We start from the raw sequence: 288,358 nt of genomic DNA on the forward strand, positions 1-288,358 counted from the left end.
CTTAACCCATTCGGTGGATTTATCTCTTGATGGGGATTAATTGAGTGGTAAATGGAAGCAGGTGGGGTGTGGCTGGAGGAGGTGGGCATTGGAGAGCATGGCTATGGGGTATATATTTTGTATCTGGAGAGTGGAGTCTCTTTCTCTGTTTGATGATCATTATGTGAGCTGCTTCTCTCTGCCACACTCTTCTGCCATGACGTCCTGCCTCACCTGGAGCTTGGAAGAATGGCGCCAGCTGTCCATGGATTGAGACCTCTGAAAACGTGAGCTCCTAAATAAAACCTTTCCTCCTCTACAGTTGTTCTAGTTGTTTTCTTTAGCTGCAGTAGCTAAAACACCATAACAACTGTTATGCTAAATAACAATGGCATTTACATTGCATTAGGTATTGTGGATAATCTATAGATGATTTGAATTTTCCAGAAAGATGTCTATACCACTTTATATAAGGGACTAGAGCATCTATAGACTTTGTTAGCTATGTGACATCCTCAAACTAATGCCCCATGATACCAAGGGATGACTGTCATTCATAAAGTCAATCTTCCCTAATAAACAATATGATTTATCAGCATAAAAATATGTTTTGTTATATTTGCCAAAAAAATTCATTGTTTTTTGAATCAATGCTTGTCACATATGGCCCTGAATATTTTTCTTGTTTTAGGAAATAATGTACTCATTTCGCTATCACATTTGAAACTGTCCAGATATTTTACCATCATTTGTGTGCCCTTTACCTGTAGCTAAAAAAAGAAAAGCTTATTTGGGGGGAAGGGATCCTGTGTCATGTCATATGCTAATCCTTGTAATTTTTAAATTTAAAAGCCAAAGTTCTATGATCCAGGGTGTAGTACTAGTTTTGAAAATTGATAACAGCTGTATGTTGCCAGAATTCAGTTCACAGTGTTAGTGGAATGCATATTGTATTTTTCTTCTGACCTCATTGGAAACCTCTAGAAAAATAATGCACACCTGTCTGTCAGTTTTAGGGTAAACAAAAATGATCAAGAAGCTTTTATTCTACAACCAGTCATATACTGAATTCAGGTTTAAAATTTTACTATTTCACATAACTATCTAAGAAAGCAATTGACTTAGGGCCATGGCTAGGAAGTGATTCACATCAAGTTCCACCGAGATGTAACTTGACCTCTAGGTCAGAATTCTGCATGAAAACCATTAAGTCTTTACAAAAAGTTAATCTGAGTTTGGATTTAATATAAAATATGTAAACTGAGCATAGAATGAAAATGCTCCAGATTGGAAATCAGGGATGGGGAAGAAGATATGTACTCATATTTAATGGTCTTTTACATTGATGCTCTGGACTCATTGCTCCCCTCCTTAAAACAAAACCAAAGAATTATTCTATGACCTAGGATTGACTTTCTGTAAATGTACGTTTTACTGATAAGTTATAAATAGTTTATGGTGATTTTAAATTAAAACCAGAAGTTAAATTTGGAACACGGAAAAGATAAATAAGTTAACTCTCAAAAATGTAGTGTCTTAAACTGCCTTATCATATATCAAATCAAAAACTCTCCAAGGACTCTCTCTGGCTGTGATTAGAGCTATTCTTAGCAGAGCCTGTGTCTGGTAGCTGGGATCCACGAGCTTTTCCTTTGGTAATTTTATAGTTACTGAAGTTGTTTATATTGAAATGCCCACTTGGGCTCTCACATTATTAATTGTTAATGATGTGATGGTTGAAAGTGGGAGCTTAAATCCCAGGGCATTTGGATTTCAATGGTTGATATGATCCAAAGCATAGGTAATTATCTATCAGTGCTGTCTGTAATGATCACAAGGAATAAATAATTATATCTGAAGGGCTAAGAACAGAATTATGTCTAGGGGGCTGGGGTTTTCCTCAGTACTACATAAAAATAAATAAATAAAATAAAGATATTGTGTCCATCTACAACTAAACAAATGTTTTTAAAGATTATGTCTAGAGGTAACTAAGTATGCTAATGAATGATGGATGAACAAGACTTTGATGAAGAGGGATCTTAAAAATCAAGTCCCAAGAAACTTCAAATATTGGTTCCTCCTTGCCTCTTAGAGATAGTGTGGGATGAAAAAATAGGAACTTTATAAAAAATGGAGGCTTCCATTTAAATAAAGTCTCTGCCATTTCCTTCCTTGTAGTGTGACTTTGGTAAATGATTGACTTTCTATGATCTCAATGATCACAGCTATAAAATGAGGTTATGGAAGTATTTTGTGGGGTAATTATTAAAAGATGCAATATGATAAATGACTGATACATAGAAGACTCTCAGTAAATAATGTATATTATTTAAGAGGGACCATAATGAAGTAGTTGACTATCCTTGCTTTATTACTTAGTAGGTTTGTGACATGATCTTTTTTAGTTGCTCTTTCATATATGAAATAGAAAAAAATAACATCAAAATTACAGACCTGTTGGAGGAATAAAATGAGTCAACATATTTGACAAATAAGCATATTACTTTGCACATGGTTGAATTGCAATAATAGTAACTTCAATTGTAGTTATTAGCAAAATAATTACAACAGTGAATAGTAATATATTACTTAGTAGGTTTGTGATATGATCTTTAATTTTTAGTTGCTCTTTCATATATGAAATAGAAAAAATAACATCAAAATTACAGACCTGTTGGAGGAATAAAATGAGTTAACTTTTGACAAATAAGCATATTACTTTGCACATGGTTGAATTGCAATAATAGTAACATCAATTGTAGTTATTAACACAATAATTACAACAGTGAATAGTAATATCATTAGCCTTGATATGTTTCAGCTTTTTCTCTTAAGAATTAAATTCTTACGGCAAAAAGAACACTTTTGTTCTTTGAGAATTTAATTCTTGAAAGAAAGTGGAAATACTGTAAAGAAAACTCTAGAATTATATTTGCTAGTAAAATAGGAGGAAAGGAGGAAAGACTTCAGGAAGCTTGGAAACTGCCCAAGGGAATTTGGCTCTTGAGTGTTATTGAGAAGAGTAATAAGTGGAGATAGTATTATTATTTCCAAAGAAATGTGTACTTTCTTCTTAATTTTAGTGTTTCAAGGCAAAGAAACACCAAAGTCTGAAATCCTGGTAGTTACAGTATTTTTTTTTTTTTTAAAACAAGGACTTACTGGTTTACTTGTTTCTCTCTTTTTTGTCATATATTCAGTATTTTTAGGAAAAGGCTCTAATTTTCATTTTGTTTATGTATACATTGGATTAGATTATACCTGCCATGATCCTTGAAATGGTTAGTGTTAGCTAATTATGTCCTTATTTTCAGTGTCCAGTTTTCGAACATAAAATGAGACCTAGTAACAAATATAGAAAGCATTAATAAATTAGCTAGTCTAAGACCCTCCCTTTTGTATAAGCAAATGCTTTCAAGATTTCCTACAGTTACTTGAATCTTTGAGGTAAACAATACATTAAGGAAAGTGCTCTTTGAACTTTTATACTTATTTGTATTTACTTAGTGTGAAATTATTAATTCACGTTAATATACCTATAAGGAGAATTCTAAATAATGCCTACATTTTAAAAAATATTTATTTTTAGTTGTAGTTGGACACAATACATTTATTTCACTTATTTATTTTTAGGTGGTGCAGAGGATCCAACCCAGGGGCCCATGCTAGGTGAGGGCTCTACCGCTGAGCCACAACCCCAGCCCCCTACATTTATTTCTGAGAGTGCTAGTGATGAACTAAACAGAACAGGGGAATATCAGTGGAGAATGCTGTCAGTTTTCAGGTTGTTACTCTGAATAGTCCCATGTGTGCATTCCCAACCTGCCCATGTTGAACTCCAATGGAGAAAGCAAAGGGCTGGAGGTAGGACAGGACATAGTAAAAGAAAATATCTTTTCTTATGTCCTAAGTTCATGGCTGAGGCCCCTATGATAAAAAAGAGAGATTGACAAGAGAAAAGCATACAGGTGTACTTAATCTAAACCTTCCATGACACGAGAGCCTTCATAAGGAAAGGAAGACATGAAGAGAGAATTAACCCTGAGTGTATTTTATAGTAGATTAGAGGAAGAGCGAACAGTCATGGGAATACATGATAGGACCCAAAGGCTCTGCCATGACCGGTAATCAACCTGGGCAATGCAGCCAGGCCTGTCTGTTCGGATTCTTCTCTTTGCCCCTTTGTGCTTTTCCTCTTGATACAGGGAGGGTGCTCTCAGGGTCTTGTGACCTATTTCAGGACAAGGTTGGAAAATCCTTCTTGTTCAGGAGCGATGGGGAGGGGAAGCCCACAGAGACTTTCCTGCTTCTGCTATTTTTCTTGGCTTAAAATATTTCCATTGCCAAGGTGTTGTATTTTGGTAGTGTTTTCCGAATCTCATGGAAAACTATTGGCAGCAGCAGTTTTAGATTTTTCTGATTGTCAACGGCATCATGAACTTTAAGCGGGCAACGATATGCAGATTCTCTTCCAGGTGGGAGAATTAGGTGCCTTTGGAAAATGAATGGTTTCCGGAATCTAGCCTACTGTTTACGGTATACCTTTGGCAGAAGAATCAGTTGGACAGAGTAGAGACTTTCCAGAGTATTCTAGTGTTGCAATCACTTAATGTGGAAATGAAAGACAGGTAAATGAGCTGCAAGGAGAGGTTTTGCTTGCTTTCATTCCCCTATTTTATGTTGTTATAGGAAAAAATATTAAGATGCTGGCAACCTCACGTGGTCTGCAGAATAGTTTTGTAACCAAGATGCTGTGTTAGGTTTTGCTTTATTCTTTGAGGCTCTCTGAATGAAAATGTGACATGACAAGTACAATAATAAAGGTAGTTTTCTTCATCAATTGATTGAACATTCACTCACTGTTACTGGTATGTTTTCCCAACTGAATTGTGAGGATCTAGAACACAGAAACTAGTTTATGTTTTAGTTCTCAGTTCAGCTCCAATTTGACTTCTCCAGAGCAGAGCTCACAGACTTCCCACCCCGTGGGTGGATATCTTCTCTCAGAACATGTTGTACTCTTTCAAAGCCCTTATTTCAATCTGTTACTTATCTGGAATATTCTTTGCTGATGTGGTGGCATTGATTTTTACATACTCCTCTTCCCTAGACCTTAAAAAATCCAGAATTTTACAGGTTCCTCAATCCTGGACTGGGTCTTACACACAGTGATTGTGTGTAAAATCTCAGAGAAAGTGGTGAATTCTGTTGGAGGATGGGACAATCCTCTCATAAGGAAAAGAGAGTCAGGGAGGGAAGTAAGGATGGGGAATAAATGCCAATGGGGAACTGGCTGTAAAATGAGCCCTGGTATCTGCCACTAAACATGCTTGTATGTGTTATTTATATGTTACTGGTATTTATTAAGGAAGTGACTGGTACTTTGAAATGGTATTTTATTTCTAGAAAAAAAATCAGTAAAATATCAAATTTTAAAAAATTAATATTATATTTCAAATTTGATTCCATGAAATATATTGATAATCATTCACTCAAAAACCATTTCAGAATTTGGAAAATTTCCCGTTGCTGGATGTTTTGCTTATATTGCATATTGGGCTGTACATAGTAGCCCAGAAGTGAACCTTGTATTATTGACAAGACACTGAATTCTTTTCAGAAAACAACTTACCAGCAAAGTACAACCATTCTAGCTATAAAGAATATAAATATCAAAAATGTGCAGAAAAAATAGTTATACAATCTTCAATGGTCCATCGGGAAATAGAGGTAATGAGCTTAGGGAAAAGTATTTTGAAAAGGTAAGTATTAAAACATAGAGAAGTCAAATATACAGCTATTTGTGAAGTGGTTGTATTTGAAAGATATAAAGGTTTAGAGGGCTTGGGTTTCATCCTGGCATACTGTAAAGAATTTTCTTTTGTATGAACATTAGATTGATGTCATACCTTGGAAGATACCTTCATTTTAAAAAGGGAAGGGTGCATTTTAAGGGGGTTTAGGGGGTTTGGTTGCCCAGCACAAATCCCCTAAAGTCAGATTGACCACCCCCTCAACTCCTCCTTAAAAATATTCACAAAGCATTTGCATTTAATAAATGAGTATTGACTCAGACTCCAAGCAAAAAATAGGAAGTAAAAGAAAATGAAGATCCTGTCAAACGTGCCACTGGAATATTTGGCAGTTTAGCATCTTCTTGGTTGCTTTATTTGGAGGACCTACCATGCAGCTGGTTATTTTGGGCCCCTAGAACATTGAGGAGGGTACAATTGTGCTTCAATGAGATGGAGACATTCTGGTGATAGTTTAGTAGTACTTTATTTTCTCAATCCTTTCATCGAAGAGAGATTTAGGAGAGTTCAAATGAAGTTGTTTTTTTTTTTAATTATGGCTGTGAGAGATAAAAGTATTCACTGATGTTAGAGTGGAAATTAAGCTGCTCAAAACAAGCATTGTTATTGTTGTTTTCTATTCTTTTTGCCAAGTCAAATATTAAGACGGTGCACGTGGTGATAGTTTCCCTTAAACAGGTTATCTTTCTATACTATAATCTGAATTTACTGATTTCATAACAGCAATTATTCATAAGGGCAATCTGCTATTTTAGACATAAGAAGTTTCCTCCAAATACTGTCTCTGAGGGCTGTGCCAGGGAAGAAATTGTTTAACATGCCTCAGTATGAATTCATTAGACAACATGGAGAGCCTTCTGGCTTGCATTCCTAAATTAGGTGACACACTGTGGTCCAAATGTCATTTTGGAAGGAGAGGCCGGTTGGGCTAGTTGCTCAAGGTAGAGTTACCTCTCGGTAGGAGTATTTAAGAAGCAAAGTGGGTTCTTCATTCATGATGTTAATGAAAGGAAAACCCTAGGACTGGCTCTAGAGAGATTAATGGGCTGCTATATTTTGAAGCTGTTGACAGTTTGTTTTGGCACTTCGAGAAGCAGTATAGCATTCATGCACAGTAAATTATGAGAGATTAGTGATCATGCAATTTAGAGTGAGCTAATGGGGTGTTTGTGTCAGAGCACTTAATTTACGCAATCACATTCCCGGCACTAAGTAAACATGCCAGCCCTGGAAATCTCTAAAGTGGCCATACACAAACCCAGGGGGTGAACATGGTGGTAATGGAGGCCGTAAGGACACGGACTACCTTTCATGTTTTAATTTGCACCAGTATATTTGAGGTTTAAGAGCAAAAGCTGTTCTCAGCATCTGCCAGACAAACCCATGTGTTTTGTTTGTTTGGTCTTTTTTTTTTTTAAGAACATAAAAATTTTGTAAAGCATGGGGACTTGCCCAACAGCTGGACTGCAGTCTTTGCTGGAGTAAGCCTCTTCCTCATATTCATGAGTATAGATTTGCAGGAACCAAAATTCTCCTATTTTTCGACTTCAGAATCTTGAAGAAATGTTAAGAATTGAGTGACTCTTTTTTTTTGTGTGTGTGGGGGTACTGAATATTGAACTCAGGGGCACTCGACCACCGAGCCACATCCCCAGCCCTATTTTGTATATTATTTAGAGACAGGGTCTCACTGAGTTGCTTAGTACCTCGCTTTTGCTGAGGCTGGCTTTGAACTCACAATCCTCCTACCTCAGCCTCTGGAGCTGCTTGGATGACAGGTGTGTGTCATGGTGCCCAGCTGAATGAGTCTTCTATCATAAAATCTACTAAGACCATTATTTAATTTCAAACCATTGTCATATTACATCTGGTCTTCTCACACAAGGTAAAGGAATTCAAGAAATTTGTCCTGGCTCTAATTCTATAAGACTATTCTCTCTTATGGGAGAGTTACTGTGGAATCTTTTATCATTGTGCTTTGGTTGCCTGGCACAAATCCCCTATTACCTCACCCCTGAGGGTTTCATTCTATGTGGCATCAAAGTGTATTTCTTATTCATTTAGTTATTCAGTCATATGTATTCTCTAGTAGTTGCATGCAGTATTACAGTTTGAATGTGAGGTGTCTTTTTTTTTTTTTTTAGAGAGAGAGAGAGATTTTTTTTTTAATATTTATTTTTCAGTTTTTCAGCGGACACAACATCTTTGTTTGTATGTGGTGCTGAGTTAGGATCAAACCCTGGCCGCACGCATGCCAGGCGAGCATGCTACCACTTGAGCCACATCCCCAGCCCCAAAACCTCCTGTGTTAATGCAGGAATATTCAGAGGTAAGATGATTAGATTTTGAGAGCCGTAACCTCATCAATTCAATTCTAGTTTGAATGGACTAACTGGGTGGTAACTATAGGCAGGTGGGGTGTGGCTGGAGGAGGTGGGTCACAGAGAGCTTTCCCTGAAGAGTTCATCTTCCCTGCGGCCCCTTCCCAAGGTCCTCTCTGTTTCCAGACTACCTCAAGCAGAGAAGTGCGCTTCTGCCACACCGTTCTGCCACAATGTTCTGCCTTACCTTGTGCCCAGAGCAATGGAGTTGGCTGACCACGGACTGAACCTGTGAAACCATGAACCCCAATGCAAGGTATGATTATGTCCCTTGAGAAAGGGTCCTGACCCCAATACCAACTTCAGATTTCTTTACCTCCTCTAAGCTATTCTTGTTAGATATTTTGGTCACAATGATAAAAAGCTGACTAACACATGCAGGCAAGGTTTCAGGCCCGAGCTTAACACCATGGAAGGCATTCACTACATGAGCCTACTTAACATGGATCCAAAGGGACTTGCTAATTACTTTACCCCTGAGTTACAGTCACCCCAGGGATCCCCTTCAAGTGCTAGGCTCCTTATAGCCATGCTAAAGAAAGTGAACCACCTACACCTGTTTGGTTGGCTCAGAATCCAAAAGAAGGGGCTAATGTTACTTTTTCCATATTCATCAATTTTAAAGAAGTAAACTGTGCTAATCTAGCTGAATTAGCTACATCCCCAGCCTGAATTTCTTCTTATGTAAACATGAAGAATGTGTGATCTGCGTCCTCTTTAAACATCTTAAAATTTCCCATGATTTTTAAATTTCTTTTTCATTGAACAGGCATGATTATGTCCCTTGAGAAAGGGTCCCGACCCCAATACCAACTTTAGATTTCTTTAGCATCTTCCTGGGTCTACTGATGGGTGGTAAATCTCCACAGTATGGAATTAAGTCTAGGTCCACCCATGGACTTGTTCATCTTGATTCTCACTTATATTCAATGACATTGATCATCAGAGGTTTTTCAATAAAATTAAAGAACTGCATAAAGGTACTGAAATATAAAAATGCCAATAGGAGAAAGATGTTTCAAATTTCAGTATAGGTTTTCTTCCATTATGATTTTTTTCAAGGGAAAAATTTAAAGTGCTCCAAATTCCTGTAAATTAAATTATATTCCTGAGAACTTTAAGTTCAAAATCATTTCCCTTGTTTTAGTGGGTTAAAGTATCCAAACTTAACTCTAAAATTTTACAGTTAAAGTCCTTAAATTAACACTCTCCAGTTTCTGATTCTCTATCTCTGTAGTGGGGCTCTCTCCTCTTGTGGCCTGGGTAGAGTTGGGGTTTTCTTGGCAGCTGTAGCCAGACCTGTGTTCCAGGAGAATGAACAGAGACTTCTTTAAGACCTCAAAACTCGGGTTAGTTTTTCATTTGTTCAAATTAAAAAAAAAAAAGAATTTGATATGAAATATTGAAGCAATCATACCCGCAGAATTAAAAAAAAAATGCTGAACTCCTGAATCTACAGGAAGTACTCCAACAAAAATCATAACTCTTACTGTTGTTGAAGGCAACGAGTGTACCTTAGTGTATCCAAGAGAAAAATATTAACAGAGAGGAAATGATGGTTTCAGCCTCACCAGGATGCCACTCAGACTATACCTATTGTCTTAAACCCATAGCTTCTACTGAACTGGGAGAGATTTCTCTTCAGGGAGTTAATTATGATATTTTTTACCCTGTTTTGGGAGAAATCAGCTTAAGCATATTCCTCTCTTGGAAAGAAATTGGAGATATTGCTACTTTTTGCAAAGCTTAGAAACTTGTTCTGATGCCAGTTGCACTTGACATGCCTTTCCCATTCTACAGAGTCAAGGCCTTTCTCTTAGAGCCTGGGTTTCAATTTCTCTTAGAGCTTTGGGTTCTGCTACTACTGGATGGTGGCAAAGACATCAATATCTTTTTGTAAGTAGGCATTGTTCTTTTATTCCTAGTGGATACCACCACCACCTTCTTCTACAATATTTCTTGGGCCCATCAAACTTGCCTTATTGGGGCAGTTACCATATTTCTTTACCTCTGTTTCAGTTTCAGATTCCTAAATTGGAGTTGTGGTTGAAACCTTGGTCCTTATACATCTGATGAGGCTGAGTATCTCTGCCATGTGTTTTTCTCCAAAGCCTAACTTTTCCCCATTTTTGAATTTTTCAGGCATTTAATAACTTTACATCTTTCAAAGGTAACAGCCATATTTTCTGTCACATCTTTTGCTACTGTTGGGATATATGTCTCCAGTGTTTAATTTCTGAAAGTTGAACCTTCTTAAATTGGTTTCTTTCATTTGCTAGTTATACCCACAACAAAGTTTGCTAGAATTAATGCATGTGTCCTTTTCCTTGTCATTTTCTAGTTCAAATTAGGTTTTCTAATTTTGAAGAAGAAATAATTTGTTGATTCCTAATATGCATTCTTTAATTTTAATAATAGGGTTATAAGTTTTAGCTGGGCAATTTGCCAACTCACTAAGACTATTTCCAGCCTTCCTTGAAGCTTGATATAACCCACATTATAACCAATAAGGTATAAAAGTTAAATGTAAGGCTTATTTGAAAACTTAAAAATGGGTGTGTGTACCTTTCTTCCTTTCTCCACTTTACTTAGAATTCAGATGTGGTAATCAAAGCTCCAGAACTTCAGACCATGAGACCAGACCATATTTTAAAAGAACATTTACATCCCTGGAACATGTGAATGTGAGCTTATTGGGAAAAGGCTTTGGAGGTGTAATTAAATTACATCTTAATCATGCAGTCACAAGGAATGCATGGAGTGGAAGTGATAAGGAAAGTTTCCTCTCTAGTTTTCTGAAGGAGCTTGGCTCTGCTAACATTATGGTTTTGGACCTCAAACCTCCACAATTGTGAAGGAATGAATTTCTATCGTTTTAGGCAACCATGTTTTGCTAATTTGTTTTGGCAGCTTTAGAAAACTAATATATCTATTCGTTTGCTTTCCAAACCTCACCTATTAGGTAAGTCACTCCACTTTGAAAAAAAAAAAATTACAATGTAATATACTATTAATTAAAATTAATAAAAATAATTGTAATCTTCATATAAAAACAAAGATATTACCTTAGCGTAAAATGATGGACTGTTTGAAGTATGTGGAGTTCCCAAGTACATATGTTCAGTTATTTCACTCATGTTCTTATCCTTAGTCTGTGACAAGCCCCTTCCCACCTAATCTCAAACTATGCTTCACGATGGAAATAACTGTTACACACCAATAATTTTATTCATTCAACAAATATTTGAGCATTATATTTATATGGCAATGAATCATATTTTTTTTTCTTGAGATATATCAGTGAATAAAAGACAAATACTTATCTGTCCTCCTGGATCTTATTTCTAGTAGGGGCAGAGAGATGATAAATAATGGCCTATAATACTATTATATGCTGGAGATTAATAGGTGTTGTGGAAGAGAGAGCAGGGGTAAGTGGGATCAAGAGTGAGAGCATCCCTGATGTGTGTGGGCTGAAGAGGCCACTGTGATGGCAGACAGGGGGTCAGGGGAAAGTGGTAGGAGAAGAGGAAGAAGGGGAATGGTGGGGGCAGCATGTGGGACCCACTAGGCCCTCAGAAGGATTTGTCATTCATTTTGGGGATACAGGGAGTGCTTGGATGGTTTGGAGCAGAGGAAAGACATATTCTGACTTAAATTTTAAGATGATCACTCCAGCTACTGTACTGAGGATGGACCATGGGAAGGTGGCAGTGGCGGGAGCTGGGAGGGAAGCAGAGACTTGTTAACAGGAGGCTGAAGTTGAGAAATAATGTTGGTCCAGACTGGGTGGCCAGAGGAGTTGATAAGAAGATGGGGGATTATGGATATTTTTGAGGGTACAGTTAATAGAATTCTTGATGGATACAGGGCATGAAAGAATGAGAAGAAGGGTTGATTGTGTGAATATTACCTGAACCTCTGGAAGGATGGAGATGCTATTTTAACGAAATAAGAAAGACTACAGGGGAAGCAAGTTTAAGGTAGAGGATGAGGAGGATTATTCACTTGCAAGTGAATTTTGTCATTACAATGTAATTAACTTGAGTGAGTGCATCATCAAGGAAATCAGGAGGGATGAATGCATAGTTCAGCCTCTTGTACTCCAGGGTATTCTTGCTCACTCCATTGTGGTCATGGCAAAAATCCAAGCTTTTCTGGAACTTACTTCATTTTAGTCTGACTATATGAGATTCTTCATATGGTTTCCTGAAATTACAGATTTCATTATTACAGTTTCTTCTGTCTTTCATTCCTTTCCTCTTCTGGCATGATAGATTCTCAATTTAATTATTATAGTAACCTCACATTTTTTCTGTATAACACTCTACTTTTCTTTCAAGGAATCCTTTCCTTCATAATTTCCCATATAGATAGGGATACCTTTGTGTAAATGAAGAATTAAGTTTTACTTTTTAGCATTAGAGTTCCATATTAAAAAATCTGTATATTTTGTTCAGGAAAGTAATTTATGCATTTTATGGAATTCATGTAAAGTGAACATTAATCTTGTGACATTGTGAACAAATCTTATCAAAGAGTTCAATATAATGGCCCTTGGTGAGCCGGCCAAGTGAAATTTTTCTTGCTCCAATCTACTTAAGTGAAGTTGGGTTCATGAGCTTAGTTGCCTATACAGAGAGGTCTGAAGGGGATTTTTGTATGGAATCAGAATTCAATCACTGCTGGCATATATTTAGTCTTTTTGTATACTTCAGCTTTTTTCTCTGAACTGATGATTTATTCTTCTTTTTGTCTTAGATTTATTTTTAATACTTTTCCCAGTCCTGTATCAAATTATTCTATAAAATGAAATCAGTAATACAATCAATCTTAAGGAGAAAATGTTTCTATTTTCTTCTTTCCTTTTAAAGTCTATGTATAATCCTTTTTAGATCCTAGTTTAATCCTGAGTCATCATTATTTATCTTCTGTGTTCAATGGTCTGCTCTTATTTTTTAGAAAAATATTTTAGGTCATTTAACATACAAATTACAGAAGTAAGAATATGTAACAATACAGTGAAAACTGTATCAAATAATTTAATAGCATTTTCATTGTCAAAATGTGATATTTTTGAAAACTTTGATGACTCATAATTTTTCTGAAGAGAGAATTAACTGTCTTTCCTACATAATTATAAAACATTTTAATTTCTCGATTAATAATTGCCAGCTAGAGTGACTGTTTTAATGAATTTTTAAATTTATACATTATATATTTCCTTCCAATTACCTTTGAATATACAGATGAGATAGCAGTTTTTTCACTTGTGAACCATACCGAGTTCTGGTACATGAACAGCATGAAAGATGAGAGAATTCTCATTCTTGAGCAAAACAGTATGGTTCAAGTTCTTGTGAAATACTGCAAGATGAGGTCTTTCCTATTAAATGATTGATTGGATGAAGAATACCATGGTTCTTTATTGTCACACATGATGTACTTCATGTATATTAACTCATTTAATCCTCACAGCAATCATATGGACAAGGGAGTCAGTCAGTGTGCCATTTTATAAAGGAAGTTACGTAGGGGCTTGGCATCTTGTCCAAGATCACATACCTAGTAAGTGGCAGAGTCAGATTCTAAACCCTAAAATCTGCTCTTAACCTATTCACTATCCTGTAAGTGGACATATAGCCAAAAGTCTACTAACACTTTGAAGTGACACTTTGGACATGAAAGGCAGGACTTAAAGAGTAGAGTGTAGGCCAGATCTTCCCAACCTGTGTACCACAGGTGGTTTGTAGATCTACCTGTATGTTTGATCCTATCAGTCCTTGGGGCAGGCTCTATGGACAGATGCATCTGTTTACTTCAGTGTATTTTAAATATTTTATATGTGTAATATGACATGAAAATGGTTGAGAAGCACTGGTTTGCTCTTTTAATATTAACATTCAGTATACAATCAGAGTTGATGTGTTGGTCCAATAGTAGTTTTTAAGTTTCTTTTTTGGCTACTATTTTGTAAAGAACAATATTACAGGAATTTTATTCCTAGATTTTTCCACACAACAAAGAAAAGAGCTAATCAAAAGAAGGGGTTTAGAGGTATAAGAGGAAGGAGAGTGAAACATGGATAGGATTCACTAAAAGGGTAGGAAATAGGGGCTGTGGACAAAGAGAGTTTAAATGGAAGTGTCACTTTGGTTTGAATGATTATTTTACTTACTCATTAAATAAATACTTATTCATCACCTATTATGCACTGGGCACTTGTTAGGGAGAGAATAAAGCAGCAGACATTGTAGGCAGGGGTTCCTGTCTTCATGAAGCTCGGAGGGTAGCAGGCAATGTGAATGTGAAAACAGTAATTACAAATGTAATGAATGCTTTGAAAGGAAAAACATAGTATGGTTATAATTCCCTAAACCATTTCCTTCCACTTTTCTTTTATATCCTCAGATATTTATTTAAAATTTTAGTTGATGCATAATAATTATATTAATGGGATGCACTGTCACATTTCAATACATTACAAGGTATATTGATGAGGTTATGTGATTCTCTTTAAGCATCTGTGAACCCCAGGCCTCTCTACTGTGCCTCCTCACCTTCTCATTCAAAGCTTCTCTGCAGAGTCTCATCTAACTACAAAAATGTCACTTAGCCAATGTACAAGACTGCTTTCCAAATGTACTTGTGTTGCTCCATCTCTGTTCTGAGATTTGCCCTGATATATTCAACTACCTATCCTAAGCTTATCCCTGAATTCCTGTTGTCATTTCAGAATTGATTGAAAATAAACTCATTAGTTTTTCCTCAAAAGCTGTTCCCACTAATGTACTTTTTTTTAGAAATTAATATTTTTAATTAAATTGGCTTTTTTGAAAATTGTCAATTTAATTTTATAAAACTATTAAAAATGGTTCTCTTTAAAGGGTTTGCTCTCAACATGAAGGGAATATTCCTTTCCAGAAATATATTGTAGAAAAAAAGCAACATTTTCAATTTCTTTAGTCCTACTCCAAAATTTAATAGGGAAAATCTTTATTATATCATATCCAGAACACTTAACCTTAAAACTTTAGTTCACGCTATATTTGCCTTGTTCATTTAATAAACACCTGTTGGTTCAGCATCTTGATACTACTAAATAGGATATTTTACTTTACATTAGATTCTACTAGCTTGTTGTATAAAACATACCAAAATTCTTTTCAACTTACCATGAGACCAGGGAGCCAAACCTACAACCACTGTGGTTGAAAAAAATGACACTAAACTAAAATTTAAGAGTCCTTTTTTTCCCCCATTGCTTTACTGAGGTAAAACTGAAATACAATAAAATGCACATATTGAAGTATGCAATCTGGTGAATTTTAACATGTATGGAACTAATATAATAAATAATAATAAAAATTTCTTTACTTTTTAAAATTTGAAATTATGTAGATTGTGTTTCTGCATGATTTATTACATTAAAAATCACCTTAAGATATATAGATCCCCACATGTCAACTATTTCAAAATTAAATGGTACTTATAAATATCTCAGATGTCAAGGAAGAAAGCACAAGAGAAGTAAATAAAAAGTGTTTTGAACTAAATGGTAATAAAAGCTTAAAATATCAGGATCTCTGGGATGAAAGAGTACTCAGATGAACATTTATAACTTAAAGTACTTATATCAAAAAGAAGCTAGAATAACAACCAAATTATTTTAAAATTAAATAGTAGGAAGGAAAAAATAAGAGTAGGAGAAGAAATATATGAAACAGAGAAGAAATAATGTAAATAAAATTTGATATAAATCAAACAAGTCTAATCAAGGAAAAAGCAAGAATACAAAAATTAATATTAATGGGAAGGGAGCTATCAAATAACCCTACAGATGCTAAAGACATATTAAGGTAATATTACAATTGTATGCCAACATATGTGATAGCTTATATAACACGGTCTATATTAGAGAAGGATCATGTGCTGCTGAGAAGAAAGTATTCATTGATTGATTAAATATTATATGTATGTCTGTTAAGTCTAAATTCTTGATTGTATTACCTAGTTCTATAGTTTCTTTGTATGAATTTTGTTTGGAAGATCTATCCAGTAGTGAGAGAGGTGTGTTAAAGTCACCCAGTATTACTATGTTGTGATCTATTTGATTCTTGAAGTTGAGAAGGGTTTGTTTGATGTATGTAGATGCTCCATTGTTTGGGGCATCAATATTTATGAGTGATATATCTTGTTGATGTATAATTCTCTTAAGCATTATGAAATGACCTTCTTTGTCCCTTCAGATTAACATTGGCTTGAAGACCACTTGGAGACAGCATATTGTAGGGTCTTGTTTTTTAATCCAATCTGCCAGTCTGTGTCTTTTGATTGATGAGTTTAGGTCATTAATGTTCAAGATTATTATTGAGATATGGTTTGTGTTCCTAGTCATTTTGGTTTATTTCAATTTATTATCATTATTTTTTTAGTTGTATATGGACACAATGTCTTTATTTATTTATTTTTATGTGGTGCTGAGGATGGAACCCAGTCCCTCATGAATGCAAGGCAAATGCTCTGCCACATTTGAATTAATTTCTCCTTTGATTGACTATTCCTTTAGTGTAGTTTCTATCTTCACTGTTTACACTTTTTTTCCCATTTCATTTTCATGCAATATTTTGTTGAGAATATTCTGAGTGCAGGCTTTCTGGTTGCAAATTCTTTTCATTTTCATTTATCATGGAAGATTTTTTATCTCATCTTCAAATCTGAAGCTTAATTTTGTTGGAAATAGGATTCTTGGTTGGCAACCATTTTTTTTTTCAGAGCTTGATATGTTATTCCAGGACCTCCTAGCTTTGAGGGTGTGGGTTGACAAATCAGCTGATATCCTTATTGGTTTACCCCTATATGTAATCTGATATTTTTCTCTTGCAGTCTTTAAATTTCTACCCTTATTCTGTATGCTAGGCATTTTCATTATGATATGCCTCCATCATAATTTTGCACATTTGGTGTCTTGGAAGCTTCTTGTGTTTGATTTTCCATTTCATTCTTTAGATTTGGGAATTTTTCTGATATTATTTCATTGAAAAAATTGTGCATTCCTTTGATTTGTACTTCTGCACCTACATCTATCCCAATAAAACTTAAATTTGGTCTTTTCATGTTATCCTATATTTCCTGGAAGCTCATGGCTTCTTAACATCTTCTCTCCCTGGTTCATTCTGTTTTTAAGATTATATATTTTTATCTTCATTGCCTGAGGTTCTGTACTCCAAGTGGTCTAGTCTGTTGGTGATGGTTTTTTTTTTTTTTTTTTTTGGTACTAGGGATTGAACCCAGGGCCTTGTGCATGCAAGGCAAGCACTCTACCAACTGAGCTATATCCCCAGCCCCAGTGTTGGTGATGTTTTCTATCAAATTTTTAATTTGGTTTATTGTTTCCTTCATTTCAAGGATATCTGTTTTATTTTTCTACAGAATATCTATCTCTTTATTGAAGTGATCATTTGTTAGTTGTGTTTACTCTCTTACATCATCCTTTACTTTGCAGATCAGTTTAACTATGTAATTCTAAACTCATTCTCTGACATTTCTTCCACTGTGGTGTTGATGAATTCTGTTATTAGTGTTTCTTGGTTTGCTTGGGGTGATTTGTTACCTTGTTTTTTCATGTTGTCTGTATGTCACCCCATCTAATAATATGGATCTGAGGAAGTAGAGTTTCTACCCTGTGGACTTACCGTGTCCCTGAAGGTTTCTAGTACCTCACTGTTTAGGGGGAGACAAATAATAACAAAAGCCAATATAGTTTCCAGCATTAAACCAAATAGTTCCTACTATGATGTCTACAATGTTAATTATCATAATAAACAGAAATGGTATGATCAGTTATTGCCTGTAATAAAAAAACAGCAAGTTTTCAAAAGGGTTTACATTTTCAAATAGTGGACAGGAAGAGAATAGAAGTGATATAGGATGTAATGATTATGTGGGAGGAAGAGCGAAGACAAGGAAAAAGGATTAAATAAAGAGTGAAGGATAATAGAGATTGGCTGTTAGTGGAGGAAAAGAGAGAATCAAAGGAAACAAGAAAAAAAAATATATATAAACCAAATTTTTTTAAAAAATTAAAAATAAAAATAAAGGAATACAAAACAAAACAAAAATATACTAATCAAACATTCTAGTTCACAAAAGTCTAATCCATGTTAAATAATTGGCTTAAAATATTCTAGTGATGAGAAGAAAAAATAGGAGACTGTATAGTTGTCCACTGTACCATTAAGGTCACAATTACAGAGTAAAAAAGAATTTAAAAAATAAGGAGAAAAGAAAAAAAAAATCTTGACGAATAGTTAGAGAATTCAGGAATTCAAAATATTCTCAGCTGCTCTTCTCAGCATCTTTAGGTGGGGTCTCCTGGAGTGTGATACTTTACTCTCTGGATTTCTGGAGTGAGAGAGGTAATCCCATAGGCGAAGTTCCTGGAGGCAGGGTTTAGGCTTAGGTGGGCTCCAGGTTCTTTGTTGAGTGCTAATTGGTCTGGAGATTTAAATCAGTGCACATCCAGCACCCAGTACTTGCTGGTCCACATTGGAAGACTTTATACCCCAGGGATCTCCTCTGGGTTTCACTCATGTGGTGGGGGAGCCAATTCTTAGTCCCTTACATCACCTGCAGACCCTGCGTTTCCTGGACTCAGATTCAATCTCCAAACAGTTTCCCCTGCCCCCACCCTTCTGAGTTCCCAGCCAGATATGTCTCTCCCAGCTGGTCCTGCAAACAGGCAGATTGGAGGGGGAGGGGTAGAACTGGGTAGATTTCTGAAACTGTTGTCCCCTGTATAAACTTCTCTCCACGTTTGATTTTTTCCTGGTTGCTTAAGTACACTAGGTTGTGCATTATGTGTTTAACGGGCCTGTATTTGGGCCAAACTCAGGTTTGCCAGGAATTGGCCTGCTCAGCTGCTGGATTCCCATGTAGTGGCTGCAAGTCCTTCAGTTTTGCTGGGCAATGTCTTTGATCTCTAAGTGCACGGTAACCAGATATGCCTAAGTATGGGTTCCTTTAGTTCCCTTTCCCTCTATTAGGCTCATGGAGGGACCTCTCTGGCTGAAGCCTCCCATCTGCTGTGCGGCTGGGGATTTCTTCCTTATTTTATTATATCCAAACTCCTGAGTCCCTGATCTGCTTTGAATGTCCAGTTTTAAATTCCAGTAAAATATCCCCTTTTTTTCATTCACCTTGCTGAGAAGCTGCCCATCAGTTTTCTTGGTTTTCTTCCACTAAGCAGATAGGAACAAGACCTCCTCTATCCTGCCATCTTGAAAGCCACTAATGTACTACTAATGCTTATAAATGGCAGTGACATCCACCAGTATCCTGAGTGTCTAGAGACACTTCCATCTCCCTCAGCTTTCATCTCTAATCACCACATAGATCCATCAATGGCTTGTTTACATGAGTAAACAAGTATGGATCTATTTTTTTTATTTCAGGCAACCACAACCTTCTTTTGTATCAATGAAGTTATATTTTGTACTAAATCATAAAAGCAAGTGTTTGGGTTTCTGATTCAGTTATTTATTTTTAGCTTTATTGTTTTTGTTTAGAGAATATCAACTTTACTATTCCTGCTTTTTGAAATTTATTTAAGCTTGTTTTGTGTCATACAAAACAAAAAGATTTAATTTTTCTGTTAGGATATAGAGTTACATACCCATCATCTAAATAATAACTATGATAAATAATATCATGCTATTTAGGTCATTTCTTTTTTTAAAATATTTTTTATGTTAATAGAGCTTTATTTTATCCATTTATTAATATGTGGTGCTGAGAATCGAACCCAGTGCTCACTCTTGCTAGGCAAGTGCTATACCATTGAGCCACAACCCCAGCCCCTATTTAGGTCATTTCTATTTATACTTTTTTTTTTCAGTCAACTTGTTCTTTTATGGACAGAAAGAGGTAAAATTAATATCCGTTAATCTTTTTCCTACTCTTTTATTGATTGTATTTTCCTTTTAGGCATCAATGCTCATTTAAAGTTCCCTGTGATTTAAGTTGTTTCTGGGATTTCTTTCTTTCTTTTTCTTCTCTCTGGCCAACAAGGCTTATCCTTGCAGAACTACTCACCATACATAAAAAAGGTCTGCCTCACCAATAGACCTTTCCCAGGACAGTACGGGTGTGTGTGGGGGGATTCACCTTTGTCTTAGTTGCTTCTGGGAGCGAGTGAACTCCTTCTGAAAGGAAGGTCTTGTTGGGGTTTCCTTCCTATTTGGAGACTCTCAGGGTGTGGCCTTATTTGAGGTGCTGTTCTGATCATCTGTCTCCTTGAAATGCCCCTTTTCTTGACATTGACTGCATTTGGGAGGCTTTGCCACACACTGTGGTTATATACAGTTGATTATTTTTTAAAATCGGTGGGTATTAATTATTCAGAATAGTGGTTTCATTGGATACATCATTTTATTGAAATGATGTTTGTGTTTCTCATTCTATTTGTAGTTTTAGAGTAAGCTTTTTAAAGAAAAAAGAAATAGCTTCTTCCTTGTTTCACATTTAAAACTTCCAACTACTCATGCTATTACCCTGGCTTCTTTATCTGCAGACTCTTTCTTCCTTAGTTCACCTCAACATTGCATTCAGAGTAAGCTCTCTCCATGAAAGATCTGCTCTTTACATGTGCTTGCTTAAAGCCTTTCAGTGTCTCCCCACACCTGCAAGTTAGAGTTCTAACTCCTTTAAATGACACGCCATGCCATGTCCTTTATGATCTCACTCTTGTGAAAACCTCTAGCTGAATTTCCTGACTCCTCTTACCACACCATACCCAACTATTTGCAGCATTCCCACTGTTTCTTGTTCTCTCTCTCTCTCTCTCTCTCTGTGTGTTTGGTAACAGGAATTGCACCCAGAGATGCTTAACCACTGAGCTACACCCCCAGTCTTTTTTAATCTTTATAGTTAGACAGAGTCTCACTAAGTTGCTGAGGCTGACCTTGAATTTGTAATCCTCCTGCCTCAGCCTTCCAAGTGACTGGGATTATAGGCGTGGGCCACTGTGGTCAGCTCATGTTCTTTTTTGCTCCAAGCTTTTCTGTATTCTGTCTGGCCAAGAACCCAGCGGGAGCTTTATATTATCTGGTCTCTTTTCATTCTGAGATCTCATTCATAGTCCCTGGTTGTGTGCTCTGATTGCATCCATGGCCATCTGGGCCACTGTACTCTTTTATTCATTTAAACAACAAATGTCCTCTGAAGGTCTTGGGTATACATAATGAACAACAACAACAACAACAAAAAATCCTGCCTTCAGGAATCCTTAAGGTTACAATATGTTATGAATGTTGGCTAATCATCTTCTTCATTAATGTGAAATGTCTGAGTATTTTATCTTTGTTTTCAAAAATGCATGGGCTATTACAATAATCTAGGTGAGACAATATTGGCTCTTGATACAAATCAGGAAAAATGTGGGCAGATTTTGGATATTCCTTAGTTGTATTTTTAGGTTTTTATGATGGAAGGATTTTAGTGCAACTGAACTTCCTTCTTCTTTTTATTTGGTATGAGGGGTTGGACCTAGGAGTGCTTAACCACTGAGCCACATCCCCAGCCCATTTTTTTGTATTTTATTTTGAGACAGATTTTTGCTAAGTTGCTTAGAGTCTTACTAAGTTGCTGAAGCTGGCTTTGAACTTACAATCCTCCTACCTCGGCCTCCTGAGCCTCTGAGATTACAAGCATGTGCCACTATGTGCTGAGAGCCATAGCCAAGTAAGAATGACGCATGGCATTTTTCGGTTGAAAGGTGACCCTGCTCAGGGATTAGGGTGGCTCCAGGTTTAGGGTGGATCCTGCTTCATTAGGGTGGCTCCAGGTTTAGGGTGGATCCTGCTTCATTAGGGTGGCTCCAGGTTTAGGGTGGATCCTGCTTCATTAGGGTGGCTCCAGGTTTAGGGTGGATCCTGCTGGGAATAGGGCGTATCCTGCTGCCTCAGGCGCCCGCTCCTTGAATTCCCATGGAGTTCTCGCGGGGTTCTGAGAGAATTGGTACACAGAGTCTGGTGGAGGGAGTATATTTTTTCCCAGAACGTGCGTGTAGAGGGTCGGTGAGAGTTCGGGAATAAAGAGTTGCTATTGGAATCTACAAGTTTTTGTGGTGGCTCGGTTATTTTGTGCCCAGCCAGACTGCGGCAACTATGTCCAGCCACAAATGAACTCTCTTTATGATGAACTGAGTAAGTGAACATGGAAGATTAAGTAAGTTGGGTATGAGATGAGTTTTAAATTCTGCAGCACTTTCAAGTGTGTGTGTGTGTGTACATTTATATAAATTTTATAAGATACTCAAACTGAAATTTCAGCTGGAGCATCAAGATAAGGAATATTGCTGCATTTCAGAAGGACCATGTGCTGAAGATAAGAAAGAATTCAGAGAACAAAAACAGAGAGGATCTTTTTAAAATAAGAGAGCATTTGGAAAAGTTGTAATGGAAATTCTCCTATTGCTTTTTCTCTCTACCCAAAGTTTTAGTTAGGGATGGGGGCTATTTTAAGCCCAATCTAGAGTAAGACAGGCTTTACTTGGAGCACATGGTAAGCTTGCTTTATGTGCCCTGAAATTGAATGGCATGGATCTGAGAAAACTGAATCGGCTCACTGTGGTGGACAGTATCTACAGTGCTGTCCCTGGGACCATGTATAGAACCTCTGGGAGGAATGGTAGCCTTGTCTGTTTTAGGAAGAAATCCTGATTAAGCGGGCAACCCCTTGAATCAAAGTATGCACGATGGAAAGAGGCTGGGGCCGTCAGGTGAAGAACACCCATTACCCATATTATGAGAGTCAAAATTTGAAAGATCCTACAGGGTAGCCTTTGAGGACACCCCCAAAATATATTATCATTGGAAGACCCATAAGGTGACAGGTCCCATCATTCTCTTACCTTTCTTCCTTCTCTGGTTTGGACATGCTAACCAGGGAAAGACAAGAGAGTCAGTCATATGCCTGTTTTCCATAGGCATATGGCCAGTTCACAGCTGGCCTCGGGCAGGGGAAGAAGAAACATTTTCAAGTTAAATAAAGTTTGAAGCTATACATTTGATATTGGTCTAAGAAATCTGATTTGTGAAACTTGACCATGGGAATAAAATGTCTTAAGGACTTGAAGCTTTCATTGAAGGTAGGGTGAGGACTGTACACAGAGAAGGACTAATGGGACAGTGGGACACCAACATAAAACTGTCATGTGATTGCATTCCAGTGGTGCTACTTGCTCAGCGTATCAACTAGATACACATTTAGAAGATGGCGGTTGTAGCATGAAAATGCTAAGAATGGACTTTTGAATTAGGCAAAAAGAGGATTTTGTTCAGAAATTTAGGAATCACAATATTAACAGGGTGGGAAGAATGTGGAGGCATTGTCAAAGAGAAGAAAGACAAAAAGAGTTATATCATGGAAATAGAGAATCAGAAAGATCCAACTTCTGGAATGGAGGCTGCTGCTTATTCAATTAACAAAATTAAAGTTTATTCAGTTATAATAATTGAAGCTTATTAAATAATTAATATAAATTAGGTACAAAGGGGATGCTTATTTAAAAGAGAAAATGAGTACTCTAAACTTCAAAAAAAAAAAAAAACACTCGAAAATAAAAAGAATACGACATTATTATTAGTTAACTGTCCAGTGTAGTACTGGTTCTGTTTTTTGGCTACATATTATTTGACTGCCTCTCCTCTTTAGATTCTTTGATTATCTGAAATAATTCCATCTTTCCTCTAGGATAGTTGGTTAATGTTCAATTTTTATTGAGAATTTACAAAAGTTTCTTGTAGCTTTATCTTTCATTATTGGTAATAAGAGTACATTTTTAGGATTATTAAATTTGGGAAAGTTCTGTAAAATTTCTTTCACATGCAAACACTAAGGTTTTAGGGCATTTAAAGTATTCCCATGTGGTTGCTGTAGCAATTTAAAAATAAGGTCACAAGTTCTGTGACTTGTCTTCCATCGAATGTGGAGGTACTTGGCCCTTTCTCTTGAATCAGGAAGGGCTTATTTTCTATTTTAATCAACAGACTGTGGTGGAAATGTTGCTTCTGAGGCTCAATCAAGAAAGGTCATGAACTTCCCTACTGGGTTGCTGGAAATCTTGCTAATGAAGCCCTGAGACTCAACTCAACGTTAGAAGTCTGGCTACACAGAGGCTACCATGTTTTGAGAAAGCCTAAGGCACTTGTTGAGGCCATGTGTAAACTTTTTGGTTGACAATCCTAGATAAACCCAGATCTGAAATCTTTATAGCCCAGGTGCTAGGCATAGGCTTGAAGAAACCTCCAAATAATTCCAAGGCCCAGCCACTTGAATTTTGTCAGCCCAGTTCCTGGACTTGGTGATGCAGAGATTAGTCATTCTTGTTTGTGTTCACATTTCAAACCCATCTTTCAAAGCTGCGTTTTACACTAGTAAGTTTAAAGATGGTTTGTTTCACAACAGTAGATATTATGAAGAGGTGTTAATTAATCTTAAATTGCTGGTATGAACATGCATCAACCAGTTGGGGGTCAATGTCTTCCACACTGGAGGGATGCATTATTGAATGTAATGTTCATGGTAATTTATTTATCTTGTTATAATAGCAGGAAATAAATAAAAATGTAAAGATGTGATTAAACACAACCATTTCAGGCTGATGGAAAAGCATGAACAAAGATGATGTAGCACAGATAAAGGGGTGAGTCCAGAGTAGCAGTGAGTGATAGGACCACAGAAGCATGTTAAAGCCTGAAAAAGAAAGAGAAAAGGAAAGATGTTGAATGCCAGAATGTGCCTGAGAATTGATTATAAAATACTGATGAATGGCCGAGGACAAGCTAAGTTAAGGTATTGGTAGGTGACCTGACAATGAACAACTGAGCAATTGAAGGACAATATAGTGTTTCATTGAGAGTTTGGCATTACATACAGTTCTTTTTGCGGGGGAGGCAGGGAGGGTACCGTAGATTGAACTCAGGGGCACTGAGTCACATCCCCAGACTTATTTTTGTATTTTATTTAGAGACAAGTTCTCATTGAATTGCTTAGTGCCTTGCCATTGCTGAGGCTGGCTTTGAACTCACGATCCTCCTCTATCAGCCTCCTGAACCACTGGAATTACAGGCTTATGCCACCGCACCCAACAGATAGTTTACATTTTGAACCCTGTGTCTGCTACTTACTAGTCTATGAAACCTTGTTAGGAATTACTGAAATATACATTAAAGTGATTGCCAACCACACAAATATGTATCCCTCTAAACTGTAACTAAATGTACTACCAGCTTAATTTCTCCTTGACTAGATCTCCCAAGTGTCCAGGTCATTCATGTGACATCTAATGTGAGGAGATTGTGATAGAGTGGAAAACAAGAGGACAGAGTAGTCTAAGTTAACTGAGGTTAGATATCTCACTTTTTAAGTTCAAAAGATATGATCATATGTACATGTTGGAAAGGGCCTTGAAGCTTAAATTATATTATCTTCATGATGCATCTTTTTCTGCTTATGGAGGTGTATATAAGAGAGAGAGAGAGAGAGAGAGAGAGAGAGAGAGAGAGAGAGAGAGAAAATTGGATGGTGTCAGGACTACACAAGAGTACAAATAACATGAGAATTAATAATCAGTCATTGGACTTAGCAGTCAAGAGTCAGAATATGAGAGTATGAGAATATGAAAGAATAAAAATTTCATGAGGTCTGGGGGTGGAAATTGTATTGTTGAAAGTTGAAGAGTGAAGAGTTAGCTGGATTGAATTCTGAAATCATCCGTGTGCACGTGAGGTTTAATTTGTGTTTACTGATTGAACGTGCATATAATGAGATTCTCTTTAGATGGCCATCAGCAATGAATATCAATAAATTAGTGAAGTTTTTAGGGATAAAATTACAAATAAAGTTTCAATTGTTTGAATTATGTAAACTTTCATTTGAATCTTCAATAAAAGAGGGTGATCTAACTGATGGCATCTAATAGAAACCAGTAGTTAAAGATTTTACTTGGTCCCTTTTGGCAGCTTGATGCTACCAGATTGCTCACTGCTGGGTCCTCTGAGGGAGAATCCTGCTTTTGTCTGGTTAGGAAAAGATGGCTCAGAGTCCTCAGGACCTCCAGAAGGCCCAGGCCACACTTCCAGAAAACTGGATTATGAAAATGAAGGAAAGAGGAAGGGCCTCAAGGAAGAAAGTAGGGGCCAAAAAGTAAGTGTAGTTTAGCCTTAGAAATCTTGAGCTTGTTTTTGACTAAAGGGGAAGGAACAAGCGGTTAACTAGCAATGGAAGAAACAGGACAATTGAGAAAATAATTTATGAAGTAAAAGACACTAAAAAAGGAGAAAATAAAAGACAGAAGGTTGAGATTGAAAATATCGGTTCTATCACTCTTGATTTTCACTTGATCTTAGCCAACAAGTGAAAAGTGATTCTCTATTGACTTTCTATTTGTTTTATCAATTGTAATGTCATAAAGATGAATAGACTTCTTTATCATAATGAAATGCTGCTCTAATCACTGGTACTATTCCTTGTTGTAAAGTCTATTTTGCATGATATGAATTTAGCCAATACTCTTTTCTTATGAATAGTGTTTGAATTGTATATTACTTTCAGATCAGATATTCCTTTATACTTTAAGTGAGTTTCTTATAGACAACATATAGTTGAGTCTTTTTTTTTTTAAACGTAGTCTGAAAAATCTGTGTTTTTAAATTGGAGTGTTTAGACAATTTATATTTAAGGGAGTTATGGTTATCATTGTATTTAAATCTCTTATCTTACCATTTGTTTTCTATTTGTCCCAATTTCATGAGTTTTATTTTCCTATACCTTCTTTGATTTTTTTTGCATGAAGTTTTTTTTTAAAATATGCATATTTAACTCACCAGTTTATCTTCAAAATCATTAAGTGAATTTACATATGATGGAGGAAGCTTATAACAGTTTACTTAATTTTTTTCTCCCATCCTTTGTGCTGCTGATCTCATGTTGCTTCTGCCTATCCTATAAACACTATAGTGTTTATACTGCTACTATATTTCCCTTGATAATTAACTTTTAAAGAAAAAATTTAAAAATAAGAATAGTGGGTCTTAAAATATTTACCCACATATTTATCATTTTCAGCATTTTTCATTCATTTGTATAGATTCATGCTTCCATTTGGTATTATTTTCTTCTGTCCAAAGACCTTCCATTAATAATTCTCATGGTATAAATTTTCTAGCAACAAGTTGACTCCGTTTTTGTCTGCTGAATATATATTCCATGATGATCCTGCCACGCCTGGCACTTTAAATATGCCATTGTCTTCTAGTGTGCACGGTTTATAACAAGAAGTCTGCTGATCATTTTAATTTTTGTTTCTCTGTGCTGTTAGTGTTTTTTTCCCTCCTGCTGCTTTTAAGATTGTTCTTGTATCACTGATTTTCAGCAATTTGATTTTTACATATTAGTGTAATTTACTTTGAGTTTTTCCTATTTAATGGTTGTTGAATTCTAGAATTTGTGCATTTGTAGTTTTCATCAAATTTGAAAGAAACTTTAAGCCTTCACTACTTAATTTTTTGGATGCCAAACATTGTAAAGTTTTTAAATAGTTGAATACTTGATTTTGTTATGATATTTAAAATTGTTGGACTTTGACAGGGTCAAGTTGATCCTATGGGTCAGGTTGATCCTTTCATGGTTTGTTTAAAAACTCTGTGAGGGAAGTATAGAGTAATCTCTATTCTAAAGCTAATTGAGCTTCCTGTACTAAGGAATAACTGTCTGGGGTTCTTTACTCAATTATGTGTATATATAATGAGATTTTTTAAAAATTTGAATTGTGAAACCTGAATGATTATCAGCTGTGTGTACTCCGAGAATCATTTGGGTTGTAACTTCCTGGAAATTATTTTCTTCTCAGCTTCATGGTGTTATATTCTAGGCATGGAAATTTTTGACTTAGCTGGTCCCAGGAAACTCTTGCAGATTTCTAGAACATTTTCTTTCTCTTCAGCACTCTGCCCCACACATTCTAGGCATTTTTCCTTCCCTGATCTCTGTCTCCTTTACTCAGAAAGTTTTCTGGGCTCCATTTGCATTTTGTTTCCCTAGACTATAGGCTAAAATTATCTTTAGACAAAATCTGGGGCAACTGTAGGATCACCCCATTAGTTTCTCTTTTCTGAGGGATCACCATCCTATATTATTGTTCATGTCTAAAAACAATCATTTTCTTATTTTGTCTGGATTTCAAATTTCAATTTTCAAGGGAAGAAAATCAATACATTAGAAAAATCAGATTTTGAGCACTTATTTACACTTAGTAATCTCTGTGTGTGTGCGTGCATGTAGTGTGGTATGTGCACTTAATTAAATGAATTTGTAGGCTTTTCAGTATACTTTCAGTGACTAGGAATTAAGGTCTTAATATTTTATTGCAATATTTTTAAAAGTGATAACAGATAAATTCAAGTATAAATTTACAATCAAACATTATACTCCTGATAGTCTCATGCAAAATTTGAGTATTAGTGATGGAGACTTTTGGTTTTTTGGATGTTCCTGTAGTTTACTTCTCTCGAATTCTTTTCTGATCCTTTCACATTATTTGTAACAACACGTAGTATTACATAGCAGTTAGACTTCATTTGGATCCCATATTTCCAACTGTACTTTTCTTTCTTCAGTAGATCTTAGCTTCCAGGTCAGAGGTTGCATACTTTGTTTTTCTAGCCTGGTGAAGCCTGTAGACGTGATTTTTCAGTCTGTACATGGCTCTAATAGTCTCGCCCTACCCCAGCAATTCTGAAATGTCTTTTTTTTTTTTTTTTTTGGTAGAGCTGCCCACTGTAGATGTGGCGTAATTTTTCCATGTTGTCATTCTGATAATAACTCCTCATTCTAGCCATTAATGCTTATTTAATTCATTCAACATGTGTTTATTGTGACCTTTTCTTTCCTCAATGTTATGTGCTTGATCCTTGACCCAGAGTGAAAGAGAAAACTAAAAGTAGGAAAAGGGAGACAATTTCAAAGGACTGAAAAATAGTCCTCATACAGGTTTACACATTTTTTTTGTGGTTATCATTTCAGGTTATGGATTGGAGAATTTGAATGTTCTTAAGGAAGAAGGACTAAGAAACTACATTTATCTTATCTCGGTGCTCATTTCCTTAAGGAGTTACACGTGCTTGAGAGGACAGATGAATCTGTGCTCCTCACCTACAGAAAGAAGAAAGATTGGATCAGGAAAGAAGTGGTAAGAGGCAACTTTCTATGAAAAAAGAGGCTGGAAGGTGCAAAATATGTATTTGCTTGTCCTCCTCTACCATCCAGTGGCAAAATTTACTCCTTCCTTAAGTTAAACCTTTGTCATGGCAAGGAATTTGTGAAGAGAAAACTCCGATAGAGCCATGGCTGGTGATTGATTACAGATCAACAATAACTAGGTAGGGCGTGGGTTGTGGCTCAGTGGTAAAGCGCTTGCCTAGCATGTGTGAGGCACTGGGTTTGATCCCTGGCACCACATAAAAACAAACAAATAAAATAAAGGTATTGTGTCCATCTAGAACTAAAAAAATAAAACAAACAAAAAACAACAACTAGGCACTTCATAGATTTCTTTTTAATGGTATAAATGGGAAATATCTAAAGGGAAGGTATGTGGAAATATGTAAGGCTATTTTATTAGACATTTACCTTGGAAGAAGAAGAAATCAGGAAGGGTCAGAAACTATTCTGTTCTTTCTCCATTAATTTGCTTTTGCTGTGAGGAGCATGGACAGTATACGTTGTGGAGCACACTGTGTTTGGAGAAGCTGTTCGATAGGTAGGCCCATCTGGTGGGAGAGCTTGTTCCCTTATTTTTTGGAAAACTTTGCCTCTATGTTATGACATCATTCCTTATAAAGGTAGAAATAGATTATTGTGCACATATAACATAATGAATTTATATGAGATATAGTGACTATCCCATGAGTGAGGGAACAAGACATAATTTGGAGTTGGAGCCTAGAGTGATTTATGAAGGTCATTGTCTTACAAGTTCAGATGCTTTCCATATGGCGTTGGAGAAACCCCCTTATGTACTGTATGTATAAAACATATGTAGCAAATTAGTTTCACTTACATTTTTTCCCTAAATATGTTTTGGTTTAAAAATGACAGTGTCTTTTGTTTATCTGACTGTAAAATCCTACATTTTTTTTTTCCAAGAGAGTGGCTATTTGTTAATAAGGACTGAGTGTTTTTAAATGAAACAGAGAGAATTGAGTGTGAGCCCTTTTGACACGGGGCCTTGCCTGTGCCTTGGGTGCCAGAGTCTTCCATCTCATTGGATTTATGGCTTAACTTCTGTATCACGCTTAACTTGAGTGTGCTCAGCAGTGTGACCTTGTCTAGGAAGAGGAAAAATGGATTGTTCATTTTCCAGCTGTACTGTATTATATTTCTATCTAATTGCATTTTCAAATAGATGTGAAGATGCAACTACTTCCACTTAAAAGGAAATTGCTCTACTTAAAGAAAAATGGAGAAAGAATTATGAGTAATATTCAAAATTGAAAGTATTTTTTACCTAAAATAATAAGCTTTTGTCTGGCCTAAGCAGCACTTCTATTGATGGATTTTTCTTGTTTAGTTGTAGAGACTTAAAATGTTCATGCCATCAGTCTCTAGTCCAGTATTTCTAACCCTTTAGTAAATGTCTGACTTTACAGAACTTTCCCTAACTAGTATCTATAATATACATACTCCATTTTAACACCACAAATCATGGATAGGTTTTCAGTAGAATTTTATATTTTGTTTGAAAAACTTGTAGCACACTTTAAATGTATGGACACTCATTGGGATATAACAAAACCAAGATGGAAGATCATCAGATCTATAATCCCAAAGCAAGATACTACCTAAACATTATTTAGTTGAAGAAGCATTTATTGTGTTTTTAAACACATGTCTAGCTGGATGTATGCAGTTGATTTGTACCTCATTTATGGCTCCTATCAAAATTTAAACATCCCGGATATTATACATACATTACAATAGTGTTCAATTGTTCCTTGGCTTGAAAATTCTGATAAATATACTAGAAAAATATTCTTTGAAGACAAAAGTAAAACTAGAAAATCTAGGACATCTTTTTCCATTGGGCCAGAGTGAAGTACCTAGAAAATAATTAAATAGACGAAGAGAAATTGGGATTTACACAGAACTCCAAGTTTGCAATCTCCAGATTTAATTTAAAATGAATATGTATATGTGTATGAATATATATCCTAAGTATATATTTATATATGCATGCACATTCCAATTCAGCAATGATATGAAATTATCATGGGGTGATTGATTTATGTCATCCCATCTTGGTAAGGTATTTACAGGCTTTATCTAAGGCCACCAAAGCTTGATATTGTACCTTAATTCCTATGAGAGAGACAGTCTGTTTCCCAGAATGTATGAGTTATCTTCTTATTTTTGGAGAAGGAAAGAAGAGTTGTCTCAGAGATATTTTAACAATTGTTTTGACAACTAGCTTCTTAGATAATGCTTTGCTTGTGGATGAAGAAAGGGTACTGGTCTTTGAAACTGTCTGTTTAGTTCTTTCAGAATCACTATGATTCACCAGCTACAATGAGATTTTTCTATCATGTAAGCAGGCAAAGTTTGATCTCAGCATAAATTTTCCTCTTGTTCTTCATTATTCTTCCAGCAGACAGCTCCCACAGCTGTGCACCGTATCTCCTCAGCAAAGTCACTTGCAGCTATAGTCATATAATATCGGGTGTGGAGAGCTAGTATGGTAGCAGGTCCTCTGCATGTCTTTTCCTGGTCCTCTGAGTTCTAATTGTATGTGCCTCATTGCTTAGTAGATTTCCACAGAATTCAGGTTGATTCTGGAGACAGAAGGACGTGATGCAAAGACTTCTGAACATCTGCTAGAATCACAAAGATTTTAGGGATGAGCTCATCAGCAGGTAGGTCAGCTGACTGCTCAGCCCTCCTCACATCAGCCAGGTTCACCGCTGTCACCCCCTTGAGGATTGCTAATGTGTTTCAATGGACATTACATTTGGTATTCAGCCAAAGAACTATGTTCCTCCATCCTTGGGGTGGGAATAGGAATGACAGTAAGGTAGAAGGGGAAATGTGAAAAGCCATTTCTGGAATTCTGTTTGAGTTGCTCACAAACAACACAGTATGCAATAAACCAAACCAAACCAACCAACCAACAATAGTGACAACCACAGAATACAGAGAGTGCATGCCTTAATTACTCTTAATTTTCTGAAACAGGACTCACTAGATTTTGAGGAAGAGCACCAAACTCAGATTCTATTTCTATCTTTGACCAGTTATTCTCAGTCCATGCTCAGGGAGAATGTTGGTGCTCACTTGACTTGGTTTATCCCTAAAGGGAACAAAGTGCTTTTCTTTGACATAAATTAATAAGCAAAAGTAATAAGAGGAAAGTATGTGAAGCAAACTGATACCATGGCTAGAATCTTTTCAATGTTAGTTTCTTCCCCAATAGTTTACCTTAGATGTTTCAATCACATTTACATTTATGGAACACTACTGTTCGTCAGGCAGAGTGCTAGGTTGGCAATATGTACATGACTTGCACACCACCCCATCCTTGATGATCTTCCAATTTAATGCACCAAAGAGACGTACCCATGGTTTCATTATGTTAGGAGCAGTGGTAGACAAGCCAGCAGCAAGTGACAAAGAGAAGAAACATTGGGGAATTTGATTTTCTTAAATGTTTTTGAAGACTCAGTGACTTACATAGCTATATCACAAACTTTTTTTTCTATTAATCAATATTTTTCTGGTTTTTATGACGGTATTTAATGGACATGGGAAAAACATATACTCTTTGGAATTGGGCTTAGACCTGAGCTCAGGAGCAGAGTGAATTTCTGAGCCTTAAGCTTCCTTTGCATTATAGGGTGACAGTGCTGAAGGATAGTTGAGAGATAATGTATGCAAAGTGCCAGCACTCACCTGTGGATGTGCCGCATCTCAATAGGTAGTGCTACAGCACATTTTTTATTGCTCCAAAATTGGGGAACAATTTTTCTGGTGACAAAATAGTCATGATTAGAAAGAAATAGGGATTCAAATGTTAATTTCACAAGCATTGTTATAAACCAGTTAATAGTGTGGGGTTACATAATATTGCTGGGGATGGTGGTGGTGAAGAGTTTGCCAAATTTAAGTTCTCCAAATCATCACCTGTGATAATTGGTATGTTCCTATTTTATCCTGATAATTACTTTCACAAATATATATTTCTAAAGATAATTAAAGAATGACAAAGCACTACAGGAACCATCTAGTATTGCCTTCTCTGTTTTTGAGTGAAGGAATGGAAGTTCCAGTCTCTTGTGTTAATTAGTGGTAAACTTGAGTGAACTCAGTTGTATCAAGGTTGGAGATGATGATGATGATGATGATGATGATGATGATTTTTTTTAATGCCACAAGGTCCTTTAAGTGTGCCTGCTGTCAGTGGCCTATAGTTGTTTGTGTGGCCCAATTCACAATGTGTTCATGTCCACTTACACATTGGGCTTTTAGGTGATGATGACATTACTACTAAGGTCAGTTACTCTCTTTATATTCCCTTTTACAGGAACTTATTTTTAACATTTTTTCAAATCAGTGTTGTTACTGGACAGACTTTTTCCAAAGTGGCCTTTCTTGTTCATTAATGGTCTTTGAGGCACTGCTAGAAAATAAAACTGGTTTCTTTTTTTTTTTTTTCCCCCCAGCGGACTTATGTTTTTCCTCTGAATAACTGGTTTTGTTTCTTCTCAACTTTTAAAAGCATGTCCCTTTTCATTTGTTATATGTTAATGTTTTTCAGAAATGTTTATTAAATGGATCAATTTTTCCACTCCTTTCAACACTAGAAAACAAAACAAGTTGGATCATGTCAAAAGCAAGTAGTCCACAGGGATAAAACAAGCATAATGCTCTTTCTGGATATGATTTAAAATTTGAGGGGTTTATCATTCTGTGAATTCTGTAGGGACTGGTTAAATACCACTGGGATAGCAAAATTTGTTATATAGAAATTCAAACACATTTTTTGTAGCTTGGAGTTCCTCAGCTTTGAAGAATGTATTATGAAAGTGACTCAATGATTCATAAACTGGAATTTTTATAGTTGGGGTAGTAGGTTATGAATTAAATGATCTGTTGTAAAATATAAAATTGTTTTAAGATTTATTGCTTTTAAAATAAATAATAAACACGTACCTATATATAATATGAACTCCCTCATGTATTGTCATGAAATAGTTGTTCAAATATATTTGGGTGTGAGGTAAGTTTGTACTCTCAGTATTTCAAATCACCTCACTGGCAAGATCTTACTACTAAATAAGCATTCCTTGAGGGACAAACACTGGCCTAGGTATTGCTCCAGTGATCATCCATGAGAACTCTTGAAATGGGTTATAAACTATGATAAGGCTCTTCTGATCAATAAAAATTGTTTACTGTGTGTTTTCTAGTATTTTGTATCCAATTTTATACCTATAATATTCAGTTATATGCAAACTTAGTGGATGGGCTTGTATAGACGCATTATTCTGGTCATTCTAGATTTTTACTCACTTTATTCTCTTGAAGGAAGTGTAAAAGAAAATGGAGAACTCACAAAAATAAGAGAGTTATTCTCAATAGCCTTTCTTGATGATTATCCCCTAAGTTTCTTAAGAATTGTAAGAGAATGCATAAAAGACTTTGCTGGATGAGTTAAGAGGCTGTTTTTGAAGGTTAAGTTGCAGTTTTAAATACAAATATATGCTATTGAAGTGAAATGGAATTTCCTTTTTTGTGTGTTGAGGTCACTGGAACTTACAGTCAGGTGGGTCAGCTTTACCATAGTCTCTTCTGAAGGGTACATTTGTTCTTGAATCACCAAATTCCATAATCCTGCTGTGGCCTCATGCAGATGAAAGGAAGTTTTTTCCATGTGTTGTCTCTGATGAATCCCTAAATATTTTCTCCTGTGTTCTGTAACTTTCTGTGTCTTTCGGGAGTAGTCTGTGTAGAGTTTGGTTAGGTCGTGTGATTTAACGAGAGGAACAAGGGACTACCATCAAGAGGATCTGTATTTTATCCTTCGTTGTGTATCCTTGAATCTTGATTCCCATCTGTAATATGGGGATAATACCTTCTTAGCTTTCCTCACAGGGAGGTTGTAAGGATCAAGTGGGATAATGTAGGCTTTTGTTAGCTCTGACATGCCAGAATGCAAGTTCCTGTTATCAAGAGTACTGAGGAACTGGCATGACTTCTTCCTGTGGTCTCTTGTGGTCATTTTTATTTACCTTCACATTCTGCCTGCTGTTGTCACAACTTTACCATGCATGGAGAGCTGAGTTTTGCATGTGTTCCAGGCCTCCTTTTCTCTCAGTTGGTTTCAATGGAACCTTTCATTCATATAGATAGAGGTAATCTGGGGTATAATTTCTTAGCTTCTGAAATGGGTAAATTATTCCAAGGGTCTTCACTTTAGGACAATTAACGACAGCTCTCTAATTAGGATTTTAATGCTCCAATATTTCCATTTCACATTGAATGAAGCTGAAACTGCTTTCTGTAGCCTCCAAGACCCTGTGTAATTTCTCTGAACCCTGCCTCTTTCTCTATCACATCCTCCCTCTTGCTCACTCTGCTCTGGACACACCAACCTACCTATTTCTTCAATAAGGTGAATGCATGCCTGCCAGTGTATTTGAACCAGCCATTGCCTCTGCTTGGAAAACTTTCCCTTCTTCGTCTTCCTCTGCTGATCTGCTCAGTGATGACTATTTCTTGTTATCCTCAGACAACCATTTTCAGCTTTCCAATCTCAAATAGGTCCCTGATCCCATTGTTATGTTTTCACATGATCCTATTTTATTTTTATTTTTTTTATTAGTCCTATTTTATTTTTTGATTACCTAAAATTATTGCTTTTATTTATCTGTTCACTTATTTATTATCTGCTTTTCCTGGCCTTCAGTGGAATGTAAGCTTCATCATGAGGGCAGGGGCCTTGTCTTTTCGAAGTTGAGTACCCAGGCACATAGAAGAGTATCTAATCTGTGATAAGCACTTAATTTTTCATAGAATGGTTGAATTAATGAACACCAACACTTTCACTTAACATGGAAATAATATTAAACTGTGTACCAGCAGGCAAGTAAATGTATCATAATGCAATTATTATTCTCCCTCTTTTGTGAAAATATTTAATTTTTAATCTAGCATTTAGGTAAAATGTTTTCTTAGTTGTCTATTATTATGTTTTAGGCCATCCCAACATTTAGTGGCTTAAAATAATGACGTGTCATTCTTTACCATTCTGTGGGTTGGCTCGGGCTCAGGCAGATGGTTCTTTTGCTGGGACCTGGGTATGTGTATGGGGTATTGGTGCACCCAAGATGGCTTTGGGTTTTTCCCTGTATGGCCTCCTCTCTGTCTAGGAAGCAGGATTTCTTACAAAATGACTGGCTTCCGAGAAGACTATTCCAAGGACACAAGAGCATAAACCACAATCTCTTGAAGTATAGCATGAGTTAGGATTCATCCAATTGGTCAGAGAATTTGGAGAGTTGATTCAGATTCAGAAGGAAGGGGAAGGTCCAGATAGGGGGAATGGCAAAGAATGTGGAGCCATCTGTTCTTCACTTCAATAGTGATATTTTCCTACATGAAATGAAAACTTTTTTATTGCCTATCTGTTACATTCACAGTAGTATGCTAGATCTGGAAGTAGAGGAGATTTACAGTCTTCAGTGAGGAGGTACCAGGTGTAACTCAGGGTTTGAAGTAAAGAGACTGGGTCTCTCCTTGGTAGCCAATGTATCTTTTGAAATTGGCAGACACAGAGAAGTTTGTCTCTTTTTGCATTTCTTAACTGACAGGAATGAGTGTCTGGTTTGCCTCAGTGTTAGGTGATCATATTGTATGCCACGGAAATGGAGAATACCCATTCTTTCATTGTGTAAAGTTAGGGATTTGGATATCTTTATAAGATTTTAGTAAAACTTTACAATATTTTTTTCTTTTTTCTTTTTTTTAAGAGAGAGTGAAAGTGAATGAGAGAGAGAGATTTTTTTAAATATTTATTTTATTTTAGTTATCGGTGGACACAATATCTTTGTTTGTATGTGGTGCTGAGGATCGAACCCGGGCCGCACGCATGCCAGGCGAGCACGCTACCGCTTGAGCCACATCCCCAGCCCCATTTACAATATTTTTTCAAATGAGTAGTCCTCGGTTATTGATGTAAAGAATAATTGATTCTTACTTTTGATTGCTGTGTGTGGTTCTAATCAATGACTTCAATTTTCTCCGTCCCCAAATTTTTTATCAGGACTTCAAAATGTTCCCAAAAGGATCAACATGTTTTTCTCTCTCTTTCATGCCCACTATATGGTTCAGGTGCAGAGGCACAGTAAGAGGACAGGATGATAACAGAAGGATAATGGAGAAGGGCAAGGGACAAATGCTTGTAACCAACACATCAGAATGTCAGCTCTTATGTAAAGTCCTAGACATCACTTCTTTGGTATGCTTGTATCTCTTCTTCTAGGGAGATCTCGCCTTCTTCCTTGGATTCAACTATCCTGTAGGCTTCTAATTTTTTTTTTATCTTACCACATCTGTATCTTGAGTTCTAAGTAAGGCATATATTTCCAATTATCTAACAGAATACATATAGTCTCCTAGCCATGAATATAGTACATTAAACTCTCTTGGCATGCACCTAGTATATCTGACTCAAAAGAATCTATTATTTGCCCTGTCCAATCCTGTTTTCCTTCAATACTCAATACCTCTAAATGTCACCATTCTCCATCCAGTCATTAAAGTTAGAAGCACTGAGTCTTCCTTTTTTGTCTTTTTCACTACTCATATTCAATTTTTATTTAAATTGGACTTTTTGTAAAAGTTCTGAATATTTCTGGAGCCTCTTCTATATACTTATCACTGATTTAACTCAGGCATTCATGTTCTCTTGCCCCCAAAATAAAAATAAAATGCTCTATCTGCATCCAGACTCAGTGTCTCTAAGACATCTTCTTATACTGTTTTCAAATTTTCTAATAGAAAACCTAGGAATCTGCATAAAATCTCTTGCAAATCTCTGTTGCACGTTGGTTAGACAAAAAGCCACTTTTTACTAGTTTACAAATGACCCAAAGTAATTGGGTAATAGTAAACTATCAATTTATTATTCAGGCTCCACTCTTGCTGCTTCTGTCCACAGTCTCACAAACATTTATAGTTACAATTTCAGAAACCTTAGGTTTTCATTTCTCAGCACATGCTCTGATTCTTGTTGTTCAGGTTCTTCTTCCTTACTGTGTATGCCTGGTGGATCTGACTCATCCTGTAGGACATCTCAATAGTACTCTTGAACAATTAATGGTCTCAAGGTACTCTTGAACAATTAATACAATTCAACTAATTTCCTTCCATAAATGCTAATTTCACAAATCCTATTTGAATCTGGGTAATCACATGGAGGATGTAACAAAATTATCTTCTATTTTGAAGCTTTCCTTCCCTCCCTCTCTCCCTCCCTTCCTTCCTTCCTTATTTGCTTATATATCAAGAATTAATTCAGTCACCTACCCTTGTTATACCAATGGCAGATTGAACCAAATCAACGTTGTTTATCAAAACCATTATACAAAATATTCCCCACTTCTCTGTGGTTTCAGTTACCCATGGCCAATTATGGAACAAATATATAAAATTGGAAATTTTAGAAAATAAACAATTCATATGTTCTAAATCGCAGATAAAAATTTCACACTGGCCTTCTCCATCCTGCCAGACTGTGGATCATCCCTTGTTCAACAAGCATTGCATGGATTTGCTACCCACCCATTCTTCACTTAGTAGCCATTTCAGTGATAAGATCAACTGTCATCACATCTCAGTGCTTATGTTCAAGAAACTTTCATTTTACCCAGGGTTGAGGTAGTAGCTCAGTGGTAAGGTGCTTGCCTATCATGTGTGAGGTACTGGGTTTGATCCTAAGCACTGCATAAAAATAAATAAATAAAATAAAGGTACTGTGTCCATTTACAACTAAAAAAAATTAAATGAACAAACAATCAATGGCCCCAAAGTGCAAGAATAACAATTCTGGCAATTTTATGTATGGTTATAATTCTTCTATTTCATTATTAGCTATTATTGTTAATATATGACTGTACCTAACTTATAAATTCAACTTTATCATGGGTATTGTGCAAGAAAAAGACATAGTATATATAAGATTCTATACTAGCCACAGTTTTAGGCACCTATTGGGAGTCTTGGAATGAACACATTCCCTGTGGTAAAAAAAAAAAAAAAGGGACTACTATAAATGATTTTCTTTTTGGTATTGGAAATTTTATTTCAATCCATTTAAAAAACTTCTAGAGGGTTTTGGGAGGCTGAGGCAGGATGTTTGCATGTTCAAAGCCATCCTCAGCAACTGAAAGGCACTAAGCAAGTCAGTGAGACCCTGTCTCTAAATAAAATTCAAAACAGGACTGGGGATGTGGCTCATCATCAAATGCCTCTGAGTTCAATCCTGCAACAACAACAACAACAAAAACCACCACATAAAACTTTTGGAGGATAAAAATTCAGATTATCTAAGTACTTTTCCAAGTTACAAATTGTCTTATTCCGTTTTGTGAGGTAAAGTTAAACACATCCCATTTTTCATTCTTTTCAACAACTGTAAAACATGGTTACATATTAAATACTCTGCATTTTTTGCTCTGATTTTGATATTTTAAATTAAAAGCCTATTTCATTTCATTTAAACATAGACATTTAACAGCTCTTGCCCAGATCAAACTGTGTGGAGCACAAGCAGATCAGTAAATGCTGGATCCCGTGGCTGCATGATTTCCTGACAAAAGGGACATGTTGCTGGTATCACCTTTCTTTCTCCATTCCTCCAGGAACATGGATGCTCTTGGGTCTGTGGCATCTAACTTTTAATCATGACTGAACAAATGAAGTTTCACAGAGTTGCAACCCCTATCCTACCTGAATGGGAAGTGTGTATTTAATAAGTTTCTCCATATGAGGAACAAACCAACAAAACAAAACAAAAGACAAAACCAAAACCTATCTGTAGTGTGTTTGGTAAGGATGTGAAGAGAAGGGTGTTGCCACAACAAATCTGAAGAAAAGAAAGGAGGTTATTTTAGGTGAAAACATATTTTTTAAAGCAGCTTGAGTTAATTAAACCTCATGTTGACCTTACTTATTTACTTTCTTGCCTCCATACCTCACCCACTCAACTTCATGTTGGCTACCTTGAAGTTAACTGGCTTGAATGGGAGGACCACACCCTTAATTTGATCTTTCCCATGAGTCATTTCATTCAACAGAGAAATTCTATTGGGCTTATTCTTCAAAGTCTTTTACATGCCTTGTTACTATGTTTAGGAAATAATTTTGGGTGTGGTTATTGGTACACAGAAAATAACAGATGAGAAGCAAAAAGATTTGAAGTCTACTAAATATCTGAGGGAATTGATCATCCATGTCCCACTACCAATGCAACACCAGTTGAGAAAGCCTTTAACTGACGGTGACAATGCAAACTGTAGACACTGGATTCAAAAATATCTGAAGGCAGAATGCAGCATTGAAGATTTACAAACTTTCACAGAGGGAAAGCTTCTCAATTCACACTTTAGATGGGTATTCTCCTGGAAGCTGAACAAAGAGCTAAGAACTGGATGAGGGAGTTTCTCAAAGGACGGAATCAGAGTTAAATCAAAAATTTTGCCTCACCCCAGGGCAAAGGGCCGATACCTTGTCTTCCAAAGGCCAACCACATATCTCTCATTCTTTCTTTTATGGCTAAGAGTGCTTATTGGAGTTATCCATCTCTGTTCCACCATTGAATATGTTGACATCCTTTCATTCAGTTGGAATTGGACCATAATGGGTCATTTACCTTATGTAGAGCACAGGTATTACCTGAGGTCTCTGATGTTATACTGGGGAGGATTTTGGCATGCCACACGGGTCACTCATTGTATCCTACCTTTAGCATTCTGCTAGGACTTGAGTTTAGTTACTATAGATTTGGAATCAAAGAGGTATTCAGGGTGGCTCCCAAGGAGAATCATCATTGTCTTGCATGGCAAGGTTTCAGTGGAGGCCATAACATTTCCTCAGATGGAGGTAGAGAGGCTACCACTATGGTGAAAAGGCTGCTGCCACTGGAGGTGGCAATGCCAACTCTACTGGGGATGGAGTGGTCTCTTCCACTAGGGTTTGGGTGGCCCATTTCTCTTTGGTGTGGGAGACTGTTTCCACTGACAAAGAAGACTCATCAGAATTTAGAGGCTCAATGTTCTAAGCTTCATCAGAGTCTTTCCACATGTCCCCATTCCAACTTATAGGTTCCCATTCTTTGCCCATCAATGCTCTTGCTTTAACATTAGATACCCTACAAGTTCAAGAGTTCACCTTGTCTTATAGAATTCAGTAGGAAGAGAGTCTTAATTTGATTTTTAGACCTGAAGTACATTCTCCTTCAGGACACATTTTTAAGCTTTTAGGTCATCTAGAAAATGCTTAAGTTGGGAATTCAAACCTCTCAGTTCATCCTTTCCTTGTACCACATTGTGCAGTGGCACTAAAAGCCCAGTCGAGATTATTATATCCATTATAGATTGTAAAAATGTTCAAAAGTTCATTTGCCAATTTATTGAGTGGGTTATTTGTAATTTTTGGTGTTCAGGTTTCAGAGCATTTTATATATTCTTGATATTAATTCTCTATTGGCACAGTAGGCTACAAAGATTTTCTTCCATTCCATGGGCTGTCTCTTTACACTGCTGTTTCTTGTTCATTTTTTTGGTTTGTTTGTTGTTTTAAATTTTATGTCATCACAATGATCAATTCTTGGCTTATTTTCTGAGGTATAGGAGTTCTGTTTAGGGGTACCTGTGTCTATATGTCATGGTATTTCCCTGATGTTTTCTTCTATGAGTTGAGAAGTTTCTGATTTTATACCTAGGTCTTTGATCCATTTTGAATTGACTTTTGTGGAAGGTGAGAGATAGGGGCCTAGTTTCATTCTTCTACTTAATGAATATCAAGTTTTTCTAGCACCATTTGTTAAAAAGACTGACTGTCTTCCTCCAATGTATATTTTTGGCACCTTTATTCAGAATCAGATGACTGTAGCTATGTTGGTTTGTCTTTGTGCATTGGTCTATGCTTCTGATTTTGTTGAGTACCATGCTGTTTTTGTTACCATGGCTCTATAGTATAGTTTGAAATTTGGTATTGTGATGCCTCCAGTTTAATGTTTTTGCCCAGGATTGCTTTGGCTGGGTCTTTAATCATCCATATGAATTTTAGGAGTGTTTTTTCTAGTTTTGTAAAGAATGTCATTCATATTTTGATGTAGATTGCATTGAATATGTAGATTGCTTTTGGAAATATGGCCATTTTAATGAAATTAATTCTTCCTATCCATGAACATAGAAGATCATTCTGTCTTCTAGGGTCTTCTTCAATTTATTTATTTTTATTTTTTAAAAATATTTATTTTTTTAGGGGTAGATGGACACAACACAATGCCTCTATTTTTATGTGGTGCTGAGGATCGAACCTGGATCCGCCCGTGCGAGGCGAGCCCTCTACCACTGAGCCACATTCCCAGCCCTATTTTTTAAGAGTTCTGTAATTTACATTGTGGAGGTCTTTAACTTCCTTGGTTAGATTTATTCTTAGGTATTTTTTGCAGTTCTTGTGAATGGAATTGATTTCTTTCTCAGTGGGTTCATTATTGGCATATAGAAAAGCTTTTGATATTTCCATGTTGATTTTGTATTCTGCTACTTTGTTGAATTTGTTTATCAGATTGAGAAGTCTTCTGGTATAACCTTTCAGCTCTTTTAAATATAGGATTATATCATCTGCAAATAGGGATAATTTGACTTCTTATCCTCTTTATGTACCTTTTATTTCTTTCTCTTGATTAATTGCTCTAGCTGAAATTTCAAGTACTATATTGAATAAGAGTAGAGAGTAGACATTTTTGTCTTGCTCCTGATTTTAGAGAACATGCTTTCAAATTTTCCTGATTGAATATGATGTTGACTTTGAGTTTTTCAAGAAGTACACATGGCCAAGAAATATATGAAAAATGTTCAACATCTTTAGCCATCAGGGAAATGAAAATCAAAACTATGTTGAGATCCATTCTCACTCCTGTCAGAATGGTAATCAAGAGTACAAATGCAATAAATATTGGCAAACATATGGGGATCTTGGACTTCCAGCTCTTAGAGATGTGAGAAAATAAATTTCTGTTGTTTAAGCCTCTCAACCTGAGTTACTTTGTTATGCTGGCCATAGCAATCTAATACAGGGATACAGAGAGATTTGTCTTTCCTCAACCCAGAGAAATCTGAGGCAAAATACTTTAGAATAGTTTTTAAATAACTGAGCAACAGGAAAGAAGAAGGGCCTTATTGACAGCAAGTGGTAGTTCGACAGTGTGTGAGTTGAGATGGGATTTTTCCTTGGGTTGTATGAATATAACAAATGGTACTCAGGGTGGAACCATCTTGAAACCATTCAAGGGATTGGCCTGCTAGGAAAAAGGAATTTCCAGCATGATCCTCCAAAGAGTGGGAATTGAAAGGGAATTGTAAGAGATCAATTGGAGAGTATGCTGATTGAGTTGAGCTAAAGAGATTGTGTAAGTAACATTCCAAAGCCAGGAAATTTTTAAGGGAAAAAGAGGATGCTTTTAGTAATTATGTGGGTCAACAGGTGTATACTAGGACTCTTTAAGGGCAAATCCTAATGTGTGTTTACCCCAAGAGTGTGGGTGTATCTAGTGTAGGTTATGTGGACTGGGTCAGTTCACAGATGGGGAAAGGAGGCATTTGACAGCTGATAGAAAACTTTAGTCAGGACCAGTGAAGAAAATGGCCTCTTCCCCTAAATCTCTGATCCTTCCTCTCCCCTGGCCCTAGAGGATCTAGAAGCAAAATACTAGGTGGGTAAGGATTATTAGAGAGAAATGTAGAAAAAAATATTAAAAAGAATAGATTATTCTGCTAATGTCCAGACTAGGCTTATATTATGGAAAAAGTAAAGTTTGAATGGAATGGGTGACTGGAGTTTTTAATGGACTTTTTAAACTCTGGAAATGAGGGTCATTTTCATCTTAAAGTAGATGGAAGTATTATAGGATCACCTTTAATAACGGTAATGATGGCTAATGCTTATATACTACTTTCAATGTTATATTCTGAAAGCTGTTTGAATATATATTATCCTAATATATATTACCCTCTGGAGGCTGGATGTCCAAGGTCAAGGTGTTGGCAGGTTTGTTTCTTTGAGGCCTCTCTCCATGGCTTGCACATGACTTAATTCTTCCTGTTGCTTCACATGATCTCTTCCCTTTGCACTTATCTGTGTCCAAATTTTTCTACTTAAAAGAAAACCAGTCATATTAAATTAGGGCCCACTCTAGGGGCTTAATTTTAACTCAGTTACCTCTTTAAATACCTTGTCTCTGAACAAAGCAATTTTATATATTATGGGTGTAGGGGTTGAGACACTGGGTTCTGTTTCTTCTGGGTCTGAACTTTTCTACTGCTCTGTATTGACTCCTTTGGCTCAAGTGCCTCTATAAAGAGCAAAGACTATAGTGGAGAAAAATAAAATTGCTTTCTGACTGCACTGTACTGAGACCACCCCATTTAATTAGGCTGTTAGATATGCATAAGAACATGGGATCGGTGATGACCATAAAACTGGAGAACAGATCTGCATGTTGAAAATGTGATGAGATAGTGCCTCAAATTATCAATAAGAGGAGAACAAATTAAATTCTCAAGGCCTGGACCACAAGGTGCCCAAGTCTTCATCTGTTGAGCTATTTGCTGTGAACTGGCATGGATTTCTGTAGAACGGGGTGAGGCAAGAGCAATGGATATGTGAGAAGGAAGAGCTCTGATGAGAGAAATAAGGGAAGCTGAGGCACTGTATCCCTGGGGCCTAGTAGAAGAGCCCTTAGTGTCAGTGAGGACAGAGAGGATGCTAGTGCAAACAATCATGAATAGAACTTTTGTTAGCTCTTTTTCATTTTTTAAAATAAACAATTTTACTTTGTTGAAATCAATTTCCTGCTCATAGAATTTGAGTTTCTTTAACTTCAAGTGCAAAATGAGAGTCAAGTTCAAATAAAATATCCTTTTTTTTTTTTTTCGGGTTCCACTTAGAGTGGGCTGAACCTTGGGCTGGACTATGTTAAATAACACTTGTGGATGTTTCTCTCTGTAGCTTCATCACAAATAATTTGCCTAACTTTTAGATTCATAATTGTAGTCTCCTCCCCCAAAAGTAAAAGGGTATCTGAGGCTTTTCCTGATAGGAATCAACATAATTGAGAATAAATCAAGACCTTCTTTTTTTTTTTTCCTGGTGAAATAAATTTGGTGTCACAAGTCTGGGTCAGAAACTAGGTTTAGGACAGGGCGTCCCGGATGTCTCTGCAGCTTCCTCTGCATCAGACGCCAGAATCCAGTCAACTTGGTCCAGATGGTTGCCAATCTGTGCAGCTGTTCTTCTCCCTGCTTCTCCTCCTGGGGAGACAGTGATGGCTGGACTGCAGCTTTACTAGGTCTGTACTGCATCTTCAGAGACCAGGGAGGAGAGAAAGGGGAATGTACTGTATAAAGATAGAACTGCCCCACCCGAGATGAAACTGATCTACATTTACTGGTTTGTTGAGAGTATGTAATGACAAAGTAGAGCAAGTAGACACTGATGAGCATTATCTTGTATTTTTTTTTCTTTTTGTGCTCACTCCTCCAACATCAGGCTCACTTCCTACTCTCACTTTTAAGGAGTTAGTTTTTGGGTGCCTTCAGGGCAATAGCTTTTAAGCTCCTTAGTTTTGTATCTTTGTTTTCTTTTAAAAATGGCAGATGTAGTTAAAAAGTGTTTTGCTTTAGCTTTGTTTTTCCCATGTGGAATAGGGAATGCAAACTTTTTCTTTTAAATCTTTATAAATATTTATTTTAAATATGCAGATTCACTGCGAGCTTCTCCCTTTTCTATAGTCCTGTGCTACTATTGAGAGAGACTGCAACAAAAAAGAAAGTGGAATTTATCTAATTCTGATTTAGAGGCACTGATTCCACACCTTGAAACCTTACTGATTGAGCTTTCCCAACCTTTTAGTTCCAGTTGCTATGATAGTAAATCATCACATAATACAAGTGCCTTTTACCATCTTAGAGGACATCATCTTAGAAAATCATGTCACTAATTCTTCTCTTCCTGGCTGCCCACCCATCTTTTCCCTTGTCTTACATAATCTCAAGGAAGTTTTATCTTACATGCACTACTTCATGTATCTGCTTTCCTACTCTGTGTAGCCTAAAGAATGAAACCAAGGAAGAGTCCAAGATAACCAGGCCTAATTACAAAGCTCTGAAAAGTATTGTTAGGAAGTAGGTCAATTTAGCAAATTTATTATAAGAATTCTATTCCTGTTTTTCTTTCTTAGTGGTTGAACAAATTCATGCTGCTCCCCATACAGAAACAAAAATCTATACAGAGTTTGTAGATCCTGAGTTCTGTATCCAGGGCTTTGTTTCCATTGGCTCTTGAAAATGTCACATTCTTAAGAATCCTGCAGGAGGATCATGAACAAGACACAAAATATATCTTGGACATCCTTTTGTTAAAAAAAAAAAGACTTAACATTTTATAATGATTTAAGTGTAAGCAAATCAGAGACACATGGATTACATTTCTCTCAGAATACATATGGGTTTAAAGAACTGAGGGAAAAAAGGCTTGGCACATTGTGGTTGGGTATTATTGAATACAAAACATTTGGGGAAAATATTTACTTTCTTTTCTTTTCTTTCTTTCTTTTTCTTTTTCTTTTTCTTTTTTTTTTTTTTTTTTGGTCAAGCACCAAAAGTGAGCAAGTGAACTCATCTGCTTTCCTCTCTGTTGCCTCTAGGATTGGCCTAAAGCTGGGAGACTTTTAAGGGGAGAGGATGCCAGGTGCTTTGTCTTTCTGTTAGGAAATTACCCTTTCCCTATCTCTGTCTTCTCCCATCTTCTGTACCATATCTCCCACTGCACATGAATAACCCCTCACTTTGAAAAGTGATACAGGTTTAACACGGGGTCTCAGAGCTGATTAAATTCATACAGGGTTGAACTCTGCAGAGCCCAGAGACCATAAAGGTTAATAAATCGTTTTGGACTCCAATTGGATGGAATAGCTGAAAAGAATCAGCTGTTGTGTTATGAGGTTGTTAGTTGCATTGTGCCGTGCTAAAAACTCCCTCCCTCCCTCTCTTTCTTCCTCCTTTCTTCTTTCCTCTTTCATTGTCCCTTCTTTTCCTTTCCAAAAATACTCAATGAGCACCTGTTGTTCATAAGTTACCATGATAAATACTGCCAGAGCTTAAGGTTTGATCTTTAGCTATTTGTGGTAGTAATAAGCTTAGTGGAAACCTGTAGGAGGTAAGCATCAGTTTGGATATTTTCAGATTTCATTTTCCTTTTAGGCATTGGAGATGGTTATAAATGATCAGTTATTTGTTCTCCTATTATTACATCAACTTTTCATTTGAGTGGTGTTTCTGTCAGATAAACCTCTTTGATACAGATCTATAGTAGAAGAAACAAATGTAATTGAGTCATAAAGAGGTGGTGTGATCCTTTGTGCTCTAAATATGTATCTGAAGACAGTAAGTGCATCCCAGGGCAATGTCACCAAGGGAAAGATGAACTTAGCTCTTTAAACTCTATTACAGTATACCCAGCCCTCCCCGATTCCCTATTACCAACATTCTGTGAATTATATCTTTTAAAAAAGTAATGAGTTAAAAAAAAACATAAGGGACTATAAGAAGTTTATAGTAGGTAAGACATTTATAGATGGTTTGTTCATTCAAAGTAATCAAGAACTTTTCATCAACAAAAAAACCAGTTGAGTCTATTTTTGTGCTCTTGGGGAATGTATGCATAAAGCTTAGGAAAAAAGGCTAGACCTGGAAGTTCAGAATTTTTTTTTTTTTGTGGGAGGAGACTCATATAACTCTTAGTTTATGAGGTCTGTAGAAATAGAATTCATTCAGGTTTAAAGTCTGCCCCAGTGGGATACAGAAACTGGAAAACCAGCCTTTGATTTACTTAACTATAAGCACACTAAGATGGGCTACTTGTACCTGCTGGGTGAACAGGCATGTGATGAGAGTTTCTAGAGCAAGAGAGTGTTGAGACCCTGTGAGAATGTCAAGAAGAATTTCTCAAACCACCCAACAATCTTACCATCAATAGCCATGTCTCTATTCTTGCTTTTTCCCCTTCTCTTTCCAACTGATGTCCTCATTGGACCAATATTTCTTTGCTTAATGATACAGTCAAATTTTGCATGATGTGAAACTTGCTGCTGAACATTTTAGTGGAAAGACACTTAAAAAATAATTGCTACACATTCCCTGTCTCAGAAGAACTTTGCCTCCTTTATTCCAAAATTTAGGAAATGGTTAAGAACTATTGCTTGATCTTATGGTGCCTATTTTAATTCATTAAGAGACATGAATTAAATTTGGAGTCTATATCTTTTATATGCTTCTCAAACGTTTAATTAAGTCAGGTGAGTTGATTTTCAGTTGTTTTTAAGGTTTTAAACATTAAATCCAAATCTCAGTAGAAAATATTGTCTTAAATTGCTTCTCAATAAAGTTGCCAGATAACATAGCACTCATACGTTGGCAGTATTTCATATAGTCATCTATATGAAGCTCTTTTCATTTCTGCATCTTATTAATCAACACTTAACTTTATGGAAAAAAAGGAAAGAAAGAAAAACCTAAGAGTCTGTGAATATTTTCTATTTAGCAAAATGACAGAGTTAAAAATAACAGAATTGGTGAAATTTCTTTTTTAATGGTTTATTTGGATATTTTTAAAAACACAGATTGTCATTCATTATGATCACTTAGGTTTATAGCCATTACTTACGTATTATAAAATAACAAATTATATATATATATATATATATATATATATATATATATATATATAATCTTCTCTCAGATGTATTAGTGAAAAAACCTTCCAAAATATGTTCCATGGTCCTTAAATTTACTTCTAAATTCTTATTCCAGTGAAATGTGTGTATCTGACAACAGATAAACACAAAAAAGTATGTGTGAAGTGATCAATGTTCTTGAGGAAGATGGGTGGGTGCAATTACAGGTAAAAAAGTGTTGCCAGGTTCACTGAAGATATAGGTGTTTGAATGAATGCAAGATGTACATGTATGCATGTGAGTTAGTTATCTATGCTGTTTAGTAAATAACTCCGAAACTTAATGACTTGAAACAAGAAATGTGGATTATCTTACAGTTTGAATGGGGCAGAAATCAGAAGTGACTGACCTGGGTGGATCTAGCTTAGTGTGAGGGCAGGCCAGTTGATTGACTCTGAAGGCTTCACTAGAAAAGAGGGTCTCCTTCCAAGCCCTGGCTGTTGGCCAGAAAATACAACTTTTATACTATGGGCCTCTTCATGAGCTGCATGAATATCCTTATGGCATGACAGGTAGCTTCCTCAGAGAGAATGAGAGAGAGGGGGATGGAGGGGGGGGGAGGGAGGATGGAGGGAATATGAACATGAGAAGGTAAGAGAGTGCTTAAGATAACAGCCTTAGGTTTTCAAGCCTTTATCTAGGAAGGGACATACCATGACTTCCTCTGTATACTTTTGTTCACAGAAAGCCCTGTGGTACATGTGGGAGGAAACTACAAGTAGATGTGAATATCAGCAGGTGTGAACCATCATGGACTGGCTTCCACAGTATGTATGTGACCCCCAAATAACAGGGTATGCAATTGTCAATATCTGATTTCTCCCCCAAGTCATCTGTATTCTAGATCATTAATTCTTTTTTTATTAATTAATTTATTTTCATTAGGTAGATATGGCAGCAGAATGCATTTTCATTCATTGTACACAATTTACAAATAGTTTTTGTTCAATTCTTTTCTTCATTGATCACAGACAAGAATTGCTCATATCTTACTCCTTCACTCTGCCATTTCAAAATGGCCTTGAGGTTTTTCTACAATTTAACCAGCAGATGGAGCATGCAAACTTGACATTTTAATAACGGCTTTCATTGGGTTACAAATAATGCTTTGTGCCTTATAGTCTTATGGATTTGGAAGGGGCCTTGGCATTAGTTTCATTCTCTCATCCCACAGATATAAAAACCCTGATTAGAGTTAGTGCTAGATTCCAGGTCTTTGGACTTCCTGCATTTCTCCCAGCACCATCTGCCTTGAATGAAACCACTAGATAGTGCCTCCTCAGGGTAGATCTCAGTCCTTTTCAATTACACATTTCAGTTTCTATTGTGTTGAATGCATGCAAAGATGAATAAATCAATCCCTGTCCAACCATAGCTTCCAGTCTGGTTCAAGAGATAGATAAATAACTAATAATTCCAATATGCAGTGTGCTGAGGGCCAGGGTGTCCAAGGAGTCAGAGCTGTGATATCTAAGGGCCATACCATCAATATTTAGATGGGGAGACCTACACTAGCTTGGAGAAGAGCAAGAGTAAGAGTGGGGGTGGTACAGAGGGTGGTCCCAGGGAAGGTTCCTAGTAGTAGATAGGCTGGGGATGAAACTTAAAGAATTTGGAGGAATTATCCAGGTTGAAAAAAATTGGGGCAATAGAAGGACATTATTATTTTATTTTTATTTTGGGGAGTACTGGGGATTTCACTCAGGGGCATTCGATTACTGAGCCACATCCACAGCTTTATATTGTATTTTATTTAGAGACAGGGTCTCACTGAGTTGCTTAGCACCTCGTTTTTGCTGAGGCTGGCTTTGAACTCATGATCCTCCTGCCTCAGTCTTCCAAGTCACTGGGATTACAGGTATGCACCACCATTCCTGGCTAGAAGAACATTCCTGCCAGAGAGAAAACATGAGACAAGACAGGAAAGAGAGCAATACTCTGGTATCAGTGGTAAACCAAGTCGTTCTTCATAATTTTAAAAAAGAAAAATTAAGTTTAGAGTTACTCATGTTCACTGAGTACAAATGTACTGTCACAATGAGACGACAGTCAGCTCTATAATCACTATATAGTGATTTGGAGACTTTCCTTTGTCAACCAGTTATTCAGTCAGCAAATAGTTCTTGAAAACCTACTGTGTGTCCAGTATTATTCTAGGTGCTGGGAATATAGCAATGAACAATAGATAGAGTCCATATCTCACTTCAATCTAACATAATAAGCAAAAAATTATAGATTAAGAGGAGATAATTTTCTTGAAGAAAAATAAGGCAAGGTAAGGAGAGAGAGTGCCGGGTTGAGGGATGTAAAATTTTAAATAAGGTGGATAAGGGTGGCTGTTTTGAGAAACTAAGACCTGAGGAGATGAGTTGTGGTTTAATAGCTTGGTTGAGGAGATCACAGAAGTTCTTTGAATGATAATGTGATGAAACAATTATCACAAGTGGAGCTGAAAGGACCATGAATCAGGAATTCCACCAGAGACAACATGCACCATTTATACCATATCCCAAACATGTACCTATATCTGACATGTGCACACTACAAAGGGATCAAGTGTGCCAACTGGCTGAAGGCCAGATAAGGGCCAAAGTCTATGTGACCTGCATTTCCTGAAATTCATTTTAATGCTAGGAAAAGTTGTGAAATGGATGATGCATGTGTTACTTGTGGCTTAATTGATTCAGACTTTGTTGGACTAACATTTTGTGAGTATTCATTGCACCACACTGGGTGTTCTCATGTACACTATCTATGGCAAATGATTAGACTGCCCATATTTGATATATTTTAAGGCTGATTACCAAAAACTTAAAATTTAAAAAACCTTAATATTTTTTTATTTCATGATACCAAAAAATTAAAATTAAAAAAATCTCAAGATTTTTTATTTCATGCAAAAAAACTTTAGAAAATTGCATAGCATATTAAAGTTGAAAAATGTAAGGAGGGATGTCCTTTTAAATTATCACTTGTTTGTTTTAGGTGGGTATATTTTATATCTATGCAAATATTTCCTCAAATATCTTATTTCAAAAAGATATATTGGGTATCTACTATTCTTTTTTCATAGTCCATAAAAGGATGAAAAAGACTTTATTCATATCTTTGCATTGCTCACAACAGGGGTCAAAGCAGTAAATCATTACACTAAGCTTTATGTATTCTTTATAATGTTTAAACTATATTGAATTTTTTCTCCTCTCCCACTCAAAGCTCCATGGAGGGTGGAGATCATGTTTTACTTGTTCATTACTGTGCTTATAATGTCCTCCTGAGTGTACAATACTTAGGTAATGAATAGTGGACTCTTATCTCAATTATTTTCTTTGTTCTGTTTTTATATAAAAAAATCCACATACATCAGACTGGGTGGTTTAGGTAAGCCACTGTGTTATGTACTGTGTATCCTCAGTCAGAGATGATGATAGTGAAAATTGTCCTAAATATACCATATTATGTTTCTATAATTTTTTTCCATTTTGTTCAGACCGGACCTTCTAATTGCTCTATATCCAAGTGACAGACCATTCAAGGGCATGCCTCTGAAAAGGTGGGGGTTGGGGGATAGAAAAGCTCACTTCCGCAGTTGCTCTTTCTGTTATGATTTGTGAGTCTTTAACTGCCAATCACCCTCCATATATAAACATGCGGTCCTTCTATGTTGATAAATCAAGTTAATTTTATTTGTGTGTTTTATTGTGTAATATCCTTTTAGGACACCAAATTATATTGACACCATGGGGATAAATTTGGATAGACTTAGAAAAGAATCTGCTTTTTATGATCTGCATGGGATTTGGTGCTGATGTGGTAATTTGGAAAACTGACTTTTTCACACCAGAAACACTGTTTCTACACTGAAATGGCAAAAAGTGAGAAAAGTTCAATGATTCCAAGTTACAAATTTGACATTAGAGACCTGTAGAGTCAAAAGTAACTTTTTTTTTCTGCATTAACTCTTAAGTTACCATCTAGGACTTGAGCATGCATTTTGAGTTTCAATATGTTCTTATGGGGATTTTATTATTTAAAAAGAGAAGTGGATAATAAATGTTATTTAACAACATTACTGTGTCATCCTCCTACTTTCTTAAACCAAAGGAAGCAAAGCTTTGATTTTACTAATGAAACCATGAAAACAATTGTAATTTGTTCTTAGACCTATCACCTTATGTCAAGAAACCCTTCTGGAAGTGTGTGTGTGTGTGTGTGTGTGTGTGTGTGTGAGAGAGAGAGAGAGAGAGAGAGAGAGAGAGAGAGAGAGAACAATATTAAATGATAATCAGATTAAAGCAATATATGTTAATTAGTAAGGTGTCCTCATTTAAGACAACTCAGTTTTCTCTCAACATTTACATAAGATTGCTAAGGCACAGTCCAGTAATTACGAATGCAGACTTTTCCTTCCTCTTTGTTTAACTGTCTTCTTATAAAGTCACTGATCCCATCATGGGGTCTTCATCCTCATGACTCAAATGCTTCATCTTAAATGCCATTACATTGGGGGTTAGGGCTTTGACATATTGAAGCAGGCCAGAGACCTCTACCCAGAAGACCCTTATAATAATTAAGCAGGCGGGAAATCTGCAGAAGACACTGTGATTTGAAGCATCCTCTTTCTTATAAATGCCAGGTTTGAACACAAAAGTTATGACAGAATAGAGTCTACAAGCTTGTGCTACAAAAAGATATTATGTCTTTTTTCATAGTAAAAAAAACTTGTGAAACCTGTGTCTTGTCTAGGGGAGGGAACAGAGAGCACTTGTCATGTGACCCTCTAATCCCCGCCACCACTGAGTATAAAGTTAAAAAAATTTCCAAAATTTCTGTCCAGAGTATGTTTTAGGCATGTGCCACACTCTGGACTGGCTGGCTGCAGCCAATAAAACTTCTTTGTGAAAATTTCTCAGGTGTCCAGCCTCTTCTGTCCCACTTCAACATGATTTTTTTTTTTTCTTTTTGAGATAGGGAGATGCAATTCACCAAGAGTACTGAGGATCAGCGAAGTCAAATGATGTGTTCAATGTCACACAGAAAGTTAGTGAATAAAGAAGAACCATAAGTTGTATCTTTTGAGTGTTTTATTATACCATCGATTTTTCTTTTTAAACTCACCATAGAAATCCAGCAAGGATTGTCTAATATTTATCCCATCCTCTGATGATAGAATGTGCATGTCAATGTTCTTTCCATGTTTTGTTCGGATGGAGATGTATGGCCGCACAGGATTAGTTCCATGTTGCTGCTGGGAGTCAACATGGTCCTTGAGGTTACATCTCTAGAAGACATTTTCTGTGTTTTGGAGACAGTACCAGGGAGATGTGGCAGAGTAGGACAGCTCTTTCATATCCTTCTCAAAAAGCCTCATCTTAATTGTAACCAATCACAAAAGTGAAGTTAGGCATGTTCTGAAAGCAGATGTGCCAAGGAGACTATATATGAAAGATAAAACTGAAAAAGTTAGCTCAGTCAGTAGGAAGTGTACCAGTTGCTTAGCTCATTGGCTGGGTTTCACTTTTGAATATGAAGAGGTTACATGGAAATAGGCCCTGCAGGATGAGAGGCCATTCTGCTGCCACAGCCAAAACTGAGCTCCCTACTGAATACGGTCCAGTGAGGGACTTTAGTGATACCACATTGGCCCAGCTCAGTGCAGTCAACTCACAGAATTATGGGAAAAGGCAAAAAAATTCTTGTTTTAAGCTACAGGTTTTTACAATGATATATTATACAGCAACAGATAAATAAAACAGTTTACAAAAATTGTACATTTACCATTCTATGCTGTGAAATCATCTTGATGAATGTGGTTTTCTGAACCGAGTTAAGAAGTAAAACAGTCCTACTTTTTTAGGGGTTTATTTAAAGTCTGATTTGCTTACTCTGTTGTTTCTAAGCACCTAATCATTAGTTCATGCATAGATACACTCCCCTCCCCAGTTCTGTGCTAAAAATATGGGAACAGTCCTCACATGAGCACACTTTTGGGTCACAAGTACTCAGCAACTACATACCTCTCCTGCGCTCTTGCCTTCAGTGCCAAGTGCCTGGGGACAATCAGATTGGTACCTGGGCACCACAGTTGGGTTCCAGGCACTGTGTCATTCCTGGGTTGCAGCTGTCATCAGGGACCAGGCTTTTGCCTGGATCTCCCACTCTGGTGTGTTCCTTTTCACTTTTCTTGACTGGAACACTTGGCCTGGATCACTACCATTAGCTGATAGGTGGAGTACTACTCAGCCACCTAGCTGCTGATGGTTCTTCGTCCATAAAGATGGATCCTGTTGCTAGACTCCAAAAGTTAGCAGGTAGTCAGAGAAGAGTTTGTCATGTAGATGACAATATGTGCATTCAGTCTCACGTACATGAAGAGACTCTTCTGGATAAGTAATGATGATGCAGAGAGCATAGATTTTAGAGCATAGATTTTCCCTAAAGTGATTATTTCGCAAATTTGTCTTTTTAAAATTCAGGTTTCTAATTTGTGAAATAGGTACTCAGAAAATAAGCTGAAGCTGTTGTCAATGTCTACCACATCATGCTGCTTCTGCAGCCCAGTTCACTCCCATTCTTCCCTGTGGTGAGGACTCTTGTTGCCTGCCAAGCACATACTGCAGGTTCCAGTTTGTCTCACACCCAAGCCAGCCTTGTCTAGACACGTAGGGTTTCCTATGAAAAACAGGCTACATGATAATCTACCAAAGATAGTTGAAAGGGCAGGCTTAATTGATTCCTTTTAGGTCTTCTTCTGGATTTCCTTTAGCCTTGGACTGATTTTCATTAGGTCTTTTGCATACAACATGTTCTAATTTGTGTGTCTGCTTTCCTATTTCTCATTTTTTTTTTCTATTATACATCCTTTGGAGCCTCAGTTGAGAGCTGTAATAGAAGGATGTGAGGCAGTAAATTTTGATCAATTTCTATGTAGCATGCTAATTGCTCTATAAATTCTCTACACCATTCAGGGTTTGTATGTGAGAGTTTGCTTGCCTGCATATGCACACATGTATACTTCACGATTACTCTGTTGTATAAACTGTTTAAAGTCTGGGGATAAAAAATAAAGTCTATAACTTTGTAAACAAAGCCAACCTATTCGATGCTGTACAGTATTTCACAAATTGTTTTAATTGTATAGGGGGAGATGGAATGCTCCTGGGGTGTTTGCTTTATTTGAACTACAGAACTGCATTTCTGTGATTGTGCAAGACTGGAATGGGTATCGAAGGGAGGATAAATTATGTAAATATACTAATCAGATCAATGCAAATCAGACTAATACATTCCTTTACAGGTCTGGGGGCCAGCTGTGGAAAACAGTGATTTTCATTTTCTGAGGTTTGGGTGAAACTCCTTAGCAAATTCCGTTCCCCTCCTCTGTGATTCTAGTTCAGTTGGGTTTTACTTAATGACTTTTCCCTTTGAGTTTTTGTGGGATCACATATGGTGGAGGTTGGCACTTCAGGCATAAGTGGCTAGTTTTGTTTTCGTCTCTTTGTGGCCCATTGCTTTGGAACTTTTGTTTGCAATAACTTAGCTACAAAACCACAGGCACAGAGCTTTTGTGAGGTTTTATGCTTGACCAAAGTAGGGGTTGGTAATTCGACAATTGTCTCAGAGGTTTTCTAAGGAAAGAATGGATCTTCATCTTTGGAGGAAGGATGTTTTTTTCTCTCCTAATAAATTCAACATATTTTTTAGTTTAGCAAATGTGATCCTGTCATGTCAATGTTTTAATGAGGTCAAAACTTCTAGGCACTTGTTTTATAAGGAAAAAACATTGTACTAGTGTAAAATAGAAAACAAAAGTCAGTTAGATATGCCTACTTTTCTGGGATCCTAATAAAGCCCACAGAGAGGAGGAAATTTTGGTAAGTGGAGTTAAAGGAAATCAAAATGCTTTTCTGAGTTTTTAAAAGTTCAGGTTGTGGTTCAGTGGTAGAGTGCTTGACTAGCATGTGTGAGGCACTGGGTTTGATTCTCAGCACATATAAGCAAATAAATAAATAAAGCCCCATTAATAGCTAATAAAAATATTTTTTAAAAAAGTTAGGGAAAGGCAGAAAAAGAGAACAAAAAATAGCCTTGTAAATAAAAGATTCATCGAAAGTGTTCTGTATTTTTTTAAAAATATTTTTAGTTGCAGATGGACTACACTATACCTTTATTTTATTTATTTATTTTTATGTGATACGTTGGATCAAACCCAGTGCCTCATGCATGCTAGGCAAGCGCTGTACCACTGAGCCACAACCCCCCCAGCCCGTGTTTTTGTGTTCTTAAAATAATAAAATAATTATTAAAAAAGGATTTAGGATTGTGTGGAAGTATTTTCCATTTTTTAATTTTTTTTTTTTTTAGTTGTAGTTGGACACGATACCTTTATTTTATTTATTTATTTATTTTTGTATGGTGCTGAGGATCGACTCTCAGCTATGCTAGGCGAGCACTCTACCACTGAGTCACAACCCCAGCCCTGACATACTTTCCATTTTAATGGGAATTACAAATGTGTGTGTGTGTGTGTGTGTGTGTGTGTGTGTGTGTGTGTGGTGGGGGTAAAACTGTATAATTTCTAGTACTGAATTTAAAATAAAATCTCATTGGATCTTTCATTCCTAGGTGGAGGAACTGGAATAATCTCTGGGCATAAAGAGACTCAGACCACAGAGATCATTCTGGATAGCAGTATTTATAGGGTGAGATACTTGGGCGTACATTGATAAGATTCCTATTCTTATTTCCTGGGGAGACAATAAGATCAGAGTTCTCTCCTACTCTTCCTCCTTTAAATTCTAGCCTGCTCTCTTTTACATCAAACACTTCTGACTTGATATTGGCACCAGTAAACCTAGCAAGACAGGGAGGATCAAGTATGAGTTTCTGTGCAGGCCCCTGAGGGCTTTCTTTCACTTCTTTTCACTCGAATCCTTGGTTCAACACATGAGCAATTCAACTTTAGCTCTATAAAGATTTCAGATGTCCATTAGGAAGGTCATGCAATATGTACAATGAGTTGCAGAGATATTTTCCTTTATCACATCCAAAGAAGTTATTCTAAAACCCGGAACTGACTGTTGTAACTAACCCAGTGATCAATTCTTGTTTATGTTTCAGACCATCCCTACCTGAGATTTTTTTCCTCCTCTATTGAGCTTTCTTCTTTTCCCATTCTTCTGTAGTCTCCTAGAATCTTGTCTGTACCCCTGTTAGACAAAACTCAACACCAGCTCTTCGCTGAAGTGTCGGCTTTTCCCAAGAAAATATGGATCATGACCCTTCATCTTGTGACTCTCAGACATAACATGACAGGTAATTGAGTTTATTGAGTGTGTAAGATTCCTTTGTAGTCAGAGTATGGAAACCAAATGAGGTCATAGTTTTAATCTAAAAATAAACCATGTTTTTCTCTCCCACTTTCATTTCTATTTTCCTTGGGAGAAGGGGTTTTCCTCCTAGCACTGGAACACTTATTTGTTAAACAGTATTTTCAACTGTTGACATGGCAAATATGCACTGATGTGCAAAAAAAAAAAAGATCAAAGCTATGTTTACATATAATTTATATTACAAAGAGGCTGAGGCTGTAAAATATCCAATCAGGACAGAATTTGTGATAATTTGTAAGTAAAAACAGTTGGCAACCAAATTTTGTTATGGTGAATGTTTTGAAGTCTACTCCTTTAGGATTCCCCTTTCTTCCACATCCTTGCCAATAATTGTTATCTTTCATCTTTTTGATGATAGTCATCCCAAGAAGTGTGAAGTGGTATCTCATGTGGCTTTGATTAGGATTTCCCTGATGATTAGTGATGTTGAGCATCTTTTCATATACCTGTGAACCACCTTAATGTCTTCATTGGAGAAATGTTTATTTAGGTCACTTGACCATTTTAAAATCAGATGATGATGGTCTCAACATTTGTTATTGAGTGTGTGAGTTCCTTATACATTTTTGACATCAACCTCTTATCAGCTATAGGGTTTGCAAATATTTTCTCCCATTTCATAGATTGCCTTTTAATTTTGCTGATTTTCTTCTTTGATGTGCAGAAGATATTCAATTTGATATGGTCCTGTTTGATTATTTTTGCTTTTGTTTTCTGTGCTTTCTGGGTCATATTCAAAATAACATTGCAAAGGCCAATGTAAAGAGCCTTCTTTTTCTGTATGTTTTCTTCTAGGAGCTTTATGGCCTCAGGTCTTATATATAGGTCTTTAATTTTGTTTTTAAATTTATTTTTTTGTGTATGATGTAAGATAGGATTCCACCTTCATTTCTTTGCATGTGGATATTCATTTTTCCCAGTGCTGTTTATTGAGAAGGCTACTCTTTCCCTATTGTGACTTCTTGGTACCCTTGTTGAAAATGATTTGACTATATACACTTGAGTTTACTGCTCAGCTTTCTGTTCTCTTCCATTGGTCTATGTATCTGTTCTTATGCGAATATCATACTGTTTTGATTACTATAGATTGGGAATAAAATTTGAAAGCAGAAAGTATGATTATTCAGCTTTTCCTTACTCAGGATTGCTTTGGCTATTTGAAGTACTTTGTGGTTCCACATGAATTTTATGATTTTTTCCTACTTTTGTGAAAAATGCATTAGTATTTTTATAGTAGCTGCATTGAATCTGTATATTTCCTTGGGTAGTATAGACATTTAGCCATATAATCTTCTAAATCATGAACACAAAATGTCTTTCCATTTTTCTGTATCTTCTTCATTTTAATCTCATCAATGTTTTATAGTCTTTGTTATACAGATATTTCACCTCCTTAGTTAAATTATTCCTAAGAGTTTTATTCTTTTTCAATGCTACTATAAATGGGATTTTTTCCCCCTGATTTCTATTTCAGATACGTTGTTATTGGTATGAAAAAATGCAACTGACTTTTGCATGTTGATTTTGTGTCCTGCAACTTTACTGAATTCATTTATGACTGTATGGTTTGGATGTGAGGTGTCCTCCAAAAGTTCACGTGTAAGGCAACACAAGAAAGTTTGAAGGAGAGATGATTGAGTCAGAGCCTTAACCTAATCAGTGAATTAATTCCTGATGGGATTAACTGAGTGATAACTGAAGGCAGGTGGGCTGTGGCTGGAGGAAGTGGTTCATTGGGGGTATGGCTATGGGGTATATAGTTTGTATCTGGAGAGTAGAGCTTTTCTCTCTCCTCTCTGATCATCGTCTGAGCTGCTTCCCTCTGCTACACTGTTCTGCCATGATGTTCTGCCTCACCTCAATCCCTGAGGAATGGAACCAGCTTTCTATGGACTGAGACCTCTGAAACTGTGAGCCCTCAAAAAAACTTTTCCTTCTCTACGATTGTTCTGGTCAGATCCTTTAGTTACAGCAGTAAAAAAGCTGACTAAAACAATTACCTCCAACAAGTTTTCCTTCTTTGTTTTCTTTTATTTCTTGCTGTATATTTCTTTCATGTGGAGTGTTTGGGTTTTCTACATATAGAATTCTGTCATTTAAAATCGGGATAATTCTTCTTTTCTGATTTGGATATCTTTTACTTTTTTTTTTTCTTGGCTGATTGCTCTTGCTAGTACTTCCAAAACTATACTGAATAAAAGTGGGCATCCTTGCATTCCTTTAGAACTTAAAAGGCTTTGACTTTTTTCCCGTTGATTATGATGTTAGCTGTGAACTTTTCAGAAATGTCCCTTATTATGTTAAGAATAATTCCTTCTATGCTTGTATTTTTGAGAGTTTTTTAAAATAAAAAAAGAATGTTAAACTTTGTTAAGTGTGGGTATTCTGCATCTATTGAGATTATCATGTGGCTTTTAGCTTTCATTCTGTTATGTAGTTTATCACACTAATAGATTTAAATGTGTTAGATCAACCTTGATTCCCAGGTAAAACTCCCACTTGGTCATGATGTATAATCTATTTGATATGTTGTTGAATTCAGTTTCTCAGGATTTATTCAGGATTTTTGCATCTATGGTCTCAGATACACTTACAGTTTTCTTGTGGTGTTATTTTCTGGCTTTGGTATGAGTGTGATGCTGGCTTTGTAAAATGTATTTGTAAGTAAGTATTCCGTCTAGTTTCCCAATCCACCCCGCGGGGCAAGAGTTTAGGAAGGATATGTGTTCCTTAAATTTTTGATAGCATTCAGTCTTAAAAACCTTCTGATCTTGGGCTTTTCTTTGTTAAGAGAATTTAATAACTACTTTAATCTCTTTATTTGCTATTGATATGTTCTGGCTTTGTACATCTTCCTACTTTGATCTTGATAGGGCAAAAAATAAACAAGATGCTTTTTCTATCAATGAGGTGTTAGCCTAAATTATGGACATCTGCATTAGCTCCTCATCTTGTGTGCTGTTGCTTTCCTCCCTTGTTCTTCCTCAGAATTCCCTGATAATTTCTAACAGTCTTTGCTGTGGTCCCAGGTTGTAGCCTCAGACCCCTATCATATCGGGAAGATGCTGCCAGTTGGAACAGCTCATGAGATGGAGGTATTTGTCCTCACTGGACTAGCTTATCACTTTTCAGTTATAAACATTTTCTTTGATTATATGATTCATTGTAGTTATACAATGAATAAGTCAGCTTTGGTTATCCTATCATTAAAAATTAATTTAAGCCTTTATCCTGTATTCTGTAGAATATCCAGTGTTCTCCACCAGTTATTCTGAATTCCTGGGGGTTAGCATTTTTATAGTCATTTCTGGTACAAGTTCCTGCTGTAGAGAAATCCCTATTCTAAATGTTTCACCTGTGGAGAGAGACTGTGGAACTCTGGGCTTTCCTAGATGTGTAGTTCGACCTGTTTCTCTTGGCATTTCCAAAACTGAACCCCCGTTCCTTAATAAGCCATTTGTGTACTGAAGTTTTCACTAATGGTTTGAGATGATAGGAAAAGGGTCTTATATCAATGCAGTTATTTTTTAATTTTTTTAGTAGTTGGTTTTGCAATATACATTACAGCAAATCTTGGTTCTCTTTCAGAAAACATAAAGTGCAATCACTTAAAAGTAGAATGTAAGACTTGATTATTTTTTTCCACAGTATTCATGGATCATTGGCTCTGTGGCAGGTATCATGAAGTGCAAAGTGTTCAGAAGTGGAAGAGTTCAGTTTTAAAACCCTTTCCATTTTCTGACATTTCTCATTCTATGCAGATTCCAGCTTCCTGCCATTTTTAGGTCCTTGTCCCCTTTAATGATCAGTCTTTGATCTATTATTTTGTCTTCCTATATTCCCCTCCAGAAACTGTCCTCTGAAATTTCATACCTGTCTTCATATAAAACAATTTTGCTCTTCAGGTCCTGTTAGTCTCTAACAGGGAGTCAGTCATATGTCCTGTCAAACAGAGGGCTGGCTCATCTGGTCCCTTGGCAGAGACATTGAGAAGTCAGTTTTCTCCTTTCTTCTTCCACTAATTTCTATAATTGGTAGAAAGTAAATATAGAGAGCTATCTTAGCACAAACATGAGTTATTCTAATTTTCTGTGAAAGCAGAAAAATTGATAGAAAATTTTTGTTTTAAAATTTATAACCAAACTTTAAAAAGATATGGTACAGAAAGATTATGATGAATAGTGAAGAGGAATAGACTAAAGAGAGATAATATAATTTCATAATGGTTTAAGGATGACGTTATATAGAAATAAAAGTCTCACAAATATATAAGAATAACTCAAAAGTGTTTATTGCATCATAATTGGTAGTGGTAACAATCCAGAAACACACAAATTATTTATTTAAAGGGATCTAGAAATACTTGCTTAATGGCCTGGAGAAATGTGAAACTTACTTCCTATCTATTTCTTACTTCCAGTGGAAAAACAACTCCTTGAAATCAAAGTTTTACACTTGTGATAACTAATGGGCTTAAATTTTAACTCATCATGGTTCAGGAAACCAAGCCAAGAAATTAACACAAAAACTGGGTTAGGATGATGAAAACTCTAGAGCAACACTATATGACAGAACTTTTGTAATATGGAAATGTTCTATATCTGCACAAACATAGTCACCATTAGCCTCATGTGGACTTGATATGGCTAGTAGGACTAAAGAGCCAAATTTAAAACTTTAATTAGTTTTAACTAATTTAAATTTTAAAAGTCACATGTGGCTAGTAGCTATTGTATTAGACATCTCTAGAGCCTAGCAGAATCAAGTGAAATGTTATTCTGTGGTATAAGTATATAACCGAAGGCAAATGCAACTACCACAGACAAATAAACTCCACTGAGTTTATGAGTTCATAATAAGTGTTTTGAAGACTTGGTGAGAAGACTTACTATGGGGGAGTGCCATCAGACATCATATCCAGGAGAATTAGCCACCTCAAAATTGAAGGCCAAAAACTAATCTGAAAAACTCTGTACTGTAAATATATTTGGAAGGATTAAAGAGACAAAAGAAAGAAGAAGAAACCATAACAAAATATTAGGGCTGCTTGAAAATTGCAAGTAGTTTTGAAAAGAGGAATTAAACTTCTAGATATTCAAAATAAAATTATAAAAATAAGTTGGGTGGATATAATAAGCAGCAGATTATAATGAATATATTAAAATGGAAGTAGAGACTGGAAGAGGGAATCAAATAAAGCACTCAGAATGCAGGTCAGAGAGAGAATAATTTTGAAAAATTGTGAGAATTATTAAGATAAAGATAGAGTGAAGGGATGGTATAAGATAAAGTCATGTGTCACTGAATGACGTGGTAAGTTCTGAAAAAATGTTGGGTGACTTTTTGTTGTTGTTGTGAGAAGATAATAGGCTGTACTTTCATAAACTGAGTTGGCCAGATATCACTGGACAATATAATGTATGGGATCACCATCACATATGCAGTCTGTGGTTGACTGAAGCATCATTCTGTGGTGCATGACTACATTCCTGAAAGAGAGAAAAATGACAAGGGAGAAGAAATTATTCTAAGAGATAATGGCTAGAGAGTTTCCAGAACTGAAGAAAGGCATGAACCTTCAAATTAAAAAAAAAAAAAAAACTTAATGGAATCTAATCAACAAAACCCCAAACCCAAATCCCAAATATAAACAAACAAAAATACAAACCCACATAGTCCTGAGTTATAGTTAGATAAAAACCTTTTGAACACCCCCTCGCCCCCGCAAAACCAGACAATATTAGGGGGCTGAAAGGAAGCTAATAAATGTATTATATGTTGAAATTTAATTTCTTAGAAAAATGTAAATAAAATTTAGTTGTCTCTAGTTTTAGTCAGTACTAATTCCTTTTGAATGAGACTCTACTCCTAAACTCCATTATAAGGGTTTCCATGTACATAAAGCATTTGCTTTCTGTGTAATGATGGAAAACCTGACAGGTTGGTATAGCTTGCTGTGAGGTCCTTGGAGAAGGCATATACAAGACCTGGCTTTATCTCAACAATGCCTTGCAGGGGACCACACCCCAATCACCATACAGTATGGTATTTGATTTGGAGATCATTTGCAGTCATTTCATCTGATAAAATGAAGAAATCTCTTGGAAGCATAGAGAAATCTGGCAAAAGAATCAAATAGTTATTTTCTATGCTTCATCCTAGCCTGGAAAAAATGTTGAGAAGAAAAAACTTTAGATCAAAAGTCAAGAATACACTATCCTCACAATCAGCGAAGGCGTAACATTGAGTATCAACTTATTAAACTTGTATGTGCTATTTGACTTAGGAGTCTCCCTATAAAGGAAAAAGAAATCTTTATTCAAGTAAGTACATCAAGGACAGAAAATGAACCTTTGTCCATATTTTGATCATTTATCCACAATATATACCCAGTCTTCTGTCTACTCACTGGTACAAATGTTTTCCTCTACTCTCACAAAGTATAACATAGGTTTTATGTCAGTACATTTCTTAATGTATATTGCAATGTGAACCAAATCTTTTAATTAAACAAACAAACAAAAAAACGCATTCCTTTACCATATCACATAAGAGAGACCCACTGTCATTTCCATTTGTGTCCTAAAGCACTGTGTTATACTAGAAACAAAACCATGAGTGCCTAGAGATCCATTCTGGGTCAGGAATTACCAGCTGTGGAAAATGAAGTCAGCATAGGCTATTAAAACAGCATACATATGTAATCACAAAGTGAACCAATGTAATAGTTTCTGTTTCTTAGCCTTTGGATTCAGGGTAGATTTTCCTCTTTGAGGAGAGGTAAAGGAGAATGAAATAGCAGATTAAGTTTTTCATACTGAGTAATAGATACTAGAAAACTTGTCCAGGTAGGAGACAATCTGTGAAAAGAAAACTGATGTTTGTTTGGAAAATGGATTTGAAGCAAAAACTCATCTAACTAATTAAATCTTGGCGTATAATTTTTGCTAGTGGGTTCTGCTACTCTAAAACATTTAAAAAAAACTTCATTGGAATGGAGTATGAAATTAAGGAAGGCAGATATTTATACTTTATGGAGTCGTCAAAATTCTTCTTAATGCTTGAATTGTTTTGCCAGAGGCTAGATCTTTGATTTCTAACTGAATCCATTTGCCTCTGTAAACCTAAGTCTTTTGTATTTTATAGTTACAATATCTAAGGATTCTTCTAAGTCATTCACTAATTTATATTCTAAAAGGTAAATTATTCATTCTATTGATTATGTTTTTACTTATTTGAATGCAAAAAATTTTTTCCACCTTTTTATTGGTGCATTATAGTTGTACATAATAGTAGGATTTCTTGTTATGTATTTATATCTGTACACAATGTGACAATATAATTTGCAATATCACTCCCCAGCACTTCCCCGCTCCTTCCCTATTTCCCACGTTTGGTCCCTTGCCTTTGTTGATATCTCCTTGATTTTTAGGAGACATTTACCCCAACTTTGTTTTCCTTTTTCCTGTCTAGCTTCTGCATATGAAAGAAAACATACAACCATTAACCTTCTGAGTTTGACTTATTTTGTTTAATATGATGATCTCTAATTCCATCCATTTTCCTTCAATGCCATAATTTCATCTTTCTTTATGGATGAATAAAACGTCATTGTGTATATTTGCCACATTTTATCAATCTATTAGTGTTGATGGACACCTAGACTGGTTCCATATTAAAAACAAACAATTTGATTCTACCTTATTACTGAAAAATGATTTAATAACAAAACCCCATAGTAATAGGGACTTTCCCTCTAGAGGCCAACATTACTTAATAAAACAAAGGTGCAGTTTTTGAGTAAGAGTTGTTTAGAAAATATTTCTGAATTCGCCTTCTTGGTTTTGTTTTGGATATTATCATTTCCTAGAGTAAATTGGACAAGGGATGGAAATTGAGTAAAGCAAATATACTAAAGAAGCTTCTCCATCTACAATGGGATACAACTGTCATCTTCCAATTTTTTTTCCCATTAAATCAATTGGTGTTCCATTAATATTTAAAAGTAATAAGTGTTTTAAATATTTTTAAATGCTAAAAGTCACTTCTCATTATTCCTTAATTTTTTTCCTAAGACTATCAAAAATACAGAAAAGTTTCTTTCACAGTTTCTTCTTAGAGTTTTAGAATTAGGACTTGGAATATAGTAGTTAAGGAACAGTTGAAATTATAGGGCACCGATAATTTTCTTGCTAAAGGAAAACTGAATCTAGCATAGAGCTTTGCACATAATGGGCACCCAAGAGATGGTAACTAGATGAATGAATGAGCCAAATATTTTATGTTGCTTTTTGAGTATTTTGGTGTTTTAGGTTTGCTCTGGTTTAATATTTTTAGGAACATAGATTCTAGTTCTGGTCTAACCTACTTTATAAAGTATTTTAGAGAAATAATATGTAACAAAAAATCCAATAAAATATTTCAATTTGTTATATTAAAACAGTATTATACAATTTCTTCACTTAAATGTCTTTGGTTTCATTTTTTTCCTATTTTAACTTCTTTTTACCCTAGGTTAAGTTATGTTTCCTAAGTGGTTTGTTGGTACCTCTTTCCATTTCAACCAACACATCTAAATGCTAATTTCAATGTTAGCTCTTTGGTAATTTCTGTTCCCTGTCAAAATTTTACTTACTCTTTGAGTAAGCAATTTTTTAAACTTTGAGGTATCCCTCTTTATAAGAAGACTTCTGCCAAGGTTCAGAACACCATGGAAGTGCCATGACCTAGATCAGAGTTCTTGCTAGCCTTCAGCAACCTACTTGGCTTCCCATTACACCTGTCAGAGCATCTCCCTTCCAGCCTCTGGTGAAAACCCGTTCTCTTTTGATTTTATACCATCAGATTCTACCATTATCTCTCCTTATTGACATAATCATACATGCATGGAATATAATTTGCTCCATTTCAGTCTCTGATACTTCTTCTTTCCCTACCCTCCTTCCTTTCCTTGTTCCCCTTCCTTGAATCTACTGGTCTTGCATCTATTAATTTATTGTTTTTAAAATTGGTGTTTTATAGATATACATAAAGGTAGAACTCACAGTGTTATATTTATATATGAATATACCAAAATTTGGTCAGGCTCATTCTGTAGTTCTTCCATTTTCCCATCCCTCATCCTTCCCCTCAACTACTTTTTTTCTATTCACTCATCTCCCTTCTATTTTCATGGTATCTCTGCATCTTTTTCCCCCCTTCATTTTGCTCTAGTTTTGCATATCAGAGAAAACATTTAACCCTTGACTACTGAGTCTGGTTTATTGCACCTAGCATGATGTTCTCCAGTTCCCACCATTTACCGGCAAATGCCATAATTTAATTCTCTTTATGGTTGAATAAAACTCCATTTTGTGTGTGCATGTGTGTGTGTGTGTGTGTGTGTGTGTGTGTATGTGTGTGTGTCTCACATTTTCTTTATTCATTCATCTGTTGACAGACACCTGGCCTGGTTCCATAACTTGGCTATTGTTAATTATGCTGCTATAAACATTGATGTGCCTGAATCACTATAGTATGCTGATTTTAATACTTCTGGAAATTAACAAGGAATGGACAGTTGGATCATATGGTGGTTCCAGTTCCATTCCTAGTCTTTTGAGGAATCTCCATACTGCTTTCCAAAGTGGTTGTATTAATTTATGGTCCTCATCAACAATGTATGAGTACAACTTTCCCCACATGCTCACTAGCATTTATTATTATTTGTATTTCTGATAATTTCCATTCTAACTGAAATGAGATAAAATCTCAGTGTAGTTTTGATTTGTAAATTGCTAGAGATATTGAAATTGTTTTCTCTTATATTTGTTGGCCTTTCATACTTCTTTTTGAGAAGAGCCTGTTTAATTCCTTTTCCCACTTATTGATTGGATTATTTGTTTGTTTGTTTCTTGGTGCTAAATCTTTTGTGTTCTAAATTTTTTGTGTTATTCTGGATATTAATCCCCTGTCAGAGAAGTAGCTGGCAAAGATTTCCTTCTATTCTCTAGGCTCTCTCTTCTTGCTTGTAATTGTTTCCTTTGGTGTCAAGAAGCTTTTCTAAGAATCTGATGCCATCCCACTTATTGATTCTTCATCTAATTTATTGAGCTTTTATGTTCTTGTGAAGGAAGTCAATGTCTATGCCAATATATTAAAGTGTTGACCCCATGTTTTCTTCTAGCAGTTGTTTGCAATTTTGGTGTCATATGTAAGAAACTATTGGTTAACCTAAAGTCATAACATTTTAGTTTTATATTTTCTTCCAAGAATTTTATAGTATTAGTTCTTACCGATAGGTCTATGACATATTTTAATAATTTGTATATGTGGTGTAAGTTAGGGATCCAAGTTCATTCTGTGGTTATCCAGTTGTGCTAGCATCAGTTGTTGAAAATACCATTATATTTTCATTGGTTGGGATACAGCCTGGTGGTAGAGTGTTGGCCTAGCATGTATGAGGCCCTGGGTTTGATCCCCAACACTGCAAAAATTAAAACCAAAAACTCTAAAGCTCTTCTTTATTCATCAAAATTTCTTGGCCACTTTTTTGAAAATTAATTGAGATTCCAGAAGTAAATCCTTATATTATCTATTACATTTATTACATGTTTATTATATTAGTTTCCTATTGCTGCTATAACAAATTACCAAAATACTTTGTGATTTAAAATAACACAAATTTATTATAATAGTTCTGGAGGTTAGAAGTCTGAGATGGCCCACTGGGCTCATACTGTTCCTTCTAGAGGCTCTAGGAGAGCCTTGACTTTTCTAGCTTCTAGAGATTGTATACATTTCTTGATGGGTGGCCCTCTTTCATCTTTAGAATCACTAATTGCATTACTCTGACCTCTGTTTTCATTGTCACATCTTTTCTAATTGTGTCCTTTCTTTCACAAGGATCCACATATAAGGATCCTTGTGATTACATTGGACTTGCCTAAATAACCCAGGACAATCCATCTCTCAAAATCCTTAATTTAATCATGTATGCAAGCTCCTTTTTGTAAAGTAAAGTAATGTCTTTCCAGGTTTGTGGGTTTCTTAGGGTTTTCTTTATATAAGATCAAATATAAGATATTTATCAAATATTTCTTATTATTTATTGAGATAATTTTGTGGGTTTTGTTCTTTTTTCTATTAATATGGTATTTTACACTAATTGATTTTTTCCAGACACTAAAATAATCTGACATTCCTAGGATAAATTCACTTGATCATGCTGTATAGTAATTTTTATATGTTGCTAGATTAATTTTCTAGTATATTGTTGAGAATTATTACATCTATAGTTATAAGAAATACTAGTCTTTAGATTTCTTTAGTGTTGGTATGAGGTAAATACTAGCCTCAGAACAAGTTACTAAGTGGTTTTTCTGATATATTTTGCAAGAGTTTTATGAAAGATTTATATTAATTTTTCTTTAAATATTTGGTAGAATTTAAAAGTAAAGGCATTTTGACTTGGGTTTTCTTTGAACACAGTATAAAAATTACTGATTTCACTCTTTTTATTTGTTTTAGGTCTATTTATATGTTCTATTTCTTTTTGAGCCATGTTTGGAATTTTGTGTTCTAAGCATTTTTACTTTTCATCTGTTCCATAAATTGATGGCATACGGTTGTTAATTCCAAGTCCTTAAAATTATATTTAATTTTTACATATTTAAATATAATTCATATGTAGTAAAGTGACCATATTTTTAGTGTACATTCCTGACTTTTGGCACATGCATAGGAATCATAGACATATTCTTTGTTTAAAAAGACATAGAATATTTTATCACCTCAGAAATTCCCCTCATTCCCTTTTCTAGCCTGTTTCCTTTCTTCTTCTGCTCAAGAAAAATATATTATTCTGATTTCTATCATCATAGATTAATTTCACTGGTGATTCAATGAGATGTAAATGGAATAAAAATAGCACACTCTTATTTCTGGCTTCTTTTGATTAATAAAATGTTTTTGAGAGTCATCTATGTTACATGTTTCAGAAGATTATTCCTTTTAATATTAAATATTATTCCAGTGTTTGTTTCCAAGTTGTTAGACATTTATGTTTCCTAATTCTTAGCTAGACCAGAGCAGTTAGATGAGTTGTATTTCTCCCCAAATTTTGAGGGATGGATATTTTATTTGTTTGGGGTAATTGCCTAGATGTGAAATTTCTAGATTATATGGTCAATAAATTTTTAACTAGATGAAATGCTACCAAAGCATTTTCCAAAGTGGTCGTTAACATTTTTTTTGTCCCTGAAGCAAATTTGAATGTTCAAATTTTTCAAGATACTTGCCAATATCTGGCATTTCATTTTTGTTCTAACCTATTAGTATTTTAAATTTTATCCATTCTATTTTGTTTGTAGTGGTATCTTATTGTGGTTTTATTTTTAAAGTAGCTTTATTGAAGTATAATTCATATGCAAGAAGTTGAACATTTGAAGTGCATAATTATTGATACATAGGGATAATTACCAAAATCAATTTAATGAATGTATCCATTATTATGATATTTGTAATTCCTTGTTTCTGGCCTCTCTCCTCCTGTTCATTCTCAGGAAACCATTGATCTGATTTCTATCGGTGTGAATTAGTTTGAAATTGTAGAATTTTCTATAAATGAAATAATAATGTGACTTCTCCTTTTCTAGTTTTTTGAGTTTGTGCTCAGCAAAACTTTTCTAAGATTCATTCATGTTGTATATCTATAACTAAAATAATTCATTTGTTTATTGCTAAGTCATTTTCCATTGTATAGATATGTAATACTTTGTTTGCCTGTTCATATGTTGTTGGAAATTTGGGCTTTTTCCAGTTTCTGGCTATTACATATTAAGTTGTTACGAACCTTTATTTACAGTCTTTATATGAAGATATGCTTCCATTTCTCTTGGGTAAATGACTAGGTTATATAAATATATTTATTGAAATGTATAGGACTTAGAATAAGTAAAACAATTTTAACACAATTTTTAAAGATTGTAAGATTTCTACTACTTGATTTTAAGATTTATTAGTAACTCACTCTAGTTCATATAATATGGCATAAAGACAGAAAAATAAATTATACAGGAATTAAACATATAATATATATATATATGTATATGTATATATATATAAATATTTATATAAAATATATTCCCTGCCCCCTCATCATATAGTAGATAGTTTAAGTACCTGCTAAACTGTTTTACAAAGTGAGCATACCATTTTACTTACCTAGCACAAGTGTACAAAATTTCTTTCTTCTACTTTCTTGCCAATGTTTGGTATGACCAGTCTTTTAAATTTTAGATGTTGAAGAAATGTGGTAATTTCAGAGATTCTGGAGGCTAAGATAGGAGGTCAGTAAGGCTGGTCTCAGCAACCTAGAGAGGATCAGGTCCTCAGCAACTTAGTGAGACCCTGAGACATTGTCTCAAAATAATTAATAAAAGGAGGGGGGGTGCTGGGGGCCTGGGGATGTAGCCCCTGGGTTAAATCTCTAGTCCTAAAAAAATAAAATGTGTAGTGGTATCTCATTGTAGTTTTAATTTGCATTTCCTGTTGTTAATAGATGTCTTTTCATATGGTATTTGCAATCCATATAGGATTATTCAATAGGATTATTTATTTAAAATGCATGTTTAAATATTTTGATCATTTTAAAAATTGAGTGGTTTGTTTCATTATAACTGAGTTTTGAGAATTCTTCACATGCTCTGTATACAGGTTCTTTGTAAAATATGTGATTTGCAAATATTTTCTTGCTGTCTGTCTCTAGTCTTTTCATTTCCTTAAAAACTACTTTAAAAATAGAAGTTCTCAATTTTGAGAAAGTATAATTTATCAAATTTTCTTTTATGGAACACTACTTTGGAGTTATATTCTAGAAATCTTTCCTTTCCCAAGGTGAGAAGATTTTTTATTATGTGTTATTCTAGAATTTTTATAAGTTAGGTTTATGATTCATTTTAAGTTAAAATTTAAAGAAAGCTTCAGGATATGGGTTGATATCTATCTATCTGGATGTTCAATTGTTTCAGCATCATTTACTGAAAGGATTATCTTTTCTTTACTGAATTGTCTTTGTACTTTAATCAAAAATCAATTGAGCACATATATGTGGATAAAATTATGAACTTCATCCTATATAATTTATTTTTCTGTCTTTATGACATATTATATTATATGAACTAGAGTTAGTTACTAATAAATCTTAAAATCAAGTAGTTGGAATCTTCCAATCTTGAAAAATTATATCAAAATTGTTTTGCTTATTCTAAGTCCTATGCATTTCAATAAGAATTTTGAATCATTTTTTCATTTTCTATAAAGAGGTCTGCACAAATTTGGATTGAAATTATCTGTGATGTTTCCTATAGCTTTTTTTTTTTCCATTTTGTCTTCTCTGCTCTGTTTTTTTTGAATAACCTGATCCCCCATTGCAAAACTCTTTTTTTTTGTACATACTGAGTCCATTCTATTTCCTTCCTTCCACTCTTTTCTTGGGCACAAGATTCCATCTCAGTCTTTTTTCATCTTTTGCTTAGCTGAGCTCCAATCTCCTTCAATTCAATCCTTTATTTATTCTTTTGCCATTACTCATTATAAAGAACAAAAGTGTAAGTCTGTGTGAATTTCCCAGAGGAAGACATTCTGAAAACAGGAATCTAGGATGGGCCTATAACTTAGAGGTGCTTTTCTTTATAGTAGTTCGTAGATTCTCAAGAGAACTGTGGGATGTACTCACTTATACCTCAGGGTACATTGACTCAAAAATCATCTTGGGAGAAAGCAGGGGATAAATAATAAATAAAGTATTCTTCTAGTACCAGTCTTTGATATGCCAGGTGTGGTTTAAGGAACTCCTGGTAAATCCTGGATATGGGGCATTAAGGCAGATCTGTTATCTATTATTAGGGCCTGGATATAGGAAGCCCATTTTTGGATGGTTTCTTCCCCCTGGGTATCTTGAACTGGGTGTTAAGAAGTGGAACATATGTTTTAGATGTAGAAATTCATGAATAAAATGGCCTTTGGGTAAGCCTAGGTATTTTAAACATCTGGTCTTCAAATGCTGAAATCAACTTTATATTCCTCTTGATGTAAGAACCATCACGTAGTTAGGAGGAAATTCCAGGGCTGTAGCAACAGCATTCTAACTGATCTCATTGTCTTCATTCTGTCCTCAGTATTATCATATTTTAATATTTTTATTTCTCTCAATCCCAGATATGTTTCTCTCTACTTGAAAAAGATTAGTTTCTGCCACTCTTCCTTTTCCTTCAGAATAGCATCCAATTCCCATCACTTGGCATTAAAAGCTTTTACCATTTGTTTCCTTTCAACCTCGTCACCCTCTACATTTCTACAACTCCCTCTTGTAGGTAATATGGCTCTGTGTATTTTAATGTCTCTATATTTTTGCTTCTTCAATTTCCCCTGCCTCAATTATCTTGTCTAACTTCTAAAATGGTTTGGATCTTTCCAACTCTGCTCAAGCATCAAATTCTTGCCAAGTCACAACGACCACTTCTCTAGTTATTTTTCTAGAAGTATATCACTTGCTCTTATTTTACCTCTTATTCTTGCTCTCTCCTTCTCATGAACAGGATATGGGTGCTCAGAAATGAAGTGGCATTGTCTCTAAACAATGCTGCCAAAAATAGACTCATTGGCATTTTATATTTCCAGTTTCAATTAATGAAAGAGCAAATCTGAACAGGGCATGTGCCCACCCTTGGTCTTCTTATCTATAGCTGAAGGTCAAGAGACACCACCGAAAGTATCTCACAATTGTAGACGCCTGTCTCAGAGATGTGCCAAGAAGATCCCTCTAAGATAATATTAACTTTAGATAAATTAGTGGTTGTTTTTTTATAAACTTGTGACTTATTTAATATGTTTACCAAGTATTATTCAACTGTTGCTTAAGTCAAAGTGTGGACGATAACAGATGAACATGCACATTTCAATTCCAGAGCTCTTCTTAAATCTCATTGAGTAACAAACAACACAGCAGCCACAGAAAGAGATATCTTTATTTTGAGTAGGAAAAAACCATTCATGTTGCCTATATGTTTGAAAATTTATCATGCTTTGTGGCTGGAACTTTTCTTTTAAAATGTAGTGTGATATATATTCTTCATGTTTAGAAAGAAAATAGAGATCGTGCAATGTCATATTGACTTTTAAGAAGTCTCCAATTTTTCCAAGAGGCATTTAATTCCTTGGAGAAACCCACTTGGATATAAGAGGACATCAATCCTTTTCAGTGCCTCTCCCAAGTTTTTATCACAAGCTATGCACAATTTTAGTGTGTCTGACAACAGTGAAAAGAAGTTTTCTCATTGTTTACTTCCTTGGTAGGTTGGTGGTTCCTCATATAGAGATTTTGCCTCTTACTTAAGTGACACGTCAGATATTTTTTTATCATTTCAGTGGGAATAGCAGCCAGATCTATCACTGCACTGTAAGCCATGCAAAAGGGAAGGATGTCCAGGAGTGGACCACGGATTGCCTCTCAGGACTTCATATCATTGTTTATTAATTGGGTGTTGACAGTGTGTTACCCCTCTGTTAAGTAAGGGAGAAGAAACAGACTCAGCTTTCCAAGTTCAAGGTCTGAGTCAGACAGTGCAGAAGGGTTGAAATACTCTGATGGCTACATCTCAGGGTCTGAGTTGCTTCACTTGAACAGCATAATTTCCTTTCCTGCAGCTATTAATGGAGAAACAATGACTTAATAGCATTACAAAGGTCTGAATTTCAGAAAATTTTGAGAGACAAAAAAGAGTTTCCAAGTGAAAAAACAAATCCTTCCCTTTTTCTTTTGTCCTCTACATCTTCTCTTTTTACCCTCAAAGCAGTTAACTAGAGTAATTGGCTTTTATATGTACAAATGAATCCAAATACATTTAACTACTCTAGGGGTTTGTGGTTCTTCAATATTTGTGCAGATTCCTTGCCTATGGGGTAGGAGAGGAGGTTGGGTGAAAGTCAGACTGAGTCTTTATGATATAACCACACCTTTCAATGGCCAATTATTTTAATTGGATCATTTCTCCTATTAACAATTGCCTCTGCTGTTTTAGAGAGCTAGGTAGGGAATTCCCCATAAGTTCTTCCAATCTCATATGACCCAGAGGTTGTCTACATTAGAGTACAAATGTGAATAAATCTTGAAAAAAATGGAAACGGTTTTAAATCGTTAGATTCCCTTGGGGCTGGGTGACTTAAGAATGTGTTATCTTCAAGGCTAGCATAAGTGACTAATGAATTCAATAAGAAGATTTGATTTTGATAGAAACTATTTCTTGGAACAAGATTTAGTGAATTATGGAAGAGAGCTAATTATGGCTATAAGTCATTCTGAAACCGTGAGGATGAATATGTGTGTGTGTTTTATTATATAGAGTGAGGAAGGAAGATAGAATTATAGTACAGGAAATAGGAGTCAAAGTGGAACAAAATTGTTTATTGGCAGATACAGTGGGGCAAGGGTTATAGCTAAAAATACAAACTATGAATTTTGAGTTTCTAGGATAAAGAGAATACTTATGGCTATTAGGTAATATCATATTACTTCCAAATTCTTTCTATCTGGAAAAATATTTTTCCTTATATCTAGATGCAGAATTAAAGGTGTGGATTTTTTTTTTTTGTAAAAAAAAACAAAAACCTGTTCATCTTATTAAAAAAGTCAAATGATTCACAAGTTATTTTTGCTGTAAATAATTTCTTCCAGGAAAACAAAATTTTGGCTGAAGTTTTATTTTTGTTTTTGTTTTTTTAATTCAATAATTATATATTTCTTATACACCTCTCATGTTTTAGACTGGAACTTGGAACTAGAGTATATCTTCGTTTTATGACTATCTTTTTTAATGTCTGTTCACCTCAATGAAGAGATATCATTGCCTTCAAGCTAGAAGGCATATTTAATTCATATTGTAAATATCCAGCCTTACTTAACTCTCACACAGAATCAACCAATTTCAAGCTATTTTCTTGATCCTTTCTATGATAAAAAATATTCTGGCCAAAAGAGCTCTTGTGGGATTTGAGCTATGGTTTGTTGTAAGTTGACTAGTATGGATGTCAATCCAAAGGCCACTTAATGTAGCAGAGCAGCCCCTGGGACTTGGAAAACTTTGGATTCTTCTTCCAAAAGCATCTATAATGAACAGAGTTATTTTGAAAGTATTCCCTGCAGTTCATGTCTTAATTCAGTCATCTGGGAATAGGAAAGCAGATCCCTCTCAATACACCACTAACTTGGATTTCTATGGTATTATGCACAATCCTCTCATTTATTTTTACTGTGATAGAGTGATTTCTGAGCCAAGTTCCGCAGGCATTTGGGAGAGGAGGAAAAGGTTTTAGGTGGCTCGAAATACATCAAGTGACAGTTGATGTTTTTAAATTTCTTTTTCTTCCTAAGAAATGAAAGCATTCACAGTGAGCCACACACACACCTTAGAGCTAAAGGATGCAATTCTTGGCCTCTTGATTCATTCTGGCACAAATCAACCTGTTTAAGAATGTTTTGTTTGTACACTTTTCTTTATATTCTGTTGTCTGTGCTCTGAGAATTGCTTATCCAACTTTTTCCCAACTTGCTTTATTACTTCTAATCATAAAACTAGAAAAGAGAAGTTAAACTATATAGAATAAATAAACTATAATCCTTAGTGACATTAATCTTGAAAATGGCATCTGTCATTTCCTTTGGCATTTGCTTAGCTGGTTAATGAAGTGACTGTTTCTTACTTACAACCTCTTTTGCTAGAGGAGGTAATTTATTGGAAAGGGGTTCTGATTCTGATGCTTCTGGTACTTCTCAGATAAATATGCAATAATTATTATGTACACACATGGTCAGTAAACTCATGGTTGATTGTTTTACCCAAGAAGACCCTTGTAATTGTAAGTGTGCATGCATGTGTATGTGTGTGTGTGTGTGTGCGTGTGTGAGAGATAGAGAGAGAGAGAAAGGGAGAGAGAGAGGGAGAAAGACAGAGAATAGTGATCTAGCACTTTTTTATAATCTTCTCAAAATTTTTCTTCCTTTCCTATTTTATTTTATTTATTCATTTTTATTTTTTTAACATTTAATTTTTTTCTTATTTGTTTTAATTAGTTACATATGACAGTACAATGACCTTGACATATCATACATTTGAATCAGATGGGATATAATTTCTCATTTTTTTCTGAGTGTACAGGTTGCAGAATCACATTGGTCATGCAGACACATATATACACACAGTAATAATAATGTCTTTTTCATTCTACTGTCCTTCCTATCTCCTCATCCCCTCCCTTCTCCTCACATCACTTCTCTCTACCTAATCTAGGGAAACGCTATTTTTTCCTCACATCTTCATACATGTATTTTGTATAACAATGAAGGTCTCCTTCCACCATCCATGCAATTCCCTTTCTCCCTCCCTTCTTCCCACCCCTCTTCTCTATGTAGAGGTAATCTTCTTCCCATGCTCTTCCTCTCTTCCCCATTTTGATTCACCCCCCTTTATCAGAGAAGACATGATTAACTGTGACCTTCAGCATTTACTTTGCAATGAAGATAAATTGTTGATAAAGCACATTTTATATCAAGCAAAATATTCATTGACTATTTAGTCATTAAAGAAAGTGAGTGAGAAAGAGGGTAAGAAACAATTAAGAGACTTTCATGGATGAAAATTCCTAAACAGCAACACAACTTCATCATGTGAAATTCCTCTTCTTACACATTATGAAATTCCATACAATTACTTTTGTCAGGACTCTAATGACTTAACAGTATTAGTTCTAACAAGTTATTTCCCATATAAAAGTGCCAAAATATTTCTGTTCAGTGCTTAGCTGAACTGGAACCATGTTAAACTGTTCTAGCAATTTACAGAGAAGATCCTATAATGGAATTGAAGACAGAGAGGTAAATTTTGTTTCCTAGGAATAATCAACACCGAAGAAAATTTTACTGTTCTATGAGTACACACACACACATGCACGCACACACGCATACATACATATATAATTTATATGTATATGTATATATGTGTGTGTGTGTTGAGCAGTATCTGAGAGTTCTGACAATTAAGAAACTTAGATGTTGGTATGTGTAAAATCTCTCATAGGGCAAAGAAAGTTTGAGAAACTCTTTGATAAATCTGTGCATAATTACAGGACCCTGTGTGTCCTATATTTTTCTCATCTTGACCTGAAATTCTATGGTATAGCTCCTGACCTGAAGTTTGAAATTGCTTCAGGTTCATGTAGGGTCAAAGGAAAAGTCCTTTGTATTTGAGTTTTGATTTTTTAAAATAACTTTTATGCATACATATGCATTAAAGGTTGATAGAAGTAAATTTAGTTCTATAATAACATAATCAATGTTTGTCATAGAAATCCTAGAAAATTAGGTCTAAAATAGTTTCAAAATTCATTACTAGTAATGATAACAGGATCAAAGTATATCACATTTTGGTCTTTAAAGACAATGATTTTTTTTTTTTTTTTTGCCAAGATTAACTAAGACTCATATGAGATAGTCCTACCGAAAGCTGTAAGTTTCTTCGTGCAGTTATGTTGTAACTGGGAGATTATATCTTAGATGTTTTGACATAATCACAATTAAAGAATTATGACCTCCTAAGAATCACAATTCTCCTCTGCCATTCCATACGGGAAACTCAGGATAATCTTGACTGAGCTAGAGTTGAGAGTTATTATACATTTTCCTGACATATCTGCCAGTTTCTGGTAGGTATTAAGAAAATGTTTGAAGCAATGATTTAAGGAAACCATTGCCCTAAAACAAATGATTCTGAAACAACACTTGGATCTTTCTCTACTTCCACAAACCATCATAAGTGCTTTCTTCAGACAGACCACATGTATCACTATGAACATAATTCATATTTTTCATTTCCAGTTAGTGCATTTGTCAACATTAAATTAAAAGGTCTAAAACTCTGTTATAATTGAAATGGTTCTTATAAATATTCCTCTACAAAATATAGTAATAATACCTGTCGTCCTTGAAATCTGCAACCCTGAGCATCAATAAGAGAAAGTTACTATGGTAATTTTCTTTCAGTGAGGTTGCTTAGTACCTGGGGGAAAAATGATCTAGAGAACACAGAGGTATCATATTTCTAATTTCTATGAGAGCTCCTCTTCTTTCTTGACCTATTCTGTCTCAGTATCTTTATTTAACTTGGTAATAACCAAATTTTGAAAGCACGAGTCATGTTCCCAGGAAGGGAACTCTGCTCCCTATCTTTATATAGTGGGTTTGCTCCAAATGAGGCTCTGATTAATAGCCAGTAATAGGTTAAATTTGGTTCATCAAGTGGTTTTATCATGCTAAAAAATAAAACAAGGACTCAGAACCTCATAAAAATGGCACCCAATAGAATTTTGAAAGACAAAAAAAATCACAGGATGAATTAAAGTGAGTCACATCTCTCATTCCAGAACACACAACAGCTGTGCTCTACTATGTTCAGCCATTCTTGGCTTGGAAGATCATAGAGTAGCTGGTGTTACTGGAAGCCCAATGGGTTTGGTGCTAATTAAGGATGTACTCTGTCTTTGGTTTGGTTTCCTTCCCTATCAGAGAAAATTTAAATTGACACTTCATCTTTCCCTTTTCAAAATCTCATTATGAGGTCTGGGTTTGACACTGAGTTGGATTTCTGAGAAAAGAAAATATTTATTTGTCTGGGAATTCTCTTAGTCATTGTCTTTCTATGAAAGGAAGTGTGGCTACTTGAGTGTGACTACATCAAGTTCATGTCATGTTAGCACTCTCTGGGGTAACAATTGCAAGTCGACTGCTCTGTGAGTGTGACATCTGGATACACCTCAGCCAATGTCTTGAATATACTTTTACATCCTCTTTGAGTTGCCACCTAGTGAGAAATCAGTAGGTCTCAGTGACTCAGAAATCAAACGTTGAAATAGTCAAGCTAACAATGTTGAAATGTCAGATAAATTGTCACAATGTTGGTATAATGATAACTAGTGCTATATTTTGTATTTTAAAAGTGCTTCCTCTAAATAAACTGTGGTAATATAGACTGTGGAATATTGTTCCATGCTAAAACAAAAAGAACTATCAAGTCACAATAAGACATGTAAAAAGTTTAAAGCATATTATTAAGTGAAAGAGACCTATCTGAAAAAGCTACATACTGTATGATTCCAACTCTGTGATATCCTGGAAAAGAGGAAACTACGGAGACAATAAAACCATCAGTCAGTGGTTGTTGGGGTAGGGAATGAAGAGGTGAAGCACCTAGGACTTAGGGGGTAAAAATATTCTATACAATACAACAATGGTGGGTATACATCAGACATTTGTCAGAACCCATAGAATGTACAAGAGTGAATCCTAGTGTAAGCTATGGACTTTGGTAGTGATTTAAAAATATATACTCATTGATGGGATTGTAATTAACAGATGTACCATTGTGGTACAGGATCTCAATGGTGGCTGGGGCATTGTGCTTGTGCAAAAACAGTGGGGGCATTTGGGAACTCTGTACCTTCTGTTTAGTTTTGCTATAGACACAAATGAAGTTTACTAATTAGAAAAAAGTATGACCTCAGTTATTATTAATTTTAATAATCCTATGAGGTGGGTAAAACATGTTACTTTCGCTTTTAATAAGAAATACTGATCAAGTGACTACTCGTAGTTCTTGGCAATAGGATCATGGTACTAAACAATGCTTGCCCCATGGAACTTACACAGATCCTTTGAACTACCAACAAATAGGATTTAAATCTCAAGTCCAGTTTTCTTTAACTCTGTGCCCTTTAATTTTACCACTACATTTCACAGACTCCTTATGGCTGAGCCTCACTAAACAGAACAGAAGGATATGAGCCAATATTATAGTTTAGCGGTCAAACAAAGCATTTCTAATGAAAAAAACATAGAAAAAATGGCTTCAAGATATGAAGAGGGAACCACTGTGAACCATGTAAATAACTAAGAAATGTTTTAAAATAGGAAATATTGAAAAATGAAAAAACATATTTTCAGATATGACAGTTCCCTAGAAACACTGTTTTTTGTAGATAGATTGTTTTTACAACTACAGAAAAGAGTGATTTTTCAAAAGTATTTCTAGTATGTCCATGGTAGATTTGACCAATATGTAGTCATTTATAGCTTGGCTGTACAATGGGATCTTTTTTCTTTTGAAAATATGTCTTTTTTAATAGACTATCTGGAAGAAGTTTAAAGGGAATGTGTTGATACTTAGCTCTATTATAACAAACATTAGATGTGTTTAAAGTCATTTTGTCAAAAAAATCAGTCTAGATTTCGCCAAGGTTATTTTCAATTACAAAAATTCATTTCATCAACATCATTCCTTTATCATCAGGATCAGCCCCTGCTTTAAATAAATTAAATATTTTACAAAACCACAATTTGATTATTTTTGAATCATCATTTAAGAACCCCACCTTAAAGTTAGAATTGAGTCCAGATTAATTATAATAAAAAGAACACTTAGCATTACTCTGGGTTCCACCCTAAGGTTTTTCTAGTTTTATCACATTATAAATTATATGTAATTTCTGTACTTAGAATTTTGTAACATTGACTTCTTTTTTTACTTCAGTTCTTCACTTTTATTTTTTAATTAATTTCTTAAATTGATGCATTATTATTATATATAAGATTGGGACACACTCTGACATATTTGTGCATGCGCATAACATAATTTGATCAGTGTCACCCCCTTCCCTCCTCTTGTTCCCTTCCTCTACTCTCCTGGTCTATCTTCTTATTTTGTGAGATAAGCCCCCTCATCTTTCCCCCCTTCTTTCTCTCTAGCTTCCATATAGTAACAGGGACTTCTAATATTAGCTGGTAGAAAGAGGCATGGCTTTGGAGTCACATTGGTTTGGGTTTGAGTCCTAATTGCATCTGCAATGGGTTGAACAAATAGCTTAGTTTCTCTGTACATTCTCTAATTTCTCCATGAAACTGAATTAGAAATACCTATTGTTTTAGAGGATTGTGTGAGCTCATCTAAATAAAGCCTGGCTTAGAAGAGGGGTCTTTTTACAGATGCTATTTCTGATAAAACTTTATATATAACTTAAATCAAACTAAACTGAAATATAAAGAAATCATGAAAATCATATTCATATATGCACAATACATACACCTATGTATAATATATATGTGTATATATATATATATATATATATATATATATATATATATATATCTCAGCATCTCTATCTATTTATATCTTCATTACAAGTAATATTTTTCCTAAAAGATTCTGATAAGGTAAAGAAAATAAGAACAAATATGAAGAAGATGAAATCTGTGTTTTTAGATTTTTAAACATTACTTGGATTAACTTTTGACAATAATGATGTACTCCCTTCAGTAAAAGAACTGGTCATTAGCTAATACCATAGTCAGTTTCTTTAGTTTTCTTCATTGTCCAAGTACTTAATTTTTATTTGTTTCAGTAGTCATATTTTCCACAATATTTTTAAAAATTAAATCTATGTTTTTGAATTTCTACTAGAGTTTCATTATTCCCCAGTTCTTTATTTTGAGTTTTCCTTTGAGTAGATGTGTTTGTCAAGTAATTTTTTTTGTGAGACTCAAGAATTGACTTCTCTAGTTCTTTCATATTTAAGAATACTTTCCTACTTATTGCATTCGTACTTGAATGCATTTAAACTAAGTATAATATTAGGCCACACTTTCTGACTTGCAGAATTTTATGTACAATGCTCTACTTTTTCTTGGCATAAAATATTGCTATGGAAAAACTTGAAACCAAACTGTATTTTTTTTTGTAAAGGATTTGCTTTAAAGCTCAAGTTCTTGCAAAATTCACTCCTCATTCCTTTTAAAAATATAAAACCTTAACTAGAAAGTTAAGTGTGTGTGTGTGTGTGTGTGTGTGTGTGTGTGTGTTGTAATTTCTGGAACACATTGCGTTTATTTTTCCAATGGAAATTCAATTTTTCTTCATTTTAGATCTTTTTTCTTTATTTCATCATTGAATGAAAAGTTGCTTCCATGTATTGCACTTTACTTTGTGAAAAGTAAAGATAATAATCATCCTTAATTGGATCATATTACTTTTCTTATTTATTAATGCAGTTGTCTGTTTTTTCATGTGTATCCTCCATGATTATATCAAGACTTTTACTGTGACATTAATTAGCTTTTTAGAAAGGCCTATTGAATTCATTGCTCTTAGAAATCTATAAATTCTAAAATTATTTTGTTTTTGTCATTAACATTTTGTTTGAATGCCCTTTTTGTTATTCTAATGCTTTTTAATTTGTCCATAAGATTTTATTATCTTGAATTTATTTTCTTATTATATTGTTAAGAAACTTCTCTTTTTCAGTTATAATTTTTTCTATTTTACATTCTTTGTTCTTTGATACAATCTCTCTATTTCTCTGTTGTTTGTTAGGATTTTGTTTATGCTTGGGTAGCTTTGTCTATATATTCAGTTTGCTGTTATATAAAACATTTCCTTCAATATTTTTGTGTTCTCTACGTTACAGGCAATTAGGGGGAAGAGTGGTAAAGCTGAAGAGTAGAGAAAGAGGAACAGGAAGTGTTTAGTTTTTGTTAGAACACCTGGACCCTGTTTTCTCTTCTAAAATGTTTTAAACTTTGAAATCATTCCTCATCTGGGAGTAGTGGTAAAACTCTTAATTCTTTAAGAGAAAGTCAAAAACATTTTTTAATCTTGTGCATATTTCATTACATCGCAGGAAGAAGAATAGGAGAAGAATAGCATGTCCTTCTGTTTGGATTTGGAGTATTAATAAAAATTCTTGTGACTTTATTTTTCAACAGTATGAATTTGGGTAGAGGTTGGGTTTAATTGCTGAGCCCTAATGCAGCATGCTGTCTTTTCTTGGTAGCTGTATTTTAAAAACATGGTATTAGACTTTGCCTTTGTAGTAGACTGGAAATGTGGCCACAGATTCTTTCCACCCCTATATGTGCATGTCATTTCAATGTGACTGCATTCTTCCTAGCAAGGTGACATCTATTTCCTCACTCCTCGAGTTTGAACTTTGCTATGTACTGTTTTGTCAATATACAAACACTTTTCTCAAAATATGGCACAAGCGGAGACATGGAAAGCACTTGAACAGTGAGTTCTGTTTTTTCTTGATGAGTTTGGAATTCTTTGGCCCTATGTATAGAGTCTAGACTGTCCTACCAGATGATAACCAACACGTGGCCTGGTACAATAGTTTGGAACTTAAATGTTCCTTAAAGGCCTATGTGTTAAAGGCTTGGTCCCCAGCTATTGGGAGGTAGTAGAATCTTTAAGAGGTAGGGCCTAGTAGAAAGAAATTGGTCTACTGGGGGCTTTTCCTCAAAGGGGAAATTGGGACCCTACCCCCTTTTTGTTCCTCTCTTTTTTCATGACCACCATAGGTGAGCAGCCTTCCTTGACCACATGTTCCCTGCTATGATGTGCTGCTTTACAAGAGGCCTGAGTACATAGTCATGAACTAAAACTGAAAGCATGAGTGAAAATCAACCTTTTTTATTTATAAGTTTGTTTATCTCAGGTATTTATTACAATACTAGAAAGCTGACTGACTCATTCATTGATCCCTAATATCCCGGTGATAGCTCTCAATAACCAGGCCATCACTGAAAGATCTTAGATCATATAACTGCCATCAGACCAGCCAGCTAACCACAAGCTCAAGAAAGAATCCAGGAGAGATCAGCCAAATGGGTCCAAGTCAGAGGAATGACACATGGCCTACAAAATCTTTAGTTGGATAAATAGTTGTTGTTTTAAGCCACTATGATTTATGGTGAGATTGTTATGCAGCAAAAACTGACTGATCAAGCATGTTGTTGTTATTATTAGGTGCAGAGAGAAGGAAATTCTAAAATGGAGGTAAGTTGCTTAACCAAATTTGCTATACTAAGTTGTTTAAGATTGTTAATTAAGGTATATATAGCTGAACATTAGCTACAATTTAAACTCAGCCCCAAACTACTGATTAGTTATCTAATCCTTTTTTTTTTCTTTTTAAAAATTTATTCTAATTAGTTATACGTGACAATAGAATGCATTTTGGTACATCATATATAAATGGAGTATAACTTCTCATTCTTCTGGTTGAACATGTTGTAGAATCATACTGGTCATGTAATCATATATGTATATAGGGTAATAATGTCTGATTCATCATCTAATACTTTATAATCCACCTTCATACATTCAAATCATTGTGCTTGCCATATCTTTATTATTATTTTTGACTATAAAATGTCCAGGAAATCAAAACAATACTTCTGGCATATTGTTTTTCTAACTAGGATACTTCTGCTTTACTAATCTTGTGCTTCCAATTTCATATGGACAAAAATTTGATTAATTAAATTCAACTTCGTTTCCCCCCGCCCCATGTCTATCCCTTCCCTAGGATAAATTATATTCAGAAAGGTATTAATCATCCATCAAAAGAATTTCCAATGAACATTTTGACCTGTCAATATGGGAAATCTCAACATAAATCCTACAAAGAGGCCACAGGAAATAATGGCAAACAAATGCTCAGAAGCAAGTAATTATTGAATGCTGCAGAATGTCATGTTTGTTTTCAGCCTCAAGGGCTCAAGACCCTTTTAATGGGCTTTGTTGGAAAAGATCTGAAGGCTTTCATGTCACAAAGCCTGGAAGATTGGTAATTTTGGCTCTTTTCCAGCCTGACCTATTCATTTGAAAGACTGCCTGGCTGCAGATACACTTTTAGTTTTGATGAGGTTAAAAGTCTGGGTAGGTGTTTCCAACAGTGATCTTGATAGATCTAACCCCTAAAATTTTGCTAGATGTGGATAAATTTTAGGCTCATTTACATGTTTCAGATCTACTAATCAAGTCAAAATTCATACTCTCTGACTTGGCACTTGTACCAAATGGCAATAGTAATTTGCTTTAATGAAGAGATCCTATTGAAGTCTGGAAATTGTGATTTGGACTTGGCTCTACAACTCCTTAGTTGGGCAACCATTGGCAAGTTTCCTAATGAAATTGAACCTCAATTTTCTAATCTGTAATGTGAGCATGTTAGCACACTATTTCCCTCAATGAATTGTTTTGACCAAATGACCCAGTGTCTCACTACTTTGTAAATTGTAATGTAGTGTATGATAAAACTGTATAGGTAGAATCTCTGGAGAAATAATCTTTTGGTTTACAAAATGCTCTTTCCCTTTTATGATCTGATCGGTAGGTATTCATTTTTTCTGCAATAACGCCAAATCTGTGCTCTCTAGCCAAGATCTCTTTTCTATATTTCAGGCTATTTATCTAACTGATCACAGGTCATATCTCTTCTTGGATATCATGGAGGCATCTCAAATTCAGTAAGAAAGAAAAGGAGACCATCCCTCTTTCTCTATGACTGTTCTTCCTATATTCCTTGTGTTGATGAAGGATATCATCATGTGTCCAACTTTCCCGTCCAAAATTTGGCATCATCCAAGACACCTCTTTCTCCTTCATTACCTGTATCCAAATCAACGTGAAGCATTGACCTACACCTCCTGGGCAACATTCAAACCCATGCACATCCCTCCTTCCCCTTTGCCCAAATCCTGCAATGGCCCTTCAATTTCTTACCTGGATTACCACCACAGATTCCTTTCTCATTTCCTTGCTTCTGATCATGCCTTTCTTACTTCCTACACTTTAACCAGTGATCTTTTAAAAATGCAAATCTGATAGTTTCATTAAAAGTTTTTTTATACCTCCTTTATTTTTTCACATGGGTTTCACGAAAGGGCCACCATCATTTGACCTTGGCCCTTGACTCCAGCCTTCTTTCTGACCTCCGTTCTCCTTGTACAAAGTGTACTGCGCTTATAGTCAACGAACAGGGCATAAATGTTTCTGCCAATGTTTTTGTGCATGTTTGGAATCACCCATCTCCTGTCTATCTCACCTGAATAATTTTTCTGATTTGAGGTATTCATTTTTTCTGCGATAATGCCAAATCTGTGCTCTCTAGACAAGATCCCTTTTCTGTATTTCAGGTTCAGGTGTCACCTGCATTAAGAAGCCATACCTGACTGCCTCCATTTCCAAATTCAGAGGAGGATTGGCTGTCCCCTGGGTTCACTTTGCCTTTTATGTAAATCTGTATCATAGCAATCCATCACATTATATCACAATTATTTGTTTACTTGACCAGACTGGAAGGCAGAAGCCAACATTATTCATCAGGCTACTAGCTGTCACTTCCTATCCACTTCTGGTGTGTCTGTCTTTGGCAGTGGATCTGCTAATCTGCTAAGTAAATAGCATAGCATGACAGTTAACATTGCTGGATTTGGAGTGAGGCACAAATGAATTTCAATCCAACTTTTCAATCCTCTGCTTCTTTATCTGTAGAATAAGAATTGAAACACTATCTATTTCATAGAATACAATTCTAGGTCTAGTGTTATTTCTGACTTAGCATGGAGGGGTACACCTGAGAATCAAACTTCTTGGTGTGAACTAAGTAAGTGAGCTCTAAGGCTTGGATTCTGAGATATTCATATTAATGAATTAGTGTACTAATTGATTACTTCCTTGTTCCTGGATTTTTAAGATTGCCAGATTAACTGTACCATGGGTAAGTTAGTTTGTATTAGACTCAGGGATTCCTTTTAGATTCTGTGACTGTTATGCATCTAATTTTAGGTTCTGGATCCCAAATTTAAACAAGATAAGGCAAAACTAAATAAAGTAAAACAATACCAAAACCAAACAGTTTGCATCAATAGAACAGGAGCTTAAATAGAGGATTGGAGATCTCAAAGCATGGATTGTGGTTTCCTAAGTAAACCCACTTTCAGAATGTGCTCTTCTATCTGTGCACACAACATAGCAGCTTATCTAAGAACCATAAATGAAAGAATCAGGGGGCTAAGAAAGGCTATGTCATAATGAGCCAACTCTTGCCACTTCACTATGAAAACCAGTTGTTGTTCTGACTCCTTATTGACCTGCATTCACTCCAATTCATCTACTTATCCTACCATTGTTAACTAAATATCTGTTATATGCTGGGCACTATGGCAGGTACAACCTCATGTCTGTGTGTTTGGGTTGTTTTCTGATTTACACTTTGCTACTGACTAGACTCCTGCTCCCATCCCTTCCCTAGAATTCAAATTTCCACTGGTAAGATTGATGCAATAATGAACACTTTGTTTTCAGTTCTGTGGCACAGGGTGTCTGTGTCGGCTTCCCCTTTGTTCGTGAATTATCTTATAAGCTCTCAACCAGCAATACACTTGGCTGTGTATTCCTTTGCCTCCTAAAGGAATATCCTGACAAATGCCAATGGGACAGCTCAGAGGCCCTGATTGCTCCATGGGCATATTTTCTACTGTTTTATCTTAGACCCTAACCAGCATCAGCTAATCTTTAAATCTATTTCTCTAAGGCACCATTGTCAAATAGAAGTGGAATGCAAGCCACACGTATAATTTAAGTTAAAAATGAGCAGATAAAAATTAATTTTTGAAATAGATTTTATGTAATCATATATATGTAAAATTACACATAATTAATATCAAAACTATCCATGAACTATTTAACACTTTTGTCATATATATAGTTTTCAAAATTCAGTATATATTTTATGTTTATAGAACATCTTGCTTTGGAGTAGCCACAATTTAAGTGCTCAGTAAGCCACATGGAACTAACAGCTACCATATTGAACCGTGTAACTCCAAAGTTATTTCTCTATTTATCCACCTCTTCATTTATTAGAACATTTCTTGAGCACTTACTTTGGGTCCAGTAATCTTTTCAGTTCTTATATTACACAAATAAAAGACATAGTTCTTGTTCTCAAGTAGATTTTAGTACATGCAAGCACTTTAGTTATTTCAAACAAGTGACACTTATGACAAGGGTGTTGTATGTTCAGATACAAAGGGCACCCAGAGGAGGAGCACCAGATTAGATGCTGCAGGATCTAATTACCAGATTAAATAGAGTAATTAGATGCTGCAGCATCTAATTACCAGATTAGATGCTGCAGGAGGTGATAGTTGAACTTAATCTGAAGAAACAAGCAGGACAAGAAAAGAAACATACTCTCAGGGGAGAGAAGAGTGTAAACAGAAGCACAGGGGCATTGGAAAGTATGATGCATTCATGCATCATGTTTCAGATATAAAGGTTTGGCCAACACTGGGGATAACAAAGGAATTGAGAAAGAAGAAAGAGAGATGGATGAGACATATCATAAAGGGTCTTTTGTGTCTTTGCATTTTATCTTCAAACTGAAAATGAACCATTGTATCTGTGCACGTGTTAACAGTGGTCCTTTTACCTTCTGAATGTAGCACTCATTGCTCTAAGGTTTATTTTATTTAAATTTTTTTTTCTCTCTTCTCCCCTCTGCCCCCTTCCTAATAAGATTATGGAGACTGTGTTATCTTTTCTTCCCCTAGTTAACTGCCCTTGAACTCACCCACTAATTTCCCAAATTAACAAGTGAATCCTAACAAGCATCAGGGTGCCCTGGGACACCCCTCCCCCCACTTTCCAAATAGAATGTAACCCTTGAAAAATTCCTTTAAAAACCACCTGTTCCTCCTGATGGAGATAGTCACAGTCTTTGGAATAGGAGTCCTCTGTGTTTCTCATTGCTAACAAAGCAGTAAAACTTCTTTTTCATTTTTCTCAAAAACGTGTCCTCATTATTAAATTTGGCATTGATTGGCATGGGGGACAGGGCTTTCGGTTACACGCAGAATAAATATAAGTAGAAAAGTTAAATATAACATAGTGTGGTGGTTGAGAAGGTGAGCTCTGGAGGCAGACTCCCTGAGTTTTCCTTCCACTTAATTATAGATGTCATTGGTGTCTCCGTTACAGAGTATTGTGAAAATTAATGAATTGTTACATGAAACATTCTTAGAACAACTTCTAGAGAAGATTTGACAAATGGTAGATATTATAATTATAGAATCTTAATTGGGAACTTACCATAAAAAATCTGCATTTCATAACTGTTACAATGTCAGCCGAAGGTGAAAAACCAGTCCAATTAGGAGGTTGCTCAAAAGTTTCAGTCTGATCTAAACCAGGGCACAGATAGTGGAAATGGCAAGCATTGACAGCTTTGAAAACTGTACAAGATGTGAGAGAGCTTGATAGTGAAGTTGATGAGGGAGACGAGGCACCGGAGAGTTTATTATGACCCTCAAGTTTCTGTCTCAGGCTTCTGGGTTAGTGATGGCACATTTTAACAATCTGGAAAACACAGAGAGTGGCTTAGTGTTGGCACGGAAGTGTAGGTGGGGATAAGAGGTGGAAAAGAGGAAATGGATGGAAAATGATTGACGTAATTAGACATGTTGAGTTTGGGCTGATTAAGGGATACCCCAGAGCAAATGTTTATTAGGAGAGAGGCACACGCAGCAGTACCTGGGAACTGACTTCACATTCTCTGAGGAAATTTCTAAAGATCCAGTTGGTGTTGATAAATACTATAATTTTGAGACCATAATAGGCACCTTTCAGAATAATTGGTTGTCTTCTTTTGACCTGAGAGATGACAAATTTATAGTTTTATACATAAACTGTAAACAAATCAGATTATGTAGTAAACTATTTTAAAGAAATTAGGCAGAACTACCCAAAGCTATAACTAATCTTAAAATGAATTTTAAAAACAGAAGTTGCAGCAATACAGAATAAGTTTACTCTGTTTTACATAAAAACCCATGCTTTTTAAATTTTTATCTGGCAGCTTTTCCGCACACATGTAATAATGCAGGTGCAAAAATGAAATAGAAGTGGAAGTTATGCTCCAAGAGTATTGTCTTCTTGGTTAATTTTGTCTATAACTGGAGTTCATTTTTATCCTGTAGTAGGGATCCCTCCCTCCTACAGGCTATCTGCTGTTGAGCATGGAATGTGCTTTTTATATTCAGACTCAAGTCACTCAGTAAATTCAGGAAATATCTATGTAAACTAATGCCAGAGAAGTGGATCCCTGGACACTGGGGCTCTGTTAGAGCCATTTATAGGGGAAAATCTCCAGACCTAACTGAAGGGGTTCATTTAGCAGATGTGCACCTGGCAAGCACTGAGACAGGGAGAAAAAGGAAAGTAGTACACTGTGACAAAGGACAGATGCAGGGTGAGTTTGAGAGTTAGTGAAACCAATGGATAAATGGAATCCTATCGGGAAGGGTTTGGAGAAAACCCGAAGAATGGAAAAATGAAGCAGTACGTTTTGATAGATTTTGTTATTGTTTCCTAAATGTGCTGTCCATTTTTACATGAATATTATGAATCTCTGCTTCATAAACATCAACTTTGACCTTGTGATTTATTTTGCTCAAAGAAAAGGGAGTGGAACTGATGTGTGCTCCTTTCAAGCAGAAGTTTTAAGAACTGTTGAAGTTGTTTCCATCTTTGTTCCTCTGCCAGGCGACCAGTCTACTCCATAGGTGTTGCCACTGATGTACATGCAACATATATTAATCTCCACTGTTGAAGGTCACACCATGTTGGTATCCTTTGTCACCACAGTGTAAATGCAATGAATGAAGGTTAAATGTGAGCAAAGAATGAGATTATGAGCAGGTCAAGGGCTGGTTTCAAGAAAAAAAAAATTCAGGTCTTTGGATTTCTCCTAAGGTTATCTTTGCCAAACTGCATGAATCCCTGTAGTATAGGGTCACAGCAGTGTGGCATCTTGGTTATAAAAACATGCAATACAGTGTCATCTTTATTCAATGGGCAGATTATTTAATGTCTCCCCACTTTTTGAGATCTTCCTCTCAAAGGGGAAAATAAGATCTCCCTCATAGTGTTTGTGATAAGGATTGAGTGAAGTACAGAGTATCTCATAGAATATCTGGCACACAGGAGACACTGAATAAATAGTAAGTGTAGTTATTAGGTTGGGTTTACATAATCCAATATACTTAGAATTGGGAATTACATGAAAGGTTATTGCATATGTCAACCCATTCAATGAAGGAATAAATCTTATGAAACTGCTGCAGTAGACACTTCTTCAAATTTGCTTGTGCACTTACCATACTTACCATAGTGATTGCTTAGAAACTTTAATGATGCTTCTCAAAAAATAGAACTAAACACACACAATTTTCCAGATTAAGTGCACTACTTACTATATGTTATTATAGCAGCATATGCTTTCATATATTGATATTATAGGAAAAGACTAAAAAAGCTAACTGGTAGAGAATGAGAATTAACCTCTGCAGAATGATAGAATGACTGGTAAGAGTAACAAGCCACTTGTAAAGTATAAAAAAATGTGTTTTCAAGTAAGAAAACATGAATTTGAACAAATATATGGTAGACAAATAATGCCCCTCCCTAGATGTCCATATTGAACCCCCAAAATTTCTGAATATGTTAAGTTACATTGCAAATATGCTCCTTTTAAGTTGAAAAAATAAGTTTTTGTTTTTATTTTAAAGCTTGCTCACCTCCTGTTGCCTGGGAAGCAATGAAAGAAAGAGGTGAATGGGGCTGGCTTCCAATAACCCTTAATCAGGTGACCTTGAGAGGAGATTATCCTGGATTATCCAAGTATACTCAATCTAATAAAAAAAATTCATCACAAGTGGAAGAGAAAATTAGGAGAGAAAACTGAAGAGATGGCCATACGAGAAAGACTTGGCCTGACTTATTGGCTTGAAGATAGAAGAGTCATACCTAGAAGTAAGGAACATAAGACAGCTTCTAAAAGTTAGAAAAGGCAAGTATGTTAATCAGCTTTCTGTTTCTGTGACAAAATACTTGAGATAGTCAACTTAAAAGGTGCAAAAGGTTTTTTTTGTTGTTTGTTTGTTTTAATGCTCATGGTTTCAGAGATTCCAGTTCATGGTAGGTGCTTGGGGCCTGTGGCAATGATATATATATATATATATATATATATATATATATATATATATATATATCTCACTGCAGGAACATGTGATGGAGGAAGCTTGTTCACCTCATGTTGCCTGGGAGCAATGAAAGAAAGAGGTGAAGGGGGCTGTCATGCAATAACCCCTTCGAAGGCATTCCCTTAATGAAATTTCTTCTACTAGGCTCCACTCCTAAAGGTTCTGTTTTCTCCTGTTACAGTTTGGGTTTGGAATGTCCACCAAAGGCTCATCTGATAAAGGCTTGGTCCTCAGCTGGTGATGCTATTGGAAAGTGGTGGAGACTTTATAAGCTGGGGCCTGGTTGGAGGAAGTCGGTTCCTGAAGGTATTTTATCCCTGGCCCCTTTTTCTCTCTACTTCTGGGCTGCCACAAGGTGAGCTTTGTCTACCATTTGCTCCTCATCCTGATGTCTTGCCTCATCACAGCCCTAGAAACAATAGAACCAAGTGACTATGGACTGAAACTTCTAAAATCATGAACCAAATAATTCTTTCCTTCTTTACATTTATTTTCTCAGATAATTTGTCATAGCCATGGAAAGCTGACTAATACATGTCCCAGTAGTGCCATGGACTGGGGATCAAGCCTTCAACCAATGGCCCTTTTGGGGAACATTTAAGAAATAAACTATAGCACCAAGGAAATGGATTCTATCCTAGAGTCTCCAAAGGAACACAGCCCTGTGGACACCTGGATCTTAGGTGTCCAGGAATGTTTCCTGCTGAAACATTCAACAAGGGAAGCTAAAAAATCAACTATTCACATAAAATATAATTAATTAACTAAATCAGAAGTAAATCATAGTCCTAAATGAAAACTAAAACTATGAAACTTCCAAAAGAAAATGTAGAAGAAAATCTTGGCTTAAGCAACATGGCTTAGGTACAATTTTTGTTCTGCCTACTTTAAAAGATAGCTGCATGTTATACTAGTTGTTTTTCTCAGCGAAATTCTAAACGCATTATCATATGGGAAATTGGTTCCTCTGTGTATGGGTGTCTCATTTGCTCCACCCAAATCCTAAAATTTGTTTTTCTTATCTGTGATTATATAGCAAGTTGCTGCCGTACAGAAAAGTTAGGATTATTCACAGGATAGTGCTTTTGTAAATGACTTTATCTCTAGCTTCATAAACTCTCTTCTGGTTTGAGAGGTAATTAAATGGAAAGTCCTACCAGTTGTGTTTTCAACTGGAGCACTTTTAGGTTAAAAGATTATCCACTATATAAAGTATTCTTGATTTTCCTTACCTCTTCCTCAAACCTAGCAATAATCTTGAAATGATAAGTGAAGGTTTTATGCTACAATTGCTCAGCTTTTGGCAGGCAGGTTAGCAGAAGGGATTGATTGTACAAATGCTGTCCCCAAAACTAGTCTCTGTCTAAAATGTTAGCACACTAATAAAAATAAGACGATTTCAGAATAAACCAGAACAAGATATTCTGCGAATTCATACAAAACCTCTTGTTTTTATTAACATTGTGAAGCTTTCTAAAGCTGCTCATGACATAATCATGCATCTATTACACATTGTGACATGTCATTTGTTTTGTCCTTAGTAGAATGTGAAAAAAAAATACCTGGAATGTTCATAAAGATGGAACTATCATTAGAAGAGCTCTATTAAGAATGTTGGCTCTGTGTTTAATAACCTGGCTGAAAAGTTTTATCTTATAACTTAATTCTGTTTTATCTTAAGCAAGTTAATTAAGCTCCTAATCCTCAGTTTCTCATTTCTAATAGAGAGATAACAATAGTACCCATGAGATAGTTATGTGGGTGAACTGGTTAGAAGCACGACTAACATGTAAATGTTATTATTTTTTACCAAGGTCCCCAATAAATTAAAAAATAATAATTCTTACATCTGAATGAGAGAGGCATAGAGAAAAGTAAGAAATTGGTCCACATAGGAATTGTACCTGATTCAAGTTTGTTTCCATGTTCCCTTTATCTTCCGGTTGCGGATTTCCTAGTTTCTCTCAGAAAGAGGGAAGAGTCAGCCCTGGGGAAGAAAGACAGGTCACATTTTCCTTTCTAGTGCCATGAAGTCAGTGGTTTCTAAAGGATGGTGATGGTGGTCTTCTCCCAGTTAAGGGTTGGTGTTTTCCAGGGGACTCTATTTCCTTTTTTCTTTCACTTGTCACAGTTTAAAGTGTAGTTGAAAGATAGTCTCTGCTCATCTGAAATTTGATAATAGTCTCTGAAATGATTTTAACCTTATTGCCCCAGAAACACCTGTATTTATATCCCTTAATTATATAATCTTTTAAACTAATTTGATAAAGCCCCAATTTTCTGGCTAAAATTTGGACAGTCTCTCTTGCAATTTTTTTTTCTCTTTCAGTTATTTTCCCTATTTACACGTGCTGTGCATATCTATCTTGAAGAAAGCACGTAGGGCATTTTCAAAATCTGTGTGGGGATCATGGGGATTTAAACAACAGATTTATCTGTAGTTTGGGATCCTCTCTCTCCTCAGATGTTACAATCCATCTTCTGGGTTTCCCAGTCTCTTAATCCTGATGTGCATTTTCAGCTTTCTTTTTTTCTCTGCCTGAGTTGGAGTTTTTCTCCATCTTGCTTCTACTTTATTGCCTAAGATTCCCATCTCCCAGCTTCCCTGTGTGCTAGCATTTGATGGTTTCTTGCCTCTCTATGGAAACTGCTGAGGGATTCAAGTAGGGCACCACCTCAGCATTGCAAAAGGTCACTCATTATTTTTTTATTCTTGTTATCATTTGTTTGTTGATGCATCCTCATCTACATCATTCCGAGTCTGGAATAATCTCATTAAATGGTCATCTTTCTTTCCCTTTTCTGTTCTTATCACATGTCATGTGCTTTCTCTTTAGAAATGTTTCATCAAGAAACTAGCAATATGATTTGGAGACAAAATAGAGTTTCTGATGAAAATGCAAGTGATTTAATGACAACCATAGAAGGAAGATTGTTGATATATGTGAGTATATGAGAGGTGGCAATCAGACCAGGAGAAAAGAAGTGCTGTCTGAGAGCACCCAGGTGTTTGAGTTTGGATTTTAACTCAAGTTTCCCTGATTTTTTACATCATGAGGCCCTCACCAGAAGCTGAGTGATCTGCTGGTGATCTGCTCTTGGACCTCCAGAACTGTGAATGAAAGTAGACTCTTTATTTTTGTAAATTATCCTGTCTCGGGTGTTCTGTTATAGCAACAGAAAATGTACTAAGACACTAGTATTTTCAAAGACATTCACTTCAGCCTCATTCCAAAAACTTCTGTAAACATTTGATAAATACAATTTTGGCAAAATTTTCTGAGTAAAGATTATGTTTGAATCCTGAATCAGGATAGGATTTTGCAAATATAGTTAAGAAATATGTCCTCTCACTTGTTTTTACATGTCCAGAGTTTGTTTATATATTAGGATGTCTTTGGGAACAACTTTTCCACCTCTAGTATTGAAGTCATACTGTTGAGATTGCTGTTACCAACAATACTTTCATTTGTCACTGTCTGTCTTTGTTTACTGTTGTCTTCTTAGTATTTAAACAATGCTTGGAGGAGCACAAGAGTACTCAATAAATACTTACTGATTGAAAAAAGAATGACATTTGATGACCAGGAAATTAAATAAGACATGAAAATCTGGGATGAGTAGAGGTGAATTTAAACCATGAACACAGTAGTTAGCAGGGGGTTAGGGAGAAGAACAACTTTGTAGACTTAAGAACAATGAACCAGAAGAAAGAAGAAGGAAAGGAAGGGAAAGGGAAAGGAGTAAAAGAAAAGAGAAGAGAGGTGAAGCAGGGCAAATTTGAAACCCAGGGACAACTAGGAGAGTCTGTTGCTGGGTCATAGGACGGAAGAGGCCTCAGGTGAATTTGAATACCAGAGGAAGAAAAATAGGATGGGGGAGACAAATAATTGAAATCTGTGTCTAGATCTTGCTCCTAGCTGTCTTGAATGAAACTTTGCCACTATCAATTTACCTTCTAAAGTAGCTGACCAGTATAAAATGTAGTAGACTTGCTGAAGTTTGTTCTGAAAGTTGGGATCCCCTGACTCTGGGCTTAATGTGCAATGCTTGCTAGACAAGCCTTATAGAAATCCTTGCTGTTACAACTCCTGAAAACGGTCAGAGTTCTAATAAACTGACTTTCTTCACCCAGGATTTCTGAGCCCTCAGGCAAAACTATCTCAACATGGTTCCCTACTCTGTTAATTAAAGAGACTTATTTAAGTATTTCTATGTATATTTTCTTCCAAATTATTTGGTTTAGATTTATCCTCTAAATTAGCAGTACCAAGTGTCAAAGGGGAGAGCTAAAGGAGGAAGCAGAAGCTCTGGTCTGCAGTGTACTTCCAGAATATTGTAGTAGAGAGGAAGTCCCATTGGAAACGGAAGAGTTTGTTTCCCTTTTCCTGTTAACTGTTAAGACTGTTTTGAGACTTATAGTTAAAATGAGTTTCCTATGGGGCTGGGGTTGGGGCTCGGTGGCATAGAGCTTGCCTAGCATGTGTAAGGCACTGGATTTGATTCTCAGCACCACATATAAATAAATAAAATAAAGGTCCATTGACAACTAAAAAAATATTTTTAAAAATACATTTCCTAGTTACAAATGGCAAGTGTTGGTGACAGAGATTTCAAGTCATTATTCTCTGCAAACATTTGTTCTGTATGGATTTTATTTTAGCAGAAATAAATGTGTTTTACTTTTTGGAGAAATTGATGTATATCTGTGTATTTTCAGTGAGAGAATATAAAACAAGAGTGTTCTTATCATTTCATTTTGTCACCCTACTGCTTTTTTTTTTTGGAATCAATTGATAATTTACCCCACTTCTCAAAGAAGATTCAATGGTGAATGAGAGAGAAAAGAGAAGGGGAAAGGGAAGAAGAGAGAGTGAGGGTGGGTAAGGGGCAGTGAGACAGAGATACTGTTGAAATAAATCCATTGCATTCAGCTGGAGATGTCTAACATGCTGGTTTTGCTTCGGACACCATTTACATATACTATACCATAAAACAATACCATTTAGTATAAGTGAATATTTTGTTTTCTATCATTTACTACTATGTTTGACTTTCTCATTTTTTCAAGGTGATACTTTAAGTTGTTAGAATTCATGATTGCTATTTTCATTTAAAATTTCTGTTCCTTGACTGCATGCTTTCAAAGAGCAGGGGTAGGAATCATTACTTATTTTTTGTTTCATTTAAAATATTTTATTAGTATTTCAAAGGTAATATATATATTGGTACTAAGTTTTAAATATACCAAATACAATGTAGTGAAAGATGTTTTTTCTTCTTATACTGATGCTTAAGGCAGTGTTTTATCCAGAAGAGTCACTATTACCCGTTCTTTTGACATCTATCAAAGTATTTATATATATAAACATCAAAGTATTTATATATATATATATATTTCTCAAGACAAAAAAATTTTGCTTCATCTTTTCATATCTCTATTCATTTTGAGGATTATTTTTGTAAGCATTTATATATAAACATATATATAAACATATAAATATATATATATTTCTCAAGGCATAAAAAAATTTTTGCTTCATCTTTTCACATCTCTATTCATTTTGAGGATCTTTTTTGTAAGCATTCATAGTACTTGTTTGTGTTTTAGGGCTGCATTACATTTTTAATGGTTTCATTTTATGAAAATAATGGATGTGTTTAAGTTGTGCTGAGTGATGTGGCAGAGGTTACAAAATGCATGTTTTCATCTTTGTGTTTCATATCTGTATAAGTTTATCTGTAGGATAAATTCCTAAAAGTGAAACTGCTAGATTAAAATATGTGCTTTAATAATTTAGCAGCTCTTATATCAGTGTATGTATCACCACATGGGGAATTTGTACAACATGGAAAATGAAATTGTAGTTTATAATCCCAAAGTAAAAGAGTTTCTGCTTTGGGCCAAGTCAGAAAAGCCCATGCTCGAATTTGCTCCTCTCCATTCACATCCTGTCTGATTTTAGAGATCTTCCCTAGAGGGTGACTAGGAATATATCTCAGGGGCAGAGCACTTGTCTCGCATGCAGAAGGCCCTGGTTTCATCCCTAGCACCACCAAAACAGACACACACATAAAAATATATGTAAATTTATTTCTTTTTTTAAAATACTTATTTATGAAGCTAACAATATTCTGACAGTGGGGTTCTGACGGTTCCCACTATTTATGAGGTATGTGGCTTCAGAGATTTATTGTGAGAACTTAATGAACTAACATATGAAGGACCTTTTAGACACCAAGCACTCAATAAATGTTAGCTATCATTTTTATTATGGAAAATATTTAGGTGTTTCTCCTATCCTAGGTGCTTACTATAGAGAAATTTGACAAGTACATGAATGCAACAAATGAACAAAGGAATAGGAGACACTCTAAAAAAATATGTAAATATGATATATTATAAAAGAGTGAATGGTTAATGTATCATCAAGTGTTAGAAACTGTAATTGTTTATTTGAATTGTCAACTTGATTGGATTAAGAGATGCCAAGGATTAAAGAGGGTCATAGAGTGTGTCTAGGAATGATTGGCATGTGGAATAGCCAACTGAAATGAAGATACTCCCTAAGCATGGGCAGCACCAACCAATAGGATGATGGCTTAGATGGAATAAAGTTGGAAGAACAAGGAAGCAGCAGCAAAGGCAAGCTCCATTCTTCTTCAACAGGTTCTTGATGGCTGCTGCAATGTCAGACTCCTGCTTTTTCACTCTTCCAAAGCAGACTCTGATAGTGATTCTCCTGAAGCCTTTGGTCTCAGACTAGGGTAGCACTGTTGATCCCTCTTTTTCTCAGGCTTCAGCCTCAGACTCTGCAGCTACTGGTTCTTCCAACTCTCCAGCATACAGACAGCCATTGTGGACAATCTTGCTTCTGGTTGTGTAAGCCAACCTAATAAGTCTTCCTTTTATAATTATACTTCCTATGGATTCTGTTCCTCTAGAGAATTCTAATACAGAAATTTACCCAATATATTCAATTTTATTTTTCTATTAATTCCAATAATGCTCTTTGCTCATTTAACTAGCAAAGTTTTTGAAGATAATTATTTAAAATAGAGGTTATGATTAATTTAGTTGTAATACTCTAAATAGACTTTAGAGGTTTCTGTTCTGTTATTTTGTCATCTAAAGGGGGGAGATAGATATGCTCTGTTACGTGCCTGAGATGCAATTACTGCTAGGGATGTGGCAATTAAATCCTCCTAAGAGATCTGTAAGAGGAGGAAAGAAAGATTCTATAATGGATGGAAAAACAGTGTCTTTAAAGTACTTTTTCTTTAAACCACACCAATGTCTACCAATAATTCTTTTCCCCATCTATCAAAGCATTAAGATACTGATGAGTGCTGGGATTATTTTAAACTTCCCCAAACCACATGAACTTATATTCTTGTTGGGAAGACTCAACATACACAACTGAATTGGAGAAGAATTGTAATCTAATACATAAGAATGAATGTGATACTATGGGAACAGATTGTATTTTTAGGTACCATTGAAACAGAGTAGAGAAAACATTTGTAAGTTGTTATTGTCAAAGCAGCTTTCATAAAAAAGTTCTAAATCTTTATAAAGTTATTTAAGAAAAATTTAAATACTGAAAACAACCCACTTTTAAAAATAATCCTCTTACAAATTTTATGACAATTGCACAAATGATTCTTGTGAGCCAGCTATAGCATACCAAAGTACTGGCCAGATTCAGAGGTATGCATATCAAATGCCAGGTTAGGTCTCATTCTTCCAAATCCTACCACTTTCCTTCTTTGATTTGTAGATAGAAAATGACTTCAGTTTGTTGATTTCCATCCTGGATGCTTTCCAAGAAACAAGATTGTTATAATCCAGGACTTGCTTACCCTCCAAAGACTGTATGCAGAGGGGACAAGGAGACCTACTTCTCACCATGTACTAGAATTTCTGCCTGTTACTGTCCTCCAGTGGGGCATCTGAGTTATACAGATGTGTGAGACGATTAGGTTTTGGGGTTCAGCTGAAGCGTTGGTTGAAGCAATGAGATATTCTAGAATAAGTCAACAGAAGGCAGTCTTATCCTTTAGAGACAACATTTTCTCCCAAATATACTAATATTATGTCCTTTGGAAATCAACTCTATGAGAACATGGAGAAGTCTGCCCATAAGAAAGGAGAATCAAAGAACAGCCTCTATCCTTGATTGAAAAAGAAAGACTCCTAGCTTAGTGTCTATGTACTGGTTAACCCTGGTCTGGGTTCACACTCCTGCCCCCTGTTCTGTGTTTCACTAGATGTGAAACCTCTAGCAAGTGATTTCTTCAATCTTTGGATGTTAAGGTCTGTAAACAAGTCAGGATGGCACCTGGTATTTTGCCAGAGAAATGTTAGAGTCTGTAAACAAGTCTGCATGATACCTGGCAAAATGCCAAAGGGAGTGGTTTGTGAAGTAACAAAAGCGAACCATTAAGTGTGGAGATTCCTTATTGGTTGACTGCTGTATCTATTTTATGCTAATTAGATAAGCTGTGTAAAATGTATAAATACCACTCCTGTCCTACAATAAACGGCTCCTATTCCTGCTGCATCAACGTACACAAGTTATTCGTCACCCCCCGGTTATTTTGCTGCAGCCAGACTGTGGCATTTGGACACATCTGGATTCCTATATTTTCATGGCCTTGCTGGGATACTTCTCTGGTGTGATAGAGCAGCCACTCCACCTTCTCCTGGATTCTCCTCCAGCTTCTCTGATTTCTGAGCCAGATGTGCTTAGTTCTGTTGGCCAAGGACATCTGCTTCTCATGGTCTGTGGTCAGCTGGCCTGCTGCTTTGGACCTGTGGCAGAGTAGCACATCATGGCAAAAGCACATGGTACAGCAAAACCACTTACCTCTTCATGAAGGTTTTTCTTTATCATTGTGTTACTGAGAGAAACTTGAGTTGTTTCCAGTTTGGGGTTATTTTTATTAATGCTCCCTTGGATGTTTGTATACATGTGTATGGTGAATACATGTAGACATTTCTTTGGGTATATACCTAAAAATAGAATTATTGAGTTATGGGGAATACATATGTTCAATCTTAGTGGAAATTGCTAAGTAGTTTTTCAAAGTGCACTACTCTTTTTATATTTCTACTACCTGTGCATGAGGGTTTTAATGGCTCCATTTTGTACTATCTTTCATTCTAGTTTTTCTTGTGGTATATTGGGATATATTTTGTTGTGAGTTATTGTTTAATTATATTAGTGAAATTAAAGATCCATCTTATAGTATTTTGTTCTTTAGGTTATTATCCCTTTATCACTTTTAGACATTTCTTACTGTAATATTTGTGGCTACTTTTTTTTTTTTTTTTAACTGTGGGCATGGCAGGATTTCTCTATTTTTAAATTTCAATTTTTCTGAATATTTATGTTTTAAATATGTGTTCTGTAAGCAGTTTATAGTTAAATAGTTGAATATTACTTTTATTCAATTGAATAGTGTTTGCCCTTATTATTGAACATTTAAGTTCATTTACATTTACTTTTACTATTCTTAGTTTGAGTTTAAATCTATTTGCATTTGGGGTTTTTTTCCCACCTGTTTTTTTTTTCTTTAATTCCATTTTTGCCCTTTTCTTGACTTCTATTGGATGAATTGATTTTTGCCAATCTCAGCTGCACATCCTTTGTCATCCTCCTCCCCACTTTTTTTTTTGTTGTTGTTGTTATTGTTATTTTACCACAAAGATCAGCAGTTTTTCTCTGTAAAGGATCAGATACTCAACTTCAGGGATCTGTAGGCCAACAGGCAAAATCAAGGATCATGTGTATTTTTTTATTTAACATGAAAACAAATTTCAACAAATTTTTTATTTGTGAATTTCAATAAAATGAAAGTAATTAAGTAATTTTTTTTCTTTGTTGTTAATACAGGTCTACTGATGAGAAAGAGGAGTGAATTCGTTCTTTGGGAGAAGACCTTTCACTTGTTTTGGGTTCACATTTAGTGTTAGCTATTTTTATGGCAGAAATGTGGGCTCCTAGCCTTGCTTCTCTAAAACACAGTGAGATTTCCCTTGGGAGTGCACTAGAATATGCTGTCTGCATCTCTGTTTAGAAACTCGACAGTGATTCTCATTGTGCTGGATAACTTTTCATATGGAGCAGCTTGTTAAGAGCATAAGTCTTTGGGATGAGATTCTCTGTGTTTGGAATTCAGCAGAACTAATCATCTGTGTAACCCTTTATTGTTTATTTAACCTATCTGGAAGCACCAGCTGCTGCTTCTACAGAATGAGTAATAAACTTCCTTCCAAAAGTTGTTATAAAAGACTTAAATATTGTAAAGATTAAGTGCAAAGATCTGGAACAGTGTGTGACACATTGTAAAGCAAAAATGACCACTCAATGGATTTTTTTCCCTACCATTTAAGAATGTAAAACAATTCTCATCTTGCAGGCCATAGAGAAAACAGGTAGTAAGTTGATTTGGTCCTTAGCTCGGACTTTGCCAGTACCTATTCTAGACATTACAGTATAAACCTTTTACTCATCAAAGTCTAATAGAGATTAGTATCTTTATAATTACTACTTTTTCATCTCTTAGTAACAATTTTAAGCCTCCTCATTCCTTTCAGACTTCTTGCCCTCATGGTCACACAATTTAATGCTGTATATGTTTTAAATTCCATAAGACACAGATGTATTGTTCTGTAGAATCAAATTCTTTTATATTTTCCTCATACTTGCTCTTTCTACTGCACATTGTTCCTTTCTACATATTTATGATTATTTTCTTTTGCCTGGTAAGCTTTCAATATAAATACTACATACTGTCATGAGTCTTGTTGCCAATAATTTTTCTCCACTTTTGTGTATTTGAAATCATTTTTGTTGACGTTTTACAATTAAGGGGCTTTTTGAGATTAATGGTGAAGTTACTTTGATTTTAAAACTGTAAGAATCATTCAATTGTTCTCCTATTTCATTCATTTTGGTTAAGAAATTGATTTTTTTTTTTTTTTGGTTTTTGTTTTCCTGTGTGAGAGATCATTAGTCTCTAAAAGTTTCTAAGATTTTTTGTTTCTTTTGAGTGTTCAGAAATGTACCTATATATGGTTTTATTTATTTTGTTGGGGTTGATAGAACTTCTTACTTTTGTCACTTGTTATCTTTGATCAGTCTTGGAAATTCTTGGTCTATGTCTTAAATACTTGTTCTTCCCTTCTCTCTTTGATTTTTTTTTCTTGTTGAGATTTCAGTCATATATGATAGACATTTTCACCATGTTATACATTTCTCTTGTATTCTTTTATATATATATATATATATATATATATATATAAATCTGCTTCCATTCAAGTATTTTCTATTGACTTATATTCCATTTCACCAATCCTCCTTTCTATTGTCTTACATACTATGATGCATTCTTGAGCCTAGTTATTATGTATTACAACATATAAACATTCATAGTTGTGTGGTGAGTAAGGTATGGGAACACTATAAAAATTCTATTAACAGTATGTGACTAGTTTGCTTATTTGTTATTTTTCTCCTAGAATGTAAGACTCATGAAGACAGGTTAATATTTGTTTTATTCATTGCTGGTACATAGCATAACTTCAAGGAATATTTTTTGATGAGTTAGTGCTTGGTACATGAAGTTGTAAAGTTTGCAAGTTTATGTATATCTTGCATGGTTATTATGAGAATTAAATTGGAATGTAGAAAGCATCATATTTAGTATGTTTTTCTTCATTTTACTTCTTTGCAGACAATATTTAAGTAGTGTAGTAACATGACTACTTCAATGACATGTAAAAATGCATTTTCTCATTTATAATAGGACACTTGAGATATACATATTCAATAATTTGCTTGATGTAGTGATTGAGCTAGAGTGAAATCTCAGGGTTCTTTGCTTCAAGCCACATATAAATAACATATATGGAGTGAATGTTTTCTTTATACTCTCATTGCTAAAATTGTGTAACTCATAGTTCTCTCTTCTTCCATACCTTCAAATATCCTCTAAGTTGAATCCATCATGTAAATTACAAAATGATTTTAAATAATAAATATATATATGATTTTAAATAATATATATATAATATATATTATATATATATATAAATCCACGTAAATTACTACTGTTATACCCCTTAAATTCGGTAATTCCCACAAACATATAAAACAGAATTACCGAATTTAAGGGGTATAACAGTAGTAATTTACATGGATTTTTAGAGTATTTATTTTGAATACAATTAAACATAAGTTATTATTCAAAATATATAAAAATTTCCAATGCTAATCTTAAACTACTTATTGATGAAGACAGTTATGTTTATGTTAATCCTCCTCCTGGTAGTTAATCACAGTGGTAGGTGGCTGTCACCTTCCAGTATCATTAGTTCCCCCTGTTTTTTGTGCTTGCCCTTTTGACTGAGCACACTTTATTACAGAGTATTTTTAAAAGGAAAAGAAAAGCTTTCCGAATTCAATATATCTTTTTAATTACATTTGTAGGAAGTGGGGGGAAAAAGATTTGCACAAGGGGATACTGCTTTAAATTGTCCTCTAATTACTCACACATGCAAATTTAATACGTTGCCAAAGTTGTGATGCCTTATTTGGGTCTATTTAAAATGCAGTTTTGGAAATATTTCAATGGCTTAGCACATCGAAAAGAATCGGCCAACAATATACAGTGTAGTATTATAAAGTACGTATAATTTCCTAATACCTTCTAAGTTTTAGGTATTTTAATAATTGCATTATAACAATTGTTATAACAGGTGGTTAAGGTTATATTTGTATTCATTTTACAGGCATTAAACCAGTTTCAATTAGAATTTAGTTTACACAGAACTTATTGAATAACCTGCAAATATAAATTCATCAAACAACCTCTTTTACTGTCACACAAGTTAACAACTCATCTTGTCCTTCAGTTTTAGACTAATTAGAGCTACAGCAAAATGCAGTTTCCCCCTTTCTACTCATTTCTCTTTCTTTTTATGGCTGTGTGCTGTGGTACATGAGTGTAAATCTAGTGACTTGGGAGACTGAGGCAGGAGGATTGCAAGTTGGAGGTCAGCTTGAGTAACTTAGTGAGATCCTGTCTCAAAAAATAAAAAGAGTTGGAGATGTAGCTCAGTGGTAAAAACATTGGTTCAATCCCAGTAACAAACAAAGAAAAATAAAACATTTTATAAACTTTCTTTTGCTTGAAACAACATAGTTTGTGGGGAAATCCCACAAATAAATCTTAAAGCTATTATACCTTTGTTTCTTCTTTCTTATTTTTTTCAATAACTTTTTTTTAGGTCTCTAAGGAACTTCGGCATATAGGGGACATTTCTGAGAACTCCGTCATAGGTATTAGATATAACATCTCTTAGTCTGGGTTGTGATTAACTGCATTGAATGGCTTTCAATCTGAAAAGAGTGTGTTTTAAATTATGTATTAAATATATGGAATTCGTGTATCCATGATTCTACATCTGTAATGTGTGTGTTTGCACATATTGGTGGATTTGTATCTTACAAAATATGAGAGGAGAAAATATGGGTTTACTTACAGGTGGACTGTTCAATATTGATTGATATATAAAATTGAATTTTTTGCACCTCTATGGGTGTTTTGATATCTGATCATCACTCTACACATCTGTCTTGCTCCTTCCCCTCATCTCCTTCTTTGTCTCCAGTTTTCCTAGACTCAAACAACCATTCAAATCTGAAGGACTTCATGGTTAGATCTTTTCTTTAATTGTATGGTTTGCAATTTGTTCCATGACAAATACTCTAATCTGGGGTTGTAAAAGTCCCAGAATCAGTAAAGTAGAAAGGAACTGGAGTAATGGGGGATGTAAAAAGATGAAGCAAAGAAGGTTGGGCACCAATTCTCCGTAAGGCTATATTTCTGTTTCTACCAAAAGGGCAATTGTGCTGCAATTTATATTCATTTTTCATAAGGGCGTGAACCATCTGGTTTCTCTTGTTTTTCCCTTTTTGCTCGTTTACATCTGTTGCTTCTTCATTATTCTACATGAGCTTACATTCCATTTTTGATGTTCATTTCCACGAAAATTCCATATTTATGAGAATGCCTAGATTTTACCTGTAGGTCTTCTATAATAATTGCAGTGAAATAGCCGCCAAGGTCCACAAGAAAAAGCACAATCAGATTAGATGTGCTCACTGCTGTGTGGAAATCCCTGGCAAGGAATAGCTGCCGGCCATGTTTGGCCTATCTAGGCAGTCATTTGAAGGGAGCACCAGAGCTAGCAGGCTGACACATCCTTCCTACTTGGGTTGCCACATTAAGTGTGCTTAGCTATTTGTAAAACTATCTGGAGAGAAATAGCATGTTAAATTGGAAACAGATGGGCAGAATGACACATGTAGCCCTGGAATTCACAATTCAGTGCAGCCGAGATCAGTCAGGTTCTTGACATCCTGACAATCTTGTCTCTGTAGGAAAGGAAAGGAAAACACAGAGACCTGGTTTGGGTGGTGGTGAGTTCACATTTGGGGCCATTTGCGCTCATATTTTCTTAGATTGGTTTCCTTCAGTTTCCCCTTTCGTAGATCTTTCATCCACACTCTTCTCTCATCCATCATCCCCACTTCCCATCTTACCTCCATCCTATCACCACATTGGGTCCCAACTAATCAATTTAAATTAAAGTCAAAACTCTGGATAGCAGGTTAGAGAAAATGTGAAAGTGTTCGTCATTCCCCCCACACCCCACCACCCATTCTGGAATTTCTTCATGATCTCTGCAATTACCAAGCTTACTAATGAGTACTAGATTTAAAATAAAATATTCCAAGGGTAATCTTATAAAGGCTATATTCATACTGTTGACTATAAAGCCAGTGAAGAAGCAATCTAAGTAAAAATCAGTAGTTTTGATTCCTGTAAACAACATCTTAAAATGTATTTAGTGTCACAGCTAAAATATAAATATACAAAGCAAATTATACCACACAGTAAGAGATTAGCACATCCCACTAACTCTACTGATAGTTGTAGTTATATGAAAAGCATTAATAGGAGAAATTGTAAATGAATTTGGACATTTTCTCAGGCAGTCAGTGGTGTGTGGTATTTTATAGATGATGGTCCATGGTAGTCAAGAAGCCTTCTATTTCATCTTGGCTTTACATTAAACTGCTGTTTTCATTTTATTTTTTAAGAAGATGGGAGGATTTACATTAGGTTATCATTAGAATCCTGGCTGGATTCAAGGGTACACAGCGGCCTCAAGTGGGATAAGTACTTTTGGTAAGTTAAAGAGAAAAAGGGAGCTTTATGAACTGGATTGGAGAGGACCTTACAAAGATGGGTTAACCTGTGGTGCGGGCTGTCATTAAAGAGGTAGGATAAGGACAGGTATTAGAATGAGAATCAGTAGAGGCTTTTCTGAAGTGTCACAAAAGACACTTCAACCTTAAAAAAGATAGTGAACAAAACATCTAGGGACAAATACAATTAGAACCTTCAGTGTGAAAGAGGCAGTTAGTAACAATAGAGAGAAGGACAATCTAAAAAAAAAAAAGATTTCTGAAGGGCACAAAAAATAATCTTTTGGAAAATCAGAATACAAGATACTGCTTATGATTTGTGTGAAGCAACATGTAATTAACAGTGTGTGTCTGTCTAAATCAATGTTCTCAATCTCAGCACTATTGACAGTTTGAATGGAATAACTTATTTGTGGGGGTGGTCTTGCACTTTGTCAGGTGTTAAACAGTGTTCTGTCTCTACCCACTAGATACTGATAATGTCCCCATTGTAGGCATGAAAATTAAAAAAAAAAAATGTTTCCATATAGACATATGCAAGACAAAGATCCTGCCTTAAACATCTTCCAAATTGGTAGGAAAGACAGAGAACTAATAGAAGTGACTTAAAGCTTATAGCAGCTGTCCATTAAAGTTCACTCTCCCCTTTCTTTCACCATGCTAAGCCACATGACTTCTGACATACACTAAATTCTGAAATTCTAATACACCATATGGTGTAACAGCCCCTTGAGTAAGTTCTTCCCAATAGTCCAGAAGAATTAATGATGTATTCAACTTCTAGGCCTGACTCATAAAGCCTTCCTCATATGGTAGAACTTCGTGTAGGTTGAAATACTATGATAAAGATTTAAGTATCCAGAGCAATTTTGGATGCCATGGGTTAAAAATGGCAGAGATGAAGTTTGGGTCCCCAAATAACTATACAAAGCAAAGTTTCCTTCCCTGGCTTTAAGCTGCAAGATTTGCCTGGACTATTTGTTGAATAAGAAATGAACTCCTGCTTTGGTTAAGCCATGGCATTTGGGCTTAGTTGTTAGGTAGTTTTGATTAACCAATGAACACAGATGATGTGGGCAGTAGTTCTTTGAGGAGAGATCACTTGAACTGAAATCTGACAGATGAAAATGAAAAGGCAGCCATATGTGCATCTATAAGACTGTTGCTGCTAGTAGGAGCGACAATGGTAATGAGTGCAAGGGAGCTGTCCTTGACACCTTGACAAATGACTAGAGACTAGCAATAGATCCCCTGCCACAGAAAAGGTTCATGTTGTCTTGATGCCAGTTCTATCTTATGTCAGCAGAACAGGACAAAATGAAAATATGGCCTCTGGATCTGCCTAGTTTATAAAATATTCTATGGCAACTGGAAGGACTTTATTCTCTTTTTCCAGAGAAAGCATTGACTCCATTCTGCCCAAACTGTTTCGGAAACCTGGCGGTTCAGTTATCAAACACATCCATCACACAGTAGTTATGTATTATTTAGATTAAAAAATTCAGTTGAATTTGACTTGGGCAGACTGTATCTGCAATGATTTAACATAAATTAATGAGGGTCTTTCCTGCTTCATTTGACATATATTTTAAAAAGCTTACTTTTCATTTGACAAAATGACTAACAATGCAAGCTCTGGAGAGGCCTTAAATATCTTGGTAGTTAAGTGGTTAGATCTTCGTGAAGCTTGACTTGGTGCTTAGTGTATGACCATAATATCATTAGTTCTTTCTGTAGGCATATATTTTTGCTGAGCTATATTTTTGCTGTACATACTTGCTATAATTTGGATCATAAGTGTCCGTATATTGAAGGCGTAGTCACCCAGCCTGTGATACTATTGGGTGTTGGGACTTTTAGGAGGTGGGACCTAGTAGAAGAAAGTTAAGTCATTGTGGTTGTTCCCTTGAAGGGTCCTTTGGGAACCCCCCTCCCACCTCCTTGTCACTATGAAGTGAATAGAACACCTCTGCCACATGTTCCCACCATAGTATAATGGGCTGTGACAAGCTCAAAGCAAAGAGGCCAAATGATCATGGATTGAAAACTCTGAATCATGAGCCAAGATAAAAAATTTTCCCTTAAGAGTTAATTATCTCAGGTATTTTATTATAGTGATACAAAGTTGAATAACATAATTTTTCAAATTATCTGGAGATCTCAAGAAGATAAATTTTCTGAAGTGTTAGGACTCCTTGAGTTAGGAAAACTCCTTTGTTTTCCATACTATAATATTAACCCCATAATATGACTGTTTATGTAAGACAGAGTTTACATTTTGGATGCAATCAATATTCTTTCATTTTTTTGTTAACAAAAATTATACAGATGTGCTGCATTATTTTTAAATGTACACAGACTAGATAAGATTGAAATAAGCTAAGAAACAACATTACTATATATTGGCATCTAAAATCTAGAGTAATTTTTCCTTTAAATTCCATTTGACTCCACATGAATGCTTAGATTTTCCCATCTTCACAAGAAAAATGTATTCTTTCATTACCATGTAAGTCAACAAGAGTATAGCAAACAGAGCACTGAAACGCTGAATTGGAAGGCTTGAAGATCTGATGAAAAGTGAAGAAAGCTGAGTCAGTAATATTTTCAAGTTCCAGATTAGTGTCTTATTCTCATGAGGAACCTAGGAGAATCCAAGACCTGCTTCTTTTTGTGGACTCGTTTATTTCATTTGTGAACAATCAGTTTCTTGGCTTCTATCTTTCAGAAAATGGTACCAATTTCTATCTAATCACTTAAATGAAAGTTCAAGAGTTATCCTTGACTATTTTTCCTTTATAGCTTCTTTCCCAGTTATTCATTTTAGTCCCATAGTCTATGTTCAAAATATACTTTAAATCTATCTACTCATTTCTATGTCCATTAACAAATCATCATTTCTTTATTGACCTATAACAACATATTTCTTTGATTTCTATTCTTTTTTTCTCCATAATTTATTATTCATTCACTAGCCAGAATTTATTTCAATTTATATGGTACTGGGAATTGAACTCAGGGGCATCCAACCACTGAGTCACATCCCCAGCCTTATTCTGAATTTTTTTCAGAGACAAAGTCTCACTGAGTGCTTAGTACCTCACTTTTGCTGAGGCTGGCTTTGAATTTGTGATCCTCCTGCCTCAGCCTCCCAAGCTGCTGGGATTATAGGCATGTGACACCTTGCTTGGCTCAGAATTATATTTTTAAAAAACTAAGAGAGTCCAGATCTCTACCTGCTTAAAACTTCCCAGCGGTTTTCCTATCACAGTTAAATAAAACCCAAATCTCTTGCCTAGACTTATAAACACCACATGTTCTAGTCCTTGCTTGTCCTTCCTAGTTTGTTTTATATTCCTCTTCCTTATTCCTTACTCTACAATTATACTGAATAGACTGAATGAGTTCCCACTTTAGGGTTCTGTACTGACCTCTTCTTTTCTTTTTATTTATTTATTTATTTATTCTAATTTGTTATATATGGCAGCAGAATGCAATTCAATTTATATTACACATAGAGAACACAATTTTTCATGTCTCTGGTTTAACACAAAGTGGAATCACACCAGTTGTGTCTTCATATATATACTTAGGGTAATTATGTCCATCTCATTCCACCTACTTCCATCCCCTTCCCCCCCTTTGCCCTATCTAAAGTTCCTCCATTCCTCCCATGTTTCCCCTACTATTCCTCCCGTGTTCCCCCCACCATTCCCATTATGGATCAGCATCCTCATATCAGAGAAAACATTCAGCATTTGGGTTTTGGGGATTGGCTTATTTCACATAATATTTTCCAACTCCATCCTTTTACCTGCAAATGCCATGATTTTATTCTCTTTTAATGTTGAGTAATATTCCATTGTGTATATATACCACATTTTCTTTATCCATTCATCTACTGAAGGACATCTAGGTTGGTTCTACAATTTAGCTATTGTAAATTGTGTTGCTATAAACATTGACTGTGTCCCAGTATGCTGTTTTTAAGTCCTTTGGGTATAGACCAAGGAGAGGGATAGCTGGGTCAAATGATGATTTCATTCCCAGTTTTTCAAGGATTCTCCATACTGCTTTCCAGATTGGTTCACAAATTTGCAGTTCCACCAGCAATATATGAGTGTACCTTTTTCCCCAAATCCTCACCAACACGTATTGTCGTTTGTATTCTTAATAGCTGCCATTCTGACTGGAGAGAGATGAAATCTTAGAGTAGTTTTGATTTGCATTTCTCTAATTGCTAGAGACATTGAACATTTTTTCATATATTTGTTGATTGATTGCATATCATTCTTAGAAGTATCTGTTCAGGTCCTTGGCCCATTTATTGATTGGGTTATTTGTTTTTTCTGGTGTTAAGATTTTTGAGTTCTTCATATGTCCTAGAGATTTGTGCTCTATCTGATGTGTGTATGGTAAAAATTTGCTTCCTTCTGTAGGCTCTCTATTCACCTCACTAATTGTTTCTTTTGCCAAGAAGAAGCTTTTTAGTTTGAATCCATCCCATTTATTGATTCTTGAGTACTTTTTACTCATTAAATCTTTCACATGCAATAGGAGTCTGATTAAGGAAGTCGGGGCCTGATCAAACATGATGGAGATTTGGGCCTACTTTTTCTTCTATTAGATGCAGGGTCTCTGGTTTAATTCCTAGGTTTTTGATCTACTTTGAGTTAAGTTTTATGCACAGTGAGAGATAAGGGTTTAATTTCATTTTGTTGCATATGGGTTTCCAGTTTTCCAGTACCAAAAGAAGAGGCTATCTTTTCTCTAACCTATGTTTTTGGTGACTTTGTCTAAGATAACTGTAATTATTTGGGTTTGTCTCTATGTCCTCTATTCTGTACCATTGGTCTACCAGTCTGTTTGGGTGCCAATATCATGCTGTTTTGGATACTATTGCTCTGTAGTAGAGTTCAATCACCTTCTATTTTCTGTGGAGTGTCCTCACCTTCTATCTTTCCATGGATGCTCTTGTGTTTATTGCTCTTATAAATGCCTAGACACAGTTCTTGTTACTTTGTAGGCATAAAATAAATATTTGTTAAAAAAGTATTGGTGGGAGAAATGAATTCCTGATGACACATGGTCACATACCTAAAACTTTTGAGGTGATGCAGTTTTTCCTTTTGAATTTTATTACATGAAACTAAGAATCTATTGATCGCTTAGAGAAGAATCAGGCAAATATGTCCTTTCAAAATGACCTGAAATGATTGCATTTTCAGTTAGTATGTTCTGTGCTTATTTTTATGGCATAGTTTACAGAAGCAGTGACTGTTCAGAATGAATTGTGCAATAAGAGCAAATTAACCCAAAGTGATAGGAATGGCCTTATTTCCTGTTCTCTATGTCTCTCATAGCATGGAATTCTTAGTAAGGCCAAAGATAAATACCTGATAGAGGATTGGATCCCAGTACTTTTTACTCATTAAATCTTTCACATGCAATCTAGAACATCCAGAGGTCAAGCTCTATTTGGTATGTGCTCCTTATCCACTGGCACTTTGTAAACCAGCTTAACCTGGCATTGTATCTTACCTGTATTTTAAAATCCATTTGTTACTGTATAACATTTAATGGTGTGATTCAGAATGAGACCATGTTTCATTTCTGTGTAATGTTAAAAATGGCAGTGCTAATGTATCAATCTGATAGCATTTTCCAGGAAACCTGGAAGGTCAATACTGACATCTTTGAAGTTAGTTATAAAATAAAGCAAAGAGAAAGCAAGTTATTTTAGTCAACTTTTTTGCTGCTGCAACTACAAGACCTGAGAAGAAAAAATTTTAGAGAAGGAAAGGTTTATTTGGGAGCTCATGGTTTCAGAAGTCTCAGTCCATGGAGAGCCAACTCCATTCCCTGGGCTTAAGGTGAAGCAGAATATCATGGAGGAAGAATGTGGCAGAGGAAAGCAACTCATGATGATCAGAGAGCAGAAAGAGACTCCACCCACCAGCTACAAAAATATGTAACCCAATTCCCACCTCCTCTAGCCACAAACTACCTGCCTTCAGTTACCAATCAGTTAATCCCCATCTCATTAATAGGGTTAGAGTTCTAATAATCCAATCATTTTCCTCTAAACCTTCTTGCATTGTCTCACACTAGAGCTTTTGGGGTCACCTCACATCCAAACCATAACAGAAGTTAAATTTTATTTCTATATGGTTTCAAGCTAAATGATGCAAATGTTTACAGTGAAGATGTAAATAAAACATCTCATGCTTCAGATCTTGGCTTACTCTAATGTACCTATATCTGTGCCCCAGCTAGGAAGCAAATTTCCTTTTAACACCTTTTTAGGCTTAACTTTAGAGTAGTGGCTGGCACTAGATGGGTGTTAGTTAACAAAGGGTTTCTGGGTTTTGATTCTGATGATTCATCTAAAGTTTATGAAGAACATATGTAGACCTGTAGTTTCATGGTATAGTTTGGAACATTAGATTTAAACTCTGTTTACGTTATTGATCATGCCAAATTTCTGTTATTTAAATTTTGTAGGATGTTTTGAGATCAAAGGAGAAAAATCTGGCTATTTCTTAATAGCAGTACAGGTTTGCTTTCTATAAACTTCATTTTTTTAGATTTATAAATAGCCTCTTTTTTAATGAAATGTCTTGTATGAGGCAATATAATGCTAAACATGTTTTAATCACGATATTTATATATATATATGAAGGGAAATTGTTTGATTATAGCATTTTAAATTTGTAAATTAACAGAAATATTTATTTGAAAAGATCATAAATTACTCTTGTAAATTCTTTCCAAATAAATTGACCTTTAAAAAGTCTGAGAATGTTCTGTTTTCTTCTGTCTGTAGTCCATGTAAAGCTGCCTGTGTATTTTGCTCCTCGTGTATAGATGTGATGATAATATTTTATCTCAAATAAAGTAAATTAGAACTCAAGATTTTACAAAAGTTTATGCAAGTCCCGAGGTATAGGAAAGTTGTATGGACAATAAGTGTGGATTCTTTGCAGGTTTTCTCAATAAATTATCTCACTTGAATGCTCTCTCCCTTTTTTCCTAGTTCTGGTTTTGAAGGTGATATTTCCACTCTATTGAATTCTAAACAAAAGGTGGATATAATGCAGCTGAAAGAAAAGGAAAAAAAACTGATTTAATTGAGCCAAAAAAAAATTGTAAAATGGCCAAACTTCCAACTAGGACTTTGCCCATTTCTGTAGCCTCTGAGCTACACTATCAATTGCTGTCAACACTGTTTATGTGGAAAATTGCATTGACATAGGATAATTGATTCTGCAATATAATTGCAACAAAATGAAGCAAAATAGCTCATCCAGGGCACGCAATACCTTAAATAGCCAGAAGCCCAGACATAAAGTAGAACTCAGCAAGCATACTTCAAAACACATATTTTGGAACTGAAATGAGACAGGGTGTAAGGGTTTTGTTTTTTTTTTTAATTTTTCAGTTGAACCTGATGATCAGCTTATAGTAACAATTTCATGCTGGTTAAAAAAAGAAGCAAAGAATGCTTTTGAATGCTGCCTTTTCTGTCACCACATTGAGACTGGAAAGGCTTAGTTTCTTCAATGGGCAGTAACCCAGGGCATCTGACACTGGATATGGTGCCTTGAAATGAATACCCTGGAGGATGCTGCTACCACTGTAGTCAGGAGCTCTGTCTACTTCCTGGATGAGAAATCTGTTTTCATTCTTCTCAAATAAGATTCAGATAACTAGAGATTAAGATGATGAAAATCTTCTGGAAAAACTCACTTGTTCTTAAATTGTTATTATCAGTAGCTGTACATTCTTTGACATGATGATTCCTTTTATTACTAACCAACGGGAACACAACTTCTATCAAATTTTGTCATTTCCTTCTTCACCTTATATTTTCACCATCATCTCAGCTTCTAAGTGACCATCATGATTTGATTCAATGTATTCTTAAATTGCTGCTACTAAGACTGGTGATAAATATATAATTAAAATTGTATTATTTCCTCCCTGGAGAAATAAAATCTGCTCATGTGTAATGCCTATATGATTGTTCACAACAAAAATGTCAAACACACATAAGACTTAGATGGGTGGATATAACCAAACATGTTTATCCTTTCACATATATGTTGATATTTTATATTAAGTTATATAATCTTTTGTAGTTGGCATATTCCTTCTTAATAAATTATAAAAGAATCTAAGGGGATTTGTTAATATACATAAAGAAACATAGATGTTAATATAAGCTTTCCTATAAAAAGTTTTTGAGATATGGAATGTATTGGTAAAGTTTATATATATATATATATATATATATATATATATATATATATAAAATTTATCAAAATTTATAAAAATAAATTTTAAGAAAGCCTGAGTTGGAGTATAAATTAATCTTTAGACTTATCTATCATGGAAGAAAAGGTGAACATTTAATATGAACAATAATAAAGATTTTAATTCTAATTGTCTAATATTTTTAAACTAGTCCAATAAAGTAGGGATATAATCCTTCATTTAAAAAAAATTTGGAATTGCAAAGGTTGTTTGCACTATTAGGCAAGCTCACAATTCCAGATACTTAAATCTTTTTTTTTTTGGTACTGGGGATTGAATTCAGGGACACTTGACCACTGAGCCACATCCCCAGCCTTATTTTATATTTTATTTATAGGAAGGGTGTCATTGAGTTGCTTAGCATCTCGTCATTGCTGAGGCTGACTTTGAACTCTCAATCCTCCTACCTTAGCCTCCCAAACTGCTGGGATTACAGGCCTGGGCCACTGTGCCTGGCGGAAACCTATATCTTGATCCAGTTTTTACCATTGTAGAGGGCAGTCTATCTGCTACCTCTTTTTTTCCTTCCTTATGTAGCCTTTCTGATTTCCTGGCTCAGACACAGGCTCTTCTGATCACGGAAGGTTATCACTGAAATAGATAAAACCTTTAACTGTTCCCTCTGTCATAGGTCATTTGAAGTTGAATTCCTTCAAAATAACCCATTAAATCCTGCTAGTTTTATACAACTCTATCTCATTTTTCTAAATGATCAAATACTAAATCCCAACTGCCTGGAAACAGTATAATTCCATAAAGGTCAAAATTATTCAGTTCTCTTTCCCCAAAGTAAAACAGCTTTTATTGTATCCCATTCTTGCGTTCTTCTTCCTATTGTAGAGATTTATCATTCAAAACAATTAATAGCTAAATGTGGGTAAAATAACTCATATATATTGAATCTTTTCCATATGTTAGACATTTCATGTGCTAATACAGTGCATGAGTGCAGTGAACAAAGTTCAAGTTATTGCAAAACTTATGAATAATTGAGCTGTTTTGTCAATTTGTTAGTGTTTAAAACCCTGTTCTGACCAGCATGAAGCTTTATAAAAGAACAGAACCATTGGTGCTTGAAAACATACATTTGTTAGAACTGAGTAGTATATACCCTGATTCAGAGTTATATAAATAGAGTTTGAAAAATGACTTAAAAATTGACTTGCAAGTTGATTCTTGAAACATATAGAGTAGTTCTTAACCTCATTTGATTTTCATTACCATTCTCCTGTGGAAAATTTTAAACATTTTTCTCCTGATTGCTGCCATTGTCCCATGATATTTTAATACCACAGATATATTTTATATCTTATTTTTTACCATGACTCTTGAGGGGCCACAGAGCATTATAAACTTTTTTACCCTTTTAGGGGTAATATTTGCATTGGTGAGACAGCATGATATAGATGGTTTGTAGAATTTCTCACCCCACCCCACCCTCACCACATTATTACTTATTCAGAAGAGCAGGCAGAGTAGAGCAAGCACAACTTGGACTTGAATTCTTTGGACTTGGATTCACAAATTTTGCCTGGATTCTTGTTCTATCATTTGTTCCTAATGAGAACTTGGGCAAATTCCATTTAAGCCAGAATTAGACAGGCAGTCAGTATAGATAGGTAAATCAAGTCAGGTCGGATCAAGGAGGCCAATTTTGAGTGAGTCCAGGAAGTTGGAGACTGTCCCTTGAGAGATTAAAATGTTAATTTCTTCAGAGCCCTTCCTCCACCCTTATCAAGAACCTGCACCTGCTCCAACCTGCTGCCAAGGTAAACTGTCCCATGAATTGCCCCTGGCTACAGAGAGCTATAAGATTGTTAATGTGCCCTAGGCTGCTCCATACTGCCCTTCCCACTTCTGCCCAGCTGTTTCTCACCTGGCCATCCCACCTAGCATTCCTGAGCTTAGTCATGTACCCAGGAAGGGGAAAGATAAGGAGAAGAGGGCAGGAGAATAAAGGAAGCCTAGGACATATTAAAAGGGCAGAACACCTGGCTTCTTGGGATCCCAGGATACCAGCTTTGGCCCCCTCTCCCTCCCAGGAGAAGTCTATGTTACCCCTTTTTAAATAAACCCTGCTTTATATGCTTACCTTGGTGTGTTTCTCTAATGTTCAGACTTCAACATTTGAGGGAGCAGAACTTGTCAGCATAATCAGTGGTATCAAGAGCAATGGTCAAACCTTTGGAAAACTAAAACTCTCAACTACCTAGACATGCACTTTTTTTCTTTTTCTTTCTTTCTTTCTTTTTTTTTTTTTTTTTTTTAATGAGAGGGCTCATTTCCAAGTTTCATTTTCATAGCCTTTCCAGTCTGGTTTTATAATACTTTTCTAGGCCCTTCCAGGGGCATACAAGAATTAATCATGTTTTTAAAATTCTGTTGGCACTTTTATTCTCAGCGCACAACGTTTTATAACAGTGTTTTTCTCCTTTTCACATTCTTGACAACCTGAATATTAAGAGCTAAGGACCACATGTAGCCATGAGTTGTACCTATTGGCCCAATAAGAAGACAAAAATTTGGATTGAAAATTGCATTACCTAGTGATTTGCTGGGAATCATTTTTCTGGAAAAATAGATTGAAGAAACTTAAGCATGTTTCTAATTCCACTTTATTTCCAGTTATTGTAGCATGGAAATATAAATGATATCAGATAATATAGCTTCTTTTAAAGAATATTAGTGAATACATTATTGCTTTTCCATGACTGAAGTGTTAGTGTTGGTCAGGAGTTACTGCACAGTAGAAAAAGGCAAAACCCAGAGCAGCAATTTACCCAATCACTGGAAGCAATTCTGTTCCCAAGGAATGCCAAAGAGCTTCCTTTTGTGAGATAACAAAGGTAAAGCAAGGAACTGTCTTTAAGTTCTTCTTGTAGGTCTTATATTTTATGTATATATAATATTAGTATTTTTATTTGCAATTTTTTCAAGCAAACAAAAATTCAAAAAGAATGCTCGAATAAACAGCCATGTACTCATGATTAGTTATCCAAAGGAAATGTTGCAAGCTCAGTGGAATCCCTTTGTGTCTTTTCCTATTGCTATTCCTTCCCTTTACCATCTCCATACAATCTATTTTCATTTTCTTTTTTTTACACACGCATGTCTTTTTTAATAATATTAGAGTCATTTTGCATATTATACATGTATAAGGTGAATATCACAACATATGTGTTTTTTGAAATTTGCTTTATTTTACCCTATGTTATATTTATGAAATTTTATTTATTTTTGAATTTTTTATATTATTTTGAATGGTTAAATTGTTTTATACAAGGATATTCCCTTTTGTACTACAATATGCTATTATTTCATCAATAAATAATTGATCCGATTTATATTTTTTGCATATTTGTTAGTCAACTTTCAAGGTGATGGACTTCAAAATCTCTTGAAATAATCATACTGAAATTTGATCCACTTTCTCATTAATTTATTGGTAAATGATATTTAAATTCCTTCCTAACCAAAGATAGTATTATTTCTTAAAAATTCACTGTTTTTCTCCTCGTGAACATTAAAGTCTAATGGGAAGACTAGTCTTTTTATTTATTTCATACATGACAATAGTGGAATGCCTTACACTCATTATTACCCATTTAAAGCATGATTTTCCATAACTCTGTATATAAAGTATGTTCACACCAAAATTATGCCATTATACATGTACTCTTTTTTTTGCATTATAATTCTCAATATGCATATATACCACAGTTTTTCATATCTCTGTTTGTATATAAGGTATGTTGACACCATAGTCAGACTAGTCTTTTTTTAAAAAAAAAAAAATGGTAGTGGGGTTTGAATCCAGGAGTGCTCTGCCACTGAGCTACATCCCCAGCCCTCTTTCCATTTTTGTCAGAATCTTCCTATTGATTTCCTTATATAGATTAAAACAGCAAATCCACTGGATCGAAAATCTCTAATGATGCAGAAATTTTGAGTGTTGTTTGAGGGTTGGGAAGACACATAATAAAATAATTGAGAAAAATCTAAAGTCTATTTACAGATGGTTTGTGCTGTGGAGTAAACAATGGAAGGAAGCAGGAGGCTTGGCAGTGAGGGAACATTGCTATTTTAAATATGCTGTCCTTAGGGAGAAGGTGACATTTGAGTAGATTCAAGAAGAAAGTGATGGAAGGTGAAAGAAAGATCAAGCTTTATTTTCAAAGAATGGCTGAGTGAGGGAGGAGAGGAAGAGTAGGAATTGAGATTAGAAAGAGAAAGGGAGGGACAGTCTTTGTTTGTTTTTGCCATTGTAAATAACTTGGTCTTAGAGTGAGAGTAGTAAAGGTGGCATTATCCAACTCACGTTTAAATAGGGTCGTCTGCAGACTGCATTGAAAATAGAATGAATTGGGCACAAGAGCAGAAGCAGGAAGGTCAGTTAGGAGGCTTGTGTAATAATCCTAGTGAGGAATCATGGTAGCTGGGACGAGGGTTTGCATCAGTGCAGGTAATGAGAAGTTGTATTATTTTGAAGATCTAACCTAAAAGATTGCTAGTGGGTTGATATGAGGGTAAGAGAAAGAAATGAAGTGAGAATAACTGGAAACTTTTTGATATGAGCACTTGGAAAGATACTTTTGCCATTTATTAGGCAATAGAGTTGTGATGTATTAGGGTTTCAATGGATATTGATACCTCGGGTTATCAGTGAGGAGTCCTGCTTCCTCACATGTTGAAGTTTGAACATTCGAGAAGCACATCAAGGTAAGCATCTAAAGCAGAGTTTATTTAAAGAGGGGTAACATGGACTTCTCCTGTGAGGGAGAGGGGGCCACAGCTTGTATCCTGGTATCCCCAGAAGCAAGGTGTTCTGCCCTTTTCATGTCCTAGGCTTCCTGTGTTCTCCTGCCCTCTTCCTCTGATCTTTTTGCATACATGACCAGGCATTTGATTACACCTAGAATGCTAGGTGGGAGGGCTAAAAGGTGGGAAACAGGTGGGCTGAAGGGGGAAGGGCAGGATGGTGTGGCCAAGGACACTTTAACAACCTTATAGCTCCCTGTAGGGAGGGGCAATTCCTGGGACAGGTTACCATGGCAGCAGGTTGGAGCCAGGGCAGGTTCTTGATAAGGGTGGAGGAAGGACTGTGAAGGAATTACCATTTCAATCCCTCAGGGACAGTATCCAAATTCCAGGACTCACTCGAAATTGGCTTCTTTGGTTGCCCCTGACTCTTACCTATCTATGTAGACTGCCTAATTCTGTATTCAATATTAGGTCATCTATGATAATAAGTAGAATAGGCAATGGGTACCAAAGAATGTGGTTATATGTACATTTAGCTTACTTTGTGAGGTTTGCCATAACAAAGTACTACAGACAGAGTAGCTTAAAGAACAGAATATATTTTCTCATAGTTCTGAAGGCTAGACGTGTGAAATCAGGGGGTCTCAGATAATATCCCATTGTCTCTAAGTAAGTTTATTCTTGTGAGGCCTTTCTTTCCCATGAAACATTTACATGGACAGAAAAAAAGGAATAAAAGTTATAGTGATATTGGAGCATAAGAGAAGACACCCTTCTGACTTAAGTTTATGTTATATTTCTTAGAAAATAGATATTCTTTTAATTTTTTTTGTATTTGTAGATGGACAGAATGCCTTTATTTTATTTGTTTATTTTTATGATGTGCTGAGGATCGAACCCAGTGCCTCACACTGCTAGACAAGTGCTTTACCACTGAGCCACAGCCCCAGTCCTGATATTTTCAATATGGAAAAATAACTTGGAAAATCTTGTGATTGACTAACTTTTGTGTTCCCTTCTTTATATCTTCCTGGTTTCTTTGTACAAATTACTATTTGAGCATTTATCACACTATGCAATATTATAATTGTTTATACATCTGTCTACCTTATAAAAAGGTGAATCCCTTTGATGAAAAGTTATGGATGCTATCAAGTGCTTATTATTATTTACTAAAATGATGCTGGGCATATAATGAACATCAGTCAATTATTATTGAATAGATTCAAAAAAATGAAGAAATATCAAGCGTTTTCACTGGCCAGAGTTAAACTGGACCCTGTCAGGTATCCTTACTTTCTGTGTCTTTTAACAGAAGGTGAGGGCTGGTTGGCTTTTGAAATCTAATGTCACCTAAATCCAGCAGTTTGTGAATTGTGCCTTGAATATGTTTGTGGCAATAACCTCTTGCTGTTACTACACAGTATAAGAAGATTATATTACTGCTGCCCGCCCCGTTCCCACTTTTTTTAGTATCCTGATATACTCTAGGATATGTGACTGAGAATAAATTGTATATCTGCTCTAACCTGAGTTCAGGGGGAAGAGCAGCTTAGGACATTTTTCCATGAGCAGGGGGAGAATTTGTTGGCAAGCTCACATAAAAATATTCCATTTCTCAAATGATCCCACCTGCAAATGAAATCCATGATTGTTATTTATTATTTGTGGAACACAGGCTCTATACTTAATGCTATTTAAAACACACACACACACACACACACACACACACACACACCACTAAAAGTATCCAGAAACAAAAACAAACCACAGGGGACTTCATGGTCCATTCCTCAGGGCTTAACAATCCACACCAGGCACAGTATGCAATTCATATATGAAAAGAGTAGAAAAGTGGTTGAATCTCAAAAACATTAAGATCTTGAAGATTTTTTCTGATTACTGATGACTTATAACATTTTGATTGAAAATTTTTATCAAAATGAAGAATTTTCAAGAGGAAAAAAGGAAAGGAAAAACGTGGTAGTGAAATGATAGATCTGATTTTAGGGTGAACTCGAAGTACCCTCTTTGCATAAACACTTGATTAAGCCTAAGTAAAGAAGCTTGTATTCATAGACTAATTTTAAATGTCATCATTTAAATATATTTCTTAATATCAATCTTTGTAATAATGATGGACACATGATAGGTTCCAGTATTTGGGGGGAAAAATGTGATAAAATCTCAAGTGAAATAAATAAGTAGAATAAACCTAGAGGAAAAATTTTTTCCCCAACATTTTGCCAAACTTTAATCTATGTGTACTTGATTGAAAGGCAATGACAGAATATGCAAGAGGTTCCAGACAAATAGCAGAAGATTTGGATTAGACATGCAAAAAGCTAATGGTTTTTCTTGAAGACAGCAGGGCATTGCAAATAATTTGTTAAGGATGTCAGGCTTAGGGAGGCTTAGAGTAAGAAATGCACACCTGAAAATGTTTCCAAATAGCATAGCTTGGAAAATAGATTTAGAGGTTGAACCATGCATTTTCCTCAGCAGCTTTTATAGATTGGAAGCAGAGGCTACAGTCAGATCATCTGAAAATTGTGCAAAAATAACAGTATATTTTCTTAGGACTGTGGTCTCAGCTTATTTGCCTTAGCATGAGCCCCACATTTAGGATCTCATCATTACAGAGCATTCCCATCACATCAAACCTTGAACTCTCAATGTTTTTCTCTTTGTTGATATTGATACGCTGTTGACCTGTGACGAGTCCTTGCTTCCCCAATGTTGAAGAATAACACCAGAGAAGCACGCTGAGGCAAGGTCAGAGTAGAAAATAGAAGTTTATTAAAGGACAGCAGAAAAGACTTCTCCAGGAGGAAGAAGGGGACCCAACAGGTGGAATCCGTGGAAGTGCGGTTGCCTCCCCTTTTTATAGTTTTGGTGACGGAATGTAGGTGGGAAGGCCCCAGGGGTGGGACACAGGTGGGCCAAAGAAGTAATCTGGGCAGGAAGGACTTCTGAGTCAGCACCTTCAAGTTTGCTGGGGGCTGTTCATTAACACTTCTTTGGTATGGGCTCTGGCCTTGGGCTTTTTCCTGGACTTCATTAACATTCCATGAGTTGTCCTGCATTTCCTGGAATCATTCTCAGCATGGCCTCCATTTTAGATTTCACTTGGTATTAGATGCGATTTATCTAACTACACTGACTACCTAACTTTAAATCTGGCTTCAATATCTTTACTGACTTTTTCCCTTCCAATTTTCTGCTTAATCAAAACATAATGAACACTCAACTCCTAGCTCATATTTCTGTCCAATAGGTTGATGCTGCAATATGGTCACCATGGTTCAATATTTTAAAGCTACTTCCTAGGGCCACCCTAGGTTCCTGGACTCCGGCCTTTGCTCTTTCTAACTCTGAATTATCCCCACTGCCTGCTTGCTCTTCTCTTTTTGCTCTTCTCATTCTGGGACAGCATACAGGGAGAGGCTTTAAATAGGATGAATTCATAATGTCTATGTGACCTAGGGCATTCCTGCTAGACTTAAATTTTTTTATTTTATTTTATTTTTTTAGTTTTAGATAGACATAATACATTTATTTATTCATTTGTATGTAGTGCTGAGGATTGAACCCAGTATCTCACATATGTGAGGCAAGTGCTCTATCTAGCCTCAAGGGGAACTCTGAAATCTAATATTGTCTTCATTATGCTTTTTTTTCCTTTCCCCTTCCTAATTATCTCTTTTCCCTTCATTTTAGAGAAAAAGTTGTATACTTTTCTAAATCTGTCCTTCTATGTCCAAACTCTATCTTCCTATTTCAGGAGTTTCCATTTTCCATAATTATTACGCCTTTCTTCAGTGCTTCTGATATTGCTTTTCTGTACTGGATTAGTATTCAAAGAAGCAGAAAAACCAGGATGTAATTTTTATAGAGTTTTAACTTTATGCAACTGTGGGAGCTGGTTAGGTTGAGTAGTCTTTGGAAGGCTTCTTGTCTTCTTGTCTGAAGTGAGAGCTTGAAGTCTGCAAGGTTGCAGAAAGGGAATCTAGAAGTAAGGTGGGACAAGAAAGAACAAGCTGGAAAGCATGCAAGAATAAGCTGGTGTCCATGAGGAAGTCCATAAACCTGTATTAGCTCTTGTTTGCCTCTAGTCTTGATGTTGTTAGTATCTTGCAGAAGCCAGTGCCGCAGTCTCGCTGGGCACAATTCAGGAGCCACTTGTCAAAAGAAAGAAACTTTATTTTTAGAACCACACATGCCAAACAAAACAGCTCCTCAGGAAAACCCCTCAGAGCCTAACTGCCACCACCTGCTTCCCACAAGCCTCTCCACCTCCCACACTCCTCCTGCTCTTGAGGCTGATTGGCTGGGTCGTGTGGGCGGAGCCAAAAAAGTCCCCCAAAGAGCAGCTCCATGGTCTGAAAGGGCGGGGAAACAGTCCAATGAGCATCACCGAAGAGGAGCCAATCAGTTGGCAGCTAGAAGTTGCTGGGGCCCCTTCAGCTGTGGCTCTCAAGAAGCCAGGGCCGGCCCCTCATCATAGTTAAACAGTTCTTGGCTCAGATGTCAGAGAAGCTGAGGAAGCATCCCTGGGAAGGTAGAGAAGCTGCAGAACTGCCTCATGCCATCTGATAAGTGACACATGTGAACTACAAAACAGCTCCTGCTTCACTCCCTTTACCTGAACTTCCCATAAGAATCTCTCTTGTAGCAAGATCCTGAACCCAACACACACAGGAAAGAGAATTCTGGGAAATGTAGTTTCTTAGCAATATGATGTATTACAAAGCCCCCATAATTCACCCTCTGTCAACTTGCACCTGTATATACCTTCTGAAATAATATTTCAAACTCAATGTAAAAATGATAACATATTCATGCTTCTGCCTGATATTATACAACTTTGGCATGTACAACTAGTCACATATGGCAACCATTTTCCAAGAGTTGGAATTCAACTCTGCTATTTGGCCTGTACAGTAGACACATGGTGGAAACATCCATGAAAAGAATGACATGCTAGGAATGACCATTGTGCATCGTTCATCGTATAATCCCTAGTCTCTGCAATCTCTCCAGGAATTTGATATTGCTCTTGGTTTACTCTTTCAATAGATATAGGTGGATCTAGTGACTTATACTTGGCTTTTTTTTAACCATTATAAACCTTGTTCTATAGATCAAGAAACCAATGAGTATACTCTGTACTTGCTGAGTATGTCTATCCAAATTCTGCATTCTGTATCTGGGAAAATAGCCAGAGGGAATTTAAGGACCTAGCATGTAATGGATTTGAACTAGGAATTTAAAGAACAAGGTTAATTGTTTTCACTCCAAGTTCTTTTGTATAGTTAGAACCACCTCATTATACTCTATATCTTTATTAAAATCTTCAAATATAGAAATTCGTATGATTGAATGTATAAGTTACATATGGGCTGCTGCTGTGTTTCTTTGGTGCTCCAAATCTTTTGTAGAATCTTTCCTGTGGACCCCCTGAATGGAAGAAGCATGCAGGATAGATGATTCTGGAAAATGCTGTTCAAACTAGCCCTGTTGACAAATTAGGAAGCCAACAGTTCTACTTCCAGACATTGATAATTTATCCATGCATTTAAAAACAACGACAAGATAACATATTTGACCTTTCTTTTCTCTCTAGCACCTTCTCCCTCCTACCCTTTCTCCCTTTCTTTATTCTCTTCTCTTTCTGTTGCTGAATATCTTACTTTAACCATATTTCTTTTTACCCTGTAATTTGGCATCTACTTTACTATTTATTGAAACATTTCTCTGGAAATGTTAGACTAATAATTCTAATAAAAGGGTTTTGCAAAAGCCTTTCTTCTTTGGCTTTCTGCCATGTTTGACATGGTTGATTAAAACTTTTACTTCTAATCTATTTCCTGAAGTGACTTTTTGGCTTTCTTAAGTCTTTGATCACAGTCTTCTTAGATTCCTTTTTATCCCCCTCTTCTGCTAATTTTAACTATTTCCTAAAACTGAATTCTAGGCCTTAACTTTCTTATTACAATTTAGAAGCATAAGTTAATTTTCAAAAATTTGATTATTATTTCTTTATCAGTGATTCCAAATCTATAACTTTAGGTTCATGCATTTATTTGACTTTCTAGCCATCATCTGTATGTAACCAATAGATAATTTGTCATGATCTCAGATCTAGTGGCTATTACCTCCATTAGGAGGAGAGTTCCACAAATAAAGTTTTTGTTGATGGCAATTTCCTTACAACAGGTGCTCAATAAATATTTGTTGCTCAATGCATGATTGTGTAGACCCAACAAATATATAAAGTAGTACATTAAGTCTCCCAGTAGTCAATCTCAACTTTCTAAGTCTTTCTCAATGCCACCCACATTTCCCCAGGCACACATGCTTATAAATGGAATCATTTTTAACATTCAAGAGGGAATTATCAATAAGTGAATAAAAAAGTACCTGAGTAGATAGCCTTTATCTGTGTTAGATGAAAAATACTAGAAATGTCTTTGGAAAGTTTGGGGTGGTTTTTCTTTCCTACACTGTAAAGATAATTGTAATGTAGCCTTTTGTGGCAGGCATTGTGGGTGGTGAAGTAGTTTAGATTATGGATTCTTGAGAGTGCTTTAGTTCATAACTCAAATCTGGCATTTGCTAGTGGAGTGATCTTGAAGAAATTTTATATTAATTCTTTCAAGCCACAGTTTTCTTGTATATGCAATGGAGGTGATAGCAATAGTACTTAACTCACAAGTTTGCAGTGAAGATTGAGTTAACACTTATGAAACAGTTAGAATAATACCTGGTGAAAGGTATTAAAAAATCTTATTATTCTATTGTTCTGACAGTCCAAGAAGTAAAATTAAAGAATTACTTTAGTGTACATTTTTGGAAGCATCAGCTTTAAATTTTTTGGATATGATCAAATATTCTCACTGATTTTCCTATCAGAATTTTCAAGCACATATATACAATGCAATATGACTTAATTCAGCATATATTATTAGTCTTATTAAGGCTTTTCTAACTCAAACACATTAATTTACTCATTAAAACTGTGACTTCCCCTTATTTTTTGATTGTGATAAGAACATTTAACATGATATCTACAAACTTAATAAAATTTTAAGTGTACATTATTGTTGACTCTGAGTATAAAGTTAATCAGAAGATCTCCCAATTCTTTTATTAAAGAATGTTTATGTATGCACATATATACATGTATAAATAGATTATATGTATGTATGTTTGTGAATATATGTATGTGTGTATGTGTGTTATCTATCTATATATCTATCTAGAAAGATTACTATTCATGACTTCTGTTCATACCTAATGTTGAATATAAATAAAAATGAAATTCTATTTAGTTTAATTTAAATCATGTAGATTAAAAGTTTTCTACTTTAAATCTTTGCACAAGTTAACACATTTAAAGAGACTACTCATTAGCTTTAAAGAAAGGAAGGAAACTTTGGGCATTTCATAACAATTTTATATTTGTTCTTACTACAGAAACAACTTGTGTTTAGATCCTCTACTACATTTAATTTTCATCTTTCTATATGTCAAATAAATGAAACTCAGAGTTTGATTAACAAAAACAATATAATCATTTTAAACATATTCATGGTTGTTTAAGGATTTCATGACACATGTCAACACATTTCCTCACTCAATAGCAGTCTATGATATTTATTTCATTGTTATGTAAATTATGTGGTTGCTGGAGGATGCTGGGCATATTTGTTTTATCCTGGTTGGCGGTCAGTGAGGTAAAAACTGTTCCATCAATCTAAGGAAGCACATACATACAAAACTTTTGCCTTGTTTTTTTTCTAATTTTAGTTTTAGAACTACTAATTAGTTATTGCAGGGTTTGCATTTAGAGAAAATTACTGCCTCAGGTGGTGGAAGAGCTAGGAAATTTGGCTGAGAACTAGTTGTGTAATCCCTCAGGAATGTTCTGCATTGGGATACTTCAGGAAGGAGTTGCTGCATCTCAAAATGTAGATTTTCTTATGAAAAGCTATAAACTCAGTCTTATCTCAAATCTCAATTCAGGTAAACTATGGAAAAAGAATTAGCAGTGATTTAACTACCTTTGGTTGGTACTGTACTCTCTTCTTTTGAAAAGTGTGAGTGGGCAGTGTTTTGGTGAAGTCTGTCTAGCATAAGAAGATGATAGACAGATTTGAATGTGAAACCATCCTTATTCATCACTTGTCACATAGCTTTGTGCTTTTTATATTTTACAAGACTTTCTCCATTAGTAAGAATATTATATTCAACATAATGTACAAAGGTCATGCTCTGTGTGCTCTGTAAATGGTTTCTTTCTTTTGTAGTGACTGTGTCATTCTTTAGGAGCTGCTGTCTTCTTCAAATATGATTTGTCCAGTAGGACTATAGTTGTTCTATAGCTCCTTACATTTGATTCTGTGCTCTAGTATCCAACTGTTTTTCTCTTTCCCTCTGCCTGTCATCCTCCCTTTCAACTCAAATAACTCTTAATTGTATTCTGTGCACTTAGCTTTCCCTGAATTAGGATATTTCCTTTTCATCCTCTAACACAGAATAATATTGAGTCCAGCAAACATGTTCTGGTTTTAATTCCATGGGCTTCAAATGTAAAATGTTCTTTACCATCTTTAATATTGAAACCTCTGCTGTTCTTTCACTGCCTTTCATTTCCAATTCATTTGCCATTTCTCTTCATTTTTCTTCAAAGCTTTATTTCCTAGAAAAGGTTATTCCAGACCTTAAACTATAATACAGAGCAATAGTAACAAAAACAGCATGATACTGGCACCAAAACAGGCTGGTGGACCAATGGTACAGGATAGAGGATGCAGAGACTAACCCATAAAACTACAACTACCTTATATTAGACAAAGGTACTAAAAGCATGCACTGGAGAAAGGATAGCATCTTCAACAAATGGTGCTGGGAAAACTAGAAATTCATATGCAACAAAATGAAATTGAATCCCTATCTCTCACCATGCATAAAGGTTAACTCAAAATGGATCAAGGATCTAGGAATTAAACCAGAGACTCTGCATCTAATAAAAGAAAAAGTAGGCCCTAATCTCCATCACATGGGGCTAGGCCCCAATTTCCTTAATAAGACACCTGTAGCAGAAGAATTAAAACCAAGAATTAACAAATGGGATGAATTCAAACTAAAAAGCTTTTTCTCAGCAAGAGAAATAATATGTGAGGTGAATAGGGAGCCTACATCCTGGGAACAATTTTTTACCCCTCACACATCAGATAGAGCTCTAATCTCTAGGGTATACAAAGAACTCAAAAAGCTAAACACCAAAAAAACCCCAAATAACCCAATCAACAAATGGGCCAAGGACCTGAACAGACACTTCTCAGAAGAGGATATACAATCAATCAACAAATATATGAAAAAATTCTCACCATCTCTAGCAATCAGAGAAATGCAAATTAAAACTACTGTAAGATAGCATCTAACTCCAGTAAGAATGGCATCCATTATGAAGACAAACAACAACAAGTGCTGGGGAGGATGCGGGGGAAAAAGGTACACTCATACACTGCTGGTGGGACTGCAAATTTGTGCAGCCAATTTGGAAAGCAGTATAGAGATTCCTTGGAAAGCTGAGAATGGAACCACCATTTCACCCAGCTATTCCTCATCTTGAACTATACCCAAAAGACCTAAAAATAGCATACTACAGGGACACAGCCACATCAATGTTTATAGCAGCACAATTCATAATAGCTAGACTGTGGAGCCAACCTAGATGTCCTTCAATGGATGAATCGATAAAAAAAATGTGGCATATATACACAGTGAACTATTACTGAGCACTAAAAAATAATAAGATCATAGCATTTGCAGGGAAATGGACAGCATTAGAGTAGATTATGCTAAGTGAAGATAGCCAATCCCAAAAAATAAATGCCAAATGTCTTCTCTGATATAAGGGAGGTGACTCAAAATGTGGTAGGGAGGAAGAGCATGAGAAGATAATTACCTCTAGATAGGGAAGAGAGATGGGAGGGAAAGGAAGGGAGAAAGGGAATTACATGGAAGATGGAAGGAGACCCCCCTTGTTATACAGAATACAGGTATGATGATGTGAGGGAAAAAAAAAAGAATAGCGCTACCTTAGATTAGGTAGAGAGAAGTATGGGAGGGGAGGGGAGGGGTTGGGGTGATAGGAAGGATAATAGAATGAAACAGACATTATTATTACTGTGTGTATATATGTGACTGCATGACCAATGTGATTCTGCAACCTGTATACTCAGAAAAATGAGATATTATATCCCATCTGATTCAAATGTATGATATGTCAAGGTCATTGTACTATCAGGTATAACTAATTAAAACAAATTAAAAAATAAAAATAAATTAAAAAATAAGAAAAGGCATTTTTGCTGAGACATATCCATAGTAGGTGTTTAGTTTTTTGTTTTTCTTCCATCTTTCTTTGTTTCAATAAGTCAGGATTGATCAGACTAAGGAACAAAAATGCTCATACAGTTTTCTTGAACACAATTTGTCTCAAAGCAATAAGAAATTCTATTTCTACCCAAGTATTTGGGTTAATCCTAAAGTAGAGAAAAATTTCCTGAGGAAAAATTGTCACAGTGGCATGTATGGTGATAGAAGTCATAGCAGAGGGTGAGCTCCAAGCAGACAATGGCCATGTCTAATTCATTCTTGTGTTTCATTCCAGTACCTGAGATAGAACCTTGCACATTGTAGGCTTTTGATGTCTAGATTAATTTATCCTGATCTGGGGCATTAATATGAACTGCCAAACTATTTCTACTAAGAATAAAACTAGATTGATTCTGCTATATTTTGACCAAGGAATAGTTGCATACCTTCTACAGAGTATATATCCTTCTCATCTTCTATTTAGTGGAAATTTATGAAATTTACAGATAGCTCATAGAATCGGTGCAGTAAAGTAAATTTGTTATTAACTTAAAGTTAATATCCTGGATACTAGATTAGGAAAATGGAGAACTATGTCTACAAACCAGACTAATTAGATCTGTCCTTGGCAATGTAAACATTAAAACTGGAAAATATTTGACCAACAGCAAAGAATGGGAGTTAAGCTGAATAACCTAGCCAGTATTTGATTTCTCTTCAAGTAGTTACTGATTTTAAATGACGAAGACCCTAGGACAGCTAGGAATAACTTTGAATTTAATTTAAAACCACCACATCATGAACCATACTGCCAGCTATTGCAATGGAAACTTATTTAACTTTTTTTTCCCTAGTAAGAATTTATTTATACAAGAAATCTTCCAATCATGGGAGATTATTTACAAGGTTTTGTAGAAATATACTTAGCTATTGTTCAATCAATGAAGTTCCTGGTCTTATTTTTCTTGTGAATTGTTGACGACAGCATCTAGAAATTTATGTTAGGTTTCTCTAGTTCTGAAATTGCCCAGAATACAAACTTCTTTAATTTAGTGAACTGAAGGAAGAAAATGCATGTTTTCATTCCCAGTGGACTTTAATATGAATCCTAAATCAAGTTCTGCATAGAATTCTTAAGTATTATTTGATAGACTGTAGTTTACCCTTAAGTAAAATTGTTGCATGTAGTGAAGTACAGACATTTCTTACTAATTAAACAGTATGTTGTGAGAAGAAAAGAGATATAGTGCCATTTAATTATGATTAATGGTAGTAGTTGATGTGCAACAGTAATTTTTCCAGTTTATAAACTCGTCTTCCTATTTTCAAGATACACTATTGCCAATGTCAGTAGGGAATACTAAGTTACTAATCTAATAGTACTGGGAGTGTCATAGAATAATTTAATTATAGGGTCTTATCAGATCTAACCTGCAACCTGTGTCCTGGATTTGGATGGGCATTGTACAAATTGTAGTCTATTTGAATTTCACCATTCTTGTCTTTTCCCTAACATAGCACAGACTACAATGGGAAAACCTCTCTGGGGCTATATAAAGGCAAAATATTTTAACCAATAAAGCTACTTGGGGAATTTTTTATAAAGAACATACAATTTGCAGCGATGAACTTATGATATATTTTGTGACATATTTACCAAGTGAACTTAAGCTGTACTATTCTAACTAATTATGTGTGTGTGTGTATATATATATATATATATATATATATATATATATATATATATATATCCAAAAATAATGTGTGTTTTGAGGAAATGATATTCTATCATCTCTTCAAATCTTTCTGTGAGGACCATTTCTAAAAAGGCATTTTTTCTGTATACACGTGTCTTCTTACATCTGATTAAACCAAAGCAAAGATGTTCTCTTTTCCTATCTGAACATCTCTGAATAGGAAAACACCATTATTAATATTCATGTGGAGCTGTGTGAAAGACTGAAGGAAATGAGAGAAAGAGGATGGAAATGAACCATAGGTTTTCCAACCTCAAAGTCTCCTGAGCCTGAGAAAAAAAGCAGAAGAGAGGGGGTCACAGCAGAGCAGCTGATTACCAGGGCTGGGATGGATCATTGTATAGCCAGGAAATGATGAAGCCTGGCTGGATCCCAACAGGGAAACAACAGGAGAAAACTAATGCTGGTGCTGATGCTGGAAAGAAGGGCAGAAAGCAGCTGGAAAGAAGGAAACAGACCCTCCTCCTCACTAGGAAATTGCAGGCATATTTCATTTTAGCATTAGTTCCTGAAACATTGGTTATCATTACCATCAGTTTATAAGCAATTCAGAAGTCAATCATTCAGAAGAGAAGGATGGAAGTATTTGGTCCTCTGAAAGGAGAGTGGGTCTACCCAGGGAATCAAGGGTAGATGTGAAAACAAATGTAGATCAACTACTTGTGTTTTAATGAGTGAAGAAAATCACATAAGGAAGCTTAAGACACAACATAACCAAAGAACCAAAAAAAATAAACCCACATATTTTGAAAAGACTTCAGGATCTTCTGCATAGTAGATAATTGATTTGTTTACTTTATACTTATGTTAATCATTAAGAGAAAATTGAATTGCAATACTATATCCAGTATCACCATATCCAGGCAAAACTGGATTCGATTAGGGCAGAGCAGATGATACATGCGTTTTATACATACATTTGGAAATATTGGGGAAGTGGTTCACTCTGGGGAGCAGTGATGATGAGCGAGCAGGTGAGTGGCTCTGGGATTTTCTTTTTTTAAACTTTGGCTTCAGCATGTTGAGAACACTGAGCTTTTCAGGCTAGGTGCTCACTTACCTGGGTAGGTTCATTTTGTGACAATTCATCCAGTGCTGCCCATGGCATGTGCATTTTTCTATATACATTTTATCTTTTCATAAAATATTTTGAAACAACTCTAGGGAGGAAAGAGTTGAGAATCAATCACTTGGAAAAATGTTCTAAAATATTTAAGATATATGTACTAATGATATGGGATCCAGAAGTAATTCAAATCAATAGCCTCTGCAGAGGAGGATGTTGCTTCTTCCTGGATTTCACCTGCATAGGGAAACAACCTCATGCGGACATTCATTCCTTTCTTTCTTTCTTTCTTTCTTTCTTTCTTTCTTTCTTTCTTGTAATGAGTTATGGTTGCCAAGTCAGTCCCCCTTTCTTTCTTTCTTTCTTTCTTTCTTTCTTTCTTTCTTTCTTTCTTTTTTTCTTTCTTTCTTTCTTTCTTTCTTTCTTTCTTTCTTTCTTTCTTTCTTTCTTTCTTTCTTTCTTTCTTTCTTTCTTTCTTGTAATGAGTTATGGTTGCCAAGTCAGTCCCAAATTGGATTAAACACACCCTGTATTATTTAAATAAAGATTCTTTCTGATAGCCTTTGAATAATTGGTTTAGCGTTATATATAATTCAGTCATAACAATAGAACTAGTTTTTGTTAAACTAGTTGCCTTTCCTTAACTTTGAGGTTTCAAAATGCTGCTGTCCCAGAAGGGGATATTAACTCATTGTGGATCAGTAGGTTTTGTTATGATAAAGTTGTTATTTAACCAATTTTCACGTTTTCTCCCTAGTAATACAGAGATTGAGGATTTTTGTTTCTTTCTCCTTTCCAAATAAATTGATATAAGAAGGCAAGGTAAGAATGGCTTCAGTGTTATATTAGATGATGAAAAATTATGCATGGATTTGAGCAGATTGAGAGTTTGGGGTAGAGAGGAGAGCTGTGGTTCTCTGTTTGCCTTGTGCAGTAGCTCTTCTTTGGTCCCTCCAGGCTTTGACTTTGTACTTGAAGGCTGCAAACTTGGAGGGAGATTTAAGCCATACTGATGAGAGAAGAGTAATGCAATTTTCTCTTTCAGTAGATTTCAGTGGAGGGGGAATATGCATTAGATAGAGTCCTGACCTCCATTTTCCTGGCTGAAATATATTGATGTGGATTCTCCCCTCATTAAAATAATCTTGAATGGAAGGTTTTGGGTAGGTGACTCCTTTCCAATATTAGTTGGAGAAGGGACACTATCTAATGCTGTGATATGGGGGGAAAAAAGGACTCACTAACCCAATATGTTAAATTAGCTTAGGGTGAAATTCTGAAATCAAGAATAACAACAAGGGGTCTTTGTTTAAAATTAATTTTCCAAAAGCCAGAAAGTACTATTGTAAGCCTAAAACTCATTTTACATTTTACTGATTTTCAATGCTCATTTAAATTCTCACCATTTCTTTAACAATGGATGATTAAAAAGTTTTTGCTCAAATTTTCCCTGGGACTAGAGAATAAATAAATAAACCAGCATGCAGCCAATATTTTGAATTATATAAACTAGATTGAAGATGGTTTCATTATTTTTTTTAAACCCATGTCAGGTAATAGAAAACAAACTTGCATCTGGGATTGCAATGAGATATAGAGTTAGTGATTCCAGTCATTTAAAACAGAGCAGTGTAAGATTTTCCTTCTTTGTTATGATGGATCACTGTTACGGTAGAATTGTGTATTTTTAAAATAATCCTGTTGATAGCAAAAAAAAAAAAAAAAAAAGCAGATTGCCTGTGTTTAGGGAGAATAAATTACTGTTTGGTAATTTGGTAATTTTACTTCACACTTGACAATTACCTTTCAAATACAAATGACTATCAATGACTATCGGTGAACAACTAGTGTTAAAAAGGATGATGAATCTAATTATTATAGGCTGGTGTATATGATCAAATTCCGGGCGACAAAACATAGCATGGAGCAGTTGGTGTCCCAACATGTCACTTTTCAGCTAGCCCAAAGAAGTGTATGCTCTCTCATAAATTCTATTGTAAATCTGAGGACAGATTTAGAAACTGATAGCAATCTGAGGTGGAGAAAACTCAAAACATGGTGCTTTTTGATTAGAATTTCAGGCTGCAAAACCACATTTCCAAAAGTCAGGAGTCTGTTGGGTGCATAGTTACAAAACTTATTGTTTTCTGGTTATGTTATATAGCAAAAATGAAACACCTGACTTTCATGTTGTGTTTTATCCTGATCGTAGAGGATAAAGCAAGACTGAGATTGTGAGCAAATGTTAATTCTGGGGTTGACTTGCCATCAAAGTGGCATGGTGTTTCATTAAAGACTAGGGAAGGCACTGGAACATAATCTATCTAAAAGCTGAGTCTTTGGTGCATGGCTTTATCCAAACACCTGGGACAGTGTCCAGCTCATAGTAGGTACTGGATAAATATTTGGAATTAATAAATGACCGAGTTCCATATAATAGGTACTTTTGTAGGCATAGCTTAGTGAAGAATCATATGCTCCATTAAGATACTTTTAAATTATGCAATAAGGCTACTGGGTGAGTCAAAAATTTAAGTAAGACTTGTACTAAACATAAGTGCAAATTTGTTAGCTGACCAATTGGAGAGGGAAGGCAGAACAATGGAAGGTATAGGGTCATGAAGAATGTACTGGGCAGGTAGTTCATATTTGGAAGCATGAAAAGTTAGTTCAAAGTGGGTACAGAGAGGGAAAGGAGTAGGAATAGAGAAGGCTGGGAGTTAGATAGTGGTCAATTGAGGAAGAAAACAAAAAGTACCACATTCTCCCACTATTGTATCTATTCCCCTGTGTCGTTTCCCTTTCCACTTACATCTGTGTGCATAGATTCTTTGTTCCACCTGCATACTATGGATGGATTGTTCATATCCACATCATGGGCATCCTCTCCATTTGTACTCTAAATCTCATCTCCTCTCACTCATGTAAGGAGAGTGCTTCAGAAGTTCTTTCTTCTCTCCCACATCATAATTTTAATGTCTCCACTGGCTTGACTGATTCCCGAAGCCTAAAAGCATGCTGCGATAGCTTTTATCTTATTAAAAAATCTTCTGCTGGGTGTGGTGGTGCTGGTCTGTAATCCCAGTGGCTCAAGAGGCTGTGGCAGGAGAATCATGAGTTCAAAGCCAGCCTCAGCAACAGGGAGGTGCTAAGCAACTTAGTGAGTGCCTATTTCTAAATAATATACAAAATATGGCTGGGGGTATGACTCAGTGGTTGAGTGCCCCTGAGCTCAATCCCCGGTACCAAAAAAAAAAAAAAAAAAAAAAAAAAAAAAAAAATTCTCTTCTCACCAGGGATCTTCCTCTAGCTCTTGCCCATTTCTCTTCTCCACTTTATAGCATATGATGTTGAAAAGAAGACTGTCTCTGAATTCTCCTCTTTAACTCTCACAAACCCATTTCACTGTTTAAGAGCAACTGTATCCAATGAAATCTTATGATTACCTCTACATTTTTAAATTCAAAATTAAAGCTCAGTCCTTATCTCATTTGACCAATCAGTGGCATAACACTGTTGTCATTAAAAAGCAAAACAAAACAAAAACTGGTCTTTTAAAAAAAAAACATTTCTTCTTGGTTCTCTTCTCATTTCACCTATAGTTCATGGTTGGGTTTCTTTTGTTGACTTCTTTTAATATATTTAATCTCTAGATGTTGATATGACTCAGAGCTCAGTCCTTAGACTCGTCTTTATTTATACTTATTCTGGTGGTTTTATACCATTTCAGGGCCTGATGTCAAATTTATGATTTTAATCCAGTCTTCTATTATGAATGCTGGACTTTTATGTACTTATATATTCTACTTCCAATCTACCATCTCCATTTGCACATTCTTTTATATATTTGTTGTCTGTTTTCTTTCAAAATTATGAGCTTCATGAGGACAGGGATTTTATGTTGTTCATTGCTATTCCTGATATTTGAAACAGCCTGGCACAGAGTAACCTCTCGATTTTTTAAATTATTATCTTGGTGCTTTGTCAAGTGAAATATATACATGTCTTATGACCAGTATGTATCCCAAAGAACTCATGTCCTTAAGGATGTTAATGTCAGTATTTTTTATGGAAGCAGGAAGTTGGAGACCACTTGGGTGTTCACCCCTGAGATAGTGGATGGATAAAATGTAAAAAATGCCTATTATGGATGTTATACAATAGCTAGAAGCATCAGCTAAGATGGTCATATAGTTACATAGGTAAGTCTTAAAAATAATTCTGAATAGCAATAATGTAAACCTCATAAATAGATATTCTATATGTATACAATGATTCCATTTATGTAAATGAAAAACATATGTACTATACATTTGGTAAGTATTCATCTAATCAGAAAGGAATACATTATACACATTACAGTGGTGACTCATGGGGAGAAGGGGAAAGTTATATGTTAAAAATGTGGAGTTGAATGGATGACTAGATAAATGGACAAGAGAGAAATTGTGCACAGTCCAGTGGTGACAACGCTTTGAGCTGAGAAGGATGACTATCTCAACTGTCTGCAGGTGAAACAAAACATGAGGAAAAAATGGTGGGTAAACAAAAGAGGAGACTCTGAGTTTATAGGAGGTGGATAGGGGATATTTCATAACTAATGAAAGAATGTTCCACCCAAAAGGGACAGAACACTGTTTATTCCATCCTTGAGTCCCTGAACTCAAAATTCAACATCTTCAATGATGGAATTTAATGAGTAAAGGTTTGCTCATCTGCCGCCTTCTCAACAGTGTGATGTTTTAAGAGGAAAAAAAAAAAAAAAACTGGGGAAACAAGTGTCAAGGGAAAGCAGGACAGGATTAAGATTGATCTGTTTATACACTGGGAAAGATGGCTTCTCAAGTAAAGCCAGACAACTGGTAAGGAGGGGGAAGGAAGCTACACAGTGAAAAACAAAACCGTCAGAGACCATATGACATCAAAAGCTCCTTGTAGATAACAATTGGCAAAGACCCTAAATGGCTAATGAATGGAATCTTTCCTGGAAAATTCGATATTGTTCGCTCTTGGAAAAAAATTCATACTAAAAAATAATCTAGTTTTCAACTATAAATTAAATTGAAAGTTGTCCTAAATTATCCAGAGTTATGCAAATGATAATTTATATTCAGACAGTGGTGACTATGGCTATATAAATCAGTGCATAATTGAAACCATTGTCAACAAAACCAAACTAAAACAAAAACACAAGAAAAGACACACACAGAATCAGTCTCTCTCTGTTCCCAGCCCAGAGCTGCTTCGCACATGCTCTGTCTCTCTCCCTTCTCCCTCTCTATCTCTCCCTCTCTCCTTCCCTCCCTCCCTCCCTCACCCCCCCCCACATACACACACACACACATAAACATACGATTTCTCTAAGTTAATAGAATAATTGAGTTTGTAATCATATAAGATCTACAAACAAATTATCTTTATGTGGGAGGCATAAATCTGTAGAACACAATTTCTTTCCTTGCACAGTAGGAATCATTTTCTGAATTTTAATGGAATGGTAATTCAATTTAAATTTAAAATCCAAATTTTTTATTTAGAATTTTTTTTTTGCTTGGCTTCTCTTGTTTTTCTATCTTGAAACTTTTGATTTTTATAATTTTATTTATTTATTTATTGGTACTTTTCCTCAGGAAATTTGGGAAGAGGAAAGAGAAGTAAAAATTTGAGGTGGAAATCATATCTTTAAACTCCTATAAATTTTTTTAGACAAGTGGAATCCAAGAACTTCTTATTTTTTCCATATTTTTATTGGTCATTATAGTTGTATATAATGGTGGGATTCATCATTACATGATGATGCATGCACACAATATAACAATATAATTTGGCCAATATCATTCCCCAGTATTTCTCCTTTCCCTCGCCCTCCGCCCCCTCATCTCTTTCCTCTATGCTGTCTCCCCTTTGATTTTCATGAGAAAAATAATGAAAATTTCTATTTCCTCTCTATCTTCCACATATGATAAAACATACAGCTTTTGACTTTCTGAGTTTGACTTATTTTGCTTAACATAATAGTCTCAAGTTTCATCAATTTTCTTACAAATGACTTAATTTTATTCTTCTTTATGGCTAAATAAAATTCCATCATATATAATATATATAATTACATTTTCTTTATCCATTCACTCATTGACATACACCTAAGTTGATTTCATAGTTTGACTATTGTGAATTATGCTGCTTTAAACATGGATAAGCATTTGTCACTGCATTAGGATGACTTTAATTATTTAGTGGTATAGCTGGGTTATATAATATAACCCATTTCTAGTCTTTTGAAGAACCTCTATACTGATATCCATAGTGGTTGTACTAATTTATATTCCCAACAACAGTGTAAAAGTGTTCCTTTTTTTCAACATCCTCTTCAGCACTTATTATTGTGTGTATTCTTGCAGGTTGCCATTCTAACTGGAGTGAGATGAAATCTCAATGTGGTTTTAATTTTCATTTCTCTAATTACTAATGATGTTGAACATTTTAAAATATATTTGTTGACCATTTGTATTTCTTCTTTAGAGAAGCATCTGTTTAATTTATTTGCCCATTTATTCATTGAGTTATTTTGTTTTTTCTTGTTACATTTTTGAGTTCTTTATATATTCCAAATACAAATATTCTGTCAGAAGAGTGGCTAGAACAGATTTGCTTCCACTCTGTAGGTTCTTTTCATATTCTTGTTTCCTTTGATGTGCAGAAACTTTTGATTTGATGGCAACCCATTTATTAACTCTCGGCATTAATGAATCTGCTGTGAAAGAAATCAGGAAAACAATCCCATTCACAGTATCCTCAAGACAAAACAAAACCTAAAACAAAACAACAACAAAAAACAAACCAAACAACAACAACAACAAAAACAAACTAGGAATAAATCTAACCACGGAGGTGAAAGACATCAACAATGAAAACTTTAGAACATTGAAGAAGAGACAAGATGGAAAGACCTCTCATATTCATGGATAGACAAAATTAATACTGTGAAAATGGCCATACTACCAAAAGTAGTATACAGATTCAGTGCAATTCCCATCAAAATATCAATGACATTCTTCACAGAACTATAAAATTAGTGCTCAACTTCATCTAGAAGAATACAAGATCCAGAATAGCCAAAGCACTTCTAAGCAAAAAAAAAAAAAAAAAAAAAAAAGACTGCTAGAGGCATCATAGTACCTGACATCATAGTACCTGACTTCAAATTGCTATAGTATCAAAACTCATGGTACTGGTATTAAAACAGACATATAGACCAATGGTATTAAAACAGACACATAGACAGAATGGAAGACTCAGAGACAGACCAACACAGATAGAGTCATCTGATACTTAACAAACGTGCCAAAAATATGCAATGGAGAAAAGAGTCTTTTAACAAATGGCACTGGGAAAATTGGTTATCCATATGTAGAAGAATGAAACTAGACCCTTTTTTCTAATCCTACATAAAATCGACTTAAAATGGATATCAGAAACTATGCAACTCCTAGAAGAAATTGTAGGGTCAACACTCCAGCACAGAGGTGCAAGCAACAAATTTCTCAATAGGACCTGTAATGCTCAGGAAATGAAGCCAAGAATTTATTCTTTAATTTATTTATTCAACATATTCTCAGTGTCTATTCTGTGCCAAGCACTAGATTACACCTACTAGATTAAAGAAGGGAAGGTTGAAAAATTTCTTTCTAGATTGTATACGTGTGTGTATCTACTAAAATAATTAATAATAATTAATAATGTATGCATATTAATTCAGTTCTATTTATTCGGTTGGAAAAAAATCCACAATATTCTTTCAGTCAGGATATAGAAATTTCAAAGACTTTTCCCCTTCTGATTTTCATTCTTTCTGTTTTAAAAATCAGAATTTTTAAAATAAGAATTTTTTTTTTCCCAAGCCCTATTCCTACTCACAATGTGTCACCATTCTCTGCAGTCATTTTGGCAAAGTGAATCAAAGAAGTATCCGCAATTCCAGGCTTTAGCCTGAACACATTGTCTGAATCTTCCAGCTGATTGTCAGAGAGGAATGCTTATTGTCTGCCCACCCAGCACTGGGATGCCACTCAATGACAGCACATTGCCCTTGGACTTTGAAATCAAGGGACCTCAAACTCAAGCAGATTGCAACTGAGAAGACTCTCAGATGAGACCCAATCACCCCCTGGTCTCCATACCCTTTATTTACTTGTTTCCAACCTAGTCCATTACTTTATATGAAATCATTGATCTCTCACACCCACGGTCCATTCCTGTGGTGATCTGTTTCTGCCAAGTTAAGATAAAATGTCTTCAGAGGCAGTCATTTTGCAATTTTCCATTTTAGATAATGGTGATGTGTGTTTTATGATTTTTCTTGGTGGCAAGGTTAATATCATGCAGCTTTCTGGATTTTTAAAATTTATTGATTGGTTTGTTTGTTCTGAGCTCAGGAAAGGCACAATTCCATCTGGCCTTAGCTGCTATATTCACCCTTTCATCCTTCCAACCTGGAAATCTGTGTGCCTCATTGAATATAGAGCTGGGCTGGATAGGTTCCTCTTTTTAAAAATAGATGCATTCTGGGCATAGATTCTATGGGAACATTTTTTGACATTTCACATTCCTCCCCATTGGGCACCTAAAGTCATGGCCATGAAGACTCGCCAGGAACAGTTAATGAGTAGCCACATTCCAGCCCAGAGGTACTGTTCTTACCATTATTTGGCTTGATCATTCTGTTTCTCTCACTGGTTGAAATAAAGTGTCCTGAAGCTATTCTAAGCATACTCTATTTTCACAATGCCCTACATGGCCTTAGGTGAAAGGCAGTGGTGAGAGAAACAATTATTAGTTTGTTCTTTTCCTTAATAAGCTTGGAGGCTTTGGATTACCTTTAGGAGTTATTTGTGCAATGTTATTATTCAACAATTTCCCCTTAATTGTTTAAAGACTATAGTAAGTGCTCAGCCATCCAATGACATTATGATATTAAGAAAAAAAAAAAAAACAACCTCGATTTAAAATCTGAGCTCTATAAGTCAAATGGAAGTATCAATCATTTAGGTCAGTAAAAGCTACATTAAGATTTATCCTTGGGGCTGGGGTTGTGGCTCAGTGGTAGAACATTCACCTAGCATGTGTGAGGTCCTGGGTTCGATCCTTAGCACCATATAAAAATAAATAAATAAAATAAAAATATTGTGTCCAACTATAACTAAAACAAACAAACAAAAAATACTTAAAAAATATTTATCCTTAAGTTGATTTTCTTAAAATAATGTGTTTTTTGTTTGTTTGTTTTTTTTTAAATTATCATAGCTGTGTGGAAATATTAAGGAAGTATTAGGATATCTCATTATCTCTCTATCCACCCATCTGTATCTAATTTGCTATTTTCTTGTATTTTCCACACACATATATTTTTGTAGAATTATATGAATTATTTTATACCTAACTTTAATAAATCATTTAGCAATTTTCTATCAGGATTATGTCTAGAATAACTTCTCCATTGCCACCTGTGTCTTATTCTTACCTCATCTAACACATAAGCCGGAATACATTAAAAGATAAATATTTAGGCATTGCCTGTTTCCTGAGAAAATTTCTTTCAGGTTTATTTAAATACCCACAGGCAGTGGGTATTTACTGATATGAAAATGTTAGAAGACAGTTTTTTTAAATTGTCTTAACAAATTAAAGTTTATAGTCAGATCAAGTCTCCCTTTCAAGGCTATATTTTCTTCTAGTATATGAGGAACTCAAAGAAACTTCAAGGGAAATACAAAGGACACTGCTATAGAAAGTGGCAGATCCAGCTCTTCTTGGAGCTCTGGCCACAAGCAGAAATTCTGAGATGCCCAGGATGGTGGCCCAGTTCCACTGAAACTCAGCCAGAAGTTTCAGAATTTTTTCCCCCCTCACTGTCATGAAAACTATACAAATCTCTGACTCTTCCTTAACTCAGGATTTCCAAAGTATCAGTGTGCCTAGTGAGCTGAATGATGAAAACCCATTTCTTCTTTTTTGTCATTGTATGATTTTCCACACTTCTGTCTACTTACATTTAGAAGACCGTGCTGACCAATGACTTCTCATTTCAGTCTTCCTCTGTGGGCTCAGCAGTGATGTGTGGGTTTTTTCCCCCACCCCTGTCTGGAGTGAATGAGCTTGAGATCTGTTTTTAGATATTCCTATTTGTTCATTGTGCTTAATCACTGAGCTTTGAAACAAGTGGTAGGTGTAGCTTTTTCATAAGTCTCTGTAATGTCCTTGAACAGTCATAACTAAGCACTGAGTGCATCCTTTAATAATCAAAAGGACATTAGCATAACTTGCTCTAAGAGATGTTCCCATACTTAGAAGGAACAAGAGAAGACTGGTGGCTAATCCTCTGAATTAATGTGCTCAGGTCTCCTGTAAAGAAAACTTCCTTTGTCTCCTTCTGTTCTGTTCTCTCTCATACCATCCAGGCTCTATACTGTGACAATCTATTCATTTCTAATTCCTTAAAATATAGCATACATCCTTGGGGCTGCTTAAATTGCTCATCTCAGGGATGTCAGTTATATCACTAAAATCACCTTAGTCCCCCATCTCTAGTCGCCTATATTTTCATCTGATTAGTGATAATTTCAAGTACAATTTTTCTAATTCCCAAAACCATCTTTTCCCCAAATTGCTTTATTTATTTTTTTTATTGTAACATACTTGGCTGTTTCAAGATTTTCTTATCCCAAGCTTCTTCCATATTCTCCTAGATTATGAAGACTCTTTATTAACATAAAATACAAGAATGATAACCAAAACAAAGCAGAAATAGAAATTAAATATAATGAAATACCTCCATTCTCATTTTTAAATTTTCTTCCTTGGTAGATTGTGAATGTCTTGAGGGCAAAGATTTAGGTCCACTTATTTCCTTAACACAATAAATAGTTGTTGGAAGTTCATCATCTTCGTGTTTTCATCTTTTAATAAATAATGGTTAATATACATTAATATAATCCTATAGTATTCAGATTAACTTAGAGAGGTTCATATCAATTTTAATAATAAAGAAGTTTTTGATGTACTTTCTACTAAGTAAAACAAGTACCTACGTGCTTCTCTTCTCACTCACCCGTCTCCGTCACACGTATTGTTTTTCCATATACTTTTTGGGCATTCTTATACCCTTGAGATCCTCTGGAACCCCTTTGTGGTCTCTCTGTGGTTGTCCATTTAAAAGTTACTGCTCCTTATTTTTTGTAAATAATATTTCTTTAATAATTGTGTAAGCATGTCAAAGGGTGGTAGTAGGAAAGAAATGAGAAAAATATAGAAAAGAATGATGGACAGAAAGGAATAGTAGGGTGAAAAAGTGGATGTTAGATAAGGAGGGATAAGAGATGACAGGAGTAGAGGGCATCACAAAGCAGGTATGAAATATTAATAATTCTCTAGGACCAGAAAGTTTCAGGATTTAGGCTAAGATTTGGACAGGGCTTTCAATTGAGAAGGAGACCATGGCACAAAGCAAGGTAATGGTACCCTCCATGGATTGGTGATTTAAGATATTCCCGGACTGATGTGAGTCCAGAGAGAATAATTCATAGAGATGTTATGATTTATTAGTTTTCATTTGGGGATAATCAGACCCATGGTCTATCAGTGAAAAAGTACTAGAATATATGGAAAAAATATCAAGCCTGGGATGATACCAGAACATTGACTCATGGTAAGATGTGGGCATTTGGAGAGGAAAACAGAGATGTCTATTTCCAAGAAGATTGAGTAGTGCCTGCATCCCATCATTTCAGGTCCAATCAGAGTTAGGAAGAGGTTTGAGATGTAGTAACCATGGGCCTAGCTTTTATGTCTTTATAGTAATGAGAGTAATTATTACTGCTTATTGTGTATTGTACAAGCCAGAAGCTAAAGTGAGTGCCTTACATGGATTATTTCATTGAATCTCCCAATAATTCCAAAAGGTAACAACAATATTTTCATTGTGTGAGTGGAAAAGCAGGGATTAAAGAGGTGAAATAGCTTGCTCAAGGTCACAGAGCCAGGAAGTTACATGGCTGGGATTTTAACCCACTTGTTTGGTGTCAGATCCAGATTTTAACCACAACTTTAATCTGAAGAGCAGACCTAAGACAAGTCCGTTTAGTGGGGGTGGCTAGTGGTAGTTGGAAGACAGATATACCTGGCCCAGGAACCCACCAGCCGAGGAGAGGTTAGTCACATATTTGATTTCTTCTTCTCAAATTTTGAACAGCTGTGAAGTGTTTGGAATACTGAGTCCAGTATCAGTATATATAAATAACCCTAACTTGATCCCCTTTGATTTTATTTTTGGATGCCATAGCTTTGTTCTTTCTTTATTTCAGCTAAGCCTCTACTGCATGTTCCCTGAGCAGCAGAATGATCCATTTCAGGAGCATATTTTATGTGATGCTGACACCAGCTGCTCCATGGAGACCATCAGGCTCCTGCCAGAGTGTAATTGGCACCCAGGAGCAGGCAGGCTCCAAAGCACCTAAAAGCAAATGTGTTTCACAATAAGTCTTTATCTCAGCATGAAAAAAAGCAATAAATTGTGATGAGTCTGAACAGCTATTCTCCAAACACACACACACACACATTTATTATGCTAAGGTATAGCTTATTGCCAAAAAGGAAGACTCTAGGGCTGCCTCTTTAACAGCCTCCATGTAGCCCCGTTCTTTATGTTGACTATTTAGAGCTCTTGACTATCCAGTGCTGGGTGATTTAAGGTATTCAGTCAACATTCATTCAGTCACAACCATTTCTGAACACTGATGTCAGGCAATATTGTGGGAAGACAAGCAGTAAACAAAGACAAATTCCTACTTTCATGGAGTTTACATTGTGGATACAAATATGCTTGAAAGAAGTGGAGCAGGTAGGGAGAAAACAGATCCATCATTTACCTTTTTTAAGGCTCCAAAAATTCTCCTGTTAGGAAAATTTATTTCCATGTCAATTGATTAGGAAGAAAATATGGGGCAATATTTTCTGTGGATTCAGAATGCTTCCTTTCTATTTATCTGACATAATTGCAAGTCTATGCATCAGAAACCATGACAAAAATATGTGTGAGACATATTATTGATTTTGTCTAAAGAAAGTCCTGATTTCTACATGTTGATATATCACTAGTAGTAATTTAACAGCTTGCCATGGGTCCAACAACTACAAGTTGGATGACTAAACTAAATGATCTCATAAGTTTCTTTCATTCCATTAAAGATGGTATGCTGTCTGTGGGAACTTATAGATGCTCACTGATAGGAAATATTTCTAAAAACCCAGACAATCTCATACTTGGCTCACCTTTTCTATATCAGAATACTTTTTAGAAAAGTTAGTGTATTTCCTTTAATTGTGAAATCATCAGGGTGTGATATTGTTCCTGAAGTTTACCTTACCTTGTTCTATGTTAGACTGTCATTTCCAAAATAGTCACATAAAACAGGCCATTCATTCTTTCATTCTCATTTAAACATAATGAAATTGAATCAGTTTGGTTTGTAATTAGACCTCACCATGCCTAAAAAAAAGCATTACTTATTTTCAGTACATTCTCATTTAAAGTTTATGTTAAAATACTTTAAAAGCAGGAAAAGTATTCAGCCTCCTTGCATTATTCTATTGTAGTTGTAAAAATTTTGAGGAAAATCACACCAATGTTCAGAAAATTTCTTCTAAAAAGTCACAATAAAATAAATAACAGGTATCATCTGGCTTTTCATATCATATCTGATAAATCATTAGGCCCTCCCTACATTTATCCAGATGGATTATTTCTGTGGTGTTTCAGTATGGTGATTGAGCTTCCAATTCCAATCTCAACAAAGTCATAATTCAGTGGCTCTCACTAGTTTTAATCTCATGCAACAGAAAAAGATTGGCATGATAGTGTGAATTTATTGGATGTAGACAAGTTTTCACTTAAAATATTTTCATCTTTCAGAGAATTCACTTTTACAGGAGAGATCTGAGATGGAATCTCGGTTATTTGGAATGAAGAAATGTTTCCATAAAACTTGGTCTTACCATCTTGGCCTTTTAAATGTACTTGAGGTGGTTTACAATCAATATTTTGATCTAATTTAAGTATATATTTAAACCCTAATTATTCTATTGATCACTGGTTTCAATTCCTTGTTTGGCAATGAGAACAAGGAAGGGAAGAGTGTGGAGACAGTCCTTTACAATCAGTAACTGAATCTGAAAACATCAAGTCCCACAAGAAGTAAGGGCAATCCAGGATCATCCATTGACTACTTTCACTGGGTACAGAGCTCTGTTTTAGGTGATACAAATGAACTGAAAAATAAGTTCCTTTTCTTAAGAAGTTTGATATAATATTGTATTTATATGATAGCTGAAATAATAAAAAAATGCCAAATACTAATTACATGCTTAATATATTTTTAGATCCATTTTTGACTATTATTTTTATTTTCTTTTTAAAATTTTTATTTATTTTTATTAGCACATTAAGGGTACATATTAATGGAATTCCATCAATTCATACAGCATGCATTAATCATATCCATTCACCCTTCTTCCACCCTTGCCCCACTCCCCTGCCCCTTTGCTAGTACTTAGTAAACATTCTTCTACTTTCAGATTTATTTTGTCAGTATTCATATAAGAGAGAGAATGTGTGATACTTTGTGTCTGACTTGTTTTGTTTAACATGATGCTATTTCTAAAGTTGCACTCTTTTTGTTTATTTATTTTTTAGGCCTATCCACTCAGGAAAATGTGTTTTTTAACAGTAGACTAGAGGATCAAAGGGGCAAGGGGCTAATCATTTTTTAAAAAATTTTTAATTTATATATGACAGCAGAATGCATTACAATTCATATTATACATATAGAGCACACATTTTTCATATCTCTTGTTGTATACAAAGTATATTCATACCAATTCTTGTCTTCATACATGTACTTTGGATAACGATGTCCTTCACATTCCACCCTCATTGCTAATCCCCTACCCCCTCCCTTTCAACCCCTTTGCCTTATTTAGAGTTTGTCTATTTCTCCCATGCTCCCTCTCCCTACCCCACTATGAATCTGCCTCCTTATATCAGAGAAAACATTCAGCATTTGGTTTTTTGGGATTGGCTAACATAACTTAGCATTATCTTCTCTAATTCCATTCATTTGCCTGCAAATACTATGATTTTATTCTCTTTTATTCCTGAGTAATATTCCATTGTGTATATATGCCACTTTTAAAAAATCTATTTATCTACTGAAGGGCATCTAAGTTGGTTCCATAGTTTAGCTATTGTGAGTTGTTATTATCAAGAACTTGTTGAGAGCTAATGGAATGATAAAAAAAGGAAAGTGAACATATTAATTCTTGTGTCAGTAAAAGAAAGTAAGCTACAGTAAAGCAAATATAAAGAAAATCTCATGATCAATTAAAGAGTAAATACATATAACCAACAAATTAATGTCAGAGAAGGTACAGACGTGTCAGCAATGGCAACAGAAACCAAAGCAGCGGATGGAATATGTTAAAAAAGTGCTGCAATAAAACATTCTTAACAATTTCTATACTGAGTAAAGCTATATTTAAAGAAAGGAGACAAAAACTGAATATATTACCCTCAGAATCTTGCTGAAAGAACATACAGACTTTGTATTTTCAATGCCCCCTCCACCAAATTGGAGCTAAGCTTAAGAGGAAGAATTGAAGGAAATTTCACTAGTAAGTGAAGGCAGTGAAAGATGTATGGGTAATTTTTTTTCCTTTTCCTTTATTAACTTTGGATAAATCTAAAGGAGCATTAACAGAATGACACATAATGCTATGATTGCAATAACATGATGTCATAATAATAGTGCATGATTCTGGTGCTCAGAATCAATGTCACATTTAAGTACCACAAAACAATAAAATGTGTAGAAATAAATTAAAATATTTTTAAGATGTTTTTATTAATTAGGAAGGAAAAATACTTTGAGGATACAGTCAGCAAAATTCATATTCTTTTACCCTAGGTGAGATCCCTAAACTCAATGCTGCCTTATTCATCACTTACTACCTGTAATGTTGGACAATTTGTTTAGCCTCTTTATTCCTCAGTTTCTGCACATGAAGAATGCAGCTGATGATATCTTCTAGTGTTGTTATGATAAATTTAATGCTTACCAGGGATTTCAACCAGTGTCCCAACACTGAGAGTATTATTATATTTTACTAATTTAAATATATGATTATTTTATATTTATATAATTAAATATATAATATTAAAATGTATAAAATATTAAAATTTACAAAATATTATTATATTTTATTAATTTAAATATATATTTTACATGGATGAAATATTTCCTAAAACAAACAAATAAACAAAAAACCCCAGACAAATAGAGGTCCCATTAGTCTGAGCTATCCTGGACCTTACAGCCACTGGAGATTCTTGAATGAAGTGTGATGTGATGGCCCTTGGTTGCATTAGAAAAAAAAATGCCAACCTTATCTTTCTTGAATCCAAGAGGCAACTAGATATTTTACTTTTTACTCTCAGAATTTACAGAGTGGTATACTTGTTTTATCATTTAGACAAAGATAATAGAACTATAAAAATAAATTAGATACAAATGTTATGATAAGTGGTTTTTGTATTTTTCAGTTCAAGGTAGTACATATAGAGAAATAGAGAAGTGTTAAAAGGCAAAGTAACACACATCGAACAGAGTTTTTGTTTTTTTTTTTTAACACCTTTTTCTAAATCTATTTTATATTCAATTAAAACAATATCTGTATTATAGGGCAGCATCACAATGGGTTGACTTATGTTGACATCATGCTGTAACCAACTTCTTTAGAATGAATTGCCCTGCTTTTCTTCTCCAACCATATTACATTCACTGCAGTTATTGGTCTTGGAAATAGGAAGGCTCACTCCCAGGGTACATATCACGTCACTCTAAACATAAATTTTAATCTTTTTTTTTTTTTTTTTTGCATTTTACATTGTATTCCATCAGAAAATCGAGATAAAAGAGAAAAGGAGGTAGGGATGGCTAGCTGTCCTTAGCTAGGGGTTATTTCAGTTAGACAGGGAGCTCACTTTAGAAATAAAGTTCTCTTGATTGGACCTAAACCAGGGACATTTCTCATCTACTGCCATGGAAAAATCACACATGCTCATCCTGCTTTCATTTCTCTCTGTCTGTCCTTCTGTGAGCAGGCAGCGATTCTGCTCTCTGTTGCTGGGTGCTGGTAATGTTTGCCTTCTAAAGTAACTCTTAGCCATGAAGCAGCGTTCAGTTTACTGGGTTCAGCTGTGGTTATTTCAATGCTGTCTTCCAGGGCAGTCTCTAAAACTGCTTGCCAATTCAGTCCTGAAGACGGGTTCCCCGTGGATCGCTCATCCGAGTCTCTTCAGTGTGCCCTTGGCACAGCTGTGCAGCCCTGGCTCTGGTTCTGAAGGGTACTTCATGCTGAATAAAATAATTCCATCGGGCTCTTTGATCTAATCCCATTTGGTCAGCTGGGAAAGTGAGCTCGCTCTCTGCACTCCTCCGCAGCTCCAGGTTGGCTACTGGCCCTCTGATGTGGTCTCTTCTTCTCATGCCACAGGGTTCTAGCTCTCCCCAGCTGCTGGCACTGGCGTGGGCCCCCATTCTGGCGCAGTCGTTGATCTGCTTGGGTCTTGCCACATTGGCTTTTGTTTCTCTGCAATGTTGATCAGTTTTCTCCTCACTCCCTGTGAACTCCCAATCCCCCAGCAAGCCTGAGTGGTAAACACGTTTCAACTGCTGCTCCTATAAGAGGTACCAATCCCACTGAGATGAAAAGGCAGGAATAGGTTCCCAGATTGAAAGTTGAAGCCAAGGTTGACTCATCTCTGAGCCACATTAGCAGAAGAAAAGGAAACACTCTCCAAGGTTTGGATTCTGACTTGAATTTGAAAGGGGTGAGGAGATTCATTTTAGTATGTGTGCTTAGAGTCAGTATGAGCTTTCATCTTTCCTTTGGAAGGAATTGCTTGGAATTGCTGATGAAGAGTTGCTGAAAGCCCCCCATAAACAAGTGGAAGTTAAATCCCATTGTTACAAGTCTACTAAAACAGAAAAAAGAAATTAGTGAAGCAGCAGAATATGAAATCGTTTCACCAATCCCCTTCTTAAAAAGCAATGCCTCTTGTTTCTCACCTCAGTAGGAGATCTTGTAGTGCAAATTCATTTGTCAGAGACTGATACACTCTGTCTACTGCAGAGTGGGACTACTCTGACAGTATTAAAATAGCTAGTAAACCAAAGGTGTCCATGTCCTGGGTTTAGCAGCAAGCAGAATGTTTCAGGGATTGGAGGTAAAGGCCAAGGAATGAACTTGGAAGTGATGGTCACAAAAGAGGAAGAATCTTCTCATTCTGCTTGTCTTTTGAATTTTCTCACTAGAACTGACTCCTCTCTCTCTCTCTCTCATATATATAGAAAGAAGTCTATTCTGCAGAGCAATATGTGTATATATACACAATTGCCCTGCAGGTTGGGAGGGTATGCTAATAGAAAATAAAATTTTATTTTCTTAAAAATACAAATGCTACTTCATTCAAACTAACTTTATTCAAAGAAGGAACTCAAAATTGTAGAATTGCTACAAAAGAACAATAATGAAAACAGGAAAACAGAATATGTGGGAATATAGTTATCAAATAAAAATTTATAGCATTCAATATCTATGTCAATAAAAATGAAAAATGATCTAAACACTCAACTCAAAAATGTAGAAAAAAATAATGAAGCAAATCAAAAGAAAGCATAAAAAAGAATTATATGGATAAAAACAGTAAAACAAAAATAATCCTAAAATCATTTTAAGCAATTTCTTTAATAAAAAAATTGAGAAAGTATTACTTAAGAAATTTATAAGAAACGTTCAATACTTAGATGAGAAAAGGTACACAAAATTTCTGAGAGACCCCAAAATAGAAATGAATGAATAGAAAGACATACTCCATTCTTGGATAGAAGACTCAATATCATAAAAATGTTAGATAGAGTTGGGTGCCACATGCATGTAATACCAATGACTCTAGAAGCTGAAGCAGGAGGATTGCAAATTTAAGGCCAGCCCCCAAAACTTAGTGAGGCCCAAAGTAACTTAGAAAGAACCCATCTCAAAAAAATAAAAGGGCCGGGGATGTCACTTAGTGGTAAAGTGCCCTTAGGTTTAATCCCTATTACCAAACCAAATGAAACAACAAAAATGAAACAAAAATAAAAAAGATGTTAGATAGACTTTAATTACTTATTAAATTTGATGTACCTAACTTCAATAAAAAATATAATCAAAGGTTAGAAGAAAAATGAAGGCAAAATACACAAAATTAAAAACCAAAAAGAAAAAAAAAAACGAAGCAATTAAAAAAGATTTACTTTGCCCTATTCTATGGAAATAGATTTAAAACTTGATAAAAATGGATAAAATAGTCTACTTATCATAAATGATTCTAATGAAATTATAACCTGAATAGTATCCATAAAAGAAATAAAAAGGTAATTAAACTCTCCCATAGATAGTCACCAGATTTAGTTGATTTCATAGGAAAATCCTATCAAACCTGGGATCTGAGATCCCAGTTCATTTAATGTATTTCATAACATGTAGAAAAAGAACTCTTACAATTTTATTTTCTGAGTCTACTATAACTTTGATCACAAAAGCTGACAGTGCACCAAGAAAAGTGTAGACTATCTAATGAATACCAAGGTAAAAGAATTATAATACTGGCAAATAGAATTGCATAGAACCTTTAAAAAATAATGTATTATTATATAAAATAATGTTGGGATTAATTCCAGGAATTTAACAGTGGTGGATAGATCAACATTAGAAATTCCATGAAATTGATATGACATATTTACAAGACTAGACAGAAAATTAAATGACTACCTCCAAATATACAGAGAAGGTAAGCTATAACACTTAACATGCATTCATATTATAAGCAAAAACCCCAGCAATTAATGGATACTTGCTTAACATTATCTCTTTATCTTCCTTAAAAGTCAGCATCTAGGAATCTAACATCTTAAACAGAGATTTTTTTTTTCTCTGAAGTTAAAAGCCAAGTAAGATTATTCATTTTCTCACTACTGTTTAGCATAATGTAAAATGCAAATACCTCGAGAGAAAATACCTATTTTAGGCATAAGAATCAGAAAAAAATAATATAAAACTATACCTATGTGGAAATGATATAATTATATATAAGTTAATCCAAAAAGAAACAATGGAAAGCTACAACAAACAGTGAAGAATGTAGTATAATAGATTATTAAATTAGTATACAAAAAACAGCAGGCCTACTATGCAAAAATACACATGAAAATTGTACTCTAAAATGAAAATCTCATCATATCTAAATAGAAAGTAAATTCATTTGTATAAATGTTATAAGTCATGTTCCAAACTTAGATGAGAAAAACTATACATAGTTCCTGAGAGACACAAAAATTAAAGGATTAGAATTGAAGTACTAAAAAGACATACTTCAATCTTGGATAGAAGACTCAATATCATAAAAACGTTAAACTTTAATTGCTTATTAAGTTTAATGTAACTCAAAAAATCAGATTTTTTTTTCTGTAACTAGATGAATTGATAATAAAATTTGTTTGGAAGAAAAATAAGTATGAATAAATATGAAAAAACTAACAAAGAAGAGGAAAGTGTGTGTGTATAATAGAGGAACAATTAGACATACCTGAAATTATAATAAACTATAAAGGCTTTGTAATTAAGGCAGTTTTTTAATAGTATGCAAATAGATGGATTGATCAATGGAATAAAATGAGATTAGCAGTTGACCCAGTTGTATATGAATATTTAGTATATCATAAAGACCACTCACATTTTAACTGATGGGAAAACGTAAAAGTTTTAATAAGCAGTTTTGAAGATAGCCATGTAGAAAAAAATAACATTACTTCCTTTCTTACTTAACTTTACATAAAGCTAAAATCTAAAAACACCAGAGATTACATAGAAAAAAATACAAAACCACACAAGTACTGGAAGTATTCAACCTGAGGGAATTCTTCTATGCTATGGGAATGGGAAAACTTTCCTAGCTCTGATTCAAAATCCAGACCCAATAAAGAAAAAATTTAAAAATTTTGAATGCATTAAACTTTGTTTGCATGAGAAATTATACTTTCACTAAGAATACAAACAACAATCTGGGAAATATATTTGTAACTTGTATTAGAAACAAAGAGTTAGTATATCTATTATATAAAGAACATCTGAAAATAGAGGAGAGAAGAAACTATAGAAAAATAATTTAAGACATAAACATTTAAAAGAAAAAAATATGCAGAATTTCTTCTGGTCTAGAGGTTTAGAGACAGTTTCTCTATGGAAGAGATCAAGAGATCTCAAGAGTATTAATCAAAATATGTTAGGGAGGAGTATTCCAGGTGAAGTCCCTAAAGTGGGAGGAGGGATCCCAGGAAAGTAAAGGAGGCCTAGAGGCAACCAGCAGAAGGAAGAGTGGTTGGAGAGGTAGGAGAAACGTGAGCAGAGACCAGATCTTGCAGGCCCTGTGGGTTTTTCTTCCTGTGCTTATGAGACTGTGTAATTGGCAATTCGGACTGGACAAGCGATATCCTTAGCAGCTGGTTTTAGTTACAAAAAAATTCAAGCTTATAAAAACGTCTGCTCCTAACTCCTCAAATATTTACTTGTATGTTGATGATATCATAATTCCTCCATTTTCTAGTATACTTTCTAGAATTTATACTCACAAGTTGAATAAATATTAGGTAAATATTCCTGTATTTTGCAGATAGTAATGGTCTAGGAAAGGGCCCTGGAATCCTGCTCCAGCCTTCTTTTTAGCCATATTCCTTCTAGGGGAAAAGGGATTATGAGGAAAAGGGTTGATGTCAACCCAGAACCTGTCTCCATGCTCCCTTCTGGATTATTCTCTGAGTACCTGGGAGCCCTGGCTTCCTTGTCCAAACAACTGGAGATTGGTATCTGGGAATGTTAGGGATTTGTTCTGGTGGAGGTTGGAGAAGGCCAAGAGGTTAGGGCTATGGTGGTGGGAGGGCAATGGTGGACCAAATCTGAATGTACAGCCTGGGAGGACCACCCATAGGAATATGAACACCTTTCAGCATGGGGCAGAGCTGGGGTAGAAAGAGGGGCTGAGGTGAGGGACTATATGGAGGATGCTACAATTGGGACTATGTGTGTGTGTGGTGCATGCACACATGCTATGTGTTGGTAGTGCTGGTGGGGTTCTCCCTATTCAGCCATTCATAAATACTGAATTCTGAGGATTTTAAGCAGTCTAAATTTGAATTTGGCTTTCCAGATTATTGTGAAATATATTTTTCAAATAAGAAAGATATAATTTTTATTTTACTTAATAATCCATTAACTTTTAAAGCATGTAGACATGTAAGAGTTACTTTCAATTTGTACTTGAATTCAGTGTGGTGATGAGGGAAGTTTTTATAATTACCTTAGAAGTGCTCAGCTATCACTGCAAAGGCAAAAACAGGTATTTTACATATGCATCCTTATTTTAGTTTTTTGTTACTATTATAACATAAAATTTTTCTATGTCACTATTATGGTTTGGATCTGAGGTGTCCTCCAAGAGCTACTGTGTCAGTTCAGAAGTGAAATGATTAACTTATAAGAGGTGTAGCCTAATTAGTCCATCCTAGTTTGAATATACTAATGTGTAATAGCTGTGGTTAGTAAAGGTCTGACTGGAGGAAGTAGATCAAAGGGGACATGTCCTTCATGTCATTCCTTAAAGCCTCTTCCTCTCTGCCTATGCTTCCTTAGGGTAAGCAGTTTTTCTCAACCATGCCCTTCTGCCAGGATGCTTCACCTCACCTCAGGCCCAGAGCACTGGAGTCTACCATCATGGACTGAGACCTTTAAACCCATGATCCCCAAATAACCTTTTTCTCCTCCATATTGTACTTGTTATATATTATGGTCACAATAACACAAAGTTGACCAACACAGAAATTGGTACCAAGAAGTGGAATCATTGCTATGACTAACCTGATTATGTGTTTTAGAGTCTTTTGGAAATGGTTTGTGGGAAGAGTTTGGGAAAGATAGGAAATTAAGTTTGTAGAAGACTTAGAATTTTGTAAGCAGAGTTAAATAGGTGATTCTAATGGCAACCAGAATGCTAATAGGAATGCAGACAGTAAAGACTGTGTTCATGAAGTTTTAGAGGGAATGAGGACTTGGGAATTGGGATAGAGGACACACATGTCACATTCTGGCAAAGAACTAGTGTATATTTTGCCCTTGTTCTAAGACTTTCTGTGATGCTGAACTTAAAGATGATGAATTAATTTGGTAGAGGAAATTTCAAGGCATCACAGCTTTTAGTCAATCATAGATATTGCTATTAGTTTTTAATCAGGTTTACTGTACAAATCAGGAGCAGAAAGCAGAATAGAAGGATTTTAAAAACTTGCAGTTTGGCCAGAAAAGTACATGTAAAACTGGGGTCACAGAACATGTGGTTTTTGAAGAGATCACAGCCCTAAAGAGACGTTGAATACTTTGCCAAGGGACAATAGGAAAGATGCCTAAGGGTATTTTAGGAATCAACAAGACTAGATCCATCACAGGCTCAAGGGTGTAAAAGTGGAAACTCCTTTAGGAGACCATGAGGGCACCCTGCTCACACAGGGGGTACCAGGAAGTTGTTTCACTGTGCCAGCTGCTCAGGTACTCAGAGGCTGCTGCTTGAACTGTCAGCCGACTTTGTACACACAGTGCTGGTTCTGCAGAAATGCAGGATGCTGGTGTTATGGAGTCATGGAGGCTTCAACCAAATTTCAAAGGAAGGCCTGGGAGGCCAGGAAAAATGTAGCAGGGTTGGCATCCCTGTGGGCTGCCCTTGAAAGGGCAATGTGTGAAGCTGTAAAGGTTAAGACAGAGCTAAAATGGAGACTCCAGGAATGCAGATAGTCCATATGGATGCAGGTTGCAGGGAGAGACAAGCTAAGAGAGAGATAAGGAACACTGTAACTGGCAAGGTTAAAGGAGTGGGATTGCTCAAGTCCCTTGGAGATCACATTTCACCACCATGTGCCTCTGATGTTGGACATGGAGTTATAAGACCTAATGCTCACTCAGCTGGGTTTTAATCTTATTTTGGTCCCATCCCTTCTTTTTTTCTGTGCCCCTCTGTGCCACTGTATATTGGAGATTATTTGTATATATCTTTCACCCCCGCCCCCCTTTTTATGACTACGGGGGCTTACAGCCCAGAGTTTGCCCAGAATTTGCTTTGAATCTCAGATGAAACTTTAAACTTGAATTTTTTGGCAATGCTATAACTGTTAAGACTATGGGAACACTTGGAGATGGAGTAAATGCATTTTGCATTGTGAGATGGACATGAACTTTGTGGGCACCAGAGGAGGAATGTTATGGTTTGGGTATGAGCTGTTCCCTGCAAGCTCATGTGTTGATGCAGGGGTTTTCAGAGGTAAAATGATTGGATTGTGAGAACTAATGAATTCATCCTAATGTGAATGGACTAACTTGGAGTAAGCTGTGGGAAAGTAGAGCATGGCTGGAGAAGGTAGATGACAGGGAGCATGCCCTTGAAGGGTTCATCTTCCCTGCAGCCCCACCCCCCCTCTCTGTCTTTGCTTCCTGGCTGCCATGAGGCAAACAGCTTTCCACTGCCATGCCCTTCTACCATGATGTCATGCCTCATCTTGGGACCAGACCGATGAGGTACAATGTCCATAGACTGTAATTTCTGAAACCATGAACCAAAGTAAACTTTTCTTCCTCTATGTTGTTCTCATCAGGTATTTTGGTCCCAGTGATGCAAAGCTAACACAATCACTAAAACAATGATAATAAGGCAAACCATAATTTATTTAATCATTTGTTTATTGTTTGGTTTTCAAAATATTTCCTTGTACTTAACTCATTACTTTATTTGACATTGTAAATGTCACATTAAACATCTGTGTCCATAAACCTTTGTCCTTATAGCACTATGCCTATTACATCCTAAATGTACTTTAGATAACTAATGGATTCTAACATTATGGAGAAGCATCAGTGTTACCAAGCGTAATAGTAGCCAATATTTGTGGAGTGCTAACTATGTTCCAGGTTTTGTATTAAGCACTTTAATGTATTTTAAAAATTAACTGATTAAACTCTCATACCAACTTGATGTGGTTGGTAAAATTATTTTCTCCATTTTAGAGAGAAGGAAACTGAGGTTAAGGGGCTTAATGAGTGGTGGTACTATTAAGGAGATGGCTCCAGAATTCACATTCAACCCACCTGGCTGTCCTGCTTTCAGCTTTTCTTATTGAGAAAGATATGTTAGTTTGCTTAAATTACAATTGACACAATATTAATTTACTATAGTATGAAACATGTTCATATGTTACCTTTGGTATTATTGTGGGTGATTAGTTTTACTTCTGTAAATCTTTTACTATACGTTTTTATCCACACAAATCTGATTTCAGCTTTTGATGCTCTGTATCTTTAAAGTAGTTTGAAAGTTAATTTTAATTAGTATGTTAATTTAAATTTAATTTTTAAAATTTAATTTAAATTTAGTTAATTTTTATTAGAAAATTAATTAGTATGCTTAAAAACATAATTTATTAATCATTCATTTATGATTTGGTTTTCAAAATAGTTACTTTTACTTAAACCATTATTTTATTTGCCATTATAAATGTTGTGACATTAGATATCTGTATCCACAAACCTTTGTCCACACATCAGTTTATTTTAGGCTGAGTTTCACGATGTCAAATTGTATGAAGATTTTTAGGGCCTTTGAAATATATTGTCACATTTCTCTTAAATTCCCAGAAATAGGCTAGGAAAGTGCTGATTACCTTTTTCTCAATATTGACTGGTATCACTGGAAAAAAACTGCTTATCTAACAGGTATAGTGTTTTTTGGCACAATAGTTGTTCTTAGTTCTTTGTGAAATTATTTATGGGAATTTTGGTGTTTGTTTTGATAATTTCTTTGAGCTTTTATATGGAAATGGTTTTCTCACCCTGTCATAATTTTTTTGGGGGAATGTTTGGTTCTAGTTCATATTGTTTGCTTTCTGATTTTGATCAGTTTGATATGTAAAATTTGTAAGTTTCATGTAGTTAAATTTATCTGTTTTTCCTAATGAAAATTTCCATTGCTTTTAAGCATTGTGATCTTTTCCTATTGAGAAATCAAATTATATTCAACAATATTTTGTCTTCACAAATATTTAGAATTAACTAATATTTAGAATTAACTCTTCAACCCACATAGAGGTTATTCTAGCATGAAAACCTACATTGATCCCACATTGATTTTCTCTCGATGAATATCTGTTCTTTTAATTCTTGGTTGAACAGAATTAGAAGATTCACCTAATTGATTTGTGATTGCTTTATCTGTTTAAAAACACTAATTCAGGTTATTATTTGTTTTCATTAATCTATTTTCGAATCAGTATGGGAGTTTAAATTAGTATAGTGTTCCATTATACCATTCGTCAGAAGAATTAAGTAAATGGTTGTACATATAAGAAAGCAGTAAGAATGGAAGAAAAATGATTTTCTCTACCAGTTCTCAATTGCTATAAATACACAACAAGCTTTTCAAAGAAAAGCACTAAATCTTATTTTGTTTGGAATGTTTCCACACCATCCAGCAAATGCAATCTATTCTGTGCACACTCAGTTACTATTTTGTATTGTTTGCCTAGTTAGCGTCCAGCAGGAGAATGAACTTCAGCAGTTACTTTTAGAGAAATTATTGAGATTTCTGTCTTTAAATCTTTCCAGGATGAATGGAAAAGTCACACGTGACTAGGTGGACTGATGTTTTGTCAGCTTGTTGCCCTTACTCTCAGGTCTCTGGAGAGGCAGCTGCTGTTCCTTGAAACTAGTGAATGTGTCATCTAGTGAGATTTTTTCCATTATGGACTTCTCCATATGATGAATGGATAAAATATGTTGGGGGACATTGGAATGAGGCATAATTGGAGTAATGAGTAGCCATTTGGTATATTTTAAGGCTTACTGTGATACCGCAAAAAGAAGAGCTGTCTTTAAATCTCTTATACATACCTTGAAAATAATGATAGAACTCAAACAGATATAAATGATAAATGACCCCAAGAATTTACTCCAATTATTCATAGATTGGAAGAGAGAGATACAAGGAAGCTAAGATCAGCTGTCTTGGTGAAGCAGTTAATTAAGAGAAGCATCTCCTCAATCCTTTTTATGTATTCTTTTTATCACACCCTGACTCCATGAATTAAAATGACAATTACAACTGGCGCCCTTCCAGAACCTCTAACACTTTTCATTTTCCATAGTGTATAGATAGAGAATTTACGTTTAGAAAATTCCTAGTGAATTCAATGGGTCTCTTAAGAATTTCACCATTTTTATTCTCTTTCTAATCCTAGTAAAGTAGCAACAATTCATTGTAATTTAATGTTTTTTCCTTTTGTTCTGCTTTGAGACCATAATCTCCTAAAAGCCAGCTCTAAACTTGGGCATGTGGTATGCTTTCTGCTGTCACTTTTAAGACAAAAGTCAAGAGGAAACTGATGCAGCTGAACTTTTTCAGAATTGCAGTCTTTGCTGCAGAATTACAACAGACACTCTGCCTTCTCTCCCAATGCTGTGAATCATAAGGGCTTTCACCCAGTATCCAAAATGTTTTCAACTTTAAAAATTTCCTTTCCTCAAGATGAAAAGAAACAGTCATTTTCATTTGAAAAGTCAAATGCAAAGTTTGAATCAAGACAAATCTATATGATTTTGAATGGGGGATATGTTGGAATCCAGATTGATTTTTCCTTGGTTATCCCCAAGAGAAGTCACTTCTTCAGGATACCAAAAAACCACCTCAGAAAGCAAATAGCTAAAGGTATGTGTAATTCATGACCCATAAATGTCATATTATTTAAATTAATAGTACAGATGCTAAATAGAGAACAGGTTCTATATTACACAGCTGTGTATGTCCAAGTTCCTGTTATCACTAAATCTGGTGTTAGATTTTCCTTTTGAGGACCTTGTGGGGCTAAACTGCTTGGTGAATATTTGTTCTTGTGTTTCTTATAAAAAAAATTCAATGAAGCAAAATGTTCCATGGATTAATGGGGAGCTTAGGCTTCAAAAGTTCCCTTCTTTATTTCCTTTGTATTAATGCAGGAAATCAAAGGAGGTCATAAAGACAAGTCTTATTATCAAAGTGTTCTGCATGGTCTTGGACATAGCAGAGAAAAAATGCTTGATATGGCAACTTCAAAGCTTAAACTAGGAGGACTTATAGTATTGGCTAGAATATGATACACTTAGTTTCTCTCCTCACAAAAGGAAGGGTTTGACTATTGTTTAATGGATTGTATAAATGTTGTCTTTTATGCTTTGGGTCTGTTATTGCATCTGCATTTTATGAAAAGCTCATATTTTAGGCTTAGCAGATGGACTCATTTGAATTAGGTTTGCTGAGAAGAATATTTCCAAAATATATTATGTAAAAGGCTATAGCAGTAGACTTGCCTTAAGATTTTCTAGAACAATGATTAGGCCCAAAGACTCTAGGATAAAGAAATACTTGCAATAACCAACACTCAGAACTATCTCAGGTGAGAGGGGTAGAGGCCTAATAGGAAAGTCGTGGAAGTTTCATGACATTCCCAAAACCATGGAAAGAAGCCCGTTGTCTTTCTGGCTAACTGACCCAGATTCCTCAGCTGTCGAGCAAGTAGCCTATGAAATTTGATTTTAATTTCCAAATGAAATGCATTTGACCCACTCTCAGCATCCCAACATATTGCAAAAACAGAAAGAAGTTTCATGAAATTGTCTAAACACAGTTCGCGTGTGTGGCAAAAATGCCATGAGATGGGTCAGTTGCTTTAGAAGAGAAATATTTCAAAGAAGAAAAAGACCCCCTATTCTTTTATTTTAGGCCTTTAATAAAATATGTGGAAAGTGGTCACAACGACCGACCATTGGATCTTGGTAACAATTCGTTTTTAAAAGCAGATGTCTGCCTAACTTCCTTCGACTTTTTCATTGTAGGTGTATGGTTACTGTTCCCGCACAAGTTCTGTGAACATGTGGACAAAAGGCTTTTGGGGAGCAATGGGCTAACAAAGGAAAAGAGTAAGAGAGTTAGCTGAATGGAATGAGAGAGGAAAGAAAAGATGAATGGGGCACAATGAATAGTTTCTCTTACATACTAAGATTCAACTTAGTAAGTAGTCCAGGAAAAAGTTAAGCAGAATTGGCTTTTTTTTTTTTTCCATAGACTAATGTTTTCTATTCTGGTCATGAGAAGTAATGAGACATGGGCTAGTAGGAGTTATTTCTCCCTATACCCCCCGTTTTCTTACCCTTTCTCTTTTGTTCCCTCCTTTCATTCTTTCTTCCTAAGTAAAGGACACCATCATGAAGGATGTATACATGAACTTATGAAATCAACTCACAGCTATTCTTGGTATTAAGAATGGAGTATTCTGCCTCTAGGCCCCTCAGAAATCAAAGAATGAGCTTTAATGGTTTATGAATTGCCCAAATTGTCAACATGTACCTATTAGTATTTTTCTGGGGGAGAAAGAGTGTGTTCTTGTCTTTCACCAGATCATTTAGTAGTTCCATGACCTCGAAAAGTACAAGGACCACTAATAGCATAATGAAAAACAAAAGTTAGCACTATAATTTTTAAAAGATAAGTTGATATATGCATGACTTTTTAATGTATAATTTTTCAATAAGCTTTAGATTGTAATTTTCCATGTAGCACTACTAAAAGAAAAAAATTTCCTATTTTAGATTCTGTATCTTACTAAAATTAGTAGGCAGAGGTTTGGGGAAGAAATAGGACTTGCAAATAATCTCCTCCAAAGTATTTATTTATTTATTTATTACCTACAAAGAGAAACATAGTAACTTTACAGTGGAGAAACTCAGCATTATATCACTTTAACTGAGTGATCAACATAAGTAATGAGACACATGTATACCATTGATAACATTGATCTTATTCCTTGAAAAAGAAATAACATCATTTCTGGGACATTATTGCCAAAGATGTAGAACCTTATTCCAAGCATGACTCAAAAACCAGAGAAACCCAAATTGAGAGACAGTCAACAAAATAATCAGTAATCTTCAAAAGTGTCAATGTAAAGAAAGACATAGATAAACTGAGGAAATATTATAGATAAAAGTAGACTGAGGAAGTATGATGACTAAATGCATGTGGGGTCCTGGTTGGATCTTGGAAAAGAAAAATGCCAATTAGTGAGCAAACTGGTAAAAATTCGAGTAAGATCTCAAGGTTAGTTAATAGAATTGCATCAATATGAATTTCTTGGCTTTGGTCTTTGTACTGTGCTTATATAAGATGTAAATAAAAGAGGTAAATTTACTTCCAAATAAAATGTTAAAAAATAGAGAACAGCTAGATGTGGTGGCGCATGCCTGTAATCCCAGCAGCTCTGGAAGCTGAGACAGGAATATTGCAATTTCAAACCAACCTCAGAAATGGCAAGGCACTAAGCATCTCAATGAGACCCTGTCTCTAACTAAAATACAAAAAAGGGCTGGGGATGTAGGTCAGTGGCCAAGTGCACCTGGGTTCAATTCCTGGTACCCACCCCACTCCAAATAGAGAGAACAATATATTCCTGATGATATCAATTTAACTTTTGGATCCAGCTCTATCTGAAGCCTGACAGTCTTCTCCCTACAGTATAGCCACGTGAGATACATTTCCTCTTTTCTGAAAAGTACTAAAATAAGATTCTCTATCTCTCCTTTTTTACTCTAGTCAATGTATACCTGAGCCTACTAATGTAAAATTCCCTGAAGATAAGTCAGTTTGATCTGTTTTCCTTTTTTTGATTTTGTTGCATTCTGAATGTGGTTTCTCATTTAATGAAGCCTTGTCTTTATAGTGCTTTTGTCTTGATCTTGGGTACAGGTCACATCTCAGTTTCTTTAGGCATGGGTCATTTACATAAAGTACCTGGCCATGGCTTTCCTGTCTTCCATAATTATTAGAATCTCTCTTGTAATTTTTTGTCAAATTTGAATATATTACCCTTTTTTTTCCTTATCACTTTTGCCAAATTCTTCTTTGCAGAAATACTATGTTGTTTACTATTAGACAGACTTCCAGTAACTATGTGGACCAAGGGGATATCTTGCACTATTCCTCTCTCTCTCTCTCTCTCTCTCTCTCTCTCTTTTATTTTTTTTTATTATTATTTTTGTCTGTAAATAAGACAGATAAGATTCCTGCTGGCTTGTCACCACCATATCTGCATTCTATCCCTCAAAAAGGAGGAAAAGAGGAGCCTCAGATAAGTGACTCACATTCTGCTCATAGACAGTAGCCCAGACTTAGTTCCATGGCCTCTTCACCTTAGAATAAAAGAGGCAGAGAGAGAATTCTCCCGTTGAGAATGCTAGTACTCCCTAAAACTTGGTGTGTGTCGGGATTATTATGTAAAGGGAGGCAGAGAGATTGGGGGACTGGTATCTGCTGCACTGCATTTTAAATTCAGAAGTCATATATTTTAATCTGTGTCTCATAAAGTTTTCTCTAACAGTTTTGTGGATAACAGAGTTTAGTGCAAGCAAAAGCAGAAATGTGGAGACTAAGAGACTATTGTAGTCAGATAGCTAATGTTGTGGTTTCTTGGGTGTTGGCACATTGACTAGCAACTAGTGTTAATTCTCTCCTGGAAAATGAAATCATAGTAAAGCTAAATAAAATGTAGAGTATTTGTAATAATTATAGATGTCTTACATAATCAATTTCTCTACATGGAGGTTAATTGCATTATTATCGACACAATGAATTTACAAGTAAGTGTAATAATTGATTTAGTATTTATTTTGGGCACCAAGTTAATGATTATGATTCACTTCACAACATGACATTAACTGGAATATGAGTTAAGAAAGGTTTTGCAGTAATGCAAGTAAGAGATGATAATGGCTTGAACTAGGGCTATAGCATTACAGACAGAGGAACAAAAAAATTCAGGATTTATTTAGAGAGAAATCCAACAGAATAGAAAAAAGGAATGTGAGATGAAAGAAAAAGAAATTAAGGATGGCTTGGAGGTTTTAGGCTTTATCAGTTTGGTGACTATTTCTGATATTTACTGGGCTGTAGATGTTTGGGCAAGAAATAGTTTGCCAGAATAAGTGGAAATCTAGATTCATGCTTTGGTTATATTTGGCTTGAGATTCTAAATAAAAATAAAGTGAATGTCCAATAGGTGATTCAGTACAGAAGTTCAGAGTTTAGGTGTCAGGTCAGAGGAAAGATAATCTGTGAATTAATAACACACAGATGCTCTTGGGACGTTTAAAGGATAAGATGAGGTAAGTAACCCAGGGGAAAAGAGAAAAATTCCAGAGAGTAAGTCCTGAAGAGATAAAAATGACAAAGAGAAACAGATAAAGCAAATATTGGGGAATAAATGGGCTTAGTTTCTCTGCTTAACTAAAGGCTCTATCTTAAGAGAGAAGTGCTTTTTATCCCCCCAATGCTTAGATTTTTATAACGACTTTATATGAGTGAGTGGATGTTGGTAAGAGTGGGTAGTGATGTCCTAGACTTTCCTCTTTTAGAAAAGGCCTCAAAGGATGTCCTTATAAAGTATAAGCTTCTGACTTCTTCCCTTTGCATATTCACCACTCTTTTGGACAATGGTGTCTTTTTCCGAATGTCCCAGACCTGCTCACTGAGACCTGGTAAACATTCAGAGTCAGTGGATATTTTCACTAGGATAGGTTAGTAGAACTATATGGGCAAATCCTAAAGGCTGAAGGCTTTACTTGTATATCCTTAAAATTGAGCCCAGGTCCAAGGACTTTAAAAGAATACCCTGAACTCGTTGGAAGTGGCCCGTCATGGGTAATAACGATATTCCAATTAGCCAACACCCAAGAGTAAAATTGGGAATGATGAAGTGTTATTTTTGTAGTGCTTGCTACTTTGAACTTTTTATTTGATCTCCTGCAGTTTACTTCTCTCTTTCCCTTCCTATTTCATCTTCTATCCACTTGTATTATGTTTTTAGCAGTTCATCATAAAGAGAAAGTGGGAATTGCATGGTCTCTCTTATTTTTTTAACACTTTTGACTAAAAGTGTATTTGTGACTGTAATTATTTCCAGAAAAGACTTGAAATGTGTGCCAGGAAATTGACTATTGTCACCAAATATATAAGCATGAAGGGGAATTGTGTGTGTGTGTGTGTGTGTGTGTGTGTGTGTGTAGGGGGGTTCTGCTGCCAAGACACTGCTGTTTTTCTGATTAAACATTTTACTAGGGCCAGAGCCTGTGTTGCCCCCTTTCCTATGTTCTCTCTCTCACTTGCCCCTTAAACTCCGTATCATTTACTATGAAATCAAAACAGAAAAACAGAACAACTCATCCATTCACTCACTTACTAATTTGTTGCTTAGACATTCATCACTTATTGAATAGTTAAGTTGCTTAACTGAGAATTTTAAAAACTTTTAAGAGGTGGTTTTATGGTTATAACTTTTGCAATCACCATCTAAAACACAGTTCTTAACCAATATTGGATTAGGTTTGAATTGGGTGAGTCAGGCTTGGAGTATACATATGCAGGAAATTCAGATTAAGAGAAAGGCCATGGTGGGACTGAATTAGTCACTGGTAACTTTTTAGAAGGGGAAGACTTAGAGTAGCCTTGAGGGAAGTATAGGCTTTGTGCAGGTTATCCAATATACAGACCACAATCCTTCACCAAATTTTAGTCACTCTATGAGAATGGAAGGGGCTCTTAAGAATTATAAGAAATAGTGTTGGTTCTGATCCTTCTCATCATATGAAAAATTATTTTTCAATGTGTTTTGCTTATTATATTTAAGTCTTCTCCTCATGCTTAACGCCAAAGTGACAAGGTCTATTTCCACTCAATCTTAGTGTCTCCCTTAGCAATTGCTACAGATTCCTAAGTCGCTGACTGAGTGCCTTTTGTTGTCGGGGGGTAATTGGGGACTTAACTCGGGGTATACTACCACTGAGTCACATCCCCATACCTATTCAGGGTCTTACTGAATTGCTTAGTGCCTCGCTTTTGCGGAGGCTGGCTTTGAACTCATATCTTCCTGCCTCAGCCTCTGAAGCTTTTGGGATTACAGGCATGTGTCATGGCACTCAGCTGACTGAGTGCTTTTAGAAAGTGACAAAAAGTGAGATGATGTCTGTTTTAGTCTGCGTTTTCACTTCTGTGACTGAAAGATCTGACCAGTACAACTGTAGAGGAGGAAGAGTATATTTGAGAGCTCATGGTTTCAGAGGTCTTAGTACATAGAAGACTGGCTCCATTTCTCAGGGCTTGAGATGAGGCTGAACATCATGGCAGAGTGTGTGGCAGAGGGAAGCTACTCACATCAGGGTGATAAAGAAGCAGAGAGAAAGAGAGACTCTACTCATCAGATACAAATATATACCACAAAGCCACGCCTCAATTCCCATCTCCTCTAGCCACACCCTATCACTTCAATTAATCCCATTAGGGATTAATTCACTAATTAGACTAAGGCTAAAACTCAGTCATTTCTCCTTCAAACCTTCTTGCATTGTCTCACACGTGAGCTTTGTGAGGACACCACATCTAAGCCATAGCAATGTCATTCAGGTAATGCCCAGGTTACATTAGTGTCTCTAAAATCCTTGTTTGGAAGCTCACTGGTAATGACCAGCCATCAAGGCTCTGGAAACTTTATTCCACATTCAGGACCAACCTGATGTTGCACAGTCTTATCCTAAACAGACATCCAGGTAGCAAAAACAAGCTGAGAAACAGATAAAGCAAATATTGGATAAGAAAAGATCCTTGATATCTTCAAATGTAATAGACATTCACTAAGGTGCATTGGAGAAAGTTATGATGTTGATGAGCATGAACTTTGGATATTGGGTTCAAATCTAAGTGGTGCCCATTTCTTCTATCTATAACTGGAAAAACTACTTACATCTTCTGTATCTCAGTTTCTTCATTTTAAACTGAGCACAATAACCTTGCCTGTTTCACAGTGGTGTTGTGAAAATTAAACAAGTTAGTACACACAAAGTGCTTAAAAAAGTGCATGGAAGCATCATCATCATCATCATCATCATCATCATGTTTACTTAATAAGTAGGAATAAAATAAAAGCATAAGGTCAGTTTTGGAAAGAGGAGATATATGGGTGGTTTAAGTGAGGAAGGGATTCTGCAAGGAATATTTTAATGCTAAGCTGAGTAGGTTACAGATAGAGGTGATCAGCAGCCATTGGGTGCTGTGGTTCCAACCTTAGGTTTAGGGGCCAAAGTATTCATAATTGGGAAGAAACTCATGGCCACAGGTTGGACTGGTGATGGTAAAATAAGGAGAAATTGCTGAACATGTCAAAGAGAACAGAGATAACCAACCATGAAATAATTTTGAAGTTTAGAATATGGAGGTATTTTATATCAGAGAAAGTGATTGTGCTTCTATTTATTCAGTAAACATTAATTGAGGCATTTTGTTTGAGTTATCAAATTAAATAATTTTGTCATTGTGTCTGCTCTTGCGGAGTATATGGTTTGGGGGGTAGTAAGATTTTTAAACAACTTCAGTAAAGTGTTAAGTTTGTGAAGACAGAGAAGCACAGAAGGCTGTGGAAGGCAGCCCCAGCCTGTCCTCTCCCTGTCCACTCCAGGCTGCCATCCGGTACATCCAAGTGCTATCTTGAGCCAACCTTCCACCGGAAGTCATTATGGACAGTTCCATTAATTTGATTTTCTCTTGTCCTTAATTCTGTTGCTCTACAAGCATGCATTTATATTCTCAGTTTTGTCTTCTTCTAAATATATAAATGTAGAGAAAAATGGAAAATTCCAGAGGGTCTGTTCTACAGAGATAGGAATGATAAAGAGACTGAAAACAAGCAAGTTAGATTATCTGCCTAACTCAGGGCCCTAGCTAAAGAGGTGCTCATATTCTACAAAGTTACATTTTTATGATAACTCAAGAAGACATAGGAACAGAGTTCTGCTGTGGATGTCTATATCTATTTCTCTGTGTCTTTTCTGAAAAAATCCTCTGGATAACTTTCAAAATGTACTCATTTATATCTTCTTCCAGAGATCTTTTGAAGTCCAGGTATCTCTTTTTGGTCAGCATTCACTCATCTCTTTCCCCCAACTTCACAGAGCCTTTCCTGGATCTTTGCTTTTTGATTAATGCATTTTATCTTCCTTTTATCTACAAGAGCCAAGTTCATGATGAAAGTCCGGAAGTTGGATGTCCTGGCACCCTAAGAAGTAGCCAGTTCTGGGTCTCATTTGCAGTACATTTTTCTGTGATGAGCACATATTTTTTTTTTCTTAGCAGATCCAAAGAGGTAGAATACATGTTTATCAAACTACTGAAAACCTCACTTATTGTAGGGGCAAAAGAAATCAAATTCCAGCTCTTACTACAAAAAGAATGAATAATCTTAGTGAACATTATTAATAAAATTGAAGTCTTTAACAGCAATCTTATTTATGTCCCTAAACTTGATGGGGCACGAGTTTAGAGTCACATAGCAGCAAATCCAAATTAACAACTGGAAACCTTCAAAGTGCATGCTCAAAGTGGTGGGTTACAAGATAATTCATTTTTAAACATGATGAGACAGGCAATTATCTATTGTTTCATACTAAGACTCATCTTTGCACTGACTCATTTCAGACTCTTTCTCCCTCTGGAGAATAACATCTGTACAAACTGTAAGATGCAGGATAGCAATGATCTGCTAGACATATGCAGAACAGATGGTTGAAAAATCATCTGCCCATTTCATTTCTTCATTACTAATTTCTGCCACCTTGCTGTTCCTGCAAATCTATGACTGCACAAGGCCGGTCTTTAGGTTAACTCGGGGGGGGGGGTACTTAGCATGAATGCCTGTGTAGGGGCACAGGGGCCAATGGCTCTAGTCAATGTTGCCCAAATTTCTGGTTGAGTGCTTTTAGAATGACAAGCAGTAAGATGAGGTCATTCAGGTAATGTCCAAGTTACATTCCAGTCTCCCTAAGGTAGATTTAGGAGCTCAGTGGGAATGGGCAGCAATCAAAACTCTGGGAAATTTGTTCCCTTTCTGGATTGGTATTGCACAGTCTTATCCTAGATGTTTACCTAGGGAGCAAAAAGAAACTGACAAGTGGGAAAAGCAAGGGCTTAAGATATAATGATCCTGATGACCTTGAATGCTACTTGCTCCACCATTTCCCCACCAAAACTAAAGGCTGTTGGATTGTCTGAATCTCTCACTAGAGGAAATCATCAGCATTTGCCTACAGGTGTTTCTCAATCTACTTCTTATGCCATAGATATATGTTGCCCAGAAAACAACAACAAAATAATCAGGGAAAACAGCACTGGAAAATGTCGTTTTAAGTTCTTCAGTTGACTGAGTATTGGAAGAAGTCATATTCAATCAATGTGTCCTTGCCCAGAGTTAGGCTTAATAATAGCTTAATTAAAGCCAGGTGAGTTGAAAAGGTCACTTTGAGAACCTGGGGTCTTTACCACAACGTTGTGTTTCCATTTAATTGAATTTTAATTGGGTTCATAATGAACGGCAAAATCACCGTACTGGCTCTATCACTCAGTTTTAATTCGCAACTGGGAGTAAAACTGTCCTGATTTAATTTAGCAGTGAAAGGGTTATTTTGAAGCCTGAGAAGAAGTAAAACAATATGCCGTGTTAGATTTTATTTTATTTCATGTTACTTTTCTGTGGTTTCTTTGAATTTATTGTATGCTAGCTTCATGCCATGTGCTGTGCTGGGGACAGAGCTTTGTGGTACTTATATCATGTAAGATCACTTGATTGTTTGGACTTGAATAAAAAATCTTTCAGAGAAGAAATTTCCCAGAAGAATCCTGACACAGTAAAACCATCAGCCAGTGAAAGCATATTAGATTTAGCATACTCCACCTTCTAGATCTATTTCTACAAATGGCTGTTCTCAAGCTGAAATGATTTCCATTCTCTTCGAAAATGCTAATTATAATGCTTACTTTGTTAGAATATTATTCAGTATAAGAAATACCAAAGTTTCTTTTAGTCATCAAAACAAATAATTTTTATTGTAAAAAAATAGCATAATAGCAAATTAATATTTATCACTTTTTTGTTGAAGGGGCAAGGAGAGCCCAAAGCCAGCAAAGATTTTGAGTGAAGCTTTGCAGGGAAATATACAACTATTTAAACATGAACCACTTTTCAAATTTTGGCCTATATGGCTCTAATGTGCTTTTCTCTTCCTCTTCCCCTTTGCTTTTTCCTTTTATCCAGAAGATGCTAGTATGGACTAAATGACATGGTGAAGTGGCTTTGCTTTTTTATGGGTTCCTAAGGCTATGACTATTTTACAGAGATTAGTTCCACTGGAAGTCCCAGGTTTCCTGTTTCTATTATCCACACTTCACACGGTGGTTTAGACTCAATTGTCCATTGCAGACTTTGGAAAGCAGTCTGTTTAATGCAGTAAATTGTGCTGCTGCTTCCATGCCCATCTCTCACAGCCCATGTTCTGGGGCTGATCAGATACACAGCTACTAACACATAAGAACACATAAATGCCTCATTTCCCACTTATTTTTGAAGTTAGCTGCTCTTTGAGGTTTGCTTACTTTCATCATTTTTATTGGGCCTTTTGAGTGGATATCAAGAAACAGGTACCTTGGAAGGAAATATAACTATTGGAATGTAATTTTCTTTTCATCCAAAGCTGCTCCTTCTCAGTTTGGACTCTCCAGCCCCAGACCAGTGATGCTGAAGCTCAGTAGTGAGCTCAGGTTGCCTCGTGAACTTGAACAGGGAAGCAAATGTGTCTTGATGCAAACATTCTGTGCCGCTAGCCAGATTAAATCCCTGGCAAGCTCTTTCACATGGAATTTCTCTTCTAGAGGTTTGTCAGCGTATTCAGCAAAGAGTACAAAGTTATCTATTCCATGTGCACGGTAATTTAGCTGGTCAGCGGCAGAAGAAATGGGAATGTACACAAGAGGCTTGTAATAGCTGGTAATGAGGTAGACACAGCAGATCACCCCAACACAGAATAACCAGGAGGCAGCAGAGGGAAGCTCAGATTCCAAAGTCATCCTGATGAAGTCCTGTGTAAACTGGGGAGTGAGCCGTGAGTGAGCACACCAGTGCTGTTTGCTCTGAGCCCGGGCAGCTGTGTGCTCCCTTGCCAAGGGCACAGGCTGGGTTAATTGTCCAGTGCAGCAGCTTGTGGCCCCTCAACTAGCTTCCCAACAGACAACAACTGTTCTGGCTTCAAAACTCCTTGAAGTGATTACAGTTGCTGTTTTTCTTCTGTTTTCATAACTTTGACAATATGTCAGTAACTTAGGTCCATAGATGGCAGTGGATTTGGCAAACAAGACTGAAAGCCACTGAGGCCCTGTCAATGCAGATCTCCTTCCAGTCTCCAGACATTTCAGGGACTGCAGCAGTAGCATTTGCATGCAGTGCTGGCTGCAAACTTAGGCAGCTATGCTACAGTGTTGGAGACATCATTGTCTTTGTTGTAAGCAATAACAGAGGAATATTTTTATAGTAGACAGGATTCTTGAGTCCCGAAAGATTCATATCCCGTCACCTGCTTCAGTGACTCCACATAGTTTTGATTTTACAAAGCCATTTTGCAGTTTTCATCATCTTGTTTTCCCTGACTGCTTCCTCCTTCCAGTATTCTAACTGGGCCATGATAAGGTACCAGAGAACAAATGTTAAGGGCCAAGTAAAGAACATCCTAATTGTTTTAGAATTTTGAAAGAGGATGTGGTCCAACTGAATGTTGTTTGGTGGGCTCCCTCAGACCTCCTCTGAACAGTAGCCAGACCTGTTTCAGCTCAATTTACAATTTTGCCCCTCTGTATCCAAATAGTGTACATGTGTGTATGTGAGTTCACATGTGGGTGAGTATATGCCTTGTCCTTGTAATTTATAATAGGTTCATGCTATAGGAGCTATGTCGTTCTATGCAGGTTCTGTGGAAATACTAATGTATACTATCATTTGTGCTACATGCAGTTGTTAATCCCCCATGTTTCTATAGCTCTAAACAAAAAACAAACCTGCGAACTGTCACTGATTCTGCCAATACTACTGATTGTAAGAGGCTGAGGTGACCACAATACATTTGGATATTCTCCATTAATTATTTTTCTATGTGTTAATCACAGAATAAGAAATCATCAAAATTAGCCACAGATATCTTTAATGGTAGAACAACTAAACCCTCAGAACATGTATTGAAAAGATGGGAAAGAAAATATGCTATTTATTCTGTCCTGAGTAATAAAATAATAAGGAAAGGGTCAGTGCCCTTCTGTGGACATGCTCTGGGTAGGAATATGTTCATGGTTTATATTTTCTTAAGTCCTTCTTTCTCCTTAGGCTCCATCTGTCCTTGGGGACCAGTATGACTAGCAATTGGTGAGTGGAGATGGAAACGATAGTGAAAATTTTCATCACATATATTCCTTTTCTCCAGTAGGACAGCACATAAGCAAAGCACAGGACATCCTATGCTTTTGTGAATGTGATTGGTTAGCAGGTGAGGTAGAAGGAGAAGAAAATAGACTCAGGGCTATCCTATTATACTTTAAAATATAAGGGCAGAGAGGCAAAGTGGGTAGAATTCTGGAGAATTTGTTCAGATACACAAGTAGAAGAAGACACAGCCACATGTTTCTTGGATTTTCCGGTTAAACCAGAGGCTGAGAGGCCTTGAGTCTACATTTCTTTTTTTTTTTTTATTGGTTGTTCAAAACATTACAAAGCTCATGATATATCATCTTTCATACATTTGACTCAATTGGGTTATGAACTCCCATTTTTACCCCAAATACATATTGCAGAATCACATTGGTTACACACTCACCTTTTTACATAATGGCATATTAGTGACTGTTGTATTCTGCTACCTTTCCTATCCCCTACTATCCCCCCTCCCCTCCCCTCCCATCTTCCCTCTCTACCTCATATGCTGTTGTTCAATTCTCTCCCTTGTTTTCCCCCCTTTCCCCTCACAACCTCTTCTATGTATTTTGTGTAACATTGAGGGTCTCCTACCATTTCCATATGTTTTCCCTTCTCTCTCCCTTTCTCTCCCCCCAGTCGTCTTTGTTTAATGTTAATCTTTTCCTCATGCTCTTCCTCCCTGTTCTGTTCTTAGTTGCTCTCTTTATATCAAAGAAGACATTTGGCATTTGTTTTTTAAGAATTGGCTAGCTTCGCTTAGCATAATCTGCTCTAATGCCATCCATTTCCCTGCAAATTCTATGATTTTATCATCTTTTAGTGCTGCGTAGTACTCCATTGTGTATAGATGCCACATTTTTTTTGAGTGTCCTTAGTTGACACTATGGCCTTGCAGCATTAGTTATCATTTTTCATTTGTATGTTTTTTTCAGTGCTAGGGATTGAATCCAGGGCCTCATGCATGCTAGCCAAATGCTGTACCTCTAAGCCATGTTGCCACTTCACCTTTAGCTCTCTGTACACATTGATTCAATAGTAATTTATTGATGAATATATAAGGGATCTATTATTTTTTACTGTTGTGGCATTTTCTACGTAGGAAAGATATTGGGATGACAGATTGGTGGCAATTGGAAAAAATTGGCAAATATGATGAAATTAGAATTACATCATTATAATGATATTTTTTTTTTTTTGTCTATTTCAACCTCACATCCACGCAGACATTGAATTATTAACATCTTGCATAGCAAGGCATTCTGAAGCTCCTGTTAGGGTGGACACACTATTTTACATAGTTGGTGTCTATGTCATACCAGTTACTCAAAGTTTTGAATATCACACTTGAATGAAGTAAGAAAGTGTGTGTGTGTGTGTGTGTGTGTGTGTGTGTGCATGTGAACACACATACACACAGACACCCCCCTCAGCAATAGACCTGCATGAGTATTAAGGGTAGGGCCATGTGATTCGAGACTTTTTCTATGAAGGAACTTACTATACATTTTTTTTGTAATCAATAACACTAGTTTTCTCAGTAACTGTTAATACTAATACTCGACTTGGACATTTCTTCACAAATAGCTCAAAATATTTGAGTAGCAGGTATTTTTACATGCTTCATACATAGTAACATTTCATACTGGTGAAGTTGTTGCAGGTTTAGGAATGAATCAAGGGGCATCCCTAAAGTTTTTTTATTATTTTCACTCAGTGTATTACCCTGTATTAATATTGATTAAGTCATGCACAATATGGTGACATTAAGGAGGTATTATATCTTGATCTAGTAATCAACTTCTTTGGCATACTAATTAATATTGTGCATATATACTTAGTCCCCCCAAATTTCATTTCTGGTTTGCTAATGGAACCTGAAACTGTTAGCAATGGTTAAGTTTACAAGATTAAGAGCATACAGATCTAGAGTCAAATTTCTACATCCTCTATCATTCATACATGATGATTTTTCTAAGGCTGTTTCTTCATTCATACAATGATAATTATATGAGCAATTATTTCACAAGTTTGTTTTAAGGACTGGAAAAAGTGATAAATGAAAAGTTCTTATAACTACTTTTTATAATACATACTAATTTTGATTATATTTTCTTTCTCTTTATGATAAAATTTTTAAGTTGGCTCTTTTTGTTGTTGTTTATTTGTTTAATTTCCTACCAGAAATGTTAAGGGATATTCAGTTTGATTTAATGGCAATTTCATTTCACTTGAACCATTGGAATATTACTTTAAGAAAAAATTTCACTTGAAAAGAATGAAAAAAAATTCTTCTAGACATATAGTAATTTTAACAAAGGAGAAATTTTTATTACATCCATGCACCTGATCCCAGTCCACTGGTCTGTGCTTCTTTAGCCTTAAAATACATGTAATTTGGATACGTGTTCTGTGACTTATATTAAGGAAGTTTAGAAATTATTTGTGAGTCTGAAATGAGTTGGATCAAGCTAAAATCTGTTCTTCAGGCCTTCAAACATTTTTAAAGCCTAGTGACAAAAAAATAAAGGGGCAAACAGAGTCAAGTCTATAAAGGTACTAGACCTCAGGCAGTTTTCCAGAAAATAAATGAAATTTAGAAATTCACAACTACAAAGAATGTTAGATGTACTTGCAAATTTTCCAGGCCCTCTATGGTATTTTTTTTTTTACTTTATCATTTTCTCCACAACAGGATTAGCTTTCTCATTCCACATCACAACAGTTTTATATTTGAACTGTTATACCACTTATTTATAATAACTTCAGAGTTATGTTTTGGCATCAGCACAGATGGATGATGGTAAAAGCATCAGCATCTTAAATAAAGTCTTATATTAAAGTTCTTTGATTTTACTTGACTAACTTCCTGAGCATAAGGATTATTCTGGATCCATTTTTAATCTACTATGGAGTCTAGCATTATACCTTCCAGTATTTGGACTGTTGATAAATGTGTTTAATTAACATGAATTGGAAATAATATCATTGAGTTCTTTGAATTCAGCAAATGTCTAGAGTTCATTGTACATTATTTGGCATTACGCCTTTGCACAGCAGCTTCTGTCATGGGTTTAGCTTGTGAGTGTTCATGTGAATCCAGATATCCATGTGTAAAATTTACATATGGGATGAAAGTTCCATAAACATATGTTTAGTTAGAGTACAAGGATTTTCTGTAACCATAAGATGATTTATATCATTGAAAAAGAACATCTGATAAATTTCTTTCCACTAAAATATTTGTGCCAGAAAAGCATTATTTACTTAAAAAAAATCATGCCCACTTAATTCCAAATTATTATATTAAGCGATTTACTCAGGAAAATATGACATTTCCAAGATTTTAATTTTTTTTAATTTTTTTTAAAAAATTTTGAGTTGCATTTGGAGAGAATGCCTTTATTTTATTTGTTTGTTTTTATGTACTGCTAAGGATTGAACCCAGTGCCTCACACGTGCTAGGCAAGCACTTTGCCACTGATCTACAGCCCCAGCCCAAGATTTTTATTTAAAATTGTGAAAAATTTTCTAAAATCCTGCAAAGAAGATAAAAATCATTAGTGGTGTAGGGACTGGAAAACATCTTATATTTTGGCATCAGCACCAATGATGGTTAAAGCATCAGCATCTTAAATAAAGGGAGAGAAGGAAATGACAGGCATCTGCGTCATTCTCATTCTTAGGGATCTTCTCCTCTAATCGCTCTGCCTTCTATTTCACTTTGTCATCCCTAATAACTGTGGTTTCCTGAAGGTTCTCTGTTACAGTCTCTGGTCCAATTCATGGGCTAAACCCATGCAGAGCTCACACTGGAGCTTTTCAGCTCTGTCTACTCCTGAGGCCTCTCTCAGAACTCTTCTCACTTGGCCCTGTCACAGGACAATATTCCTTTGGAAAGAAAATGCTGGCTGGATCTCTGTTAACACCTAATTCCCTTTCATTTGATGAAATCTTAGATCCCTCTTTCAGAGAAGCATTCAACAAGCTGAAGTTGAAACAGTCAAATGCATCTATAGCTAAAGTGTATGTGAAATCATGCTTATTCTGTGGCACGCTGGAAAGAAGTAGTAGTTTTTGGTCACTGTGCATCTGAAAATAATAGTTCATCAGGAAGGGGTGCTTGATGAGAAATAAAAGAGCCCCTTGTAGTGTAAACACATTCTTTTAGTGCCACTCCAATGAGGCATGGGTTTGCAATGAGGAGATCTTGGTTCCAGGTAATAGCAGTTGCTGTGAATACCCTGCTCTATTACTCCCAAACCTACCTGAGCTATCTGCAGCTGTGATGGACAGTTTTCTACATGATGATTCTGATGTCAAGTTTATGTGGTTCTCTATTATTTCCCGGAGTTTCTCTGGAGCACTGGGAGCTTACTCTGTGTTCATAACTGCAGAGGTGTTGAAGACCCCAATGGCAATGCTCAGTCCTTAGGGGATTGGAGGGAGTAGATAGAGCACAGTCTGTCAGTTCCATAGTGGGATAATTCAGAGGAGTGATCTGCATGGTTTCTCAGAGAGCTTCAGTTACCCTATTTGTTGTTCCACTTGGATACCTTTTGTTGGATTTTTTTTTCCTTCCTTATATCACTGTCCCTATTCTCTCATGTTTCTGAAGATTACTTCCCAGAGAAGCCACTTGAACCCAAGCCATAGTCTTAGGATTTGCTTTGAGGAGAACACGAACTGACACATGGTACCAACTATACACTTCAATAACTCTAAGACTTTGAGGAGATCATTTTATTTTTCAGGCTCTAAGTTGATTAACATATCAAAGAAGACATTTAGACTAAATTGATAATTTTCCTATTTATGTAGTTGAAGAATTATTTTTTGTAAACAAATTAAATCTTAAATAGACTGTTAAATTCAAAGATAGTTAAAAGTAATGAATATGCTTCTTGGGTAAAGTTATTTTGTTATTTCCCTAGCAGATATTTACTTTGTAGACCACTGAGGCATATTCTTGACTTCTGAGGATTCCTTGTAGCAAATTTTAAAAATAACTACACTAGATGATCCTTAAGCCTCATGGAAATTGTGAAATTTGGGAATTGTAACGATGAATAAAGTCACTGAGGAGTTTTCAACCTCTACCCTAATTGTAAGGTTATTTCCTAAACTACAAGTCCATTCAGATCCAGTTTAAAGTCTAACAGTCTTTCATCCCTACACCCTTTGTATGCTCATCACCAATTGGAAAGTGCCTATACACGTGTGTACATGTGTCTTTTCATATTCCAAACACCAAATCACACATATAACTTTATGGTATGTGGCATGCCATAGTTTACAAGGAATTTTATAAAGACTGTGGTTTCTGTTGGTGTACAGGATACTTATGGGGTAAAAGTAGCCCTCATTTGAATTTGTTTTAGACTTCATCAGGGGGACTTCCAGACTTTCTCTCTGCAATTTCATCCATGGGAACAAGTTCAATAATACTTTCAGTTTTACAACAGATGAAAACATATATATGGAACTTATAAATATTTTAGGGAGCCTGTGTGTTGTATAATATTTTCCGTTTCATTCTTAAATCTTTTGGCCACTCATGTAATTCTCAAAAGTTGTTTTCCTCTCTGAACCAAGGTATTTTGACTAGAGTTATAAAATAAGATGACTTTTTCCTAGAAGCATCCTTAAGTTTCTTTATTTCCTCTTTTCCCACACTTTCTGTCTAAATTCGGGTCTGGATTTTCATCACCTTGTCTTCTCCTATTATTTTTCTTAGACTATATCAATATACCCCATTGTCTTTCCAGGTAGACCATGAAACCTCCACCACTTGTATTCCCTAGGATTGCTCCCTGCAGATCCTTCACCTTGCCACTCTTTCTAGGGACCCTTTCTCCTCAGCTCTTAAACCCCAGACTTTCACTTACCTTGTGTAAATTACCTTCTTGTATTTGTAGTTTGTTACCTCATTTCCGTTATATGCCACATCATGCCTTTATGATCACAGGGTATTCCTTTTTTTTTTTTCTGTTCTTAAAGATCCATAGAACCAGGGTCAGATTCAATAACAGGATTCAAATTCAAGAAACGCTGTAAGCTCAATATTTCTTAGGGAACCTGAAAGTCAGGGAGAAAGAAAATAATTTATACAACCATCTTGACCCAGCCAGAGTCCCACTTTTCCAGGGGAGCTGATGGTTTTAAGTTTCTTTTACAAGCTCTTTATTTACCCAGCAATTTTTGGTAGTGTCTAAATGCTTTGAAATAGAAGACGGCTGTTATGTCAACACTTTCAACCTTCTCGAGAACACACACTTCCCTCTCCTATGCAGAGTTTTTCTGGAGTCATTGAGCTGCATACTTTGCTCTTTAAATGGTTTCCTTTCTAAGCTCCAGCCTTTCATTCATAAGATATATACCTGGCCATATGACATCATCTGGAAGAATTCCTCACCCAAACCACCCAGGCTGGGAATGTATCTCTTACCTCCCACACCTGACTGTAAGTTCCTACAAGGCAGGGAGCTTATTTCCCAGAACCAAGAAACATGTTGAGAATGTGATAGTGCCTTAATGCCTTAATATATGCTGGTCTAAGAAATCATTAAATTATTGTAACATTTGTGTGTGTGTGTGTGTGTGTGTGGTGTGCGGGGGATCAAACCCAGGGCCTCATATATGCTTAGGCAGGTGCTCTACCAATTATCTACATCCACAGCCCTTTTAACTTTTTTTGAAAGAAGGTCTCCCTAAGTTGCCCAGGCTGACCTTGAACTTAAGATCTTCCTGCCTCAGCCTCCCCAGTGGCGGGGATCACAGGTGTGCCACTCAGCACTGGACCACAACCCACGTTTGAGGAGTTACTTTTGGATGAGGCTTCATTAAAAACTTTCTTCAGGGTTAAAGATTTCATGATTTGGCTGTTTTTAGGTAACTAAGACCAGCTTTTTTTGTTTGTTTGTTTCCCATTCCATGTATGAATTATGTATCTGAAGTTTCTTTCCTACTGTGCTTGGCTTTGATGGCGTCCCAAGCTTTGAGCTTTCAGTATCTCTTTGTCAGATTCTGATACTTTATCTCTTTCTTGGTCTGGCTTTCCCACCTCAGACACTGATGTGAAAAACAAATCCCTTTTATTTACTTTCCTTCTATCATGTGCATCTCTATGTTTAGCTGTGGTCGTATCGAGTGTCAGCACATACCCTGTGGAGATGACCAAAGGTCCTGGGACGGATGCCAGGGCAGTGGTATACTTACCACAGAGTAGTTTGGGGGCATTCCAGTGAGCAAAACAACCATTTTCTTTCCTGTTTTAGTTCCAGGATCCTCTGGCAAATTCAGCCACGATGTATCTGCATTGTGTTTTATATTATTTCTGGGCAGGAATCACTACTGATTTGCTATCCCCTTTTGTACCAATGCTCCTAAGAGTTGGCCAGCATTTAGTTATAGGTACAGCAGTTGACAAGTATCATATGTTTTTCTTCATTTTAAAATCTTCATATTTTTATATCTTTCTCTTTGGTGGAACTTTTCTTGGCACTTTTTTTTTTTTTTTAGTCGTTTTTGTTCTTTATTCTTTTCTTGTGGTGCCTGCAGAAAGGTGTTGCCAGGTCAAGACCTCAGAGTGGTGAATCACCCCTGGTAGCCTCCTTAGAGTCACATATTCGGTTCTGATCCATCTGCTTCAGGGTATGAGGAATAGTGAGTCAGCCCTAGCAGTCTGTGTGTATGTAATCTTCCTGATCTACCACTCATCTCAGTTTTCCTCCATCATTGATGATGAGGTTGAACAGGACCCTGTTTTCTTATTAAAGTACATTTTTAGATGGTGGTAGATGACAACTACAAAAATAATTAGCTGCTGCATGCTACGTCTGTGCCAGGCAAGGTTCTGTGTGTTTTACATACATATTTTATTTAATCCACACAGCAACCATATGAATTAAGTGTTATTCACCCAATTTCTCCAGATGTCTCTGTTTGCTCTTCCCATCTGCTTGCTAACCTGGAATTTCCTGTCTGTTCCTGCCATAATATGTGATTTTCTCAGTCTTAAACCCCTTCGCTTTTAACACATCATGTCTATTTTATACCCTATTGTTGGATGATGATTGAGGGATTATTAATATTCATCTTATTTCTTTTTCCCATTCAATGGTTTTGATGCTGCCAGTAAACCCCAAGTGGCAAAGGGAAAAAGAAGTAAAATGCATATGGAGTTATTTCTCCCCATACTTCAGACACCATCCTCCTGTATTTTCTTATTCTTCTTTTTTTTAAAAAAATAATTTATTTATTCTAATTAGGTATATACGACATCAGAATGCATTTTGATTCATTGCACTCAATTGCAGCACAACTTTTCATTTCTCTGGTTGTCCACAATGTAGCGTTGCACCACATGTGCTGTCACACATGTACCCAGAATAATGATGTCCATCTCATTCTACCATCTTTCCTGTCCCCATTACCCCTGTATTTTCTTCTTATTCTTGTTTCTTCTCATTCTACTCTCCCTACCCTTGACCCTAACTTCATATATGTCACTGCCTTCCCCATTTACCATGCTTGGGAAGTAGATTCTTCCAACGTGTCTTTTTAACACTTGACTTACAGAGACTTCTCTGGGTTAGTTGATGAAGAGTCAAGGAAAAGTGCAGTGAAATGGCTCGCCAAGTTCATTGAAATATGACAGAGGAATTCTTCTGCAACAGAGCTTATCCCTCTGGAGGTCCAGCTCAAATCTCACTGCCTCTGTGTCTTTCCTGAGTCCCCCTCCACATTCTCTAAAGGCAGAGTTAGTTATTCCCTTGGGCCTGTATTATCTTATGTCACTTTATGTATCCCTCAGCACAGCATTTATCTCAGGATATGATGACTAGAGTTTTATTTCTCTTCCCTGTTAGCTTGTGAAACTCTTCATGGCAAACACTCTACCATTCATCCACGTATCCCCTGGGCCTGAAACAGCGCTTGGCACATCTTATGTGCTGGATGAGTTAGTTCTGTAGATGACTGCTTCTATGCTATGTCATTGGCTGCTATTTTTACGCTTGTTCCCCTTTTTTTTCCGGGGGGGGGGGGAGGTGGTTACCCGGGGTTGAACTCAGGGGCACTTGACTGCTGAGCCATATCCCCAGCCCTATTTTGCATTTTATTTAGAGACAGGATCTCATTCTGTTACTTAGCACCTCACTGTTGCTGAGGCTGGCTTTGACCTGGTGATCCTCCTGCCTCAGCCTCCAGAGCCACTGGGATTACAGGCCTGAGCCACCAGTCCTGGCCGCTTGTTTCTAATGTCCTCCTTTCTGTGGATCCTGTTGTGTAGTGGGTACTGGTACAGGTAAGCGGGTACTCCTGTTAACTCAAATACTGAGACATTATGGATCCCAATCACAGAAGTTTCACCACCGAGACTCCATTTTTAAATTAAAAACCTTCAGGCCTAATCCTCTCATGTTGTAGAATTTCCTTTAATAAAACTATGGAATGAGTTTAAACAAGAAGGTCAAATTTCAAAATAAAAATCTTACTATTTACGGTCAGAGTTTTCTCAAGGCAGTGAGAGTTTTGTGTATATCTACACACACACACACACACACATGCACGCACACACACACACACACACACACTGATGCTGGTGCACACACGTATTTGTAGCCTGAGGTCATTTTATGTGGTTAGGTAAGCTTTTAATTTACATATGAAATAATACCAAATTGTTTACATCCCTGGATTTCCGACATGATTTTAGCTTGACCTGTGGTAAATTTCCCCATGTAGGCAAAGAACAAGACACACCTTTATCCCAGATTTTAACTCACAAGCAGAAGTAAGTTATTAAAGGAGTCAGGGACAGAAGAAAAAGAGAAATAGCCGGGCTTCTAATAGAAGAAAGCAAGCAAACGTTGATCTAATCAATTGATTTACTTTTAAGTAAGAGAACAGATGTTTTCTGTTAGGTCCCTGGTGAAAATTCAGTAGGCGCCAGTGATACTTTAAGGCCGATGGCTTCTGATAAAATTTGGAATGAAGGTCTGGGCTGTTCTTGCTAAATGGGTTTTTGCACAGCAGGCTCGTCACTATAGTGTGATTTTTCTCTTGAAACAGGAGTCAGCTCTTTCTTCTTTGTCTTTCCATATTTTCCCCCATCGCCCATTCCCTTTTGCCCCTTATTGCTTAAGGTAGGATCCTTTTTGTACTCTTGTGTTGTTTGAAACTTTTAATTTTGAAGTATCTAATTCTCTATCTACAAATGGCTATTCAAGTCCCTCCGTTTCTGGCCCAGGAGAAACACCCGTGGTGTCTTCTGACTTTACCTGGGCTATAGCCTCCTTATGAGCAGTCAGCTTTGAAGACTGGGTGAGGTGTTCATTCCCCCTATGCCGTGTCCACAGCCTGTCCCCTAGCCATGCTGTGGTGACATTAACCAGAACCCCACATACTAACACTTCAAAGGCTCCTCCAAAGGTTTCTGAGAGTCTACATTCTCCCAAATACCAGCTTTTCCTTTTTAGCTTCTTGAAAATCACTTGCAGTAATATGAGCTTTCTCCTTCTCATAAACACTCCAATTATGTTCATATTCTTAAAATTTCTTTGCCAAACATAATTTGTTTTTACACTTTCAAGTAATACTTCATCTTCTTTACATTCTTTTTTCCCAGACAGCCACCCTCTCACTCCTCATTTGACAAACAGTTCTACCAGACTGTAAATTCCTTCTGATCAGGGAATATCTTATATGTTTTTGGATCCTATACAGAGCATAGTTCCCAGTGCATAGTGGGTATGCAGTAAATGTTTGTTGAATGAAGACAGATGGTCCTTTTATAATCAGATCCCATGTTTAGGCAGACTATCTTAGTCTATCACAAATGGCCCACTGAGGAAATCAAGATAGCCAAATAACTAAAGAGATTTATTCTTTGATCATACTTTCCATCTTGCATTCCCCTCTTATCACCTATGCACTTTGTATTATTTGATAATATTGGTTTATATATCCATTTGGGTATTACCAGTCTGTATGGAACAACAACAATAATAATGTCTAGAATATACAATAACTGTTTTTATGGAATAATCTAGTCCTAAAAACAGATATCATGGCGTTAGCAGGCTAAGAAAACATCTTATTATCTATTAAGAAATTCTCATTCTATGGGAGATGGGATAAGGATCCACTTTTTGATACCCACTTGAAATAGATTGGCATCTCCTTGCCAAGTGGCTCAGACTTGAGGGGTGATAAAAAATAGAACTAATACACCTGGAAACTCATCCATGGTTCCATTCCCTATGCAGCTGCATTGGGTCTGTTCTGATTTTCACCCCACAGGGTCATCCTTTATTCTGTCCCCCAAACTAAAACATCTGCAGTAGGAACAGGAGAGTGTTTCCGAAGCAGGAGCCTGAGGAATGCTTATTTGAATGGAGCTGACTTCTTACCCTCCCTAAGGGGCAGAGGTGTTGATAGTTTCCATCAGTAATAATGACCTCATAGGAAAGCCATGTGCATCGCAAGAGCCACCACCACACCTGGCACTGATTCAGGGAGAAGTTGGAGCCTGAGTCCAAGTGATCCTAGAGACGGAACTACCCTGTCTCCAATCTGGGCGATCTGTCGGCCCCAATCTGGAAGCAGATTGGGGAAAAATATTTTCAAACAATATCTTCTCTCTGGACATGGAGAACACCTGATTTCACAGCATTAACATATTTAAAGTGTATCTTTTATAAATGTTAAGATTACATCTTCTTAAGTGAACCTTCCACTAATTATTTGTTAATTCATGGTTGTGTTCACTCATTAATCACACCTTGTACATGGGGAGCATCTGCTATGAGCTAAGCCTGGTGTGATACAACAAGAATACAATGGAGACCAGGACCAGAATCCTGTCTGTCCTCAGGAAGCTTTTAGTCTCTGACAGACAAGTCTCAACTGAATGATCACACAGTTGTGCAAACTGAGATAAATGCTACAAAGGGAAAACATGTTGTCTATAACAGAACAAACTTCGTATAGTTTGGGGTCAGGGATACATTGTCTGAGCTACAACATTTGAAGAAGAATAGAAGTCACCCAGGGGAAGGGACAGAAGGAGCATTTTTCAGGCACAGAGAGCAGCATGGGTCATGGGGCCCTGTTGCAGGAGGCAACATGAAATATACAAGAAGTGTGTAAGACTTTCAAACAAGTCTTGAAGGATAAGCAGGTAGAAATCATTCAGATATTCTCTAGCTTCCTTTTACAACTTGTCTGTTGTTTTCAACTTCCCTCTAGTGTTTCACTTAGAAATTCAATTTCAAATGGAGGACAGAATAAACGCGTGATCATGGCAGAACCTTTGCTATTTCTTAGCACAGAGTAGTTTATTGCCTCCAAAAGCAATAGTACCACTTTTCATAGAACTGATGAAAGCTAGGTAGAGAAGAAGTCTAGCAGAGGGGCTTGTCAGATGTCTTTCTCTCATTGAGCCTGGATCCTTAGGAAGAACAGCTTCTAGAATGGGAACTTCATATTCTTCCAGGCAAGAAGAGTGTGGTACCTGCCTTTTGTTACAATGAACTTAAGCCCCTGCTTTTTGATATGCTTGTTTCCTTTTATGACATTCTCAGTTGAAATGGAGTTTCTCAAAGTGAATTATTTTTAAAAATTTGTGTAATTATTAAATGTCCTGTGTGATTATTAAATGTCTACACTGTTAAATAAAATGAAAGACTCCATTTTCTAAGTAGAGTCGCACATTCATCGGGGCTCTTTTTTCACCTGGTTTTCTAAACTTACTTTTCACTTAAGTTTCTCTTTCTTTGTTGACACTGTCATCAGAAATACTTTTGTAACTTGCAAACCTGACCACATAAGTTCATTGCTCAAAGTTTGTTCAAATGCTGTTCATTAACAAAGGTTAATAATCTAAAGTCCATAGGAGGATTCCTCGAGCCCTTCACTGTCGGCCTCCTCTCTGTAATTTATTGTTCTCCTCTTCCACTCTGTCAGGTATTTCAATTCCAAATTGAGCAACTTACTTGTCCCAGAAGCCTCCATGATATTTCCATCCCCATCATCTGCTGATACAACAGCCAAGATGCCAGCTCGTTCTCCTGCATCAATTTCCTACTTGCTGGCCAAAATAAAATGAGTTTTACCATTGCTTCTTTTGGGAAGCCATCTCTTTCTCAAGAGATGTCTATTTGTATACTTTCAGAGCACTAAGAAAACACAATTTGTTTTAATTACTTCTTTGTATATCTTCCTCAATTGGAGTTTGGAGAGAACCATGTTGTTAGTATGCCTAGCACCTAATATGGCACCTGGAATGTAGCTTTTACTCAATAAATTATTGTTAAAAATATATATAAATAAATGAATTTAGGATATTTTAGTGCTCTCTGTGAAGTAGAAAACTTGCCTTAAGACAGAAAGAAAAATGAGAAAGTTATACCCTTATTGAAATTCTGAAATGCTGATGTTTTAATCAGAGAACTCTTTATGTAACTTCTATGATAATCAATATTTGTAAGTGAAACATACTTGTACTAAATTGATTTCCAAAATGCACCTGAATCTTCTTCACTCCCCATATGCACCGATGATGCAAGAAATCTTTGCAGTTTTCTTCATCAAGAAGTGAAGTTTAGTTCCTCATTCCTTGAATCTGTGCTGGTTTCATGAACTTCTTTAGCCAATAGAATTATGTGGAAATTGCTGTACCTCAGTTATAAATACAGATTTCCAATGATTTTACATAATTCTGCCCTGTCTCTTGGAGTCCTGCCACTGCATGAGAACAAACCCAGGCTCTCCTGATTGAGAGACCATGTGGAGCAGAGATGAATCATCCCATCTCAGGTCTCGGTGAACAGCCAACCCTTAGTGGACCTTCCAGTTGAATGCAGATGCATGTATAAGCCAAGGCCATTTAACTGAGTCCAGCATATATTGTAACTAATAGAATCATGATCTAAAAACAATGTTTTTCTTTAAAGTCACTACCTTATTGAAAAAAATGCCACACAAAAAATATTTCACAGAGACTGGCCATTTCTGTCTTAATAATTTCTATTTAACTCACAAAGTAGTTCTTGAGTAAATTTACACATATACCTCTGTTTTAATCTTTCATGAGGTACACAGGTAAATAAGATCCCTGTCTGCAAATGAATGTGATAAAACTAATAGGAAGTGAACATATACATATGCAAGGTGTTTTAATCAGCTTTTTTTTTTTTTTTTTTGGTCACTGTGAACTGACAAGAACAATTAGTTGGGGAAAAAGTTTATTTGGGGGCTTATGATTTCAGAGTTCTCAGTCCATAGATGGCAAACTACATCGCTCTGGGCCTGAGATGAGGCAGAATATTATGGAGGAAAGAGGTGGAAAAGAAAAGCAGCTCAGGACATGGCAAAAGGAAGTAGAGAGAACTCTGCTCATCAGGGACAAAATATGTACCCTAAAGGCAAACTAACCTCTAGTGACCTCTTTCCTCCTGCCACATCCATTCTGCCCATAGCCACCATCCAAATAATCCCTATCAGTGGATTAACTCACTGATCAGGTTAAGGCTCTTATGACCCAATCATTTCACCTCTGTATGTTCTAGTTCTGTTCTAGGCTAAGGTTCCAAGTAATATGATTTTAAGTGAAGTTTTAAGGTCCAGTTTCCTAGGTGGTTGATGGTTGGCTCTCCTCTGGATGAGAAATCAGGATGGAGTGATCTGATCAGAGGAATCAATCTTCTTTGAAATCAGTTCCAAGTGATGGGGTCTAAAGGTTTTTGAAGATAGTAGGTTAGGACTACGATCGATGACTAAACTGCTGTCTTATGTCATCTGTATAATTGGGGGTAATTATTTTATAGTATAAATTCAAAGATAACACATATTAAATTATAGCGTACTGAAAATAATTTTCCAAATCTCACACCACTCTATCATTTATATATGGTTTAACTGTTATTGAGTTAAACCATATATAAATGATAGAAATTTTTGCCTGAGGCAACCTTGACTGATAGTAAAAAGTTACTCTAAAGTTTCTAACAAATTTCAATTAGCTCAGAATTTTATTCCAAGAGCAATGCTGAACACATACATACTAGGGACTCACAAAATAATTATTGATTTGAATTAAGTTGAAGCTTTTTTGTGGGGGGAGAGTGGCAGAAATGAAAGAAAGAACATTTGAGTTCTTATTGATTTCATATGTCAGTAATCTAGTATACATTCAAATGTCTAGACAACAGAAAACAATTCTGGCTTAATTAAATAGTCTGAGTAGCAAAAGATTCTTCTATACACTTATGGTTTACATAATAGATAATAAATGTTTAATTGAAATCCCAACACTAAAATAATAGAGTTGGACTTTTGATATAGCCTTCACATTGTATTTTATAATACTTCAAGCAGTATATTACTGGAATTTCTGGGCGTTTGTGTTTTATACAATCATGAATTTCCCACAAAAGCTGTTACCTATAATATTACACTAATATCACAAGAAATCACATTATAAAGACTCCTGAATTTTTACTTTTATTTGATTGTTTTACATAGTAGCACATCAAAATGAGATGTTAACTTATAATGTAGAATGTCTCTTCCTGCATTGAAAAGAATTTATTTTCTCCAGATGTGTGACCAATCTTTTGTATGTTTTTCTATTTTGTCTGTAGTTATACATACCACAATGTATAAGTTTTTTTTAAAAGATTCACTTGAAATTAGAATAGTCTAACAGAGAAAGAGTTCAAATATAATCTAGCAGAAAGTTAAGGCAAATTATACACATAGAAAATTCTTACAACTTAAAGCAACAAATGCAAAGAGATTTTTATCCTCACAACATGGGTTTGCAATAAAGGAATTTAAGTGAGAGTTCTTTTCTTTTGAAGGCAGGACATTAAGAGATACTTATTTTGTGCAAAACATTTAGAATAAAGAATGTGAGTGCTATATTGAAGTTAGAAGATAGAGTAAGCCTTTGGGAAGTACTAGGTAAGGAAATATACAATTGTCATTATTATCTCTATGGTCAGGTTAGGATACCTTAGAGACATTTGGAAAATTCATTTAACCAACCTACTAACCAAGCAACTGCTCAATGAACTCTGTTTGCTTAATGCTGAATACTGTGTGTTGCCAGGTTGTTTCCAAACCACAACAGGTTAGTTACAAGGACAGGCCCTTCAAGCCCTCAGTTAATGGCAATCGAGTTTAGCTGAATTCAGTGGTGTATATGACTGAGCCACTATGTATCTATTTGTATTTGAGTAATTCTTTTAGCCTCTCTGGGGCTCTAAACTGTGACAATGTCTTGATTTATAGAATTATAAATCTTTTGGGGCTTCACAAATCATGAAAGTCAAAACATAGTCTTTATTTTCTTTGGGACCAAGTATCCCTTTGTGGCAACAAAAGAAATAAACTGTATACTTGCCAGACTGTACAGTTGTTCTATTTATTAGTACATCACCTAGCAGGTTAAGTCCTGAAGAAATGATGGCCGATTATTTGACACCTTTTTATTTATTTCTCTCAGCCCTTAAAGAGTATTATCAAGCATGACCTCAGCCATCTACAGAGCTTCTTTGGCTTGTACATTTCTTCAAAGATCATGTTCAGTATAGTTAGAGCCAATACTGACTCCTGTTATTGCTTATGAATATGGCATTTAGGGGCTTTAATTAGACTTACTTAATAGGTATACTTATTAATGTTCAAAATGTGATTTTGCCTTTTCAAAAAAAGTTCCATGGAAGCTCTTAGGATATAATGCTGGCAATATTATCAGGACATTACAGAAACTTTGTGAAGGGCCCCTCATGCTATAATAATTAAATAGGAGAATAATACAGGGATGACATTATTGACATTATTTTTTCTCACATATTGTCTAATTTGATAATTGTGATGAGTCTGTAGGAAAATATGATTGTCCCTATTTTTTATAAGGGGAAAATCTCAAAGAGATTTGTATTTTTGGTCATAGTTATGAAATGCCTTATCATTTGTGTGGTTGGTCATGTTTATGAAATGACTTCTCTAGGAGGTGTGGACCCAGTTACTGGGGCAAAAGGAATAGCAGGGAGAAGGGAAGCAAGATCCATTTTCACGAAGTTGCATTCTAGAGCATGGTAGTAGCAAGAGATACAAGTAAGAACCCACAAACAAATAATCTCAGATACTTTTAAGTGCTATGAAGACAATACAAGGTAACGTGAAGTTTGGTTGGTGTTGAGGGTGCACATCAGAGGGTCTCTCTGGGATGGTGACAAGTTAAGATCTATCTTGTCCAAACAGTAACTAGGATTTAAACTTATGATTAGCCTGGTGTTCAATACTCTAATAATTTATTTTTATAATAGTTACTCCATGGTCATGAAAATATTAAAATGCCTGCATCAATAACAGAGGAAAATCCAAGAAATTTGTCAATACCTACACCCTGACTCCTATTGGGATTATTATTAAGATAAAATAAGAAATGAAAGGAATGTAAGCTCTATAAAGAATCATGTTCACTAAGGCTTCATTTTTCTTGTGTGCCCTTACAGTCTGGCATGGGATGCATGCTGGGAGAGAGAAGAAAGAAAATGAATGAACTATGTATGCAATTTCATCTGAAGAGATAGGAATGTGGTGACTTAGTTATAGATCAAATGCAATTATATTTATTGTTTTTCTGACCCCAAATATCTCGAAGATGCAGCCTTTTATAGAAGAAAGTTAAAAATCAGTAATCTGCTCTCATGTTAAAATGATGCTTAATATGTTGTTAGTATTTTTTCTTGTGTATTTTAATGAAACCAAATTCAAATTTATACACATTTTTTCTTTCTTAGTTTTTAGAAAAAAAAGTTTAGTTGTCAACGGACCTTTATTTTATTTATTGATATGTGGTGCTGAGAATTGAATCCAGTGCCTCACACATGCTAGGCAAGCGCTCTACCACTGAGCCACAACCCCAGCCCTTTCTTAGTTTTTTATTATTAGTCTTTTCTCATCAATATTTTTTACTTCATTAAGCAAAATTTAGAGTGGTCACAGGGTAACTGTCCCATGTCTGTACACTTGTCTGTAACCATTCATTTCTGTGGAACATTTAGCGTCATTTTATCTTTTGGCCTTTTAAATAATGCTGAAATGATGATTTTAAGAAATATTTTTTTATGTTTGCTTGCCTCAGAATGTTCTTAGGATGTATTGCTAGAAGTGAAATGACTGACAAAGAAAAAAAAGTTCTCATAGTCAGAACTATGCACGTTTCATTCACAAAGTTTCTATATAAAAGTTGCCGGGTCGTTTCAGGCTCTTTTAAAAAGCCCAGTTTGATACCCGTCTTCAGCCTGTGTTACTTTGAGTGACTGAATTTCTAATGAAAGTCATTCTTTTCTATAGGAGTTAATGGTCTAAACTTATCAAGTCTGATGGTCATTTTTCCAATATTTTGTTAATAAAATCTTTATTTTAATTGACATTAGAATCCTTGTCCAATGATAATTGATACTTGCAGAGTAACACTGAGACTTCAAAATCCTAAACTGGTCACCAAAAATGAATACATTATGTTCAACAGTTTTTGTATTATGTGTTTTAATATTATATGTTATTTATATAGAATTTAGTGTATTTCTAATTTTCTAATTCTTTTGGAATAACAATTCCTTTGTTTCTGAATGTTACCTTTTGATTATTTATAATGAATAGTCAGTTGATCCTAAAAGCTCAGCCCTAAGTTTAACAACAGAGTTTATTACATCCTTGAATGCATTTTATTCCTACGTAATGTAGTAAAGTAGAAGTATTATATAAGCAATACCCCCATTCTGTGCTATAGTATGTTCTCCAAATAAGCTTTTCTCAATTTTATTTAAAACATATTGAAGTCTGTCAGAGTAGCCATGAAGCCTGTCAGATGTCCTTAAGGGATTAGCAAATTATAATTTAGTTAAAAAATGACAATTTTAACAGATCAGTGTTCCCCCCTGGAGGCTAAAAAAATGCATCAACTATTCTAAGAAGAAGGATGTTTATTTGAAACTTATCCAAACACTCCAAAACCCCTAGATGGAAATCTTGAAGAAAAGGGATTTCCCATAAATTTCTACTCTCCTATTTCTTACTTTTAAATGTTGTTCTAGGAACAATGTTCAGCAGCCCCTCTTGCTTTGTTGTCTGAAGTGAAAACAGAAAAATAAGTAGTGTTAATGAGGGAGAGGCCAGGGAGACTCTCTTGAAAATAATTTGAATTTTGCAGATATTTATATTCAAGAGAAGAAGGCAAGAAGAGGACATTGCACTTTGAATGAGGTAAATTTGGAGTCATGTTGATGTGTACCACAGAAGATACATAAAATAAGAACAAATTATCCCATATTCCCTTCATCCTTTTCCCATTTGCATTGAGCAGTGATAAATGTATATTTCAATGCAACGACATTATCTCTCTAGTTAGAGGAGAAATGATTTTCTTTAAAATAGCCCACTTTACATTCCAGATTCCTTTCAAAGTCCAAACTGAGCAGAAGCTTAGTTCACTTAACATAGGTCGAGGGGCAGAAAAACTGCAGTGGGATTTTTGACTCACTTTGTCCCATTTAAAGATTTGGGACTTCAAAAGAGTCAAATTCCTAACCAGGTGGCACAAGCCTGTAATCCCAGCAGCTTGGGAGCCTAGCGTTCAAAGCCAGCCTCAGCAAAAGCGAGGTGCTAAGCAACTCAGTGAGACCATGTCTCTAAATAAAATACAAAATAGGGCTGGGGCTGGGGCTGGGGCTCAGGGTAGAGTGCCTCTGAGTTCAATCCCCAGTACCCTCCCCCACAAAAAAAGAGTCAAATTTTTTACTCATTATTTTCCTGTCTTCGATAGGATTGGGATAGATAACTTTTTAAGATCATGTGTATTCCCTGCCCCATAAAAGTTAAGAGCCTCAGTTTAAAGTTACCTCCTCTTTTATTTCCTTGTTCTGCTCTCTTTCTCCTTCCTCATTTTTATTTACAGTTGCTTGCATGTTGGATTCCTCTAGGAGAGGTAGAAAAATCAAATTGAGTTTTCTCTTCCCTATTAGTTTCCAACGTGCCTGGGAGCAGAGCTGTCCTTTTGTTTCTTCTGTGCCTTCCTTACAAGGTCTTATTGCTTTTCTGCGTAGATCAGTTTCTAACACTGTCTTTACATGCTCCCTAGGAATGTACAATCATTGTGTTTATCGGCTTCATTTGTATGGGTTCTGCGCTCCTGAGGCCAAGTGTCCAGGTTCTAAATCTTAGGTCAGAGTGATTATCTTGTTTCTTAAAGTGTTCCCTTCAAGCTAGACAAACCACCCCTTTCAGATTTCTACTAGGAAATGGGAGAAGTACTCATTACCCCCAAACAAAAAAAGTATAAACGTGATTCCATTTGGCACCTAGAGCTGAAGGGGTCCAGTACTGTTCTCCCTGCCAAAGCTCTGCCCTGGAGTGGGTGTCTACCCTGGGGTCATGGAAGAAGGACAGAGCTGCAATTCATCATGCTTGCCACTAGAGGTCAGTGCTGACCATTCACAGAGTGAATCCAATGCAATGGCCTCTGCACTCTGGATGTCCAGAGTTACAAGAGTAGGTTTTTGTGCCCTTGGTTGAGATTAAACGGATGCTGAGTCCGTTATGAATTGTGTATTATGTGAAGGATTTACTAAAACTAATTTGAATTTGACTGACTATATTCAAATATATATATATATATATATATATATATATATATATATATATATATATATAAAATAATTGTTTAGAAACTTCAACAAATTCCTGCTCCAAGGGATATCTCAGTGAGCTCTAGGTTTCCTTACTTGCTCCTCTTTAAACGCATTGTAATGAGTGCCAGTCTACAACCACAATGGAGAAATAAATGGAGGGGACAGAGTTGGTGTGACTCGGCGTACATTGATAATAGTTCTATGTTCACACGACCTAAAACGTGTTCCTACTTTATAGATACAGAGGCTTGTCATTCTGTCATTTGACATTTGTCCTTCTAAACCAATCCACGGAGCTTCATTCCTTTCTACTACAAACATTTGTAGTTTGCATCTAATATGACAGGAACTGCGTTTTAATTTTTAACTTCAAGGATTCACCTACTCTAAGTATTACCTAAAAGGGTTAATGCTGGGCATGGATTCCAGCTTATGTTTGTTTGACAGAGTTCATTGAAATTTTTTTTTATTGCACTTCAATGAATTATATTCCAAGGTCAGCTTTTGCTACATAGGAAGAACTAACATTTATTGAACACCTGCTGTATACAAAACATTTCATGCATATTATCTCATTTAATGCTCACGAAAACCCTTTTCTTTCTTTTGCTAGTGAAGAGGCTGAGCTTCAGATTTTAAATAATTTGCTCAAGACCACACAGCTCCATCATAATTTAATATTAATTATAAAAGATCTGGCGTGGAATCAAGGTATTTGAACATTATAGTGCATTCCAAGTCCCTCCTCACATTTAACGGAAACTCTAAAAACCAAAAGGTCTGTGTATCATAGAAAACAGCATAAACTTGGTTCCTTAAACACTAGAAATCTATTTTTCACAGTTCTGGATGCCCAGAAGTCTATGGTCAAGGTGGTAATGAGGTAGGTTTCATTCTGAGTCCTCTTTTCTTGGCTTATAGTCAGCTACCTTCTCTATGGATGGTTGTAGGGCAAAGAGAGACAGAAGAAGCTAGCTATCTGGTGTCTCTTCTTATAAGGACACTAATCCTATAATGAGGCACCAAACCACCCTCATGACCTCATCTAGATTCAGTGAATTCCCAAAGCTCTCATTTCCAAATAGCATCACATTGGGAATTACAGCTTAATTACAATTCAGTGTGTTTTGAAGTCTATTAGTTTTAAATTTTAATGAAGCCTCAAATCAATTCTATCATTTACGTTTTCTCCTTTTCGTTGTCTTTTAAAAATCTTCACTGAATCCAAGTTTGCCAAGATTTTCTCAGACATTTTACCTGGAAACTTTATAGTTTTTTTTTGTGTGTGTGTTTTTTTTTTAAACATTTATTTAGTTCCATGATCATTTGAGGTTTGTCAGGTGCTATGTAACGGTTCACTTTTTTAAAAATATAAATATCCCATCTCAATTTCCAGAGATTTTAAGGAGTAAAATGCAAAACTGGGACTTTCCTTTCTTACTGCATGAGTTACAATCGTTTTGATCATAGACTTGGATGAATTTTTTAGTAGCATAGAGACTTGGAAAAATATTGTCTGATTATTTTCCTATATCTATAACTTCATTGATATGTGCACCTATGTCTTTTATTAAATTATGCACAATATTCACACTACATCATTTAGAAAAAAAGTCAAAACAAACAAACAAACAAGGAAAGGTCAGCTGCAAGAAGAGTTTAAGAAGCAATGTCCTTCCAATGTACTTTAATTCATTCCAGGATCACTCAGATTCAGAACACAGAGTTATGAAGGAAAACATTCTAATAAGCAATTGTAAGGTGCCAATGAAAGTTTCTGAGTTAGAATCTTTTGAATTTAATGCATTAGTGGGAATATGTAATAAATGACTTTCAACTATATGTTTTACAAGTTGTAGAATCTATCGTATATGGCTCACATTACTTTAATACATATTGTAAAAATAAGCTATTAGATAAAGACAAAATGCAGAGGAACCTTTTGAAAATAGTTACCATGGCTTTGGGAAAAATATATATATATATTTTTTTGCGTGTGGGCTAAGTACTCATTTACAGAGAGAAAACAAAGAATGTGAATAAATATGCACTTTATGAGGTGGAGGATGGTTATGGTGAGGTCCTTGAGGGAATAAATATTATTTAAAATGATTATTAACTTTATAGTAAATAGTGTGAATAATAAAATCTCCTTTAGAAGTCCGTACCATGATTTTGACTAAAAGATTCCAGGTGCAGGAATATGTTTAAAGGTGAATTCTCAGTTATAGTATGTAACAAACTAACAGATGAACTGCAATGTATATGTAGGTAAGAAATATATAAAGACAAACAAACAAAAAGGCTCAAGGTGTTAGCTAGACCCAGCAAAGTGACCTAGAAAACTTTGCAGCTGTCTCCTTAGAGTACGAATGGTCCACTTCATGAAGGATATGGGAAACAAAGAGAAAACAGATTAAAGTGTCATTTTCTCAATGCAAACGGAAGAAAATACCTCTTGGATTGGTAAACTTATTTTTCATTTTATGCTTTTCAATTAAGGTATTTTAAGGGAAGATAAATTTCCCAACCTATACTGAGACAATCATGCTGATGACTTTTAATGAAATTTTTAGTAAAACTATTGCTATCTCTGGTATTCACACTCAGAGTTTTTAAAAAATGTGTTCTAGTCTGCATGATTTCAAATTTTAAAAAGTAATAGAAATACTTTTTATATTGATTGTATTGGTTACATACGTTAAAACTGATCATATTGCATACTTCAAATATGTGCATTTTATTTTACCTCAATAAAGCTATGAGGGAAAAAAGAAGTTCTAACAGTAAAGAAAAAGATTGATAATTGAATCCCATTAATATTAGAGAGTATGGTTCATTAAAAGAAACCAATGAATAAAGAGTAAAGTCATGTAGTAAGAAAATATATATTCATATATAACAAAGGACTTACTTGCAGAATAAATAAATTTTAAAGGAAATAAAAAAGGGATGTTGTGAATTTTATAAAATCAATAAAGTTTGAACTTACCCTTTACAAAAGATGATATCCAAGAGTTGGTGAGGATACGGAGCACATAGAAAGTTTATTCTCTACTGATTGGAATGTAAATTGGTACAAGTCCTTTAGAAGATACTTTTACAATATTTACAAAAGCTCAGCTTATAAATCCTATTCACTATTAAATTAGACCAAGACTGCTCATGGCAACTTTTCTAAAAACTTCAAACAAGGCAAATATCCATCAACAATAGAATTGTAAACTGTGGCTATGTGAAACAACATGAGAAATCTCAGAAACATAAGGTGAGTGAAAGATATAGATGAAAATAACATATTCTATCTGATTTCCTTTGTATAAAACTCAACTACAGGCAAGAAAAATTTACAATGCCAGAAATCAAAGTTTTGATTCCTTTGAGAAGTGGTAATAACTGGGAGGGGACAAAATGGAGACTTTGGCAATGACCGTAATGTTCTATATCTTCATCTGAATTGTTGCTACATAAACATGCTATCATTGAGCTGTAAGTTTATCAATGGGAGTTTAAGAGAATAAATTAGATTAAAATTTTAAAAAGTCTGTTTATTATATACATATGTGTATATATATATATATACACATGTATATATGTATACATATATTAAATGTGTGTATACATACACACATTTAATAGAGCACTAAAAATAATTTTCTACATTATTATAAAAATTTAATTTTATTATTACATTCATGATCACTGCACGTATCTATTGTAATGTACCAAATCATTTATTTATGAGCATCTAGGTTTTCGGTATATTAGGCTGAGCTTTTCTAGAGATATTGAAGGAAACAATCATGCTTCTTTTAAAAAAATCCAATAAAGGGATACCAATATAGAATTCAAGAGTGGAATTTGGAGGCAATGAAATTATTGCAAGGTGTTCTAAAATTGATAATTTCCTCAATAATTAACTATAGACAAAATAAATAAATAGCACATGACAGAGATTTATGATTTTTAATTTTATGAGTTTAATAAACTATGGGTTTAATAAAAATACATTTACTTTACACTATCAGGGAATGCAGATTGACTTTTTGTTATGTATTTTGTCAAAAGTACAATCACAGGCAGCAAGGGAATTCATAACATTTTTAATTAAAAAGAGATTTTCATGCTTATAAAGATTAAGCATAATTACTCTGTGGTCATCTTCTGAGTGTGAATACCAGAGATAGCAATAGTTTTACAAAAAATTTCATTAAAAGTCATCAGTACGATTGTCTCAGTATGGGTTGGGAAATTTATCTTCCCTTAAAATACCTTAATTGAAGAGTATAAAATGAAAAATAAGTTTACCAATCCAAGAGGTATGTGCTTCTGTCTGCACTGAGAAGTCAAAGATAAATAAAACATAGTCAATTCTCCAAGATAACTATAAGCTAATTAATAAATTATACATATGTATATATTATTAAGATTTTTATAAGAAGTTTGTGATAGAAAGGGCAGAAAAAGGATCTAGGAAACTTCATGGAGATGATGGGACTTAAGTTGAACATTGAAAGGTAGAGCTTATGCAGGTAACAAGCAGGATTGAAAATCTTCTATTGGGAGAACAAGGTAAGTAAACCTACAGAGATGGCAAACCCATGGCATAGCTAGAAATATTAAAATATAATCTTGGCTGGAGTGGGGAAAATCATTCTGGAGGGTACTAGAAAACGGGTATACATAAAGATGGGAGGAGACCCTCATGTGTAATGGGCTCCCTAGAAGAGTTATTTAATAGTAAGGAGATGTAATGAGGATTATAGTCTTAGATGACTTAACCTAGCCATGATGTGGTTAGTGGATTGGAGTGAACGAAACTGGAAATGAAAGTAACAGAAAGAGTGGAGAGGTGGGAGAGACAAGCCATTGCTCAAGTAGTCAAAGTGAGTCACAGTGATAGTCAAGACTCAAAGGGAGATACTGCATAAGGGCATGGGTACTGGCTGCTGGGACTGATTGGGGGGACAATCTTTAGAAACTAGCAACGATAGTCCACCATCTGACATCAACTCTATTATCTATTCCGCATACAATATTCTCTGGATACCTTCTCAAGGCTGAATCTTATCTCTCTAACATCAACAGGCTCAGGTTTGAAGTCCAGGATCTCATCATCTACTCAGATTCTGATATGCAGAGTTTCCTCGTGTGTTCTTTAAGGATAGTTCTTTTCAATATGAAGCTCTGTGACCTAAAGAGATGAATCATCTACTCCCACGTACACATGGTGGGGTAGTCAGAGAATAACTGCAAAAGGCACCCTTGTCCAACAGGGGAGAACAAAAGGTGTATGGTAGTTATTGGTCAGTACCATTTCTTAAATTCCAGCCAGAGTCTTGTCACCAGTTCCTTGATTAGGATCCATTTCTGTTCTTGGGTGCGATTCAGGGGTGAAAATGGCAAGTGGAGCCAGTGAGATGGAGTAAGGAAATTGCTGGAGGAATACACGTTTTGCAGTTGTGGCAGCTAGAAGGCTGCTGGTGGTGTGAAGTTGCCATAGGCCGGCTGTCCTAAGGAAATGCTGTCCCCAACGTAGAGAAGAATATAGACAATGTGAGGGTGTAGTGGAGGAACTGTCCCTTATTGCTTCTGATCTTAACAGTACAGGATCTTTGCAGAAGAAGCCAATGTCCTTTGAGAAGAAGGTGCATGCATGCATCTGACTCAGGACTCGGGACTCAGGAAAGCTGAATTCAGGAGGGTAGGAGCTGGAGAGGCAGCAGTGTGCCTGTTCCCAGCCATGTTCTCAGCAGATTACTGAAGAGTTCACAAGCATTAGTGATACCTGATGCTCCACACCAACCCCAGAGCTAGACACATGCAGCTTCACTCCAGCATTTTAAATATTACAAACAGTTGTCTTTTGGCTGCCTCTCTGCCATATTTACACGGGAAGAGGATTCTGGGAAATTTCATCCTGGTTTAGCTATGTCAACATTAATACAATCACAAAGTTCTCCTATATTCCAGTAACACAAAAGCATTTATTTTTTATCTGCTGTGAGTATTTCACTGGTGGGGTGAATTTTAGAAATGTAATTTGCTTTGCATAAGAAAAAAAAAAAAGCTATCTTTGGAGTTATCTAAAAGTGATCTTTTTAGTTATCTAAATGAGGTTTCTTTATTGCTTAGATATTTACTGGCCTTTGAGTTTTTCCTTTATATCATCATCTGGACTTACAAAATTTGCATGAATTATCAGGTAACTAACTGATCTAGTTCTACTCTTATGTAGGTTCAGATGGAAAATTTTCTAAAGAACATTACTGTAGGGAGAGGTAAACTGAATGCATTTTGCCTTCCGATGTCCTTCCTTGAGAAAATAATTTGAGTACTACTTTACTAATCAACTACACCTAGCTGCAAGAATGTTTCAATTCCCAGTATTCCCATAATAATTTTCCTCTAAGAAAAACCACAGGTCAATCAATGATGATCAACTCTTGTTCCTATGAGCAGATCTGAAAGGGAAATGAACCCATGAATAGTATGCTCAGCATTTTGATGTGACAGTCTGGAGGACACAGAGCAGTAAGCAGCTGGCCCTGACAGGAGTGGAGGATATGTGCCTTGGTGACAAGGCACAGTGGCTGCAGTGGACATACCACATGCTTTCTTAGTGACTCAGAAACCCAACTGATGTATGGATTCTCATTAACTAGAGCCTCCACATTAGGGCTGTCAAATCATGGTCCAAAAGTGTTATTTTCATTGCACGTGCTGTAGGAGAAGACGATTGGACACAAGGGAAAAATGAGAAAGAGGCAAAATAGCAATTGTGGTCACTTATTTTGTCCACAATGTCTATTACATTTTTTAGGAAGTGCCTTCTTTTGAGGGCACATTTTTATCTGCTCTTAGATGTGGGAAACAGGACTCAGATGTGCTCTTTCCCTGTTATTATTTCTTCTTGTTGGTTCAAAGAGATTTGGAACAAGATTTCACTGAGAGATATTATTATTATTGAAATTTGAAATGTTTCTCTTAAGAAAAATTCTGGTTTTCCATTGTTCCTATCAGAGAACACTCTGGATTTGAACATTGGGCAAGTAAAGCTTTCTTGAAAATTGTGTTCTTTTCATTACCATGCCACAGTTCTTTCATAAAGAAAAACTTGGTGTAATGAGAAAAACATGATATAATAGAAAAAGCACAAGAAGCCTGAGTCTTGGATCTGCTAATAGCTCAATAACTTGTAGTGATTCTGGGGCTCAATGATCTTATCTCTAAGTGGAGTTTCAGTAATTATTTTTTTGGGGATATGTTCAGTAAGAAGATGAAATTTAACTAAAGGGAATATGGATCTTTCCTATCAAGCACACTCATGTTTTACCTCTGTCCAGGGCTTGTTGAGCATCAGCCTGGCCTTAGAATTCTTCACACTCCCCTCTTCCCACCATGACTGAGCTCTGAAACTTAACACTATCAAACATTTTTGTCACAACCTCTTATTTCCATTCACTTGATTCTACTTGCAGGTAAGAAGAAAACTGAATAGTAAAAATGAGTTTTAAGATTGTAATAGTAATAGCATTCTAATATTTTAAGGAGGATTATACTCTATTTTTAAAAAATAATATAATTGGCTTTTTGTTGTTGTTGTCAATGGAACTTTATTTTATTTATTGATATGTGGTGCTGAGAATTGAACCCAGTGCCTCACATATGCAAAGCAAGTGCTCTTCCACTGAGACACAAACCCAGCCCTATACTCTATTTTAATGTGCTCTTTCAAACATTTTCAAACTTGCTTTCAACATACAAAATAATCAGAGAATATGTCTCAAATGGATACATTCATGACATAAAGATTACCATAGGCAAGAAGTTCTTTTTAGGTGTAATTAAGTTATTTTCTTTCTGGCTGATTTTAGGAGAAAATTCAAAATGTTCTTTATATATCATTTTTTTCCTGCTTGATCCATTGAAAGATTAAAACTTAGGAAGATTATTTTAATCAGCATGTAGATTAATGTTATACAGTTCATGAATGTCTTTTCAGTGAGAATAAACTCAATCCAGGAAATGTTTGAATTTTGTAGGTGGAGAACACAGTTGGTTGAAGTCTGGCAAGTTTTATGTAGAGGCAGGAAAGTGAGGTTACTGAATTTCTTCTTTATTCCCCATACCTCCATGTTTGCATTTTTAATCATTACAAAGAAAACTCTATCCTCAGCAGGAAAAAAAAGTCACTCCTCACTAACAAAAAAAAAAAAAATGGTTTTTGATATGGCATAGTAATATGGAGATACTTACTTGTTTAGAAATAGGAAAATAATATTCAGCCTTTTTAGGTAGACTCTTCCATAACCCAGATACCCAATTTCCTGCTCACTTAGGTTGATCATTTTTTTAACTGAAAAAGTTGTAGACTGCTTCAAAGAAAAATGGAAAGTTTTGGGGTGACTATGCTCATTTCTGTTTGGCAGACACTTAAAATGGACTGCCTACTGCTTCTTTTTTCAATTTCACATTTTAGTCTTTGGCTATCTCAATGCTGTGTTATCTAAAAAGAGGGCACATTGCTCCCTGTCTCAGAGCAATATAGGGATTTGCTCCAGAAATAAAAACAAACAACAACAACAACAACAACAAACAACAACAACAAGTAAGTGCTTCCAAATGGCTGAGGTCTCCTTTCCTTTGGTTGAGATGCCAGTCTGACCACAGGCCCCAGGAGTAGCTGGGCAGTGCAGGGGAGTGCATGGGCTCTGACAGGCATCATGGGAGAGAACACATGTGGCCTGATGCTGCTCGCTGACACAGGTAGGCCCTGGAGAAACTCTTTCTTCCCTACCACAGTGATGCTTCCACTAGGTCCCACCCATTTTCAAACACAATTGTGGCCTGGAGCCAGTTCTGTGTGGCTATGAAATTGCATTATTTATTTGGTTTGTATAGGATTTCTCAGGGTTGAGGAATATTTTCTCTACTGGGTAAGCATTTTTTTTTCTTTCAGTGTTGATGAATGCAATTCTTGCATCCATTTCTCAATCAGAAGGTAGTTTTGTAGACTTATAACTAAAATAAGGTGGGGGGGCTAAAAAGAGATGCAGTTATTCTGAATACTCATCTGCTAATTTTTGGTCCTGATCTAATCTCTGATACCAGTGCTGGTGGTGATGGTGGTGGTGGGTCTATGATGTATACCCTCTCATGTCGGGTCACTGAGAAGAAAGCCAAAGCAAGAATAGATTTGGCATTACATAATGATTAATTCATGTCAGTGGATAGTTTTCCTGTGTTGCAATCTGTTAGCTTTTGTGTTTTAAAGGTTACTGTGAATGTTAGTGTGGGAGTTGGGGATTGGAAATGGACATGAGGATGGGAAAGGAAAAGTGGTCTATAAAGCATCTAGGGGGACGTGATTCTTAAGTTGAATCAAGAAAACATATTAGGATTAAACTGGGTTGAAGTGTGGAGGAAGGATGAGGTTGACATTGACTAGTTTAGGTTGAGAATGAGATATGTGAAAACATACAGAAAGGTGGGCAGTGTTATCATTTGGACAAGAGCTAATAGGTGGGGAAAATAATAGAAAATAAGAAAGGGTGTAGGCAGAGGTCAGATGAGCAATACCCTTGCATGATGTGCTCCAGTAACATGGATTTCATCCTGAAGATAAGGGAAACCATGTAAGCCATAGGACATAGTCATCCCCAGATGTCACTTTGACAGGAGTGTAAAGGATTGCTAGAAAGGGCCAAGTAGTAATTAGATAACATTTTGAAATGAGGGAATTATGAGGCAGTGATATTTTCCTAAACAAATGAAAAAACAAAATCAAAATATTCCCCAAGCAAATAGTGGGATAGTTGATTTTCTGTACTTTCTTTTTGGTAAGAACATCTTTGTTTTCTGATAATATTGGTTTATATATTACTTGTGCATATATATTATATTGATATAACATACATGTATTTATATAGTCCTAATTAATTTTCATGTTTGTGTTAGAAACAAATTAGTAAATTTGCCAGTTATTAATTAATATTTGAATGCACTTATTCAAATACTTACATAAATACTTAGATTTTTAAAATATTTACTTATGTTTTTTCAATTATAGTTCTAAAATAGAGTTTCATTAAAGATGATCAAATAATCTGATAGAAATCTCTTTTATTCTAATTATTTCCTCTGTTTTGCTCAAATTGAAAAAGGTAAACATTTCCAGAATGCCAAAAAAGAACAAAAATTAAATAAAACAATTATATCCTAAGTTTATCTTCCTGTTTCTTTCAAAAGGTTGGAGTGATCATTTAAAAATAGGATAATATTCTAATACTGCTTAATGCTAGTCAATAAACTTGACATTGAAATAAAATGACTCCTTTAGAAAATAATTTTTTTAGATTGTATAAGACATAATTAAATAAGACTGTTTCATATTTTGTATAAGGTATTAGCTTTCTAACCACAGTACACTTTGTTTCTTTGAAATAAATTTACATCTGAGGGAACTTCTTTTGTTTATTTTGTAAAAGAATCAACTCTAAAAAATGATTGTTATTATTTATACTTAAGAAAAATCTCATACAAAAAGTGAAATTGTAGATTTGTGTCCACATATTAAAGGAAGAATGCTTTTCTAATAAGAAATGTATGTGGACTGTCTAAATATTAATGTTTTTCTAAGTGAAATGAGGACTTACATGAACATTTTGACAATCAAAAGAGAGAAACCAAGGACAAAAATCATTGATGTACCTAGACAGTACAAACCACTGTTCACTTTATCTGCTTAGCTCACGGAAGTAGTACTTATTAAATGAAAACATATATATATACACACACACATATATGTATGTATGTATGTGTATGTGACCAACTTATGTCCACCATATGCTTTTGAATACTTGAGTCGGTTGCCTGGGTAGTACATACAGGCCCTAACACAATGTATTTAAAATATGAGAAATAGGTCCTTGCCATGCTAATTCCATTTACAAATTCTGCTAAAGGGCAACAAAATATAACATTCAGAGATTACAAAGAAGAGAGATCCTTTTTGTCTAACCCGGGGGAAAGGGTCAGCCCAAGGGAGTCCCAAATCAGAAGAAACTTCCTCCTAGAAGCAGCTTCCTCCTGGATGTAACTTCCTCCTGGAAGGAAGTCTTTAAAATGTTTTGTCAAGTACAATTTGACATTTTCAGTGAAACAATTGTCCTTTGGGCTCTTCTTTTGTTTTTTGATAATATTTTCTCCATTTAGTCTCATGTGCGAAAGAACAAAAATCTGAGCCATAATGATATTTATCCAAAATATTTTGTAAATCTATTTGTTCTTATTTCGGTTAATAAACCCATTATATTATAGAGTTTTTTTAATGTTAATATATTTTAGGTTCTCAGTTTCTTTTACTACTGGATTATGTGTCATGATATCACTAAATATTCTGCTTCATTGCATTTGACTTCAGTTTTTTTATTATGTCATGTTCTTAGCATAAAAGGTGTAGTTTTTAGGCTCTTGTAGTTTAGTTGCCTCAAGACTGGTACTTTCCTTTATAGTTATTTATTCTCTATCCTCTAAGCTTTGTCATGGTTTGAAAGCTTCATTGTAATAAATATCCAGAAAAGACTAGATCCCAATAGATTTCTCTATCCTCTGCAAAATTGTGTTAAATTCTACTGTAGGCAAGGGAGTGTATTTACTTACTTACAGTAGAGAGGCAACCAAAATAGTTTATTCATTTGGTACATCACTTAATTGATAGCAATTGTTATTTTAGTATCTTTGATTATGCTTCAAAGAACTTTTACATATCTCATTAACATTTCCTAAGGGAAAGAAATCAATGTGCTCAAACAATTGCTTTGTAAAATATAACCTCCCAACCACATGTTGGAAAGCTCATTGATGCTTCCTTCTCAAAGTCATTTTTCCTAGGTAGAAAATCAAATTTAAGTTCAGTGCACTTCTTCCCTTGAAATTCCTGCTTAAACTTTTTTCTCCCTCCCTTAAGTCCCTTAAGATATTTGTGAATACTCCTACAGCATCATGGCATGAAAGACAACTCAGACTGGTGTGGGTACTTCCCAGAATTCTTCCCTGTTGAAACTGTGAAGAGTCCATCTACTTTTTCCTAAGTTTAAAAGCTCATTCTGTTACACTAGTATTCAAAACTGAGATTAAAAAAAAAAAAAACAACTATCCATATCATTTTATAAGATGTGGCGTGAACATTTCTAACAGACTTCCTACTTCTGTTTTTCAGGTAATTTATAAAAGTGAGTATATAGGAAGATGGTAAGAATAAGTCTTGGGTGTAATTGTGTCTGTTTATACTGTATCTATTGTGTAGGAGACCATATTGTTTGTTTTAAATATGGGTATCTCTAGGGACCCTTCCCTGCTGACCTTCCTTCTGGCAGAAATGTTCCTCCCATCAAGATGACATCAGTGTTGGCCATGTGACTTACATTAGCAAATGGAATGTGAGCAGAATGGATGCATTCCATATCTGAGTAAAAGGTTTCAGAGTCCTTACCCCGTACTGCCATTATTCTTGTTTCTTGTCTTAGAGCAGAATGGTTCCCAGGTGGTGCTACTCTTTCTGCCTGGAGTAAGGAACACAGAAAAAGCCCAGGGCCGAGCCACTGAGAGCTCACAGAAAACAAATGTGAGTGAGAATTAGATCTTTGTTGCAAGTCACTGAGGTTTGGGGGTTTTGTTGTTATCATAGTCTAATATAGTCAGTGCTGACTAACAACATATTGCATGTCAATGCAGCCATTGATTAAGTACACAATGGCTTTTGATACATTTTCTACTGGTACTTATGACATACATGTTTCTAAATCAAATGGAATTTGTTAGACCAGATATCATGGTAAAAACTGAAGTCACTCCTTTTTATTGCTAATTTGTTAATCTTAAAAAGAACAAAGGATCAGGCTTAGTGGTGTATGTTGCTCAGCAGGTTGAGGTAGGAGAATGACAAATTCATGGCCAATCTGAGCAATTTAGGGAGACCCAGTCTCAAAGTAAAAATTAAAATGGGGTGGCGATATCGCTCAGTGGTAAGGCACTTGCCTGGCATACAATGTGAGGTCCTGATCTCAATTCCTAGTACAGCAAAACAAAAACAAAAACAAAACAAATCAAAAAACAAAGGGACACAAGTTTCTATTTGAATACTAATATATATTTCCAGTTACAGTTGATTTAACACTTTAATATTTGATTTTAATATTTGATATCTCATTTTATATTCAAAACAATCTTGTGTAATAGTATGATTATGTCCATTTATAGGAGGGAAATAGCTGAGATCTAGAGAGATTAAACACCCCAAATTCTTCACCAGTGAATGTGGAAAGGTTATAAAAAATCAGAAGATTTTCAATTCAGCCCTTCTCCTTACTGTCCTGCCATCTCAAAGCCTTGCCCTCACAAGTGACTTTCCTGCATATCAGTTTTCTCTTCAATGTGCTTTACAATTATTTTTTAAATGAAGTTTATAAACACAATTATTAATAGTATTTTATTGTGAGTTAAATGGAAATTCCTGCAATTAAATTCTGTATGATAATCAACTCTAATAGGGTTGTAAAGATTTAGAATGAATACATTGGAGTGAATTATATTCCCTAAAAGCTGTCCACAGTACAATGGTAGGAATAAAATCAATTTTGAAAAATGAGGAAACGTTAATATGGCCAGTTATTTTTGCTGTTTGGGTTGTAATATAACAAAGTTCACTAAAAAACTTGGTTCTCTTTCCCTCTGCTTTGTTTTTTCCTTTCTTTCTCTGCGTGTATGATTGTTAACTATGTCATGGAGGTGATGTAGTCTTTGTTTTTCTAGAAGTGATTTATGTTACCTCTAAATTTGCATGCCTAATAAATAGGCATGCTTTTGAAAGTATTCATCTTGCTTCTAGTTACATAAAATTTGCATATGTATGTGTGGGTGCTTGTGTTTTTAATATTGGCCCTCCTTGCTTTAAATTTGTCTTGTATTGGTATTGTTGTTGGATGTAGTTTTTGTTATTTTAAAATTTCTTCCCATATTTAGTATTGCTGCATTATAATGATGAGATTCATTATTACATATTCATACATGCACGCAACATAGCAGTGTAATTTGGCCAATATCATTTCCCAGTATTTCCCCTTTCCTTCCTCTTATTCATCACTCTTTTTTCTACTCTACTGATCTGTCTTTGATTTTCACAAACCCACGCTGGCTTCACCCCCCACTATCTTTCTTTTCCTTTTTCCCCTCTAGCTTCTATATATGAGAGGAAGCATACAACCCTTGATTTTCTGTATTTGGTTTATTTTGCTTAACATAATGTTTGCTCCATCCATTTTCCTACAAATGACATAAGTTCATTCTCCTGTATGGTTAAAAACCCCTCCATTGTGCATATACACTATGTCTTCTTATCCATTCATCCATTGACTGACACCTAGGCTGGTTCCATAGTATGGCTATTGTGAATTGTACTGCTGTGAACACAGGAATGCATGCATCACTGTAGTATGGTGACTTTAATTCTTCAGGATAAATACCTAGGAGTGAGACAGCAGGGTCACATCATAATTTTATTCCTAGTCTTTTGAAGAACCTCCATACTGATTTTCATAGAGATTATCCTCATTTATATCTCAATGTAAAATGTAAAAGTGTTCCCTTTTCTCCACATCCTCTTCAGTGTTTATTACTGTTTGTATTTTTGTTGACTGCCATTCTAACTGGAGTGAGATAAAGCCACAGTGTGGTTTTGATTTGCTTTTCCCTAATTTCTAACAATGTTGAATATTCTTTTTTCATATATATTTTTGGCCATTTGTATTTCTACTTTTGAGAATTGTCTAATTTAATCGCCCATTTCTTAATTGGGTTATTTGGTTTTGGGGGTGTTAAGTTTATTGAGTTCTTTTTATTTTCTGGATATGAATCTTTTGTCAGAAAAGTAGCTAGCAAAATTTTCCCCTCATTCTACAGCTTCCTCTCTTCACATTCTTAATTGTTTCCTTTGCTGTGCAGCTTTTTGTTTACTGTGCCTCTATGTTGGAATGTTGAACCTACGTTTTGGATGTACTTTTTGTATACAAATGTTGAACATAGGGGCTGGGGTTATGGCTCAGTGGTAGATCACTTGACTGGCACATGTGAGGCACTGGGTTCAATCCTCAGTACCACATATTAAATAAATAAATAAAATAAAGTTTGTTTTTTTTTAAAAAAAAGACAAGAGGGAATATTATTAAAAAACAAATAAATATTGTATATGGTTATAAAAGTTTTAGGATCTCAGGAAAACATTGCAATGTTACCAAAACATAATACAATAAAATTAGATATGATTAAGTATGGTTAAATTTTCTTAAGTAGGAAAAAATTAACTTTTTCACCAATTTCACTATTATGATAGAACTCAGACTCATAATTGGGTTGAAAAGATCACATTGCCATAATGAGATAAATAATGGGAATTTTTTTTATTTGTGAAGCAATGTCATTCAAACTAGTATTTGATCATATGTTGTGTAGTAAATTCAATTGACAAAAATTAACATATTAGAAAACGAGAAGCAGCAAACAATTAACATCGATTATTGTGCTGTAGATAAATATTCGGTTATGAAGCATAACTTTTGAATGAACAAATGATTATTTTAACAAATACTGAGAATATCAAACTACTAACATTTAAGGAAGAAAGAAAAATTTTGATGTTTCTCTGAAAGTCATTTGCATAGGTAAACCCATTGTATTTTACATTCATATTTTGTTATGCTTAGTACAACCTAATCAACATGACCCTTCTGAAATTCTGTTTCTCTGGTCAATAAACAACTATGGTAAACTCTAGCCTTAGATTCTAGAACTGTTCATTTTTGCTCAAGGAATGTGTCCTCTATATCAGGAAGTGCTTTGATCTTCAACCAAAGGAAAACATCACAGTGATGGCACTGCATGGCCAGTGGACAGAATTACACATGACATGCAGATGCTGGAGAACCATGTGAAGAGATGCAGACTGTTGAGCTTTCACAATCCAAATCATCACACCTGTCTCTGAGTTGTGCTTTTAGAGTCCTAAAAACAAATATTCATCTTATGTTAAATATTGTCTCTTTCAACTTGAATCCATAAACCTTGGTTTTCCTTGAACAAAATATTACAGCATACAATTTGAAGCCAATGTGACTTACCTTGTTGCCTGATTAACTTTAGACACATATTTCATATTTCTGAGTATTTGGAGAATCAAACTAAGGTCTTATGCATATCATTATATTATACATATATGCAGTTAGCCACTAATTTTTCTAGCTTCTATCCCATGTAGTAGACTGCAAGAAAAATAGAAGCTATGATCTACCTCTAGTGATATTGACAGGATAAGGGTGAGAAGGAGTAAGCATGAAAATCTTTCTGCCCAAATTATGAAACTAGTGCAGTAGTCTAGTCTGTTTCTACTCCTATCTTTTCTATGCCAATTCAGCCAGAAAGGAAGGAGTAGCAGTGAACTTGACCTGTCAGGCCTCCAGAAACCTGCATCACAGATAACTGAAAGCAATCCATGAGTGAGGCTGCTTTCCCTGTTACATAATTAGAAATTTAAGAAAGATATTTTTCAACAAAGACACAGGTGAGGACCCTCAGAAGATGGCAGAGTAGAGAAGGCTGTTTTCAAAGCTGCTCTGTGGCATGAGACCAAGAAAACAGATGAACAATTTCTCAGTGAGGTGGGTAAAAGAGAGATTTTTTAATGGTGGACTCTCAGAACAGCTTCAGGACTCAGAAATTTGAATACAATAAAACAAAAGAGGAAAGCCCACTGCAAGCCAGGTGACTGCCAAAGCTGATCCACTGCAGGTAAAATGGGGAGGGGACGAAGAGAACCTGCATTTCAGGTGGCACTGTGGCGAGCCTGTTCTGGCACTGAGAAACCAGAGATCAAGAGCACGGCCGTACTGATCCAGGGGGTGTGTCACACTATATTGTTGTGTGGGAAAGAAGCCACAGGTCTCCCGGTTTTTACATGGAGATCTGGGGCAGAAGTCATACTTCCTCTGTACTAGGGCAGCCTGAGGCAGTGGGAGCAAGTTCAGGAGATCAGACCTGGGAAATATGAGCTGGGTCTGAAAAGCAGACCTGATAGACACCTGCCACACAACACTGTGTGCCTAGGAGATCAGGAGATTAAACATGGAGAGTGTTTAATCCAGGAGAACAGGGGTCATAGAGACCTGAAAAATACCAGGTCCCTCCCTCCCTTTGAGTCTGGTGGCTTGCAGGACCAGCTGTAGTGGGCTGGGATTTGATTGGGCCAAGTGGGAGTGACTATGTGTTTGGGGACTGAACCTGGGAAGCCAGGAAGGACAGGATCCATGGGTGGTGGAGAGGTGAAGGATTGGCTCTTCCACCATAGCAGTGGGAACCAGGGGGGACTACTGGGTGGCAGTCTCTCAGCCTGCATAGGCAGCTGCTGCCAGGCCCTGGAGGTACTGATTTAAAATCTTTAGACCAATCATCAATTGTCTGAATAGACCTAAACCCCACCTTTAGGAGGTCTGCCTACAGTAAGAACTCCTCTCACAGAACTCTACAGCTACCTGACCCTGAGTGGAGTAAAAATCTCTATCACTACACTAGAAGAGTAGTCAGTCAAATTAAAATTAGAAATAAATCAAAATGACAGAGAATAAAAATCATCTCTAAATATTAACATTACATGTAAATGTCCTAAACTCATCAATCAAAAGACATAGTCTGGCAGAGCTGTTTCCTTTGGGAAGCCCCAACAATGTTCACCCTGCTGCTGCTGGGCTAAATAATTTCTTAAATGTTGATGGCTTTCTCCGGAGCTGGCAGAGATTATTGGTATAGAGAAGGGTAATTAAAAGAAATCATTATCATACACACCAATTAAGTCTATTTTAAGGTTTTGGTCCTGTGATGAGATACAAAAGGAGCTTTCAACAAAATGAAATCACAAGTACAAATAAACCATGATTGTCAATTTACAGATTTTCTTTTGAGTGCATTAAACAAAATACTTCCATATATTTTGGTAAAAAAAAAAAACATAGTCTGGCAGATTCTATTAAAAAATAAGACTCAATGATATGCGGTCTCTAAGAGACTCACCTCAGACACAAAGACACCCACAGACTGAAGGTGAAATAATAGAAAAAATATATCAATCACATGGATTAAAGACGTAGATATTAGACCCCAAATCCTGCACCTACTTGAAGAAAATGTATGCCCTACACTCCAACATGTTGGCTTAGGAACTGACTTCCTCAACAAGACTCCTAAAGCCACAAGAAGTAAAATCAAAAATCAAAAAAATTAGATGATATCAAAATAAAAAGCTTCTTCACAGCCTAGGAAACAATCAAGAACACGAAGAGAAAGCCTACAGAATGGGAGAAACTTTTTACCACCTGTACCTCAGATAAGGTATTTATTTGTAGGATGTACAAAAACCTCAAAAAGCTGTTAACCAAAAAGGTGTTAACCAAAACCAAAAACAAAACAAAACAGAAACAATAAATGGGCAAAGGAACTAAACAGACACTTCTCAAAAGAAGAAATATGAATAATTAACAAATATTTGAAAAAATGTTCAACATCTCTAGCAATTAGAGAAATGCAAATTAAAGCTACACAGAGATTTTACCTCACTCCAACCAGAATGGCAATTCTCAAAAATACAAATAACAATAAAAGTTAGCAAGGATGTGGGGGGGGAAAGTACACTCATATATTGTTGGTGACACTGTAAATTAGTGCAACCACTCTGGAAAGCAGTATGGATATTCTTCAAAAAACTAGGAATGGGTCCACCATTTGACTTAGTTATCCCACTCCTCCATATATATCCAAAGGAGTTAAAATCAACATACTATAATGATGCAACACTATTAATATTTATAGCAGCACAATTCACAATAGCTAAGCTATGGGACCAAACTAGATGCCCATAAACAGATAAATGGATAAATAAATTGTGGTATAAATACACAGTGGAATATTTCTCAGTCATAAAGAAGAATGAATTTATGACATTCACCAGTAAATGGATGGATCTGGAGACTAGCATGCTAAGTGCAATAAACCAATACGCATAAAAAGGTTGAATGTTCTCTCTGATAAGTGGATGCTAACCCACAAGAAGAGGGTGGGAGGGAAGAATAGAAATTCATTGAATTAGATAAAGGGGGATGAAGAGAAAGGAGAGGGGCCTAGACTAGGAAAGACAATGGATGACTCTGACACAACTTTCCTAAGTACATATAAGAATACACCACAGTGAATCTCAACATCATATGCAACCACAAGATTGGGATCCTAATTAGAATAAGATCTATTCCATGCTTGTATAAATATATCAAAATAGATTCTACTGTCATGTATAACTAAAAAGAACAAATAAAAATTTAAAAAGAAAACAAAATCCCAGGATGCAAAGTAAATATAACAATCTTGTCTTCGAAGATATGGCGGAAAAGCCACACTCATACACTGCTGGTGGGACTGAAAATTAGTGCAGCCACTATGGAAAGCAGTATGGAGATTCCTAGGAAAACTTATAGAGGAACCACCATTTGACCCAGCTATCCCACTTCTCAGTTTATACACAAACAATTAAAATCTGCATACTACAGGGATGCATCCATATCGATGTTTATAGCAACAAAATTCACAATAGCTAAACTGTGGAGCCAACTTAGATGCCCTTCAATAGATGAATGGATAAAGAAATTGTGGTATATATACTCAATGGAATACTACTCAACATTAAAAGAGAATAAAATCATGGCATTTACAGGTAAATGTATGTAGTTGGAAAATATTATGCTAAGTGAAGTAAGCCAATCCCAAAAAACCAAATGCCAAACATTTTCTGTGATACAAGGAGCAATAATAACTTTAATACTTTAATACTTATTGTAAAGCTGAAACAATCAAGACAGCTTAGTGTTACTATATAGACATACAGATCTATGTAACTGAATTCAGAGTCCCGAAACAAGACCACATATAAATGGTCAATTGGCTTTCCACAAAATTGCCAAAATAAATAATAAATAATAGGGGAAAATGTTTTTTTTAAAACTTCTTTGAGCCAGACGTGGTGGCACATGTCTGTAATCACAGCAGTTCAAGTGGCTGAGGCAAGAGATATCTCAAGTTCAAAGTCAGCATTAGTAACTTATTCAGGCCCTAAGCAACTTATACAAACCCTATCTCAAAATAAAAATTAAAAAGGGCTGGGGTTGTGACTCAGTGATTAAGTTAAAAAATAATAATCACTTTGGAAAAACTGAATTTTTAAATGAAACAAACAAACAAACACCCTTAACCCTTATCTTACACCATCAAAGAAAATGAATGGACTCAATAAGTACAATAAGCATGCTAGACCTAAATGGAAAAACTTAAACCATCAAACTTCTACAAAAGAACAGGAAGAAAAAATATTGTGATTTGGGACTACGCAAAGATTTCTTAGAACTGAAAGTACACAAACCATAAATTAAAAAATGAAGATATCAAAATTTAGAACTTTCATTTCTCAAAATACAGTTGAAAAGGGAAAAGATTAGACACAGACTAGCAGATAATATTCACAAAGATAAATCTGGTAAAAGGACTTATGTCAAAAGAGCACAGGCAACGACTTCATTGATAGAACCCCTAAAGCTCAGGAAACAAAACCAAGAGTTAAATGGGATGGCATCAAATTAAAAGCTTCCACACAGCAAAGGAAATAATTAGGAATGTGAAGAGAGAACTCAAGTATAGGAGGAAATCTTTGCTAACTACTCTTCTGACAGAGTATTAATATCCAGAATGTATAAAGAACTCAAAAACACTCCCCCCATAACCAAATTAATAAAATGGACAAATGAACTAACAAACACTTCTCAAAAGAAAAAATGCAAATAGCCAAAAAAAGTATGAAAAAATATTGACTATCATTAACAATTAGGATAATGCAAATCAAAACTCTACTAAGATCTCATCTTGTCCAGTTAGAAGGGCCATCATTAAGAATACAAACAATAATAAATGCTGGAGAGAATGTGGCGAAAAATGAACATTTTTACACTGTTGATGGGATTGTAAATTAGTACGACCATTATGGAAATCAGTATGGAGCTTTCTCAAAAGGCTAGGAATGGGAACCACCATATGACCCAGCTATAACACTCCTCAGTGTTTATCTTAAGAGAATTAAAATCATCAAACTGTAGTGATACATGCATACCCATGTTTATAGCAGCACGATTTACAATATACAAACTATGAAACCAGCCTAGAAGTCCATAAATGGATGAATACAGAATGGAGATTTATTAAATCATAAAGAAAAATGATAAGTGCTGGAAAGTGATATTGGCAAAATTATATTGTTATAGTGTAGGCATGTATGAATATGCAACAACAAATCCCATCATATGTACAACTACAATGCACCAATAAAAATGAGGAAAATAAATCAATTAATACAACAGAAAAAAAAAAGAAAAAAAGGAAGACATGGGTTATTTTCTGATACCCATTTTCCTCTTACCATCCAAAAGTAGAATTTAAAAAATATACATGGAAGTTTATGGGTTTTTTTTTAATGTTTTATGCTTTAGTGGTTTTTCAAATAAACCTAAGAATAAAAATAAAGCATCATAAAAAATACAAAAAAATGAAATTGTGATTTATTGTAAGAAAGTTGTTAGTTTATTTTTAAACAGTTTAAGATTTATGGAAGAATTGAGAAGATTTAAAACAGAGAGTTCTGACACATCCATCCAGCTAGTTTCCCTATTGTTAATATTGTGCATTTGTGCTTAATATTAGTGAGCCAATATTTATACATTATTTTTAACTAAATTTCCTTAGTTTTTACCTACTGTCTGTTCCTATTCCAGTGTCCAGTCCAGGACATATATTATGTCTAATTTTCATGTCTTAGGATCCTCTTGGCTGTGATGGGTTCAGACTTCGAGGTCTATTAGTAGTCATACACAAGTTCAAGATCTTTTTTTCTTGGAAAAATGATTCCTTTATCATTGTATAGTAGCCTCTTCTCTCATATTCCCCCTTGTTTTGAAGTATCTGAAATTATCCTAGCTATTTATATTCATTGGTGTTTCCATGGTATATCTTTCTCTTTTAACCTACCCATGTCTTCATAAAGACTTTTTTAAGAGATGACATATAGTGGGGGCTGTTTTTAATCAACCCTGTCTCTGTCTTTTAATTGATGTATTTTGAACATTCATATTGAAAGTGATTATTGATAGAGTTGGGTTAACATCGAACATGTCTGTAACTGTTTTCTATTTGTCACACTTGTTTTTCATTTCTTTTTTATTTCCCCTCTTCTGCTTTCTCTTGTTTTAATTATGCATTTTATATGATTTCATTTTCTCTTCTCTTAACACATCAATTATACTTGCTTTTAAAATCCTTTTAGTGGTTGCTCTAGGGTTTGCAGTATAAATTTTCCACAATCTAAGTCTATTTTTAAAAAATCCTGTACTTCTTTCTGGGTAGTGTTAAAAGCTTATGGTCATATTTGAAATTTTATGATCATATTTGAAATTTATCCCTCCTGTTTCTTAAAGATAATGGTCATCCATATGCTACAATCACACACAACACTAATACTCTTAATACTCGTTTGTTACATTAAGAAGAAGAAAAATAAAAGATTTTATTTTATATTCATATTCTTTCTCTTATGTTTTCCTTTTTTATATAATCTCAGCTTATGACCTATATATAATTTTCTTCCTCCCTAAACAGTATCTTTTAATATTTCTTGCAGAGTGGGTCAGTTGGCAATAAATTTCTCAGTTTTTGTTTCCCTGAGAAAGTCTTTATAGTTCTACTTTCTTTTTGTAGAATAATTTTCCTGGACATAGAATTATAAGTTGTTTTTTATTTTGTCTTTTCTTTCAACTTTAAAAACTTTGGTACGTTCTCTTCTTCCTTTAATATTTTTTTTTTAAGTAAAAAAATCTACTGTCATCCTCACTTTCCCCACTGTATAGGAAAGGTGATTCCCCCTGCCTCACACAAACCACCACTTCTGTCTTCTTTTAAGACTTTCTCTGTGTTTGGTTTTCTGCAGTTTCAGTGTGACACACCTTGGTGTAACCTATGGCTACAGAGCTTCAATTTCATTTAATGTCCTTGTTTGTGTGTCCTCTGTTGTCACTTTGGAATAGGCCTTTGTTATGGAGGACACATGGGGTATATTTCAAAGTGGTTACTTTTCCCCTCACTCTGCTAGAAATAGAAAAATGATTTTTTTTCTTTGATCTCCAATATAAATACATGATTGAACTCCTGGAGGTAAAAACCAGAGAAACTCTCCCCTCCTGCAGAAGACTGTACCCTATAGGAGTTTTTCATTCTAAAGGCAGTCCTCTGCCTTAAGCATTCACTAATAAGTATTTAAGTCCCTTCTGATGTAAGAGTCATTGGTTTCTACCCTCGATAAGCTCATCTCAGCTGTGTTTCTTTATATTTGCTTGTCTCTCCAGATCTGGGTGGTGATTTGCTTTGTGTCCTCTGTCAGGTCTAGGAGAGTCACTGATTTTCAGTTTGTTTGCCATTTTTCTTGTTGAAAGGCTGGGAATGCTGAGTTCCAAGCTGAAGTCATGTCAGAGATAAAACAGGAAGTAAATATTTTTGATAAAAATACCAAGTGTTTCATTTTTTTAGGATTTTTTATTTTTGTGAAAAATAATCCTCGCTGATGCTGCTCACAAATGTGCACCCAGGCAAAATAAGACATTATCATAATGCCCCCAAATGAGTGGAAAGTACAAGCACTTGCAATAGAAAAACTACACAAAAAGTTCTGGGTGTATCATGTGCTTTATTCTGTGCATTCTTCAACTCAGGGGCACCCGACCACTGAGCCAAATCCCCAACCCTATTATGTTTTATTTAGAGAAGGGTCTAACTGAGTTGCTTAGTGGCTCACTTTTGCTGAGGCTGGTTTAGAACTCAAGATCTTCCTGACTCAACCTCCACAGCCCTGGGATTACAGGTTATGTGCCACCGTGACGGCAAAGAGTATATTTTTAATAGCACTGATCTTAAAAATATTGTCCAGAAACTATAATCATACCTTCCAGCCTCAGTGAAAAATGTGAAGAATATAGAAAATACATCTATTCAGTGTAAATTGAAGTGATTATCAAATAAACCATAAAAATTATTGTGCCACTAGAAAATAACAGAAGTAATATGGATAGATTCTTTTGAAACTGGATTGTATTAATAAAAACAGAATTGAGGGCACAAGCTATGGGATTATAAAAATGTCTACTTTAAAAATTATTTTTTTCTCAGTTCTAATTGGTCATGATGTTTTAAGTACCATTATATCAGAAAAAAATTTAGTATTCATACAGCACTGGAAAATATTGAGATTAAGAAATTCTTCAAATTGGGCTGGGGATGTGGCTCAAGTGGTAGTGTGCTTGCCTAGCGTGAGGCACTGTGTTCGATTCTCAGCACCACGTTAAAAAAAAAAAAAAAAAAAGAATAAAGATATTGTGTCTACCTAAAACTTAAAAAAAGAAAAGAAATTCTTTGAATAATTAAACTATAGCACTGATGTCATTGTCTTTTCATAATATAGGATGTACCAATGTAAGGAGAAAAATTAATCCTATGATCAACTCTTCTGCATTTTAAAATCAAATCATTCTTTTCTGTAATAGGTACCACAATATAAGTTATTTTGTTTTGTTTTTTGGTACCAAGGATTGGACGCAAGAGTGCTTTACCACTGAGATACATTTCAAGCCCTTTTTATTTTGAGAGGGCTGGGATTATGGATGTGTGCTACTGTAAATAGCATAATTTAAGTTTTTAAAGGTAGTTTTTATAACCATGCAAGCTTGTCACCTTCTTTTCAGCATTATAGGGTCACACTGCTCAAAGCAAGATTCCAGATGATATAAGGTCACATAAAATTTGAAGAGTTAATTGGAAAGTGAAATACTGTAACCCCACAAAAAAAAAAAAAAATACAAGTGGAATTTTCTGATGAACATATAAGATCTTTGTTTTGGATCCTAGACTATGTGAGTACTCTCCTAAGATATTGCATTGCAATAATAATTTACTAGATATATTTCTGAATATGGTTTTAGCTGTCAGTATATTTATCTTTACCACAAATAATTGATTAGATGGCAATGAAAACAGAGTTTTGAAATTAATATTCAAATTTATTAAAAAATAACTTGAAGTCTCGAATGTGAACATTATCAAATTTAGCAACCTTTTTTTAATAGAAAACAAGATATTACAACATGAACACATTGAAATTTGTATAAAGAAGCAAGTTTATGAAAAAGTCTATTGAGTGTTTTATAATGAAAATAATATATGTCAGTCACTTGTTTCTAATTATTGTGATTAAAATTTCACTTCTTACGATTTTAAGGTAAATAATTAGACTTCCATAAATTATAATGTTATGATGTTATTATTAAGAAATTAGTAACACATCAACATTTTCACTTAAGGAAGATGTATTTTTTTCCAGTTCACAAAAATATGGCATAGGAGGTATCTTTTTTTGAAAATTTAATATTCTTCTGCTAATTTTGCATTTGGTACCTGCACCATGACTGAACAACATTTCAGAGTATGGGAATCATTTTTAACATAAAAAATTCACATTTTTTACAATTTTTAAAACCACTTTTGAAAAAGTCTATTAGTGGGGAAGATGTATAATATTATAAAAGCAACTATATATACAGTAACTGTTAAACTAAATTTGTCTGATATTAAATGTTACTATACCTACATAAGTTTAAAAGATGATTATGTGTTTACATAATATATAGTATATTATTTGGATATGAGATGTTCTCCCAAAGGCTCATATATTAGACAATGCAAGTAACTTGTTCAGAAGTGAAATGAATAAATTATAATAGCTGTAGCCTTGTCCATGAATTAATCCACTTGATACATTAATAATTTAAATGGAATACTGGGTGGTAACTGTAGGAAGGTAGGATGTGGTTGGATAAAGTAGGTACTGTGCTCTTGGGGATTAGATCTTGTCCATCTGGCTTCTTATTTTTCTCTTTATTTCCCAGATGCCATGAGCTGAGCAGCTTTCCTCCACCACACCCTTCCACCATAATCTTCTGCCTCATCTTAGGCCCAGAACAATAGAGTTGGCCAACCATGGACTGAACCTTGGAAATATGAACTAAAATAAGCTTTTTCTTCTCTATGTTGCTCTTGCCAGGTATTTTTGGTCCAGATATGAAAAGCTAACACAACATGTAATATATATACATATATATATATATATATATATATATATACATACATACATACATATATATATATATAATGTCTAACATGTAGTATATTTTATACATATATTATGATGGATTTTGTTGTCCATCAATAGATAACAGTCAAAGCTTAATATGTATATGCATTCATGGACCATTTTCCATAATTCTTTCACCTGTAATTTTTCTTTTCTCCCTCCCTTCCTCCTTTTCTCTCTCTTTCTTTCTTTCAGAAATGTGACTTGAACTCACGTGCCAGTATTTTGAAGTTTGTTTCTTACAGTCTTACTGTATGATTTTAGGTTTACTTTCAGCCATTTGGTCAACCCAGCTCAAACTATACTATTTTTTAGTCTTTGCACACATTTTAACCTATTGCTGAACCTCAGCTGCCGCAGTTTGCTCTGATAGACACTGCACTGCTCTAGGAGTCAGTTTACTAGTTCTGGAATGCAGGACACACTTTGGATTTAATTGGCTAAGGAACAGAATTTTAGCTTTAGTGGACAGATCTGGGTCTGCTGAGAGCAATTCTAGCTTTGGGTAACTTAGATGTGGAAGAATATTGCCAAAATATTTTTTATATTTTAAAAACACTCCAGTTTCTTATTTTTTTCTCCCTTACCTTTTCAATCTGACAAATCCCGAAGAAAACTGAAATATATTTCTAAACTGAAATATTTTCTCTTTATCACAGAAATTACAGCTGTTTATTACTAACTCCATCCTTCAATCAGAATATTTCTATAAAGACATTTTAAGATGGTACAAGAAATTGATGTCTTATACTTTTCAACCAGGACTTTCTTTAGCTTTGAAGTAAAGAAAATAGCATTGGTTCCTTGGTGATTCACTAGCTCACAAGACTCTTATGATTATGAATCTTTGTCCAACAATCAACTTTTAATACATTAAGAATAGAGTTCCTGAGGAACAACTTTCAGGAAAATATCTTATTCCTTTAAGCCCTGCTTTTATTATCTTTTAATATCCAAATACTTTTTAGAAATCCAAGGTATGTCTATTTTTTAAATTCATTATTTTTTTTAAATGGCCTATCTTTGTACCAGGCATTATCCCAGTCAGTGGAGATTCCCTGAAGAACCCTCAAAGAAAGAGCCCATAGTCAGATGTCTTCAGTGTCATTAATACTGTATTCTTGGCCTAATGACAAAATATCCTTCTCCTTTAAAAATATCAGTGATCCCTCTTTCTTATGTTTGGACCCACACTGCTCACACGGAGCTGTAGTCACTCTCACAATCACTCCCAGCTCAGCACAGATCTTCCTGAAGGGATTTTCATTGCAGTTTGTGGGACAGTATCAATATACTTCGTAGCAGAATAATTTCAAAGAAGGGATCCAAGGACATTGTTTTCCTAAACAGATGAGTCAATGATGCCCCCTAGCACAGACAGTGTTGTAAACCATAGAAGACCAGAAATAAGTAGTTGCTGTATGTAGGTAGAAGTAGAGAGGCATTTTTGCAGTACAGTTTAGTGGAAAGAGCTTGGAATGGAGAACTCTTTCTGATTCTGTCCTTTACTAGCTCTATGATCTCAGGCATGTTCCTCTTTGAGCCTCAAATTCTTCATATGCCAAATGGCAATAATATTTATTGGTTTATATGATTATTTTGAATATTTATTCAGAAATGGTACAAGGCTGCAGTTATAGGTAGTAATCATTATGTATTACCTGACTATGTATATTTTATATAATGATTACTTATGGACTCAGTATGAATTAACTTGGACAAGACTCCATTGGCCATGAGTATGCCCCCATTTCTCCACCAAACAGCAACATGTCCAGTAATCTCTTTGAACCCTGGGTGAAGGGGATGTGTGTGAGTGTGTGTGTGTGTGTGTGTGTGTGTGTGTGTACTCCATTTGCATATCACTTTCTAAAGAGTGAACCAATCCAGGATGTTTGGAGGCACAACTTCTGAAAACAGCACTTAAAAGGCTTAAAACAACCTCCTTGTATATATAAGTTGTTTCTCAAAGAGGATAGAGGAATAATTTAGCAAAAGAGGAAACTTTATCATCATGCTCTACTTTCATTCAGTCATTTCTTTTTTTTTTGCATAAATTAGAATATTTTCATACCTTTCAACCTCTCACTCACCATTCCACCAACAAAGCACAGTGCCAGTTCCATGCTCTGTCACACAAATAAATACAGTAGCACCCACAGCATTTAGCATAAGCTGGTAACTTGATACTTATTACAAAATGACTGCAATTTGCCATTAAAAAAAAGTAGCTTTCCTTTTTTTTGTAAACATGGATATTTTTAAAAATCCATTTTAGATCTGAAAGTCGGCTAAGTTTTTATATTTATCATTGGCTTTTGTCCAAATGTCATGTGAAGAATTTATTAATATTGCTATAATACTTCAGAGGACTGTGGAATGTACATGCTAGGCAGATTTTTTAAGCTCTGTAGGGGGAAAGGGAAAGAGCAGCGAGGATGGTGTGATGGAATCTTAGTCTCTGCAGGAGGGAGGAAGAGATTTTCTTTATGCCACTCTTCCATGCTGAGAATCTCCACTGCAGTGCCAGTGGCATCCTAGCACAATATTAAATTGATGTTTCCTAAGGGCTACTTGCACTATTTCAATGGAATTTGATAAGAATTCTAAAAAAGTGTTGGCACTAAAAACGTGGAGAACAAAATATTTTATAAATACATTTCTTGGGCAAGCCTGTACAATTTTAGTAAAGTGATTTTTAAAAAATTACACTTCACTAATAATACTTTCATCATTTCTGTTTTGGTTATAAGTATTCCAGAATATTAGTTCTTGCATTCCTATAGATATAATAAAGGTTTTATCTAATACTTTTAAAGTTCTTAAAGTAATGGGAAAACGGACATACTAGTTTTTCAAAGGCATTAAAAACTGTTTCTAAGATTAAAAAAAGTTCTTTTTAGTTATATGTTTCTAAGATTTTTAACAAGTATTTATTTCAACATTTACCCATTTAAGATCATTTCATTGATAACTTAATCACGAGATTCAAAAGTCTATTCTCCTTGACCTACTTCCTGCATTTGTTGGAGTTTTCCTCCCTTTTCTTGTATAAACCTCATTCTTCCTTTAGCTTCTGGTACACATGCCTCTCTGGTACTGATTATTTAGCTATTGTCTCTCAACTCCAAGAAGCCTTTTCTTATTCTTCTATGAGGTTGGGCATGGAACTCCCCAAATAACTCTCTCAGATTGGCTTATCAGCTGGCTTCCTGTTAGGTTCTACCAGTAGGAGTCACTAGAGAGAGGTTGAAAAATGACAAGAGAGAGAGGGGCTTCCTTGCTGGTTTTGTAGTTTCTAGCAGCCGTGTTCCAGCGATGCATACAGTTGGCTCCAGCCTGTAGCTTTTGTTACCACTTCCAGAAACAGGCTCTGTGAGCAACCAGAATGTGATTCCTTCAATAGTTAAGTATATAGCGTAATCCTTCAATACTTAGGTATATTGTGTTCCCTCACAACTGGGGCACATGCTCCTGGTTACTGAGCTCTGTACCTTTCACAGAGTACCTAGTACCCATTAGATTAACTCTACCTTCTCCAGCCTGGAGATGCTTTCCTCAAAGGATCCAGCACCAACTCTTTGGGGATGCTTCCTCTGAATTATAGGCTCTTTTTTTTTCCAGTCCTATGGCCAGTGACTGCTTCCTATAGTTACTATCTCTGTGTATTTTCAGCATCTCTTTTCTGTTCTTACAGCTAATACTTATTAGTCAAGGTCCTATGCTAACAATCACACTTTTGAAACACCTAATGTACTTTCTGTTCACCTGAGTGGACTGATAATTCTCTCCTTTACCAGATCCTTTTTCTTCTTCCACCCATGTTTCTTTTCTTAACCAATTTGTCTCTTTGTATATGCTCTATCACAGAACTAACTGTTCCACTTCCTCAGCTTCAAACAGCGCATTTCTACCAATTCATATCATCAACTGTTCTGGAATTTTCTATAATATATGTAATATGCCCACAATAGAACTCTCTTTTCTCAGATATCATTTTCATGTTTTACCATATTCCTCCTCTTCAAAGTGTTTCTGCACCCCACCCCCCATCACTATGTATTTCAATAGTCCCAGAAAGGAGACTGATAATTTTAGAAATTCTGATTAGATCCACATATTCAATCAGTAATAGTATCATCTAATTATTCTTTCGCATTATATTTTGCATTAGTACTTTCCTTTCTCACTATATGGTATTTTAATTTATATCTTCATTAGCCTCTGTATAACTGACATAAAGTCCTTGCTGGTTTACTTGTTTCTGAACTTAATCTCACCTATGCTTTGCTATTAGAATAATTTTCATGGATCCCCACATCTCCTTCTACCAATTTTCAATGTTTCCCTCAGATCACAAGGTATAATTTAATTCCCTTGGCTAGAAACCTCCCTTCAATAAAATGACTTTCTCTCACATTACTATCTCCAATGAAACCTTTAGGAAAACAAGTTTGTTCTATGGATTCCTATGTTCTCTCACTTTACCTCTTGATATACTGCATACAAAGCTCTACTTTGTGAAGCCTTCCAAGGACCTCCTATATAGAAATGGTCTCTTTCCATGAAGGATCACTTCTCTGTATTGCTTATTTGGCACTATTTGTGAGTTCCATGTAATGTTGTAGTGAGATGAGAGGAAATATGTATTTAGCAGGTAACAGTGTTGAAGGCTGGTCATGCTGTGTATGTGATGATTCCTAGGGCTTATATAGCCAATGTTAGGTCAATTGACTAAGACGTAAGAATGAAATAAAATAAAATCTCAACAAACAGCTTGTTTTGAATCCTTGACACTGGTATAAGAATTGTTATTATTGTTTTTAGTCTGTAAGTCACTGAATTGGTCAACTATATTGCCTTAATGAGTTTTCGGAGGTATAACTTATTAATAATTCCAGATATTTCTCATTTTTCACTTTATAAAAACATGTGCTCCATTCTTCATGATTCTAAAATTTTGTCTTTATATCGAGAGATCTGGATTCAATTAAAAATGTACAACAAAAGTTGATATTGCTTCTAGTACATTTAAAGATATATAAAATATTTTGGAGAAGTCTTGATTTAGACAATTTGTGTATATGCCCCTCCTCCTTCCTTCCTCTTTTCCTCCCTTCCCCTTTCCCTTCCTTCCCTGAATATATGTGGTAGGAAATCATTCCCCTGAAAGTCAAGATTCTGCTAATGTCTGATTTCATGATTAAATCTGACCATGCCAATTTTCATAATTAATTTGACCCATCAGATAAGCCTCAGGCTTTATATTGTAGTGATCATAAATGCTTCAAAGGAAAAAATGATCTACAGAAAAGAGTATTGGCGGATATATTATAAAAAATAATACTGACAGAAAAGTGTGGAACTGCTTTGGTATACATTCATGAATGACTTTCTGTAATCCAATCCTCAACTGTGCTAGAGGAGAGGAGGGGTTAGCTATGTATGGAAAGCTTCCAAAGAACAGAGATGAATTCTTGGACACTGTAGGTTAGAAAGGAACATAGAAATAACATATTGGTATTTTGCTTGTAGAGAGGTATATATTTGTATAATTTTAATATGACTCACAAAACCGATTGGGCTTCTATTATGTTTGAGGACAGTTATAAGCAGGAGCAGCAATTCCCATGGGTGGCAACTCTACACCTCCCTCAGTATCTATTTATATCATTAATATTTGAAAGTCAAGATGATTTAATTATGTCTAACAACTGGATAATGAAATTATTCATTTATGTAAACATATATAGTAATGAGATAAGGAGCCCAATGATAGCACTTAAGCCCTCAATAAACATAAATGAATAATGACAACAGAAGTTTCCCCTTGTTTTTCTACTTATTTGGTCTTTCATGGATAAAGGGGTAAATGATAAAGATTTTCCTCGTTAAAATCCTTCGTATATTGATTTCATATGTGATGGATTTCATAGTGTTTCCTATTCATAGAATTAGCACGTTCACTGTTCGCCCAAGACAGTCCCAGTGTGGGTCTGTTATGATAGCCGCCCCCTCCCATCTCTGAAACGTTTCCCAGATTTGGAAATGTGTGAATTATGTAGTCACCGTATCTATTTATCCTCCCTAAATCAGGCCAAACCATCCAATATATAAGCAAATCTTTTTAGGTCCATTTTTTTTTTCTTTAAGTCTTCTCTAGTGATAATGAAGAAGTTTGTAATTTTCAGTCCATAATAGCATGGAGACATTTCAAAGCTAAAAGTGCCTGTTTTGAAAGACGATAGCATCAGAACCAACACTGAAGTCCATAATGAAGGAGTAGCTTAAAGAGTGGCAGTGTTAAGAGTGATAGTACTTGGAGGAAGACAGCAAGTGTGTGGCTGAAAAGTTTATGATAAGAAAATGAACTCTCGTTGGTGAAATCAGATACCACCTATTTCAATTCCCGTCAGAGGTTCAATTAGAAATAGAATCCTTCTTTGCTTCCTGCCCTACACTGTCATGTTGTTATGGGCCATGCACTGTTTAAACAGCTGCAGACTTTTACCTTAGGGGTGACTAAATTGCACTGGTGATGTTGATCCCTACGTGGAGCTAAAACTGGGAGGAAACTTGATCGTTTGCAGAGTGACTTAGGAACTGGGAGTAAATTATGTTGTCTGTTTGAGAATAATGAATTAAGAAATCTAAAGAATATAAAGTCTTAGTTCTAGTTTTCCATGGTAAACTTAGTGTTAGAGTTTCTTATATTTTTCAGTAATACACCAAGAATAAAAACCATGGAGACACAAAGATACAAATAGTGAGTTAAAAATAAAATTTGAATGTGAGCATACATGCTCACATGTGAGCTTTTGAAATAGGAATATTTCATTTAGACTTTCTTTCTTTCTCCTCCATTCTCTTTTTCTAACCCTGGCTCTATTCTTGTGTGTTGTCACTCACGTTCAGTACACTTGTGAATTAATAGACCAAAACACTGTGGTACCTCGTCCAATGGTTCTTGGACTTTACTGTGTATTACGACACCTGGAGAGCTGTTGAAATGCCATATACAAGGCCCCACTCCTAGAATTTCTGATTCCACAGATCTAGGGCAGAGCCTGGACTTGCATTTGTAATATTCCCAGGTAACACTGATGCTGCTGGTCTCGGAGATCAAACTTCAAAAATCAATGCTGTAGCTATTCAGTGACTTCCTCATTGGCAACAGTAAATTATTGAGAGGGAAAAGGGAAATGCAAATGAATCATTTGGGAAGCTCTACAGAAAGAGAAGCATTGGCGAGCTTCCTTGGGCCCCTAAAAGGATTATTACCAGCTTTTCCTCCATGACCCCTTCTATCAGACCTGCTTCATCCTTCAAAATTCAATGCTTAGGAGTCAGGACTCAGATCATTTTGAGTTCAATGATTTTGAGCTTATTGATCAAAAAGTGAATCCATGGACTTGAGAATACTAAGAAAAACTTTGGAATAATTGGATTTTTGATACACCTTTAATCAACCCTGTAATGGTGGTATGGAAGATGGCAGCCTCATTTTGGTTTCTCTGGAATACTGCCTGGATAATACACAGGAACAGTGTGCATTCTTCAGTCAGCATGTGTTTTGAATGGCTTTACTTCCATGGATGTATCAAAGTATTCAGTTTATTCCTATCCTGTCTACAGACTCTGCCTCTCTGTTTATATTTCTTTTCATTTACTACATTCTGGCATGTATTTTTTTCCCTTTGATTTTGTCGAAGATTCCTTCAATCTTATCATGTATTAACCTCCATATTCTTTACCTCTAAGTTCACGGATTTCTATCTTTATTGATATTACTATCTCTTATTGACTACTAGTGCTCAGTGATTTTTTTCATCCCTTTATCTCATCTTTTTCTCCTCTCCCTTTCAGAAACTTTATTTATTTTTTTTTGCAATATCATGAAGTATCTAGTTTTATTTTTTTCTCTTTAGCGATGGCTCATTTTAATTCCACAAAATTTCAATGTATAAAATCCAGAAAGAAATGCCTCAAATAAAAAGTCAAGGCCATGAAAACTATAGAAAAGCAAATTCAGAGAGAATTTAGAACAAAGAAAGGCATGTTGTAATGACTTAAACACAACTTAAATACTTTTGTAAAAGTTAACAACTTTAACCCTGAGTTTCTTGGTAGTTGAATAGAAACAGGATAGCTTTGTAAGAAAGGTATTTTCTCTAGGGAGAAGATGTCCTAGCTGTTTGTAAGGTCACACACAGAAGCCCATGTCATAGATGGGTTTTTGCATGGAAGACTCTGGGTACTAGTGGGTGACATTTCAATAGCACTATTAAGTGGCAGTAGTTGTCTATTTTGTAAACCTTTCCAGGTGCTTTTAGGGCACCCATAACTGTAAGCTGAGGGCCAAGTGTAACAAAGAAAATGTCTTGTCAGAGGCTGAGAAAATATGGTTTAAATGTACCATGTTTTGTTAGTACAGCATAATTTAGGAGTTAAAAGGATGGATGTCTAGAGAAAGATATGTATTTTATTTTTCAAAACAATTTCCAGGATTGAAATTCCTTTCAAATGGCTTCTGATAGAAGCTAGCTAATAAAGAGTTTGAAGCATGTTCTCTGGCAAGGAACAGTTAGTTCTTTATTACTGATTAAGGACAGATTCTGGATTTTAAAAATCAACCAGATGAACAGGAGGGTTGACAACCTCTTGTGAAAACTAGATCCCAAATCAACACTGCTTCTCGAAGAGATGGCCACCCAATTTCCTCATTGAGGTGGGCTGACAAAGCAGGCAGGTCCAAAATTTACCGAAGAGATCCTGAGTCTTTTTTAGCATTTAAATAAATGAATTATTATGCCTCCAAAGTTCTTTAACTTACCATGTGACCAAGATGATTAAGACTGGAACATTTTCAAAGCATAAGTTACCAACCACCCACTATGGCTATAGGAAAAAAGAAAGAAAGAAAGCCCAACAAATGCACAGATAGAACATCTGGTTTTGAGAAACTAATTTTCTTGGTGAATCTGCCAAGATGAATTATTTACAAATGTACACTTAAGTAACCAAATAAATTACTTATCTTGTTACATGGTGTTGATATAATCAATTACATTTTGAAAGATAACTGACTCAAATAATAATTTTGGTTTTGAAGTAAATGATTTTAAGCCATCTTTCCTGATAATAGTTAACAAGCAAAACCAGTTTCCCACGGACAGCCCTGTTGGTTTGATAAGATAGTCTTGTCATAAGCATTAGAGAGAAAATTGATTCTGTTCCCAATATTGGACATAGTTATGCTCATCAAATAACACATCGATGAAATCTGTAAAAGGAAAGTAGAGAGAATCAGAATGTCAAAACCTTTGTGTCCTTGAAAATTGTCATATAATTAGTTCGTGGTCCATTTCTTTTACCCTTCTTCCAGTGGAGCTATGGCTCTCCCAGCAGATCCATATAGAGCACCTGGCCCAGACAGCACATCTTTGAGGCAAGATTAAAACTGGTTTTTGCCAAACAAAAGTAAAGAAAACTATATATATTACTCTGGATTAATTTTAATCACAAATGGACTTAGGAAAGAATAAGATTCAACCAATTGTAACATTGAAACTTAGTAAAATAAATCTTGACCCAATTATGTCCTTTTTGAATAAAATCTTCATCCAAGAAATATATATTTGTTGTTTATCAAGGAGAAAACTGGCATGGGGTGGAGACAGAATGTATATTTTAATGACAGCTCAGTTCAGAAATACTATGCCTTGCTACTCTTTTGACACAGATCTCTCTTTTGTATTTTCCTAGTCTAAGAAAGCTATTGTTCTGCTAATGGAACAAAGAATTCTTGGTTGTGAAGGAGTTCAAGGTTTCTAAGTTGACTGTGCCTAAGAACTGGAATGCTTCTCCTTTCTTCTTTTCTGTTTTACCATATTTCTTTAAAGATAACCAAATGTCATTTGAAGCTTGGGATACATGTGAATTGCTCTGAAATAATTTTACATAGAAGGAAATAAATGCTGGCACCTTTTAGAGATATGACATGTGAAAATAACTGTGATCAACACTGCAGTAGGTGAATTTATTTCCAAGACAAGCATGAAAATGTAAGAACTGAGAAATAATTTGTTTTACTCAATAGAAAAATTGTAAAAAATACAAATGCATTATGTTCTTTGACTTCAAAAAACACCCTCTGGTACTTCTTATATGCATTGTATAAATACTGTTACTTTAGTGAAATAACCTGAATGAAATATACTACATTATGTACTACATTTAATATTAACATGTGAACTAACATTACTATAAATACACTTTCCACAGAGTGATCATTTGAAATCAACTAGTTTTACAAAATTATTTGTTCTGTTCATCACTGAAAGCTTGTCTTAAAAGAGTGATTCAGTTCTAAAGTGAAAAAACTAACAAGGGGCAAAAATGGTACCATCTTGTGTGATGGGACGTCTGAAATGTTTTTCTTTAGAGCAGTTATGTATCCCCTTTTCTTCACAATATGACTTGAATAGTTAATTTATCATAATGATAAGTCATACTAAGTGTACTTAGTATGAATGAATTTTTTCTGGGTGTTTACATCTGCCTCAAATGAGACTGAAGATATGTGTGTGTGTGTGTGTGTGTGTGTGTGTGTGAGAGAGAGAGAGAGAGAGAGAGAGAGAGAGAGAGAGACAGACAGACACACTGACTTTCTAATAAGAACCAAACCAAAGCCAAAACGAATTCTTATTCCAGAGATTTTCACAAAAGTAATGCCAAAATGAATAAATGCCACACTGCATCTTTTTGTGTTTACTAAATCTAGAATAAGTGATAGATATTTTAAGGATTTCAGTGGATCTGCAAAATTATCAGTTTACTTAAAAACATTAAGAATTCTCCATCTAAGTATTTTCAATCCCTCTTCCCTAACCTCCTCATTGGATTTTGTACATATGGAAGAATTTGTGCAATGGCTTTCTGGAAACGTGGAAGGTCTCAGGAATGACCCTTTTCTCTATGGTTGTCTCTTGAGATATATTTCTTTTCCTATCATGTCTCTAAAATGTAAATTTCCTGCATAATCCTACATACCATTTTATTCTTCCTTCCTTGAATTGAAACCCAAGCATGCTCCAACAGAGTAAAATTTTCATTTGGCATAAAGCCCATACACTGGTCCTCTGAATGACAATTTTCCTAGAGCTTGCTGGCTTCATTACATATCAGAGGTCATACCTCACATTGCATCATATTTATCTGAGGAAATTCTATTGTTTATATCTAAAAGTAAAGTCACCCCCCTATTTTAAAAGAATACATTGTGTGCTTTTGTACAGAAATGACCTGGAATAATTTAGATTCAAATACAGTCTTTCTTGTTATTAGTATGTTGACAAATAAAGCTTACCATCAAAGTCAGAGATTCTTAGTAACTTAGGTCCCTCTACAGAGTCCAAAAAGTTCAAAAACTTTAATCAACTGAAAGGCAGTTCATATTAGCCCATTTACTTTATTTAGGATTATGTACTACATTTAATAATTACATGTGAACTAACATTACTATAAATACAGTTTCCACAAACTGATCATTTGAAATCAACTAGTTTTATAAAATTATTTGTTCTGTTCATCACTGAAAGCTTGTTTTAAAAGAGTGATTCCGTTATAAAGTGGAAACACTAACAAGGGGCAAAAATGGTACCATCTTGTGTGATGGGATGTCTGGAAGGTTTGTCTAGTCCTGAGGATTCATTTAGAAATTTGAAACTACCTGATTTGTAGCTCTGAGATTTTCAAAATAACTCAATTTCTCCATGCTTCAGAGAAATTGTAGCAAAACCCAATAATCTTCCTTCACTCTAAATTCATCAGTAAGAGGAACACATGTGAGTCCTAGCTTTCATGTTGACAATTATGTTCAGTATTAATTAGAGTTGAGGACTGCTATAAGGGCTAAACTTGGGTAAATATTTTGTTTGGTACAAACAGAGAATTTCTTCAGAAAGAATGATATAAACTTTAGTATAATATATAACGTTTCTTTGCAGGCAGTATGAAATGAAAATAACAGGAGTGTCTAAATCAGATATCGGCTACCACACTTGTAGAATGGTGTTACTGATACTGATTTGTCTTCTTTTCACCTGATTATTATCAAAAGCAGAGACATTACATCCTGGGAATATCCCCACCTTCTTGGACAGAAACATAAATACACTACTGACTCCTATTTTTTTTTTTATTCTAGGGATTGAACCCAGGAGTACTTAACCGTGGGGCCTCATCCCTAGCCCTTTCTATTTTTTTTTTATTTTTAATTTTGAGACAGAATCTTGCTATGTTGCTTAGAGCTTTGCTAAGTTGCTGAGGCTGGTGTTGAACTTTTGATCTTTCTTCAGCCTCCCGAGCTGCTAAGATTACAGGTGTGTGCCACTGTACCAGACCTAAAATATTAATGTTAAAAATATAATCTGTTCTAGAAATATTTCTCTGTAATTTCTTCCAATTTAATAAATGATCATTGAGTTACTCAATGTTATAGGCAACATTAGCAGTGTTTAAATTTTATAGCTATCAATAAACCATAGTACCTAAGATCTAGTTAAAACAACAAAGAAAACCCCAAAATGTATAAAACTAGCTATATTGCAATAAGCACATTATTGATGATATGTATAAATGGGTATGAAAGCACACAGTAAGAAATAATTCATTTTCTTAGGTAGAATATTCAGGATTTATTCTCAAGGACAAGAATTTTATTTTGTTATAAATTAAAATTTTCTTTTGTCAGATGAACAAAGATGAAGCATTTCTACCAACAAAAATGAATAGGAAAGCTTTAAAATCATTGATTTTTTTATTTGATTGATTTTATTTTTTAAAATACATGACAGCAGAATGCATTAAATTCTTATTACATACACAGAGCTCAGTTTTCCATATCTTTGTATATAAAGTATGTTCATACCAATTCATGTCTTTATACAAGTATTTGGGGTTTTTTAAAAATTACAATTCTTAATATATATATATATATATATATATATATATATATATATATATATATATACACACACACACACACACACACACACACACCACAATTTCTCATATCTCTGTTTATATATAAAGTATGTTGACACCCAATTCGCATCTTCATACATGTACTTTGGATAATGATGTCCACCACATTCCACCATCCTTGCTAATCCCTTGCCCCTTTCCTTTCCCTCCCACACCTCTGCCCTATCTAGAATTCATCAATTCCTCCCATGCTCCCCCTGCCTACCCCACTATGAGTCAGCCTCCTTATATCAGAGAAAACATTTGGCATTTGTTTTTTGGGGATTGGCTAACTTCACTTAGCATTATCTTCTCCAACGCCATCCATTTACCTGCAAATGCCGTGATTTTATTCTCTTTCATTGCTGAGTAATATTCCATTGGGTATATATGCCACATTTTTTAATCCATTCATCCACTGAAGGGCATCTAGGTTGGCTCCACAATTTAGCTATTGTGAATTGTGCTGCTATAAACATTTATGTGGCTGTGTCCCTGTAGTATGCTGTTTTTAAGTCTTTTGGGTATAGACCGAGGAGAGGAATAGCTGGGTCAAGTGGTGGTTCCATTCCCATATTTCCAAGGAATCTCCATACTGCTTTCCATATTGGCTGCACCAATTTGCAGTCCCACCAGCAATATATGAGTGTACCTTTTCTCCACATCCTCACCAACACTTATTGTTGTTTGTCTTTGTAATAGCTGCCATTCTGACTGGAGTGAGATGATATCTTAGAGTAGTTTTGATTTGCATATCTCTGATTGCTGGAGATGATGAGCATTTTTTCATATATTTGTTGATTGATTGTATATCCTCTTCTGAGAAGTGTCTGTTCTGGTCCTTGGCCCATTTGTAGATTGCGTTATTTGTTTTTTCGAGGCTTAGCTTTTTGAGTTCTTTACATACCCTAGAGATTAGTGCTCTGTCCGAAGTGTGAGAAGTAAAAATTTGCTCCCAGGATGTAGGCTCTCTGTTCGCCTCACAGATTGTTTCTTTTGCTGAGAAGAAACTTTTTAGTTTGATTCCAAATCATTGAAATCTGTCACCTTTTGCAAATAATATTAAGCATCTTGGTATGGTTGCATTGCAGTAAATGTGGCAGAAGAAGATATTTGTTGAATGAATGAATAAGTGAATGAGGAGTGGCAAAAACTGAAGAATGCTACTTAGAGGATGTTTTAGTTAACTAGTGTATGTAGAGTAATAGGATCCAGTAAAGATTTTAATTAAGATAATGAAAGGACCAGATTATATTTTGGAAACCCTATCAGGCAGTTTGGAGGATAGGGCGGAGAAGAAAGAAATAGACAAACTGGAAATTCAGTGAAACAATTTGTTTTTGCCAAAATTATCAAAGTAACCAAGAAAATCAGTAGTTTTTGCTAAGTTAAGCACATAGCTGTAGCTGGACGCATTCTTTAGATTTATGCTTTTTTTTTTTTTTTTTTTTAACTAAAGAGAAGCCTGGGTTAGGGTTGTTTCTCTTTTCATCTTTTCAGTTTATGCCCACACAGTAAGAAGAATGGTATTTTCCCCCTTATCTGACTCCTGTCTATGGAATGGCTCATGACATATTTTTATCAGAGGCTTTGAAGTCTTTGAAGGGGAATGCCATAAAGTTCATAGAGTGTTATTGTACCTTTTGATCAGAGACTTGCCATATTTGTCTTATTTATGCTACTTTTGAATGTGGACCTTATAAGGTATCAGCTCTTGATCCATATTCTATATAGTTTTTCTTACTAAATGAATCAGATAACCATATCTCAGCACCTGGTACCCCAGAAAATGTTGCTTGCAGACAACAGTTTCGAAAGTCAATGTGAATATCAATTCATTTAATGACAATTTTTTTGGAAACCGCTTGACTTTTGGTGCTGTTTTACCATGAACATATAATTTATTGTCCTAAAGTAGAAAAGGTCATCTTTCTGAAAAAAGTGCTTGGCTTCAGCAAATATTTCTCTTCCTTTTCAGAGTTTTTCTTAACCAGACCTTCTTGGATATCTCTACTCTCCATAGCTTTCAGATCATATGTTGTCTTACTTTCTAAAGCTGCTGCTAATGAAGATGTGTTTCTAGGCCCATCCGAAATGTTCTGGCTTTTAAACGAAGCAGATCACAGGCAGATTGGTCTCTTAAAGTAAGTGAGGAATCTTTGATTTGCTTGAAGGAAAAACTGGAGAAAATCAAGAGGGCTCTGTTTTTAATGTGACAACGCTCTGGCTAGAGTTTCCTCCTCTCCATTTTCTGACTCTAATAAAAATATCTTTCCCTTTAATATTGAAAGTTTGAAGAAACTGAAACAACAAAATGTTTTTTAACCTGCCACTTTTGCTCTGCAGACGCTCCAAATTGTGAGATTTTTTACTCTGTTGTAAGTCATTTTAAAAACTCTAGAAATGAAGTATAAATTTTAGCTTATTGAGTTTAGGTATGTGTCACTCAAAAGAGCAATGTTGCCTTAAACATTACAAGTTGAGTGCCGTAAAATAACACATGCTGTTATAAATTAAGATTTTGAGTGTTAAGCAATTCGATTTTGTGTTATAATTAAATCCATTTCAACAAATGCTTAACTCTTTAGAACTAAGATTGAAAAGAAATCTCTATGCATCTGTTCCCATGTCTCTATTTAAATACATATCCATATGTATATATACTTATGGTCGTTTTCAAAGTATGACAACAACTTGGAAATACATTTTCTCATTTTAAGCCTAAACAATTTGGAATAAGGACTCATTGTATAGTTTAGCATTCTGCTTGAACTACTGTTTATTGACTTCTTTATTAATTTAATAGACATTGTTAGACTTCATTTTCTACCACATACTATACTGCACTTAATGATAGATTAGTAGACAATAGTCTTGAAATGTTTCACCAATCCATCTTAAAATATATATTGCACTGCAGGATGTTTTAAAATATGTATACATTATTATTATTTTTTTGTTTTTTGGTACCAGGGATCGAACCCAGGGTTTTTAACCACTGAGCCACATCCCCAGCCAGCCAGTCCTTTTCATATTTTTTGTTCTGAGACAGAGGTCTCACTAAGTTGCTTAGGGCCCCACTAAATTGCTGAGGCTGGCTTTGAACTCATGCTCCTTCTGCTCTAGCATCCTGAGTCACAGGGATCACAGGTGTGTGCCACTGCACCCAGCTAAAATGTGAAGTAACTACATCAAGTTAATTAAGATAAGCAATTCCTTATATACTTGTTAAGCCATTCTGAGTCAACACTGTTACTAATACATCAAAATATATCAAAACTCAAGTTACCCTGAGCCTATCAAATGCAATCAATGGAAATGAGTAGCTATGTAAATATTTGGTTTGGGGTTGAATCAACGGGAGGGAGATATTACATGCACTTTTCATGGCAAGATGACTATGATATGATGAGTTTACCTGAAAATTAAAAAGTCACTTATGACCAATAGTCTTAGGTTTCGCTTGTGTTGGTAATTATTTGTTATAACCAAGTATCTGCTGCATTTTCAACATTTTGTCATAAAAATTGCTAAACATAAACAAAAGTAGACTGAATACTATAAAATGAAGCCCCTCTCCCCACAATCCAAGCAGTATTCTTTAAAGATGATTCTCCCCTGCTCCCCTGGGTATGTGTTGGTGAGGGAGGGGACAGTGGCTGTTGAGGTCCACTTTGTATACATTATAATATTTCATTTGAGTTCTTGGGATGGCATTTAAGATTCAGCAGCTTAAACCCTGTTGTTTCAAAGCATGTAAAAAAAATGTTTTGAATTTAGGTTGCAAATGCAACTGCTCAATGGGATTAATCCCTTGGTAGATAATGACCTTCAACACTTATATCAGCACCAACACTTGAACAGTCAAAGCAAAGCAGAAAGAGGAATATGCTTAGACTAGGATTAGGATGATTAAAGGAAACCTGTTCTGCTTGTTTTATTCATCTGGCTATTTGTAAATGCATGAAGAGGTAAAAAATAGCTTCCATTGTGAACAAGCAAAGTACATTTACCCCACCACCCCACCGTCTTCCATATTAGCACCAATTGTACTGCATGTATTATTTGTGTAGAAAGAGAACACCATGTTTGTTTCCACACTGAGCTGTATTTTCAGGACAAAGTTGGCATTTGAGCTACCCTGCTTGACTCTCCCTGTAACTCTTTGTCAGCAAACACAGGCCTGTGAAAGTTGGATGTTCTTGAAGGCATTGTAACAAAGAGATATTCACAAAGTGATATTCTTTTATGGGAATTTATATTTTAGTGTGACTCCTGAACAAATTTTTAAAAAACATTTCAAGCCTATATTTAAAAAATATGGAGACTTCACATAAAAACCTAGATTTTTCTCTTTCTTGAAAAAGTACAGATTCAGATGTCACTGCCCTCATGATGACCTAGTGGCATCTATTACTTTGGAGAGGCCCATTCTTTCTACTGCACTCTAGTTCCCACCTGGCCAGTGTTCTTCATTAACATTCCCTGTTAAACGACTTGAGATTGGTTGCTAGCCATGATCTACAACTATGATGAGAATGTGCTCTTCCCAACATGTAAACTGACTTGAAGAGACAGAAGTCCCATTCAGGCTTTCTGATAGGATCTAAAATTTTACATTTTTGATTACGTCATATGAAGGCACAGAAGATGTGGATTTCTAATGTTAAAGATGAAGAGGTAATTTCCAAATAGATGACCCAGAACCAGTTATATAGTTATAAAATCCTTGAGGAGTATAAAAAAAGAATGAGAGAAAGAACTTTTTTTTTTTTTTTTTCCTGAGAGCTATCCCTGATTGTTAAACCCATTGACCCTGGGGAGTGACAGTTCAGGGAGCTACAGCTCTCACTTCAGTTCTAGTGAGGGGAGCTTCCTTGCAGTCATTTTAAAATTTGAAATATGTTCCCTATGGTTACTTCATTAGAAGATGGCTAATTCATACCTGACTGGAAAGGAAGCAGGAAAGAGAAACATTACATTTGGGTGGTACTTATATTTTTGTTGCCTATGGAGAAAACTTTTCAGCAAATCAGATGTAGGCTACCCATCCAAAGAGAGCCTGTTCTGAATCTTCTTCAGTGAGGAGGGTAGGGACTCTAATTGCAAGAGGCTGAGAGGAGTGGACAGCCTCACAGGAACAAGGATGAGAATCCAAGTAAGAGAAGGCAGAGGGAAGAGAAAAGCAAAGAAAAACTCACCACACATTCCAGTCCAGACTCCACAGGTTTTAGCCCACTAGGAAGGAAAGAATACTTACTGCTACCCCACGTTGAAAGTACATTACATGGAATTTTGCATTACTTACCAAATCAAAGCCATGTTTGCAACTTAGAGTGGCCTTAAGAATGTTAACACTTTAATATCATCATTAAAAGGCATGCGATTTCTCAAATTCTCATCAGGGTCAGAAGATTATCACCACTGAATACATTTTATTTATATTATTATTCTAATTGAAGATATCAGCATGTGTTTATTTATGTGTTTAATATTTTCTCAGCATCATTGAGGTAAAATTGTAAAAAAAAAAAAAACAACCCTGTAGAAATTAAGGCACACAATGCAATGATGGGGATTGTATATGTATTGTGGAATGCTTATCACAATCAAGTTGGTTAACACATCCATCGCTGTTTGCATGTGTGGTGGGAACATTTAAGAAAAACTCTCTTAGCAAATTTCAAGTATAAAATATGACGTTATTAACTATTGCCATCATGCTGTACAGTAGATCTTTATAACTTATTCACTTACAACTGAAAATTTGAACCCTTTGACCAATATCTCCACATTTCTCCCATACCAGCCCTGGCATCCACCATTCTATTCTGTTTTTTCTATGAGTTTGACTTTTAAAATTTCCCATATAAGTGGGATTGTATAATATTTGACTCCTTATCAGATATGTGGTTCATATCAGATAGTGCCTGGCTTACTTCAGTTACCATAACATTCTTTTTTCATTCATGTTGTCCCAAATGGCAGTATCCCTTTAAATTTTATGGCTGAATAACATTTCATTGTGTGGATGTGTGAATGTGTGTGTGTGTTTGTGTGTGTGTGTGTGCGTGCACATGTGCAATGAATGCCGATGAATACATACATACAATATTTTCCTTATTCATACATCCGCAGACACTTCCATTTCTTTGCTATTGTTAATAAAACTGCAGTAGACATAGGAGAACAGATGTCTCTGGGATTCTGATTTTGTCTCCTCAGGATTCAAATCTAGAAATGAGATTACTGAATCTTATCGTAATTCCATTTTTAATTTTTTGGTGAACTCCCATCCCATTTTCCAAAATGGGAAACATTCCTACCAGCAGTACAGTACACAAGGATCCCCTTTTCTTCACATTCGTGCCAACACTTGTTGTTTTTGACAATAGCTATTCTAAAAGACAGGAGGTGATACTACTTTGTGGCTTTGATCTGCATTTCCCTGATGATTAGTGATGCTAATCACATTATCATGTACCTATTGGCTATTTACATGTCTCCTTTGGAAAAAAAAAACTCACATCCTTTGCCTTTTTTAGAAATAGAATTATTTTCTACTTTGCTATGAAGTTGTATTGAGTTCCTTATCTATTTTGACTATTAACCCCTTATCAGATATATGGTTCACAAATAATTTTTACTATTTGGTAGGTTGCCTTTTAATTTTATTGGTGGCTTGCTTTGCTCTGCTGACACTTTTTAGTTTGATGTTCTACTTATTTAATTTTTCTTTTGTTGCCTATGCTTTTTGTGTTATATCCAAAAGTCCTTACCAAGAACAATGTCAAGGAGCTTTATTCTCTATGCTTTCTTGTAAGAGTTTTTTGAGTCTATGTCTTACATGTAAAAACTTTAAGATATTTTGAATGAATTTTTGCTAATCGTGCTGAATGGGGGACTAATTTCATTCCTGTGCATGTGGATAGCCAGTTTTCCCAGCCCTCTTTATTGAAGAGAACATCTTTCCCACATTTTGTGTTCCTGGGTTTATTTCTGTGTTCTCCACTCTGTCCTGGTGATTAATGTGTCTGTTTTTATGTTGTCACCTTACAGTTTCAATTACTATAGCTTTGCAATATAATTTGAAATCAGGAATTGTGATGCCTTTGGCTTTGTTCCTCTTTCTTAAGATTGTTTCAGCTATTTTGGGTCTTTTGTGTTTACATATAAGTTTTATTGTATCATTTTTGCTATTTCTGTGAAAAATGCCACTGGAATTTTGACATAAATACACTGAGTCTTTGGTAGCATGGTCATTTTAACAATATTAATTCTGTTCCACAAATACAGGATATTGTTTAACTTAGAGGATCTCCTTTAATTTCTGTCATCAAAGTCTTAGAGTTTGCAATATAAAAATATTTCACCTTTTTTCTTAAATGAATTTTTAAGTATCTGATTCTTTTTAATGCTATTATAAGTGGAGCTGCTTAATTTTTTCCAGACTGTTGGTACATGGAAATGTGAGTGATTTTGATTTTTTTGTCCTGTGACTTTATTAAATTTACTTATCAGTTCTAAAAATTTCTTGGTGCCACCAGTCAATGCACTTTAAAGGGACATGGAAAAGCATCTTTTAATTATGTCAGGAGCTGTGCTCATTCATTATATTAGAAGCAAACATCAATGGCACAGCTGCATGAGCCACTGGACTCTGTGAAGAGGTTGGTGTTTCATCTTAGGGCTTATAGAGCTTCTGGTTTTCACCTGGAACTCTATGAATTTTTTGATAGTTTGATTATCTACTCATAAACCACCAGTATATTACCTAGCACATCTTTTCAGTTACCTTCCAAGTCTGTTGAAACTATAGTTGACATTACTTTGCTTTATTTTTTTAAAACTACATTTTATTTCCCTTGACTGTTTCTTTAAAATCTTAAATTTTATCAAGTTACTGTTATTTTCCTCAAAATTAACTTCTTTTTAGCATTTTCACAATTTCCTCTATTTGCACAATGATTGCTCCAAGCTAGATATGACATGGTACATCTTCACTTAACAGTCACTTACAGAAGACAATCCGAAGCATTCTATGCAACCTGACCTTTGTCAGAGAGTTCCTGTTGGGAGATTTTAGGGTATGTTCAACTGTCCAATTTATTTATTTAAAAATAAAAGGAAATGAGCATTTTGATGTTTCACAGAAGTTTATCTAGAGTTAGAGAAAGAGAAGTAATTGAAAAAGAAAGAAGTTGAGGGTTGGGGCTGTGGCTCAGTGGTAGAGGGCTCACCTTGCACGTGTGAGACTCTGGATTCGATCCTCAGCACCATAAAAACAAATACACAAAATAAAGATATTGTGTCCATGTATAACTAAAAAATATTAAAAGAAAAAGAAAGAAGTTGAAGTAACATGATTTAAGTGAAATAGCAACAACTATAAAAGAGCAAGTGAACCACATTCGCTATGCTAGCATGTGAAGCACATCCTAAGCACTTTCCCTGGAAAGAGAAGCCCCAACAGAAAAAAAAGCAAGAATGATGTAGGCGAAGTCACCTATGTCAGAAACAATTGATACTTAATAATCATAAAATTAACTAATTGGACATATTTATAGGAAAGGGAGCAAAAATAAATCAATTCATAATTCCCCAGTTACATTCATTTAGATTTAAAAAATATGAAGACATATTTAAAAGGAGAGGAAAGGAAAAGGATTCCAGAAGGAAAGACCTTTGGGAATCCACAAAACATTCCCTATACTCGTACAGTTGAGCGTTTATAGTTGAGAAAGATGTATATATATATATATATATATATATATATATATATATAATTTCACTGATATTTTAAAAACTACTAATATGTTCACCCCTTCTCCAATCCACAATGAAAATTTTCATCAGTATAGTACTTCTCAAATAATAGAACCCATGTAAGTTAAGTAGGTCTTATTTATCAAAACCTCTTCTGGCAAGTGGGAAGTCAAAATGGCATTACTTTAAAAATATGTTCTGAGGACATAATGCAAAAGGGGGAGCTATGAGAAAAATTATGAGCATGCTGATTTCTCACTGTGAGAGTCCCTTGGGAATACTAATTATATTTATAGTTCAGAGCCTAAAGAGATTGATGTTCAAGGACTATGGCTGAAGCATGAATGAATAAACAAGTAATTAGTCAATGAATTAGAGAATGGATGAGCAACTCAGTGCCTATCTGTGGAAGATTTCAACAATAGGAACGTCTGGTTTTACTCTCCCAAGTTGGTTCTTTACTCTGAATTTATTTATTTATTTTTGGAGTATTATACCTAGACTAATGAAATCTCAGGAATTTAGTCTAATCCTCTTCTTTCACAAAGGAGAGAACTAAGGAGATGAGAAGCCAAGGTCATATAGCAGTTTCCTGCCTACAGCAGATTCAGGCTTTTTTAGTTTTTCAACCTGTGCTCCTTTCACTACAGCTTTCCTTGGACACAAGCATGATCATTAAAAATATATGGAGAATGAAATAGATCAAGAATGAAATGTGCAAACTTAACTAATGAGCAATGAATGGTTTACTTCTTCCACGATGCATAGAGTTACAGGGGGTGTATTTAGATCTGAGTCCAACAGACAGTGCCCTGGCTTCATTTATTTATTTTTCTGGGTTAGTGTGTGTTATCAAAATTGGAAAGCAAAGGGTATAAGAGAATGTTATCTTGAGATCTTAAGAATTACTGAAGCTAGATAGAAATCAGGGAGAAATTTAGCCACTGACTCCTAGAGAAAGCTACCCCAAAAAAAGAATACAGGGACTGTAGTTAAGAATTCCCTTTTCTAAACTTCTATTCAGTCTTCAAAATAAAGTTAGGAAAATTCTAAGTCAGTGCACTTTTATTTGACCCTTTATTCAAAGTTGTTGCCAACATACCCTCATTTATCATCATCTCAATGGAGGCTATTGGGTATCTCTGAGGTATTACACAAGACTGACTTTGAAACTGACTACAGCTTGTTCATCAATTATAGTAATTCTCATAATGGCAAAGAAATACAAGGCTAATATTCCAGTATTCTCAGAAACAATGACTAACAATTGCAGGACATAAATGGAAAAAGTGCCATTGATAATAATGCCCGGGCTTTTAAACATTTCTAAGAGTCCATTTATAGCATCTCCTGCTACCTTCTGCCTTTCAGTGGAAGGAACCCTGCCACCCGTGAATGGGAACATGGATCACTTCCTCCAAAACAATTCCATTCAGTTTAATCATGAAGAAAACCTCTTTTATGCAGATCCCCCACTTCCTTCCCTCTGATGTCCAGATCTTTCAAACTCCCCAAGTCACACAGCATTTCTGTGCATTGTTACCACCTCCTCAGAGAGGCTGCTGGGAAGCACTTCAAACAGTCTGTTCTGGAGGGGTACAAAACTGGCCGGGGGTGGGGGGAAGGATGGGAAATCAAGTCAGTGCTTGCCAAACAATAAAAAAAAATGTGAGTGTTGTTGGTGGTGGTGGAAAAGGAGGAGTGATTTTTACTGAGCCTGAAAGAAATGTTTAATTCATTCCAAAGAGAATGAATTGACTCAACAGTGATAGCTTTAAATTTGTGAAAATGCATAATTAGAAAAACGCTGTTAAGAGAATAATTTGGGTGTGAAGGGAGCCCTGAATGCTTGTGGAGATGACTTTGTCGGAGGCTCTGAATTTCCACTTTAATCCACTGAGACACAGGCACTGGGTATTAGTAAAAGCTATGGTGGCAGCTGAGACTCTTATGTGGCTGCATTCATTCTGATGTGCAAACCTATGTATAAAATTTCTCTGTGACTTGTTGCTTGTAATAAAACAGCTATATTTAATATGTATAGCATAAAGGCTGATTGTTTTTAAACAGGAGGCTTTTTAAGGTTTACCGCATGGAGTCAGCTATTCTTAAAGTTAAAATAATGTTTGACAGGTCAGTTGTGAGACATAAAAGATTTTTTAAAAAAATACCAGACAATTTTGTACAAATAAAGGGGCAGAAAGAGAAACATCAAAGCCCAGGAACTGTATACATTGCACAAAGCATTAGGAGTTTCTGTTCTCTTTAAAATTTTGACATATGTTGTATAGTGTGGTTAGCGCTATTAAGGGAATGCAAACTTCTTTCCAAGCAGTTGTTTTACCACTCACGTCTTCCCAGGGTCAGGGGAAGGCTGCTTTGAAGTTTCCTTGGAATAAGGGCAAGGTGCCTGTGTGCTTTGCTGGCTAGGATAAGTACCAGCAGAGATGCCGATGGAGGCATGCAGTGTAGTAATCTGGGATGATAAATACCAGGGGAGAATGCTGATGAAAACATGCAATGGAGTGATCCTTCAATTAAGCAGTATTTGTTCTTGGTTTAAATGGCATTTTGATTTCTTAACACAGGGATTATGAGAGAATTCTGGCCTCTGTAGTCACCCCAGTCCTATTAGGGCTGAGAAACTTTTAGTAGATGGGAGAAGCACTGGAAGTCAGTATTGGCAGGTTCACTGTCTCATTAAAGAAGTATGTATGGATTACATCCCAATTGGTAGATGTGAAACTCCATATAGATTTGAAAGGAATTTTTCATAACTATTATGTTTTTCTCACCAAACATTTATTATTCAATGGGGTAGTTTTTCATTTAGATTCAGCTAAATTATAGGAAGAATTTCTTGGATGGAATAAGATAAGTATGATCATTTCTGAAATTGAGTGTGTGTACTTGGCAGAAATGCTTCTGCCGAGGAATGCTTTTTAGAGTAGGTTATAGCTTAAGGGACAGGGAGCCCCTTCAGTTTTCCCATAATTAACTATTTTCCTCAGTATGATTTCTGGAGCCAAGATATTCCCTGAGTAGTCAACATCCAACCTCAATTAATGGAAGAAGCTTGGACTTTTGAATGAGACATCTGTAGATTTATATTTTGTCTCTACTACTTGCCAGGTGGGGGACTTTGAGAAAGTCTATTAGCTTCTCTGGGCTTTGGGGTTTCTCATCTGTAAAATTGGGATAATAAACCAATTTAGGGAGGTTTATTGTAGGAATTAAAAATGCAATTTCTGTAAAGCTCTTAACATTGAACAATTACCAATTTCCCCTTTCTACCTTCAACAGAAGGAGAATTGATTGGAAAGGCTTTCATTTGGGAGCCATAAGGAGCATGTTCAAGACTATGAAAAGACAAAATCTTCTTTCTCTTAATATTAGATGTTTATTTTGGTAGTTTCAAAACCTATCATTCCAAAAGCTTCAATGTTGGAGTCAGAACAAATGAACGAGGGGTTTAGGTGGACTCATTTATCTCGCCTCCTTATTATTTCTAACCTCCACCCCGACAACCATGGCTTTAAAAGTAAGCCATTTGGAGGATCAGCACCAGCACATCAAAGGTATACACAGATTCCTCAAACTCAACTTGCCTAGTGTCCAACTTAAGATCTTTTTCTACCATAACCACACACTCACATTAGAAGTCCATTATTTATCCTGTCTATCCTTTCTGATGCCTCTGGCATACAATCCATCTCCAGGAGCTTTTATTGGTAGTTTAAAATCAGTACCAATTGTTTCTTTCTCTATTCCCTACTTGGTTGCATCTAAGTTTTGGTATTCTTCTATTCTTTCTATGATTACTGTTAAGAATTTCTCCATCGCTGTCTTCTCTGGGTCTCAATCTGTTCCAATACAAAGCTAATTATGTAAATTTTCTGCTTAGAACCATCAGATGTCTGTCTATAACAATAAAAATTAAAGTCTGAGGGCTGGGATTGTAGCTCAGTGGTAGAGCACTTGTCTCACATGTGTGAAGCCCTGGGTTCAATCCTCAGCAACACATATAAATAAGTAAATAAAAATAAAGATATTGTGTCCATCTACAACTAAATATATATATATATACACACACACACACACACATATAAATTAAAGTCTGAGTTCCTTGGCAGGATAAATAGAGCCCTTTCTGGTGTGGTCCCAGCCTGTGTCTATAGTCACCTATCCTGCCATAACTTCCCTGGCTCCCTAAGCTCCATATATACACTGAATAAAGCCTATGCTGTTTAGAAATTCAGCAGCTTTTTCTACAATATTCCTTCTATATGGATCTTGTGTTAACCAACCGACCACCTGGAAAAGTTCCTAGTTCAAACATTATTTCCTCTAAGCCATTCATTGATTTATTGCTGTTTGCTATGACCTGATCAACAAAACCTGGATGGTGATCATTCCCCTCTCTGTACTCTTAGAGTCTTGTATAGACCTCTAAAATTATACTTACCTTACTCGATTAGATGAATCCCTTCATTGGACTATGTACAAATTTCATGAGCAATGAGCTTATCTATCCATCTTTGTGACCTCATAGTGTTATTCATAAGATTTTTTTTTTCAACTGAATTTGGGTGACACAGAATCAGGTTATACAGATGATACAGCATACAGAGACAAAGATATGATGAGACCAGGCCACATTTGCAACTTGGGATGGAAAATAAAGGACAAACTCAATGTTATTTAGAATAATTTTGGCATGGTAATTGAAAATGTATTAATGGTATAAAAATAATAAGGAAAAAAACTTAGTCATAATGATATCTTTGCTTCAAAATGGCAATAAATTGACCCTTGAACTTTTGGAGCTGTTGTTATCAGTCAGGTGTGGCCCACATTCTTGTAACAAATAGACTCTAAATTGTAGTGAGTTAAAGAAAATGGTAGTGTATTCCTCATGATTCCATGATGTCAGTGTTTGTAAAATATCAGGAGATAGTGAAGGAGTAACTCATGAAACAGTTAGATGAAAGGAAATCCTGAAAATAAATTGGTATTGAGTTGAAACCTGTAAGATGCTTAGGACTTGAACAGGTTAAAAATGTCAGGAAAAAGACACATCTGGTAGAGGGAATAGCAAAAGAAAAATAGACATGAAATACAGGCAGTGTCCAGAGGAATGCAAATAGTATGGTACAGTAAAATATGAAAGCAGAAAGAGATGAAATAGAACAGGAAAGTGGGGACCGTGCTATGACAATCCTTAAGTGGCAAATTGAATAGCAGAATTTATGGGAAGTCTATACAACATATCACAAAAGAGAAGCTATGTGAGACTTTTGATCCAGGTGATGGCATGACCATAGCCTATGACAGAGAAGGATTCTTCCGATCGATAGGATAGGAAGCAATCACCTACTACTTCCTGGCTATATTGTGTCCTGGTCATTCCTATGGGATATAACATGAGAAAGGGATTCACTATGCTTAAAAGTCAGATTTTTCTAAGTCCTGATGGAGAAAAGATTTACTTTGTATGATATAGTAGATTAAGCTAGAAGGAATATCTTAGCATTCTCATCCCCATTCAAACATCAGAATACCTAGAGGAGGAGAAGGTCAGAAGGTGAAGTTATCTCCTTCTAGGCCTGATGAGAAGAGCAGGATATAATTATAAAATGAGACACACCAGGAGTTGAAGGGCTCACTTAAATCCAAGCAAACTTGAAATGTCTGACCCTAAACTACATGCCCCCCAGTCTATCCACAAAAAACGATTTGGCTGTGTACTATTTCCTTGGGGTGGGGGTGGAAGAATAGCGTATACATTTCTTCACACATCTAAAGATTCCTTTGAACTCATTCTACTTATATCCCTACACACTTTTCTTTGAAGACTGCGCTGCCCACAAACGCAGGCAGATAATTTACATTTTTATGTAAGCAATTTTGGACGATTTTTCCTCTCTATATTTTTGGCCAAAATTTTTGGTTAGAGAACAATGAGTCAGAAACTCATAAAAAGACATTTGGGTCATCAGTGATGTTACTACAACTCTGGGTCTGTAACAGATTTCAGTTTCTAGTTGGTTGTATTTTCACATCTAAATCCATATTGTATTATGCCATGCCAAAGAAGTTTAGTGGATATCACTACTTTTATCTCTATCCACTGGAAAATAATTTTACATCGTTTTTAAAGACCATGAGATCCTAGGTCATCACCATAGAAATTCATCACTATGAATTTTATAAGACTAGACCTATAAAAAAGTTAAGATCTGGATGTGTAAAAAGAAATGTAAAGAGGATGCTGGAAAAGTAGATTAGTTATGTAAGAAAAGCACACTTTCATTTGTCATTCATTCATTCATTCATTCATTCTCAAACATTTATCAAGTTAAGGGGAGCCCTTGTTATAGTCTAAGCATGAGGAAGCAAAGGTGATTGAGGGTTGAAAAGGAATGGAAAATCAAGAATCATAGGCCAAGAAAGATCAGAAGAAATTGGCAGCCATGGTGGCTATGGAGAAAATAGAATAAATATTTTAGAGGGTGCACCTCAGTATAAATACTCTTTATTGTAATATCTACCTTGGTACACTCAGGACATAGGAATTTCCTTTTAATTGTCTTATGAGTTTACTACTGTTTTGATGAAATCTAGGATATTTGGGAACACGATCGATCATCTAGAGGAATATGTGGAAATTTAGGTGGCATTGTATAAAAGAAAAATAAGTGATTATCTTTAAAATAATTATTATAAACTATTTCCCACTATAAATAGGAAATAAAATTTTGCTAATCTATAAGTAGGAATCAAACATTACCCAAGAAATTATTTTTTAAAATAATTGTTAGAAGATATATTAGTATGTTCTTTACCTGAGACTTGGGTATATAAAATTTTAAGGAAAGGTTCCTGTACCAATTGGTTTTATAAGGATAGAGTAAGTGGTAGTAAGCCAGATATTAGATAAAACATATTCATGGTAGATAAAGAAACTCAGGCTTTTCTGAGCTTTCATTTTAAGTGGCTAACTGAAAATCAAGTTTTGTCTAAAAAAGCAAACCTTTTCCAGAAGAGCCATACTCAATTGAGACACATGAGGTTCCTGGTATTAGATACACCAGATGGGAAGACAGTTAAGGAGGGGAAAGTTGGTAAGGGGACTAAACCTAAACCATAATCAGGAGTGTACCAGGTCTGAATCAGGAAAGAGTAGGCATAGAAACAGTTCAGCTCCTTTACAGAAGAAAGCTGGCAAGTGTACTTGGGTCTTAAATAGTTGAGTGTACCCTCTGGTAATGATTCAGCCTTTGTTTGAATCTGGTTCATATTCTTTCCAACAGCACCACCCTTATCCCCAGATGAATTACATTCTCTCAAACCTCCTTGCATATTTTTATATCATTTATCAAACTTAGTAATTACACATTTCTGTGGTTATGCAAAAATTGTCATTTTCATTGGACTATCAGCTTAATAATGAAATAACAGAAGGGAGTGTCTGTCTTGCTCACAATAGTATTGTTAGCAATAATTAGAGTGTCTGGCACATATTAATAAACATTCCAATGAATATCTATTTTTTTAGCATTTTTGTGAAAGTTTCTAGCATTCCTAGAAAGAAAACCTGAGAATTCCATGACAAAGTGATCCAAACAATAACATTGGCAATTTGACAAATAATGTCAACATGGAGGCTGAAGCAATCATTTAAAATTGGATATACTAAAATTATGCTTAAACAGTAAGAATACACCCTCCTTTTGGATACATCCCCCTACTTTAGATATTTATGGGAAATTGGAGACATATCTCATTGGCACAGCATTTGCCTAGGATGCTCAAGACCTTGGGTCCAACCCCCAGTACTGCCAAAAAATATATATGTATCTGTATTGAAAAGATTAATATTTAACACTCTGATTCCTCCACATATCTCTTAAACATCTATGTATAATTGGAAACCAGATGGAAAGGATAGGGAAAAGGTAGGAAATACTGGTAATTTTGAAAACATTTAAGTGACAAATATCCACATCTGAAGAGGTCATTGGTTATGAATTTATGAAAGAGGACTAGGACTCTGAAATTATACATTAATTGATTTCACTTTTATGAAGGTAGTCAACTTAGAGAAAAATAAAAAAATGAAAGTGAGACTACTGGAAATTCAAACTGTGGTGAAAGCTATGCCATGGCTGGAGGGGAAAATTATACCTGATCACCTTCCATGTTTCAATGGAAAGGAATTGCATGTAAGACTGCAGTCAAGTATAAAGCTCAAATGCAATCTACCTTCACTTTTCAAGAGCCTTTGGCAACATTCTGCCTCAAAAGCCACTGGAAAAAAATCGTGTCACTGTGGAACTGGGAAATGTTTTGTTGTGTGTAGGAAATTGGCCTAGAAACAGGAATAAAGAGTAGTGACAAATGGACATTTTTTGTTAGAAAAGGTAAACAGTGAGGTTTTCAGGGATTGGCATTGATACGGCTTTTGTTCAACAATTCAACAGTTTCTGGAAAAGAAAAAAGCCCTCTAGAATTTTTACATCTAAAGATTACATAACTCAGTTAAGAAAATGTGAATTATCAAATTAATAGGCCAGGCTGCAAAAATATCTTTCATACTGTGTGTGGGCAAAAACTTAAAAGTAAAAGACTTTTTACTCTTTGTTGTTACAAGAGAGACCACATAATCTGGAAAATAATACAAATAGTACAAAAGGTCATAAAATAACCTGATGCTCTCCCTTCAAAGCATCCTAGAACTGCCTCATCTCGGTTCCACTCCATAGAGGTTGCCACCAAACATGGGGCTATGACTTGCGTATGTTAAAGGGTGTCCCTCAAAGGTGCACGTGTTGAAAGACTGGTCTTTGGTGTGGTGATGTGCAAGGTACTTGAACGTTTAGGAGGTGGAGCCTACCAGGAGGTGCTTAGATCATTGGAGGTGCTGTCCCTGAAAGGGATTAATGTAGTTCTTAGGTGACCTCAGTTAGTCTTCATGAGAGTGATTTTTTATAAGTGAGGGAGCCCGAGCCCTGAATCCCTTTCTGGTTTCCTGTTTTGCCATTTGATCTCTCCCTCTTGCATGTACTATCACCACAATGCTAACTTTCATGATGTGATACAGCCAAGGTGGCTCTTACCAGTGGCCAAACAGATGAGACCATCCAATCTTGGGCTTTCAGTCTTTAAAACTGTGGACTACACAAATCTCTTTTCTACTTTTGTACTGGGGATTGAACCCAGGGGCATTTTCCCACTGAGCCACCTTGTCAACCCTTTTGATTTTTTATTTTGAGATGGGATCTTGTTAAAATTCTTAGGGCCTCGCTAAATTGCTGGCCTTAAATTTGTGATCCTCAGCCTCCTGGGTCATTGGAATTTTGGGAGTGTACAACCATGCCCAGCTAAACCTCTTTTCTTCAGAGTACCAAGTATCAAGGTATTTTGTTATAGCAATGGAAAGTAGACTGATATGCATGGTTTTTAAATTACTCTTCCTAAAATATTATACAGATAAACATGTACTTTATACTCATACTTTTACATATTTACACACAAAGAGCTTATCATATATTTAATGAATTACATATTTTACATATTAATAGATATTGGAGATAGGTTTTCTATATCAGACACAGACTTAATGCTTCATGTTTAATGACTGTTTATATGCTATTGCATAGATTTCTTATGTCTAGTTTGTGCAGTTCCCTGATGATGGATCTTCAGGTTTTTTCCTATTTTCTTATTATGTCTATATGATTATATTTTATTTTTGCTATTCTTAGAGTCAGCAATGCAAGGACATTCTTGAATGAATATTTCTGTAGAATAAAGTTCCAGAAATGGGAGTATTTCTGAGTCAAAGAACAGATGATTATAGTTTACTTTGCTTTTGCCCAATTGCCTTTCAAAAGATATTCTGTCAATGCATATTCTCACCAGTGGGAAACAAATGGGTTTCCCCATTCTATAGCCAATGGCAGGTATTATAAAAAAATTTTATAGCTTTATCAAAGCATGATCTTTATGTTTTAAAATATGTGTTTAGTATATTTACTTTTTCCTTTCATTTTCTTTTAAAAATGTAAGTGATGCATATCCATACTGTTTTCAGGAGACTGGAGGAAATGGAGCAGATGGCTGACTGAAGAATGAGAGGAAAGGGGAGGCGTTGAGGAAGGCTCTGACCTTGAGAGAGGTCTGAGAAGGAGGAGAAGCAGACCGGAAGCAGGGTCAAGGCTCAAGCTGGGGGCGGGGCTGGGGGGGGGTTGGGGGGGAGGCATTTCATTGAGTTATCTAGAATTGTTAGGGCACGCTCTGCCCTCTGCCCTGAGGTAGTAGTTTCCATTAATGGAAATGGAGAAGCTGTGGCTAATATGGCCTGTGGCCAGAGATGTGGCTGAAAAATATGTGCACTGGAGAGATGGTACTAAAAGCATCTTATCTTAGATTTTTTTTTGTTTGTTTGTTTTTGTGGTATTGGGGATTGAATCCAGGGCCTTACCCATACCAGGCAAGTGCTGTACCACTGAGCTATATTTTTAGCCCTTATCTTAGGCTTGTAAGAACTTAAAAGTCAAATGGAAAAATGAAGAACAGCTAATCAAATCTTTTCAAGAACATATACCTTTCATGAACCTGGAGAATCTACTTGGGTATCTCTAATTACACAGAACTCACTGAAGTCATTTTCTTCTGATTTGAAGTTTTATGCCTGATACATTAAGAAATGTTCATATTCAGTATCAAAATTGGGGCAGAATAATATGGTTGATCAAATCCCTGTATAACTTAATTCTAGGGGCTTAATTTGACACAAGAAATGTTAACAGAAAACATTTATTGAAGCTTCTGTTTCTTGAGAAAACCCTGCAAGATCAATAAATATTTAAAGAAAAACAAAGTTTTAGCTAATGACATCTACTTTGGAGTCTTACTACATATATTTGATTTTTATATCTTCTCTATTTACATTCAACAATTCCTCCCTGTAGTCAAATTCATTCCATATACATTCAATTTACAACTGCTTAGTCCACATGAGTATTTCTCATGTACAACTTCTTCCTCATCTAGGATTTATACAAATTGGTAAGATGATTAACAAACAAAATGAAAAAGAAAGCACTTCACAAATATAGAATTTGAAGTGTTCCCCCCCCCGCCCCTTGCAGTATTTGTAGGATTTCACCAAAAGTCTGGGGTGGTACTTCACTATAATTTAGTTTAGAAGATAACTATCAAGGATGTATCAAAATATTTTTGCCAGTTTATATTGAGATGCATGTTTTCAATATGGGCAATCATTCAATGCCTGATTAAATTTGTTGGAAGTTTTGTTTGTTAAAGCATTTCACATCCTGGGAAAATAAAACCAAGTATGTTGTTTTTCTTTGTTCTCCACTGAGCCATGCAAAGTTAAACAGAGCTTAAAAAAAAAGCAAAATAAAAAAAAAATATGAATAAATCCCCTCTAAATCAAATTGACCTTTTCTAGGCATTTTTTTTTTTTTTCTACATCTTGGCAGGGACTGAATCTATATCCTTCTCTGCTTCAAGCACTCTGTGTGGTCTACTTCCTGTGATTGCTCCTTTCTCTGAAACGACAGCACTTTCAGACTACAGTAGCTTAATAAACATCAATTTCCAGTCATTGGAAATAACCTGCATTTTACTCAAGGCAAAGAAACTGGTCCCCCTTTCTGATACTTGAGCTTTATTGCTGCTGATGTAAGTCAACCCAGGCCCTGGGAGGTGAGAATAACTTTCTCTGGGAGCCACTTCCTCCTGGTTTGCTCCACTTTCCCTCCTCCCTGCCCCCATCTGAACTGTCACCACATTCTCTGTGGGTGCTGGTCATGGGGAAAGAAGAAAAAGGTGGGAGCCTGGAGAGTTTATGTTAAGTGAAGCCAACTAATGGCAAACTTTTATTTTTACTTTTTTTATATGGTGGGAAAAAAAATTCACTTTAGAACGTCAGAATTTGGGAACTGAGACTAATCGTACAGAGATTCAGTTTTCAGACCTCTCTGCTTTTCTCCTTTACAACTTCTTCCCTGTCCCCTTTTGACAGAGAGCTACTGCTTTGTAAGAGACTCAAAATAAAAACCAGTTTCCTTCAGCCCACCATATTTGGGCAAATTGGGCTACTTGGAAGAGAGGAAATCTTCCCAATTAGGAGCAAAACACACATTTCCCAGATGTCACCTAAGCATGGACTGGGAAAATACCTCTGATTTAAACGGTAGGAGTGCAGGAGCTTCCTCTTTTTTCCAGACTTCAGTGAGACAGACTAACATTTCATTTTAAGTGTGTGTGTATGTACCCAGTAGCAAGCACATCATTAATCACGGTAAGCCTATTCACTATGATTTATGAGTGTGCAAATTCAAAACTCACATTTTTCTATAATCTGACACAAAATACTCTCAGGGGCTCTAATTGATAGAAGTTGATCCCATTTCACTTTCCTGTACGTTGAGTGAATGTCTTACTAAATATAAGAGAATTGCCTTAATCCATTTCGTTTCTTTCTTGGCACTGTTGTCTATGCACTTGGTTTCCAAAATAATCTATTCAATACTGTTTTGTGATCATTTATTATATGGCAGGTAATTTATTGTTATCTATTATAAGCCACTTAACAACCCTATGGGATAGTCATCCTCATTTACCAGAGGAGAAGCTGAGACTTGGGGAGTAAATTAATTATCCTATGTTTCTCTGTTAGCAAGTGGTGAAGATTACAGAGATACATAGAATTGTATATAATGCTGTGCATATTTAATGTCATATGATTATTACTCACAACTTCTTACCTGTTGGAGGCATTTGATATAGTGGGAAGCTAGGGACTTTACTGTAATAGAGATTTAAGCTAAACTCTTAGCTCTCTTTGGGCAAGTTATACAAATTCAATGAAATGCAATTAAGCAAGACCAAGTATCCCAAGCATATTCTCTTGATGTAGAACCTTAAGCAGGGATGTGGGTGCATATGCTTTATAGAGGAAGTTCTCTTCAGAAAAACACAGTAAAGGAAAAAGGGAACCAGGATACAAAAGTGGAAAGAGTACAGGAAGGATGTGATCTCAGGCAAAGTCTAGCCTTGGTCTGACCCACCAGATTATAAGACATACATTATTTGATGGCAATGTTTGTCCCACCAGAGGGAGAGGCAGAGTTTTTGTATCCCTTTCATAATCATTGGCAGACTCCAGCAAAAGCTTGGCTTAACCTCCTTCAGGTTTATATCTGGCTAGTTGGCTTCTGTCAGTCAAGGGAAATTGTCCTGAGAAGATTGTAGGGATTGTAGGAGATTGTAGCCACACTTTGCTCAGCACCTGGAAGATGAAATGTCCCAGAAGGTGAAGCGGAGTAGGGTAATTCACTTACAGCACTTACCAACTTTTGTTGAATGTCTACTAGCTGCTGTTTACTACAACTCTCATCTGAAATGAATTCAAGTTCTAATGGCAGAGGGAGACTCTATAGGGTTACTGAAGGACTAATCAAATGAAACCAAAGGGAGTGACTTTGAGGTAACTGTTGGAGATCATTCAGAAGTTCATGGATGACGTGGGAAATGTATTTTAGATAGTTGGAACAGCCCAAACAAAACAGCATTCCTAATCATGGCAGTTTAGGGGCATAGTATTAGATCTGTATAACTAGGATGATTGGAGCTTTTGAGGATTTGGTGGGAGAGGAGATGGGAAAGAAACAAGAGTCACCTCATGAGGGGTCTTTTGCTTTATGCCTAATGGTAGAAATGGGAATGTCAAAATGTTGAAAAATCATTGATATTTTCAGGGTTTTTTTTTTTTTTTTTTGCTATGACAGTAGTTTTTTATAGACATTTTGCTTCAAATTAGATGCTAATAGGTTGGTTTATATTTTTTTTTGTCTCATGTCCATTTTCCTGGGAATATTTGAAACATAGGACGCCATAGTAACATAGTGTATTGAAACTTGTCAAGGGTAATTCTGAGATTGGTGTAAAAAAAGAGAACATTGCCTTACTCACCATGCGACAAAAGTTCAGTTTTGAGTACACTGCCCGAGCTAGCTGAGGCTGACTGTGTGTCTGGCTCCTCCAAGCCTGGGATCACTGACACTCCCTGATCTGTGAGGTTGCTCCAATTCCCATTATTTGCACTCCCTAAACCTCATGGCTGTTAAACCTCTAACTTGGCAACTTAAGTTGCTTTTGCTGGAGCCCAACGCTCACATCATTGAACACTCATAGACTTCTTTAGGGTGGGGACTGACTTATTTATTTTTGCTTATGGTAACCATTGTTTTCTCTCCATTTTGATAAATTTTTCCCTTTTCCTGTCATAGAGCCATATCGCTTTTCCATATGGTCTCTGCAGAGGAGGTCCTCTGCAGACTGTGGAACTCCCCTGAATTCCAGCCAAGGTGCATGTGTTAGACTTGCTCTTTTGAAAGTAGTACTGGGCATGGGCTGGAGTATGAGGTGGTGGGAAACAGAGGTACAGAGTCCAGTGTTCAATAGGGAACATATACAAAAATTTCTTAGCACTGTTTATAATAGAAAAAGCTGGAAGCAATCCAAATGCCCTTTGGAGGAGGGGATGAATGATGATGGTATAGTCATACAATAGAACATTGTATAACTGTCAAATGAATAGATTACAGTCCCACCCAGTAATATAGATGAAACATAGTAATATCATATTAAGTATGAAACTCAAAAAGTTCACATATGGCCCGATACCCTTCTCATAATGTTGAAAGCAGTAAAAGTATAAACAAACCTTAAAAGAATGCAAGTATAGCTAATAAGACCATGTTTAAAAAGGAAGCAAAGAACAAAGAATTGAAGTGGTAATTATCATGGATAGGAGAAGCGTAGGGCTAATAGAGGGAAGTAAGTAGGTCTATGACAAGGTTCTAGCTTTTATTTTGAAGGGCGGGTTCATGTATGCTTAATATAGAATTAAAAATAACTGAAAATTTGCTAACTACTTAAAAAAAGGTTCAATTTCAATCAATATTAAGAATGTGCCATGTGCCAAGAATTATATTAAACTAACATTATACTCGATATCCAGAACAAAAATCATATGTAACTATTGAAGTCATTCAGAAGATAAAAGGGGACAGCGATTCATTCTTCTGTCACAAGTTGTTTTGAGAATTAAGAGAGACAAGCTGCAAGTATCAAGTTAGAATTTCTAAGTAAAAATTCATCTGTGAAAACATTATTCCATTTTTTTTCTTTTTCTTTTTGGTACCGGGGATTGTACACAAAGGTACTTGACCACTGAGCCACATACCCAGCCCAGTCTTGTATTTTATTTAGAGACAGGGTATCACTGAGTTGCTTAGTGCTTTGATTTTGCTCAGGCTGCCTTTGAGCTCTTGATCCTCCTGCCTCAGCCTCCTGAGCCACTGGAATTACAGGCGTGTGTCACTGTGCCCAGTGAATTTCTTTATTTTCTATTTAATCAATTGAATTTTGACATGTAGTTTAAAGGACTTCAGACTGAGTTGTGAACAGGGCTTACTCTTCTCTCTGTAACCCGCTTCCCCATCTGTTGATCCAGATGTCTTCCATGTCAGAAAGGAGATAGTGGGAGTCTTGATGGTCATTAATGAGAAGTCTGTTACCTTAGTCCTGAGTGGTCCCTCAGGCTGTGGCAGCTTTAGAGCCTCTTAACTGATCTGGGAATGGGGTTGCATCTTTGGCAAACCTAGGAGCCAGGATCCCTGGTTGGGCCTTGGTGGGTAGGTAGCCCAGCAATTCTCTCTGAGGCCTCCCCCATATGGACCAGGTTCCAGTTAAGACCCAGATACCCTGTTCTCTTTCCAATTACTGAGAATTTTCTCTATCCCTTATTGTTCACAGAGTCACTTCATTTCCCTCTGGAATATCTGGGACAGTTTTTTCAATGAATTTAAACTTTTTTCCAAAAGTTAGAAAAATGTTTGACTTCAAGCATCTTCTGCTTTGTGGACTGCAAATACACCTAAAGCAAGAAACTATTTCAGGAAATGGAAAGGAGAAACATGGAGGAGGGAGAAGCACAGACATTTTAGTACACATTTCTGCCTCTATGTTAAGCACTGGTCAATGGGTCATTAGATTCTAAGTAAATATTCCAGACCTGCCATCTATCTCCAAGTTAATATCAAGGAGTACAGACCTCTGTTTCCCCTTTTGATTCAGAAAATCTTATACCAGAAAAATTAAAAGCCCTTCCAACTGGGCATGGCAGAGAAACCTATTCTTACATTTGTCTCTTTCAACTCTGCTCTGAATCCACAGAGGACAACTAGCACTCAGCTGTAAAGAAGAAGGTTAGCCTATCAGAGATGCTTGAAAAAAAATAAATAAATAAAAATTAAAAAAACCTTCCAGACGGACTACAAGATAGAAGATGAGAAAGTACTTTTTTTTTTTCTTGAGAAGAAGAAACCTTTGATGAAAGTAGAAGAATTAGCACATGTTCTTGAAGGGGCTTGTGTCTTTCTGTGGCTAGTGCACTGCAGGCCATTTCCTGTTTCTTGACTGGAATGGGCTGTTCTCCAGTCCAAGGGACAGGAAGCGTACTTCTTTGAAGTGAGACTTAGAACATCCATACATACCTTTTAAACATCCCACCCACCCACCCACGCTCCTTCCCAGCATGCATGACAAGATAGGAGCTGAGCTCAGTGCTCTTTCTTTGCTGTTTATTGATTTGTGCAAGTGAACACAAAAAAAAGGCACTCTTTTCTCTTAAAAGAGCAATAGTTTATTCTGAGAAAAGTCATTGTAAACAGCATACTGGCCATTCAGGAAAAATGTCCTTTGCCTCCCAGCAGTTTCACAGAGGTAACAATTATTCATTACAGGCATCTCCCGAGTAATCTGCAACCTCCAGCCAATCTGTCCAGATGGCCCCTCCTATCACTGGGTGTTGCAATAACATAAAAAGAAGCCATGCTTTGTGTTAGCTGATTTGAAAATGGAGCTCTGTTATGGAGATAAATATAGAAAAGTTATCAGGTTACTAATCTGCCATTGAATGTGGGCCTCAAAGGAAAGTCATAATCATGCTTGTCATATCTGTCTTCAAAGGCTGTCACAAATATAGCTAATGAATTATAAAAGCACCTGCCTCCACCTTATCAGCTTCCCTTTATCTACTTTTCTTTGTCTTTTGAAGATGATATCTACTGATATATACATAACTCAATGATGATAACCTAATAGTGATTCTGATTTGTTTTATCAGGGTGTTGTATCAGTGTGCTATTTAAACTGTAGCTAGAAACTTAGGGCAATCAAACTTTCATCTATGTCATCTCTAGTCGATAATGAAATGTTCTGGAAGGAACAAATGAGTAAGCTCATGAATCAGCTCAAAATATCTCAAAAATGCATAAGGCTATCTTTTTTTGTCTTATATAAAATGTGTTCGTGATTTCAATCAATAATCCATTTTAAACTATTTTTAAAAACCAAATACTTTTCCTTGTTTGTTTAAAGATTAAACAGAGTGGACTGCATCTGATGCATAAAATTATTAAATTTTTAAAATTATTAAACCAACTTCCAGACTTATAAACTATCTCTTTACCTTCAAATTTCTCCCTTGATTTCAACTTCCAATCCTTGGTCTCTTCTCAATAAATATTTAGTATGCTTTGTTGCTTGTAATTATCAGACTACATCTCAATTTCATAGTATTTATTTGAAGTCTTGAGCATAAAAGAAAGACAAACTGCACCTATGAGTATTGGGATCATTCACAATTTAGAGTAGATTTGTTAGTGACATTTAAAAACCCATTTCTAGGTTCAAGGCATGTAAGATATTGTGACTAGAAATTTCACCTTAAAATTGAAATGTAGATAATTAATTATTGAAAACATTTGGACTGGTTACTTTTGCTTTTGCTGTGATGCATTTTGACTAATGATAGTTTCTAATTTTGCAGTGGTTCTTGATTGGCAAGTCTTATTTTTTTTTATTCATTTTCTAGTCATACAATCTCCAACTAGTTTCTTTTAAAATACTAAAATTTTCTTTTATAGAACAACTTTAGATTTACCAAAAGAAAAAAAAAATTGTGAAAAGATTTCTCATCAACCACCATAACCAATTTACCCTATTACTAGTTCAATGTCAATATGATTTTTACTTTTTTTTTGAAACTTTGCTTCTATTTTTTAAAAAAATATTATTTATTTACTCTAATTTCTTTTCTATGACAGCAGAATGCATTTCAATTCATAGTATACATATAGAGCACATTTTTTTTCATGTCTCTGGTTGTACTTTTTTATTTTATTTTTTTTACCAGGCTCTCAAGCAAGCCAAACTAGTGTTGTACCGCTGAGTCCCATCCCCAACTCCCGATTTGTTACAATTAATGGACCAATATTGATACAATTATTATAACTGTAGTCTATATTTTATTCAGATTTTCTTTGTTTTTTACCTGAGGTAATTTTTATTTTCCAGGATCTCACTCATACTATATCACCATTGATCATGTTTCTTTAGGCTCCTTTGGCTGAGATAGTTTGTAGATTATCCTTTATAGTTCGAGGGACACTGATCAGTTATTTTGCAGAATGTTTCTCAATTGGAATTTGTGAATATTTTGTCTTGATTAGATTGGGGTTACTTTTTAAAATTTTTTCTTTTTCTTTTTTCTTTTTTCTTTTTATTTTTTGAAGAGAGACTACATAGGTAATGTGCCATTTCCATCATAACATCTGAAAGATCCACACAGTCAATGCACTTTATCACTGTTGATGTCGTCTGACACCATCCACTTACCTACTTGTTTTATTCCAGAATGCATGTACAGTAGTATCAAAACTGGTTATCCATACTCCTATGGGAGCCAACTTTGTCATATAGAGTCCAGTGATGCTACAGTTCCTTTAGTATTTAGTCATACGGACTCCGCTCATTTCCAAAGTTCTTAGGTCAGTACCTTTTTCCCTACCCTCTTCAGTGAGGTTGTTTCATGGAGTTTTAATGCATTCTGCTTTCTGTTCTGGGATCCACTGAGTCCTAAATGAATTTTTTAGTTTGCATATATTAGGATGCACTCTCTGAGTTTTAAAGTTCTCCGGCTTTTGAGAAATGCAGAATATTGTGTATTCAAAATTATAAAGAATAGTTTAACTGAACTGAGATATGCCCTATGCTTCCCCTCTTCAACTTTCTTTCCTTCCTCTGAATTCAACAAAGAGACAGATTTCTCTATAATCTTACTTTTTTAGAATTTAATCTAATTCAGTGAGACCACATGAAATATGGCCATCTCATATTAGTTTCTTTCACCAGAGATATGCCTTTAAGATTCGTTCATTTTTTTTTACATTTTGGTGACTCATTTCTTTTTATCGCAGAATAATGTATCATTGTGTGGATATAATCACAATTTATTATGCATTTACTATCTTGACTTCTTCTAAGTTTTTACATTTACTAATAGAATTAATATAAACATTAATAAGCAGGGCTGAGGTTGTGGCTCAAGTGGTAGAGTGCTCGCCTAGCACGTGTGAGACACTAGATTCGATCCTCAGCACCACATAAAAATAAAATAAAGATATTGTGTCCACTTAAAACTAAAAAATAAATATTTTTGAAAAAATTCACAAGCATACTTTTTGTGCTGATATAACTTTTCAAATGAGTTGGGTAAATACCTAAGAGAGTGATTGCTGGATTTTAGGGCAAGACTGTGTTTAGTTTTGCATAAAACTACCTAGTGATCTTTCAAAATGCCTGTACTATTTTCTATTCCCACCATCAGTGAATCTCATTTCCTGTTGTTCTATATCCTTGCCAGAATTAGGTGTTGACAGAATTTCAGATTTTGTTTTTTTCTGATAGATGTGTGATGTGTGATGGTATCTCATTGTTGGTTTAATTTGCAGCTACCTAATGATGAATAGTGCCTTTTCTTATGCTTGCTTCCCATCTATGATGAGGTGTCTATTTGGTAGTATTTTTTTTTTTTTTTTTTTGGTACCTGGGATTGAACCCAGAGGCGCTTAACCACTGAGCGACAACCCCAGCCCTTGTTAATATTTTATTTAGAGACGGGTTCTCACTGAGTTGCTTAGGGCCTTGATTAATTGCTGAGACTGGCTTTGAACTTGAGATCCTTCTGCCTCAGCCTCCTGAACAGCTGGGATTACAGGTGGGAGATACCAGGCCTGGCTTTAGGCCATTTTTTACTTGAGTTGTTCATTGTTTATTTTGGGCAAGCGCCTTTTATCAGATATGTGATTTGCAAAGATTTTTTTTCCCACTCTATGGCTCATCTTTTCATAGTCTTAACAGTGGCCTTATGGAGATAAGTTTTAATATTAATAAAGTTCAACTTACTGATTTTTTCTTGCAAAGATAATGTTTATAGTGTTTCACATAAAATTTCTTCACCAAACTCAAGCTTACCTGGATTTGTTCCTAGAATTTTTATGGTTTTGCATTTTACATTATGGTCCATTCTGAGTTAATTGTTGTGAAAGATAAAAGGTCTATTTTTGATTAGATTCTTTTTTTGTAAGTGAATATTTAGTTTTCTCAGCATCATTAATTGAAAACTTATTTTTTCTCCATTGAATTGCCTTTGCTTTTTGTCAGAATTAGTTGACTGTATTTGTGGGGGCTTCTAGTTCTGCCATGTTACAGCAAACAATCCATTTAACATCTCCATATCTCAATTTTTTAATATACAAAATGGAGATAATTTCATCTATTTCACAGATTTGTTTTGAAATTTAAAGACATTTACTTCTGGTACATTGTAAATAATACATTTTAGTTATTTTTATTATAACTTCCCACAGGCTTTTTGTTAATGGGACAAACAGAACTAATATTGTAATTTTAGATTTTATGTGGCAACCACATTATGTCTTTATCTTTGAGTATATTTCATGTATATCATTAATTTAGGAAGGTCTGTGTTTGAGACAAAGATTTATATGCAGAAATTTTATTCAAGACTACTGATGGAATCAACACCAGTGAGAAAATAAGAAAGCATGAGTGGGCAGAGAGAGGAGTGCGGAGCTAGTTAGGCCAGTGATTGAACAGTTACTGTTGATCTGAATATTGGTTTAGTCATCTCTTTTAGATTTTTGTAGGTAACTCCTGGGAAAGAACTCAGTGTGAGCTGTCAATGGTCAATATTCATGAGTCCTAGGCTTGGTTTTTAAGGGAGATTCTAGATAGTAAATCATAACATTTGTAAATAGATCTTATTTTATAAACTCAAAGCAAGTTACATGTCCATAAATTGCAAATATTAAGTATACACAATTGGCTTTTGTGAAGCTTATTAAATATCGAGAGTTTAGAGCAAAGCTATGACTTTAACTTACCAACATAACTGGTGGTAACATTATATAAGCCTGAGTTTCCAGAGTCAGATAAGATTTTTAAAATTCCAAATGTGTTTTTATCTCTCATGAGATTAGAATGAGCTTTTAAAATTTTTTGTACTATTTATTTATTTAGTGAGATATTTATAATTTGAAAGTCCAGGGGCCCTTCTTTTCACCTTATAAGTAGATTTAGAAAATTTATCAGCCTTCTGAAGCATGTACAGTATCAACAAGCAAAATTTTTTATCAAGAGTGTCATGGTGATGAAATATCTAATAGCAATGAATATTAAGCTTGGAATCTAATGGCACACATTTCAGTTTGATGAATACCCTTATACCCATGGTCTTTTGAACTTTGCCTTAAACTCTAATGCTAATCATAAGCCAAGTATAGAAAAGTGAAGTCTGGCTCTTTATGATGGATACTGAATCATTTGACAGGGTCTGTTTTGGATCATTTGTGTTGTTAAGTATAACCCTTCCTAATTCCATTTTGATAAGCCACAGTGAATGGATAGACTTCTGTTCCATACACAGATACTGACAATAGGTTTTGTACACTATTTCTGGACATATGAAAACCAGAGTTCAAGTATGTGCAAATTTCAACTTTGAAGGAGGCTGTTATTTGTACAATGGCTCCTTGACCCTTTCGCTTTTGCAATTATATTTTTTTCTTCAGAATTTTGCTCTTTCTAGTTTTTTCTACAAATTCCTACTCCTCACACTAATGGAAAAATTGTAAACTTTTCACTTACTAGTCTTTTAAGAAAACACATTTTTCTTATGTTATCTCAGGAATAACTCCATAATTTCTATGTTTGATAATGCAAACTTTCTACCCTCTTTGGTGCTCTGAAATTCATTATTTATTTCTTAATTCTTGTTAGTTGGACTCTTCATTTTCCTGTGGTAGGAGGGCAAGGCTAGTTGGTATGAAGGAGAGTTTGAATAAATTCAGGAATCTTGATTTTTCTGGCCACCAATACCTTTTAGAGTTAAATTTGCAAATTAAGCCGTTTCCTACATATTAGCATGTACAAAGAATCTCTCCATTCTAATTCTACATATTTTAGTAATTATAGTGTACATTAAGTGACTAGACATTTTTTTCTGGATTATTATTATTTCTTATTTCATACTAAAGTTCTGAGTTAGACTGGACATCTATCCAGTCCCAGATTTCCATATGTTGTTCAACACTGAGTTTATCTTCAGATTTGTAGACAATCAGAATTTTATTTCTGAAACTTGAACAAGGAAATAAAAACGTCAAGGAACCAGAAGAAGAAGTGATTTTTCTTCTGACCATTAACTTTGAAATTAAAGACAATATGCAATTTTGTAACCATAGTATAATTAAAAGTGTTTAAATTATGAGATATTCATAGTAAAAATATTAATATTAATTTAAGTTAGCTATGTATTTAGAAAAAGAAGTATCAGTCTCTATCTAGAAATCTGCCCTTTGACCTTTACTCAAATACTTTTCTTTATAACAATGATTTTGGATTATGTTAAATGTCTGACAGAAGATTTCTGTTTTCATTATAGGAGGCAATCACTTTTCAGGAATTAAGAGTTTTCTGTTGCCAGACTTGGAATTGTTCTCCAACCATACTTTTAGAAAATACTTATGATTATTATGCCACAATATAAAATGATTCTTCTTGTACACAGAATTGGTTTGTTTGTTTTAGTGACAAAAGGAAGCATATCAAAATCAAATGATTACCAGTGTCTGAGTTTTAAGAATACCAGAAATCTCTCAAGGAAGATATTGTCCAATGCGATTACTTGAAGAAAAGAAGCTAGCCTTCCTATAAGAAAGACTTTAATATGAAGAAAAAAGATAATGAACATGTTATCTGTTATTTGTTATCTTTCAACTGTGTTTAAACAAATAATGTGATAAACAAAATTTGGATAATATTTTGCTAAGTATAGAACTCTGCTCAGAAAACATGTTCAAAGTTTGAAACCTATTTCAAGATTTTTCTTATTTAACTGCATTTGCTTTTAGCAAATCAGTCATTTCCTTTTCTTAGGAGACTCTTTGGAATAGTTTAGCTGAAGGATTGAAAAGCTACTTAGACATTAAATTTCTCTGACAAATAACATTTGTAACTTGGATTGAAAAGGGGGCTTAGATAAGTGAATCAGAAACCAAATAAATTTTGAATTATGTACCTGATTCAACATCTAACTCTGCCTTTACACTCTAATATGCTGGTGTAAAATGGGCTATGGCCATCAGACCAAGACACACTAATGAATGGATTGATGATGGGCAGTCTTACAGGAACAGTTGGCTTTACAAAATTCAGGGAGCTAATATAAACCCCAGAAGATCCTAACCCCTGTAGACCATGTATGCACCCCTGAAAAGAAAAGAACCAAAGTCATCCTTAAGAGTATCCAGAAAAAAAAAATGATTTTATGAGTGCAGACATCAACATAAATGAATGGATGCTGATATATCAAGTAAAGAGGATCCTTGGGAAGACACAGAAAGAAGTAAAATAAAGATTGAAGCTAAGTCCACAAACAGAATATGAAAACATTAATACCAAGTTCAGCATGTGTAATATGGATAATGGAGCTCTTTGATAGCATTATACCAATTGGGACAGTTTGTGAAGGAGCACATGGAGGATAGGAGAATCCTTAGACACTTTTATGCATACCAGGCATAAATCCTTTCTTTTGTACATGAGGTACTTCATGGAGAAGATAAAACTTAGTAGCAGAGAAGAGAGGATTTAGAATCTTCATCTCCTGTTCAAAGTCTAGGATCTTCAAAATCTCCTGCTAAAACAGGACCAGCTGTTTGGAAAAGAATCAAAGTCAAAAAGCAGATTGATAAACCACTGATTAGAAGGCTTGCTTTAGTTTTACCAAGCCTCTAGGAAAACAAGGACAATTTCAGAAGAGAAGGCATCAGTTCATAAATACCATAGATGGTCTATATTTTCAGACTGATTTTGTTCTTGATTTTGGTAACATTATTTGCAAGGTGGATCCTTTTCTCAATTAGAAAAGCTTTGTTGTTGTTTCTTTCCCAGCATTTTCAAATACACGAAAATACACTTTACGACTAAAGTTTTCACATTTTCTAGTCTCTACAGAAAATCTCATTTCTGATGATGCCCCACTTATCCTTTTTCTACAAATGGTTGTTTTTCCATTCAGTCTGACTCTGTCAAGGCTTCCTGGAATAATATTGTACTCATTAAGCCAAAGGAATGGGTGTGAGACCTAGACTTTTTAAAATTTTATTTTAATTCTCTTTTTTATTGTTGATTGACTCAAAAGTAAGCAAGTGATCCAAAACAAGCAAATCAGTGTTCTCTAAAAGTTCTCATTTTGGAGTTAGGAGATGAATCTTGCACTTTTGGTTAATAATGCTTAAAGGATACTGCATTTGTTAGATTCTAATTCAGTTGAGGTTAGCATTAGTTTAAACAACATATAATTTTACCAATCTATTGTGAGAAAGTTTGAGCTTTCTGGTAACTCTTGTCAACTAAGTCATTAAGCATTCAAGATCACTCTATCGGGGCTGGGGATGTGGCTCAAGAGGTAGCGCGCTCGCCTGGCATGCGTGCGGTCCGGGTTCGATCATCAGCACCACATACAAACAAAGATGTTGTGTCTGCCGAAAACTAAAAAAAAAATATTAAAATTCTTTCCCTCTCTCTCTTTAAAAAAAAAAAAAAAGATCATTCTATCTTGTTATCCTGCAATGCTAAACACAGAGCTTCTGTCTCATGGCTCAAGATGACTGCTCCAGTTTCCACCCTGTGTCTGCATTACAGCCAGTGGGAAGAAAGAGAATCAAAAGGGATGGGGAAGGGGCATGCACACCCTATCCTTATGGACATTAATAGGAGATGTGCATGTTCAGATCACATTGACCTCTGTTTAGATCATATTAGCCATAATCATATGAACACAGTTGTAAGGAGGGCTTGGTAAAGAAACCATTGCTTGTCTAACCAAATGCCTTAAAATCTATTATTTAGGGAAGAATTAGAAATGGACATTTAAGGAAACATCAATTTTTGCCAAAGATAAGCACTAGAGTTTTCTGAGAACTTCCTTTTCTACTACATGAAGTTTTCCCGTGGTTGATAAAAATTAGTTGAAGGATTTGAATGACTGTGCTTAAATTCTTAAATTTCGTTGTATTACTTTCTGACTTTCTAGTTTAGTAGAAAAAATAAATTGCATGTGTGTGCATGAGCACGGGCACATGTGTTTTGCTATACAAGCTTAAGTCAAGCTCTTGTTGTTTGTGGTCCAGAATCCTGAGTGATACAATGCTGCATCAGATGAGAGGGAACTGTCACATAGTCAGTTAAAGGAAGAAGGCCTCCACTGATCCTTGGATAATATAGGTTATATATAAAAATGAAATATCACTACATATTGAAAAGGGTGGTGAAATAATTGGCCCAAGACAGATTTAAATGGAGCAAAGAATTTAAACTGCAAGAGACAATTGAACCTTGATGAAGATTGACTATAAGAATGAAATGAAAACAAAATGACCCCCCAAAGCTGTTAGTAAACATCTGCTAGGTTTCTGAAGAATTAAAATGATATTTAATATTAATATTAAAATAGTCTTATATAGGGTTAGGAGTGTAACTAAGTGGTAGAGCACTCACCTAACATGCTCACACTTAATTTTCACTTCAATGTTGCAATAATCAGTGTTACTTTCATTTTATAGATAATCAGAAAGCTTAATTACCTTCTCAGATGACAGGATATGTCCTATGCATAAATCAGGATGGCATCCTAATCTGACCCATGTGGTGCCTTATCATCATTATCACATGATGGCTACATTGTTATCACTGTCATTTGTTGCCCTTTGTACTATCATTCACATCCTCACAATTGCTTCTGTAGCACTATCAACATCATCACATCAGAAACACTTGGCACTACTACCCTGGCCCCCACCATCTGAAGTTTGGCCACAAGTTCTGCTGCTTCCAATGACAACACCATAATAATGACTCCATGAGAACATAATTGATAAAAAGCTTAAGTGTTGTTTTATTCTATGCAAAGGATAACATTCCATACAGAATGGCTGATGCAATTGATTGCTTGCTTTGGAGATGACTGCAAGCAAACAAACAAACAAAAAAAGCAAGCAAACAACAACAACAACAAAAAATCACTCCATATTTGATATGCTATTAATTTTTCTTCTTGTATTTCAGAACATGCTATGTGTATTATTCAATTAATTCCCTAGTATATCAATTTTATGAGGACAGAGACATTATTTTGTTAACTGTTTTATTCAGAAAATATAAACCTAATATAGTCTCACTGTGATTCATTTATTACAGAAAATAGACTTTAGCATCAGACTCTAAACTTGATTTGGGAATGTGATGATAAGGCCGTAGGGACACTGTGTAACTGAGCAAGCTGTTGGAATAGTGTGCTGAGAGCAAGAGGAGGGAAAGTACAGAGGGAAAAGGGAAGACAAGAAGAGGCACCTTGTATTATTAGGAGTAGGATGTAAGGACACCCTGAAGCAAGTGGTATTTAAACTGAAAGATGAGAGGGATGCAGCCAGGGAAAGAAGTGAGCAGAGTGTCCCAGAGCAAACCACACAGAGGAAAGCCCAGGGGCCAGAAAGAAGCTATCAACAATGGCAGAATTCACACCTAAGAGCTAAAAGCACATGCACAAACCAGCCAAATATGGGACAATTTTAAATTGTCAAAATACTTAAAAGTGAATTATAAACCATGAGATTTTTTTTATTAATCTGGGTCCTCTGAGTTCTGTTTTGGACATGTTGAGTTTTAATTGTGTGTAGGGCATAAAAGTGGAGATGCCCAGTATGCAGTTGTATATATAGGTCTGGAAATCAGGAGAAGAGTTTGATGAATCCCCCACCTTGAGCATCATCAACTGTATTGATTGCAATTGAACCTTGGGGGTGGATGAGGTTGCCATGAGTGTGAGAGAGCTGGGCATAATCCAAGATCAACAATACCAACAAAACAGTAGCAGTAAGTTCAAGAACAAGGACAATTTATCTCAATTTACATAAAGGACACATATTTATTGTAGAATTTTTTTTTTTACAAAATCAAATAATAAAACCAGAAGCATTTAAAAGCTTGTTATAAGTTCTGTGCTGAGTAATGACTACAGTCAAACTTTGCATTCTTTGGTACTTATTCTTCCTTTCTTCAGCTTGTTCTATATTTCTGCTAAATGCTATTTTTTAAAGTATACCTGAAAGAAATCTGCTTGTCATAGTTTATGCATTCACCCAACGGAGTCTAAACTTATTACAAAGAATCCAATATTTAGAATGTTCAAGATTTAAAGTAAACATCCACAACAGCAGAACTTACATCGAAGAGCTGAAAGAAAATACTCCCCAGTCTGTGTGCTGAAATGTTATCCTTTACTGCTCCTTATGGAATGGTGGAACTCAGGTATGCTATGAATCTGCATTTAATGATGTCCAAGAAGTATTGGGAATGAGCAGCGGCAATATGCTTAATGGAAATTTCCTCTAAAGTAGCCCCCTCCTCAAAAAAAAAATGTTAACCTTGGTAATTATAAAGTTGGTACCTGCATTTGTTTTCCCCTGGGGAAAAACTGAGAAACATGAAGTTTGGAGCAAAAGTAAGTTTAGAGTACATGATATAGTATTCCTATGATAAATTAACCAGCTACCAGGGTAGGCATGTGGTCAAAAACACAACTGTTTCAGAACAAAAATGATATACTGGATATCCCTCAAAGTCATGCACAGCATCCTTGGGCAGGCTGTCCTTTCTTGGATGAGCCAATGGAGGAGGCAATATTAGAGCTGATCAGCACTTACAACCTCCCCTACAATAGTTATCCTCCATACTTTCTTATAACTCCACCATTCAAAGTTCTTTACGATGTATTTTTATTGGAGATTATATTTGCTGACCATTCACAATGTACCTAAAAGTTACAAATACTTAACATGAATTCAACTAATCCTCAAACTAAACTTCTAAATTATGCATTATTATAATTTTCATTTCTCAAATGTGAAGACAAAACCAGAGAGAGGATATATTGCTTGCCAAGAAATTACACCACTGCACTCATACATTCCTGGTGGGACTGCAAATTGCTGCAACCACTCTGGAAGGCAGTATGGAGATTCCTCAGAAAATCTGAAACCACCATTTGACCCAGTTATCCCACTCCTTGATATATATCTGAAGGACTTAAAGCCAGAATGCTGTAGTAATGTGGCCACATCGATGTTCATAGCAGCTCAATTCACAACAGCTAAACTGTGGAACCAACCTAGGTTCCCTTCAATAGATGAATGGATTAAAAATGTGGTATATATACATAATGGAATATTACTCAACCATAAAGAAGAATGACATTATGGCATTTGCAGGTAAATAGATGGAACTGGAGACTATCATATTAAGCGAAATAAGCCAATCCTTCAAAACCAAAGGCCGAATGTTCTCTCTGATATATGAATACTAACACACAGTGGGTTGGGGGCGTGGTGGAGAATAGGAGTTCATTTGATTAGACAAAGAGAAATGAAGCAAAGGGAGGGAGGATGGGAATAGGACAGACAGTAGAATTTATCGGACATAACTGTTATGTTCATATGTGACCAGGAAAACTCTATGTCATATACAACCACAAGAATGGGAAATTATACTCTATGTACATATAGTATGTCCAAATATACTCTACTGTCATGTATATCTAAAAGGAACAAAGAAAGAAAAAAAAAGGAAATTGTGCCACTGGGCAACTAATGCTGTCATGATGTGTTGAACTTCTTTCCACAGAAGTGAGCATATGGAAGCATTAACTATACTCTAAACTTCTCTAAATGCATGGATTAATTCACACTTTGGCAGCACTTTTTTTAGCTCCATGAATTCTTCCAAACAGAATGACTAACATGCTCTACAACTATTTCAAAAGTATATTGTCTGATTTGATATTGCAGTGCAAATGCATAATAGATAATTTATGCATTTCTTTTTCTGCATAATACTGAACTTTGTAACTTTGCAATTTCTCAGTTATTATAAATAAATGATGCAAATTTATTGATAAAACCAATAATAATTCTCTATACTAACAAAACTGATCTTATTTTCCCTATAGCTTAAGAAGAATATAATTTAATTTTTAAATATATCTTAAATATATGTCATATTATAGGTATATCTCTTATCTGAAATATCTGGAATATCCCTTATATAAAATCCTTGGACCAGAAGTGTTTCAGATTTCAGAGATTTTTGGATTTTCAAATATTTGCATGAACTTTATCATTAAAGTATCCCTGATCTGAAAATTCACAATCCAAAATTTTTGATCGCGCTATCAGTGCTCAGAAAGTTTTGGAGCATTTAGGTTGCATATATTTAGATTGGGGATGCTTGATTTCTATTCTACAATTATAAACATGACTTTAAAATTTTAGTCAATTGAGTAAAACATTAAAATATCAACTTGGTTGCAAAAATCTTTTAGAAATATTTAAAGAGACCTTAATTGCATAGATAACATATATTAAAATTTTCATTGTCTACATAGCTTATAAAATAATTATTCATAGAATTATACTTAATTTCTATTAATAACACTGACAATTTGTTATTTTGTGAACTCTTCTACAGTGATTCTCAGAGACCAATTCTGTATAATTCAAGGAATTACTAAAATATCTGTTACTACCTTTTTAAAAGTTGTCAATATACATAAATCGTATGTCAGTCATAGCTTGGGATCCATCTATTGCACAATATATATCAATAGAAAGTGGTTTTCCCAAGAATAAAATTTTAAGGATTTCTACCAAAGTGACCCCTTTGTAGCTATTATATTTAATTTTGGATGTAAGAATTAATACTTTCATATTCCTTAACATCTTTGACATTTTGAAATAATGAAATTTCATTATCAAACAAAATGAATTCATCTATTGTAAAAAAATTTTTTTAACTAGTTTATTACTCAACTGACTTTCTTTATCTTTTCTAATCTTGATATTTTTCCTTCAAAAAATCATGGCTTAAAGAAAAGTAGAACATATTTTATTTGTTTTTAAATTATTTTTAATACTTTACATATAAACCCACATAATAAATTAATTTAATGTTGTGGGGACTATCTTAGTTTTTAAATTTGCATTCTTTTTTAAGAATCAACTGATTTAAAAGAGTTTTAGGATCAATCCAGTGTAGTATAATTTTCAGTCTTTTTCTCTGAACATCGGTAATATGATGCAAATTTGTCAGTATTATCTTTTATATCCTTCCTCTCGATATTGCTTCCACCCTCCCTTTCTTCTTTCTTGTTTCCTTTCTTCTGTTGTAGCTCTGAATATAGATGTGTCTTTTTTTTCTTTTCTTTTCTTTTTTTTTTAAGTACTGGGGATTGAACCCAGGGTAGCTCTACCATTGAGCTGTATGCCCACTCAGTCCTTTTATTTTTTATTTTGAGACAGGATCTCCCTACATTGCCCAGGCTGACCTGGAACTTGTGATCCTCCTGCCTCAGTCTCTTGCCTCACTGGGATTATAGGCATGTGCCACCGTGCCCGGCAGATACATCATTTTTCACTTAACAATTGTCATGTAAGTTTATCTTAACTTTTGCCGCAAAAAAGTTAATTTCTTCTTAAATGTACTTTTACAAACTTTTCCCAACATATCTACACAAAATTCTCATAAGCAAAGGGAATGGATATTGTTTCTATCGGGTTGGAGGAACTAGAATTTCTCATTGTTGCACAGATACCTAAGTTCTTCTCTTTTACTCCATCCTTCATTCTTGGTAGAATCTTAAGATACTAATTTATTTTAATGAAAGGAATTATGCATGTGTTTATAGTTGATGAAAATTACCTAGAGGAGAAAAATTTTGTTTTCATTTGCTTTGGATATCTGATAACTCTTCGGGGAGTATTCACACATATGCTCATATACAGATTTTTTTCTCTTTATGTAATGTGGATTGTAACATTTGTGTTATACTATGAATGTGTGAAATCATTAAGTTCAATGACTTTAGGTTTTTCATTTCAGATCAATGTTAAGAAGTATAATTTAATGGAATATAATTCATCCATTTAAAATATTCAGTTTTATTTATTTCAACAAATGCTTACACCCATGTAACCATTACTTCTGTCAAAATGTGACACATTTCCATATCCCCACAAAGTTTCTCTGTGCCCCTTTTGCAGTCAACCACTCCCCATACCTGGCCCCAGGCAACCACGTATCTGATTTCTATCATTCTAGAGTGATTCATATTGTTGAAAGTATTAGCAGTTTATTAGTGATCACATCTACTCTTCTGAATTCCATTTTTCTTACTGATGCAATATTCATTATTATCACCAAAGTTAAATAAAGAGGATTTGGAGGATGGTTGCCAGGCATCAAATCCAGGGATGTGGACATGTTAGGCAAATAGTCTAACACTGAGCAGAAGGGTATTTTTGCTTCTTTTTTTCATATGAAAGAATACTGACACAATTTTGCCTACAGATCTTGGCACATAAGTTTAATTATTTCCCCAGGATAAGTTTTTAGAACTCAAAGGGCTATAGTCAAATGATACACTTCCAAGAATTTCATTTGAATGATACACCTAAGAGAAAAAAAGTCAACATATCAAGGATAGCAAGGTAGGGAAAAATAATCTGGGGCATCTGATTCTTGATTGAACCACAAAACTTGTTAGAAGAAACTAACACCTCTTTTCCTTTCCTCTCCAAATTTTCTACTAGAAAATATATACATCTAATAGGTTTTAATTAGAAAAAATTTTAAAAGATGAATGTCCTTCCACTTGCAGCTATGTATTCTAGTATCCTCAGAAATACTTCTGCTACCAAATAGACTTATTCAGTAGGATATAAAACTCTTTTTTTTTTTTTAAGTGAAATAAAAGGGCTGGAGATGTGGCTCAAGCAGTAGCATGCTCACCTGGCATGCACGGGGCGCTGGGTTCGATCCTCAGCACCACATAAAAATAAAATAAAGATGTTGTGTCCACCGAAAATAAATATTTAAAAACTCTCTCTCTGTGTCTCAAATAAAAAGTAAAATAAAAAAAAACCGTGGGAACTAAAGTGAAGACAGAAAGCTGGAATGAGGGCTATGGGTTGTCAGTAAGGAGACTTGGGGACATGCTGCTAGCTTCACCAACCAAGGGCTGTTGAACAGTCATACAGGGAAAGCAGGTAAGTCCAATCTACATATCTGGGGGGTCAAACTAAGACCATATCACTAGTTGGATAAGGGCCACACAGGAAAAGAAGTGTCTCACCTGCAAAGGTAGATAATGAGAAAATTTGATCATTAGATCTGATACTTCAGGAAAAAAAAAATCTCTCTTGACAGTACTTATCTATGACTCATCCACAAATGGACTAGGTGTTTTAATTTCCTGTACAATCTTACAATTAACATAAAAAATGGTCCCAAGCTACTAACACATTCAGAGCACCTGGCTAAAGCAAAACAAAACTTCCCTGGAGGGATATACCTTCAACCCAGATGGTACTTTTAGAGATAAAGTCTCCCAGAACATGAGGTCACAATCTAAAATTATAATGAACACAAGAATCCAATTTACTACAAAATAGCAGATGTCACAAAGAACAAAATTTAATTCCTCAAAATTTCAAACTTCTTAGAAGAATATAGAGGATAAAAAATACATTTAAATAGTGAAAGGTATAAAAGAATTATGGCTTGGATTTGCTGGTAGCTGGAGAGAGGAGAAAGAGTTAAATTCTGGATATATTTTGAAGGTGGAGTTGGCAGGTTTTGCTAATTGATTGGATACAAGGTGTGAGAGAAAAGAGATTTTTATGTTTGGAGTATGGTTTGGTCTGAATAAATAGAATAATAGACATTAAGTCAAAAACACTATTAGTGATAAAAATGATACAATGATTTCTTCATTAGAAAGATGCAAGTACTCTATACTGATATATAACCAATAACAGAAATTCTGAATATGTCAGGAATGGAAAGAATTACAAGAATTACTGGCAATTTCACTATCATAGTGTGAAGTTTTTAAGAAAATGCTCATAGTAAATGAGAGAGCAATGCAAAAATAAAGGGGGTGAATGTAAGTTATTTCAATAGCATGTTAAAAGTTTGATTGTCCATACATTAAGTTTCTATGATCAATCATTAATAAATGCATATTCTTTGCATACAGTGATATTTACAAAAACTACATTCATAGTGACCGATAAAACAAGTATCAGTAAATATCAAAAAGCCAAGACCATAAAGGCAACATTTTCTGACCACAATACAGTAGAGTTAGATATTAATAACACCATGTATGCCATTTAACTAGGCATTCTAAAGCATTTTGTAAATAGTTTTTTATTTTTTGATCAAATTTTAAAATAATAAAATAAGAATATTCATAAAGTAAGAAATTTATAACTTAATTATAACATTTATCAAAATTTGTGAGTTGTAATTAAATTAGTATTTGAGAGAAATTTATAGTGTCAAAGGCTCATATAATATAAAATTTTATTGTCATCAGAGCTGTAACTGCACTTAAATTATTGCTGAAAATATAGGCTAGGCCATGACCCCTGCTGAGACCCATTTCATATTAATATAAATAGCAATGCTTTTTTATACAGGTTAGAAGCCAACTATGACTACACCTATCCATATTATAAAAAATACTTTCACAGATGATGTGTTCTATTAATTTCTAGTGTTTCCATCTATACCTGTCTTTGCCTTATGCTCCATTTGAGCCAATGAGTTATTCCAAGTGCTCTCATCCCTCTCTATGGAATGAATGCCCTTTCCCTTTATCTTCCTGGATAACTCTGTCTTTCATTCACCTGTTCTTTCCTATGATGATGGTCTTTGGTTTCTCTCTTCTCACCATGCTCTTTCCTCTATAAAATATCTGTATCTTATAATATATATATTTATATATATATAATGATTATTTTTAGGTACCTTATTATCCTCATTTTATTTTTTTATTCAGTACTTGGGAGTGAACCAACACAGTGATGCTCTATCACTGAGCTACATCCCAGTATTTTAAAATATCAAATAGATAAATAAATACATTTTTGAAGAAAAATTTTTAAATTTTAAAACTTAAAAATTTTTTTAAAAATTATTTTTAGACTGGATTCCTTTGCTGGCCTCGAATTTGTAATCCTTTGCCTCATTCTCTTGAGTTTCTGGGATTACACATTACACATGTGTGCTACCACACTGGCTCTGTTGTAATGAATTTGTACATTTATCTCTTCTACTTGCCTGAACTATTTGAAGGCAAACACTATATCTTAATCACCATTAACATAGCGGTCAATGAATGACTATTAAACTCAAGCAAAAGGAAATTTTGCAATCCTTCTGCATTTCTTTCTTTATTGATAAAGTGATAATCTCTAAAATTTTCTTCTATTCTAGTAATGGTTAATTGCCATTCCATATAGCCATCAATCTACTTCTACTGGGCATTGTCAGAAAAAAGGCTTAAGGTAATATTAAGCAAGAAAGAAAGAGAAAAGAAATAAAGACCAATGTATTTATAGGTTTAAAATTTAATTGTATATAACATTGGTGGACATTCCAGAAAGAAGGACAGCAGAGAGGTCAAGAAAAAGAAAACATTTATAATTGTGAGAAATAAGGTTGATTCGTGATTTCTCACCTTGGCAGAGAAGTCAAAGCAAGGAACACTTGCGTGGCACTGACCTGAGAACCATTGTTGTAACTGAAACAAAACCATTAGGATGAGTGATGAAAAAAGAGCAGATGCTTGGTTTTAGGTCATTTCTGTGAGGGTTAACTGTGTGGGGAGAACAATTGTACTTTAAAATATCAAAAAGGAAAAAAATAAATTTTGGAAAACGTTTTTAAAAATGGATGCAAACACATAACAAGGTGGAGAATCGAACTGCATTGGATTAGACAAAGAGGAATGAAGGGAAGGGAGGGGGATGGGAACAGGAGAGACAGTAGAATGAATCAGAAATAACTTTCTTATGTTCATATATGAATACAGGACCAGTGAAATTCCATATCATGTACAACCATAAGAATGGGAGCCTAATGAGAATAAGTTATATTCTATGTATGTATAATGTTAAAATACACTCTGCTGTTATGTATGTCTAAAAAGAACAAACAAAAAAATTTAAAACAGGCAAAAATAAGCACTTATTTTCAAATGAAACACTTTCATTGTCTTTAACCAAAGTAAAAAAATAGCTTTTAATTCAAAGAAGTTTATATGTTTTATCAGAATTTCTCTGTCTACATGACTTTATATATTTCCATTCTGTTTATTCAGGATAAAATCATCATTCTCTTTGGAGAAAAGTGTAAACCCAATAAATGTCATCTTATTTCAAAAATATCCACTCTCCTCTTAGAATGCATTCATTTTATGTGCTGTTCTCTAAACACTAAATTCTGATGGTTTCATCATATCACAATGAAAATCAGGGTGGGCTTAAGGGGAAAAAAAAAAGTGAAACTTTCCGAAAGAACATTTGCTGTTGATTATGGGAATGTGTCAGATTGGAGTCAGGGAAGGGAGTGACTGGTGGGTAGTTGCATGATCTATTAATAAGAAACAGTTTAATGCAACAGATCACTAAAGCATGGCTAATTCTGAAGCCAAAAGCCACACATTCTTAACTTTCCCCCCACTTCGGAACCAGTCTCCACACACTTAGTACAGGAACTGGAACATTATTCTTTGAAAGCAAAGCCAGTGTTTAGAAAATCTGAAATTGAGCTAACAGCACAGCATATAGAAGTCATACAGGATGTTATTTTAAACTGTAATACAGAAATGTCAGTTCATTTGATATCTTTATTTGTTACATGTGGGCTTGAAGAAAGCATGTTATGTACCTTCTTTTGCCTTCCATGTACTCGGTTTCAGGGTATTTTCAACTGTCAGGGAAGTTTGAGGCTCATCAGAGAGACACCATATTTACTGAACAGTTTTTGGAGCTTGGAAAAAAGAATATGCAACATTTTTTTCTCATATCTTCCCCTGGAATGATATATATTTTAAAATATCGCTCAGAAGTCATCCAGAAAGGATGTCTTAACTGGAAGAATCACATAAATCAGCTGAAATGGTTATGCAATGTAAACATCTTTTGTATCAACAGGCCCCCTTTCCATAGCACATAAGTCACAGATTTAAACACACAATGGGATCCAAAGAAAGAGTTGTGCAACTGTAGAGGTAACGTAGATCACATTTAATTGATTGCATTTGACTAATACTGGTGTTGTCCTTCAAGCACTCACATCCAATTAGCTCATGTAAACCACACCCTGCATTTATATTTTCTCTTCTTACTGCATTGCCAGCTTGTTTACTTCCAAAATGTCAAATGAAATGCTTAATTGGTGACCTTGCACTAGTTAATTAGCTGGTATAAAAGAAAAAAAAAATGGAATGTAAAGAAGTTTTAAATCAATTGCACACACTTTCATGTTCCCCATACTCTGGAGAAAATACATCTCTGTTTTGAATAAGATATATAGAAAGGAACAAAAAAAATTAGTCACAATTTTGTCTCTAAACTTTAGATAACCAGAAAATTCTTTTTATGTGCTAAAATCAAACAACCCTTGATAATTTTTTTTTCAGGACTATTTTCCAGGGCACAAATGAGAAAAATATGGTGTGAGAAAGAGCTTTAATTTGTCAATTTAAAAAATTAGAAATGAAAGTATGTAAGCTATACCTCTAACAGCTGTCTATTGTACCTACAAATAGCAACTCAGATTGTTTGTGCTGCTATAACGAAAATACCTCATTTGGGTGATTTATAAAGAACAGAAATTTATTTCTTATGGTTTTGGAGGCTATGAAGTCCAAGGTCAAGGCGGAGACAGGTTCAGTGTTTGGTGAGGGACCTCGTCAAGATCCCTCCTTCCAAGATGCTGCCTTGTTGCTGTGTCCTCCAGAGGTCACAAACGCTGTGCCCCCACATGGTGGAAGGTGCAGAAAGTCACAAAGGGTCTACACCATTTTCCTCCAGCCCTTCTAAGGTACTAATCCGTTCATGACGGCAGAACCCTCATTGTACATCACTTCACCAAAGACCCCACCTCTTAATACCACCACAATGAGGATTAAGTTACAGCACATGAATGTGGGGAAACATTCAGTGTATGGAGAAACTCCATAACTTAGAAAAGGATCCACCAAGGTATAGCGATGATTTTGTACCTTAAATGAGGCCACAGTATATTAGCAGCAGAGCACATTGGAGATAATGCAATTTCTGCATTACCAAACATTGTATCCCACTCCAATTTCATTGAAAGGAACCACCTGTCAGTAAACATATTTCCAAACAGGCTATGGACTAGGGATATAGATCAGTTGGTAGAGTGCTTACCTCACATTCGCAAGGCCCTGGGTTCAAGCCCTAGCACCACAAGAAAAAAAAAAATTTGTCTGATTTTAAAATTTTATTATCTTTAACATAAGTTTTTGATGGGAAAATGTCTCTCAAAATTGAGACAGCAAGAAGAAATATAGCATTTAATATGAAAAGAATTTTAGGTGTACTTCAAAATTAAAGCATGCCTTGTTTTAAATGTCTGTATAGGTTTAAAAAATTGAAGAAATCTAAAGATATTGAACAAATTTTAATTATTTCAAACTGCTTAGATAGCAGAGGAGGGTGTTATAAATTCTGCCCTTGCATGTTGCAAAATAATAATCTAGCAATCAAGAATAGTTCTTGTTGACAACCATAGAATTCAGTGCATGTTTTCATTGTTGTTGTTTTATATTTCTCTATTTTGTTTATAACCAATTTTCATCTTTAATGATGTGGATAATATTTTGTTAGAATTTAAGCAATAGTAGTCCATATAAATTCCTTCTCAAGAGTAACTTTTTGTTTTTTTTTATATATATATATATTTTATCCACATATCTGAGTCATTCTTGTCATTGAAACTATTTTGTGAGAGAGGTCTGCAGAGAGGCCCGCCCCAGCTTTGCACTGCCTGGCGACCCAGAAAGCTGCCTAGCCTGCATACCAGACAAGCTGCCCCACACTGGAGTTCCTTATTCACCAAAACATGGCTCCACAGCCCAATATCAGGGTACATATAGGCTTGAGGCTGCCATCACCATGAAACTGGGACATCGTTGCTTCTATCAAGGGATAACAATAAGGACCTGGTAAAACTTCACCAAGGTCCCTGTGGGCCTGGCTGCACCAGAGGTGTCTCTACTAGGGGTGCTAACAGTTATCCTGTTGCTGAGGCAACAGGGAGTCTTGCATGGGATTGCCTCTCTCTTGTTTCTCCTACTAATAGCCAGCTTCTTATGATTTCCCTTTCACTAGTCATATAATCTAATAGCTCTATATTCTCACATTCTACCTCATAAACATCTCAGCCAACACTCCTGTTCCCCCTTCTACCATTAGAAACTGTAAACCATTATGCAAGCCTATGGACTATATCGTAGGAGATAACTGAACTCATCATTTCTGATTATAATGACAAAATTGTAATGTAAAACTAGAAGCTAACTGATCTATGGCTGCATGTTGGGTGCATTGAGTGCTGTAATATTGATCTCTCCCTTAAAAGTGAGGTATTGGTAACCAGTAGGGACACTATAAGACAATAGGGCAGAAGTTGTAATACCTGGGATCTACACTGCAAGAGAAGAAGACCCATAGACATCATGAAAAAACAAGGGAGGAAAGTGCCCCAAACAAACCAAGACACTACAACAATAGAGTCCATAGACAGTGCAGTAGGTGAAATGTCAGAGAAGGAGTTCAGAACAAACATAATTAAAATGATCTTGGAATTGAAGAATGATGAAAGTGAACAGATTCAGGCAAAAATTGATCACTCCAACAAAGAGATGAGAGAACAAATATAGATTGCTCCACCCATGCCAACACAGACTAGGGGGACTCTAGAGTTCTTTCATGAAAATTCTCTTTTCACACTGAATTTGACATATTGAATGATTTGACATTTCCTGAAACATTCTCTCTTCACTTAGTGTTTGTCTCCTCTATTTTTCTACCAGAATCTCTTTCTCTCATTTTTTTTTGATGTAAAAAATATTCACAAGTAACAATATTTGTTCCTCTCCCTCTCTGTTTCTCTCTCTCTCTCTCTCTCTCTCTCTCTCTCTCTCTCTCTCTCTCTCTCCTCCTCCTCCTCCTCCTCCTCCTCCTCCTCCTCCTCTCTCAACCTCTCCCTCCCCTCGATCTCCATGCATTGGAAAAGTGCTTGAATAACTGAGTCTACAATTAATGACACCAAGATTTCTTGGGGTGAACAAAGGTATAATTTCAAAATCTTTCCCTTCTAAGGGAATTCTTCAACCTTAGGTGAAGAATTTCTACATAATTTACTTTACTTTCCACAAAATCCTTTGTGTATATAATACAGTTACATGTTTTGTCTTCACAAACTCATACGTACAAAACGTTAATCTTTTTATTCCTCTTTGTGAATTAAAGTGCGTTCCCATGTCTACTGAATGAAGAACTCAATTTTGTGAAATAAAATCAAATTCAGACATCAATGGATACTTTTTACATAATGAAAGGAAAAGGGAAGTCAGGAGTGGGACATAGTGGCACAGAGCTATAATCCTGGTGACTCTGGAGGCTGAGGCAGGAGGATTGAAAGTTCAAGGCAAGTTTGGACAACTTTTAAGAAGACCCTATCTTAAAATGTAAAAACAATAAAAAGGGCTGGGATGTAGCTCAATACTCCTGGATTTAATCCCTAGTACCACAAAAGAGAAAGAAAAGAAAGAAAGGAAAATACAGGAAGAGGGCTGGAGTTGTGACTCAGTGGTAGAGCAGTTGCCTGGCATGTGTGAGTCCATGAGTTCAATCCTCAGCACAGAATATAAATAAAATAAAATAAAAAAGGAAGGAAAAGAAGTGATTGTAATACAGACAACATAATTCACAATCTATAAATTGAAAAATAGAATCATGTGGTCATTCATGGTTTCTCTCATCCCTAATCTTTCTTTTTTAAAACAGCCTGAAATCCTGCCATGCAGACATCTAACTCAATGCTATCCATTCTACTCCAACTTCAATATTACTTTTTCAAGGAGATCTTCTCTGACATTCTAAACTCATTGATTGTTGCTTCCTCTTAAAATATCCTGAAATTTCTCTAACCTCCCTAAAGTACCCTGAAGATTCCCATGATCCATATCTAAATTTCAGTTTTCATATTTATTTGGTCAATTTTTAATATGTCAACTGAAACAGCAACAAAATCTGTCTGTGCCTTTATTCCCACAGTTGCATTTCTCATGCTAAGTGACTAATCAATTATTTTTAAATAAATATATAAACAAATGCTTTTACTACAACTAAAATTTGGATGTTAGAAAAATTCCTTTCCACCCTTAGTCCATTTCATGTCACAATTCACTGCATGAGTTATGGGATTCATCAAAGCTTCACACTCTATGCAACCAGCAGGGAAATTGACTAGGAATTTCAGCTATTGCAAATAAAAAATATGATGAATCAATCTCTCTACCCATGCACAGAAATTAATTGTGGATAGTCTGTGATTTTATAATGAATTGTCCCATGAATTGGTTTGATTACATTATTTGTAGTTATCTTATAATTGAGGGCTTGAGAGGAGAAACTTGGGCAAGTTAATCTTCCTTTGACTTGATTTTCTTATTTTGAATGTGAGAATGTGTTAAATTATCTATTATTTAAAATCTTTTAAGGCATTATTCTTGGAATATAGTCACTACTCAGCAAATGATATAGGTTCTTCATGATTATTTTTATTAATTTAAAGCCAGATATAAAAGTAAATACCCACCTCCCCACCCCAAGAACTCCCTTAGAAGGGAAAGATTTTGAAATTATGCCTTTGTTTACCCCATGAAGTTTGTAAAGCAGGTATTACTGGGATATAAACCACTAAACAGCTAAGAACAAACTATCCTGTGGAAAGAAATCAAGGATATATTTTGGTATATTTAGTAAGCATGAAGTATTTACTTGTTTAAAGGATGAATTAATAGTAATTATAACATTGTAGTAGATCTTTGGTTTCTTAGAAATACAGAAAAATGGAATAAGCTTTAAAACTAAAGAATCTACTTAGCAAAATTAGAATATTTTAAAATTCTATATACCTGTTGGTTGGTTCACTTTGGATTTTAAAGTGTAATTTAAAATTTTAACTACATTAGACATTTAAAGTGATAAAAGAATTGATAAAAACAATATAAATTATTATTAATTTAAAAAGAGACTCTTCTACCACCACCACCCACACACTTGGAAAATCAGTATATAGGAGTCATTTTAGATGTGGTAGAATCCTTCTTGAAGGTTTTAAGTTCTGTGCTATCATTCCTCACATTGGAGGCTGTAGAGGATTTTTTTTTTTTAATTTTCTTGGGCTGGGGTTGTGGCTCAGCGATAGAGTGCTCGCCTAGCATATGCAAGGCCCTGAGTTCAATCCTCAGCACCACATAAAAATAAATAAAGAAAAACAAAGGTATTGTGTACAACTAAAAAGAAATAAATATTTAAATTTTTTTTTCTTTATTATTTTCTTTCCTTGGAGGTTGAGAAAAAAACATAGGTATCTGTCTATGGCAGGTGTCCTAAGAATAATGATAAATGGTAAAATGAATATGTAAGGTTTACCATCTAGGTCTGTCTGGTGGCCCACTGAGAGGTAATTCCAATCCCCACTTCTCTCAGAGAAAACTCAGTATTTTCAAGAATGCCCAAGAAAGCCATTGGACCCATAGTCACAAATGCCCTGCACCTCTGGATTTAGAAGTAATAAGCAAATGAAGGATAAGCCTCCCACCTTCTGATGTAATCAGGTCAGGGTTGCAACCAATAATACAGTTTCTTATAATGAACCAGAGTAGGTCATGGCAGGAGGAAGCTCTGTGGAGATTTTGAGCCCAGATTAGTTTAGGACAGCTACAATGATACTCTAGCTCACTCCACTTAGGGCAGCAACCCAAGAGGCAGCACTATTTTTTCATTTGTCTTTGTGCAGGGACACAAGGGTTCATATGCCCCAAATTTAGCTAAGAAAAGACATTGACATCACACACGTCAAAATATGAGGTGTTCTCCAAAAGCTCATGTGTGAAAAAGTGCAAAAACTTTGAAAGGAGAAATGAGAACCTTAGTCCGTGAGTGAATTAATCCCCTGATAAGAATTAAATGAGTGGTAACTGAAGGCAGGTAAGGTGTGGCTGGAAGAGGTGAGGCATGGGGCAGTCTTTGGGGTTTATATTTTGAGAGTTTCTCTCTCTGCTTTTTGGCCATGTCCCACGTCACTTTCCTCCACTACATTCTTTTGTCATGATGTTCAGCCTCACCTTGAGCCCTGAGGAATGAAGCCGGCTGTCTATGGAATGAGACCTCTGAAATCGTGAGCCCCAAATAAACTTTTCCTTCCCTAAAATTGCTCTTGCAGATCTTTAAGTCACAGCAGTGAAAAAAACTGACTAAAGCAGACACCAAGAGCTGTTTCTGAGGAAAAGCCCAGGACAAGAAGGGAAATTGGGGCTAGAAAATGGTGGTGCCACTTTCATTTTTTTTTTTAATTGGAATTGAACCCACTGAGCCACATCCCCAGCCCTATTTTTTTATTTTGACTAGAGACAGAGTTTCACAAAGTTGCTCAAGGCCTTGCTAAGTTGCTGAGGCTGGCTTTGAACTAGTTCATGTGTATCTACTACTTATACCACCACCACCCACACACTCGGAAAATCAGTGTACAGGAGCCATTTTCTATCTCTAGGACTGAAAACTCAGTTGGTTCAAACTATCAGGATCATGTCAGGGATAATTAATTGTCTTTACAATCATTTATCTTTCTTAGGAACACTTCTGAAGGTATCTCAGTTGAATAAATGAAAATATTTAATTGGAAACATAAGCCTAAATAATGTGGAGGAAATGTAAGAGTTCACAGGAGAGATGGCAGCAGTGTGAATGGCATATGTCAGGTTTCTATATGTTCTACTGGTGGAACTACAAGTGTCTTCTTATATGGCAGTTATCAATGAGAACTTGCAAGACAGGCAATGTCATTCCTACAAATGGCATGGGGTTTGGAATTGGTCCTGCCAATCCACACCTGGCTCTACACTCAGAATTTGATGTTGATGGAAGGCAATCTAAATGAAAGTTTGAATAACAAAACATAGAAATTG

The sequence above is a fragment of the Callospermophilus lateralis genome, chromosome 8 (genome assembly GCF_048772815.1).
Source record: "Callospermophilus lateralis isolate mCalLat2 chromosome 8, mCalLat2.hap1, whole genome shotgun sequence".
Lineage (NCBI taxonomy): Eukaryota > Metazoa > Chordata > Mammalia > Rodentia > Sciuridae > Callospermophilus > Callospermophilus lateralis.